At 36.5% G+C, this 280,218-nt stretch overlaps 2 protein-coding genes, 1 long non-coding RNA gene and 2 pseudogenes across 5 annotated transcripts; 1 reads left to right on the forward strand and 4 right to left on the reverse strand.

Annotated features, from left to right (window-relative positions):
• Window positions 1-49,925: 49,925 nt before the first annotated feature.
• On the forward strand, window positions 49,926-51,394 carry LOC149790627 (uncharacterized; annotated as a pseudogene).
• A 25,218-nt stretch (window positions 51,395-76,612) lies between these two features.
• On the reverse strand, window positions 76,613-235,183 carry LOC149790628 (uncharacterized). Of its 3 annotated transcripts, XM_089972744.1 has the most exons (7): window positions 235,071-235,183; window positions 234,505-234,731; window positions 233,998-234,048; window positions 85,680-85,904; window positions 85,018-85,197; window positions 82,114-82,270; window positions 76,613-79,037 (listed from the first exon to the last, which is right to left on the reverse strand). In XM_089972744.1, exons 2-7 carry the CDS (start codon window positions 234,699-234,701, stop codon window positions 78,924-78,926), a joined length of 924 nt encoding a protein of 307 aa, XP_089828870.1. In that variant the 5' UTR covers window positions 234,702-234,731; window positions 235,071-235,183; the 3' UTR covers window positions 76,613-78,923. The 3 variants fall into 3 exon arrangements, with proteins under 3 accessions (XP_089828870.1, XP_089828872.1, XP_089828871.1); XM_089972746.1 differs by lacking the exons at window positions 233,998-234,048; window positions 234,505-234,731; window positions 235,071-235,183 and adding exons at window positions 123,716-123,742; window positions 136,309-136,431; XM_089972745.1 differs by lacking the exons at window positions 233,998-234,048; window positions 234,505-234,731; window positions 235,071-235,183 and adding an exon at window positions 95,880-96,618.
• Window positions 235,184-252,505: 17,322 nt separating this feature from the next.
• LOC149790629 (uncharacterized) lies at window positions 252,506-254,210 on the reverse strand. The gene has a single exon (XM_089971430.1). The coding sequence runs from the start codon at window positions 253,565-253,567 to the stop codon at window positions 252,878-252,880; it is 690 nt and encodes a 229-aa protein (XP_089827556.1). The 5' UTR covers window positions 253,568-254,210; the 3' UTR covers window positions 252,506-252,877.
• A 6,336-nt stretch (window positions 254,211-260,546) lies between these two features.
• LOC149790630 (uncharacterized) lies at window positions 260,547-262,483 on the reverse strand. The gene is made up of 2 exons (XR_016423634.1): window positions 262,070-262,483; window positions 260,547-261,037 (listed from the first exon to the last, which is right to left on the reverse strand). It is a non-coding gene; the product is annotated as an uncharacterized LOC149790630 (long non-coding RNA).
• A 4,187-nt stretch (window positions 262,484-266,670) lies between these two features.
• Window positions 266,671-267,484, reverse strand: LOC149790631 (eukaryotic translation initiation factor 5A-1-like; annotated as a pseudogene).
• Between the last annotated feature and the right edge of the window lie 12,734 nt (window positions 267,485-280,218).

Consider the following 280,218-nt stretch of genomic DNA (forward strand, 5'->3'; position numbering starts at 1 on the left):
TTTGCCCGAGTTAAAACGTGTCACCAAAAAAGAAGACGACGTGTACGACATCGAAAGCATTCTCGAACGCAGAACCCGTAAAGTGGGCAAACGACGTGTCAAAGAAGTTAAAGTACGTTGGAAAGGATATCCACCCAGTTTTGATTCTTGGATCGACGCTTCGCAAGTCATCGACTATAAAAAGAAGTGACCATCATGCCCTTTCACACAGACGCAGCTATGTCGACCGCTTTTCACCCAGTACTTCTCCGAAAGATTTGCAAAAACAACCCTTGTGGGTGTGGTGTGGAGAACGTGTGCCTAAAACGCAAATCGTCTTTTTCTGCCAAATCTTCGTGGTGTATTGTGTCATCGGGGCAGCCATTGCCAATTTGAGTTTGCAACAAGGAGACAAACAGTTGTGGACCATTTTATTGAGCAGTTGCATCGGTTACCTGCTTCCTAATCCCTCCCTGAAATTCACCTCGAACGGGAACCATGGGAACCTTGTGTCCAGTGCCAGTGCCAGTCACCACTCCAACAACAACAACCCTATTTTGGGTGGAGACACGCCTCTGACGTCCAGTAACCCCTCGGACAGCCACAGAACTCTGGAATTATGAGTCACCAAAACCAATTTTACTTAACCTTACCCAGTGACAGTTCCATGGAGATGTTTCCCAAGAACACGTTGTGCTGTTACACGGCCAAATTACCTCAGGCCATCCAGTTAGATCACGAAGCCCATTGGGAAGTGGCTTTGGTAGAAATCATTCACCCCACCCAAGTCCTCAATGTTCTTCCCAATCAAAATTTTTTTACGGTGGAAGTTCATGACGAGCCAATGCAAAAGTACTTGAATACCCATGTCAAATATGATCACAAAAGCTATGATGACAAAACTCAAACGTGGTCCTACCACTTGTTTATTCCCCCAGGCTATTATTTTACTGGTCAACATTTGGTCAGCACCATTACCTCCAGATTTAATGTCGTGTTTCTGAAAGCTTTGGAAAGTGTAAAAAAGTGTCACCCTGGAGTACCACAAAACAGCTCGTCGCTTCTTGATGAAATTTTCTGACGGTACAATCATGTCTTTCTTATTTTGTCGTGAATTGTTTGACATGTTGGGCGGGGACATGGAGCTGAGGAAGCACGTAGAACAACAAAAAGACCAATCAGCAGTCATTTACGACAACGAGTCTTTTAGCAAGTTATTTCGTGCCCCGGTAGAACTGAACCAAGGACTGAATTTGATGTTTGTGTACTCCGATGTGGTGGAGTATAACGTGGTGGGACACACCTCTATGCCGTTACTGCGTGTCATTCCTTTCAAAATGGATTCTGCCACGGTCGCTGACGAAAAAGGTGGAAACACTTACCACGTCCACCGCGAATTTGTACATCCTCACTCTTTGCCTGTCAGCAAGTCGTATTTGGACACGGTCAACATTACTATATAAGGAGATCTGGGACAAAATATTCCATTCACCAAAGGAAAAGTCACCGTGAAACTCCATTTTCGAAAACGGTTCTCCCACGACTCGTAAGTCATGTATCCAGTGTACCGAGGGGTTGCTCGACAGCGAGGACACGGTTTAGGAGATATGTTAAAATCGGCTTTTCGTTCGGTGGCCCCGGTGTTGAAACCGATGGTGACACGCGGATTGCACGCCTTGAAAGATGCGGCATTAACACAAGGCAAAGAATTTCTCCAAAATGTCATCATCGACAAACAAAACCCCAAAGAAGCTTTCTTGAGGGCAGGCAAAAATGTATTGCTGCAAACGGGTAAAGACCTTTTAGGCCGACGAGAAACACCTATAAATGCCCTGCACGCTACCGAGTCAGGCATTCAGCAAGGACAAGGCAGAAAGAGACGACGAAGAAAACACCCTTTCACCAGACTTCACACGTCTAAAGCTAGAAAGACAAAGAAAAGAAGAACTGTTCGAGACTTAGACGTTTTCGATTATTGAGACACAGAAAAAATGATGCACCGAGAATCTTGCGCTTCCAAGTCGGAACTGGAACTGTTTGCCATGCCCCCCACCATGATGACGATGCAAGAATCCCAATGGGTGGAATTTCATCCCGTCTCCTCTTTGACGGATTCCGCTCCCATCGAGTTTGAAATCAAAGGACAACCCGAGGATTACATCGATCTGAATAGCAGTTACCTGTACTTGAAAGTGAAAGTGACCAAAACGGATAACACCAATCCAGGAGGCGATGCTAGAGTAGCTCCTGTCAACAATTTCATGCATTCCTTGTTCAGCGAAGTGGACTTGTACTTGAATAACAAACTGGTCAGCAGCAGCATGGATACTTACCCGTATCGTGCCTACCTGGAAAATCTCTTGACGTACGGAAAAGAAGCCAAGAATACTCATCTGGATGCTTGCGTAGTATGGAAACCTGACACGGCAGGTGTAGCCACGTTTAACGACACAGCCCTAACAGAAGATGACAATCCTCACAATGTGGGGTTTAACGACCGTCGTAAGAAAATTCTGCAAGGGCGAAGTTTAGAACTGATGGATCGTTTGTATTTGGACATGTGGTTGCAAGAAAAGTATTTGCTCAACGGGGTGGATATCCGCCTGAGACTGAATCGTAGCAGTGCCGCTTTCCATTTGATGGCCCATGCCAATGAATACAAAACCATCATTCAAGAAACCAGGCTCTACGTACGACATCAGTCAGACGTTGAGCAGAACGACCGTCAAGTATCCGATTTGACGCGTGGAAGTGAAAACGTTCACCATTCCTACTGGACTGCGATCCATGATCGAAGATCATCTGTTCCAAGGACAGTTACCAAACGTTTGATGATTGGTATCGTCAGGAATTCAGCTTTCAACGGACTTCACAACGAAAATCCTTTTGAGTTTCAGCATAACAATGTGTCCAAGATTGAAGTCAGTCGCGACGGCAAGGCCTTGTGTACCCCACCCTTTGAACCTAACTTTGGTGCCGCGAAGAATTACTTGAGATCGTACTTGTCCCTGTACGAAGCCACGGGACAGTTAGGAACCAACACCAGTCATGGCATTACGTACGAGGATTATGCAGGAGGCAATGCTTTGTGGGGTTTTGATTTCACTCCAGACCAAGGCAGCGACGAGGGACATTTCCACCCTATAAAATCCGGCCAGATTCGTGTGGAAATTCAGTTTGCAAACCGAGACCCTGCTGATCCAACGTTGAACGTCATGCAGAATTCGACAATACGATATAAATCAACAGTTTGAGAGAAGTCATTCTAGATATTAGAAGCCATGGAAGACTGTTATCCCTCTTTACCTAGTGGAGAAACTTTGAAGATGGAATGTAAGGAGACCGTGGAAGAAGAAGAATCCCAAGACAAAGACGAAGAAGTTATCACGATGAAGTCGAGATGGCCAGAACAAGAAGCCCATTTAGTCTCCTGTTTTGCTACAGTCCTGGCAGATATAATGAAATAACTGATCAAGAAAGAGTGCTATGGATGTCACAACGATCATCCCAGTCAAATTCAACACGACAAATGCCTGATGTTGAGTCAAGAAGAAAAGTTGGACGAATATCTGGACAAAGCTTGGGGTCACATTGAAATAGAATTCGTGTTGTTGAATGAGTGGTATAAAGGCTTGGATAAACATTCTTTTCCTCCATTAACGTCTCTGAAGTGCCGTCGCATCGAATCTCTCTTTGACCAGAGTAAGAAGTCGGAGCTAAACGCCTTTTACTTGTCAGACATTTTCAAGCAAAAAGTCAGGATCGAATTGATCACTTATTATCACCTGTGAAGAAGAAAAAACAAAAAAATGGATACCTGGGAACTTTATTACCTTTTGAACCACAGCTTGTACACGGCTCCTTGGAATCCTGTCGTCTGTGCTAAAGATGAACTCCCTCATCGTAAACCTCAAGACCATCTAGCTTATGTGATCAAGACGGACGACAGTCATCTCCCAGGAACCCACTGGGTAGCCGTCTACTTTCCTCAAGAAGGATGTGTGGAATATTTCGATTCGTATGGATTGCCTCCTTTGGAAGACGATATCATTGACTTTATGAGAAGAAGTGTTCACACCACCGATTCAATAATGTGAAATTACAAGGCACAGATTCCTTGGTGTGTGTACAGTACTATGTGTATTTTCTGCATCATCCCAGCCTGCGCTATTCCTTAGAACATTTAGTGACTCATTTTGATCCTCGTTCTTCTTCTAGAAACGATGTGAAAGTAGATCAATGGTTTTGTGACCATTATGCTTATCTTTTGTCTCAAGCTAGAAAACGTAGTGTCCATCAATGGCCTAATGACTTCCAACAGTGGAAATCACAATTTCATTCACAACGTTGTCAACCCTGTCCAAAATAATGTGCGAGTTGAAAAAAATGTTTGTGATTTGAAAAAATGTTTGTGATTAGAAAAAAATGTTTGATGTTATATTGTTGGATTATTGTTAAAAAGTTATAGTTGCTTGTTAGTGTTAAGTGATTTTGAATAAAAAATGTTGTGTTTTGAAGAAAAGAATGCCTTTGTGGTTTGTCTGACTATAGGAATCTTGATTCATGCTCTTTGACTTCTTACTATCCCTCTCATAGCACTCATTGAACGTTCCGGCTCGAAAACCGTGGAGGGATGTTTTCGTTCACGTCCGCGCTTTGACTTTAAAGCCGGGTGTAGCCTCCAGTCTAACCATCCATTGTCGAATCATCCTCCTACGAAGATGTGCTCCAAACTAGCTAAGCTAAACGAAGCCTACGTGAATTTGATAGGGTCAGACACAGTCTGATACCGAAGCCTGAAGAGATAGAGAATGTGAGAATGCTAAAAGTCACTGAAGACCTGATAGAAGAGCTGTTCAGAGAAGAAGTGAACAGGGAGAAAGAAGAATGGACAGAGAAGTACAGACTTCAGAAACAGCCGAGAGAGCAGCAACAGCAGCAACAACAGCAGCAGCAACCTGAACCTGACAGAGGCTTTGTCGATTGTCGCATCGACACCAAAGAGTTCTTCTTCTCTTTCCGAAGAAGCAGACCTATCGTTTGAAAGTCTATCGTCAGAGGACGTCGCATTCTTAGAAATAAAAGATTGCCATAGCAAACAAAAAAACAGCCCTTTTCGGGGCTACCCAATACTCTAGAAAACAAATAGTAATCCATTTGCCAATGTGTGTATGAAGAGTAGTGTGAATATAAACACTGACTCTTTTGTGGTGTGAGTGTATGTGTTTGTGTATATGATTCTGTGCTTGTAAGTGCTCACGTACGTTTGCGTGGATAGTAGATAATGATCATGTTTTTGTTGTTTTTTTTTTGCTGTTTGACGTACGTGGAGAGTAGATTTGGGGTTTGATTAGATTGCTTTGCGTATGTGAATAGTATATTGCAGTGATTAATGAGAATTTTTAAATTAGTAATGGGTAGTATAAAAAGTGAGTGTTTCTTTTAGGTCCGCGCGTTGTTTGGTCATGATCTAGGTAAGATCAATTTTGTTTTGGGGATGTTTTCCATCACGTCCGCGCTTTTAGTATAAATTGAAACTCGCTTGGCAGTCTAGCTACCCTGTTCGTTCGTTAACAAGACAATGAATACCAGAATAAGCAAACTTCTTGAACTCCAGATACACCTGGAATATGCCAGGCGCCTGCTAAATGAACTGGCAGCGAAGGCCATAGCAGAAGAGGGAAGAATAAAGAAGAAAGAGGAGGAGAGAAGACAGAGGGAAGAGGAGGAAAAGAAAATAGGAGAGAGGATGGCTTACAAGATACCAGAGACAGAGGATTGGGGTGCTGAAGCCAATCATCCTCCCTCTGCGCTCTCAAGAAAAAAAGTAAAAGGAGACTGGGGAAGAAGATGTGTGTGTGGTGCCAGGCCTGGAAGGTGCCATCATTAACCAGGTGTCACTGGAGTTCAAAAACAAACAGCCCTTTTCAGGGCTACCCCAATCTCTAGAAAAGAAATAGTAATCCATTTGCCAATGTGTGTATGTAGAGTAGTGTGAATATAAACACCGACTCTTATGTGGTGTGAGTGTATGTGTTTGTAAGAGCTGACGTACGTTTGTGTGGATAGTAGATTATTGGGCTTTGTAAGTGATCACGTATGTTTGTGTGGATAGTAAATTTGGGGTTTGATTTTCATGCTTTGCGTGTGTGGATAGTAGATTTTGGGTTTGTTTATTGTTGCTTCAGGTATGTGAATAGTAGATCATATGAAATGAGAAAAGTAGGGGGATGTTTTCCTTCACGTCCGCACTTTAACTATAAAACTAACAGTGTTTGCCATTGGAGCCCATTCCACGGAATAAGCAAACAAGAAGATGCCAGCAGCTTCAGCTTTGTATAACAACCTTATGGGAAGTTGGTATTGGATGGTGGATGGATTGAATGTAGCAGAAAGGCTTGAACATGAATGGAGGCATGCAGTGACAAAAGACTTCGTCTGAAGACAAGTAACCAGCCTCCACTTAGCCATCGATATTGTGAAAGAAATGATAGAGGATGAGGAGAAGAGAATCGAGGTTTCATTAACCCACCGTATGTGAAAGTGGGCAAGTTGAAAGAAGCCATAGTTTATGTGACGAGTGTAAGGTGTTTTTTAGAAGACAATGTAGAATGGACAGATTGGTCTTTTGTGAAGTGGGGCTTAGACGAGCTTAAGAAAGTGGAAGAAGTAATGAGGAAAGTGCTGACCGAAGAGGTCAAGAACATCAAAGAAAAGTGGTCTAAGGAAAGAAAAGAAGAAGAAAATACAAAGAGAAAAGAAAACTTCGACAAACTCAACCATAACTGGATAAGAATACAGGAGAAATTCAGAGCGCTAAGCCATCCTGACTGGATGCCATAGACGAAGGAGAAGAAGAAAGGAATTTTGGGAAAGATAAGGGGATGTTGGAAGAAGTGGAGGAGTTAGAAGAAGAAACCCAAAGGCCCTTTTCAGGGCCACTCCAATCTCTCGAAAAGAGATCTACTTTCAATTGCCTACCCTATTTTTTATTTTTTTATTGTTTTAAAAAAATAGAGACCCTCCCTGTTTCAATTTTGCATAGACCCTATACAGTCCCAGGGTTTTTTGTCCATGTTAAATTTACATAGACCCTATACAGTCCCAGGGTGTGTTCATGTTAAATTTACATAGACCCTATAACAGTCCCAAGATTTTTGGCCATGTTAATTCCCATAGACCCTATATCGTCCCAGAGGTTTTGTCCATGTTAAATTAACATAGACCTTACAGCGTCCCAGGGGTGTTTTTAATGGTAAGTCCCATAGACCCTATATCGTCCCACATAACTACTGACATAACTAATCAAAATTCCGTCTGACGAACACAATAGATCTTTACAATTATTATGTACAAAAGCATACTTCTAAACAGTAACTATTTACGATTTTGTTATTCAGTTTTGTTTCTTTTACTTCTAAAGCAGCATAAAAATAAGCCAGATAAAATTAATAAGGATGATTTATATACCTAATACATACTCATCTTTTGCAACGAATTTTCCTTTTGATGATTACGTTCTCGAGCAGCTTTGTGCCCCGCTACCGCACATATTGCTTTAGGATAAAGCACAGAGAGACCTTTAGTAACACGTAGTAATTCGCGACATATAAGCAAAAAAAAATTCTTTACATTTTCCTCACTATGTAATGTTTTCATATATTCAACTATAATATATGAGCGTATGCGTCATGGGGTAATTGGATTAATACTACATTTTTATTTTGTTATTATCTAGATAGGCAGATTTAAAAAGAAAATACTCCCATTTATAATAATTCGTTACAATAATAATTAATGTAACGAAAATTATCGTTATGTATGCTTTATCATAACAATGTGGTCTTCATGATTCTGAATATGTAGTCTTCTAGGACATTAATCATTACATATAGCGAGATTAAAGAAACAGATCATGTAGCATTACAGGGTAAACAGGCCAACCTACATGAAAGGTTTTCTAACATGTTTATACTCGCATATTATATATTTATCATTATTAATTTAACATTGGTTGCAGTACGTATAGCAAATTCCATGAAAGCGAATTAATTTTATTAATATTGAAACGTTTCCAACTGGTTCGTATATCCTCGGGATTTACTAAAGTCAGGCTTAATATCTACTGGTCTTACATGCACTTGTATGAATCAAGGGAGACAACTAAGATGTATTTACAATACTACCTTGTATAATAGCTATCTCACTTTGAATATGTTCGTCGGATGCTAATACGGGAAACAATTGTTCTAAAAGAGCTTTTAAAAGAAAAAAACACCATAGTATGGCGCTTGTACTTAAGTCTACCTTGTGCTAAAAATAGACCATAACATCATTGTGCCCGGATGCCACCATACTGTTTTCGGACAAAACGCAGAGAGACACTTAGTAACACGAAGTATTTCGCGACATATATTCAAACATAAAGTTCTTTTTATTTGCACTTCCCTCACTATGTAATGTTTTCATATATTCAACTATATTATAGGAGCGTGTTAATTAATTACGCAATAATTTAGTACGTTTTATTTGTTTGTCATCCGTTGTTATCGTTTTCCAATCTTCGTTTAGTAAAAATCTCCTATGTGCATATTATATATGTATATGTATGTGATTTTGCAATTTTAACATAGATTTAATAATTTTTCAGTCATATCGCTACGATGTCTGCAGTGTGGCAGTTTATATTAATGTATAGCACTGGAATATAATACACATACATGTAGCATCATGTCCCACCCAGGTAACATCATCCTGAGACTAACCTCTTCATGCTGACCGCAAGCGAGGCAGATGTTAGTAAAATTTTCATGAGCCTTTGGTATGACTCGGCCGGGGATGGACCCACGATCTCCCGCATCCGAGGCGGACGCCCTAACCACTACGCCACCTGAGCAGTTGCTATGTATGTATGTGTGTGTGTGTGTCTCCCAAATGAATGTGTTGAAACCAATAATATTTATCTATATCTACTTTCTTTTCTTTTTAGTGTTTGTGTGTAAAATATGTATTATTTGAAGAGTGTCTCTTGTCATTAGGGACAGCAATTTTTGTATTGCTGTTTCCTTTTAATTAAGAAAATTTATTAACCACGTAGTATAAATATAATAAACCAGTCCTGCTCTTTTCCAAACTATAACTTTGAATAAAAAAAAGTTAATAAAATCACGTATGTATATATGTATGTATGTATGTATGTGTCCCAAATGAATGTGCTGAAACCAATAATATTTATCTGTATCTACTTTGTATTTTTTTCAGTTAGTGTTTGTGTGTAAAATGTGTATTATTTGAAGGGTGGCTGTCTGTTGTCATTAGAGATAGCAGTTTTGGAGTTTCCTATTTCCATCAATACATACAGAAAATTATACCTCCAGGCAAAATGTAATTGTATCTATCTTTTAATTTAAAAAATTATCCACGTGGTATAAATATATTCAACCAGTCCGGTATTAGTTGTGCAGGAAGAACCTGGGTAAACCCCGGAAAGAACCACCGACCCACGAAACGCTACTGGCAAGCTTTCTCACATGGTATGCAGAGAATTCGCCCCATAGAGAACTCGCCCTGGGAGAACTCGCCCCAACGTATCTGGACACGTCGCCCCAGGCTGGTTGGAGAAGTCGCCGCAATTCTTCTGAAGAAGTCGCCGCAAAACCCAGATAACTTTTTTACAACAGAATTAAAACATCTTTTACGTGATTCATATTTTGATTTTTATTTATACGCGATCACAAAAGAGACATTAAATGGTTATCATAAAAAGCAATATCATAGTAATATTCTAAGACGAAATTAACTCTTTATATAATCTAATGAATGACGACAGCATAGTGATTAAAAGGATGATAAGTCAAACATTATTATTATTAGGAATCAAGATTATGTTAAAGAAGTTGAACGTAAATTAAATGATGAAAACTACAACAAACATATTGTCGAAGATCTATCAATAGAAATTAAATAAAAAATTTCAACATGAGATGGCTATAAAAAAAATCCGTATATGAGGAGTTTGATACTTTTCCTCTTAACATGCGTACACTTCAATTCTACATGTTCATTAAAAAGTTGAAGTATATTCCACAGCTATCTGTTAATTTCAATCCTAGTATTATTAGATGTAACATCACTATATACCAAGTTTCCGTATGCAATTGGTATTGAAGCGTGTAAATATTTTCTTGATAACAATCATAATAATAGCACACTATCTTGTGAAGATATTCGTTTAATAATAAAACTTATCGTGGAAAATATTTATTTTTAATTTAATAATACGAATTACAAATACAGACATTTATATCTGGAAGCAGTCAACCGAAGAACTGAAAAAAAATGTATTGATCGCCTAAATCATTGTCATCCGACAATTAAGTTTACTTATACTGTATCTAGTACGTATGTAAATGTGATATACAATATTATTAACACTATCTTTACAAATATTCATATCAAGGAAACTAATATCCACAAATATGTGGAATATTCTTCATGTCATCCCATGTCATGTAAAAACGGCATACCATATAGCCAGTCGAAAAGATACCGACGCAATATTTCAGATGATTGTTAATTACAAAATTGGTTGAATAAATTACAAACATATTTACAAAATAGAAATTACCCTACACATATAATTGATTCTGCGCTGAACAAGTCCTGTAACATTACTCACCATGAGGCTTTAAATACAGCAGAATGTAAAATAGAGATGTAATTCCTTTCACAATACAATCGAATCCTTAATTATCTAATCTACGTCGTATGATTAATACATTTTATAGTCTCCTAAATTTATCAAATAAAACCGCGTAAAAGCACTTTACAAAAATAAATCAATTATCGCTTAAAGAAGACCCCTAATTTGCAAGATTTTTTATTAGTACTAAACAGACAGAAAAGAAAGAAAGAAAACATTTTCGTCATCTAAATGTAACATACACCGGTGCTCTCGATGTGCAATCATAAGAGAAACTACTAATATGAATGATCATCGCTTTCATATATAAAATTATAATGGATCCGCAGTTTTCATCTAATATTTCTGCACAGTTTAACACCAATAATCACTCTCTAAGCGAATTGTCTTTCATGCCAATATAGATTGTGCATGGTCACATGAATCGACTCAAAAAAGAAACTTTTTGGATTCACAAGTTACATACTTTGTATCCTAATGGCCTTAATACCAATGCACTATATAAAATTATATAATTTTCTTTTTTAATATATAAATTGTATATCCTTTATAACAATATAATTGTATGTATGACTGTCTGTCTCTTTCATTTTATTATATTACTGTTACGTAATGACGTAATTGTTGTTTTTAAAAAAGAAAAACGTTATCCGTTTCTTTTAAAACATTTCATGCCTGAAGAAGCACAAATTAAATGCGAAATTATTTGCACAAACGTTTCCACCTCACACACGTCGTTCTCTATTTTCATTCATAAAGCATTAAATGTTTCCAACATCAATTTTTGTATGCACCTATCGGATGAATATGCGTTTTTCTTCCACACTTACGTAGAAGACTGTTTTCCACTCGTTGTATAATAAACCCTTCCTTCCCATTTTTCGCTATAACTCATTAACATCACAATATATGGCACTTAAAAAAAACTGATATGCATCAACACTAACCATTTATTTGGTTGGTTTCGTTTATAATAAAACGTGCAAGTAAATTTTGAGCGCCTTTTATAATTGCCAAAACCATTGTTTTACACAACAACAAAAAACAACGCCGTACGTAAAAAGTGTTACGTATGTATCATGACATTAGCGACCTACATTCTGAAGCGTCGTGAATGAATGTTCAGGGTATAATTATTCAAAATTTGCATTTAGATTTCTAAAAGATTACGCACGATTAATTTAGAGACTTTTTAATACAATCTTCAGTTTTATTTTTCATCTTTATCTGACAGAACTAGCTCGTAATTACATTGGCGACATTAACGTAGGTATTGATATACACCATTTAGGTTGCAATATTTTCCAATTCAAGTGTTATTTATTGTTTAGATTGAATTTTTCGGAATGATAGACGTATACTGATATAGCAAAAATGTATGCATAATATATATAATGAGTTAACGTGTCAGTGACATTGATTTGTGCCTCATTAGTAAATTTGGGTCTAGTACGCGTAAATAACGTAATCTTGTTTATTTCGCATGGTAGTGAACTAGTTGAATTCGGGTTTAAGTCAATGCCATAAAGTCATCTCAGGATGACTTAGGTTATTAGGTTGGAACCATTTTATATATAAAATTGCAGACATTACATCATGCTTAGATCCTCTCTTAACTTTTCAATGTCCATGATGCCTGCCACTTCAGACATAAGGACTTTCTGACACTAGGTTTAAAATCAGTATACGGTATTTTAAAAACAGACGGTTCTTGAGTAAGTGCCATTTTATCAGCGCGATCTGCTTATCTGCTTGTTCGTTACAATTAATACCAATATGGCTAGGTAACCAAAAATATAAAATATTGTGGGAGACACTCAGCTTGGTATTTTTAACGAATATGCTTTTCATTAATGGATTCTCCAGTGTTCTATTGTGTAGTGACTGAAGTACTGATAGTGAGTCAAAGAAGATGATGCTGTTTAAAATACGTTTGTTTTCTATATGTTGCAGAGCAAGGTCTATTGCTCTGATTTCGGCTGAAAAAATTGATGTTCCATTTGGTAAGCGAACTTGCGTTGTGTGACTTCCACAAACGAAGCCGCCTTTTCCTCATCCTTTGATCCGTCGGTATAAATTCTTGTGTAGCTTTTTAAATTCGGTAACACTTGGCACACAAATGTATGCAAGATGGAATTGAGAGGCAAGCCTGTTTATTTAAAGTGTACTTGAGAAGAAACAGCATACATTATAGACAAAAATAAAAAGAAATCTGGTGAATACCGCTGATCAACTAGTGCTTTGGAATATTATGAAGGTTGAACTTGGCTGCAGACAAAATGACATGTCGTGATCTTTGCTTAAAAGGTTTGCAACGGTGACATCATCAAAGTTGACCCATGGATCTGGTTAATCAACACTGGATTAATTATTTACACATGGAAAATGCTCGGGTTTTTCGGAATAATTCATACACATGTGATGAAATATTGATACTATCAGGTTGTAATGGAAACCAAAGATGTTTAGGACCAATATGTGTCAAGATTCTGTAGTGTTCAGATGATTTGGAATATATGACAGCACTGGGGCTCATTGATTCCGTCTGTGGGATGTACAATGTACCTAGTGAGAACATTTTATGATTTATACTTAATCCTAGCAATTTTCGCTCTGAATGTATGTACCATTACAACTTCTTGACTAAATTGCAAGTAAAGTCAGTTATTTTATAGTTGATCAATAATGGACTGTATGACTGGCTTGCAAGGCAGAATGGTACTTCAGTTTTGTTATTGTACTATGACAGACATAGAAATGCATATATTATTCCAGCATTGGATGCATGTAAATACTGTTCTTGTAATAGTGAAATCTTTATGACTGTACTTTATCTACTGATCTGTCAATTTCTTCGAACTTCATGGTATATTAAATTTTCAGTCAATGTAACAATTGTGTATTTCATTAAAAACTATTAATCACTTTACCAAAACTTGTCATGGAGATAATATTCTTGACTTTAAAATACGTACATTAAAAAAAAGAAAGATATATGACGATCTCCCCCAAAATTAATATACAACCATATTAGAATGCATCTATTTCTAATGCAATTTGAGTGTTCAGTGACAAAGATGATAATATGTTGCTTATTGGTATTATCTTATCTATTGTAGATACCGTGATAGTGAAAAAGTAGCAGATCACAAGCTAAAAATTGAAAGCGAAATACTTTGAATAATTCACATTATTATGTAAGTGCGGCATGAGAAGACTAACGAACATCATTGTGAACATTCCACAAATACATTGCTGTTTAAATTTTATTTTGTTAAAGTAGGGGATGGTGTCTAAAGAAAACGTGCATTGCGAATTTTGATGTGTGGTTATATTTAAATTAAAAGAGTATTTAGCATGGATGGTGGCTGTCACATTTAGTATTTTGCAAAGGAAAAATGCCTTACTTACGTATACCACAGTAAATAGACTAAAATTCATTTACATGTTTTATTGAATATTGCATTTCTTGTATAATGACGTGCTTAGTATGAAATGAGAACTTTTGTCAGGTAGCAGGGAGACAAACACGGGGGAAAAAGAGAAAGTTGTTTATATGTCTTAAACATCATTTACTTGCTTTGCCATGCATTGTTAAGTACTAATATTGCGAATTTTGAAGCTATGGAAGTTTAGATTTTGTTATAATTTTATCATTCTTTGAATAAAAGCCTTTTAAATTAAAATGTTCTTTCACAAAAAGTATATGTGAAGCAACATTTATGTGGTTATCTCTCCATATGAACATTTTGTGTCTCTATCTCATTTGCCCCAAACTAACCAAAAAATCTCTTTTTCAAACATCTACTTAATACTGCTTAAGAATGATTTATGTTTGTGCCAAAAAGTTGGCACATTCATAAAGATTGTTTAGCTGTTTATATGATGCTGTGTTATTTTAAATATAAATACACATACAATTTCTAGCAATTTTTTACAAGCATGAACTAACAAGGGACACAACTCCTACAGGGAAACAAATAATATAGCATATTAAAAAAAAGCTTAAAAATCTTTATTTATCAAATTACGTTTTGTCCCCCTGTGGGTCCGGAGTTGTAGAATTGGCCCGACGTGCCTCGCTACGTGTCGTAAAAGGCGACTAAGTAGAGGCAACCTGTTTGCCGTGGGTTGCGTCCCGTGTCGGGGGAGGAAAGAATCCTAGTAGTTGAGCAGAGGCTTTCCGATGCAATACACTATATTGGCCTCTACTTCTCTTTGACGGATGGTCGGGATGGGCCCGGTCTCAACAAATAGGCTGGTCAGGCCGAGCCCTAGGAAGTCTTTATTTACTCTCACCTTCTTTATCTTTCTCCTTGTATCTCTCTTGATACCACCGTTGCCCCTATACTCTATTCATTTATATTTCCCTTTCCCAAGTCTTAGAAGACTTCCTACAAGGCGGTGGCTTAAGGGGTCAATCGGGAGGTAATTTTACCGACCCTACAAACTGGCGACTTCACGGGTCAATCAAAGGTAATTTTATCAAATGAGTATGGCATCTGTGTATCCCTGGCACTTTAAAAGTGTCCCCTTGTTGGGCTTCTTGGTGGGCGGGGAGCACGGGTGCTTAATTTTATTCAAGCCATCATGAATAATTCAAAAAAAAAACCAAACTAAACGTACCAAAACTGGATCAGAGTCGGATGATGAACCATGTAGTGTGGAATCCTTTCCTCGCTTCATGGTCATCCAATCAAAAGACGAATCGAAACCACTTGCTGCTCTATCGCCATTTATAGTGGAAAAGACTATACTTGGATTAGTCGGCAAGCCAAAAAGTATCAAAAAACTAAAATCAGGCGGCCTACTTGTAGAGTGTGAGCGCAAAGCACATACTGAAAATATCCAAAAAATTAAAACCTTTCACGTTATTCCAGTAACCTGTTACGCATACTCTACACTTAATACATCAAAAGGCGTCATTCGTTGCCGTGACCTAGCTGGAATCAGCTACAAAGAAATCGTCGAGGGCATGACAAATGAAGGTGTCACTGCATTCCGCAGAATTCGTATCAAACGAAACAACAATATGAAGGACACCAACACCATTATACTCATCTTCAACAAGCCAACATTACCTAAAGTGGTCAAAGTTGGATTCCTACAAGTTAAGGTTGAGATGTACATACCAAATCCCTTCCGATGCTACAAATGTCAAAAATACGGCCACCATGAAGACCGATGCTCTAGAAGCCAAATATGCGGCCGATGTGGCGACCCCTCCCATCGGGAATCAGAGAGCAAAGCCACTCCGCATTGCTTCAGCTGCGGCAAGGAACACCATCCTAATTCAAAGGAATGCGACATATGGAAACAGGAGAAGGAAATCCATAGGGTTCAATACAAGTCCAACATCCCCTATCCAGAGACCAGGAAGCTTGTACAAACTAGAACATCACTCCCTGGCCCATCCTTCTCAACTGTAGCGAAGAGCAACCAAAAAGCAACGAAAGACGCCCAAACCCAAACAAACCCACCTGAATCCCCTTCCGACTCGAACATACCGCATTACAAACCCCAGAAAAACTCAAAATCGGCGCAAACAACATTCAACAACTCTCCACCACCAAGATCACCAAACATTAAAAAAGAAACCGCCAACAAATAGACAGCAAAATGGGTCTGATGATCCCATAAAGCTGCACAATAGGTTTGGAGACTTTGAGGATATGGATGCAGAAGAAACTGCTCCATGACCTCAAGGTGGCTCCAGACCTAACAACAAAAAATACACTCCCGTACTTCCTCCAGATAAATAACCAAATAGATTGCCTCCGCGAAAGGTCTAACCTAGGTCCACAATCTTCAATGTAAACTTGTAATGAAGAACACCATCATACAATGGAACTGTAGAGGACTTAAAGCCAACTACCATGATATACATCTGCGTTTAAAAGAACATGATCCTGCAGTACTATGTCTTCAGGAAACATTTTTGAAAGATACGGAGAACATCACACTTAACAACTATTCCCTGTTTAACAACTACTCTCAAAATGTTGACAGGACCTCAGGAGGAGTCTCTGTTATTGTGAACAACAGAACCCCTTATAGCGTCATCCCTTTAAACACAAATTTACAAGCCATTGCTGTAAGCGTCACTAAATCGAGTCATTACTTTTTGTAATATTTACATACCATCAAACACCAACCTAGTACCAAACGAATTAGACAATCTTGTTCAACATCTCCCCGCACCCTTTGTCTTACTCGGGGATTTTAATGCCCATAACACTTTATGGGGATCAAATCACATAGGTGACAGAGGTCACGAAATAGAAGACTTCATTGCCAGACACGATTTGTGTCTATATAACACCAAATCACCGACATATTTACACCCAGGAACGCGTACATGCACATGTATCGATCTGACAATTTGTTCCCCATCGCTGCTTTTGGACTATGAATGGAAGGTCGCTGATGACCTTCACAGCAGTGATCACTTTCCAGTCTCTCTTAACAACACCGACGTTACAATTGAGGAAGCAATTCCACATTGGAATTTAAAGAAGGCCGACTGAGCCAAATTTGAAACACTTTGTACAACTAGACTTAACAGGGATACTGTTTCAAACGACAATAACCCTTTTCAATATTTTACTTCTGTTTTAATCGACAATGCAGAAGAATCCATTCCCAAGTCCTCACCAAACAGTAAAAAAAAACCTCAAAACCGTGGTTCACAAAAGAATGTAAAGAGGCCATTAGACAACGCCGAGAAGCACTGGAAAATTTTAATAATCGTCCGACGCCCGAAAATTTAACTAACTACCGTATTGTTCGGGCCAAAGTCCGCCGCACGATTAAAGAAAGTAAAAGAGCATCATGGAAAAAATGTTTCAACTCTAAATTCTCCATCCTCTATAAAGAAAGTTTGAGACACGATCCGCAAAATGAATGGAAAGGGAAAATACAATTCGTTTCGACATCTCAAACTAAACAACAAGAATATCAATTCCATACAAGACATATTTAATATACTTGCTGAAATTCTTCATCTTCTAATTATTCAGAATCCTTCAGAAGATTAAAAACTCACAAAGAAAAGACACGGTTGAAATTCACATCGAACAACTCAGAAAGTTATAATCAACCGTTTACACTGTTTGAGCTGATGGATTCTCTGAACAAGGCCCACGATACATCCACTGGGCCTGACGAAATACATTACCAGATTTTGAAACACCTCCCACAACCTTCATTAACAGCCCTTCTTGAAATTTGCAATGATTTATGGATTACTGGTAATGTACCAAAAATATGGAAAGAGGCAACAGTAATACCAGTTCCCAAACCCGGAAAAAGATATCTCAGATCCTAACAACTATCTACCAACTGCACTCACCAGGTACTTGGAAACTAACAATTTAATATCTCCTTTCCAAAGTGGCTTTCGATATGGCCGGAGCACCAACAATCATCTGGTTAGTCTAGAAACATTCATTCGCGATGCATTTATCAAGAACACTTAGTAGCGGTTTTCTTTGATTTAGAAAAGGCCTATGACACTACATGAAAGTACGGGATACTAAATGACCTGCACGATCTAGGTCTAAAAGGCCGTCTGCCCTCTTTCATATCCAGCTTTCTCTCAGAGAATTTAAGGTACGAGTGGGCTGTACTCTCTCAGATCTGCATGAGCAAGAGATGGGTATGCCCCAGGGCAGTATTTTATCAGTGACACTTTTCAATATTAAAATTAATAGTATCACCAAGTGTTTGACTCCTGGTGTGGATTGCTCGCTAAATGTTGATGATTTTCTCGTATGTTATCGATCAAAGCACATGCATACAATTGAAAGACAACTACAGCAAAATATAAACAAGATACAAAATTGGGCAAGTACGAACGGCTTCAAATTCTCGAAATCAAAAACGGTATGCATGCATTTTTGTCAGTTACGAAGACACAACGATGAACCCAAACTCACGCTGGACGGAACACCTATTCCAGTTGTTGAGGAAACAAACTTTTTAGGCATAAACTTTGACAGAAAACTGACTTTAATGCCACACCTAAAGAACTTGAAAGCTAAATGCTTAAAAGCACTTAACCTACTTAAAGGAGTACCGCCCACTGACTGTGGTGCTGAATTTATATAGAACGTTTATTCGCTCCAAACTAGACTATGGTTGCGTTGTGTATGGTTCAGCCAGAAAATCATATCTTAAAATGCTTGATCCAATTCATCATCAGGGAATACGACTGGCTCTGGGAGCATTTAAAACATCCCCGTGTGAAAGCCTACTACCTGAAGCGAACGAACCACCGTTATCGCATCGTAGAGAAATGTTTTCCGCACAGTATGCTCTCAAATTAAAATCGAACCCTCTGAATATTGCTTTATCGGCTGTTTTGCAACCCAAATACAAAACCTTGTACGAAAATAAACCAAACGCCATACCTTCCTTTGGCATTATAATATCATCCAGCCTTGAGAGTACACAAATTGATGTTTGTAAAATTCAGAAAACGTCCATCTCCGAAGCACCACCCTGGTTACTTAAACAACCAAAAGTACTTTTTTCGCAACTGTTATCAAGAACTCCTCACCGAATTTAAAACCTACACAAGAATTTATACCGACGGATCAAAGGATGAGAAAAGGCTGATGCAGCCTTCGTTTGTGGAAATCACACAACGCAAGTTCGCTTACCAAATGGAACATCAATTTTTTCAGCCGAAATCAGAGCAATGGACCATGCTCTGCAACATATAGTAAGCAAACGTATTTTAAACAGCATCATCTTCTTTGACTCACTATCAGTACTTCAGTCACTACACAATAGAACACTGGAGAATCCATTTTTGAAAAACATACTCGTCAAAAATACCGAGATGAGTGTCTCCAACAATATAATATACCGTTGGTTATCTAGCCATATTGGTATTAAAGGTAACGAAAAAGCTGATCGAGCTCCAAACATGGCCCTTACTCAAGAACCATCTGATTTTAAAATACCATATACTGATTTTAAACCTAGTGTCAGAAAGTCCTTACGTCAAAAGTGGCAGGCATCATTCATTGAATAACAAACTTCATGCAATCAAGCCAACTCTAGGAGAATGGACTCCTTCCTACAGAACCATTCGTAGGGAGGAAGTAGTCATTGCAAGAATCCGAATTGGTCATACTTATATCACCCACTCCCACATAACTAAAAGGTGAAGACCCACCAGAGTGCGTTTCTTGCAATGAACCATTCACTGTCAAACACTTTATGATAGAGTGTTTTGACCTGCAACCTACGCGCGATCAGTATTATAATGTGCATGACATGAAGGAACTTTTTGATACTATAAACATGACTCTTATTATAGAGTTCCTGAAAGCAGTGAATATTTACTCTAAGCTCTAACTTTTATGACATCACCTTGTGCAGTTTTATGCAATATGTATACCTTCCCTTTTTAAAACTTTTTCATCATTTTTCATTAACATACAACATTTACACCCCCCGTTGATCGGGAAGCTGTATATGCACCGCTACCATCTTACCGTTTCAATTTCAACTAACTGGTTTTTATATCGCCGGTCGATATGAGACATTTTATAATTTTTAAAAGATTATACATATAGCATTTGATATGGCGCTAAATAGCCGAAAACAGTGCTGATGCGCCGTTAAAAATAAAATCAATCAATCAATCGATCAATCAATCAATCAACCAGATAGGAGTTATGCAAGATATACATGTATAATCATATTTATGCAGAAAATAGACTGGGATATGCAAGATGTCTTTTGGAGTTTACACAATAATTGACATTGTCACGTGACTTCTACATTTCTTATTTTCTTCCGCCCAGTGCAAGTGTCCTAAGTAGACTAAACGGTTACAATGTCTGCCTTGAATGCAGGAGGTCGCAGTTTTGAACCCCGGCCGAGTCATACCAAAGACTTATAAAAATGGTACTAGCAGCTGCCTCACTTGGTCCTCAGCATTAAGAGGTTGGTGTTAGGACTGGTCAGCCTGGTGTCAGGAAAATTTCTCTGGGTGGGACATGATGCTACATGTCTTCAACACGACACCCCAGTGCTAGACATCGTAGCAGTATGACTGAAAAATTGTTAAAGCTACGTTAAAAATCCAAATCACACACACAAATATAAGGCTATATTTATGTATCAGCTCACTTTGGCGACTGGCTCGTTTGATGCTATTTTGATTATAATTTCCATGTCTGTCGTCTGCCCTTAAACATGTTAATGTTACCATGATAAACTGTGTAAATTTAAAAAAATGTTCAGACCAGTAGACACATATTTTTCTTATAAATTTAGTATCACTAATACATCTGTAATCTTTTGGAGAAGTGCAAAAGACACCACTGTCTTGAAGATTTATTGGACTTCATTCTTTTTTAGTCTTAATTTGCAAATTTTATCTTGTGGCTCTAATAGTTTAAAAGAATATGACACAATTATTGGAACCTTGGAAAGGACATAGCCGTTATAACTTTCATGAAGTCCATTATGTCATGAATTGAGAAGTTTATGAATTTAAGGATGTTTCCAGCATTATTTTGGGTAAGCAATACAATCAGCTTTTAATTATTTGCATTTTACTGCTATGTAAAGTGATACATGTATTTTTTTAATTAGTAACCTAAACAATAAAAAACAAGGATCCATGTGACTAATATCAAACCTATATAGACCTCCATATGTTCCTTGTTTGTTAATACTATGCATTAGTGGTCTCATAAACGACTTGTCACATTTCTTTAAAATTCTCAATGAATGATTCTTGGACCTAGACCTTTCAGTTTTGCGCAGATGACATTTTCATTTCTCTTATTCTGTTTCTCTCTCATGGAGAGATTTTATAACATACAAAGAAATTTACAGTATCTACAAAAAACACAACATTAAAGTCTGCAACATTTATATGTGCAGTCGTCTATGTGTAGGTTATTGGCTGTAGACATTTACAAAATTGGCAACGATATAGGTATGCAAAAACTTTCCATATCACGTCTATGTACATTAGCAATGTGAAACAGTATCCTCAAGAAACAAACGTTTTTTGTCCTATATTTGCCACATGCGTTAGAAAATACTTGTCTTGTCAACTGAATCTTGTCACATTCCAGAAATCATGAAGAGGCATAAGGAATACCAGCATGAAACTAAATATTTTTAGTTGTGATGCTAACACGCCTAATGTTATCCATCTTACCGTTTTCAGGAACACTCAATGTTAACTCTTCATATATAACTCAACTTCTGTTTAGTGAGAGAGAGGAACTTGCAGGAATACACCACAGCCTACTGATCAAATTCTCTTTTCATCCACTTGTCCAGTGATTTCTGAAAAGTCACTTGTCCCCTCCGCATTTTCACTTGTCCCAAAATTTCAGTCTCTTGCCTGAACTGGATTAGAGGTATGCATTTTAATCAATATTAGACACGTTAGCCACAAAGAAATATACAACATATTTATTTCTTCGAAGGACTTAATGTTTTAGTTTATGTTACTGTCAAGGTAGATTTTGTATACACTATTTCTTGCTCCAGTATGGTAGCATCCATCTACAAGAATGGAAATGAAATTACTGGAATTCAGACCTTTCCTAAATTCTTCTCACAAGACTCAGTCAATGGACAGAACAAAGTCTTTTGACCTGCGTTGTTTTAATAGTTTAAAACCGTTCTTCTCCTGGAGTGCACACATCATTTCCACATCAAGATATTCTATTCCATCTTGGGCCATGGTGATGGCTGTGTTAAAACTTTGTTTTATTTCTTTTGGATTTCTTTCTCATTTAGTTTTAAAATACTCTTTCCTAGTGGAGTGTTAGCACTCTAACTTTCAGGATTTTCTACAAATGCTGGTTAGTGTCATGCAATACATTGCTGCACAGAATTTTCAAGGTCCAAAGCACTCATGAAGTGTGCTCGATTTAATACTGATATTTTCAGTTCCATTCACAAAAACACTGGCTGAATTTCCAATCTCTGCCAGTTTGGGATATTGTTTGTAATAAGTGGAGAACATCTTTTATCCCACTCAATCAATTCAAACCATAGATAAGTATTAACCCAATGTGTCAGAAATTTCTTTGGCTCATAGTTTTGTCATATTTGACATTTCTTGCTGCCACAGTATCTGGCTTATGTCTCTTTGGAAGAACAGTTACATCACTCATTGGCAACCTTACATTTTATCCTACAAATTTTTCTTTTGACAATCTTCCTTGCAAAAATGATTTAGTAAACTCATTTTATCCAAATAGAAACGATTACCTCATTGGACAATTTCTTCTACTAATGTGATCACAACAAAACATCTTGTCTTGTAAATGCAGACACAAACCGCTGCTTTGGTGTAATTATATGACTTCAAATAAAGTGTCGCATGCTAAAGTAAATCTCCTGTGTAATCAATTAAAAAATTAGCAACTCATTACTATCATTTAATCAGTTCATAAATGAAAAGGACAATTGTGTTGATAAATCGCCTTCATTAATTTCAGTTCATGGTGGATTGAAATCATATGGTGAGCTGATCATGAGTATCTGTTGAGTAAACACAATAACAAGGTCATTTAAAAAGATGCCGTTGAGTAAACACAATAACAAGGTCATTTAAAAAAGATGCTCTTTCATCGTGTCAGATTTGTTTGTTTTAGATCTTTTGATTAGATGATAATTTGGCCACTTAGCCCAATATGCAGTCAAGTAGTTGTTGTTGTTGTTGTAGGGTTTAACGGAATTTTTCAGCACAAGATAGGCTATGTATGGCGGCCAGTATAAATGGTGGAGGAAGAACCCGAGAAAACCCCGGGAAGAACCACCGACCCACGAGAAGCTACTGCCAAGCTTTCTCACATACCCACATTGGCCGAATCCTAGACTCGAACCCACGCAGACAGAGGTGAGATGGCAGTGTTCCGTAACGGAGAGCGCTTTAGACCACTCGGCCACTCGGGGCCCCCAGTCAAGTAGTAATATAAATCACACATGTGAGTTTAATTCAAGCATTTTGGCATGAGTGGCCAAATAAAGGGTTGATAAAGTGATTCAAGTATGAAAATTTGTGCTTTCCCAATTTGTTTTCAAATAGGGAATAAATCACTTGTCCTGGACTAGGGCCTTGAAACACTTTACTTGTCCAGCGTTGAAAATGTATCATAGTCCTTTACATCAGGCTGTAGTTTTTCGTCAGCTCTGCACTAGGAGTCAGATTTTAATGTTACCAATCTCTCTCATTTACTTGCACATATCACAAGAAATTTGAATAACTGAAATGACTGACCTTATTTTTTGTTTGTGTTTTAGATTGACTGCCAAACCCTGTGTGCAGTGCCAGATAGTCAGTTACAACTGTATTGTCAAAAACTTGGTGATGTATATGCCACGAAAAGATTTTGCCAGGAATTATTTAGCAAACAAAAGAAGTATACTAGAAAAACCACATTGGAGAAGATACGTCGAAAGCTAGGATCAGACTACAACAAACCTGATTCTCACATGCAGAAGATGAGTCATCAGATCAAAGAAGAGCCAACTTTTTTGGGCATTGCAAATGCTTCTAAAAGTTGGAGAAAGATTAAACTTGGCTAGTGCGATTTTAATACATGCTCAGAAAAGTAAGAACAGGTTAGAAATATAAATGGTGGTGGGACAAGGGAAACGAAAGTGAACAAATAAGTTGGAGAAAGATTAAACTTGGCTAGTGCGATTTTAATACATGCTCAGAAAAGTAAGAACAGGTTAGAAATATAAATGGTGGTGGGACAAGGGAAACGAAAGTGAACAAATAATGGAAAGCAGAAGACATTCTTGAATATGGACGGGGACTTTCTTCCCGGAGGTGTATCAAAAAAGGGTTGTGAATTGGAACTTGAATTTCATTTAAAAGATATCCAGCAGTCAGCAGTTGATGATTCGGCAACAGTGGAAGATCTGTACAAAATAACACGATAATACGTACATTCTATGGTTATATGAGAAAAAAGCAGTCTGTTGTTGCTGTAGATGCAAGTGATAAAGGTCCTCTGGATGAGAATTTGTCTGGGTTAACCACTTGTGTTGGGAAATCAGTCCTTGATTAGATTTATCATCTGCCTCAGCCTCTGTCAGTCCAGAAGGATATGTGCCAACAACATACACAGCATTGTGTGAAACCCCAACAGCACCGAATGCCTTTACACACTCATCAACCATGCAATCCAGTGATTAAGATCCGCAGTCAAGTTTGTTGACTGTTCAAGTAGATAATGAAATAATGTTTTCATTTTGTGCCGAAAGATACAAGATTATGTCATCAGAGGAGTCTCCTTCAGTCTCCTGCAATTCCTTACCCAATACTGCAACATCATGTCTAGTGCATTCCCTGAGAATAACCCACTGTCTCGAAGTACTTTTAGTTCTTCAATCCAAATATGACAGCCCTCTTTTTTTAAGTATTCCCCACCATGACTCAATTCTGGTGTTCAGAGTGCATTTGCCGTATATAAAAGTTCCATCATTGTCAGTATCCAGGCCATCATATCGTCGAAGGAACCTTTGCATAGCCGCAACTCTGACGTTTTCTGTACCCATGTCGCCACGCATAAACGTTGAACATCCTCCATATTCTTCAACTGCATCAAGAACATATTTTGCAATGACTTTTGGGTCACTGTTAGATCTTCCAGCCTTTAACCAGATTAATTTCCTGAAATATCCGTCAATGCAGCCATTTATGCACAATCCATAAGGTTGAAGTTTGTCATACGAGTCAATGTGCCAGCAGTAGTTTCGACCTTTAGAGAAGTAGTGTCGGCGTCGTAAGCATCGTCTTTGTCTTAACTCAACTTCTTGTGGATCCAGTATCTTAAACACTTTTGACACATCCATCTGTATCCATGCATCTGTCCAGATGTTGTTAACTGATATTCAATAAATGAAAGCACAATATCGAAATCACAATAACCTTTCCTCCTTGTCTATTTAATTTCACGCAATTTCCGTTTTAGATGACGCAGAGATCTTGATATTGTGCTTTATTGATAAAATCGTCGTTATTTCGTCATATGTGAAGCCCAAATAGAAGTACAGCTCAATTAATGTATATCTGAAACAAGAAAAACTTATTTTAAAATTAGTAACTTTTTAACCCCATTTCCTACTTATAAATGTGTAGCTTTCTGCAGTCGTTGAACCTTGGTTCTTACTCAGATACGATAACTCGTCTGGTCATGTGTTCTGCTTCCACCAAATGTCACATTCATGAAATTAACTTCCACGAAACCTATATGAATCCGAAACTTTACCGATGATAATGGAAAGTGATCGCAAAATATAGCTTTTCTTCCTGTAAGCCAGGCTCTGAAAGGAGGTGGGTGTATCACATTTATGGTGTATAGGTATTTTATCCTTGTAGACCGATGAGGTATACACTAACCTTGCCAAAGTCTTAGCTTTTACATTTCTAATGTTATTTTTGGTTGAAGTTCCAGTTTCTAATCCGATAATAAAAGTGCATCTTTCTCAAGTCATTGAACTCGGGTTCTTACAGAGATATGATATCACTATACTAACTGAGCCATTCAACTTTTTTGATGTATCCTATTGTAATCTCGAAGAAAATAATTCACATTTATTCATTTTTTTTCCCCTGGAAATTTGCTAAACAGTGAACAATTTGATTTGTATTGAATCGAAAGCGGGGTAATAAAACCTAAACAGAAACTACATGGCTTGTTTTAGTTCAGCCCATGGTTTCTACATAGGAAGATCAAACCAACAAGTGTTGTTCAACCGGTTTTGAAAAGGTTTATCGCAGTAGAAAATCCATTGATTTAAGTCAGATGTAGCTATTTCCATAAAATGCCACTTTACCTAAACCGAATTTTGGACAGGGTGCATCCAGGTTAGTGCCTAACATAAGTAAAATAATCTTGATGCACCTGAACTTCTAATTATTTGATTGGATTTCATAAAAAAAGTATTTGGAATAATGAAGGAAACATGTATGTAACTTAAATAGCGGAATAATACCTATAGAAACATTTCTGAAACAGTTTATCAGTCACTTTTCCAGGACCTTTAAATAACATCATATCAACTTTGCAGGACGTGAAGTCCCGTTTTTTCTAAAGATAAATCCTTACCCTATTACGGTTTCCTAGTGATGTAAGCATCTTGAAAAATTCGATTCAAACCCTGCAAACATATTTTGACCTTTTGATCTTTTTGCCATCTCTATTAATTCCTTGAGGTCAAATAAAAAACCAAGATCTAATTGTTTAAGACATATACACCTCATCTAATTTTGTGTGTCTGTGTTTTGGATTTTTAACATAGCTTCAACAATTTTGCAGTCATGTCTCTACGACGTCTGCAGTGTGACAGTTAATAGTGATGTCTAGCACTAGGGCGTCATGGCTGCAGACATGTAGCATGATATCCCAACCAGTCTCATTAAACTGACACCATGCCGATGAGTCTCAACACTAACCTCTTCACGCTGGGCGCCTAGCGAGGCAGCTGTTAATACCATTTTTATAAGTCTTTGGTCTGACTTGGCCAGGATTCGAACCCGCGACCTTCTGCATACGAAGCGGGCACTCTAGCCACTAGGCCACCGGATCGGTCTTCTAATTTGAAAACAAAGACATCGCTGTGTAGACTTTTCTATATTAACTAAGTAATCTTTAGATCTTTTAACCCGAACAAGGGTCCCAAATGATCGAACCTGAATCCTAAATCCACATATTATCAAGCCCTACGGAACCTAACTAGAAACTCTAAATTGGGACTTCAAGAGACTATAAAGAACGATGGACGTGCAGACGGAGCAGTTGAAAAAGACTCAGCTGCCGTGACAACACAAATATACCCAATTTTTCGTACAATTAGCTATTATGAATGCATTATCACAAACGTAATAATCATGGACAACTATATAATATAGAAGTATAATGTGGGGCTTTCATACTGGATCACTGACAGTGAGAAGCGTTGGCTTACATGATACAGCAAAGCATAATTTTTATCCATCACATCGACCTGTGCGCTTCGTCTCCTCACGATTAGTATATTTTAATTGTAATAAACGCCCTTATAACAGACATCTACAGTTACAACTTAACTCAGATACTTTAATATTTCGCCTCCAACCTACAGAAGTTTATCTATAGTAAACGCATCCAGTCAAAACGAGGCACCCAAATGACAAATTCATCAATTCAAATCCACATATAGTAAACCGAGATCTCGGATTAGTCAGTCGAGATCTCGGATTAGTAAACCGTGATTTCGGATTACAAAAAATGTGAAGTGTGTCCATTCATCGGCTCCGTACAATGGCGTTGGTGTCCTGCAGATTGTTATTACGTTTAATACGTATTCTAGGGACTGCAGTGACACCTTCATTTTTTTCATTCCTTCTATGACATCTGTGTCGCTGAGTCCAGCCAAGTCACGACAGCGAATCACGCCTTTCGACGTATTGAGTGTGGTGGGAGCAAATGAGGTCACTGGGATATCAAAGAAAGTCTTCATTTTCTTGATATTTTCTGTTTGACCTCGTAGATCACATTCAATGAGACAACCCGATTTCAACTTTTTAACACTTTGTGGTGTGCAAATCGATCCAGTGATCTCTTTTCGATGACAGATGGAGATTGGAAAGCCTCTGTTCAACTACCAGGATCCTTTCGTCCCCCGAAACGGTACGCAACCCACGGCAAACAGCTTGCCTCTACTTAGTCGCCTTTTGCGACACGTAGTGAGGCACGTCGGGCCAATTCTACAACCCCGGACCCGCAGGGGGTAATTCACTAGATAGAACCAAAGACAGTAGATGGTGTTACATATCATGTGGTGCATTTTGATGGCACAGTGAGCATTATATTCATTCCCTATGTTTTCATGGTCTGTATATATTCATGGTTCGTATGGATTCGTCAGGCCTCAAATTATATCAGCATACGAGTCAAGAATCAAGTTATGTATTTATTTTTATTGCGGAAAAACTACAATGTATTGGTAAAATATCGTACTTTATGATCAAGCCTTAGTTGTAAAAGTAAGCCAACGGGTTTGGTACATTTGTCAACTATTGTTCAGACATGCAGAAGACTCCTGTGATTGGTAAAATATCGTACTTTATGATCAAGCCTTAGTTGTAAAAGTAAGACAATTGGTTCGGTACATTTGTCAACTATTGTTCAGACATGCAGAAGACTCGTGTGATTGGTAAAATATCGTACTTTATGATCAAGCCTTAGTTGTAAAAGTAAGCCAACGGGTTTGGTACATTTGTCAACTATTGTTCAGACATGCAGAAGACTCCTGTGATTGGTAAAATATCGTACTTTATGATCAAGCCTTAGTTGTAAAAGTAAGACAATTGGTTCGGTACATTTGTCAACTATTGTTCAGACATGCAGAAGACTCGTGTGATTGGTAAAATATCGTACTTTATGATCAAGCCTTAGTTGTAAAAGTAAGCCAACGGGTTTGGTACATTTGTCAACTATTGTTCAGACATGCAGAAGACTCGTGTGATTGGTAAAATATCTTACTTTATGATCAAGCCTTAGTTGTAAAAGTAAGACAACTGGTTTGGTACATTTGTCAACTATTGTTCAGACATGCAGAAGACTCGTGTGATTGGTAAAATATCTTACTTTATGGTCAAGCCTTAGTTGTAAAAGTAAGCCAACGGGTTTGGTACATTTATCAACTATTGTTCAGACATGCAGAAGACTCGTGTGACTACCATGTCAACTGCAAAAGGCATGAAACAAGTTTTCCATGCTCTTATTACAGGGACTAGACGCGCCATCATGCAGTATTGCTGTTCAATGTCAGACTGATAGAATACTTTTTAAAAAAGAAGCAAACGAAACATATAACATTCTGTTAACTAAGCTCAGTATGATTAAGTAAGCGTTTGACTCGCTACACCAAGCAATTGTCAACTTACTATTATTTAGCATTGATACACTTTAACTGATACACATTCATGAGAAATTCTCATTTGTATGAAAACATCGATGATCAGTATATACACGTCTAAGATTTCACCTACAACACAGGTTCTCAAGTAAATGTCCAGCAGATAAAGAGAAGGGGGAAACTTTAATGTAATAGCCAGCATTCATACACGACACTCATGAAAGAAAATGAGTTTACTTTTTCAATATTACGTCTGCAAACGTCCATTTTTTAACATGTTGGTAAACACATTTAAGCCATGTACATGTGAGATCACATTTCAAGAAACAGATGTTATGCTAATTTTGCCAATTTCTCTTAAGAGCAATGAAGTGAAGAGTAGTTACCACATAAAGAAAGAGTGACTTTCTAGAGCCATTAAAAAAAAATGCATAACCACAATGTGGAGGTGGAGACTATTATTACAGACAGGCATGTTCAGACAGAAATAGATCAGAGAGAATTAGAGCCACAAACTATTTTGATGTCCGGCATGTAGCCAACGGCATGTAGATATTACAATTTTTACTACACTGCATGATACAATTTGGTAAACTTGTATACAAGCACGTGTTATAATATCACAATCTTATGTTTAAAGTTGAACAGTAAACATATAACTAGGAATACAGTCAGCCCCCCCCCCCATATTTATGCCTCTCCTCCCCGCCCCTTTACATACACGCACAGCAGGGAGAAACTGACTAAAGCAAAGCAACTCGGGCTTTACGTATTTTAATCAAAATAAAGCCAACGTTCTTTTTTGTGGCACATATACATCGCAACAAAAATTATCATTCATTCATTCATTCATTAAACTATGATTTATATGTATGTTAAAATGAATACTATTTAAGTCTTGTTTCCATTTCCATTCTCTTTGGTAAATTGTCAGTATGAATATAGGCATTGGGTGACATTTTTTTAGTTTCTTGAATTACTGGGGTAACAATCAATGTCGAAGAATGAATGACAGTGCTGGAGGAAGTGGTCAGGACGCCGAAGTCTTTTGATAGTTGTTGCCACCTCTATACATGTATCTATTGAGGCTGAAAATTTAATATACAGCAAATATTTAAACTTGAATAAAGTTATGTCATGCATTTCGGTCCTTTGTAACTTATTTTATGTTTTCATAGTCAAAGCTTTTATTTAGCATAAAGTTAGATTTTACTAAAACCAGTGTTAGGAACCTAAATGAGTCAAAAGTAAACATGAATAGACAACAATATGCTTTTAATGACGTAATATAAAATCTGTTCAAGAAATGAAATTATAGAGGATTAAGGATTTATTTCATGAGAATTTCCAAGATAATGGACAGAAGAATGTAGCAGGATCTGTTATCAAAATGAAATGTTTGGGCAAAACTTTCACACCAAGTAAAGTGGTATATTTGGTCAATAAAGGAGGGATTTCATGGATAAAGAATTTTAAGCACAATTTTCATGCGTGTAAAAAAGCAATCACTTCTCCAAAATTGACCCTGGTAGTGGCACTTTGCACGAATATTTTCCCTACGCGTGTTGACGTACTCGGACAGAATTTCCTTGCAGTTTCCATATTGCTGTCAGTAGCCACAATATGCTACTTCCATGGCGTATGATCCAAGCAAACTCTGAAATCTTGGATGATCAACTTTTAAATCAGCCTTGATCTACCCAAAATCCTATTGATCTCATTACAGCATCTACACTTGAATGTTACTTTACTGCTGCAATTTCTACAAGTACACCAATATAAATGGTAAATACATTCTGTCATTCATTATCGTGTTAGATACCAAACCTGTGGGTAAAATGTATGAGAAGGTATTGCCTGTTCGAGTATGAAATGAAATATCTGTATATATGATGCATGGTTAGACTGTTCTATTGTACAATAATGAACATTTAATCAGCAATGTATTGGACTCAAGATGTGTTTCCCCATAGATCTGTATACTTCTTTTGCCACTAGTATATAGAAATAGACCCACTGAATATATGATTGATTGTTTGTTTTTTAACGGCGAATCAGCACTTTTAGGCTATTTAGCGCCAAACAAAGTGTTACTTGTATAATCTTTTAAAACTTATAAAAGGTTCTATATCGACCAGCGATATAAAAGAACAAATGGTTGAAATTAAAAACGGTAAGATGGTAATGGTGCAAAATAAAGCTTCCCGATCAACGGGAAATGTAAAAAAGATGAATAGGTATTAAAATGGGACGGTATATATATTGCATAAAACTGCACAAGGTGATAGCATAAAAGTCAGAGTTTAGAGTAAATATTTACGGCTTTCAAGAACTCGATAATACGAGTGATGTTTATATTATCAAAAAGTTCTTTCATGTCATGCACAACGTAATAACGATCGCGCGTAGGTTGTAGGTCAAAGCACTCTATCATAAAGTGCTTGACAGTGAATGGTTCATTGCAAGAAACGCACTCTGGTGGGTCTTCACCTTTTAGTATGTAGGTGTGGGTGATATAAGTATGACCAATTCGGATTCTTGCAATGACTACCTCCTCCCTACGAATGGTTCTGTAGGAAGGAGTCCATTCTCCTAGAGTTGGTTTGATTGCATGAAGTTTGTTATTTACAGCATCATTCCATGATGCCTGAAACTTCTGACGTAAGATCTTTCTGATACAAGGTTTAAAATCAGTATATGGTATTTTAAAATCAGATGGTTCTTGAGAAAGGGCCATTTTAGCAGCGCGATCTGCTTTTTCGTTACCTTTAATACCAATGTGGCTAGGTAACCAACAGTATATTATATTGTGGGAGACACTCAACTCGGTATTTTTTACGAGTATGTTTTTCAATAATGGGTTTTCCAGTTTTCTATTGTGTAGTGACTGGAGTACTGATAGCGAGTCGGAGAAGATGATACAGTTTAAAATACAGTTCTTTTCTATATGTTGCAGAGCAAGGTCTATTGCTCTGATTTCGGCTGTAAAAATTGATGCTCCATTTGGTAAGCGAACTTGCGTTGTGTGATTTCCACAAACAAAGGCTGCAGCAGCCTTTTCCTCATCCTTTGATCCATCAGTGTAAATTCTGGTGTAGTTTTTAAATTCGGTGAGGAGTTCATGGTAAGAGTTGTGGAAGATAGAAGGGTTTGTTTCGGATTTTTTTCCATCGTGTAGCGTAAAACGTACTTTTGGTTGTTTAATTAGCCAGGGTGGTGTTTCCGAGATGGATGTTTTCTGAATTTTAGAAAGATCTATATTTGTAGCGTCAAGGCTGGATGATATTCTAATGCCAAAGGAAGGTATGGCGTTTGGTTTATTTTCGTATAAAGTTTTGTATTTGGGTTGAAAAACAGCCGAAAAAGCATGATTCAGAGGGTTTGATTTTAATTTCAGAGCATACTGTGCGGAAAGCATTTCTCTACGATTCGATAACGGTGGTTCATTCGCCTCAGCTAGAAGGCTTTCACACGGGGATGTTTTAAATGCTCCCAGAGCCAGTCTTATTCCCTGATGATGAATTGGATCAAGCATTTTAAGATACGATTTTCTGGCTGAACCATACACAACGCAACCATAGTCTAGTTTGGAGCGAATAAACGTTCTATATAAATTCAGGATGACTTTTCTATCAGCACCCCAGTCAGTGTGCGCTACTACTTTAAATAGGTCAAGTGCTTTTAAGCATTTGGCTTTCAAGTTTTTTAGGTGTGGAATAAAGGTCAGTTTTCTGTCAAAGATAATACCCAAAAATTTTGTTTCCTCAACAACTGGAATAGGAGTTCCGTCCAGCGTGAGTTTAGGTTCATCGTGGTGTCGTCGTAATTGACAGAAATGCATACATACCGTTTTTGATTTCGAGAATTTGAAACCGTTCGTACTAGCCCAATTTTGAATCTTGTTGATATTTTGCTGTAGTTGTCTTTCAATTGTATGCATGTGCTTTGACCGATAACATATGAGAAAATCATCAACATATAGTGAGCAATCCACACCAGGAGTCAAACACTTGGTGATGTTATTAATTTTGATATTGAAAAGTGTCACAGATAAAATACTGCCCTGGGGCACACCCATCTCTTGCTCGTGCAAATCTGAGAGAGTACAGCCCACTCGTACCTTGAATTCTCTGTCGGAGAGGAAGTTGGATATGAAAGAGGGCAGACGGCCTTTTAGACCTAGATCGTGCAGGTCTTTTAGTATCCCGTACTTCCATGTTGTGTCATAGGCCTTTTCTAAATCAAAGAAAACCGCTACTAAATGTTCTTTCTTGATAAATGCATCGCGAATGAATGTTTCTAGTCTAACCAGATGATCGTTGGTGCTCCGTCCATAACGAAAGCCACTTTGGAAAGGAGATATTAAATTGTTAGTTTCCAGGTACCATACAAGCCGAGAATTGATCATTCGTTCCATTGTTTTGCACATGCAGCTTGAAAGTGCAATAGGTCGATAGTTGGTAGGATCTTCGCTATCTTTACCGGGTTTGGGAACTGGTATTACTGTTGCTTCTTTCCATATTTTAGGTAGGTTACCAGTAATCCATAAATCATTGAAGAGTTTTAAAAGAGATGTTAAAGATGATTCTGGAAGATGTTTTAAAAACTGGTAATGTATTTTGTCAGGCCCAGCGGAAGTATCATGGGCCTTGTCTAAAGCCTCCATAAGTTCTGATAGTGAAAACAGCTGGTTGTAGCTTTCCGAGTTGTTGGATGTGAATTTTAAACGTGACTTTTCTTTTTGAGTTTTCAATTTTTGGAAGGCTTCGGAATAATTAGATGATGACGAATTTTTAGAGAATGTATCAGCAAGAACATTTGCTATGTCACGTTTTGAGCTAAGATTGTTATTGTTCACTTTTAGATGTCGGAAAGAATTGTGTTTTCTCTTTCCGTTTATTTTTCGGATCGTGTCCCAAACTTTCTTAATTGAGGAACGAGAGTTTAAAGAGGAAACATATTTCATCCATGATGCTCGTTTACTTTCTTTGATTGTGCGGCGAGCTTTGGCCCGGAGAATACGATATTTACTTAAATTCTCGGGCGTCGGATGATTGTTAAATTTTTTCAAGGCTTCTCGGCGTTGCCGTATGGCTTCCTTACATTCCTTAGTGAGCCAAGGTTTTAGGGTTCTTTTACAGTTTGCTGAGGACATGGGGATAGATTCTTCTGCAATGTCGGTTAAAATAGATGTAAAATGCTGAATGGGGTCGTTAACATTGAAAACTGTATCCTCATTCAGCCTGGTTTTACAGAGTGTTTCGAATTTGGCCCAGTCGGCCTTCTTTAAATTCCATTGTGGAATTACTTCATCAATTGTAGAGTTATGATTTACAAGGAAGATTGGGAAGTGATCGCTGCTGTGAAGGTCATCAGCGACCTTCCATTCATAGTCCAAAAGCAGCGAAGGAGAACAAATTGTCAAATCGATGCATGTGTATGTACCCGTGCCTGGGTGTAAATATGTAGGTGTTTTGGTATTATACAGACACATATTGTGTCTAGAAATAAAGTCTTCAACTTTGTGACCTCTGTCACTTACATGATTTGATCCCCATAAAATGTTATGGGCATTAAAATCCCCGAGTAAAACAAAGGGTGCGGGAAGCTGTTGAACAAGATTGTCGAGTTCGTTTGGTACTAGGTTAGTGTTTGGTGGTAAATAAATAGAGCAAAATGTAATCACTCGATGTAGAGTGACGCTTACAGCAATGGCTTGTAAATTGGTGTTTAAAGGAATGAAGCTATGAGGAGCTCTGTTGTTTACAATAACAGAAACTCCTCCTGATGCCCTATCAACATTTGGAGAGCAGGTGTTAAACAGGGAGTAGTTTTTAAATGTGATATTGTCTGTATCTTTCAAGAAGGTTTCTTGAAGGCATAGTACCGCAGGATCATGTTCGTTTAAAAGCAGGAGAATATCATTGTAATTTGCTTTAAGTCCTCGACAATTCCATTGTATGATAGTGTTTTTCATTATAAATTTAAATTAAAGATTGTGGAGCTAGGTTAGACCTTTCGCAGAGGGAATTTGTTTTGTTATTTCTCTGGAGGAAGTACGGGGTTGAATTTTTTGTTTGTAGGTCTGGAGTTCCCTTGGGCGCATGGAGCAGATTCTTCTGCATCCATGCTCTCGATGTCTCCAAACCTGTTATAAAGTTTGATGGGGTCATCTGACCCCTTTTGTTGCCTGTTTCCGTGAGATTTTTTACTCTTTGGTGATTTAGGTTGTTGGGTATTATTAAATGTAGTCTGAGTAGATGCCGTGTTTTTCTGTGCTTGGTAATGGGGGGTATTTGAATTTGGTGTTGAATCGGGTGCTTCTGTTTGTGTTTGAGCGTCCTTCGTTGTTTTAGGATTGCTCTTCACTACAGTGGAGAAGGATGGGCCAGGATGGGCTGTTTTTGCCTGTACAATTTTTCTGGCTTCTGGATAGGGAATATTATTTGTGTATTTTACCCTCTGAATTTCCTTCTCCTGTTTCCAGGTATCGCAATCCTTGGAATTTGCGTGGTGCTCTTTTCCGCAGTTGACACAATGCGGAGTTGCTCTACAATCAGATTCCTGATGAGCATTGTCTCCGCATCGGCCACATATTTGGCTCTTGGAGCAGCGGTCTTCGTGATGGCCGTATTTTTGACACTTATAACACCGAAGGGGGTTGGGAATGTAAATCTCTACCTTTACTTGCAAAAAGCCAACTTTTACCACTTTGGGTACAGTTGGCCTGTTGAAGGTGAGTACAATGGTGTTGGTGTCCTGCAGATTGTTATTACGTTTAATACGTATTCGTCGGACTGCAGTGACACCTTCATCTTTCATTCCTTCGATGATGTCAGCGTCGGTGACTCCAGCCAAGTCACGGCAGCGAATCACGCCTTTGGACGTATTCAGTGTGGTGTGAGCGAATGAGGTTACTGGGATATCAAAGAACGTTTTCATTTTCCTGATATTGTCTGATTGACCTCGTCGCTCAAACTCAATAAGAAGACAACCCGATTTCAACTTTTTAACACTTTTAGGTGTGCCAATCGATCCTGTGATAGTCTTTTCGATGACAAATGGAGATAGTGCGGCAAGCGGTTTCGTGGCATCTTTTGACTGTATGACCATGAAGCGTGGAAATGACTCCACACTACATGGTTCATCGTCAGACTCTGATAAGGGTTTCGATCTTTTATTTTGATTTTTTTTGGAATTATCCATGATGGCTAGATTAAAAATTCAGCACCCGTGCTCCCCACCCACCAAGGAGCCCAACAAGGGGACACTTTTCAAGTGTCAGGGATACACAGATGTCATACTCAGTTGATAAAATTACCTTTGAATGACCCTGAAGTCGCCAATTTCTAAGGTCGGTAAAATTACCCCCCGATTGACCCGTTAAGCCACCGCCTTCTAGGAAGCCTTCTAAGACCTGGAAAAGGGAAATATAAAGGAAAAGAATATAGGGGCAACGGTGGTATCAAGAGAGATACAAGGAGCGAGAGAAAGAAGGTGAGAAAGTTAATAAAGACCTCCTAGGGCTCGGCGTGACCAGCCGATTTGTCGGAACCGGGCCCATCCCGACCACCCGTCTAAGAGAAGTAGAGGCCAAAGTAGTGTATTGCAGGGAAAGCCACTGCTCAACTACCAGGATCCTTTCCTCCCCCGACACGGGACGCAACCCACGGCAAACAGGTTGCCTCTACTTAGTCGCCTTTTACGACACGTAGCGAGGCACGTCGGGCCAATTCTACAACCCCGGACCCGCAGGGGCACACTGAATATATAAAGTTGTCGATAACAGACTGGAGTTGTTTTTATCTGTATGGTGAATCAGATTTGGTTTTGTTGCTGTGCTTTCACTGGCTTTATGCCATTACTCACTCAACACTCTCACATGTCACGTGAACTTAAAAGATAAGCCAAAGAACAGCCTTTATTATGAGGGCCCTGTTCCGTACGTATCGTATTATCAATTGAAGTCACGAGACCTGATAATGGACAACCCTTTAGACCATGTAGAAATGTCTATTTCCAGTAGTTGTATCTTGTAATTGAACAAATAGAGTAAATAAAGACTGCCTAGGTCTCGGCGTGACCAGCCAATTTCTCGAGACCGGCCCATTCCGACCACCCGTCTAGAAGAAGTTGAAGCCAAAGTAGTGTACAGCATGGAAAGCACCTGCTCAACTACCAGGATTCTTTCATCCCCCGGACACAACCCACGGCAAACAGGTTACCTCTACTTAGTCGCCTTTTACGACACGTAGTGAGGCACGTCGGGCCACTTCTACAACCCCGGACCCGCAGATTGAACGTGAACTTGGGAGAGTACTAGCTCCCTCTAGAGTTATGTAAACTCTGCGGTAGTTTTCTTCCCCTTATTATACTCATGTGTTTATTATATTAGTGACACTGCCGGAGTCAGTACAGTACAGTGTGTTCTTCGTGGTGTTAATGGTGTTTATTGTCCCCATTTTTGTGTATGGACGGCATTATCTGGATCAAATTCATATCTGTTTTATTCCTTATTTAAAACTTACCATTTTTTTAAAACAGTCTTTGCCTTTAGATCCGAATGATAAAAATAATAAAGTGTCTATACTGGAATGTTTTTCTGTTTGTGAGTGCGTGGCATAAGTTATTTGTTTATTATGTGTCTTATAGTTTTGGTATAATTTGTACCATAGCACTTGTTATGTGATGTAATTTTGGGTTTTTCATTTGAAATGAGTATTTGTTTTATATTTTCATTTGGAATGCGTACTTATTATTTATTTTATGTGTTGGTTATATGAGTAGGTACCTTGGTACCTCATGTACAAAAAAGGGTTGAAATTCTACATCACGCAGACGTGATGGAAAACATTTTTTGCAATTAGATTTTCATTTTGAAGCATCTAAACACTTCTTTTCTGAAAAGGGATTGAAAACATGCAGGTTTTGCCGCAAGATTTTTATTTGATCGATTGAATAGTTGAGTTGTAGCAAGATCAAGAGAATAATGCAGTTACTTTTTGTTGGACATAGTTTGATTGCTTGTCTTGGCAGGATGTATTGGTTGATTGATTGTTTTTTTTTTTAACGGCGCATCAGCACTCTTAGGCTATTTAGCGCCAAACAAAGTGTTACTTGTATAATCTTTTAAAACTTATAAAAGGTTCTACATCGACCAGCGATATAAAAGAACAAATGGTTGAAATTAAAAACGGTAAGATGGTAACGGTGCAAAATAAAGCTTCCCGATCAACGGGAGATGTAAAAAAGATGAATAGGTATTAAAATGGGACGGAATGTATATTGCATAAAACTGCACAAGGTGATAGCATAAAAGTCAGAGTTTAGAGTAAATATTTACGGCTTTCAAGAACTCGATAATACGAGTGATGTTTATATTATCAAAAAGTTCTTTCATATCATGCACAACGTAATAACGATCGCGCGTAGGTTGTAGGTCAAAGCACTCTATCATAAAGTGCTTGACAGTGAATGGTTCATTGCAAGAAACGCACTCTGGTGGGTCTTCACCTTTTAGTATGTGGGTGTGGGTGATATAAGTATGACCAATTCGGATTCTTGCAATGACTACCTCCTCCCTACGAATGGTTCTGTAGGAAGGAGTCCATTCTCCTAGAGTTGGTTTGATTGCATGAAGTTTGTTATTTACAGCATCATTCCATGATGCCTGCCACTTCTGACGTAAGAACTTTCTGATACAAGGTTTAAAATCTGTATATGGTATTTTAAAATCAGATGGTTCTTGAGAAAGGGCCATTTTAGCAGCGCGATCTGCTTTTTCGTTACCTTTAATACCAATGTGGCTAGGTAACCAACAGTATATTATATTGTGGGAGACACTCAGCTCGGTATTTTTTACGAGTATGTTTTTCAATAATGGGTTCTCCAGTTTTCTATTGTGTAGTGACTGAAGTACTGATAGCGAGTCGGAGAAGATGATACAGTTTGAAATACGATTCTTTTCTATATGTTGCAGAGCAAGGTCTATTGCTCTGATTTCGGCTGTAAAAATTGATGCTCCACTTGGTAAGCGGACTTGCGTTGTGTGATTTCCACAAACAAAGGCTGCAGCAGCCTTTTCCTCATCCTTTGATCCATCAGTGTAAATTCTCGTGTAGTTTTTAAATTCGGTGAGGAGTTCATGGTAAGAGTTGTGGAAGATAGAAGGGTTTGTTTCGGATTTTTTTCCATCGTGTAGCGTAAAACGTACTTTTGGTTGTTTAATTAGCCAGGGTGGTGTTTCCGAGATGGATGTTTTCTGAATTTTTGAAAGATCTATATTTGTAGTGTCAAGGCTGGATGATATTCTAATGCCAAAGGAAGGTATGGCGTTTGGTTTATTTTCGTATAAAGTTTTGTATTTGGGTTGAAAAACAGCCGAAAAAGCAGGATTCAGAGGGTTTGATTTTAATTTGAGAGCATACTGTGCTGAAAGCATTTCTCTACGATGCGATAACGGTGGTTCATTCGCCTCAGCTAGAAGGCTTTCACACGGGGATGTTTTAAATGCTCCCAGAGCCAGTCTTATTCCCTGATGATGAATTGGATCAAGCATTTTAAGATACGATTTTCTGGCTGAACCATACACAACGCAACCATAGTCTAGTTTGGAGCGAATAAACGTTCTATATAAATTCAGGATGACTTTTCTATCAGCACCCCAGTCAGTGTGTGCTACTACTTTAAGTAGGTCAAGTGCTTTTAAGCATTTGGCTTTCAAGTGTTTTAGGTGTGGAATAAAGGTCAGTTTTCTGTCAAAGATAATACCCAAAAATTTTGTTTCCTCAACAACTGGAATAGGTGTTCCGTCCAGCGTGAGTTTAGGTTCATCGTGGTGTCGTCGTAATTGACAGAAATGCATACATACAGTTTTTGATTTCGAGAATTTGAAACCGTTCGTACTAGACCAATTTTGAATCTTGTTGATATTTTGCTGTAGTTGTCTTTCAATTGTATGCATATGCTTTGACCGATAACATATGAGAAAATCATCAACATATAGTGAGCAATCCACACCAGGAGTCAAACACTTGGTGATGTTATTAATTTTGATATTGAAAAGTGTCACAGATAAAATACTGCCCTGGGGCACACCCATCTCTTGCTCGTGCAAATCTGAGAGAGTACAGCCCACTCGTACCTTGAATTCTCTGTCGGAGAGGAAGTTGGATATGAAAGAGGGCAGACGGCCTTTTAGACCTAGATCGTGCAGGTCTTTTAGTATCCCGTACTTCCATGTTGTGTCATAGGCCTTTTCTAAATCAAAGAAAACCGCTACTAAATGTTCTTTCTTGATAAATGCATCGCGAATGAATGTTTCTAGTCTAACCAGATGATCGTTGGTGCTCCGTCCATAACGAAAGCCACTTTGGAAAGGAGATATTAAATTGTTAGTTTCCAGGTACCATACAAGCCGAGAATTGATCATTCGTTCCATTGTTTTGCATATGCAGCTTGTGAGTGCAATAGGTCGATAGTTGGTAGGATCTTCACTATCTTTACCGGGTTTGGGAACTGGTATTACTGTTGCTTCTTTCCATATGTTAGGTAGGTTACCAGTAATCCATAAATCATTGAAGAGTTTTAAAAGAGATGTTAAAGATGATTCTGGAAGATGTTTTAAAAACTGGTAATGTATTTTGTCAGGCCCAGCGGAAGTATCATGGGCCTTGTCTAAAGCCTCCATAAGTTCTGATAGTGAAAACAGCTGGTTGTAGCTTTCCGAGTTATTGGATGTGAATTTTAAACGTGACTTTTCTTTTTGAGTTTTCAATTTTTGGAAGGCTTCGGAATAATTAGATGATGACGAATTTTTAGAGAATGTATCAGCAAGAACATTTGCTATGTCACGTTTTGAGCTAAGATTGTTATTGTTCACTTTTAGATGTCGGAAAGAATTGTGTTTTCTCTTTCCGTTTATTTTTCGGATCGTGTCCCAAACTTTCTTAATTGAGGAACGAGAGTTTAAAGAGGAAACATATTTCATCCATGATGCTCGTTTACTTTCTTTGATTGTGCGGCGAGCTTTGGCCCGGAGAATACGATATTTACTTAAATTCTCGGGCGTCGGATGATTGTTAAATTTTTTCAAGGCTTCTCGGCGTTGCCGTATGGCTTCCTTACATTCCTTAGTGAGCCAAGGTTTTAGGGTTCTTTTACAGTTTGCTGAGGACTTGGGGATAGATTCTTCTGCAATGTCGGTTAAAATAGATGTAAAATGCTGAATGGGGTCGTTAACATTGAAAACTGTATCCTCATTCAGCCTGGTTTTACAGAGTGTTTCGAATTTGGCCCAGTCGGCCTTCTTTAAATTCCATTGTGGAATTACTTCATCAATTGTAGAGTTATGATTTACAAGGGAGATTGGGAAGTGATCGCTGCTGTGAAGGTCATCAGCGACCTTCCATTCATAGTCCAAAAGCAGCGAAGGAGAACAAATTGTCAAATCGATGCATGTGTATGTACCCGTGCCTGGGTGTAAATATGTAGGTGTTTTGGTATTATATAGACACAGATCGTGTCTAGAAATAAAGTCTTCAACTTTGTGACCTCTGTCACTTACATGATTCGATCCCCATAAAATGTTATGGGCATTAAAATCCCCGAGTAAAACAAAGGGTGCGGGAAGCTGTTGAACAAGATTATCGAGTTCGTTTGGTACTAGGTTAGTGTTTGGTGGTAAATAAATAGAGCAAAATGTAATCACTCGATGTAGAGTGACGCTTACAGCAATGGCTTGTAAATTGGTGTTTAAAGGAATGAAACTATGAGGAGCTCTGTTGTTCACAATAACAGAAACTCCTCCTGATGCCCTGTCAACATTTGGAGAGCAGGTGTTAAACAGGGAGTAGTTTTTAAATGTGATATTGTCTGTATCTTTCAAGAAGGTTTCTTGAAGGCATAGTACCGCAGGATCATGTTCGTTTAAAAGCAGGAGAATATCATTGTAATTTGCTTTAAGTCCTCGACAATTCCATTGTATGATAGTGTTTTTCATTATAAATTTAAATTAAAGATTGTGGAGCTAGGTTAGACCTTTCGCAGAGGGAATTTGTTTTGTTATTTCTCTGGAGGAAGTACGGGGTTGAATTTTTTGTTTGTAGGTCTGGAGTTCCCTTGGGCGCATGGAGCAGATTCTTCTGCATCCATGCTCTCGATGTCTCCAAACCTGTTATAAAGTTTGATGGGGTCATCTGACCCCTTTTGTTGCCTGTTTCCGTGAGATTTTTTATTCTTTGGTGATTTAGGTTGTTGGGTATTATTAAATGTAGTCTGAGTAGATGCCGTGTTTTTCTGTGCTTGGTAATGGGGGGTGTTTGAATTTGGTGTTGAATCGGGTGCTTCTGTTTGTGTTTGAGCGTCCTTCGTTGTTTTAGGATTGCTCTTCACTACAGTGGAGAAGGATGGGCCAGGATGGGCTGTTTTTGCCTGTACAATTTTTCTGGCTTCTGGATAGGGAATATTATTTGTGTATTTTACCCTCTGAATTTCCTTCTCCTGTTTCCAGGTATCGCAATCCTTGGAATTTGCGTGGTGCTCTTTTCCGCAGTTGACACAATGCGGAGTTGCTCTACAATCAGATTCCTGATGAGCATTGTCTCCGCATCGGCCACATATTTGGCTCTTGGAGCAGCGGTCTTCGTGATGGCCGTATTTTTGACACTTATAACACCGAAGGGGGTTGGGAATGTAAATCTCTACCTTTACTTGCAAAAAGCCAACTTTCACCACTTTGGGTACAGTTGGCCTGTTGAAGGTGAGTACAATGGTGTTGGTGTCCTGCAGATTGTTATTACGTTTAATACGTATTCGTCGGACTGCAGTGACACCTTCATCTTTCATTCCTTCGATGATGTCAGCGTCGGTGACTCCAGCCAAGTCACGGCAGCGAATCACGCCTTTGGACGTATTCAGTGTGGTGTGAGCGAATGAGGTTACTGGGATATCAAAGAACGTTTTCATTTTCCTGATATTGTCTGATTGACCTCGTCGCTCACACTCAATAAGAAGACAACCCGATTTCAACTTTTTAACACTTTTAGGTGTGCCAATCGATCCTGTGATAGTCTTTTCGATGACAAATGGAGATAGTGCGGCAAGCGGTTTCGTGGCATCTTTTGACTGTATGACCATGAAGCGTGGAAATGACTCCACACTACATGGTTCATCGTCAGACTCTGATAAGGGTTTCGATCTTTTATTTTGATTTTTTTTGGAATTATCCATGATGGCTAGATTAAAAATTCAGCACCCGTGCTCCCCACCCACCAAGGAGCCCAACAAGGGGACACTTTTCAAGTGTCAGGGATACACAGATGTCATACTCAGTTGATAAAATTACCTTTGAATGACCCTGAAGTCGCCAATTTCTAAGGTCGGTAAAATTACCCCCCGATTGACCCGTTAAGCCACCGCCTTCTAGGAAGCCTTCTAAGACTTGGAAAAGTGAAATATAAAGGAAAAGAATATAGGGGCAACGGTGGTATCAAGAGAGATACAAGGAGAGAGAGAAAGAAGGTGAGAAAGTTAATAAAGACCTCCTAGGGCTCGGCGTGACCAGCCGATTTGTCGGAACCGGGCCCATCCCGACCACCCGTCTAAGAGAAGTAGAGGCCAAAGTAGTGTGTTGCAGGGAACTGCTCAACTACCAGGATCCTTTCCTCCCCCGACACGGGACGCAACCCACGGCAAACAGGTTGCCTCTACTTAGTCGCCTTTTACGACACGTAGCGAGGCACGTCGGGCCAATTCTACAACCCCGGACCCGCAGGGGGAGCAGGATGTATTGGTTCCACAGATTATGTGTACCAGAGGATATAATCATACAGCTTGATGGATGTAAGAGAGTTATCGTGAATACTTTTTTGCAGAATGTTCCTGCTTTTGGAACTGTTCCAGATGTCGTCATTTTCAAATTTGGAGAAAATGACATTAGATTTGTAACTCCGTATCAGATTGTGAAGCGTATTATTATGCTTTGCGATTTATTTCTGTCACAGAATTAGGCAAAGAAATATATTGGTTTTGCCTTAGAACTCTTTGACTATTTCTCGTTGTACATGCGTACAACGCTATCTAGGGTGAATACGTGTTTTTCCAGGTAAGCGACTGTATTAACATGTACCTCGCCCGAAATTACTTGTGACGAAGAAACATTAATTTCATGATGTGCACGGGTATTTTACCCTGACTTTTGCTCACTCTCCTATGGATTTACGTAAGATCAATTTCTAAAACAGACACTGGTCGTTTTGGATCACGTCAAGGAGTGTACGCTCTCCGTTGTTCTCCAGCCATAGGGGTAAGTGTTAAATTTACATTTCACTTGATATGCGAAGCTTATTCGGTTTGTAATGTCTTATCGCGTAATAATGTATTTATTACAACGCAGATTTGAACTTTGAATTACAAGTCACTATTAGAGGTTAAAGTATTATCATATATCTAGAGATTATACAGAAACTATTATTATGACTAAATTGGTTTTATTGTAGCTGATTGTGACTGTTGATGTGATTATGTCTGTCGCTGTGATTGTGACTGTCACTGTGATTGTGACTGTGAATGTGAATATGACTAGAACTGTCTGAAGCTGTCTAAAGTTTTTTAGTGCTGTCTGGGGTTTCCAGAGTATTTAAGGCTGCGTACTGTCGATACGTAAGCATGTATGTACGTGTGTCTGTGCCACGGACGTAGACGTAGCAAATTAAAAAGGGCGTTGTATGCTGTCTGTACGTGTGTATACGTATACATGTGGCGGATCCATAAAGGGTGCCAGCGCCCAATAAGTGTGTGGGCCAACCCAAGGAATCGTGCGACTGTACAAGGGGTCTAGAAGCATACGTTTGGTTCAATTGTTGTTCCAATTGCATTTTTATGTTCATAAGATTATTTTGAATCTAAGTTGTGTTCATAAGATTATTTTGAATCTTCGTTTTGCTTTGAATCTTAATAGGAGTTCATACTCGAGATTATGTGAATCTCTTGTAGCGTAAAATACTGTTTGAAGCGTAGCATGAGGTTTCTTGGATCTGTACTTCATATTGATTTAATATTTATGGTTTATTTTCAATGTGTGAATGTTGTGTACAGTTATTTGAGTCAGTGTATTTTGAGAGCGTGAGATAATCATTGTATTTTTACATATATTTTTCTTTATTAATTCATTCATAAATTTCCATCTTTCTCACATTGTGTTTGTCTTATTTATTTAGTCCAAACACCCACTCGGTTTCTATTCTGCGAAAATTTCTACGTGCTGGAGTTTAGTGTGTTTGTGTCGGATCTATGTTACCCCGTTTGCGACCTCGTGGGCTGAGTGCGAGCCAGTATTCCCGGATGGCGTGTTGGGTCTACCGGGAGTTCGGAGTTTTTGAGACATCGATCGTGTGGCTTTCTGTCGTATTCAATGATTTCGGCGCCTATATTAGTATGAACTAACATGGCAAAACTCTTACCATACTAAAATTACCCAGCCTCACAGGAGTGTTCGATTACGCCGTTACTTATGTTTATTTTCATTGGTTGTTTAAAATTAACATCCAATATGAACTCTTGATACATTAAGCTCGTGGTGCAGCCACATTAAGTTTCAAAAACCAGCTGGATTGGAGGATTCCGATTGTTTGGAAAATTTCAGAAAGTTTATTTACATAGTACTAGCTTCTGCTCTGCTTTAATTTTAGCATAGCTTTGAAGCACAATCAATTAACAATACATACCTTCAATGAATTATTGAGTAATTAACGTAAAGCGGTTGAACTCAATTTCATTTCAATTGTAGGGTTGTGTGTGTGCAAACCGGAAGTTGTTATTTCAAAGATGGCGATCGCCGGAGTTACACATAAGGTGTATTAGTAATAAACTATTCACAACTAGTTTTTATCAAAAATCAGCTTGTCTCAGGCAGGATTAGTGAGTGAATCACATCTACTTGTGCAGCCATCATGCCTGTAATAAATGCTAGCTATAAATTTACAGAGTTCTGTATGAAAATTACCTTTACTTTAAACTTTCAAATTTATGCATTAGATTCAAAATTTGAACTTCGTACATTTTGTGAGATAATTGTCATAATTAGTTTGCAAATTATAATTATTCTGTGACACTTGTTTACAACAGTTTTTGTCAAGTAAGATTGCTAATCAAGTCCTTTTATTGCCCATTATTTAATTTTCAAACACATAGCAATATCAAACCTTGCTGTATCAAATAATTTTTGGTGGTTCTAAACAGTTCATCCTTATTGACCAGCATTTATGGACTAACCTAACTTGAAGTGAGGTGTGTGGCTTTTTGTTTTCTTCTATTGAATTGTTTTATTGCAGAAATATGAAGATTTAGAGACACAACCACCAGAAGATTTTCTTGATTCTCAGGTGCAGGAAACAGACTCCCCAGTAGTGTATATTGAGGTACACCATAGAACTTACTAAAAGTGAACTCAACCATGATCTCTGTATCTACCATATATATATATATATATATATATATATATATATATATATATATATATATATATATATATATATATAAACTCTTATGTTCTGGATAATAACTTGCAGGAAATGTTAGGTTAACATCAGAAAGATATGATTGTAAGATATGGATCATAACTCTTATACGTGTCAGTGTGACATTAAATGTATTATTACTATAGTAGTGCTAATTTCAATCCAATGTGTTTGTGTCAAGTCTTCGAGTAATTATACACTCGAACAGTGAAACTGTTCGAAAGGATGGTGATTTGCCGAGTCTTTTCATGTAATTCAGGTAGTGTTTAGCCATTTAATTGGAATATTATTTGGTAGTTGTTAAATACATTTCCAATGTTTCTAGCACTGTTGTCATTTTTTCTTGCAGATAAATGATACACTCATTTACACTTGATACACAGAGGGATAAATTTGACAAAATTGAATTTAAGCAAAGCAAGAATAAGAGTAAAGAGCTAAACAAGGTAACTATTCTTTAGGAATCTTTGTATACAGATTTTGTAATGGTTAAGATATCCACCTCACTTGCTAATTTATATATTGTTAGCCTTGATTACTTTAATCCCAAGTGCCGAACTAGCATCGACCCTGGATAGCTATTATGTTGTTTCCATGGAAAAAGCACTTCTCCTCAATTGCCTGGACACATGTTATTGACTTTTACTTTTGTCACTTAAATACATATAAGAATATATACCCAAGTTAATCATGTCTCATGACATCCCTTTGTTTTGAAGGAACTTTGAAATGTTGCATCTGTGACGAAAAACACATATTTTCAGTTACCAATTTAATGTCACCAACATTTTATCGAAAACATGAACAAAATCTGTATTATTCTTGCAGTGTGATGAATGTGATAGTGACGAGTTACAAGATGGATCACCACCAGCAGATGATGTTTTGATTAGCAAACCCAAAGGACAGAAGAGACACCATACTACCTCCAGCAAGGTAAATTATATTTTTTCTTGAAAAGTGTCATCAAAGAAATATTTTCATAAACCTCTCTGCATTGGCCCCCACCCCAGCCCCAGTCATATGTGACCACTTTGAAAATCACTGTCCGTGTTCTTACCATTATAGATAATCTGCATGGACACTGAATGGTAAATTTGTTTACAAGAAACATCAGTTTTACCCAAGACATTATGAGTGTGTGTGATTTGGAATTTGAATGTAGCTTTTAAAAATTTGTAAAGGCATATCGCTACGATGTCTGCAGTGTGGCAGTTTATAGTTATAAGTCTTTGGTATGACTTGGCCAGTGTTCAAACCCAGGACTCCTCACATACGAGGCGGACACTCTAACCACTAGGCCACTAGAGTGGTCCTCAGTATTAAGTTATACAATCAATTGCACTGTCAGACAACTCCCATTAGATACTACTGACTCGTATTAACATGACTTTACTAGAATTGTACTTGCCATTGATTTTTTTCAACCCTGGTTGCAACTGTTATGCTTAATTTTAAATGCGATCATAAAATGGTAGAGAAAGCATAACACAAATTCATTAATACTCGAGACACAACTTTGTAATTTTGATTTTGATTGCAGCATAGTATACAATCGCTGATACTGACATTAAGTTAAAATGACTTCTAATTATTATTAACATTAACAAGATATATGTTGTATATAGTTTTGTTATTCGTTTCCTGATAGGTGAAGTGCTGGAGGTAAGTTCAAAAGTTGCAAAAGTTTCAGAACCCATTTTACAACCTGTTGTTACTTACCGAACTATAGCAACTCAAATGTTAAGCACAAGAGACATCCTTTCTACAAAACTGTACACCAAATAAGTTAAAATGGCAAATGTCAGAGAACAGCAGAATTTATCCAAAACATCAACATGGAAAGTGGATCTTGTATTCAAGAGGTTCCTCATTTATTCACAAATGGATCTGTACAGGAGTTACACAGCCAGACCTTACTGAGTAAGACGTACACACTTACAGACATGGCTGAGTTTTTAGGTTGTGGACAATCGTATTTGAGAAAATATGTATATGTTTTTTTTAAAAGAGAAGTAAATTAAGATGAGAGAAAAAGTATCCGTTTTTGCAGGAAATATTCTCCGTCAAAGAGAAATGTGAGATACAGACAACGCATAACATCTATACCTATGTGGAATCTTTAACTAAGGAGAAAGTTCTTTCCCAAAACCTGGTAGATTTGAAAGCAGTCATTGACGAAAAGAATAAAGAAACTACAAAACTTGAAATAGAAAAATATCATTTCAAAACAGAAGGAAGGAAACTTAAACGACAATCAAGGAATACAAACAAATTGTTACAAAATAATAGATAAAAATACAGTTCTTTGAAGCTAAAACTTAAATTCTCTCATGCTAAGATTGATCCCCACAGAAATGAAAAACTGAAATTAAAAAACAAGCAGCTTCAGACGTCTGTAAAGACATTACGTAGAAAGTGCAACTCTCTTTCAAAATTAGTGTCAACATATGAAAAAGAAAATATTGAATTAAAAGCACAAATGCAGCTTGAAAAGGAGAAAGTGCATGGACAAAGCGACAATTTGGAAACAGATTACTTGCTGGAGCAAAACAATAGATTAAGACTAGATTTATCATACACAGACGCACTGCTGAAAGATAGTGACTGTGATGAAATTATTACCTTTGACAAAGAAAACAATACTTTTTCAGCTGACTTACAGTTATGTGTGATGAACCTGACTGAGGGTGTTGGTGTTCATCATGTGAATAATGTTTTAAAATATGTTGCTAGACTGTGTGGCAAAGGTTTCACAAGGATGCCCTCTGTTTCGACAAGAAACAATTGCAGATGAAAGGGCTAGTATTTCTTATATACATATGAGTGAAAACCTGAGTGAAGAGAATAATACCTGTCTGATGTCAGGCGAGACGAAAATACATGGAGAATGCAATGAAGTTTTTGCATTAAGAGATTCCCAGGAGAAAGAGTGGATACTAGGTCTTAGAAATATGCACAACAAAGCCTCAGAAACATGTTTACAAACTTTGAAAAATGTAATCAGTGACATCAGTGAGACCACAAAATACAACAGTGGGAAACAAATTTGGTGAAAATCAAAAACACTATGTCAGACAGAGCGGCCACTGAGAAGAAATTCCATGCACTTCTTGAGGATTACCGCCAAGAACTTCTCCCGTTGATGTATTATTCCAACTGGGACTCAAGAATGAATAATTTTAACTGTGGATTACATATTCTCGTAAATTTTGCTGAGGTAGCAGATCATGTAATTAGAGATTTTGAAACATTTGTGAAAGTTAGTTCCTTGGGTGCAGAATCACATTCTGAGACAGCGTGACATGCTAGGAGTAATGAAAGTGGAACTGTGCGGTTAATACGAACATCAGCCAAATGTCTGGCTAGAGAAGGTGACGAGAAAAGTGGGTGTTACATGGATTTTAAGACATTTTTGAACCAGAAGGATGAGAACGAAGACAACCTTCAACGGAAAAGATCATCACTTTTGGTCCCATTTAGGGGAAATCGCTTCAACATTCTTTTCAATGATGCTGAAGTTGTGTTTTACTAATCCAATTTAATTGAAGAAATTTTTGACAAAGTTTGTATTCCTGCAAATCTACTTCATAAAGCTGTTTCATACTGTGTACATGAACCTTTGTATCTGTCGATGTGTAAAGCGTTAGGACTCTGCTCAAAACTCATCACTGCTCCATTTTGGAGAGCTCTAGAAAGCAACTGTTCTCTTCAGGAAGTTAGTAGCCTCTATCAATGTTTATTCTCTTTTCTAGAAAGAGTTAAAAACAACTCCACTGATTTCATGTATGGAAATGATGTTCCTTTCCCAAAGCAGTTGCATAGAGATGAAATGTTAGATATATTGATGCAAGTCGATTCATTTGATCAGCAAGCATCTCTTGTTATTCAGCAGTTATGTTTATCATGGCTTTCACTCTTGCAGAAAGCAGCTAGTGATCATTTGCCGGGAGGAAAGTACAGTATAGTGCATGAAGCTATGCAGACTGAAACGAAGTCAGTGCCAAGGCACAACAAATTCCCAGAGAGAATTTTTGCTCTTTTGGATGCTCTCACTCAATTTCGTCCAGCTGCATCAACTTTATGTAATGAATCTCATATTATGTTTGCCCTCAATAAAACAGGAAATGGCTCAGCCATTTGTCAGAGACAGAAAGACTGTCTGAATACTGCCAGAAGTAAAGGGCGACAGTTGAGAGAGAAGTACAAGGCAAGAATAAAGGAAATAGGGCAGACTCGTAAAAAAAATCCTGAGACGGATGAGACAAGTTTTAGAGAACAAAGCACATAAAGAGTATTTACGTCGAGAAGAATTCACCAACAACATGCTGTATTATGGACTGTGGCAAGTCCAAGAGACTGTTGACCAGCACTTGGAATCAATTAAATCAGATTCGGAGATGAGGAACGCCTTGAAAACCCAACTCCAGTTCAGACGGGTTGTCCTTGGGCAGCAGCAACCAGACAAGAACGTTTTCCAATTTAGTGAAAAGGGAGAGCTTTATAGTATTAAAAAGCTAACTGAACATGTGAAAACTCTGATCAAAAGTGCTTTACATTTTGTGAACTCTTCACAGGACATTTTTATTGCTAAACGTGTTATCCACTACCAACTAGAGAGTGACATTCGTAAAGCATTCTATGGCAGTTATTTCCGCTGTGTCAGTTTATCCAGCATGGTTTAATGTCACATATAATTATTATATAATTACACTTGGCACACAAATTTATGCAAGATGGAATTCAGAGGCAAGCCTGTTTATTTAAACTGTACTCGAGAAGAAAAAGCATACGTTATAGACAAAAATAAAAAATCCGGTGAATACTGCTGATCAACTAGTGTAATGGAATACTATGTAGGTTGAACTTGGCTGCAGACAAACTGACATCTGATATTTGCTTATAATGTTTCCAACGGCGACATCATCAGTTCTTTTCAAATGAAATCAGTTGACCCATGGATCTGGTTAATCAACACTGGATTAATTTGTACACATGGAAAATGTACAGATTTATCGGAATAATTTATACACATGTGGTGATGAAATATTACTATTATCTGGTTGTAATGGAAACCACTGATGTTTAGCACCAATATATGTCAAGATTCAGTAGTGTTCAGATGATTTGGAATATACTACTTTTCACAAGCAATGGCAGCATTGGGGCTTTAAGGTGGAATGTTCAACTGTAACACGTTTATCACAGCCAATCTGTATCAGGATTACACGTTATCTTCACATAATGTTTGTCAGTGATTCTGTCAGAACATTTTATGATTGGTTGACTGATTTATAAAATGTTATATGTATAATCTTTTAAAAATTATAAAAAGTTTCATATCCATCAGCGATAAAAACAACAAATAGTTGAAATTAAAACGATAAGATGGTAACGGTGAAAAATAAAGCTTCTCAATCAACGGGGGATGTAAATGGTGTATGTTAATGAAGAATGATGAAAAGGTATTAAAAAAGGGACGGTGTATATATATATATATATATATATATATATATATATATATATATATATATATATATAGCATAAAACTGCACAAGGTGATAGCATACAACTTAGAACTTAGAGTAAATGTTTACTGCTTTCAGGAACTCTATAATACGAGTCATGTTTATAGTATCAAAAAGTTCCTTCATGTCATGCACATTGTAATAATGATCGCGCGTAGGTTGCAGGTCAAAACACTCTATCATAAAGTGCTTAACAGTGAATGGTTCATTGCAAGAAACGCACTCTGGTGGGTCTTCATCTTTTAGTATGTGGGAGTGGGTGATAAGTATGACCAATTCGGATTCTTGCAAGGACTATCTCCTCCCTACGCTTGGTTCTGTAGGAAGGAGTCCATTCTCCTAGAGTTGGCTTAATTGCATGAAGTTTGTTATTCACTGCATCATTCCATAATGCCTGCCACATTTGACATAAGGACTTTCTGACACTAGGTTTAAAATCAGCATACAGTATTTAAAAAACAGACGGTTCTTGAGTAAGGGCCATTTTAGCAGCGCGATCTGCTTGTTCGTTACCTTTAATACCAATATGGCTAGGTAACCAACAATATATTATATTGTGGGAGACACTCAGCTTGGTATTTTAAACGAGTATGCTTTTCATTAATGGATTCTCCAGTTTTCTATTGTGTAGTGACTGAAGTACTGATAGTGAGTCAGAGAAGATGATGCTTTTTAAAATACGTATGTTTTCTATATATTGCAGAGCAAGGTCTATTGCTCTAATTTCGGCTGAAAAAAAAATGATGCTCCATTTTGTAAGAGAACCTGCGTTGTGTGATTTCCACAAACGAAGGCTGCATCAGCCTTTTCCTCATCCTTTGATCCGTCGGTATAAATTCTTGTGTAGATTTTAAATTCGGTGAGGAGTTCTTGATAACAGTTGTAGAAGACGGAAGGGTTTGTCTTAGATTTTTTTCCACCATGTAGCGTAAAAAGTATTTTTAGTTGTTTAAGTAGCCAGGGTGGTGTTTCGGAGATGGACATTTTCAGAATTTTAGAAAGATCAATTTTGGTACTGTCAAGGCTGGATGATATTCTAATGCTAAAGGAAGGTATGGCGTTTGGTTTATTTTCGTATAAGGTTTTGTATTTGGGTTGAAAAAAAGTCTAAAAAGCAGGATTGAGAAGGTTTGATTTTAATTTGAGAGCATACTGTGCGGAAAGCATTTCTCTACGATGCGATAACGGTGGTTCGTTCGCTTCAGCTAGTAGGCTTTCACACGGAGATGTTTTAAATGCTCCCAGAGCCAGTCTTATTCCCTGATGATGAATTGGATCAAGCATTTACAAATATGACTTTCTGGCTGAACAATACACAACGTAACCATAATCCAGTTTGGAGCGATTAAAAACGTCCTATATAAATTCAGGATGACTTTTCTATCAGCACCGCAGTCAGTGTGCGCTACTACTTTAAGTAGGTTAAGTGCTTTTAAGCATTTAGCTTTCAAGTTCCTTAGGTGAGTAATACAAATCAGTTTTCTGTCAAAGAGTATACCTAAAAATTGTTTCCTCAGCAACTGGAATAGGTGTTCCGTCCAGCGTGAGTTTAGGTTCATCGTGGCGACGTCGTAACTGACAGAAATGCATGCATACCGTTTTCGATTTCGAGAATTTGAAGCCGTTCGTACTGACCCAATTTTGTATCTTGTTTATATTTTGCTGTAGTTGTCTTTCAATTGTATGCATGTGCTTTGATCGATAACATATGAGAAAATCATCAACATATAGCGAGCAATCCACACCAGGAGTCAAACACTTGGTGATGTTATTAATTTTGATATTGAAAAGTGTCACAGATAACATACTGCCCTGAGGCACACCCATCTCTTGCTCGTGGAGATATGAGAGAGTAGAGCCCATTCGTACATTGAATTCTCTGTCTGAGAGGAAGTTGGATGTCAATGAGGGCAGACGGCCTTTTAGACCTAGATTGTGCAGGTCATTCAGTATCCCGTACTTCCATGTCGTGTCATAGGCCTTTTCTAAATCAAAGAAAACCGCTACTAAGTGTTCTTTCTTGACAAATGCATCGCGAATTAATTTTTCTAGTCTAACCAGATGATCGTTGGTGCTACGACCATATCGAAAGCCACTTTGGAAATGAGATATTAAATTGTTACTTTGCAAGTACCAGGCAAGCCGAGAATTGATCATTCGTTCCATCGTTTTGCACACACAGCTTGTGAGTGCAATTGGTCGATAGCTGTTAGGATCTGCGCTATCTTTACCAGGTTTGGGAACTGGTATTAATGTTGCCTCTTTCCAAATTTTTGGTAAATTACCAGTAATCCATAAATTATTGAAAATTTCCAGAAGGGTTGTTAATGAAGGTTCTGGGAGGTGTTTCAAAACAGGTAATGTATTTCGTCAGGGCCTGTGGATGTATCGTGGGCCTTATTCAGAGATTCCATCAGCTCAAACAGTGTGAACGGTTGATTATAACTTTCTGAGTTATTCGATGTGAATTTAACCGTGTCTTTTCCTTGTGAGTTTTTAATCTTCTGAAGGCTTCTGAATAATTAGAGAATGATGAATGTTTGAGAAGCTATCAGCAAGTATATTAACTATGTCATGTTTTGAATTGATATTCTTGTTGTTTAGTTTGAGATGTCGAAAGGAATTGTATTTTCCCTTTCCATTTATTTTGTGGATCGTGTCCCAAACTTTTATAGAGTAACGAGAATTAAGAGTTGAAACATTTTTTCCATGATGCTCTTTTACTTTCTTTAATCGTGCGGCGGACTTTGGCCCGAACAATACGGTACTTAGTTAAATTTTCGGGCGTTGGACGATTATTAAAATGTTTCAGTGCTTCTCTGCGTTGTCAAATGGCCTCTTTACATTCGTTTTTGAACCACGGTTTTGTGGGTTTTTTACTATTTGGAGAGGAGTTGGGAATGGATTCTTCTGCAATGTCGATTAAAACATTAAAATATTGAAAAGGGTTACTGACGTTTAAAACAGTATCCCTGTTAAGTCCAGTTGTACAAAGTGTTTCAAATTTGACCCAGTCGGCCTTCTTTAAATTCCTTCGAGATATTGGAAAGTGATCACTGCTGTGAATGTCATCAGAGACCTTCTAGTCATAGTCCAAAAGCAGCGATGGGGAACAAATTGTCAAATCGATACATGTGTATGTACCCGTTCCTAGGTGTAAATATGTCGGTGATTTGGTATTATATAGGCACAAATCGTGTCTGGAAATGAAGTCTTCTCTTTTGTGACCTCTGTCACTTATGTGATTTGATCCCCATAAAATGTTATGGGCATTAAAATCCCCGAGTAAAACAAACGGTGCGGGGAGTTGTTGAGCAAGATTGTCTAATTTGTTTGGTACTAGGTTGGTGTTTGGTGGTATATAAATAGAACAAAAGGTAATCACTCGATTTAGAGTGACGCTTACAGCAATGGCTTGTAAATTTGTGTTTAAAGGGATGACGCTATGAGAGCTGTTGTTCACAATAACAGAGACTCCTCCTGAGGTCCTGTCAACATTTTGAGAGTAGTTGTTAAACAGGGAGTAGTTTTTAAGTGTAATGTTATCCGTATGTTTCAAAAATGTTTCCTGAAGACATAGTACTGCAGGATCACGTTCGTTTAAAAGTAGGAGAATATCACTGTAATTTGCTTTAAGTCCTCGACAGTTCCATTGTATGATGGTGTTCTTCATTATCCTTTTAAATTAAAGAGTGTGGACCTAGGTAAGACTTTTCGCGGAGGCAATTTGTGTGGTTATTTCTCTGGAGGAAGTACGGGGGTGAATGTTTTGTTTGTAGGTCTGGAGCTACCTTGAGTGCATGAAGCAGATTCTTCTGCATCCATGCTCTCATTATCTCCAAACCTGTTGTAGAGTTTGATGGGGTCATCTGACCCCTTTTGTTGCCTGTTTCCGTGAGATTTTTTACTTTTTGGCGATTTTGGTGGTTGGGTTTTATTAAATGTAGTCCGAGTAGATGCCGTGTTTTTCTGTGCTTGGTAATGGGGGGGGTGTTTGAGCCTGGTGTTGAATCGGGTGCTTCTGTTTGTGTTTGAGCGTCCTTTGTTGTTTTGAGATTTTTTTTCACTACAGTGGAGAAGGATGGGCCAGTATGGGCTGTTTTGGCCTGAACGAGTTTTCTGGCTTCTGGATAGGGTAAGTTAGATGTATATTTTACCCTCTGAATTTCCTTCTCCTGTTTCCAGGTATCGCAATCCTTGGAACTGGCGTGGTGCTCCTTTCCACAGTTGACACAATGCAGAGTTGCTCTACAATCAGCTTCCTGATGAGAATTGTCTCCGCATCGGCCACATATTTGGCTTTTTGAGCAACGGTCTTCGTGATGGCCGTATCTCTGACACTTATAGCACCGAAAGGCGATTGGAATGAAAATCTCCACCTTCACTTCCAAAAAGCCAACCATTACCACTTTGGGTACAGTTGGCCTGTTGAAGGTGAGTACAATGGAGTTGGTGTCCTGCAGATTGTTATTACGTTTAATACGTATTCTTCGCACTGCAGTGACACATTCATTTTTCATTCCTTAAATGATATCTGCATCGGTGACTCTAGCCAAGTCACGACAGCGAATCACGCCTTTGGACGTATTGAGTGTGGTGTGAGCGAATGAGTGTTTGTCAGTTGATGTATCGACTGTGCATCGACTAGTTGAGACTTTTTATGTGATAGTTCATTTATTCATGGAAAAATAACGAAACACTAAGAATTTGGCTTCAGGGGACTCCATTTATAACCTCATCGGCTTTGGAGAAGACTCGTGGATATATATACATGTTTGTAATATTGTGAATAAATATAATGCTAACATTTTGTTGGTTTGTTAGCACAATGATATACTGTCAATTGGTTTATAAGAGCTTCACTAGGTCAAAAGCTTTATTGAAATCAACGGTAAAAATTAGTTTATTATATCCAAGACATGCAGCAGTTTTCATTGTCCCTACTGTTCCCTATTACAACTCACAGAAAATGTTTCAAAGGGAAGATTATGACTAAATATATGAAAAAGTTTAGGAATGACAAATATTATATAAATGTAATTTTTTCCTACAAACTGAAGCGTTTATATTTGCTGTTGGTGTTGCTCCGCAATACAGTATTTTCTCCGCAGCACGATTACAATTAGGTTCATATATAAAAAAAAAAACTAACGTACGAGGTGCGTCATAATCGGTGACGTACTTTATGATGTTAAACACCAAGATTCATCTAGATGAAAGCTCGATAAAAACAGTATGAGAGAATTTATCATTGTCATTTCTTACCCATACTTTGGTAAAATAATTAATACTTCCCAAGTAAGGAAATTATCACTATGAAGGAAGTATATTTCTGAAAAGATTAAAGTAAGGGCTTAAGTGCGTCAAAACCGATTAGTCCACGATACTTTCACCAGAATCCTATCAACATATACAGTAGTGTGGATACAACACTGGCAGAGTTGAAAATATATTATCCTCGACACATATCCCGTCGATTCATTTCAGATCAAATCTAGCAGTCTTAATTTCAGTGAAAAGATCCTCAAACTTCTTTTTAAACTACGATCGGTTACACATTCTAGCCACTGTTTTCAACATCAATATTGACATAGTTAATAGCCTCCGAAAGCGCCATATATCATTAAGCTTAAACCGACTGGTGCATTTCGCATCCCGGATAAAGTATTTGATCCTAGAGAGGGAATTGCATAATGGTATATACAAAGTGTAATTAGAATTATGAAACTGTTTCACCTTCTTACGTATTTAGATGGATAGACATTTTTACATAAATGTTCATTTAAAGGTTGAACGGACGTGTAATCCATTTGGATAATAATAATAATAATAGTAGTAGTAGTAATAATAATAATAATAATAATAATAATAACAAGGATTCGAAGAAAAAACAAATGCCTATCCCAAGAATTTATTTCACTGGTTGGCATGTTGGAATGAACAAAATATATCTTTACGTAGATATAGCAAGTAGGCCTTCATAATTCTGATGTATTAGTGTTTTAATTGCTATCATTGTTCACGAGAAAAACTACAGCAGGTCCAAACAAATGCAATTGTATGCACAGGTGACACCGCATCCGGGTACACTTGGTCGTCGGTTAAAACACTAGCCCCAGGCAAGGTCTACCGAATGACTGAATTAAGTAAACAAAATGGCGGATATGGTACGATTTACTATTGAAATGTGCCGATTTAATTTATTTTAGTGATGTCATTGTGTTGTCCCTGCACTGATAGTACAGAACTATACAGAGAAACAAGCTTTAACTTTGAAAAAGAATGTCTTTTATCAGGATCAAGTTATTTTGGAACGTAAATATTATTGCCCTTAAAAGTTAAAGCTAAATTACAATTCCTCCGATCTTATTTCTTATTCTCTCTAGATTTATCATAATTACTGTAAGAAAAGAGAGGACAGAGTGCAATCATTTTTCCAAGTTTCAGACCATAACTACTATGTTAATGGTGAAGGGACACAAGTTCCCAACTGGTTTTATTCTATATGCTAAATCAAACTGGCTTACAGACCATGTATATTTTAATGGAATATTGTTCTGTATTCTCATTATGTAAACTCTGGTTGATTACCATTGCATGAATGCAGTTACCAAATTTTATAATATGTTAATCTGTGTTAATATATAAATGATACGCCTGATAAAGTACAAAAAGACCTTTGTGTTAATCTTTGTTAATATATAATGGATACGCCTGATAAAGAACAAAGACTTTGATGTCAACTGGTGTTAATATATAATGGATACGCCTGAAAAAGAACAAAGATATTTATGTTAATCTGTGTTAATATATAATGGATACGCCTGAAAAAGAACAAAGATATTTATGTTAATCTGTGTTAATATATAATGGATACGCCTGAAAAAGAACAAAGATATTTATGTTAATCTGTGTTAATATATAATGGATACGCCTGAAAAAGAACAAAGACATTTATGTTAATCTGTGTTAATATATAATGGATACGCCTGATAAAATACAAAGACTATGTAACTTCAACTTTATCATTATTAAACCCGTACTCAGATTTAGACTACAATGATTAACTGAAATCGACTCGGTTAAGGGATAGGATAAATTGTAATATAGTGAGACAGGTGACACTTTATGTCACTACTTGGATACAGAAATATAACTATTGAAACAGTAACTGTTTTGCTTTGTTCAGTGAATTACAGAAAACTCTGCAGTTAAAGACTTACCATTGGAAGAGAAAAATGACCTATATATTTTGCATGGGGTTGGGGGATGCTTTGTTCAGCTATACTTTCTGTTACATAGTTTAGAGCAGATGTCCTTTCAATAATGTTGTGTATTCAATGGGTTTAGATTTACAAGCAGATTACATTAAGTAAAGTTTAACGAAGTCATGACACAAAATATAGATTTCAATATACTATTTTGTGACAATTTGGACAAATATATATGTACTGTCTTCATCATGTCTGGGTTTTTTTTTTACTAAGCAGTTTGTAACATTTAATAGAACATTTAAGTTTATTGTTTATCATAAGACAGATATGTAAAGAGTATTGTACAATTATATTACACAATGAGAATGCAATACTTTGAGTGGCCACTGAAAGTAAAAGAAGTGAAGCTGAATAAACATAGCTGTTTGAGTAAAACAAAATTTCATTCCATAAGATTTTGGGAGAAAATCGCAGATGAACTAAATACACAATCTTTTAGTTTTAAAAAGAAGGTCGTTTAGTATTTTCACTATTTTAAGCACTTGTTATGCCAATGATATCTCCCTTGCTTTAGAAGCATGTCAACAACAGGTAAACACTAACCACCACGGAGTAGCGTATTACGATCATGACAGCAAATTTACCTTGAAGCTCATGATATTTTTCTAGAAAACCTCAATCTGTTCCACTGACACTTCCCGCAAATGTTGTATTTCATAAATAACAGCAAAACTGGTCTTCAAGTTTCACTTTAAGTTTGGAGGAAACAAAAATATCTTAGGACAGGTCCAATGTAAACAAAATTTCATATGCGTATAATTCTTTTTTACAAGTCGTCTCATATTTGTGCAAAACAAGTCTCAAATTATGAAGTTTGTACTGAAAATCTAATTAAAATCACTCAACTCAGATCAGCAATAGTGTTAGCGTCAGAAACCTAACTAATAAGCAATGAACAGAAGTCCAGTGAAGTTCGAATCATTTTAACATGAAAATTTGAAAGTATATTTGTTTAAAGAAACTTTGTTAAAGAAATGTTTGATAGATGATGATGATAATGATAGAAAAATTAACATGTGCTGACTGATGTTACGTGCTACTTCGACTTTGAGTTATTAAAATTATCAAATGGAAGGAACTACATGCAGGTGATAGAAAGAAGTAAGTTGTAACTATGTAATATTGTAATGCAAATGTCTGGTCAACTTAGTTAATGTAAAATCTGATTTAATGCCCTAATCATTAATACGATATAGGTGAAATGATTTTCTTCTCATGCATTTGAACTACTTGTATTCTGCATGAACAAGACAAGAATTATAAAAATCCATATCCTTTGCCTCACTCTGTATATTTATATATCCATGTATATTTATATTTGTTTTTATTTTTTTAAGTGAATCTGTCAAACCTGCAACAATGAATACAAAGAAAACTTTGGAACATTTATTAAAGAATTAAAACCAGTTCAGCAGTTGGACTCCATCGTATATGATGATACAATTACTGTTTAAATGACTGGTTCTGGTAAATCTCTAACGTATGAACTCATACCAGCGACATGTCTTGGGGTATTTGGAAAACGGAACAGTGCTTTTGTGGTGATTCCATTAAATTCTGTTTTATTTCACAAATATAACACCTTGGATCGTGTGCAACATCCACTGCAGCCAAGACAGCATTAAAGATCAACGATGACAGTAACGAAAAACGAAAATGGCCTCTGGAGAATATTCCTTTCTTTATACCCATCCCGAAATGGTTATTATCACCAACAAGGCAGCAAACGATATGCTACTGACCCCATTTGCCAGGAAGTGGCAAAAGTATACATTGTCGTCGATGAAGCCCATTTTATTTAGGACTAGGGTGAAGACTTTCGACCAGCGTTCGATAAGCTGTATGAGCTAAAAGCATTACTTCCAAGTATAAATATTTTGGCCCTGAGTCCGACCGATTCTAGGGAGGGATAGTTAAAAGGTTGCGCAGAAGCTTGGAATGAGAAAATCGAAGTTAGTTTTGGCCTCACCCACAAGAGACAGTTTATATTTGGTTTTCTGTAACCAGACCACCACCAGTAGCTTCCGTTTATTCAACATATAATATGTCGTAGAACGAAGTCGTATGGACCTTACTCAAGAAGAACAAGAATTTTCTCTAACAATTGTGTTCTATTCTGGCAGTCAGGACTGGGCTGATTTGTCATACAAACTTGCTAAAAGACTTGTATTATGCTGGAAATGGAATCGAGCATGCTCCGATTGTTTAGTGTCATGCTTCACTGGAGAAAGGAGATAATAGTCTCAGGGATTCAGTTGGTTCATTTTTAGACTGACAAATGAATGACACTTTCATTCAAGAATTTTCCGTTATCAATACTAAAAATTTAGAGACGTACTTTATTAAAATGTGTTCTCCGTTCTTTAATGGCATATTTCGTGACTGTTTGAGTTAATTCTTGAAACTAATACATCTTTCAATATTTAATTGCCACACACTCATACACATACAGAGAAAGAACCATGCGGAATTGAGATTGGAGGCGTAAATGAATACAAACATTGCAATATCCATGTTTTATATTCAGCACAATATGGTGACAATAAATAGTTATTTAAGAGGTGTCTGCTATCTCAATCTCAATATTTATATAATTATTTTACAGAAGTGATTTCACAAAACATAAAGTTCATTTTTGGGCTGCCCTAGTTAAAGGTAACCGGCCATACTCCAACATTTTCTATTAAACATGGTTTTTCGGAAAGAGAAAGAACGCCTTTTCCAATCTTCACTCTTTTGGTTACATCCATATGCAACACAGTACACCATATTTGCTGTACAAAGGCACGATCGTACGCTATTTCACATAGACAATTACGTGGGGAAATTAAGTACTTGAATGGCTAGGTTGAATAGAAGGGATAAATGTACGTCATATCCGGTTTTGGCACGCGGAAACTACCGATTGTTTAAGGAGATTGCCGAATACTTTTTTCATTTTATAAAGCGGAGTTTTAAGTCTAATTAAACATTTTTATGGTGTGCATGCATAACCAATGCGTTTTGTTTATAACTATAATAATATCACACGTTTGTACAATATAGGTGGCCGGTGACCTTTAAACATAATTGGGACCCAGGGAAGACTCTTTCAATGAGGAATTGTCACCTATAAATGCAGTTTATAACTTTTGATCATTTTCATATGAACTCTGTGATTAATCAGAGTATCTCGGCATATATATTTTTTAAAGATGCCATCCATGGGTATCACGTTTGTTTAAATTGGATAGCCCTTGTATAATATTACACTTTATTTATCAAATTACTTCCCTTTCGCGCATTTCAATAGAAAGAAGAGTCAAAATATATTAAACACCGAAAATGGTAATGTTTGTTGTGAAAAATGAACATAAGGTTGGAGAACTGGTGCAGATGATTTAGACATTATGTATATATTTTTATTTTTATGCATACAAGTATCAATCAGAGTATATCTACTGATTTATTTTAAGAGTACTAACATTATTAAATAATGTTGACTGTTAACTTCAAGAATATGTATTTTAATAATGCGAATACGAAAAATTAAAGTAAGTATGATACATGTGTTTGTCAAAATTTATTTATTTAAAATGAACGAAAACAATTTTTTATCCGTAGGTACTTTACAAAGCATAGGATTTAAAAACTACACTGACAAATGCAATACAATCCAGTACAGTATTCAATTCATGGACTATCCACACTATATTTAAAGAATGTTTGTTCACATGAATATATTTCGTGGCATGCTGAAGTATGAGACAGACGGTTTGCACATTCCACTGATATGTTACATAATATTAATAAGCACAGATTTATCTCAACTACTTAAAAATTGTTTTAATTTCAGATAAAGGAGATTGTCTCCAAGAATAATGCACGACTCTGAGAGCCCTGTGAAATTAATTTTGGCTACAGTGGCTTTGAGGATGGGAGCAAAATTAAAATATGTGAAGGGGGCCCCGAGTGGCCGAGTGGTCTAAAGCGCTCTCCGTTACGGATCACTGCCATCTCACCTCTGTTTGCGTGGGTTCGAGTCCAGGATTCGGCAAATGTGGATATGTGAGAAAGCATGCCAGTAGCTTCTCGTAGGTCGGTGGTTCTTCCCGGGGTTTTCCCAGGTTCTTCCTCCACCATTAATACTGGCCGCCATGCATAGCCTGTCGTGTGCTGCAAAATGGCGTTAAACCTCACAGCAACAACAACAACAATATGTGAAACGTGTAGTACACATTAGTCCCCCAAAACCACTGGAAGGTTAAATATTGTTATTTTCAACGTTTTAAAGAAGACAGTTATCACACTCCGGCTCAGCTTATAAGCTATTCCACTATTCAAAGAAATGGAAAAGAATAAGCTATTCTACTATTTAAAGTTAGAAAGAAATGGAGAAGAAAAAAACCTTTACTGACATATGTGCCACGTATTATGATAATCATGCAAGCAGTTCAAATTACTATATATTTACCTAAAATTCAATCCCAACTTATAAGCATCACATTCCCTAATAGTTCAAAGCATATGATTTGGAATAGAAGATAGTCGAACACTGTTAGTCCCAATATATAAACTTCGTTGTTCAGTTTTAACAGTTATATTAAACATTTTATTTTCTCTAATTACGTGTAGCATTAGAACAAACAATTTTATATACCTAGATGTGTTATTTAGACAGTTTTAAGAAAAAGTCGAAGGAATGCAGTTTTAAATTAGAGCAAGATGTACTGGATGACATTTTAAATTAATTTTGTCTTACGTTTAAAAGGCATACCAAAGAAAAATTGAAATATATGAACGATACGTATATTTATTGTTAACATATGCCTACATGTTTAATATTTTCTTTCTTTAGCATATGTACAACAAATAGTTCGGCGGGAAATATCAGCTAAAAGTCAAAAGCAGAGATGTTCTTCAATAACACAGATTTGGGGACGACCTGACACGTCATAGTCAATAAGGGATCTATGTAATGATGTTTCACTATGTTAGGGTTAGGGAATAATGCTTCTCAATTTTGGTGCCACTTTATCGAGACATAGGTTGGGTTCGCACCTCTTACAAATGTACCACTGCACTATGCAGTGATATGTGCAACGCTGAACCTTCAAAGCCATATGTCTATATATTATTGACTGACATGTTAGACACTCTACGCAATGCTCTGCTTGCATACATTGACAAGGACAAATGCTCACATCTCCAGAACATGCTGCCTGTTTCGTCTATACAAAAGAATATATATGTACCAGAAGTCTTCGTTGATCCTAAGTTTCTCATTGATAAGTTAGGAATTGATTTTGACATAGTTAGAACAGATGTGCAGATCACCAAACAGGTCAATAAATTCCATGAAATTCATTGAGGTCGTCAAACAATTGATCAGTGTTTATCTCATCCTACCCAAAGCTTGTGCATTTATATGTCAATGCTGACAATTAAAATATGTTGTAAAATACAAATGCTAAAAATAATTGATGAAAAAGGGTAGTCGAGTTGTATAAATTACAACATGAGAAATATGTCAAGAAATAAAGTCAGTTTTACCAAATATTAACTAAAGACATAAATTGCAGTTTGTGAATATTGTTAGATAGTGAGGGCCTGTATATTTATATCAATTCTCAAGATATAGAATGTAATAATGTTTCACTAGTGTACTATATCTTGTATCACATACTTAATCTGTTCTTAAAATTTCATAGTCATTTATCATCAATTTAAACTGAGTTGTAACTAGTTTTTTGTGAACCACATACACCGTCTGCATATATTGCTCATAAAAAATTAAATGATGTACAATGTGACAATAGATGTGGGCCTTCAATGTTTGCAAATCATAGTTTACAAGTCATAGTTTGTTCACATTGCTTAATTAATTGACTTGTTTTGTTGTAATCTTGTTGGTAAAAGGCATTTCTAAGCTTCCATAAATACCCTCTATGTAAATATATATGAACAATAATTGAGATATTTACAACTCATTTGTTACTTACAGAATGTGTGTGAATATGTTGCGTGTAGATCACGTCTGAGAATTATTATTGTCCTATTTCATGAAACAATTTAATTCGATTTGTTTCTAATCCATGTCCGTGATTGTTATTTGTTAACCTTGCATGCTATGATATTCAGCATTACCTAATCATCAGTCTTTTGGCACCAGAAAACCATTCACGGGTGCGCTGATCCACTCCATTATTTGCTGTGCACATCGTTGACCACTGTTTAATAGTAATCCAATACATCAACAACATCACCATTTTGTGTTCCATCTTAAGTAAAACTGGTATCACCTTGTTTTTACTTACAAGCCGGTCACTCTCTTCGTCAGTAACTATGTTAGGTACCTCGCCAATAATTATCTTAGATACCAAATGCTTCTGACTTTCAAATGCGTTGACATGTCTAACAAGAACTCTTGTTATGAATAATTCATAGTTCGTATTTAGACAAAACCAGTCTTCATCTTGGGGAATGAGTTCCTTACATGCTATGTTGATGAGACTTTGTTAAGTTGAAATAGCATGAAGATAATCAAAGGTAATTTCCTGAATGATGGCTGCCGAAGCAAACCAGTGCAACATAATTCTTTTACTGTCACCAAACTTTCCATGATGGCTCATGGCAACAGCAAACGCCAACATTTCAAAATATTTTGCCCTTTTTGATCTTGAAAATGCCCATTTATCTCATCAACGACAGTGGATGTTAACATATTAATCACAGCATGCCAAATAAAGTGTTGGACACTGCATAAAACGTTATTAAAGATATTAACCCACTTTCTGACGAACCTTCTTCTCAGCCATCAACATTGAGGAAAAAAACTCTCTGAATAATAGACAGGTTCCTCCACCTGGCCTTCATCGAGCAGCCAAACACAAATCCAAGGATGCAAACAAGGGATTCCATATGACTAACATGTTCAACATTACGCTTGGAAAGTGTGTAGGCAATGAGTGCTTGGAGTTGTTAGTGACTAATTCCTCCACTACTTTGTTCCATTAAAATGTTGCAAGTGACTCATAGTCCTTACCAAACAAGTAGCTTTTCCTTTTTACACACGTGTTTCTTGCCTCTTCATTGAGTTATTTAATAAACTTGATGCAAAATGCCTCCTTCACATTGCATTATACAGAGTCTGCAATTTCACTTACACATCGGGAATTGTAACGATTTGACAGCAGTTGTGTCGTCCCATGACAGTTCCAGTTTCTTCACGTACATATCTTGGCTTATATTTATTAACAACTTCTGGATGCTTCTTTGCCTTTGTGCACTTTCAAATGTACTGCGCCGCAATGATCTTCTACTATGTTGACTTGTCTGTAATCTAATGCATCCAAGTAGATTTGTTTAAGCATTTTTTCTTACCTCAGCTAAACCTGTATGACAAAGCAAGTTATATGCATCTCATGTATCTCTAAATTCTATAATAGACCATATTAAAGTCTTCCTATATGTGTTACAAAAAAAAACTAAAAGACACTCTTTGTGAAATGAACACAATTATTTGTCAAATTGTGCTTCATATTCATAATTTATGTTTTATAAATATGTCTTAAAAATAAGAAATTGCTTCATGTCACTCGTCTGCCTTTCTTTGTTTTATGTCAAATGAAATAGAGTTAATGTTTCAAACATCAATATGACAAAAACAGATTTCAAAACTTGAATGAATACCAATGAAAAACATTTTTTTAAAAACAAAATTTGCTATATGAAGTCTAATGACTAACGCCTGCACATATAAATAACCTAAACGTGTTTGTGTATGTCAATGACTTAGCCAGATGGCTGTGTAAAAATATCAAGAGGCCAGAAGGTAGAATATGAGCTGTAATCTTTTTGATACAGTATAATTACAAGTCACTGCAACGCAGAAAATTTACAACCAACCAGGAATGTAGCTCACTTGCAAAGCTGAACATTTAAAAGAAAACGTGTTCTTGAAAAACTAAATAACATTAATTTATGTTTAAGTTAGTAGAAATTTTACATACCAGAGATCAATCCTGAATGTAAAATTACTTTATTGTATTAAAGAACATATATGAGTGTTTACTTATTCAAGACCGGTTTGAAATTTATCCAAAACAAATTTCATTCTTTATAACATATTTAAACAGAGTACAAAATAAACTTTAAATAACGGACATAAGCAAAGTAAGATATATTTATTAATAAACGCATTATTCCTTACAATGATGCATTGAAAAAGAACTTGCACTGGAAGTATATTACCATAAAATGTTGATCTAGGAATAGGTAATGGAGGTTGCTATAAAAAAACTTGGTAACTCTATATTGCAATAAAAAGGACACGGCTTGGGGATACTAACCGACAGTCCAAGTGCAAAATGCTCCAGACATTAAAATGTTTAATATGACTGTATGTGGCATTCAGTGTTACTAGTATTCATGTTAACTTGTATAAAAGGATGAAAGTTTATGAACATTGAGTTCGGGTTGGCAAGATGTACCTAAAAATTAGATTAGCATCTCCTAAGAAAGTTGAATGCTGTCTTTACAGGTAATGGAGTTGGCTATTGTTTGGCTGCTTACACAATTGTAACGTATTGTCTTGCATCTGTGAAACATGTTCCGTGTCCTCATCAGATGGATTTTATATGAATATAAATACCACAATACCATAGCTAAGTGTATAAATGGTGTAGAGTGAAAAACACATTAGACAGGGAATAAAGAACCGATGGAAAAATGTTAGTTGGATCAACGCAAGAGTATATCTTGTATGCCCAGTACATGGATGGGTGGGGTAAATCTCGTCAAAATGAACCTAAGAAAATTGTCATGAAGCGTGTTGATTAACTGTATCATGTTCAGGAAGGGCGTGTGTCGATCTTTGTAGTTCCTAAGCTATAGCTATAATAGTCTCAATAGAAAACCATTTTATTTTCAATATTATTAACTTTAACTGTTATGCGGTACAGATAGAAAACATGTGACCATCAATTGCTTCACCTATTATATATATACAAATATTGTTTTCATGCACTGTCAAATACCATATGTGAAGTTGTGTTTGTGATAATGATGATATTATTATTCATCACAAATAGTTAAATTATCAGTTATAACATTGTTTATCAGGCCATACAATATGTGAAGTCTGTGTATAGCACCCATATATATATAACATCTTGCTAAAAATGTCCGACAGTAGAAGAAACGTTACCTTTTCTATTTGTTGCAAATTATATAGTTCTTCTGAGCATTTCTCCCAAAATCGTATGGAATGAAGGACTCACGGTACTAATTCAACTCCAATAGTAAACATATGGAAACACTATCATATTCAAAATTCAATAACTTAAAATGTTTGAGTGCTGATGATCAGATCTATAATTCTCCATGCACGTCTAAACTTGGTTCAAGCTTATGTGTGGAGAACACCACATGAGCCGCGGCATTTTGTTTATCTACATGTGCATGAAACACATGTTATTGATTCTGCACCAAATGAAACAGGTGCTACTTTCATTATTGAGTACTCCTAAGTCAAGCCTGTAAAAATACTAAAATTGCATCAGTAGAATTTTGTCTATATTTTGTTTACATTACATATAGGATAAGCTCTCAAAAGATATTTTTACTAAAATTTTAATTTTCATTATTAACCAATTATGAACCACCAAACCCGTAAATACTCTATTATTTGTTCACTCATTTCTAGACTGGTTCACAGTTCTTCCGTATAATTAGTACCGTGTGTCCTGAAGCTTCGTATTAGTTGCTAATTCAAGTAGCAATGTTTTATTCTGCTTCCATTTACCTTTAGCGGCCACCCCAAGTATTAACGTTTCCAACTACAATATAATTTTACAGTATCCTTGACATATTTTCTTATAAAAAAAAAAAACATGTAATAATAAACTTAGATGTTCTATTAAATGTTACAGATTTTTACAAACACAATAGACAAGAAGATGACATTTCTTCAATATTTCTCAACATTGTGACAAAATAACATATTGAAATATATATTTAATCGAAATTTACTTAATGTAATCTACTTGGAAATCTAAACCTGTTCTATGTACAACATTATTAAAATGCCAACTGCTCTAACATATGCAAAACAATTATAACTGAACTAAGCAAAAACAGACCAGCTATATATAGGGATCAGTTTTCTCTTCCAATGGTGGGTCTCTAACTTCAGAGTTGTCTGTATGGCCCATTTCATGCAGACTTCGGTGAACTTAGTAATTTGCTCGGAATTTTGATCACGTGGCATGTGGTCAGCTGACCGTAATAGGTGGTGGGCAAAATATGGCTAACGCTTCAGCATCAGCATCAACTTCTGTAACTACTTCAACATCGTTTATCGAGTTGAAAAATGCACATTCAACAGCGATGCTGCCGCAGATATTGACGAAATTTAATATTGGAACCATCCTGTCTTATTTTCTGGAAATCAGGGCGGATTTCAAACCCATACGAGAGAGTAGCTTTGAGCTGTTTACATCTGGACATGTACATGTGAGTAAGGAAACGGTGTCGAAGTAAACAAATGTAATCCTGGCAATCAAAGAGCAAGTTTCTGTGCATCCGAAACGTCACTATAATAAAATGAGTTTCATATGAGTTTATCAGATTTGTTTTTGAAAGTCTGTGGATAATTTACATATAAATTTCAATCATTTAATTAATTTTATTTCTGAAATATTTCTAAACAAAATGGACGCCATTTTGTTGTGTACATGTACCCACCAGCGTTGGATTCGCTGGAGTATAAAGTAACTCGGGAGGTTATTCGGATAATTACGGAGCAACTCGGTTAAATTCGGTATGAAATGGGCTATTTCATTGAACAAATCTAAACCGTTATTGTCACAATTTTTATGTTTCTCTATCCAAGTAGTGACTTAAAGTGTCACCTGTCTCACTATGTTACAATTTATGATATCCATTAACCGTGTCTGTTTCAGCGATTCATTCACGTGAAGAGAATGAATGAAGCCTAAGTTTGAATACGGGTTTAGTAATGATACATTTGAAGTTTTATAGTACTTTTACTTTATCAGGGTAATCCATTATAAAATAACACATATTAACATATATAAAATTTGGTAGTTGCCTTCATGCAATTATAAGCAACCAAAGTTTACATTATGAGAATACAGAAAAATATTGCATGGACATAATACTGGTATGTAGCCCGCTTTCATTTAGCATATCGAGTGTAACCAGTTGGGGAGCTTTTCTCCCTTTTTCCGGTGATGGTATCACGGTACGAATTGTTTTTCAATGTACCTCAATGCCAATGTTTCGTGAAATAAATTTACTTTCTATCCTACCTCAGCATGCGTATCACACATTGTCATAGAGAACAATGTTAGATTGTCAATATGACAAGGACAAAACCAGGCGCTAAATTGCATTTAAGAGAGATAACCCTACTGGAACTAGACGGGTCATAGCATACACATGTTCAGCCATGTGTACCACATTCTTCACAAAATCTTAAAAAATACAAAATATGATCTAGATAGAAATTAACACAAACTCACATGTTGCCAACAGGCTCAACTGTTTTTTAAGCCTAACAGAAAGTACAACTCTTACATAATGCACCAGTCACAGTTAGTGTTGTTCTTTAATTCTGAATACAATGTTCCCTACACCTTAAGCTCCGCTCACCTGGGTTTGTTTAATTGGTACCGTTATGCCTGATGGAGTAATTATGGTAAGAAACTTAGAAACCTGATGTCACTCTGTCCTCTCCTTTCTTACAGTAGTTATAATTAATCTAGACAGAAAACGAAATATCATATGAATACAGATAATTTAACCTTAAACTTTAAAGGCAATAACGATAAGTTGTCCCTCCAAAATACCTAACCTGATAAAAGATTGCAAATGTGCCCTTTTATACATGAAATTCGATATGCAGTCTCATTCCATATATTTGCAATTGCAACACAATTACAAAATCAGCAGTCAAAATATTGATATTAAGTCAAATTATTGACCTTTTGAAACTGTTTGTACTATTATAATGTACAACGTAACATTTATATTGGGCTTTATTTTGATGCAAACAAATTCAATTTATTCTCTCTCTCTCTCTCTCTCTCTCTCACACACACACACACACACACACACAAAGAGTTTATATGCAATTTAATAAGACCTCTATTGCGAACTTTATAATCTGAGGCACGTTCTGGACAGCTTTGAGACGACTGGTAAAAAACACGAATTATATGCATATGAGATTTCGTTTGTATTGGCCTGTCTTTATAACCAATTTTGCTGTTATTTATGAAATACAACTGTTGTAGAAAGTGTCAGTGGAACATGTTGAGCTTTTCGAAATGGAAATGTATCATAAGCCTGATGATACATTTGCTGTCATGATCGGATGTAAATATGCCAATCCGTGGCGGTCCGTGTTTATCTCTTGTTGACATATTGCTAGGGCAAGGGAGCTGCCACGTGGTTTAACAAGTAGTCTAAATACTGAAAATACCAAATTATATTCTTTTTAAAACTATAAAAGCTTGTGTTTTCTGTAGAGCTTTTTAGTATTCTGTGCAAGGATAATACAATGGCACCACTATAACGTAATAAACCGTACCATGTCCGCCATTTTGTTTTGCTGTTTTTTTCACTGAATTCCAATATTCGATTGTTCTTGCCTGTGGTTAATGTTTTACCAACTATCCAGGGTACCCGGATGGTGACACCACTCCAAGTACCCCCCTTCCTCAGTAACTAAAGCGCCATTTACTTGAAAATCTTCGTGTGCATCTCATTTGTAAGGCTGCAAAGCCTTAACAAGTTCATCGTCATGAAAACTGAGAACTGAAAACAAATGAGATGGGTTTTAGGGGGAGAAGATGAAATGAAAGTAACCTTTTTTAATTAAGGTAAGTTAACTAAACATAGGAACGTTATTATTTTCGTATACGGCCCTTGCCCCAAATAAAAAATTATACAGCGAAGAAAAATATATAATTGGGGTGAACACACATTCGTATGTTCTAAGTCTACAGCATGTGGAAAGACCTATAATCACATGCATATCATACATGGATATCATATCATACATGGATATCATACATGCATATCATACATGCATATCACAGACTATATATAATTACACAATTTGTAAACTATATTTTCCTTAGATTGAAAGCATAATATTATAACTCTGATGATCACTTCTTCCGATTTAATAAAAACTAAATTGCAAAACATTTCTTGAGAATTTGGAAGAAAATTAAATCTTAATTCTGAGTATTACATGCATTATAATTAAATCCATCTTCAATCTCCCCGCTGTCACATAAATTACATAATCTACGTGTCTTAGAGACAATTCATGTCTATCTGTAACTATACGAACAGGAAGTTCTCCTAATCAAAAAAAGAGCGTATATCCGTCTTATTCGTATATATATATATATATATATATATATATATATATATATATATATATATATATATATATATATATAATCGCATTCTCTGAGACCTTTATAATTGTTACAATTCTTTAAAATGGTCGTACCATGTATAGTTATCTTATTTCGTTATGTTCAACAACATATACATATTAGTATATTTTCATATTCTATATGACTTTTAAAATTCTTATAAATTTTGAAAGGGTTTGATCCATTTACTTCGTCTTGCGATTCTTGCAAGTTACAAACCATTAATCGTTGTCTAAATTGCTCAATAAATGAATCAACGACCCTAATATCATAAGATACCCACACAAAACCAAATCAATATTTAAAATGTGGCTGTCAATATATATATGTTGCCAAAATTATTCTCTGGCTAACGCCCAGTGCCTTTAATATCATGTATCATTTATTGGAATATGTATAGCTAGGTATGTACAACCATTTACACCAATATTGTATACATCTAATGTAATAGTCAATATACATATGTAAAGGTCCTCATTCGGCAAGATCCTGGATGTTTGAAGACTGTCGTTCAAGAGACAAATAACATTTACAGAACTGTTGATGGAATTTCTCTACAAATTTTCTATTTGTTTTTATCACCGACTCTCTGGTGGGTGTGGGTGTGGGTGAGAAGGGCAGCATAAAGGGTTAAATAATATATTAGTGGCACAAATATTCATGAATATGTTGATCAGTTAAGGCAGTTTGCTTTAATAAAACTACCAAATACCAGCAAGAGGAGGAGAATGTGACCTAATTTTAATGATCAAGATAGCATGGGCACGTTTTTCGGACACTTTCTCATGCCAAGTCTGTAAAGATCAGTCCGGTCTCAAGTTCTATAAATTACATACTTTTGTTGAACATATGTGGATGTCTAATTGAAGTTTAATCGTAATTCACTGCAATTAAAGTTCTTGTCAAAATCTATGGCCGCTGTGAATTTAATCCCATACGACTGAATGCAACAAACGTTGACATCACGTAGACTTGAAAATATGCATGATTGCATGGAAGCCATATCGTTATGTACACAAAGTTACATGTAGGAATCAAGTTCTAACCGATCTTCAGTCGACACTTTCTTTGCCAGCTGAAACTGCTGTAACAAAAGCAAGAACAAATGCATATCCCGACTCTGCATATATCATATTCGCTTCCCAACGTTCCGATATGAAAATCATATCTACACCTTGGCGTATCGAGCATGTACTTTAGTGCTTTCTCCTATCGACATCTGGAATCGGGCCACAATTAGTACTTCCAATTCAGTACCCACGAATGTGGTTCTAGTCTATTTTTAGAACATTTTTTCCTCTCTCATTTTGGTGGTGATAGAGGAGTTTTATCTATGCATGTTTGGTAGAGATTTAAAGGTAATTGTTTATTCTTGAGAATATGAGTTCAGGGTGTGGTTGTCCGTGTGTATTTCGGCGATAGTGCACAGTGAGTAATAAGGCCTTGGTGATGATCCGGAAGTGAAATCTGTGTTCTGTTTACATGCTGCTCTGTTGACAGTCCATAATCTCAAAAACGAGCAGGTCAACCTTTGACCAGAACTTCACCGTGAAGTCATCTTTGAAGGTATTTTAGATTAACATATGATTTGTATTGATGGACACATAGTGAAAAGGTCAGTACTGAGAAATAAATGTAGAGAACATATATTAAAATTAACTGGGTTCTATGGATATCTAATGGATGCCATGAGTTGCCTCCCTTAACATGTAATGCCAACTAACCAACAGAGTGTAATAGTGGTGTATTGTACATCGGCCGAAAAAGGTGGAGGCAATTGACCGAAAAAGGATAATTTGTAAGTTAAACATCTAAAGTATGACTACGTACCAGAGGGAAATCATTACAGGTGTATTTTAGTGACATGTATTTTTACAAACTCGGACCGGCAGTGGAACACTGCATATTGATCAGTCCGTTCAAGCTGTGTACTCCCATTGTCTCGATCATGTAAGAACCGTGTTAAAATTTGAACAACTTCATTTTGATTGGACACTAAAGCATCCAATGAAATTCACAGACCCGAAGCACAGAAATATATGCTCGATACGCCAAGGTATAAATAGGGTTATCATATCGGAACATTGGCTAGCGAAGATGGCACAAATATGAGATAACAATTTAGCATTTCACCCGTGTGTCAATTTGCCACTAGAGCAAATCAGGTGGCTTGAGACCTTCCGAAATTAATAAACTCTACGTCTAGCCGCAAAGCAATATGTGCATACCAAATTCCTACAGACTCGCGTAGCCGTCTGCTATCTGGTAACTTCACATTACGAGTGAAGATAAACGAGGTAAGAAGGATTAACCAGGCCTTCACTCTATCTCACCTAATAGTTTGGTCCCTGCCCTCTGTAACCCGGCCTACAGGGGTAACAGTAACACAACACACCTAACTCACCTGATAGTTAGGTCCCGGCCCTCAGTATCCAGGCCTACACTGCTGTCTCAGCTGATAGTTTGGTCCCAGCCTTCGGTAATCCAGCCTACACTCCTATTCACCTAATAGTTTGGTCCCAACCTTCGGTAATCCAGCCTACACTCCTATTCACCTAATAGTTTCGTCCCAGCCTTCGGTAATCCAGCCTACACTCCTATTCACCTAATAGTTTGGTCCCAGCCTGCGGTAATCCAGCCTACACTCCTATTCACCTAATAGTTTGGTCCCAGCCTGCGGTAATCCAGCCTACACTCCTATTCACCTAAGAATTGGTCCCGGCTCTTTTCAACCCGGTCTGCACTACTAATTCACTACATTGTTTAATCCGGCCCTCTGTAACCCGGCTTACACTGCTACCTTGCCTAATAGTGTAGTCCCGTCCCTCTGCAAACCGACCTACACTGCTACCTTACCTAAAAGTGTAGTCCCGTCCCTCTGCAAACCGGCCTACACTGCTACCTCACCTAATAGATTGGTCCCGGCCCGCTGTAACCAAGCCTACCCTGATACCTCGCCTAAACATTCTATAAAACGGACAAATTTGTTTCGTCCTGACAGCGTTCAGTTTACTGAAATTTCATTGTATATCTGTGTTGTACACTCTATATTTTAATATAAACTCGAATCGGACATTTCTACATCCATGTAAGGGGGGGGGGGCGTGCGTTTGTTTTCTTTGGGATTTGTTTGAAGGTTTTTGTTTGCTTGGGGCTTTTTGGGGTGGGGGTTGTTGTATTTTTTTTGGGGGGTGCATTTTTTTGTGGGGGTGATTTGTTTTATTTTTGTGTACAACAAACAAGGAGACAATTAAAAAAGAAAGACTTTATTGCATCCGTAGTCTAAGTACATTTGCATATCAATCTTCAATGCATTACATTAGATGACAATACTAGAAGACATGCTTTACTAAAATAACACTAACATAAAATCAATCTCTCTCTCTCTCTCTCTCTCTCTCTCTCTCTGTAACTGGCTGCTCGTTTTGAGAACAAGGAATAACAAGCTTGAAACGAATGACAATAAACTACTCAAATATAAATACAAACGTCAGGGTAACACAAGATTCCACACTTAATCCAAATAAAATATCTAAAAAATAAAGTAATAAAATGCCTTTTTTACAATTGCAGATGGTCCAGGGCGACCCCAAATATATTTCTTCTAGGGGTGATCTAAATACTAGAGCAACGCTCATCAATAAGTTTTAAATGTGGCACAGCACATGTGCTAGAGAATTTTCCACTTCTCTAGCAGTCCCAATGTAGTCCTAAGCTTTTATGTACACTGACAAGTTAGGCCGACACAAGAATGTCCTAAGATTCTTAGATGACCCTCCTCAGCTACCTCCTAGAGGTGTCCACAATTAGGCCGGCAATCGCTCAGCCTGCTCAAGGCCAGCTTAACTTGCAAGTGTTAAAAGAAAATCGGTCCAAGGCCCACCCTGGGCTGGCCGAAACTGACAACATGACACGTACGGGAGAGTGAACTGTTTTAGCGCTCACTAATTGTAGACAATATTTCAGAACTAATAATTGATCGTTACACTTTCCAAAGTTTTAAACTTAAACAGTACCAACTTATATACTTAAATATTTTGGTGAAATAAAATATAGAACAAGAATAAAATTGGTACCTTAGAAAAGTACCAATAGAGAACTCAAGCTACTAATAAGTAAGAACCTGTATATACCTACACCGCTTCCTTTGGCGGGTATAGTTTTCCTTTCGCTATGAAAGAAACACCTTAGCTTATTTGATGCAGTGCGCATGCAGTTATCATTCAAGGCCGAACGCTGAAAAAAAGTATTTTGAAACTAAACAATCTGACGCAGCTCTTATGTGAAATGACCTTGCCAGCTACAATGACAGAGCTATGCCCTAGAATTAATATCGATTGGATATATTACTTATTCAAATATGTTTTTCGTTTCATTTTCTTAACAATAAACTATCTCCGCTCTGCAGTAGGAAAAGACGCAAATAGAATATTGAAATAATGAAAAATTAAAACGGACTAAATCAAGACAAAAGAGAGATTATGTTCACACGAAAAAAAAGATGCATATTTTATAGTATATGTGTATTCAAACGCCACTATATTAGACAGTACAAAACGTGAAAAGGTTTGACATTATCCATTTACGCCTTTTGAATACATGAATGAAATTAAAACACTGCAGACGGGCGTCCAACTAGAACACAATATACTGTAGTCCGATACAGTTTAAAAGCACAATTTCTTTATTTCCAAATGCGAAGTTTAATTCAGGCAACAATGCTATACAGACAATATATTAAACATGTTTTACCCTAGAAAGAGTAATTTCAAATAGCATGTAAAAATAAATACTTCTTTCACATTCTACGTAGAGACGAGAAAATAGTTCGTCAGGTACCTAATTATTTTAAACGATAATAATAATAATAATAATAATAATGATAATAATTCTGGAGCAATATATATATATATATATATATATATATATATATATATATATATATATATATATATATATATATATATATATATATTAATGTCTAAGCCTTAGCAATGGAGGTATCTGTAACTATAATAGATTTACAAAAACAAACCAGCAGGGGAAATTAGAAAAACCCCTTCCTTAATTGTATAGTATTAGATTAAATCAGATCTTAAGACTACAGACAATTTTCACACTTAATCTCAGACCCAATCCCAGCTGATTCTTTGTTACCAGATCATCTGTTTCTACACCTGAATTAACCTATACCGATTCACCTGCAAATTGTATTTCACAGTCCATCATCCTCAAAAAGCTTTGTGCTTGACAGATAAAGCTGGGGTATAGTGACAGTTAATTGCTTTTGACTGAGCTTGTTTTTCCCCCACTCCATCTACAAGTGCACTGGCAGACATTGAAAGCAAACAGATTTCAACAATGTAGGCAACTGTAGCAACCAAACGCTACAAAACAGCCGCCTTTAATGACGTAACCAGTTTTAAATCAAGGTCTACTATTCGATACAATTCGTCCTCTTCTGCCAAATGTCTTGAAACATTTTTGTCGATGATCCGATTATGTGGTATTTAATTAAATAAAAACTTTGAATAAGCATCGTTGAATTAGGCATAGGCGTTTTATGTCCGGATCAGCGTCCGTGACCGGCCCCATTTCATTCTCATCCAGCTCATGGGAGCAATGCACCTGACATTAAATTCCCTCGAATAAGGTCCCTGCACGTGACTCCTTCCCTAGAAATGAAGAATAATGATTATTTAAATTAAGAAATAATTTGTTTTGACATTTATGTGAGCAATTTGTTCAATTCACATAAATTATTTTCGCTCTTCACCGAGACTTTTGTCAATATTCCAAAACTATTATACAGCAATAATTATTGAATTAAATTCCATTTCTTTTGCTGTAGATTAACACAAATAAAAATTCTCCAATATTCTCTTGGAAACAGAGCTGGTGTTGAAGTTGTAGAACACGGGAAGACCTTGAAGAAACCCAAAACGCTGGATGGGCAACTAAAAGCCCTTACACGTTTTAGCTGCAGTAATGACTAACATCGTTACATTACCTTTTTGTGTACGGGCGATAACTCTTACATACTTGTTTCCACTCCCAGTGGAACCTTCTTACTTTACAGACGCGAATTACAATAGATTAGATGCGCCTTTTTAAAAAATGAAACATGAAAAGCACAAATTTGCCAATAAATAAATAAATAAATCATTTCATCAAGTTTTATTTCGTTCGAAAGTGCACGTTTGCAATTTACCTACCTTTTGCTCGGCATGATAACAGTCCATTATGTATGAAAAGTGCTGTAAAAACCAACATTTTGTCACGGTGGCAGCGGTCAAAATATGAATTTGTAAATTATTACAGTGCCCCAAACATGCATCACCAAATTTTAAAGGAAGGCTTGTGGAACATTTAAAACGAAGTAAACGTGTAAACGAATGCGAAACAGACAAACAGGGGGCAATCCCTGACATGGACATGTACACAATACCAAGCTGGATTTGCTTGGGTTTGTTTATATAATGCATCAGCCTGACAACACGTGCTCTTTGCCAAACTGGAGAACATACGAACAAATATGCTCAAATAAAACACCATACATGTGTAAAGCATGTACATACATGTGTCAGCACAAAGCCAACTATATCGTGCCAATTAATGGTTGGGTTTTACAATTATAAAAATATGATATCGCAAAAACTAAGATAAACCCTTCCAAATAAACATAAACATGTATTCAACAAGATGTTACAATTTCTGAAAACATTCATAAAATAAATTATACACTTAAAAAGATGTCAAGACCTTCAGATACGCGGTAAAAAATATAAACTACATTCTTTTAGAAAGACCAAGATTTTTCGTATGGTGCATAACCATGAAACTTTCTTGCTCCAGATCTCTGAGACAATTTAAAAAGGAGTATTTTGCACGAAAGAGCTTTGCAATGGGAGATAATCCGCCTTTGTTTTTACCACAGCCTCCAAGTTTAGAGCGACAGTGAGAGGAACATATTTAACCTATTTGAATATTATACATCAAACGTGCCAACAACATGCAGAAGCGGTTTAAATAAATATCCACTGAATTTCCAGCGGTGCAGACGTAAATTGCCATATTTACTAATGAATCGTAAAAGAAATATTAGATGTCAAAAGATTCGTGCCAACAACACCACGAGACGGTAAAGAAATCTTTCCGGTGTAACTGTAATTTTCGAACGCCTTAATTGTTTGCTAATGATTGTAAAAGCCGTCTTCCTGGAAATGTGAGAAGAACACCTAGGAGTCTACATTCTGGAGTGTAAGTATTTCACGCAACGTTATATATAATAAAAAAATTACACAACGCATACTGAAGATTTAAAATGAAAGAGTTTTTGCTGAAGGAAACGTGTAATATTTTAAAATTCATTTAAGGGAAAATCCCGCCTTGTAAACCCTGTATTAATTCGAATTACATTTTATATTGTTTTACCAATTTTCAACGTTATAGTTTATCAGATGAAAAGGATAGGCTGAAATTTATTTATCATATGGCCGCCTCATGTTGATTCTACCCAGGTACATAACGCAGAACTGAAATGGGAAAATTCTTCATCATTTACTGTCAAGTCGAGGACAAAACCTCGAATGTAATTTGCCGTCATTGACAACTATATTTTCAAAACTACTTTTGTTCCCAATACACAATATGGCGGTGGAAGGAGACAAAGTCGTAACAGATTTTTCTGTAAGCCTTTTCTGTCGCAAGATAGTGGTACACTATGCCGGTGACATATCACCAAAACTATCAAATTTATGTGCATTCCTGCAACTACATTTTTCGGTTATTTTGCTACTGATAGAAATGTTCGAGCGATGTTCGGACTGGAACTAAAATAACTCCTTTTTTCTTCCGATATTATTGCATCAGCACATCTCGCTACTCGTAATATTTAGGATTTACGCCTTTTTTATCAGTCTGTATTTCTCAAATTGTTTCAATATTTTCTAATTTTTTTTGCAGGCATACGAACTAAGCTTTTGTATAATCGGCATATCAGTTGTTGTTTTGGTTTTTGTTAGATACAAGATCAATCGAAATCTTGCAAATACGGATAACCGATCCCAAATATCTGAAATATATATGTTAATGTATACATGAAAAATATACAACTCTATTGATGTATGTGTTGTATTTGTTTTATTAAACTAAAACTGTCGACAGATTAGTTTACGGATATAGCATGTCATTTCACTTTGTTAACTTGTCAGACATTCTTCACAGTACGTGACAGTTTGGCTCGTAGGTATTATTAATTCGAAGGATGTATTCTGTGGATAATAGTTGCTCGTTCTTTATATCATGCTCGCTATTTTATAAAACCAAAAATCCAATAATCTGCGACTTCAAATGTAGTGATCCCACATATATGCACTTGCAATGTTATTATATCACACACACACACACACACACACACACACACACACACACGATGATATAGTTGTTCTCCGTGGACTTGACAAAGATGACATGCAATAAGGTAATAACCAGATGTACCTGTTACATGTTACGAATATTGAATATTTCCCGGTCCTACAACAAGAAAATGGTAAAATCCTTGTGTTGGCAAACTGAAACATTAAAGACTAAATTCCCCCTAAACTGGTGAACTCTTATTACACGGATGCTACAAATAGAAAGGAACGCACTCAAATGAGCACATTTTATTTCTTAGACTGACTTTTTTGTAGACACAGTAGAATACTTTTTACAAAAGACTTGAAAATATATCAACTTTCGCACTCATACCTGTTTATCAAATGTATGATATCTGTTACTTCCCAACATCCAGTGAATACTCTTCACGGATTTGGTTGGTGATTCACCTCTACTAACTGGGGTGGGGGTAGGTTCGAAAGAGTGGTCGCCAGGCAAATCATCTCTTTCTGGAAGTCTAGCTATGGAACTAAATAGAAAAGAAAGAAGAAAAAAAAAATGATTTCTGGTATTGACAATGTTACGTATATTTGATTTAATTTATATTTGATTTAATTTGTGTTTGATTTGATTTAATTATTTGTGGCGTTTTGGAATCTTTTTTTTTTTTACATGTCAATGTAATGTAATTTTGTTTACAGTGAATTTGATATTTTCCAGAAAAATTCAGTTTGACCTGAATCTTTCCATAAATACATAATAATAGAAACACTTGTTTCTATTTTTTACTTATTTCCTGGCCTTGATTGAGAGTCAAGGAAACAACTTTTATACTCGGAGTAAAATGATAGGATCTTATCAAGGACATACAGGAGCTATGTGATTTTTATATGTAAATATGATCACGTGATCCTCTATTTCGCAATTATGCTTTTCCAAAATTGCGTAATACTTAGTATTAATATTGATGTTTAGAGAGAGAGAGATCTAAGAGTTTTGGGGCTTTAAACACTTTAAGTCGAGTTGTTTTCTTCTGTTGTGACCAGTATTGAATTTTTGAGTTTTTGAGTTATATGTTAATGTTTCTTCAGATTATTTGGACTCTAAAAGATTAATTCGTTTCTCTGGAAATATTGTATTCATACAAAATTTTTGAACAAGGACATTTCTTAAAATTTTTATTTGGATTTTCAAAACCGGAGGATTAATTATTGTGTTTCTACAAGGATCTGTAGACTTCAGCACAGTACAGGTTACAGTATACGTCATCGCCTTCCATTTTAGATTCTTCGTCGGGACTCGAAATTGGAATCATTAGAACATTTCAGTATTGGGACTTCAAAAATTGTAATCTCGGATTATTCTTGAATTATTTTTGGATCTGATTCTGGAAACCGTAAGTTCATATATTTTCATTTTTACCGAATATTTCCAGGGAAATAAATTATTTGTTATATTTTTCAAAGCTTGTTGTGTTCACTTTTCATTGTGTTTCTGTTTATTCGAGCCTAAACACGTAACATAAGAACAATACATAGGTGGGAAACAAAAGCCATATTGACATGGAATGAGGAACTTAAGAATACCATCTTCTTGAAATAATTCATGCAGTCATTAATAATACGAGCTATTTAATGATACACTGAAACAAACATTAAACACGTAATTATGTATTTCCAGTCATTCCATAGACCATTGTGACCTAGAGAGAATATATGGGGTTCTTGTGTGAAAAACAAGACTCCTTCGACGTCAGTGACACTCTACACTCGAAAAAGTGTTTCTATGAATCCAAGACAAGCCCATTTTCCTAGTTTTAATAACTGAGCGTCGAAACTAGCTATGACATTGTTGAGCAATACGATGTTCAAATTAACTACTATGGCTGCCACATTTGATGTAAGATCTAAATACCTTAAGAAGAATATTGGTGGAAACCCCATGTGGCTATTATGAGCCATTCAGAAGAAATAATAAGAACATTTTCAATATGTTTATTTTGGCCGACATATTTGATATCAGATCGGCGCTAGTTTCATTCATGTCATAACTAGTGTTCTGGTGAACAGTCGTTGTCAGATGGCTTTCTATTCAAGAAGAATATCAATAAAAAATATTTTCAATATGAATGCCATTGTGACCATACTAATGGTCATATTGGTACCATTTTTGGCACCATTTTCATTTGTATCAACTAGACCTTACCTGTGGTCTTTTAGTGAAAAGTCCATGTTGATATGACCATATATTCATGTTGAGTTGGGACACCAAGATTTTCAAGATGGCCTCTGTTGGAGCCATAATGAATGTCTGAGTGGCGCTATTTGTATCGAGGTTCATAACAAGTCTTCTGATGAAAATCCTATGCCGATATGATTTTCCGTTCAGGAGAAGTAGCGATGACACGATTTTCAAAACGACTACATTGTCAACTATACTGGATGTCTGAGCAGCACCACTTCCATTTAAGACCAACTAGACTTTGGGATAAACGTATGTGAAAAGTTTCGTGGCAATCCTCTACGTAGTTTTGGATCAGTGGCGATAACAAACTTGTGCTAACGGACGGACGTACGACGTCAGGGTGCGGAAAACAGGTGAACCTATAATCTCTTACCGTATATAACCACAGAGATACAAGGCAGACTGTCTATCGGGCATTTCACCCTAAGAAACTTATATGGCTTTTGATTGTGTTACCAAATGCTGCGAAATGGGAAGAAAAGATAGTGTTCCTTATTTTAGCGAGTATTGCCGAATTTAATAATATAATTTTCAACCATTTAAGGTTTTAAGACAAAATATGTTCTAAATAAGTAGTCATAAAAAGAACATTATCCACCCCAAAATGTCATTGTTACGACCTTTACTTTTAATTGGTGGCCAATGTAGGTTTTTCCAGTATTAACAGAGAGAGTATTCATTTTTCCACTTTACAATTTATTTTGCTATTCGTTTTATTCATTTAAACCAATGGTAGCACAAACCTGCTTCCGTCACAAACAGTCGGCTCCGATCCTTGGCATATAATTTGGGGGTCAAAAGCCAAGGAAACATTTACGGTCATCTAAGACTGCCCATTGTCATTGTTTGGTTGGTTCTTGGTTTCTATCCTCGTTTTCAGCAGTTAATGTGGCTATATCGTGCCGAGAAAATGGAGCTAATTGCCTTGACCAAGGATGCACCGAGGCAGCAGAACCGGGCTGACCATGGTGGATGTCAACTCCGCAACGCTATAAATGGAGCTGCCCCGGCTCCCATTGTCACATAAATTACCTTTTAAATGAATGGCGAGCTTCGTGGCTCTCCCTGTCGATATGCCATGGCATGGACCGAGTAGAGGGCGCTATTACGGCGTTCTTGAATCGAGGCACAGCCATATTGCGATGGCTGAAATGCCGCATCAATGCCTGTGGAGGAATCAAGACTTTCACCTTAGGCTGTAGTTCCGGAATTCTGGAAAGAATGTGTCATTTATCACTGTGTTTCGTGGAATAATTATAGTAACTTCTGTACTGGCTAAAAATAGAGTAAGGTTAAACAGATAGACTGAACATTTTCTTAATCAAAATTGGATTTGATTGATAAAATAAATCTCTCGATATCTGACTTCCTTTATCTGTTACTGTATTTCCAAACTTTAGGCTACGAGTGACAGTACTTTTACAAACAAGAGCATTTAAAGTAACTAGATGGAAGATGCCATTGTAAGTGTTGCCGTCTTAAATGTAATTTGGTCTGTATTGTCAATTGATGGCTCATTTATAATTCGATTCAAAAAACGACATAACATTATGAGTCCCTTTTGCAAAAAATCACAAATTTCAAATGTATTTAAGACTTTGGAAGAGAATATAAAAAAACGTGTGTTCCAGCCAAACTGTTGAATATTCTGTTTGAGAAGAATGAGGAAAGAGATAAGATAAGATCTGTCTTACCTGATAACTTTCTCGTAACCATACCGACTCCAGATTTTATCTTTGTGTTCCGACTGAGAAGCATCTACCACAGGCGACGCCCCTTCTCTCGGGGAAATGCGGGGAAGGCGATAGGGTGTCGGCCAGGCGATATCTTCGTTAACTGGGGAGATGGAGAATGACGCCTCCCGGCTACTTGACAAACCATGGTGAACATTTTCTGGAATACCGCGTGACTTACTCCATCTGAAGCATGGAAAGAGAATATAAAAAGTGCTGGTACATATACACAAAAAACAAACACGAAAATTATACATATGACTTGGCTGTTCTCATAAAAACAAACACGAAAATTATACATATGACTTGGCTGTTATCATAAAAAACAAACACGAAAATTATACATATGACTTGGCTGTTATCATAAAAAACAAACACGAAAATTCTACATATAACTTGGCTGTTATCATTAATTTCAAGAGAATTGGTCATTTTTTTTAGCGCGGTACATGATATTAATACACGTTCTATGTAAATATGTGTCTGATGAGACGCAAAGGTCCTGAAAGGCACGGTTCGTTACCACGACGAGCTGGTGGTAGGAAGCCAGGTGGAACGGTGTATTCTTCGATTCTCTGTGCCTTCAACACTGAAACTTTCTTCACCAAATCGACCTCAGTTATCTCCCTTTTATAGTAATGTATATCAAGCCATCCTAAAGCATTTCCCATTCGAAAACTAATTGGTCTTCATAAGACGTTGGTTCTTATTGTTCTTACTAATTGAAACGAGTTCTTAAAGATACAAAATAAAGGCACGAATACTGTCTAAAACCTATTATGCATTATGCAGAACATGTATGAACTCCTTGGCCTCTATTTTGCGGATATTTCTATAATCTGACTTTTCCTATCTGTGATTGCTTCCACTGGATAGTACATAATTGCCGCGGTAGCTAAGTGGTTTGCCTATCAGACACATAATCGAAAGTGTGCAGGTTCGAATCCTAGCTATGAGGTTAGATTGGTTCTGCTATCCAATTATCTTAACACTAAATAACGTAGATGTGTTACTGTCCCGTAGAACACCAAACCGACAATAAAAATATACAAGACGTAAAGATAGTCATGTATAGTGACGAAATGAAGATAATATCAGTTGTTTCTATATATTATTTTTAACACTTACCTTTTTGCCAAATAAATAAAATAAATTGGCTTGATATTGTCTCACTATGTATAATCGCTGTGTTAGAATTTCGTTATTTATTTTTTTTAGTCAAAGTCTACCAGCACTACGTAGTGTACAAATGTAGTTGCAAATACATTCGGACAGACAGACAAACAGACGGACATATCTATCGCTTTATTATAATGAAAATTTTAAAACATTTTGCCAGAATAGTGTATATTTCTTTACTCCTAACACGCTTAATCGTTTACTGCACGAAGTACAGTGTTAGGAGAGTCAATATTACATCTCGACGTTTCAAATACATAAGAAGGTTTTCTGTATGTATGGTACTTAATTTGGCGATAATTGCACACGACAGCTCTTGTCAGGTTTGTTGACAGTGTCACAAAAGGCAAGTGTTGACATCTAATCTCAAACTCAATAGAACCATACGACATCTATCCATAGAAACAGGTACATAACGTTATTACTTCGTTTAACATTGATTCAGTGGAACGTACTCTGATTACAGTCAACCCCGAGAGTGCTCAAGACACAAAAGGACCCAAATCATGGTCAAAATATAACCGACAAACCATGCAATTAACCGTAAGATATTAATGTGATCCGTTGACGCCAACATAATATTATATCATCGTAATAACCGTTACAAATTTTAACTGAACGGGATCAGAAAAAAAAATTCTTTTTAGAAAAGCCAAAACTCAGATTTCAGTCCCAGTCATTTTACATCCGGGCTCTGAATGTGGCTTTAAGTAATTTATTACGCAAGGAAACGAAACTTTATCTTGCGGCGGGGTCAAAACGTTAGTTAAATTGTCTTTGAAGTTTTATTTTCAAAAATAAGACACAAAACCTCAATAATTGTTGATATTAAAATAGCATAACTTGAAGTCATGCACTGATATGATTACAGCCATTTAAGTGTTTGATCACAATACCATTAAAATTACTTTAATGGAAAAACGTTCATGATAGTCAACCCAAACAATCACGATTTATTTGTCATGATCTTGATTGGAGATATGCTCCCGAGAAACCCACTTCGAGTACAGATTTGTTACCGTCACAGTACGTCTATGAAATCATACAAAAGGTTTGTAAACATTGCCTTTTTTCAAATGAATTGGGGAAACAATTGTATCAGAAGTCATACAAGATTACAATTTATAATGATTGTCATTCAACTGAAATAAATTGAGTCTCCACGGCAGGAACATACATGCAAAGTAACTACAGCCAGAACAATTTTCATTATTCCATTCAAAGAGCGACACACACACACACATATATATGACATATTCTGCAAAAGGTATCTCAAACCTTACAACATTCAACACCCACCACTTGCTAACAAAACCAAGTATATATATATATATATATATATATATATATATATATATATATATATATATATATATATATATATATATATATATATATATATATATATATATATGTGTGTGTGTGTGTGTGTGTGTGTATGTGTGTATGTATGTATGTATGTATGTAAATGTGTGTGTGTGTGTGTGTTTGTGTATGTGTGTATTTACATACTCTCAAGGTAGCAATGTAAGGTTTTGAATGAAGACTTAATGAGAGGGAATTTGAACTGAAATCTGACACTTGACATGTCAAGGAAGAAACGATAGTAAATTTCAAAGACAAAACAAATTACGACACGTTGAATTTTAATTCCTAAAAAAGACAATCTTTTCAGGAACTGCTCGCTTTGAAACAAAATACTCTCACTATGTTATTCAAAGAAAAGTGTTTTAGACATATTTTACTAGTTGCGAACTTAAGCCGGGTACCAGCCAAAAGGTACGTGATGGAGTTCTGTCCTTTTTCGCTTAAATAGCAATAGATTAATTTATTTATATAGCTAGCATATATATCTATTCAAAGTTTAGGACGAAGAAATTACTGAACGTTACGACAGAATCTATGATCCATTGAGAGATTTTACTGGGTCTCAAAAAATGGCAACTGGTCGACCATCTTAAAAATAATTTTACTGCTTCTACACGTAAACAGTTAGTCGTAGTAAGATGAAGGCATTCGTCATAATGTCCTTTTAGTCCTTAATGAAAACCCTATTAATATGACATCAAAATATGGCTGCCATTGTGTCCTTAAAAAAGTCTGGTTATCGAAAATTCTTCTGAAAGGTTTGCCAGGGAATTGTGCAAGCAACATTCGTTAACAAATGTACATAATTCCAAATAAAAATGGATCTAGTTTCAAACTGCGGTTTTGGGTCGCGGGTCATAATGATCTGGAAGTTCTCCGTGGGTTATCCTGTATAACTTTCTATGTTTTTATAAGATTACCTATCATAATCCTGGTCTACAGTTAGATCATATGTAATAATCCTGGTCTACATTTACATCGCCTATCATAATCCTGGTCCAACGTTAGATAATCTATCATAATCCTGATCTACATTTACATCACCTATCATAATCCTGGTCTACAGTTAGATCGTCTATCATAATCCTGGTCTACATTTAGATCATCTATCATAATCCAGGTCTACAGTTAGATCATATGTAATAATCCTGGTCTACAGTTAGATCATCTATCATAATCCTGGTCTACATTTCGATCATCTATCATAATCCCGGTCTACAGTTAGATCATCTATCATAATCCTGGTCTATATTTCGATCATCTATCATAATCCCGGTCTACAATTAGATCATCTATCATAATCCAGGACTACAGTTAGATCATCCATCATACTCCTGGTTTACAGTTAGACCATCTATCATAATCCAGTCTACAGTTAGATCATCTATCATAATCCAGGTCTACAGTTAGATCATATGTAATAATCCTGGTCTACAGTTAGATCATCTATCATAATCCTGGTCTACATTTCGATCATCTATCATAATCCCGGTCTACAGTTAGATCATCTATCATAATCCTGGTCTATATTTCGATCATCTATCATAATCCCGGTCTACAATTAGATCATCTATCATAATCCAGGACTACAGTTAGATCATCCATCATACTCCTGGTTTACAGTTAGACCATCTATCATAATCCAGTCTACAGTTAGATCATCTATCATAATCCAGGTCTACATTTACGACATCTATCATAATCCTGGTCTACAGTTAGACCATCTATCATAATCCAGTCTACAGTTAGATCAACTATCATAATCCAGGTCTACAGTTAGATCATCTATCATAATCGTGGTATACAGTTAGATCATATATCATAATCCAGGTCTACAGTTACATTCATCTGTCATAATCCTGGTCTACATTTCGATCATCTATCATAATCTCGGTCTACAGTTAGATCATCTATCATAATCCTGGTCTACAGTTAGATCATCTATCATAATCCTGGTCTATATTTCGATCATCTATCATAATTCCGGTCTACAATTAGATCATCTATCATAATCCAGGTCTACAGTTAGACCGTCCATCATAATCCAGTCTACAGTTAGATCATCTATCATAATCCAGGTCTACATTTACGTCATCCATCATACTCCTGGTCTACAGTTAGAGCATCTATCATAATCCTGGTCTACAGTTAGACCATCTATCATAATCCTGGTCTAAGGTTAGATCATATGTAATAATCCTGGTCTACATTTAGATCACCTATCATAATCCTGGCCTACATTTCGGTCATCTATCATAATCCTGGTCTACATTTAGATCGTCTATCATAATCCTTGTCTACATTTAGATCACCTATCATAATCCTGATCTACATATCGATCATCTATCATAATCCCGGTCTAACGTTAGATTATCTATCATACTTCTGGTCTACATTTATATCACCTATCATAATCCAGGTCTACAGTTAGATCACCTATCATAATCCAGGTTTACAGTTAGATTATCTATCATAATCTAGTTTACATTTCGATCATTTATCATAATCATAGGCTACATTTCGATCATCTGTCATAATCCTGGTCTATTTTTCTATCATCATACTCCTGGTATACAGTTAGATCATTTATCATAATCCAGATCTACATTTCGAACATCTGTCATAATCTGGTATACAGTTAGATCATCTATCATAATCCTGGTCTACAGTTACATCGTCTATCATATTCCTAGTCTACTTTTACATTATCTATCATAATCCTTGTCTACATTTAGATCACCTATCATAATCCCGGTCTACATTTAGATCACCTATTATAATCCTGGTCTACAGTTAGATCATCTATCATAATCCTGGTCTACATTTAATGCCACAGGTAATATATTGCATAATAACAACTGATATAAAAATGAAAACGTTGAACATATTGTAGATCATTTTTTGCAATCAATGGTAGTCGATCCACTTCACCCCATATGACCCCCCACCCCACCCCCCAAAAAAAATATTCGCCTGGATGAAACGGTTTATTGAAAATGAGCCCTCTTGCGGATAAAAGAGCCCATTCGATTGCATGCAAAACTGATTAAACAATAGAAAAGCTCGTTGCGTGATCTGTGAGATTTCAATAAGGCGGTTTCTGACATTTCTACAGGCGTTCAATCAAATCTAAACGCTGCTTAAACTGTTTAAATTGCAGACAATGTACGAACGACATGATTATTCCTCACAATCCCTCAATATAAATGTAACATAAAAATGCATAGATAGGACCTCAGGTAAAGTAAGGAATGAGGAAATAATTTCTCATAACAATTCAGACTGGGTCTGAAATTAAACTGATACTTTAGAAATAGACACTGGTCTTAAATATAATTTTTGCTGCTTCTACACGTAAATTGTTAGTCGTATTAAAATGAGGTCTTTAACTACCCCATTCATCACAACACTGTATGGTCTTTAGCTCTACACAGACTCTTCACTTGGTGAAAATATTAACGTTTCTGCTACACAATTAACGTGCCAGTAGCTTCTCGAGGGTCGGTGGTTCTTTCCGGGGATTTCCTGGGTTCTTCCTCCACCATTAATACTGGCCGCCATGTATAGCCTATCGTGTGCTGAAAAATGGCGTTAAACCCTACAACAACAACAACAACACAATTAACGTGAGTCTTTTTGTTTAATAGTTGATGGAGGCACCTGCCGTCAAGTCGAAGAACTCGTTTAACATTTGTAGGCTTCTGTTTTACCCTTTGTTATAATATTATAAAGAATATAGAAGGAAATGTATGCAGGTGAGCCAGGAAAACCTCATTCAAAACAATTCAATAAATGGAATTACTTCAAACAGACCTGTTTAGGACATGAAACAATTACGAATGGTTGCGCGGTCGGTTTTTAACGCCGCTAAGGAAACTGAGCGATTTGCCTTTCCTAGCGACACTACGAAACAGCAATTAAAATATGAAAATGAAAATAAATGATCAATCCATAGAAGGAGCACAATTAAAAAAAATCGTTTTAACAATGCGATGGAGAGACAAATAAGGCCATATAATGTCTTTCTAATTGCACTGGTTTTAAAATGATGTTTTTTAAACATTATATATATTATAATGATCAGTATATATAATGTATTAATTGCTTCAAGTACTGAGCAAAACCTAACCAATTGCACAAATCAATTTCGGGCATTTTTTCTTCCTTGTTTTTAAAAAACTTTCATCCAACTTTTTTACATTGGGGGAAAAACGCTAGGGCCAGCAACGAAACAGAATATTTTTTTTTTTGGGGGGGGGGGGCATAATCAACCAAACATCTTCTGTCAGGAACCTCATATGGGACAAGTATTGGAATAAATTCAGATACAAATGAATACCTTCGTGTAATTCGTACAAAGTATATGAATGTATAAACTTCAAAAGCATATTTTCAGGTATTGCTTAAAGAGTAACCCATTCAGGTATTTAGTGTGAATATCTTGTCAGTTAAAATACGGTTTATTAATTGGTGAACTTAAAACGCTGTCTCCAATAACATCCATTGTCACAGTGCAGAATCATTGAATACCTCAGTGAATATTTGGCGCACAAAAGAACCAATCAGATATCTTGTTTTAGCAGTAAATACTTTGTGACCGCCAATAGGCTGAATGCAAATAAAGATCTAATAGCAACATAACACGTGCGAGAAGTACCCGTCCTATTTAATGTTTTGGATGTATTATCCAGCCAATTATATGGATTTCCAATAAGCAATTTTAATTTTGCATCTGTTTTTTTCTGACACGATGCGTTCACTTTTATCATCCATCTGGCTGTATGTATGCTGTCTATACAATACAGTCCCACTACCGTTTTACTCTTTTAATTTGAAGTCCAATTATAAATTGTGAAAGAAAATACTACATGAAGAAACGTTAAAGTTGAGCATATATATATATATATATATATATATATATATATATATATATATATATATATATATATATATATATATATATATATATATATATATATATATATCTTCTGACTTATACATAACCTTTGGAATATAAGGAATACTTTTCTCTGGTACCATCAAACGTACTCTACAGGATCAGAAATAATTAATTACTGTGCGAAAACGGATTATGTTGGACAACAAGTTCAGATCGTTTGCAAGGATATACATAATCTAAGCATGCAAGTCAAGGAGTGTGTGTTCCGTATAAATAATAACTTTTCTCTCTTGACGATCACAGATATAACGCAGATGTACTTTTCAACAGATACGATCAGATATTTCATAATTATCTGCTAAACACGAATTAACTTCGCGTCCTTTGAACGCCTTATAGAACGTTCTGCTTCGATGTCCTTATTGGATGTCGTACATGATCGCTGACTGTGTGCATGTCTGTGTCCGGATCTGAGTGTATGTGACGGTTGAGGGGCAGGAGTAGGGTATTACGACCACACGCTCAGATTCATTCGCATTGTAACGCTTTCTTATTGATAAAAGTGAAAATCTGTAATAACGCTGCGTTTAAGCTTTCAATGCTTGTATGAATCGGTTCTCTATATACCAAATCTATTTAACTCCTGATCGTATAATGAAAATTAAGAGTTTATCCACTTTAGGAAAACCATTCTTCCTCTCGTCCTAACAGGGTAAAAATTGTCTGAGCTTACGTATTTGTCCTAGGGATAAGTAGATACATGTATATATTTGCATCTCGAAAGTAAACATGAGTTCATTTTCTAACTTATATATGCAACAATAATTCAACATCATTAACTTTTAACTAATTTACCTGCTTAATGTCAGTCTTTAACATGACACAGAAGATCGTGATTTCGTGGGTTTTACACCCTGTACATGGCGTCAACTTTGTGCGAAAAATGGATAAAATTCATGAAAACGTTTTGCTGCAGTTTCATATCTGGACGTCGATTTCTCAATGGTATTCGATTTTATATGACACTTTTCATGGGATTCGCATTTACATGACACCTTTCATGGAATTCACATTTACATGACACCTTTCATGGAATTCGCATTTACATGACACCTTTCATATTATTCGCATTTACGTTTCTTGGTATTCGCATTTACTTTACACTTTCCATGGAAATCGCATTTACATGACTCTTTTCATAGCATTCGCATTTCCGGTGACATATTCCATGGCATTCGAATTTACGGTGACACCTATCATGGTATTCGCGTATACACGTTTCTTAGAATTCGCATTTTCATGATACTTTTCAGGGAATTCCCATTTACAGTGACACCTTTCATGGTATTCGCATCTACAGTGATACATTTCAGTAACTGAAGCATCACTGGATATGGAAAACGATTTCCTTTCAACAAGCAATCACACATCATTAAACGTCAAGCCTCTGAGAATTTACAAGACAGAAAATGTCATAATTGTGCGATTTTTTGTCTGGTCAGACAGTGTTACACTTGCCATGGTTGTCAGTATTTTCAATACTGAAGCTTTACTAATACACTTTGGCAACGTAAGCAAATAGTTTTATCTTCGTGTAAAGATGTTTCAAAAGAGACAATTTTGCCAACTTACACTGTGAACACGGTTTCCAAGAGTCTCAGCCGATTTCTACCAATTTTCTTACAATGCATGCTATTGTAATACATGTATAAACATACAATTGTTATCATGACCTAGAAACGTTCCTCTTCTTTTCTTCAATCAGCAGGTGCCCCTTTTACGACACCTTACGGTTCCGGTATGCATTTTCACACACCACACCGTGTATTAATAATATATTTTACGTATCAGGATCTGTGAAATTGGGTATGATAGGCGATGATTTCTAATGCAGCTCCCACCTCTCTCTCTCTCTCTCTCTCCGAAATTAAACAATAAACATTTTTCACCTAATCCAATGATTCAAAACAGATCATAAATGTAGATTTTCGGCTTTTCATAGATATGGAGTTGAGTGTGTGCACTTCATTTACATTGTCAAGTTCTCAAAACGTATATATCATATTTTCTCGACAGGTTAAATTCTTGCATGAAGTGAGCTTGGGGTGGAGGAAACCGAGTATACCACAAAATACCAAACTTCAGAACTCAGACAGATCACTACGTACCCTAGTAAGTGCCAGACAGAGGACTGAATCCGCGACTGCAAAGCTGCAAAAAAAACGCTCTATCGATACGCAACCCAAGCATAAAAAGTCCAAAGATCAGATTTAATCGAGACATGTAAACAAGTTTTGAATATCGCAAACATGCAGCAAAGACCATCTTCCAACACTCTCCTCTATTATGCATACATCCCCGTGTCTACCCACCCACCCACCCAGCCTGTAGTACCACCATCCCAAACCCAACCCCGAGGGATTTGCTTAAACTTCCAAAACGTGTTTTGGCACATCAGCCTATTATTTCCAATCAAGCCCCGAAGGCTTTTACAAAAGCGGCGTGGAATGAGTTGCGTGACACAGCAGATGCGTAGAATTCCTCACGAAACTCTATGCATGTAGGATTGGACAGATTTAAAATTTTTATAGTCAAGGAATATTCCTAGCAAACAAAATGGAATAATGCGACCATTTCACGACTTTAATTCTTTAATTATAATTATCAGACACAACATAATTTACAAGTATACTTTTGTATGCGTGTGCACATACCTGAGAACGTGACTTCCTTTGAATGGATCCGTCAAAATAATAGGCTTGGTAGCGACAAACTGAACTGTCATATTGTCTGGGAACAAATGAATTCTTTTCGAAATCCAAAACACAGTCTTCTCTTATATTTCCAAATCATTCTTCAAATCCTTCCTTTCTTAGCTTGTCAGACAAGACGCGTGCTTTCGAATGCATTGCAAACCTATGTGCAATAGAATGGGCTACCTGTTGATTTCATATCCATGTATGTACAGTTTGTAGATAAACATTAGACATACATTAGTCACTACATTAAGGACAGGTAAATAGTGGCCGTGACTGTCGTAGTCACTGTACCAAGGCTACCAAGACAAAGGTTGAAAACCAAGCTTATAATTTCAAAACACCGTTTGCAAATATGAACTTATCAGTGTTAAACAGTTTCTAACTATCTCGCAGCGGTTACGGAGTTGCGAAGACTACAGCTGTGTGGTTAATTGTTTTCGACAATACAAATGAAGAAAAAAAGCAGAATATTGTAACAGTATCTTCGACCGGGTTAACACACGTATCCGTCTCGAATTTAAACCGGACGTCATCACCCGCATTATAAATTAATGAGCGGCAAGTGTCCGGAACGGAAATTATGACAATGATCCGACTGAAGATTTTGACGATGTGTTGCTAACGATCTTATTGATCCTCTCCGTTCTGTTGACGAGCAGCGAACAATCATTTCATTAAATTTCCATAACAGTCAAGCCTTTGTTTCGATACACTTGATCGATGAAACGTAACTATAAACAGAGTGTATTGCCATCCTACATTATGTCAGAATAAGTTACAATGAAGATTTTGTTCTCTGATTGTTAACCCCGTCTTTTGAATGTATTCGTACGTATAAAGGAAGTATAACAGACACCTGTGAAAAGATGTCCATGAGCATGTATTTTCTTCCATCGCATTGCTACTCTTATTTACTATGACATATAAATTACGCATCATGTATACTAATACGGCATGGTATGTAAAGACAATGGACTCTGTTTCGTTCTCGCTTCTCGCTATGAACGAGGCTATTACGGTTTAACCGCTAGATTTCAGATTTGAAAGAAATACATACTAAATGTCTTCCAGCCAGATTTCCCTTCCTTCCAAGCTCTCCTTGCACAATAAAGGATTTTTTATTTTACAAAAAAAAAATTGCTGTCAATATATGAAAAGAAACCTGTATTCATTGTCTTGAACTTTGCAAATAACGATTTTATTTATTTCCTTTCAAAACAAATTTGACATCTACTAATTTGCCCAGGTAGATGTTTGTTGCCAGGCTCTCACTGGCGTAGCTAGGATATTTGGGCCTCTATGCAAAGCATGCCGATTGGCTCGTGCCTAATCTATAGTGTAAAAGAATAATTAATTGATCCTTATGTTTTGCATACTCTTGCTATATGGTAGCTACGCCCCAGCAGACTATCCAGTACCTCTTTACGGAACATTTATGATGAATATATACAACTGTAGCTACGTCTATTGAAAAGTGTATTTAGCTTATTTATGATCGGAGATACATAAATGTAAATACATAAAGGACGCATTGTGTCTCCCAGTTTGTCTGGATACAAAGGCACAGGGACCTAGATTCCTAATGTATTACAAAGTCAATTCACTACATTATTCTGTGGTGTCGTCAAACAATAATCAACAAGTATCGTCATGTGATACTTAAAATCTTACACTGTACCGATTCCAAATACAATTTGTGAAATTCGTCGACTAGTTTCAACGTTTCGCTCGCAAAGGATGGCAAAGGATACAAACTATTTCACGTGTTTCGCTTATAATGAGCACTTCTGTTCGATCCTCTATGTGTGACAAGTTAACTGTTACATCGACGTGTACGTTTGTTCAAAATACATTGAAATGAAAGCTTTTAAAATCCGTTTTGCTCGATTCGCCTACATTATGAATTTTGCAATGGTGTTCGGAACGAATTTTTTTTATATGGCTCTTAATTTGCATGCACAAGTGTCCTGAATTCAATCACGGTCCTGATTTCTACTGTATTATTATTAGTGTTGTTATTATTATTAGCAATAGTAGTAGCAGTAGCAGCAGCAGTATTTATTTATTTATTTATTTATTTATTTATTTATTTATTTATTTATTTGTTTATTTAAAAACCTTTTGGTTTTTGTTAGTAATTTATCTCATAAACGTGTACCTGCCTTTTACGTGGATTATATTTTCATTTCGATGTAGTTTTCCTTGTTTTATTGCAGTAAATACTTTTCTCTCACTAAACAGTTTTGCCTCTGCAACTGTTCCTGATGCCTTCGTAAGTGTTCGTGATGCCTTCTTAAGTGTCATTTGTCCCCATCAGAAAATGGACTGTAGCTTAGAATTGTTATGCATAATTATTACTACCTGCCCTTTTGGAAATTACACGCACACACACAAACAAACACACACACATAGATAGATAGATAGATAGATAGATAGATAGATAGATAGATAGATAGATAGATAGATAGATAGATAGATAGATAGACAGGCAGGCAGGCAGGCAGGCAGATAGACAGACAGACAGACAGACAGACAGACAGATAGATAGATAGATAGTAGATAGATAGATAGATAGATAGATAGATAGATAGGTAGATATGAATAGGCATTTCATATTACATGGATAATATTGTATATATTATAATACCTATATATTGTATATATTATATTACATAAGTAGTATAGCAGAATACCCTGGGGACAATGGAAAATTCAGTCAAAAAGTTAGTGGAACCTTCAAGGGATAAGAACTATAGGGACAATGGTAATCACAGTCAAAAAGGTCTTGGGACTGTATAGGGACAATGGGACGTACCATTAATATAGGGACAATATTTATAGGGACAATGGAAACTCCAGTCAAAAAGTCAGTGGGACCTTCAAGGGACAAGAATTACAGGGAGAATGGTAATCCCAGTCAAAAAGGTCTTGGGACTGTATAGGGACAATGGGACGTATCATTAATATAGGGACAACAGGAATGGAGCAGATGAAGTGAGGTCACGGTACTGAAGATTGGTAACAATGTAGCAGGGGCCTGACCCATCGGACCAAAGAGCGGGAAAAAAACCTAGAACGCATGGCGGGACATAAACATATTTAACACATTACCACATACATCATACAGACATAGATGGATGGATATAGATCAATCTATCACACAAATAACTATACAACCGGCTAAAAAATTATGCAAGAAAGTAAATCTTTTCGAAGCATATGTGTGGCCCTGAAACGGGCCTTTGTTTTTCTTATTTTAATTTCTTTTATTCCTCCACCAGCTTCTTATTTTCTGTCCTACACATTTTCTCTTCTTCTTCTCATTTTTCTCACCCTCCTGTTTTTCCCACTCCTCTTCCTCTTTCTTCCTTTCATTTTCTTCTTCATTTTCTATTGTGTCATTCCACTCTTTCGTCCTCTGTATGTCATCTTCATCCTCCTTCTTCTCATTTTCTTCTTTAATCATCTGTCTCAGTTGCTGCTTAGCCTTTTTTAAATTGTTTAATTCTATTATTAAAATGTGCGGACTATAGGCCCCATTTTCAATTCTCACTAATAATACTTCCGCCATGCAAATCGTATCCACCACTTCCCGTAGTTTCAACATTTTATTCGTATGGTTGCTAGCCATCTTCTTCTTTAGTTATTCCGTAGAATGGTGCTAATGACGGACGCTTGACTTTATATTTATCATTCACGGACGTGAAGGAAAACATCCCTTACACTCACTTCACATATTATCTAATATCCACACATGGGAAGAGGAAAAAACAACTCCCAAATATACTATCCACACAAACGTACGCGAACCCATACAAACCCAGAAATATGCTATAAAAACCCACAATATCTACTATCCACACAAACGTACGCGAACTCATACAAACTCCAAAATATACTATCCACACACTAGAAGGAGAAAATACCACAATATTTACTACTCATGCAAACGTACGCGAACCCATACAAACCCAAAATATACTGTCAAAATCCCCAATATCTACTATCCACACACGGGGAGCAGAAATAAAAACACAATATCTACTATCCACACAAACGTACGAGAACGCTTACAAACCTAAACTATACTAGGCACACAAACGCAGGCGCACTCATACAAACACACACTCTACTATCCACACAAACGTACGCGAGCTCATACACACACACACACACACACACACACACACACACACACACACACACACAATCACATCAGTAAAGGTGTGAGTGTTTATAATTACACTACACAACACTCAAACTGGCAACTTGAATAGTCTCTTTTCTAGAGATTTGGTTAGCACTGAGAAGGGCTGTTTTATTTTTGGAACTTCAAATACACCTGGCTAATGCTGGCATCTCCCAGGCCTGACCCCACACATGCAACGTCTACTCCAGTCCTGCTCCCAATTTACATTTGTTCTTGGGAGCGCAAATGCGGGTTGAGTAGCCTCATCATACGAGTCTTCACTTTGTGGGATAGTGAAGACTCTCCTCTGTTTACTATTTTGCAGTCAGGGATGATGAAATCTCCTTATCTATGGCACTGGTACTGGTGCCTGTAGCTGACGTTGTTGTGGTTGTCGTGCTGGTTGTAGTGCTGAAGGCGTCCTCACCTCAGGATTGACCTCAAATAAAGTTCTCAGCATGAGATGATGGATGATTCTTTCTTCCTTCTCTTTCTTCTTTTTCCTCTCCTCCCGATCATCTTCTATTCTCGTACCTTCTTCTTTAACCTCCATAGCCAGTTCGTCAAGGAGGCGCTGGCATACTCAGGTGTCTCTGAAGTTCCAAGAGTTTTGTGATTCTGTTACTCATTCTTCGTAGTTCACAAATCAACGATGGGAAGCCGGACTTGTTGTTGTTGTTGAGTTGAATTATAGAGGTGTTCGTCTGCAATAGACATGTACCTCTGGTTTCTTTGCACACGGTGCAATTTTTGATTACTCCTGAGGGGAGGAATGGTGCCACACCCCTCAGGCATTTATGTACTCACAGAGTACTAATTGATTGGGCCGTTAGTTCGTAGACAGTAGTGGCGTGCCCAAACGATACTAAATGTGAGGCCTAAGTTTTGAGTAGGAATAGTGCAAACCCACACTCATGTATTCAGTTTGCTTTTAGTTGCCCCAGGTGTCAACCTAAGCAGTATGTAACGTCAGCAGCCATTGGCCAGCTATTACGTCACATTTAGGACACCTGGGCTTGTGGCAAGTGGAAATCGTTCCACATCTTGCCACTTTTGTACGAAATCCGAGCGTGGTAAAGGAGGACGAGGTGCTCAGCAAGCCAGCCATGGATGTTGTGTACTTCCCGAAACGCCAGCCCGTACTTATTTCAAATCAAGTCCAGTTGTACTAGTGGACAATAATAAAAACCAATAATGTGTAAGCCACCTCTGTAATTAATCAAATTTTGTAAGTTTATCAATTTGGAATGACTTTTGATCGAACAAGTTTGAATTTTGTGTACGTAGTGTACATACTTGTAAAAAATAGAATACCAATCAGTTAGTCAATGTGACTTATTGTATGAGTTTTCCCACGCATAGGTAAAAGTTTAGTCATGAGTTTAGACGGCGGTACCAATGTAATCAATTTGTTTGTTGAAAACGTTGACCAAAAAGGGACCCCAGTCAAAATGGGTCCCTATGTATTAATTATAGCAATCTATGGAGCCCTTAGAAGGGCTTTTTTTACTCCTGGAATGTGCCACGCCGCTCTTCCCATCGTACGATTTGTTCCGCTGTTCTCTTTTCATGTTTGATGATGTCCGGAAACAGGTAACCGTGGTGGGAGGCGATGTATGCAACGGCTTCAGTCAGTTGGCCGAGTGGGTATCCTGTATAGGCCCGTCTGTAGTGCTGAGGGAGTACTCTGGTTCCGAAGCCCCATTGTGATGGTCTAGGTTGAAAAGAATCCAGGGATCGATACGCTACATATTGTACTGCTCTGACAAACTGTCCAGCAATTTTCGTATTATGTAGCTGTAGATCAAGTCCCATTTCCGTATACTTTTCAACTAGGGGGTCGATATCGTCTTCCTTTGTTTCTGCTACCTCCGCTGCCCATTCTTCGATCGGTGAGCTTTGTTCATCTTCGGTCGATGTTGATACCTCGAGGTCGGCTGCAATGTCGTCTGCCGTTGTAGTGGTTTCTTCAGGTATTGTTGACTGGGGGGTCGGGGTGGTTGTGCCTAACAAATTGTTAAGCCTTTGCAACATATCCGACAAGGTTATGGTTGAGACTGCAGCTGGGTCAGAGTCCTGGGCCCTGTTAATATTGACCGTAGGTATAGGTTGTACATTCAAGACTGTCGGCTGCTGTCTTATGTTGGTTGTGGTACTCGTTGTGGTAGGACTGCTAACATTCTGGGTCTGCAATTGTTCCTCCCTCTGTTGTTGCTGCTGTTTCTTCCCTCCACGTCGAGACCTGGGCCTAATTCTTCGTTCTTCTATTTCTTTTTCTTCCCATATCAATAAGAGTGTTGTTCTCTTATGTTGAGCTCGTAAGCTCCAGCAGGAGGCTATCTTCAGACCAAGTCCATTGATTGCTCTCAACGCCTGTTGTGGGATTAAGATTTCCGTCGCTAGCTCCATTGTTAGGTGTTGCTCCTTCTGTGTTCGCTGCAGACTCATGATGAATGGGAAGCCGGACTGACGAGCGCTCCATTTATATTTGTCAAGCACGGACGTGAAGGAAAACATCCCCACATACCAAAACGTACAAAACCCATGTCATCACCTAAAACAAACAAGGAACGCGCGGACCGAAAAGAAACACTCGCTTACTTTTTACCTACAAACGCTAACTACAAACAGAAACACACAAACAATATTTTGACAAGCCAAGGAAACGAATTGCTTATAGACACTCTTCTATTTATTTTGGACATAAAACAAAGAAACGAAGTGCTTATATACACACTTCTATTTCTTTTAACTTACTAGCATGCAATTAGCAATTGAATTAGTTTCTAGAGTATTGGAATAGCCCTGAAAAGGGCCGATTTTGGGTGGACTGGGAGTTATGGCAATCTTTTATCGTCTAAGACTGCATCCCTGTCTGACGACATGCTTTCCCACAGGATAAGGTCTGCTTCTTCGGAAAGAGAAGGAGAACTATTTCGTGTCTAAACAACAGTCCACAAATCCTGTCTGGTTCCTCCTGTTTCTGTTATTGCTGATGTTCTCTCTCTCTCTCTCTCTCTCTCTCTGCTTCTGAAGTCTGTACTTTTCCATCCACTCTTCATGTTCTTTCTCGAGTTCCTCTCTGAAGACCTCTCCTATCAGGTCTTCAACCACTTTCAGGATTCTGACATTCTCTATCTCTTCAGGCTTGGGTATCAGGTTTTGCCTGGTACGGTGCAAATGAACGTAGGCTTCGTTTAGTTTAGTTAAATTAGAAGGCATCTTCATAGGTTAACGAGTCAATAATGGATGGTCAGCCTGGATACTGCTTCGCTAAATATGGTTCAAGCGTGGACGCGATAGAAAACATCACTACAATGTTTAGAGTCAACACGCTACGATTGTTTGATTTGAGGTTGAGGGATAAAAGTCAAAGAGCACGTATCATGATAAAACAATTGAAAACAAACGACAGACACAATTTTTTCAAGATACAACATTTTTTATTCAAATAACTAACAACCAACAAGTAACCATAAAAAATTTTTTCAAACAAACCTTTTTCAAATATCAATCTTTTTTTGACAAGGTTGACAACTATGTGAAGTGAAGATAGACTTCCACTGTTGGAAGTCATTGGGACATTGATGTACAATACGTTTCCTAGCAAAGGACAAAAGATAACCATAATGGTCACAAAAACATCGATCTACTTTGTCATTGTTTCTAGAAGAGTGACGGTCAAAATAAGTCGCTAAATGTTCTAAAGAATATCCAAGACTGTGTTGATGAAGAAAATATACACAATAGTGTCCACACACCATGGAGTCTGTGCCTTGTAATTCCACATTATTGAAAAGTGTCGTCTGGGCATTTCTTCTCATAAAGTCGATGTGTCGTCTTCCAAAGGTGGACATCCGTACGAATCAAAATACTCCATACAACCTTCTTTATGAAAGTAGACGGCTATCCAGTGGGTTCCTGGGAGATGACTGTCGTCCGTGTTGATGACATGAGCTTGATATTCTTGAGATTTGCGATGAGGCAGTTCATATTTAGCACACACGACAGAGTTCAAAGAAACAGTATACGAACTGTGGTGCAAAGGTTTCTTTTTCTTTCTTGTTTTTTCACAGCTGATGGTAGGTCATTAATTCAATCCTGAATTGTTGCTTGAAAATCTCTGACAAGTAACCGTTTCTTCGCTTCGTCTCCGCACACTGGGTAAAGAGAGCTTCAATGTGATGGATCTCACGAGCCATAAGTGGAGGACAGGAAGGATCACGCAAGCATTTATACCACTGATGCAACACGGCCTCTTCCGAGATGAGACTCCAAACATCGTCCAGCTACTCGTCCAATTTTTCTTCTTGACTCAGCATCATTTATCGTGCTGAATTTGACTGGGATCATCGTGTTGACGTCCATAGCAATCTTCCTTGATGAATTATGCAATTGTTTCTGCCATGTATTTGGCAAAACAGGAGACTAAATGTTGATCTTGTTCTGGCCATCTGGACTTCAACACTATATCATCTTCGTCTTTGTCTTTTTAGTTCAGTTTCCACGGTATCCTCACATTCCATTTCCAAAGATTCTCCACTATTCAAAGAGAGATAACAGACTTCCATAGTTTCTAGTAGTCTAGAATGACGTCTCCCAAACCTTTGATTTCTATGATATTGTCGAATTAGGCATAGAGGACGACGCTTACCGTGTTTTTACGGGTATTGGCTTTGCAAACTAAAGTTCAACAGGAATTTGACCGGATTTTATAGAGTGGGAATGTCCCTCGTCGCTGCCTTGGTCTGGAGTGAAATCAAAGGACCACAAACCGTAACCTTCTGCATAATCCTCGTACGTCATGCCGTGACTGATGTTGGTTCCTAACTGTACCGTGGCCTCGTCCAGGGACAAGTACGATCTCAAGTAATTCTTCTTCTCGTCACTAAAGTTCTTTTCGAAAGGTCTGGTATACAGTGTCTTGACACTTCTACTGACTTCAATCTTTGGCGTATTCTCATGCTGAAACGCAAAAGGATTTTCCTCGAAGGTTCCATTGAAGGCTGTATTTTGACGATACCAATGACCAAACGTTTGGGTAACTGTCCTTGGAACAGATGATCTATGATCATCGATTGATGTTCAGCGGAAATGGTGAAAGTTTTCACTTAAACGCGTCGTATCGGATACTTGGCGGTCGTTCTTCTCAAGGCGTGACTGATGTCGTTTCCCACTTTAGATAACACTTCCACACGTCGTACGTAGAGTCTAACTTCTTGAATGACTGTTTTGTAATAGACAGCATCACTTATGAAATGGAAATCGGCACTGCTACGATTCAGTCTCAGGCGGACATCCACTTCGTTTAGCAAATACTTCTCTTGCAATCACATGTCTAAATGCAAACGATCCATCAGTTCTATGTTACTGTAGGGTCCTTTGATTTAGTTTCGTCGGCCGTTGAATCCCACATTGTGGTTCGGATTTTTATCTGTAATCAAATTGGTATCGTTGAATTTACCCGTCGTGTCATATTTCCATACCACACAAGCATCCAGATGGGTGTTCCTGGCTTATTTTCCATACGTCAATAGATTTTCCAGGTACGCTCGGTAAGGGTAAATATTCAGGCTGTGCTACTGACCAGTTTGTTATTTAAGTACCGATCCGTTCCACTGAACAAGGAATGCATGAAATTGTTGACGGGGCTACTAAATCTTCGTCATTTATATCGATAAAGTCCGTCGTTTGGTCGATCTATTCAGATAGATGTAATCTTCGGGCAGTCCTTTGATTTCAAACTTGATGCGAGCTGATCTTGAGTCCTTGACAGAGGAAACGGGATGAAATTCGACCCATTCTGATTCCTGCATCGTCATAATGGTGGGTTTCATGGCAAACAGATCCAGTTCCGACTTGGAACAGGCGCTAGACTCTCGGTGCATCATTTTCTTTCTTTTTTCCTCTGTGATTATTTTAATAATTAAAAACGTCTAAGTCTCTAGCATTTCTTCTTTCCTTAGTCTGTTTAGCTTTATGAGTGTTTAGTCCTCTGGAAGGATGTCTTTGCCGTCTCTTTTTGCCTTTATTTCTCACCACGTTGTACTCCACCACATCGCCGTCTCTCTCTGCTGTGGCGTCAGAGAAGGGGAATGCCTGACTCGGCAGTGTCCAGGGCATTTATAGGAGTTTCTCGCCGACCCAAGATGTCTTTGCCCCTTTCAAACAATACATTTTTGCCTGCTTTCAAAAAAGAATCCTTGGGGTTTTGTTTGCTAATGATGACATTGTGGAGAAATTCTTTGCCGTCCGTCAACGCGACATCTTTCAAGGCGTGCAATCTTCGTGTCACCATCAGTGTCAAAACTTGGGCCATCGAACGAAAGGCAGATCTCAACATATCTTCTAAACCATGCCCTCGCTGTTAAGCGACTCTTCTGTACACTGGATACATGACTTACATCTTGTTAGAAAATCGTTTTCAAAACTGGAGTTTCACCGTGACTTTTCCTTTGGAAAATGGAATATTTTGTCCCAGATCTCATTTTATAGTAATGTTGACAGTATCGCAATACCACTTATTGACAAGTAAATAGTGAGGATGTACAAATTCGAGGTGAACATGATAGGTATTTCCACCTTCCTGGCCACTGACCGTGGTATAATCCACTGTGAAAGGAATGACACGCATTAACGGTACGGAGGTGTGTCCCAACACGTTTTACTCCACCACATCGGAGTACACAACGATCAAATTGAATCCTTCGCTCAGTTCTACAGCGGATTCAAAAGCCCTGTAAAAATCCATATTACTGTTGATCTTCGGTCTCAGATTATGTGCTACTATATGTGGATGTCCACCCAAAATTTCAAACAAACTACCATTAAACATGATGATCAAAGTTTCGGTATCCTGAAATTTTATCAGTAGACGACGTGCCACTTGATGGTTCTCAACCGTAACTCTTTTTTGGTACTGTTCAGGGTTTTGTCAAATGCTACATCGAACCTGGAAGCAATTGTGTCCACCAAATGTTCATCGCTAAAAGAATAGCCTGACGAAATTTTCAACATGTAGATATTGAATGATGGATTGCTTGCTGACTTTGTTTCACTTGAAAAACCCAATTTTATTTATCTCTTCCTGCAATTGGACGTTCAGGATTTCGACCTGGATAGTGTTTTGCTTTTCAGTGATGTTTTTGATTTGTGTACGGTAAATCATTTCCACCAAAGCCACTTCCCAATGGGCTTTGTGATCTAATTGGATGGTCGGAGGTAATTTGGCCGTATAAAGACACAAAGTGTTATTGGGAAACACCTCCATGGAACTGTAACTGGATAGCGTTAAGTATAATTGGTTGTTGTTGTTCTGTTAGAGTTCTGCTGTCCGAGGGGTTACTGGAAGTCAGAGGAATGTCTAAAGGAGGATTGTTGTTGTTGTTGGAGTGGTGACTGATGTTGGACGCAAGGCTCCCATTGTTCCCGTTTGAGGAGTATTTCAGAGAAGGATTGGGAAGAAGGTAACAGATGCAACTGCTCAGTAAAATGGTCCACAATTGTTTGTCTCCTCGTTGCAAACTCAATTTGGCAATGGCCGCACCGATGACACAATATATTTGGCAGAAAAAGACGATTTGTGTTTTAGTTACACGTAATCCATACCACACCCACAAGGGTGTTTTTGTAGATCTTGCAGAAAAGAACTGGGTGAAGGAGTGGTCACTGCAGTGGTAGCGGTAGCTGAGAATGTGTGGAAGGGAATGATGGTCACTTCTTTTTATAGTCGATGACTTGCGAAGCATCGATCCACGAATCAAAACTGGGAGGATATCCTTTCCAACACACTTTGACTTCTTTAACACGGCGTTTTAACACTGTTCGGATTCTTCGTTTCGATGTCATACACTTCGTCATCTTTTTAGGTTACGCGTTGTAACTCGGGCAAGTAAACCGTTCCTTTTAACACTTCCCCGTTCATGTCTTTCAATTTATAGACGGCAGGATGACTATCACGCACTTGTGCAGTGACATGAAACAATTCAGTGTTCATTTTGGGTAAGTAACCTTTGTCTAAAGTGCGTTTGGTTTTGACAATGCGAACCCAATCACTTGCCGACAACGCTCCACTTTTCATGGGGACTGTCACAGTCGTGGACGTACCAAACAGACGTTTAAAAACAGTCACTTTGTTGTCAGGAGTCACTTCTTGGGGGGTTGCATGATGGTAAGATTGGCTGTACGCTAGAACCAAGTGCGGTAAGACGTTGATGTACTTAAGTGTGTGTTGATGCGTAAAATATTTCCACATGCATTATTTCAAGGTGCGTTCGAAACGTTCCACGATGCTGGCTTTGGTTTCTGGATTCTTGGTGGTGAAAAAATAAATGTCACGTTTCTTTAATTCTTTTTCAAAAGCTTTTCTCAGAAGTTCGGTACCTTTGTCTGTCTGCCATCGAAGAGGGTGATGACCACTTTGTCTCAACAACAGTTGGAGGGCTCGCACTAATTAAGTCCTCTATTTGAAAGTCAAAGGCACCACACGGGCAAATTTGGAAAAGACACCGATGACACAAAACAATATTTGCATCGACGATTGTAGGTGGCCGAATGAGAGACATCGGCTAAATCGGCTTGCCATTGATGATCGATGTCGTCCACTCGGGTGCAACGTCTGGAAAATTTTCGTCGAATGGGTTGGTGTATAGTGTGCGTGACTTGTTCTTGTAAACATCGTTACTCTTGAGATAAACGGAGACTTTTAAGACGGGTTTTGGCAGCACGATACAACTTCTGAACTCCTCCGTATCCCGCAGGATGGGATGGGTCGTAGTAAATGCTGCCTAACATCTTTTCAATTTTTGTTAATGTCACCCATTCTTCACTGATGCTACTCTTGTTTTGTGTGGTATTTTCTTGGCTTGAAACGCTTTGCGTGTCCGGCGAGCGAAAGGTGTCGAGGAGGAGGAGATTTTCTGAACATGGGTAATCGGTTCTTGTTTCACTTCTGTCTTCACTTCATTCCTTTTCCCTTCTGTGGAAAAAGGGGTGGCCATCATCTTTTTAATCCATCCAATTATGTATGTAGGTGGTGTTGATAACTTGAGTACTTTCTCTGGCTGTGTCGTTAACTTGCGTACTTTTTTTGGTGGAGTTTGAAACTCTTCTTCTTCTTCTTCTTTTAACTCTTCTTCTTCTCCTTTTTCGTTTTGGTCACTAGCGGTAGTGGTGATGGACTTTTCATCAGGGTCTTAAAATCGTTCAGAGTTGTCTGAGCTGTTTCGTCTGCAGCTTTCTGGTGAAAGAGTTGCAGTCAATGCAACAGTTGACAGTACCATTGTAATTTCCACAGTCACCAATTGAGATTTTGTTCTGGCAAGTTCATGCCAAACTTCTTTGTAGATCTTCTCTAGCAATTCGTTTGGTAATCATTGAATATTATTTTTGAAATGGAGTTTTAATACTTGTCTCGATGTTGTCCAACGTTTGACTCTTAGCCAAGCTGGTTTCTTAAACGACATGGCATGTCACGTCAATGACTAGCGTCCCACTAAATGTAGATAGTGACAGTGCGGAGACCATCGAGCATGTTCTAGCTAGGCCGTACCTTTCTGCTCCAACTGGTGAGGTGACACACCACAACTGAATCACTTGACTTTATCCCCTTCGCCCAAGTAGAAAACTCCGGCTCTGGCTAATACTTCGGTGGTAGGTCCTCCTAGATATTTAGGTCATTTTCCTTGGAAGGTTTGGAATCGAAAATCAAAGTCGCAGTATTCGGGCAAACGCACAGGGAACGAATATTCATTTTTCGCAGGTTCAATTCGATCAGGTACGGTGAAATCCTCAGAAGTTTACTTAGGGTTGGATGACATCCGTATGGTGGTAGACGCAGTAAAATGATAAGGTGTTTTGTAACGAGTGGCATCTCTTTCGCATCCGTCATGTTTGACAAGCACAGCATCACTTTCCATAGTAGCTGTAGCAGTAGTAGTCATAGCAACGTTTCCCATGAGGATTTACTGCATTGCCGAGGTCACAGCGTACGACATCCCTCTCATCGAAAGGCACAGCATCGCACTCCACTTGAGAATCTCCGAACTTGAATGATGTCTGTTTAACAGCATTCATCTTTCTCGCTTGTGCTTGGTAATTACAAGCAACTATCTATCTTGGACGTTGTCCTTTTTTATATGTTGACCAATATCGACGTGTCGGTACGGTAAAGTGAAGTGGTTGGGAAGCTGCACTCGCTTCTAGTACACAATCTGATACACTTTTTCCAAAGGCCGACTGACAATTCGGTGTGTGGGTAAACGTACAATCTTGTGCAGCTCGTATGTAGTCACTTTAAAGTTTCCATCCTGTCCAGACTGCAAGGCTTCTTTCAGTACGCTAAAGTTCACCACTCGACTGTTGCGATAATTGAGAGTCAGTCCTTTCACTTTACACTCCGTGTGCACTTCTCCTTGTTTGTCCCGGTATTCGTAGTGAGGTCAATGACTAAAGACAGGATCTTGGATTGCCTTTCTTCTTCTGGTCGTCGTCTTCCTCTTGATGTTTGGAATAGTATTTTTGAATGTAGCATTCGTGTTCCACATTCACGATTTGGTGAAAAGTGTAACATCGTTTCTTTCCTCACCATACGTGTGCCTTGGCATTATTGGTACGTATGCCTTGCCCACAAGTATGGCACAATCTCAGGAGTTGACAAGCACTTTTCGTCTGTGAACTTTGCGTCTTCAGATGTTGTTGGTAACAGTCAGGGCTGACAAAAGTTCGCTGACAAGAAGGGCAATGAACTCATTCTTGTCCTTCGTCCAGACAGGGTTGAGAGGCCAAACATCCCTCGCATTTCGATGCACAATGCTTGTGTTGCTCTCGATTATTATATCATAGTCACATTTCTAACAGTAATAACCGTATCCCAGGAATGACGCGATACTGGCAATGGCATCGAAGTGTTCATCGTCATGATAAACGTGAATATATTTTCCGTCTTTGAACTTGTTTGCCTCGAAACAACAGAGGTCCGCGAACTTCCTGAGGGCGACGTTCAAGGTGTAGCGTGGAGCCAAGACGTATGGCAATTTTTGCATTTCAGGAATGCCACACGGTGTGTCTTTGGATAGCCCCGCTTGTTTTAACAGGAGTTCTGCTTCTCTTCGTTGTTTGGCTCGGTTCGATTTTCAAATGTTCGCCATGGCTCTTTACCATTCTGCTGTGTCATTCTCGTCGGCATACGTTCGTCCCACCACGATAGCACGGGCTAAACATATCTGGTCTTGATTGTTGTAATTTGAACGATGTTCGTTTTGGTGCTGCGAAGGTCATCCACCAATAGCACCTTTTTGCGTTGTCCGGCCCCTTTGGGAAGAGACACGTTGGTGATGAACAGTGTCGCTTTTCCATCGGTGATGTAAAACTTGTCGTTGGACTTTTGCACGTGTTGAATCGTGTCGATGACTTAGGAAGGTGTCAATTCTGCTGGGCTGTTAATCTTGATCCAAACGGGGGACTTCAATCTGTCGTGATGCATGGAAAGGCTCAAACAAGCGTCTGTCTTCTTTGGCATCACATTGTAGTTTCAGTGTGCTTAATAAAGAATCCCACAGCTCGGTGATGAACCCTCTGCTTTCTCCAACGGCACTTCAGACTTGAAATCTTTAAACTTCACCGTGTACGTGTAAGCCATAGTTCTAAATATTCTAGAGGAGCGCTTTTCCGTCTCTCGAATGTGATAATAATTTTGAGGGTTTACTGGTGGCTGTGGTGAACTTTGATTGAGTGTAAGCCATAGTTCTAAATATTCTAGAGGAGCGCTTTTCCGTCTCTCGAATGTGATAATAATTTTGAGGGTTTACTGGTGGCTGTGGTGAACTTTGATTGAGTGTTGATTCTCTGGGTCTGGATTCTGACTCACTCACGTCATCTTCAAAATCGCTGGCATGAATTTGAGCCAAGAATTCAGCTTCTGTGCGAGCGATAAATTACGTTTCTGTCTCTTACTTTCTTCTTCATTCTCCACGAAATGATTCGTTCGTTTCAACTTAACTGCAAAAGGTCAAATGACTATATTTTAAATGTCATGGGTCCCTATATCCATGTCAAAACCAAAGTCTTCCCTATATAAATGGTCTTTGTCTTCCGTTCCAGTATTCATTTCACACTCAAACAGACCCGAACGATGGAACAGCCCATACATATCGAACTTCTGATCAGAGCTTTGCGAGGTGTCATACGAGAGTTTTATTTAGACAAGCCGACGGACTACTCCCCCTCATTTCGAGACAAAAGTCAAGATACTTGCTATATCTTTAAGAAGAAAGTGCATTGGGCTACAGAGTGTCCAGACCGTCAAACACGCAAGACAGGTGACAGAAGAGACAAAAGTCAAGATAAATGTTATCATTGTCAAGAGAACGGACATTGGTCTTCAGAATGCCGTAAAAGAAAAAACAGGAGCAAGACGATGAGAGGGGCTCCGAACAGAAAGAAGAGGTACTCTCCCAAAAGGAAGAACCCAGACACGTCCAGAAAGAGAAGAAAAGAAGACGAGGAGAAAGTGACGAAGAAGAGGACGAAAAACCTGTGAAAGTAAAGAAATTCACAACAACAAAAAAACAGAGAGAGTGAACAAACACACATAAGATGTCTGTGAACTTTTTAAAGTGTTGTGTTGTGAATTGGATTGTAAACTTTGTACCAAAATAGACCAGACAGAACACGTGTCTCTTGGTTTTTAATTTTTAGAGATAGGACCTACACTCACGCATTCACACACGTACATCATTGAGCAAATATGGGATTTTGAGTTTTAATTTATTTTGTCAAAATAAATAATATCTCTTTTCGAGTGAAGTGGGTGGCCCTGAAAAGGACCGTTTGGGTATTTGTTTTTTTTTTAAAACAAACTCAGGAACGGGACGTAAACCTCTTTAACTGCCTTCTGCTTTCGCTACGGTCAAGGCCTACTTCTGTACTGGCTCCTGTCAATGATTTGGTAGAAATCACTAGAGGTGGTATAGCAGGTGTAGTAACAGGGTTGGACTGTTTGGCTCGGTAAGGTCGTTTTCTCTTGGGTAGTAATAAAGAAGTCTGATACATTTGTTTCTGACTCCTTAACTCTGCCAAAATATCTAAGAGTATCGTTACTGTTTGACTTTCACTGTCCTCCTTCTCTCTTAGACCTTGTTTCTTCTCTGCTGATTTTTCATGTCGTTCCGTTCTTGCTTCTTCTTCTTCTCGCTGTTGTTGTTGAAGGAGAAAAGCTTGTTCTGCTTCCTCTTGCTATTGTAAAGTTTCTCAAATTCTTCTTTCCGTCTCTGTTTAAAATCCTCGACGTGTGGTAAAGAAGGAGAAGGTGTCGAAGGTATTGGTACCGGAAAAAATTCTTGCGAATAAAAAGCAATCTACTAAATTTCAATTAACATCGGTCTCTTCTGGAAGTTAGACTGTTTTGACATTGGTAACCAGTGCTATACCATCGCTTTTCGTCCAAACGGCCGGTGCACCCCAATTCATCGACTTCTTATTTTCTGTCATGTTTGAAAACTCTGTCCATGGATTCACTCCGCACAGGCGCTAGCGCATCTATATAGGGAATGTGAATTCCAAGGCCGCTCTCTTCGGATCGGAAGAAAGACTCAGCAATGTGACTGAATTTTATAAAGCGTGTTAGGATTGGTGAAATAACTCAATCCGTTTTGGTCCTTTCTTCCACTATAAATAAACCAGTTCACTTCATTCCCTTCACCTGTTCTCGTCACAAGATGTGGACTAATGTAGAAGCATCTACTCTCGTATCGTCGATGCTATTCTGTACGGACTTACCCGTGTATGTTAAATCATCATGGACAATTATCCGAATCACCGATCTATGTGGAGAGACAAGGCTGTTTAAAGAGAGTCCTCATCAACGGTCGAGAAGTCAGACGAAGTTTGAGGAAGAAAAGAAGACTTATGCAATGCCCTCTATGTTAACGGAATGATGTTAACAAAACAACAAAGGCCCTTTTCAGGGCCACTCATATGCCTCGAAAAGAGTTACTCTCTTGACTAAACATTTTTAGTCGGTTGTATAGTTATTTGTGGGATAGATTGATGTTCATCCATCTATGTCTGTATGTTGTATGTTGTATGTGTTATGTATGTCAATGTCACGCCAAGCGTTCTAGGTTTTTTTCCCCCGATCTTTGGTCCGATTGAGGTCATCCCCTTTGATTGATTGATTGGATTTACGTCGCGCGCGCCCAGAAGGGTACGTGCCCTTTGCTTCATTGCTGCCAATCTTCAGAACCGTGAGGTAACCACACCTGTTCCATTTATATTGTCCCTATATCAATGGTAAGTCACATTGTCCCTGTACAGTCCCAAGACCTTTTTGACTGGGATTTACATCGTCCCTATAACTCTTGTCCCCAGAAGGTCACGCGACCTTTTTGACTGGATTTTCCTTTATCCCCTGGCTATCCCACTATACTACTTACATACATCAATTTGCGTGGATCATTTGCATAGACAATATTACATATATCATGTCATATAGTTCGTATTGTGTACAGATTGTTAGATTCCGAATGAGATATGAAAACACATGAAAAATGTACCAAAGATGCTTGATGAATCAGATAATAGCCATATCGAAAAGAAGAAGGCGATAAGGATAAGAAGAAAAACGGATGTGTTACAAGGAATTTACACGTGTGTAGTCAGTCACAAAGTCAATACTGTGTTTAGCAAAATTCCAAATTAAGTTATAGATTACGAATAATTTAAATGGCACTTTCAACATTCAATGATACCTCTCTCTCTCTCTCTCTCTCTCTCATACACACACATGTAAATCCACGTACATTTTTATTTATTTCATCTTTTCAACCAAACCCTTATACATATCACCACTTTCCCGCAAAGTGATGACTTTGGTTGTTAAATTTTATTCAATTAATGCACAAAAACACTTGAAAATAACTCTTGATTTCACGTTTACACTAATTCATAGCTAAATAGATGATGTATTTGCTATAAATAATCCATACTCAATCAAGATCAACATTAATTTTCTGTTCGAGAATCAAAAAGCCAACGAAGGTTATATTTAATCGAATAATAAAAAAGTGTTTGTTTTGTATCTTGTATCAAGAGGTCCTCCATCTAATAAGAGTAATCCATTAATCCTAATTTATATGTTTGCCATATCTTGAACTTGTTAAACATGAATACACTTGTTTGGATCAGAATTGCTTGAACAAAACATTCTAGCGATGAACAGTTGTCCTGAGAAATGAATGATCTGAGTCGAAAGGAAGATAGTTCTGATTCAGATTATAGCATGGTCATGAATTACATAGCAATATGCGATTTGCGCCTTCGTCCAGGACAATCGCAGCCATATCGCATTCGACTGACTATGGATCGTGTCGAATAGCATACGACCGGTGACGGTATTTGCTACGCTGCAGTTGACTGACCGCCAAACAATAGATAAAACACGGAACTCCAAGAACTGTACGTCATAAATCCATATGTGCCTGCTACCGACTAAATCGAAAGATACAATCGCAACCGGTACGATAAAGGAGTGCGTGTTTTTATCGCCCTTGGTTTGAGACGCGGGACAAGACCTTGTATAGTCGATTATGGATAAGAGTTGGCTAGAAAGCAAATAAAAATTCTTGTCATTATAACTTCGGTATTTCTCGTTTTATTTTCATGAAATGTTCACTAATATACCTAAATGTTTGTTCAAACACTTAAAAAGTTTCCAAACGATAAGCCTTCGTTTTAAATAAATAAATATGCAAATGAGATGGCGGAAAATCCTATGTTTTTTCCGAAGAGTCATATCGTATGTTATTTGATCTCAGAGAGCACAAAATGAGAATTATGCACTAAAAACAGATCTTTCTACATACAAGTATTTATTTGTTTATTAATTGAGCGCATGCGTTAGAAAATATTCTACCATGAGATGAAATGCACTGTGGGTAAAATCAATGGAAGGAACTCAACTGGAGGGTAACAGCACTTATTGAAATCGTTTTTATACATGTTCTCCTGACAAGGGCCGGAAAATCCAATAGGCTAAAAAGCCTATAGAATTGGACCCTCATTTAGGCCACCCAGCCCATAGGCTAACAAACCATCCAGTCCCATGCTGAAGTAAGGATATGCGACGGTAGTACAGCCATCGGAAAGTTTGGACTCATTAGATACTGTTGTGTAAAAATTGACAATATTTTGCAATATGTAATACATACTTAGACACTTTCCTCATGTTAGTCTTTGCCTACTCATAACCTTAATCCGACCCTACACGTGACTTACGCGACAGTAAAAGCGTTTTAAGAAGGTGGCTGCTGGAGTAAACAGGTATATTATGCTGGTTATTGCTCTTGTAGACTGTGTACTAATTTGAAAATTATAATTAAGTACCATATCTTGCATCAATTTATTTGTAAAAATTTTGTTTAGGGAACATCATCGTCTTTATTATTATCACCATTATTATTAATAGTAGTAATATTAGTATTGTTAGCAATGGTGGTATTGTCGTTATTTTGCTGTTGTTGTTGTTGTTACCATCAACTTGATATTACTAATATTTATTTCTGTTTTGTTTGGACTTTTGGCGTTTTTGTTTTTGGTGTTGTTGTTGTTGCTGCTGTTGTTAAATTAATAAATAATTTCCCTACATTCTTATATTGTTTTGTTTTCAAATTATCCAATTTTAAACAATGCACTTTCTCATCCCGTCATTAATGCAATCAAAGTTGTGGAGAGATAGTGTCGTCTTAGATCTCGTCCTTTAATCCCATCTAATTTACCGCACTAATTTACCATACTATACTAATTTACCGTACCCTTGGATGGTATTTGTTTAATAAAGATAAGCTCTTAATCTGTAACAAGTATTCCATATAAGGGAAAAGAAAATTGCAATGTTATAAGAGTTAGTTCCCTTTCAATTTTTTTTCTTCTCTATTTCACATTAGAATGCAAACTTGCATGCGTTCGTGGCCACTCAAAAATAGCTCGACTAAAATCATTACCTGTCTTAAACATTTCTCTAAATTTAATTTAATAGATTATTGGCATTCACATAACCTAACATTCCCATCCGCGTTTGACGTGTGTTAATATGTTATGTTGAAAATGTTACCTCCCCTGTTTGCTAAGACGGTCTATACGGCCTAACAGATTAAAATATACGGCGTTGTAATACGTATGCCAGGAATCAAAATCAAGACGTTGAATCAATAACAATTGAAACTCGCTTTTAAATTAATGTTATATCATCGCCTCCAAGAAAATACCTAACATCCTGGCAGTGTGTGTGTGTGTGTGTGTATATATATATATATATATATATATATATATATATATATATATATATATATATATATATATATATATATCGCAGTTTTAATTTTTAATTATAAATTTTTCTAAAGATTCTAGGTTTGTTTCCTTTGGGTCTCAGTGTGAAGTCTTACGTACATGAATAACACAAGTTTATAAAACCCACCATCTTTATTATGACATTTTCAGATTGGAAAGAAATCAAATCCTGTCTGAGAAGAAGAAAAAAATATTCCCAATAGGAATATGTATTTTTAAAATATAGTTCGGTTGAAACTCATAACTTAATCAAGGTAGCGGAAATGCCAATATGAAAAAGAAAACAATCGAAACCTGTCAAAGGCAAATAAAACAATGCTGAGGTGATATTTCCGACGACGTTGATTAGAAATCTATCAAATATGAAATCAGGCAAGAAGCCAGTTTCTGTGCCAACACTTCTAGACCAAGCAGAGAGAATTAAAATGAGGCACGGCATCACTTTATGGTAATACAATAAGCCAACCAAAATGTGTCGACACACGGTATACTGGCTTGCTGAAAGATCGATTGGCTGTGTCAGTATTATGTACTTTCTCAGCGTGATTTTAATTTCCTGATAACACTTCCAGCAATAAGAACGGATCAATGTCGGGAATGTGATGATAAAACTTTCTCCCTTAATATCCGTGTATCTGTCTTTTCCTTCGCCCGCTTCTAGGATTATATGTCTGTCTCTTCTGTTTATTTACATCGTCAGTGTGTTCTTTTTGTCTGTACTGCTGTCTAGTTAAATGACCTTGACCGTCGTCTGCCTATTTCACTTAAACGCTTAAAGCTATGTCAAGGTATCACAATCTTACCAGTCTGCTTGCATGCCCGTCACTCTCCGTTCGTCCACCTATTCCGTCCGTTTTTGTGTATGGCCGTCTGTAATAGGACAGGTACGGAGGACAGGTACGTAATTCGATATGTACTAGGAGAGGTACATAGTTAGATAGGTACTGGGGCAGATATATAGATATGTACCTGGACAGGTACATAGTAGTTAGGCTCTAGGACAGGTACATAGTAGTTAGGCTCTAGAACAGGTACGTAGTTAGATACTAGGACAGGAACGTATGTACTAGGACAGGTACGTACGTATATAGGGACCAGCACAGTTACGTAGTTAGATAGGTATAGTGACAGTTACGTAGTTAGATAGGTATTAGGATAGTTACGTAGTTAGATAAGTAGTAGACAGGTACATAGTTGGATGGGTACTGGGACAGGTAGGTAGGGTGGTGGGAGTATGTTGGGATTTGGAGGGGGCAAAATAAGTTGGCCAAGATAGGTATGAGTGACGTATCCAGTATCATACAAAGCCGGTTCATTATACATGAGAAAAATATTATATTGCTCGTAATGCATGTGGGAAAGAATAAACTTACATACAGTTATATTAATATTATAAATACAGGTTGGAGATTTCTAATTCGTTCCAAGCAAGGACTGGACGTGTACCGCGAGTAGATACGTGCTCATAGAGATGTGTTAACGGGAACAAACTCGCAAGGGAAACGAAAATTAACATTTAGCTTATGCAGGAACCCAATGTATGTATGTATGTATGTATGTATGTACATAGGTAGGTAGGTTTTATCTACCCATGCGTCATGCGTCAAATACGCATACTTTTCCGATTTGACGCACAAAAGTCGTCGACGGTACGTACATTGACACACCCCAATATTATGTTTTGCTGATTAACACAAAACAAAGGTTTGGTCTAGAAATCGTCGCTGGTAAGTAAACTGACACAATCCAATGTTATGTTTTGCTGATTAACACAAAACAAAGGTTTGGTCTAAAAATCGTCTCTGGTACGTAAACTGACGCACCCCAATGTTGTGTTTTGCTAATTAACACAAAAAAAGGTTTGCTACAACTACTTTATTGGCTAGATTACAACTCTCTCAAACAGGGAAAACGCGTATATCAGCTACTTACGCTGATGTTATCTTAATACATAGGGTTACAAGTGAGTGTTGTGCCTGGAGCTGACCTTGTGTGACATGTAGCTGTCACATCATTTGTAGCAACAGGATGTTAGAACCGTATAATCACCTTACCTAAGAAAGAGGCGGAATATAAGCACCTGATTTTAATGTGATTCTCACGAGAAATTATCTTATGCTCATCCTTGTCACTCAACGAAACAACAATTATTTTGTTCCGAGATACAGTCAGCATTCGACTGAAAATGGCGTCCTAGGCAAAAATATTAAATAGATCCGAAACAAACGACATTATCACTTGAACCGCGCTTTTACGACGACCGTCGATAATAGTATTGTTATCGAACCAGTGGAGCCTTCATCATCTAAAGATGAGGTACTGGTTACTCGTAAGATAAAACGTCATTTTGTGCAGCAGTAGCTGAAAACATACAGCTGGCTACGTTTTCAAAAAGAGTTAAGTCGAGATAAGAATGTGACATTGAAGACGCCTTTTATGTTTTGACGTATATGTACACAGGCTAAAAAAAACTCCGTGACCAAATGTGCACAAAAAAAAAACATTTAGAACAGTACACTGGCAAGGCATGCTGGGTTGCCAGAATACAAGCTGCTGATTGAAGGTCCACAACACCAGGCAGATTTTAATGCAGTTTTACAAGCAAGACATAGCAGTTAAAGTGCTACTTAAGTGTGTACATTGGTTGAGTGAAGAACACATCCCTTTTTTAAATACAAATCTCTTCCCAATTTAATACACGACTTAACGACTGAAGAAATTGATGTAATTGCCATTTTGGAGAATTCTGCCGTTCGGTATGACTTGGCAACTACCTGTTCAAAGTTACAGGAGAGCCTGTCAAATATTGTTGAGGATAGTCTATTACATGACCTGCACAATTTGTCATTTGTGACGGCAGCGGCAAATGAAAGCACTGACACATCCAACAATAAACGGCTTGTCATATATGCTCAGATTATTTCTGATGACATGAAACCATCAACAAAGTTTTTTAACAAATATAGAATGTTCAGATGCTTCTGGGAAGGGAATTGGCTTTAGTCAGATTATATAACTAATGTTTTTGTTGTGTATTTAAACAATATAACTGAAGATTGACCATCGGCTTGAATAGGACATAGATTTGGATTTTGACTCACTGTTTTTGCCTTCATGAGTCAAATGACTTACATAAAGCCATTTGTAGCTAAAACACTGTATGTATGTATGTATGTATGTATGTATATGTATCTACGTACGTAATGTATGCATGTATGTGTGCTTGTATGTATGTATGTATGTATGTCTGTATGTATGTATGTATGTATGTATCAGGTCGTATGCTGCGATAAACCTATTAATTCAGAGTCGCACATATGCACAATTTAATCACTCAGAAGCTGAAATAATGATTTAGGACGACCCTGCTTGTCCCCTAAAATAAATTTCCCCTTATTCCATACAATGTGCTTTCTGCCCCCTGCTATTATTTGGGGAAAACGCCAATTTATTACAAAATTGCCTCCTGCTGAGAGAATTGGACCGCTCTACCTGTCTGCTCCATTCAGCATTAAAGAGTAACTAGCAGATCGTATGCTGCGATAAACCTATTAACTACAGGTAACTATCGTAGGAAACCGGTAACTTTATCAAACACACAAACCTGATTAACGTATACGATTACACACAGTTTTATCTGGTGATATGTGTTTGATAACAAATTTATAAAAATAGTATAAGTGAAATTTAATACATTCGTCTTTTCTAAAGTTAAATAATTTTTTGTATTATTTTATTCTTTCATTCGACAAACGCTGCAACAACTAGTATTCAACAGTTAGCGAGTCATTATCACGTTGTCTGCCAAAAGAAAAAGAAGAGCATTCTCTCGACCTATCTTTCCGACAAAAATTGTGCCATTTGTTTTTGCACATTAGACGTATTATAGAATAAAGCAGCGGATTAAATTATATCGTCTTTTTTATCTTGAGAATAAAGACCTAGTAAAGTTTAACGAGATGAAAAGAAAAACAAAAAGAAAACAACAACATAATTGTTATTAACGAAAACTAGTTATAGCATCCAAACAACCAAAATAATGATGATTATAATACAACTATATTAATCGCCCGTCCTAGGACAGGAATAGTAATAAAATTGGAAGAGCGTAGTACTAATATTAGTACCCCTACTTCATGGACGGGGGTTGGGGGCGGTAATAACGATTTATTTGGGTGTAATTCACACCCGGCTCTTTCCAGCCTCTTCACGTATGCTTAAAGAAACTAAATATCCCTTTTATTTAATACCAGAGATGTTGTTTATTATTGTATAAATATTTGTAAAATATCGTTTACTTTCTTTATCAAATATTTTCTTTTGAATCTTTTGAATCATCAGCTATATTAGTTCAAGTGATTGCTTTCGTTTTCAAAGGTGTGTGTGTGCGTGCGTGCGTGCGTGTGTGCGTGCGTGTGTGTGTCTGTGTGTGAGAGAGATAAAGACACTGTCACCTTATTTGGAAACGTAAACAGATCGTAGTAATATGGTATACATTGAATAACGTATCGTAGAATATCCAAAATATGTCATATCAAGCCTTATTTTGAAAACAAATTACTACAGAAATCTCCTGTTATCTGGTATGGTGGACAAGGTACGATAGCGTAAACATTCCAATATAATTTAAATGATATAGGTTTAATAACTTTATCATGTGCCAAACTTTATGAAAAACTTTACTTGGGTAAGAGATTTGAACTAAAACCATCTTTCTGTCGTTAGTAATGGTTTTATTTTCTCCATTGTAATGTACAGGATCAGCTCATAACCTCAACCACATCGAGGCTACGAGATTGTGACTAGGGTGAGCTAGCGTAAAAGAAAGTTTGAAGAATAAAATTCAAAATAGTGTAAAAAGGCGTACATGCCACCGCGAGTTTCGAACTCAGGACCTCTTGTTTGGCAAGCGTTACACAGAAAGAAAGACGCATATGGATGTTTGTTTATATATTACAATGATTTACATTACAGTGACCTTGACTTTGAAATCTGGTACAGAAATCCTGCATTGTAATGGTACATATATAAGCTTCAGCTTTCATTACTATGATTAAAACTATGATAAAGCAATAAAATGAACCTGAAGACGGTCAGAAATTCAAATGTGACCTTCTTATGACCTTGGTTATTTGCATTCGGAATGGGATACGCTTTATAGTCTGTGTGTATATTTAACGTGTTCGGAACATACATCGGTCTGGATGTTAAAGTGCTCTCTGTAACGATGTTATTGTAACTTTCCTACTAACTTTCACCCCGCATATACGACAATCGTTCGGGAAATGATGCAGCTCTTTGCTCTCAATTAATCATTGAAATATCTCTAAAGGTAGCATAAAATTAGAGCACCTGCTCAGAATATTCGATATGAAGTTGCTATAACCTCAATGTGATTAAAATAAAATCGCTGTCCAACATGAAGATCTGACGACGATCGCTTACGAGTCGTGTTCTGGTGACCTTTGAATTAAGCCAACGTAAATGCAGTTTTCATAAATCTGAAAGTGAATCAAATCGTTCGGTATACATCGATGCTCTTCATTCACACTGATCAGTTCAAACGCGAAGATATAAGATTTCATCTGATTGATTGATACAAATTAGCGATTATGGTAGTAACATAAGTTACCAGATCATGCACGCCTAAAAGGACGCTGTCAGATTGCTGTAACATTGACGTTTGAGTTTGAGGTAGAGTCATAATCAGGGTACGCGACACACTGTCATGTCTGCGTAGAACGTCCAAATCTGTTTCTGACACGGGTGGAATCACTTCTATTGTGAACAAGAAACGGAAAAGACTCGACATTCCGAACTTGACAGAACACGATGTAAAACCTGGATAAAAAGATTTATCAAACGTTTTCAAGGAGGTCAGAAGTTTTACTTCAGAGGTGAAGCAAAGTATGGCAAAATGGCGGTTGTTCGGATGGATGGGCAGAATGTATTTATATGAACCTCCTCCCATATTGGGAGGGGCGTGGAATATAAAGAAATAAAATTAAACGGAAAACAATAAGCTTCTAAGCTATGGTTACTTTGATTAGCTAAAGTAAACAAAAATGATAACAAAGCATTTACTCTTTTTTTCGTATTTGAAGCAGTTAGTGTGTTGAGCGTAATGCAAGCTATTACCCAGTTCTTAAATGTACATGACATGAAATCTAATAGTTTTGTTAAGATGAAATCAAAGTCAAAGATTATATTAAAGCAACGTCTGAAATGTACACTACGGTTGGCTAAATTATCTTACCCCTTTGTTTCCAAATGTCGACGCTTTCTGAAGAAACAAAACTATAGAATTATGTTGACTATTCTGTATATATGATCAAAGACAAAATAGACTAATCTAGTTTCGATTTAAATAGAACTGATGCAGAGAACATGCACAAAAATAGCATTGTGATCTGAAAAATTTTGAACAAATATGGTCTTCAATATCTATATGCAAAAATGCGAAAAAATACTTTGTTGTAATACAGTCTTCTTTACAGTGTATGCGTGTGTGTGTGTGTGTGAGAGAGAGAGAGAGAGAGAGAGAGAGAGAGAGAGCAAACAACAACAGTACACACAAACACATTGACGGACGGATGGAAAGATGTATACGGAGAATGAATGACTCAAACAGAGAGACAAGTAGGGAATATAGAGCCAAAGAGAGGATACAAATCAAGGACATACATATAGATGGACAGACAGACCACATGCATGGATGGACACACGTTATAGCAGACATATAAATATACAGATATATGAAGACAAACTGAAAAAAAACAGTCCGGTATGTGAGTAGGAATAAAACATTCAGTTCGTATGTGTAGATGTCTGTAGCTCAAGTATGGACGAGACTGTGCCAGGTGGAGCGATTCTGCTCGAGATCTTCACAAGATTCTGGGTCAATGTTAAAGTGATTCAAAGCTAACTTGATGGAATATTTGAAGTGCTTTTTCTGTCCACCCTGAGATCGCTTTCACTGCTTTAGCAAATCTTTGGTAGTCACTCTTCTGACATTCTTGTGACGTTTATCAGCCGAGTGCGCATGCTTCGAATGCCCTTGTGAGAACCTCACTGTCTGAGACCGTGTCCTGCCATCGAATCCGCATCAGTTTCCTCAGGCAGCCTATGTGAAAATGATTCAGTTTCTTGGCATTGGATTGCACACAATCCCGGTTTCGCATGCATACAATGGTAGTGACGAAACAATGGCTTTATTGACACTCAGTTTTGTCTGCTGACTGATGCTTCAGCGCTTCAACACATTTACGCGTAGTCTGCCAAAAGTCCAAGCTTGCTTTAGCAGTTATATGGTTGGTTTCGTCATCGATGTTGAATGAAAGCGACAGTACGCTGCTGAAATACATAAACGTGTCCACTGCAAGGTGGGCTGCTTGAACATTGGCTATTATGGTAGGCTCTACTAACAGCTGTCCTGGTGCAGAAATGTGTATCACTTCTGTCTTGATGAAACTGAAGCCTAGGAGAAAAGGCCCATACTCTAGTTCATGCTGGACACGGATCTGACTTTCAAATGACAGTTATTTGTAAACAACAGATCACGAAAAGTCACTTCCGGTAATTTTTATATTTGCTCTTAGTCTCCAAAGATTGAAGCGCGTGCCATCACTCCGGTATTTGATGTCGCTCCAAGTGTCAAGATCACAAAAAACATTAGTAAGTACGGCAGAGAACATCATACTGAAGAGGGTTGGAGCCCACACACAGACTTGCTTGACTCCACTGGGGACTGAGAAATATTTTACATAGTTCACCGTCTTCCACGACACGAACGAGCATGCCATCATGACATTATCGAACCATTACGATGCATTTTTCCGGGCAACCAAAAACTGGCTTTTGTCAGATCAATGAATGTCATATACAGATTGGAGTTCTTTTCTTGACATTGCATAGGAGTGCACGAGCTGAAAATACCACGTATTTTTATCCTTGTCATTTCCTGTAGCCAAAATGACTCGTAAACAGGAGCCATTGATCGATGTGATGCACAAGGCGATTCAGCAGCATTCTCGAAACCTGTTGCCGGCTATTGAAAGCAAGGAGATTCCCCAACGGTTATCGCAGGATTGTCCGTTGCTTTTCCGTTGATTGGACACTGAGCAGAACAGAACAGAAAGTTTTTTTAAAGTAATTTAGGCCTCCGGACCATAATACATAGCATATTAAACTGAATTGGATCTAGCTAAAGTTATCAGTGAGGAACAGGATGAAGGAATAGGTCATGGTCACTTTAGCAAGTAGACAACGGATGCTCATGTGGTATAGTTCCTTAAGCTCAGAGGATCCGCAAGTGATATGTTGATTTCCACTCGGGGTAGCCGATCAGTTACCTACCTCATGGCCGATAGATAAGTGCTGATTTGGTCTTAGCTGAAGTGTTCTGTCCATCTATCTAGTATATTTTGTTTGTCAGTGAACATTGTTGTGTTGTCAGCAATCAGTACTGGAAATGCTCTTATGTCTTCACAGTATTACAGAAGTTATCATGTCATTCCTGTCTGCCTAGGACTGAATCTCAATGGCTTTAATTTCAGCAATAAGTACTGGAACTCTCTGAGTTTACATCGGACTTGCCTCTTGATGTTGTTGAAGGCTGCCCTCTTAGATAATAAAGTGCTGGCTTCTAAACAGGCCGTTTGTAGCCGATGTTTATCATACAGTAGTCTCTGTTTTGAAAGCATCGTTCTTGTGAAACCAATCTTGAAGTTTACTTATGTTGGGACCGTGGTGTTTTGATGCAGCTGAGTACACACAGTCTACTTAGCTAGAACTTCGACAAGTGCATGTTTCACGTTTCCTTTTTCAATTTGGAGACATTGAGGTTTGGTGCGCTTTTATGCCTTGTGGTAGTCTATTTGTTTGAATATGGATATTGACTTGGAGGCTATGAGTAGAAACTATTTTACAGAATCAGACAAGACCAAGCCAGACAAGATCAAGACAGACAAGACCAAGTCAGACAAGACCAAGCCAGACAAGATCTTTGGTCTGCTTGTCTGGATTCTACTGCTTTACCAGGAGGACTATTCGTCCAAACCTCAAGATGCTTTTTATAGCGGTTCGTACTCACAAGAATATAAAACCCACCATCTGCCTTAAATCTAGCCTGCCTGAAACAAACTGGGATGTTCTACATAAGTCGCGCGCTTATGTCGTTTCGTACGGTAAGTATCTCTGAGCTGTGGGTATAGTTTAAATGCATGATAGATATGTTTACCACATCAGAGCTGGCGAAACTTCAGATCTGTTAACTGAGGCTCTATGAAAACCAGATGCAGATTAAAACCTGTGATTCAGATCAATTATCTGTAGAAAATATGCGTTTTATTGGCAAAAGTTCATAGCTCGATGTGCAACATTGAATCCTGTATGTAACGAAACCGATAAGAATTAATTCCAGTACTTTTGTCAAGTTACGGATAGGTTATTCTTAACTATAGCAGATGAATAGATTAAGTAACTTGTACATTATTGTTTTATTTCATGAACAAAATAACTTTTGAAGTAAAAAATACAATTGTCTCGTATATACACGAACAATTGAAAGAGTGTTTTAAACACACCAACTTATTATCAGTGCATGCAATCAAAATGATTGAGAGATACATTTTGATAATTCGAATATCATATACACGTCTGATGTGCGCATAGGTCATGAAGTTTAACAGCTGCACAGTCATGAATAAAAACGATTTCCATATTGATATGTGATATCTTTTGAAACCGTATCGAACGTAGTGTACATATATTTCTGAATCTCGCAGTCACCTGAACAATTTTAAATCAAACCATCAGCTATTTCAAAATTGCTCCCCCTACCTACCAATGCATGTCAGTCATTGGTTGGCTATTTGAAACTCTAACAGACCGTGAACCAGTCTCAAGCTGTGTTTTTTTTTTTCTTTCTCCAACATTTTGTATACTCTGGTAAGTTGATGGTCTGACACATAGGTACTTTTCAGTACATAACTTTTACAATCTTAAACTATTATAGCTTCACTAATATCGTATCGTGTTAAAAATCACATCAAAAGTCAGAACAACACCCCTATAAAGTGGTAATAGTTTCAAATGAAAATTATATATTTAATAGAAATCAGTTACACTAATGAATAGGTGTAATTATTTCGACTCTAGTCATTTGTTAGTTATAAGTAAAACATAGTTATCGAATACTTTAGAGGAATCAAATTAAGCTTTTTAATTTTGTTTTTATCAATAGTTGTATTTATTTAATAAGTAATATTTAACCGAGTCACGTCAATAACTACAATGCAAACACACACACACACACACACAGATATATATATATATATGAGCATGTCCTAAAATTGGAATCTCCCTAGGATAATTTTTTATATGATTATTATGTTCATATTTCCCTTTCAGTGCAAAAGTAACTGCATGTATTATATTCCGGTTTACGAATTAAATGCGGAAATAACTTCAGCGTTTACGAATGATGATGTAGAAAATGTAACAACTTTCTCAGTAGCATGTATATGTGCATGCGAGTGAGAAAGAGACAGAGAGGGTGAAAAGATAGAGAAATAGGCAAAAGAGAGACGTGAGTGTGATTTGTGTGATTTGGATTTTGAACGTAGCTTTAACAATTTTTTAGTCATATCGCTACGATGTCTGCATTGTGGCAGTTTATAGTGATGTCTAGTACTGGGGCATCATGCCGCAGACATGTAGCACGATGTCCCACCCAGTGACGTTATCCTGACACCAGGCCGACCAGTCCAAACACTAACCTCTTAATGCTGAGCGCCAAGCGAGGCAGCTGTAAATACCATTTTTGTAAGTCTTTGGTATGACTCAGCCGGTTATCGAAACCACAACCTCCGCATCCGAGGCTGACGCTCTAACCACTAGGCCACCGGAGCGGTGGTACAAAAGAGAGACAGATGAACTATTGAATACAAAGGCAGACATAGGAACTAAGGTACGACAAAAACACATAGAAGGACTTAGTGTAGTACGACAAAAACACATAGAAGGACAGAGTGTCAGTCATACAGACTGACATTCGGAATCACAGAATGACATAACTGTGTACTGAATTTTCGACTGCAGTAAATCAAGCTACAAGATTGATTAAAAAGTACAACAACAACATATGAGCTTTCTCTCTCTCTCTCTCTCATACATACATACATATATATATATATATATATATATATATATATATATATATATATATATATATATATATATATATATACACACACACACACACACGCGAGAGAGACAGACAGGCAGAAAGAAAGAGTGAGACGGAGACAAAGTTATAAACAAGCAAGCATACAGAAAGACAGGCAGGCAGAAGCAGTCCAACAAAACAAACAGTCAGACATTGTGTTAGGAGACGTACTGATGAATTCTTGGCAAAGAATGAGTGGCGATTTTTTGAGAAAGAAAATACGATGTGGTCATATAAATCTCGTTAGGTAAAAAAGTTGTCATTGATTCACAGTATCAATTAGGATAACAATCTCCAGACCGTCAACCTAATAACTCTTCATATTGCAAACTGGTTTTTCTTTTCAATGACATGAAGGGTTAACTTGAAAATTTCTCACACAAAGACATGCTAGGGTATCTTGAAAATCTCTCGAATTATGACATGTCACTTCAGAAGCTCTCACTCAAAGTCGCACAGAAGATACTGAAATTGACACCCCACTCCCATCCACAAAAGGAAAACAGTTTCAATGGACAATCTCTCTCTCTCTCTCTCTCTCTCTCTCTCTCCACAATTGAAAATCGGATCTTTTTCGTTACGCGTTCCAAGGGATGAACTTTGTTAAGAGTACAATACGTCAAACCGTGCTAAATTCAATAAAACTTAATTGTTATGAACTACCATTGATTCAAATTGCATAACATTTAAATTTACATTCGATATGTACTCTTCTATGCGATAGTTACCCATTATATGCAATAGTTTGCCGTAATACCCCATGTTTTGTCTTGTCTTTTTTTCAATTTATGTTCAATAAATTCCATGAATATTTTATATTCTAAATTTTTTATATTTAGTATTTGGGAATTAATCTGACTACTCGATAATTTAATTGTCCTTTATCGCAAATTATATTATATTATATTATATTATATTATATTATATTATATTATATTATATTATATTACATCACATCACATTATATTATATTATATTATATTATATTATATTATATTATATTATATTATATTATATTATATGCACTTGCCAAGTATACTCACTCGATGATTACCTTCTGTTGGTGATAATTTGATATCATATTCAATGTCATTTATTCATGTCCAATAACATTGCACTGATATTCGAAGTTTTACGTTCATATCCGATGTTTGTCATTCCTGTACAGTAGTACTTTTTTTTATAAATCTGATACTTTGCAGCATGGGTAATTTGATAAGATCTGTCTAGCAAATAATGCTTTGTTATCACTAAACATTTTGCGGACACTGTCGCTGTCTATGGCGTTTGGTTTGCCGCTGTCTAGGGTGTTTGGTTTCATTTGGTTTGGTGTTTTAAACCACAGCAACACAAGTATGTTATTTATTGTCGGGATAATCGGAGCAAAACGTCATGCTCAAGGTCACACCATGGTAGCAAACCCTGGCTAAGCCTAGGCTATGGTTGGATTCAAATACGTACGCTTTCGGTTGCGAGTCCGGCACAGATACTCGGTGGCTTCTTCTGCCTGTACAACATGTTGAAGGGCGCTAGTGGCTATTCTACATACTCGAGCCTGCACGTGGTGCGGAATGAAGCTTCATCACATTCAACTTGTACACGTTTTCTAACTTGCCAGAGAAGGGAGGAATTAAATAATTAGAAAGACTGACAGCTCAAAGCTGATACTTATGTTATACCCATGTTAACATAACACAATCCCCCTTACTGCAGCGCATGTAGTTTCATTATATGACTTTTGAATCCTTTTTAATGATATACGTCAGAGCCTTTCATATCTCGCGATAATACATTAGAAACCATTCTGCAAACAATGTGGCACCATTAAATGCATTGCGGACAAGCATGGAATATGTAACCAACCCACCAGCTGAACATCCCAACGAAGGTGATAGTCATCCGTGCAAAATGTACGGGACAGGAACTGCTGGTGACGTACTGTAGTATCTGTCGATCATTTGAAACGCAAATACAATTACGTGGACCAACGTCAGTAGCGAATAAGGTGCTGATGTGTGAAAAATGTGTCAGGATCAGTTCTCTAAAGAATGCAAGCAGCCAAATCAACAGTGTAGACGCCAACGTCAACGGTGGAAACTTCAAGGTGTACACCTACATGAACAAAGGAAATACAACGAACATGGCTGCATTTTGAAACAGGTACTTGTTTCAATCGCTGCTTGTGTGGGTTCGACCACGTGTATCATCGATGTCTGACGCACATTTGTCATATATGTAAATGTCATTTACCGTAGTATTTTCAACTGATGCAGCATTTTTGACATTTGCCGTATCATCGATTGATGCAGTATTGTCAACATTTAGAATACCATTGATGGACAAGCAAGTATCATCGACTGGTCGACCACGCCGAATAATTGTTTTGATGATTGGTCTTTACTGAATATTTGGTTCATCGACCAATCCGCGGATACTTAGCAAAGCCACTGAGTAATTGATCGTTGAGACAGTCACAAAGTAATTGATGTTTATTGTCCCTATGCACATAGTCCATTGTATATTGTTGTATGGTCGAAATACAAATTGGCGACGTTCAAACAATAATCGTTGTGCTTCACAGTCATACATGTTTTCTTCTGATAAAACATAACATATCCACGACATTCCGAATTGGCTCTTACAACAATGTACATAGCTGTCACTATCTCTCAGGTACTAATCGCCAATATGAAAACAGAAGGCGAACAACGAGGGCTGAGACGAACCAACAACTTCCGCCTTTCTCGTCATTTCTCATACATTATAAAAAGTACGGGGATATAAGACTTCAGAATTGTTGATCATCAATCTTTCTGAAATCGAATTGTCTTAATCTTAGTGATGAACAAAAATGATGAACTTCTGGCCTATAAACAGAACTTCTGGCCTAGAAACAGAACTTCTGGCCTATAAACAGAACTTCTGGCCTAAAAACAGAACTTCTGGCCTAGAAACGGAACTTCTGGCCTAGAAACAGAGTTTTAAACAAAATACACAACAGGAACAAAGAAGAGGCATAGGTTAAAACGTCCAAGTATTCCTAGTATGTTACCATATGCTGACTGGCCAAAAGTAACTATCACAGGATCACTAAGTCTATCACAAACTGCATTGTCAAATCTCGCAAACTGAATGGTTCAAAACACGATTTTATCCAATCCAAACGCTAGAATTATCGACTTACGCTTGGGGGTGACATTGAGGATCCTATTGAAACCGGGCTCAGATTTTTAAGTGGTCCCCCGACCATTTGCGGTACAAGTGCCACGTTAACTTGGCAAAATGTGTATCTCTTATCGCCCGCAATAAAAAAAATTTTAATGGACCATACAGTTTTATTTATTACAATATATGCGCAACATACTAACTGATTACGTTAGCCACCACAACAAAAGCATAACTTCCATCAAAGGATAAAAAGGATTTAGAGCAGACGCATCATTTTGCTAGGGAGCTGCCACCCACACACCCGGCCTTTACTGGCATTTTAACCCAATCGATCCAGGAAACTCCAACAGCTAGCCCTGCTTGCTCATTTCTTCGTTTTGAATGTGTGCTTTAATTACTTGGCCCTTGGGATGGATGCAGACTCCTTCCAGCATCATACACGTGGCTTTTGAAACCGCCAGATTCTTTTAAATTTCCCACAACGCATTATTTACTTGACGGGTGCCGTAAAATGTCCAATAATGCACATTATCGAATATGAATTTTGCATTATTGCAAACAAATGGCAAAGATCGGATATGAATGCAATATACCGAATATGAATGCAATATACCGAATATGAATGTAATATACCTGATATGAATGCAATATGCCAGATATGAATGCAATATACCGAATACGAATATAAATTATTGGATACGAATGAATTAACTAGTATAGGATACAAAAAGATGAATATCCAATACGAATGAAAGATACTGCATTTAAATGGTGAATATTTAAAATAAACATAATATTTTGGAATGAAATGTGATGGACATGAAATATAAACTTCGAATATGAATGCAAAATATCAGATGTGAATGATAAACATCGCATACAAATATTAACATCGAATATAGATTAAAATGATCGCATGATAAAAATAATTATCACATACAAATAGGAAATATTTAATACGAATTGAAACGTTTTGCAAATTGAATGAAAAGTATTGCATATAAATTAATGTCTTAAATTTTACAACCTTTGATTGATTGAGAGAGAGAGAGAGAGAGAGGGGGAGAGAGAGAGAGAGAGAGATTATTAAATCAGTTGGCACTTAACTGCGCTAACTTATCTCACACAGTAACACAAATTTGTTATCCTTTATCGCGCAATGCGGTAATGTAATTTAATTCCAAACCACTGTACTAACAAGGCTTTTGTGATAATCTGATATACTACAAAGCAACGCCAGTAAAGTACATGGGATTAAAATCCACTTTATAGACTTCAACTATGATATATTAGTCGCTTATGGAGATATTAATAATAACAACAAAAATAAAGACTTGAACAGTTCATCCAAAGATGCATCAGTCACATAGACAGAAATATCATTGCTTTATATTCTTTGTAGGCTATAACAATGTTGCCATGGCTACAGAGAATACTTTTATTTTTATCTAAAGAGTAATGGTTCGGGCAAAGTCATAAACATGGATATGATTAATTTGATAACAACTTCTATTTAGCTTCATAACGATATATATATATATATATATATATATATATATATATATATATATATATATATATATATATATATATATAGAGAGAGAGAGAGAGAGAGAGAGAGAGAGAGAGAGAGAGACAGACAGACAGACAGACAGTCAGACAGACAGTGACAGACATATATATATATATATATATATATATATATATATATATATATATATATATATATATATATATATATATATATATATAGAGAGAGAGAGAGAGAGAGAGAGAGAGAGAGAGAGAGAGAGAGAGAGACCGAGACAGAGAGAGACAGACAGACAGACAGTGACAGACATATATATATATATATATATATATATATATATATATATATATATATATATATATATATATATATATATATATAGCGAGAGAGACACGGACAGACAGACACAGACAACACGAAGAGAGACAGAGAGATGCACAATACACTAGTAAGTGATAGTATACAAGCGACAAATGGGTTTTTAGGCACCTTAACATGGCAATTCTACCAACTCTATGTTCCAACAAACATATCAAAATTGATTCCACATATTTAAGAATTTCAAATGTAGCAATAGATTTTAGAAATAATGATATGCACGTCCATTGAAAACGTGGATATACTATTGAAAACTTGAATATACCATTGAAACCATGGATATAGTTTACAAGAAACCTGTTCTTTAAAATGAAAATCAATATTAGAAATAAATTGTATAACACTGTTATTTGAAAATTAATATTTATAATTGTGTAAAGAATTTTTGTTCCTTAAATACAACACAGCATATAGATTATGCCAGCCTGCAATTGTATTTCTCCACCAATAGTTCTATTCAAACTTTTTTTCAGCTATAATGACAAAATGTACATTTTAATCCATGCGGTATTTAATTATGGCAAATTGTATAAATTGTTTCATGGAAATTTGCACGTCGTGAATTAATTGATTAATATCAATTACATGTGATTGCATTGATCTCGCTTAATATCAACTTTTCTAAGAGCTTCCTGATGCAAGTCTATAGTTCAAGCTTGATAAGAAATGTGGTTTCTAGGGTGGGAACATGCTCGGCCAATCAGACGCAAGATCGTTATTTCATGCGGGTGGAAAGTTTTTTAAAACTGTATTTACTTGTTTAAACATATTTTTATTGCCAATAAGGTCACAAGTATGGATACATTGCAAACGGATTGGAAACAATTTTTTTTTGTTTTTTTTTTGGGGGGGGAGGTTTCAACTTGGAAGTTTCTCTTCATTATAAACATAAATAATTAATTAACGACCATATAATTAAGTGGGATGAATGAAAGCAGGATAATAATGGTAATATATAGTGTTTGGTTTAGTCCGGTAATACAATTTTAACTGTCGTCATAATGGAACACAAAGTAACAATACGTTTGTGACTCTTTTTGTGTGGTTGGGTCAAATTCATTATCCAATTTCTTTGAGATACTGATGTTATAAGCACATATTCTGAATTTTATCAAAATCAGATCAGAAATGTAGTCTTCAAAGTGGTAACAAGCTCGGACAATCAGATACAAAACACATCATTGTACGAATATATTTTGTTCATATTCCTTATTGGTATATTTTCATATTCCATAATGATATATTTACATTTTCCATATTGATATATTTCCATATTCCATATTGATATATTCCCATATTCCATATTGATATATTTCCATATTCCATATTGATATATTTCCATATTCCAAATTGATATATTTTCATTGTACATATTGATATATTTCCATTGTACATATTGATATATTTCCATTTTCCATATTGATATATTCCCATATTGATATATTTCCATTTTCCATATTGATATATTCCCATATTAATATATTTCCATTTTCCATATTGATTTATTTCCATATTGTTCAAGACAGATATAACATTAGTCTACATTCCATGCTTTATCAGTATGGGAGCAAAAACGTGGTCTTCAGAATGAAAACAAGCAAATCTAGACGGACGTTCGACTAACGAACTACACTTGACCATGTTATAACCTAGACGGACGTTCGACTAACGAACTACACTTGACCATGTTATAACCTAGACGGACGTTCGACTAACGAACTACACTTGACCATGTTATAACCTAGACGGACGTTCGACTAACGAACTACACTTGACCATGTTATAACCTCATCTAACACTGCTGCCAGATGAGCTCAAAATAATAGATAGGGTGAACTCAGCATTCCCCCTAAACCCGTGATTCTCGATATTCCACATCATATGCTGTTCGCCTGTTTTAAGGAGTCAGACAAGGCAGAAAGTTGATTCACTGGTATATAAAATGTCGAAAATTGTTTTTCTTTACAGAAAATAACAAATTAATCGCTTTTAATTCGTAAATCGAGAGTATTTTCACCATGATTAAGAAAACATACTTACAGACACACAAATGACACAAAACTTGAAGGTGTGTAATTTCCGTGCGTCATTTTCTTCCTATGCTGTCATGACGTCACGTGTTTTGATAATTCATATTTTGTACCGTCATAAAGTATTGTATGGCGTCTTGCAGTATGAAAAGGCATTTTCACTACACTGAAACAATCTGAATTTCATATTGTTTCATATTATATTATGTGTTAAAATAATTATAGACCCTTGTTTCGTAACATATGATAATTGATGATCCGGCAAACATTTCATGGTATTATACTGACCTGCGATAAAGGTTCACTAATGTATAAAATTGCACATACACTGGGTCAATTATACATTGGGGTTTACGTCCTTATCATTGTCTGATGTCCGAGAGGTATTCATAAATATTTGGTTTTCGCTATTGTCGTGTGTCAAACGCCCTTTTGTATTATCAATATAACATTGTCAGATTATTTTAGGAAATACGAGTATGGTGAGAAATAAAAAAAAAAAAAACTCTACTTACCGTCGTTTCTTCTTAGAATTATCTGAATTCATAGTTCTTCTAAGTCATTGTAAATTCGAAAGTTAAAACCTCAGTAATTAATCTCCGATACACACGTCGATCGGTACTTTCTGTACCAAAGAACATAGTTACACCCCGTAGTCACTCTATTCTAACATAATATATCCATTCGAATACAAAGGGGCGCGTTCTTTTGTCACGTGACCTACTTTTTCGTGCTTGGTAAACTTGAATTACCATGTGTACTTTAATATTCGACAAAACCAATATCTAAATAAATTAATTCTTATGTCCAAATGTATTGAAATTTATTGATTAAGTTTCTTATCCTAAATTCATCTTTCAATTAACGGACAAAGTCGTTTCACTTAAAAAATAATTGCCAACGAGCCACAGTATCTATGTATCTATATATCTATATATTTAATCTTGACTTATCTACAATTACCTGTTCACGTCCAATGGAACTCTAAGCAGATCCAATTACTCGCGTGGATAATATAGACCGTGTTGGAAAATATTGTATCGACTCAAAACAAAGCTTCGAAACATGAAGCTTATCTACAAGTAAAAGGCAAAGTAATTGAAGAATATGTTAACATGTCCTCAAGGAGTATGCTAAACTACATTATCCACAAGTAACTTGGTCAAATAGCAATATTTACATAGAGACTAAATAGACACGGCAGTAATTTACCTATAGGAGCTGGATCAATAGATTTAAAGAAAAAATAAAACACACTCTAACGTAATAATCCGACACAATTGTTATATATCCTATAGTGCCAATATCCAAATCCGATTCAATACAGTTTATGAAGTTTAATACCAGATCAAATATCGTGTCAATAAAATTTTCGTATTTAATATAGTCTGACCTCCAGTGGGGCAAGGCCTAACTGTAAATTACAACACCGTATGTATGCCATAATGTATACAATGTGCCCTTTTATGAATGGTGATACGTTGGATGGGGCGTGCAGGTAGTATGATAGGTTCTGTAACTCGTGGACCTGAGTTTGATACATTTCTGTCTCTTCAAATATATATATATATATATATATATATATATATATATATATATATATATATATATATATATATATATATATATATATATATATATATATATATATATATATATATATATATAGAGAGAGAGAGAGAGAGAGAGAGAGAGAGAGAGAGAGAGAGAGAGAGATAAAGGAGTATGTCTGAGTCAAATTTTCATCCCCTACTGAGACCCGAACCCTGGTCAGCAAATTAAGTCCAGAGGGCCTTGCATGCAACAATCGCCATACCCTCTCGACATTAAGCGCACATTCCCATAACAGTTGGAAGGTAGTTAAGAATATAGCCATTCGTGTGTAGCAGACACACTTGCCTGGCGGTACGCTGATAATAATTGCTAAATATTAAATACACGATCAACTCGGATTCATCTGACAGGAGCCAAGACATACAGTAATTGTTAGCGTACGTTACAAGTACAAATCGCCTGAAAGCTCAGGGAGGTAGAATACGCCCAATGTGCCCTCATGTGCGTCTTGAGAGGTGATTAATGGAGACCATATTTTTGCCATCGGATGCGATCAGCGAGGATATTCCAATATTAAAGATCTTGGACTTATTAAAAGTGTATTGTTTATGCGATGAAACTGAACATATATTTAAAGGACGTAACACATTTGGCCTCTATGTTTGTTTTGCATGCCATTTTTAAGTAAAACGTCACCGTACGTGGCCCAGTATAATCAGGCTTGTACTGATGTGTTATTAGTGTGCGATTTAGTGTGATTTTGATTGTTTTACGTAGCTTTAACAATTTTTCAGTCATATCGCTACGATGTCTACAGTGTCGCAGTTTAAAGTGATGTCTAGCACTGGGGCATCATGCCGCAGACATGTAGCGTGATGTCCCACCCAGTCACATTATCCTGACACCAGACCGACCAGTCGTAACACTAACCTTTTAATGCTGAGCGCATACCGAGGCAGATGTTAGTGCCATTGTTGTTAGTCTTTGGTATGACTTAACCGGGGTTCGAACCTAAGACCTCCCGGGACGGTCGCTCTAACTACTAGGCCACCAGAGCGGTCGATGTGCTATTAAACCCTATACATACATATATAAAAAATATGATCATGAGGATGGTTGGCAATAAGAAGTGAAATTAAATCAATATTAACAAACAGGATTGAGATTTGTCCCCCAATAACAAGGGTCACTTCAATGGCTCAAATGAGCAGCGTTTTAAAGATTAAACATGGGTCACTGTACATGTATGCTTACAAATATACATGAATATGCACACATACACACCCCCCCACACCACACCCATATATATATATATATATATATATATATATATATATATATATATATATATATATATATATATATATATATATATATATATATATATATATATATATATATATATATATATATATATAGGCACTGACAAATGGTCATTTTCGCCATATCTAAACAGATATGGAGAAAATGACAATTTGAAGGTGACTATATATATATATATATATATATATATATATATATATATATATATATATATATATATATATATATATATGTGTGTGTGTGTGTGTGTGTGTGTGTGTGTGTGTGTTATGTATGCGTGCCTATTCATGTATATTTGTAAACGTACTTATTTTCAAAGTTGAAATTAAGTCGTCGCTTTGAACCACGCTACTAATTGCTAATTGTACACTACATTTACATGCAAAATGTTCTTACGAGTCGGCTTTCTTTTCTATGCACCGATAAGTTTTCATTGAAGATCTCTACCATCGACTAACATTACAAACATGTCAAGGTAAACTTTTTGAAAGACATGGCCTATGGTTCACTACAAGAATATTTTTAACTTGAGGTCATAATGGAGAATGTAAGTAATGTGTGTGTATGTATTTGTGTGTGTGTGTGTGTGTGCGCGCGCGCGCGCGCGTGTGTGTGTGTGAGAGAGAGAGAGAGAGAGTATTTAACACGAAAATCTAAACAGCTAGAACGCTAGTTAGCCTGGCCGAGTGACATACACAGACGGACTAAATTAACAGAAAGATAACAAAAAATAATAAACAATATGGAACACGGCGGAAATAAATCAGACATTCAGACATAATGATATAGAATGATGTTATAATAAGTTTAAATTTACAAAAAACAAAATATATTGTTTACTATTTTGAGACTCCAAGGCAACCCCATTGTAAAAAGAAAATTAAGAACTACATACATAAGTTATTGGACTATCAAAACTTCGAATACATAAATAACTGAATCATGCAATGTGGGTCATAATAACCCATCCTGGCAGGATAATATTCCTGAACCCAGATCAAAGCTAGGTACAAGGATGTGTCCAACCCAGCATGAAACAACTTATAAAACTTGACTATATCAGCCAGAAGAACAGAAAGAAGTTGACACTTGACACATATTCCATATTTAACTATATCGACCAGACGAACAGAAAGAAGTTGACACTGGACACCGATTCCATATATAACTATATCGGACAGACGAACAGAAAGAAGTTGACACTTGACACCAATTCCATATTTAACTATATCGGACAGACGAAAACAAAGAAGTTGACACTTGACACCTATTCCATATTTAACTATATCGGACAGAAGAACAGAAATAAGCTGACACTTTACACCAATTCCATATTTAACTATATCGGCCAGACGAACAGAAAGAAGTTGACACTTGACACATATTCCATATTTAACTATATCGGGCAGACGACCAGAAAGAAGTTGACACTTAACACCTATTCCATATTTAACTATATCGGGCAGACGAACAGAAAGAAGTTGACACTTGACACCTATTCCATATTTAACTATATCGGACAGACGAACAGAAAGAAGTTGACACTTGACACCAATTCCATATTTAACTATATCGGACAGACGAACAGAAATAAGTTGACACTTAACACCAATTCCATATTTAACTATATCGGACAGACGAACAGAAAGAAGTTGACACTTGACACCAATTCCATATTTTGGGTAGAGGCATAAATGGTATAGAACATGCCGCTGCAAGCTGAATAAAGCTTCGACTCAACTATACCTAGAAAGCATGGCCGACTCTGCTGTCAGTGGAGGATAGATACAGTTTATTGTGAAATGCAATGAAAGGTGCCCGACTGTTTTATTAAATTCAAATTAAGTCTTCTTTCCCTTCGTCTTTTCTTATCACTTGTAAATAAACTTAAAATTTATTTTTGGTGCCAATGTAGTCGAGATATCACACACACACGCATAAGCACCCCCACCCCTCCACCCACACACAAGTGAAACAGTTCTTGTGCACCTTTGGTCCTTATTTCCTGGGTGGAGGGGGATGAGCACATTACTGTTGCTTAGGACGCTGGTGCATGAGAGCTGGGCTGTATATGTCATTTCTTGCGGTATTGGTTCAATTACTTCTCGAAATGAATTATAACATTCTAACCGTGTTTGCTTATTTTTGTGTCAGCTATGTTATTTTGGGGCAATTTGTAAGCAAATCATATTTTAATAAGACGTGGAATATTAACGGGTTCTGTAATTTAGGGATTTGCAACGTTTCCAGTGTGGAAAAGGATCCGAAGATATAAGCGAAATTTGTATTTCTTTTTAAAAAATAGAAATGTCGATGTAAAGACTTCAGTATAGATCAAACTTCTGCTTCAAAAATGAAGGCTTTACCCGTTAAAAGGCCCGGGATGTTGCAATACGAGGCCAGATTTTATTGAATTTACTCTCAAAACGAGTGCATTGGTTCAGGTCTTTTTCATTTAGTAGATAATATTATTTTTAATGTTTAAATAATGAAGGTGGTGATTTAGCTATATAGAATTTTGCAGTTATTGGAAGGATTGATTTTTGTTGATTGTGTATTCAGACCTATGCTAAGAGTATTTGGTTTCTTAAAATGATGATTTGTATGCCTCAGCGTAGATGCTTCTGAAAGAAAAAAAATTTCCATGATAAAGTCCAAGACCCTGACTGTATACCATATCGGATGAAGTAATTCCAATGATAAAAACTTCCAACTGTAACCAATTTGTATTTGTGACGACTTGCATGAAATCAATTCCTTTTTGACATATGCCAATGAGTTATCTAATATGCAGAAGGAAAATTAGTTTACGGTCAAATACCCTAGAAACCGATGTCCTCTACAGCAGTCAAGATAGAGTTATGGGTCATCATTAATTTTGTGTAAGCAACAATGGTGCAGAGAATATTCAAATCAAATTGCATCAGAATGTGTTGAGTGGTTCTTGATATGTGGTCTTGTCATTGTTCAATACATACAACATCTTATTTAAAGATATAGCGTAGCCAGACAAGGCACGCAACTCTTTAAAAACATTGCGCTGTCGAAACAAAACTGATAAATGAAGTATCTATGTCTACGAAACATTCTTCATACCAAAGGGCTTCGGAATATACCAGATGGTTGTTGTTTTGTGCTCGTTAGTAGTTACACGCAACATCCCACTTGAAGATATAGAGTTAAATGTTAAGCACCAAAACCTAATGATAAATGGACTTGAGTCAAAACCAGTAAAAAGCAGATCAAGGTCTATGAGACAATGACACCGCTGGATTGCATAAGAATATAGTAAATGGTTTCCGAGCTAAATTGGTTATGTTGCTATGGAGGAGATCTAAAAGTAATGGATATGGGACAATAACTGTCAAAACTAATTATGAGAAGAGCAACATTTAAAATGAACATCTAATTGCAATAGATAATGCACATACGAAGTAGAATCCATTTATGTGTAATAAGCAATTCACCTACCAAGTAAAATCCATTTATGTGTGATAGGCAATTTACCTACCAAGTAAAATCCATTTATGTGTGATAGGCAATTTACCTACAAAGTAGAATCCATTTATGTGTAATAAGCAATTCACCAACCAAGTAAAATCCATTTGTGTGTGATAGACAATTTACCTACCAAGTAGAATCCATTTATGTGTGATAGGCAATTCACCTACCAAGTAGGATTCATTTATGTGTGGTAATCAATTCGCCTAACAAATTGCATTCATTATGCGTAATAGACAATTCACCTACCCAATAGCACTAATCTATGTGTAATAGACAAGTAACCTACCAAATAGAATTCATGTATGTGTAAGTGCTGAAGACTAGACATGCGAGTATACTCGGTACGAAATAAACAACACTGTGACCAATGTTGGATGCGGAAAATGTGCTCCTCATAGAAATGTTTCTATTCTCCAAGTTTCATAAACTACAAACAGTTTTTACCATTTCACACTAAGCAGGTTTATGCTGTGTTATAAAAGCATAGCCCTATGCAAACATCCTCCCAGAACTTACATCCTTTCGGGTCAGACCTATTTTACAATCATATGATACAAATTATTTGAAAGATGAAGGCAATGACTGATAATCATGGCCTCTTACTCAACACCAACGTCATCCACTATCTTAATATCGGTGGATATAGCAAGTTATGTATGAATGTATGTATGTATGTATGTATGAGTGTATATGTAAATACGTATGTATGTATGTATGTATATATGCGTGGATGTATGTCTGTCTGCCAGTATGTATGTATGAGTGTATATGTAAATACGTACGTACATACGTATGTATGTATGTATGTATGTATGAGTGTATATGTATGTATGTATGTATGTATGTATGTATGTATGTATGTATGTATGTATGTATGTATGTGTGTGTGTGTATGTATGTATGTATGCGTGGATGTATGTCTGTCTGCCAGTATGTATGTATGTATGTATATGTGTGTGTATGTATGTATGTATGTATGTATGTATGTATGTATGTATGTATGTATGTATGTATGTACGTATGTATGTATGTAAGATAAGATCTTCAGTGTGGAAGCCAAATTTGGGGTCATATTAGCACACATTTTCATTCAAGTCTAAGTAAATATTATAATTAATATTCTGGTGAAAACCCCATTTTGATACAACTTTCTATTTGGGATTAGAAACAAGATTTTCAAAACGATTATCATGGATATCACATCGGCACTATTCGTACCAACAAAAGGAATCTTCTGTTGCTTGTGTGAGTGTGTGTATGTGTGATTTGGATTTTTAACGTAACTTTGACAATTCTTTCAGTCATATCGCTACGATGTCTGCAGTGTGGCAGTTTATAGTGATTTCTAGCACTGCATGTCTGCGGCATGATGTCCCACCATGTCCCAATTATCCTGACACCAGGCCGACCGGTCCTAACACTAACCTCTTAATACTGAGCGCCTAGCGAGGCGGCTGTTCTTACCATTTTTATAAGTCTTTGGTATGACTCGGCCGGGGTTCGAATCCGCGACCTCTCGCATCCGAAGCGGACGCACTAATCATTAGGGACCAGAGCGGTCTGAATCTAACGTTGATATGACTTTCATCTTTGCGGAGTTGGGGTAGGATTTTTCTAAATGCTACTATGACGGCCATATTGAATATCATGACGAAGCAAAGTTTGTTTACGACCAACTAGGCACCGCAATAAATCTTCAGTGAAAACCAGATGCCGATATGATTTTCTGTTCAGAAGCAAGATTTTAAATATGGCTGCCATGGCAGCCATTTATGACGACGGATCGACAACACTTTAATTTAGTACCAACTATACATCACATAAAGTCTTTTAGCGAAAACTCCATGTTGATATGCCCATCCATTTAGAAGAAGTAGCGACGCCATTTTTAAGATGGCCGCTATGGCATCCATATTGAACGTCTGAGCGGAACCAAATTCATTAAAAAAACTAGACATCACACGAAGTCTAACTAGAGTTTATATGAAATGTTTTTAGTGAAAACATCATGTTGATATGACCACCCATCCAGACGCAGTAGCGATAACAAGACTGGCAAGACGGCTGATGTGGCGGCCATACTGGATGCCTTTTGCAACGGAATTTTCATTTAGGGCCAATTAGACCTTGAAAATAATATGTGTATAATGTTTAATGGCAATATTCCAAGCCGTTTTGTATCAACGATAACAAACATGTGCTAATAGACATACGGACGAGAGACAACAGGCGACACGACAAGTTCTCCTAGTTCATGACCATTTGAGCTAAAAAGAGAATTTGCATCCTTTCCTCTATCTCCACCTCTTACAAGTACATTGATACTGTCTGAGGTATCAGAAGTATCATAACATACAATGTCCTTCTGAGAAGAAAAAAAAACAAAGAATATTCTATAGAAACCGGTTCATAGGGAGCAAACTTTGTGGCACTGACATTCGTATATTAATGACCTTATGTACTAAAATCTTCAACACTAATACAAAATCAATCTTTGGAGCACAGCTTTCCTTTCAACACCAGTGTAAAATCAATCAATCCGCGGAGCATCAATTGCCATGAAAATACTCAACACCAATGTAAAATCAATCTAAGGAGCATACATGTCCATGAGTTGTTTTTCCCTGTGGATGACCTACTGCATTATTCGGTTTAGTGATAGTGTTCAAGCCAACACTCCATGCAAAATCCTCGCTAGCCATGGGTTGGCTGGTGAAGATGTTAGTTAAAAGTGGTGCATATTTCCAGCCAATTCTATAAAGCTGGTACCATGAACGGCACATTATATGCCAGCATAGCGTGTAATAGATTTATATCTAGGAACTTAACATACTAAACTTACACTGCAGTTACCAATATATTCTTGTTAGTCTTAAAATTACTGTAACCTCTGACCTGAGAATGTATGAATGTATAGGCTTCATTATTACCCGTTATGCAAGCTTCACCCCACCCCACCCCAAGTTTGGTTCATAACTTACTCTTGAGCAAACCTTTCGACCCCGACATCAGTTGGCCTCTTCCATTTTACCTTTATTGATTGTAATTGGGTCTGAACACGCTGTTGGCTATATCGTGCCCAGGAAATGGAAGCCAAGTGGTTTTCCCTAGTAAACACCGAACAGCCGACACTGACTGGCCTGGATGGGTGCGGAATCCGCGATTCCTGGACTAGTAGTCCGACGTTCAGCCAACCGTGTCAACGTGTCTCTTCCACGCCTATGTGCAAGCCCTCCACAATCTTTGGTCAAGGTACATGGACCAAAATAACCATTTTTCGTCTTTCAGCCAGTGACCTTGACCTTTTGACTTAAAAAATCAATTGGCTTCTAAATCACATATCGTGCAAGTACATTACCTATCTTTGATTATGGTAGACGGTCAACATGTAAAACAGTCTATCAGAAACCATTCTTCTTTCAGTCAGTGACCTTCACTTGACTGTTTCACACCAACATCAATAGGTTTCTTTCTTACCTCTAAGTGCACGTCATCTACAGTCTGGTCCAATTCCGTGATGTAGAACTAATGCTACAGTATGGAGACAATTTTCAGTCTGTGACTGTTAACCTATTGACCCCAAAATATATAGGTTTCTTTCTTACCTCTCGTGAAAGCCAGCTATAACATTTAATTCACGTATGTAATGTAGAACTAACGTTATTGTGTGCAAACCACTTTTCTTCTTTTAGCGGCATAGGCCTCAACTTTTGATCTTATTATCGCGAAATTGATAGGGTTTTTCCAAATGAAAGCCTTCCACAAAAGTTGGTGACTGTAGATGGTGGATAACTAGACTGCTGTACAAAAACGAACCTGGTGTAAGACAAGATGACTGACATACGTCATCATTGCAGGGTCTGCATTATGACATGTACATAAAAAACACAACACACCTAAATAGCCTTCACTTAATATTTTATTTGCTCACTTTAATGCATATCAGTATTTAGATTCACTAGTTTACATAAACAATGAAACAATCAATCATACATCTTTTCTACTTTCTCTCATGCCCACTAATTTACATTACCTCGTATTACCTGTATATAAACACATTATATATATATATATATATATATATATATATATATATAGATATATATATAGATATATATATATATATATATATATATATATATATATATATATATATATATATATATATATATATATATATATATAATGACCTTACAATGCCGTTGCTTTCACAAAGTACATATACTTTACTACTGACAAATTAGATTCATTAGGAGGTACGTACATTTAAATAAAAAAACTAGTTGTTGATGTGGTGTACCATGCTGATATGCGTTGCACATGCACAGCACTCATCCAAGTGTTGAAACCCGTATAAATGTGTTTCCCCAAGGAACGAGAACTGCACATAACTGACTCTCTGACGACCTTTTGACAGGTTTTTGCAGCACGTTTGTAATTTAGGACCAGCCAGTCTCAGAATAAGGGCATGGCCGGTATCTCACAAATTGAATTAAGAATGATTTTCACATTCAGGCATTTTGTCGCAAGGTCTGTTTTTTTTTTTTTCTTTCGAAAAGAAAGACATTGGACACGGGCATTTGTTGCACATAATGTAGGTCACAATTCCTTTCTCTTTTACTTGTTACAAATGAAGCACTCCTACAGGTCCGTCCATAGACAACTGAGCATTATATTGAGTACACACTGTAGATGCTTTTATTGAAACTTCACATCACTTTGTAGTCTTTGAGAAGGAAATGCAAAGACTGCACCACCTAAGGAAAATACATACAGTTGATACCCATCTGACAGGTACCACATGCATTGGCAAGGCAACAACTCTTCTAGACAACCAGACAATACAATATTTCTATGCAACATTTTTCTCCACCGTCATTGTTGGCGGCCATCTGTACCTACAATGTCAGTATTGATTTACAACAGATTTGATGCAAGATTAAAATTTTGAACAACAGTCCTTTATATGCTAGTAAAATGTACGAGTATTTGAATGTCAAATAGTCAAGTGCCGTATCTACTCGTTTATAAGACGAGTCAAACAGCAAACTGCCAAGACTCAGATCTGCCGTCGCATAATGCGCTAACAGATCTGGGTCTGGGCAGTTTTTAGTAGTAATCAGTATAACAAACAGCACAACACCCTGATCTGCAGGCGCAATATGCTAAGGCAGATTAGGATCTTCGTGACTGCAGTTTGACTAGTCTTATAAGCGAGAACATACGGTAACTACTAAGTAATGCATACATAACTGTTTATGACAGTATAATCCATCAAAACGTGATAATATAAAATCAAAATGATATAATGAATTGTAAATCCAATTCGAGAAACTCCTATATCTGACAGTGTAGTGCAAAAAGTATTACCCAGTATTTTCAAATATCGCAGGATGACGCTGTCCACTCTGTACATGATACCATAAAACTAATAGTAAAGTAAATTCAAATTAGGAATCAAACAATAGTTTGGTGGAGGGGCGGGTGGGTTACGACACCACAACACAAGCAGACTGATTATTCTGTGTCAAAGCAAGTGGAGTAAGTGCCATGCCAAAGGACAGATCGCACAGATCCTTTGGTAGGATTCTAACATAGACCCTTTTGGTTCTGCATGCTAACCACTGCAATACTGCAGCTCTGCCATGAAAAAGAGGAAACTATGAACATTATTTTACGGGATCTCTCACTGTGTGCCACAATGCTTAAACGTACAGAGAAAACTATTTTCATTGACGGTATCACTCTTTATACAGAGTTTTTCTTTGTTAAATCTAAATCAATAAGAAGCAAAGCAACTTCATTATCAAAGAATTATATGTTTCTTTTTTTTTATAAAAAAGGACTAAAATAATCACAATTATTCCTCAATATTCATGACTGGTTTTAGATTTTTAAGCTATATTCAATCTAAAGCCTGACTGGTTGTAGAGCTTAAGAAACTGATGTCCAGTCTAAAGCCTGACTGGTTGTATAGGTTTTTAAATTATGTCCAATGTATACCTCAAAGAAAATGAATCTACAGTAACAAATACAACAAAACAGAGCACGTGTTGGTTATTAAAAAACAGTTTAAAAAATCTAATGAATTACTAAGATCATGATCCTTGATGTGCAGCTGTTACAAAACAGATAGGTGATGTGTCTGTCTACAGATTTGATAGTCACAATAATATAATACACTTTCTCTCCAAGCTGGATCATAACATCTTTTGTATATTAAAAAAAAAAAAAAATAATTACATTAAAACATGGCGTGGTCATTGTGGTTGACCTCTTTCTTGTATGAATAGCTCGAGCAGTAGTGTAAAAAGGGAGGTAACTGTGATTTTCTTTGTCCGATTTTTCATTTCCATAAGGATAACCATGAAGGTAAATAATTAATCAATTTGTGACATGTGTACAATCTGTTAAACCCTTTCTATTCAAAGCTCTATCATATTTCACATCAGTACTAGAAATCGGACACAAGTTCAATGGTGTCAGGCGTAAACTTTTGCTACTTAACAAGGAGACAGACAGACAGTTTGCTGGCTGCTGTTGTTGTTATGGGTTAAATGCCATTTTTCTACAGCACATGGCAGGCTATAGATGACGGCCAGTATATTGCTACAATACATATGCATAAAAAGACAAGTACCAAACTTCATTTGTGTTTGCATAATTTTGTTCACAATTTTTTATCCCAAACTTTTTTTTGAAGAAAAAAATGCAAGTTGCCTATTGATAAGTTGAACATGTCCACCTCAAGTGGTTTTGGCATATTGGTGCAAACAATGATTTTTTAAAAACAGTTCAATTGTTCCAAAATGTGAAGAAAAAAATAAATTTACAGTAATAATGTGAAAACCAAATTAGGTTATCTACATACATGGATATGTATATTCATTTCTCTCCTACTTCTCTTTGTGGATAGGACCAAACCAAGATGCATATACACGTCTGACATGGGTGTTGTTGAGTCAATTGAAAAACCCAGCCTACTAACTAACATCATATTAAATAATATCATCATCATCATCATCATCATCATCATCATCATCATCATCACAATTCAGCAGTGCCATGTTATCTTTCATATCATAAATCTGTGCCATTTTCCAACTTTTTAATTTTTTTAATTTGGATTTCTATTCAGGAAGGAAAAAATAAATCACCTTCTGCACTCAAAAGAAAGTTAGTGGTTTTCAGCTTAGATAATGTTGATCTGTATAATTCAAGTAGAAGACACTGTACCATATCTACTAACTTTCATGTCAACAGCAAACAAAATAATAGATTCTGACCTGCCATATCATAATGCACCTGCAGATCGGGATTTATGTTTCTTGTTCTACGTATTACTCCTAACTGCACAGACCCAGCTCTGCCAGCCCATTATGCAAGTGCAGTTCTGGGTCTTTGCAGATTGCAGCTGGACTCTTCCTATAAGCGAGTACATATGGTATTTATTCAAGTTAACCCAATCTTTTCACTAAGGACATCTTTGTCTAATACCATCCTAATCTGAGAATACCAAATCCTCATTTGGTATGTCACCCTCGACCTGTATATACCTGTATATAAGTCAGATCCTAAATCAAACTGCACAGATCCAGAGTTGCCATCACATAATGTGCCTGCAGATCTGGGTCTGTGCAATTTGCTAGTAGCAAACTGTAAAACAAACTATACAGAAACTGATCTGCCTGCATATTATGTCAAAGAAGATCAGGGTGTATGCTGTTTGCGGCTGGACTCAACTTATCCACGAGTATATACTGCAGATTGCACCCTGATTGAATCACATGAGAAATACTGTATTATGGCTTGCACAGATTGTAGTTGTAGAGATCAACAGTGAGGTAATGTACCCAAGGTAATGTAATGAGGTAATGTACTCAAGGCAATGTAATGAGGTAATGTACTATCAAGCAGTTGTTAGAACAGTTGCTCTTATTTGCTTCTTCTTCTTGGTTTTAGCCAAATACATGTATATTTGGTGGAAGAATAACTCAGGAAGAACCACCAACCCATGGGAGGCTATTGGAAAGCATTCTCACATACAAAACATTAGTTTAGGCAAGACCCATCTTCACTAGCCAAGGTTAGTATAGATAGGATTATCGGAATATTGGCTAGAGAAGATGGGCAAGAGCTGACTTTTGCAGATAGGGGTGAGATGAGAGACATATGTAATGGTGACCACCTTAGACCACTCAGCCACCCAGGGCCTCATCCTGATTTTTGTTTTATCATCATCATCATCATCATTGCAGTAAGTAGTACAAGGGAACCATTAAATGCAGAGTAAAATTACAAAAACATGTCAAATCAATAAGAATTTCAGTGTTGTCCCTGACTTGCTTTAGGAAGATGTGCCCTGCCCTCCCTGGGGTACATTACCCTCCTTGAGGGATGCTCTGTCTTTTAAATCTACTGATGGAATACATAAAACATGCCTCCTCACAGAGTGGGCACCCTCAGAGAATGCTTTATTGTACTAAAAATGCCCCAGGAGACGGTCAGTGCCCTGCCAAACCATGGATTCAAAAAGTAACATCCACACTGAATGATCTTGTGAGTTCCAAGAAAGTTTAAATTTTACACTTTTATTATTATTAAAGTGAAACCTTTTAAACACAGTACGGACATCTCATAATTCAAGATCTGTGCACAGACTGAAGTGTGTATTCCCTAAAGTGTCCTCCATACACAGGTTTCACTGTTTTATCCTTATTATCATTATTATTCTAATTATTATTATTATTCACCACAGTAAAAATCAAATGCAATCCACACAGCTCAAGTCATATCAATACGGAGGTAAGTATTCTGCCTTTTATCAATAATGGGACAGCCGTTATCAGGGTTGATTTTCACCTGTGGCATTTCATGAAACTGTCACAGAGAGTAACAGTAATAAAACAGTAATATCGGCTCTGTTATCGAGTTTATGAGTTCTGTATAGCAAATGCCTATTTACAACAAGCAAACAAGTCATTCAAGTAGGCAGATAATGGTTGCTGAAGGAGATGCATTCACTCTGTGTATGACCAATGAAGTCCATTTCAAACAATATTCAGGAGCTCACCCTAATACCTGTTTTAAATTTTCAATGAGAAGGATAAGATTATATTTTTGGCAATCATTTGAGATACTGAAAAGCTACCCTTTTAATAGAGGGAATCAGACCCAAGTACATACGCAAGCAGATGTAAGCTTTCCGGAACATCTGCTAACTGCCTGCTGGTGTTGTGATATTAGGATTGTATAACGCATTGCTTGTTTGCCTATCTAGCTTAGCTGGTACATTACTGGACTCATAATCCAAGTGTAACAGGTTCAATACCTGCCCAGGCCAGTGCAGGTTGGCTGCCCTAATTTGTCCATGGGAAAGGCAGTTAGCTCCCATTCACTCAACCTGATAACACGCCAGTAATGTGTTAACAGTGTCCTAAAAACCATGAAAAACAAACAGAACAATTGTCTGCAGTTAATTACCATTCACTGCAGAAATGGTAAAAGTCAACTAGTCTTCAATCAGATTAAGAGTATACCATACTGGTCAATCCAATTTTTTTTTTTTTTCTGCAAAACTCCAAGGTCTATTTTCTAACAGAAAATTTAGTGAGGAATTTCCCGCTCCATTTAATTACTGAAGGAGATTTTTCACTATAGAAGAATTATGTATGTAAGTAGCAGCATTTTATGGCACTTCATCACAATATATGGTGCCAACTAAGTCAGGAGGAATTTATAGAAGATAATAAGGGAGGGAGGGTTTGAAAATATAAAATATGAATTCCATGCATTCAATTCAATCTCCTAAACAACTGGGGTTCTTTTGCTGTTTCTTTGGTGTGTGTGTTTTTTTTTTTTCCAAGAGTGAATCTGGAAATCAGACAACGCAGAATAGACACTAAAATTGTAGGAGCCAAGTCTAATTTATCCAGCCCAACAACTGTAGTGTGATGACAGACCTAGTTTAATCATGTCTAAAGTGTTATCCTTACTTTTCAGAGAATTACATAGTGCAATTCTATTTTTTTTAAAATATAATGATGCAACTTGCAAGAAAACAAAAGCTTTTACTGCATAGGGTATCACATGCATGTTCAAAGGAAATGTTTTACATACTTCTGCGTTGACCTTGTAAGAAGAACTAAGCAATACATAATGGACTTCAACGAGGCCTAGTCCTATTACTCTTTGCTAAGACGTTTTGCCTTTGAATAGAATATGCTTAATGGCAACAGAAATACGATCTACTTTGCACATTCAATACAAAAGAACAAAATGTCTACATTATATATTCTTGTGAAGTCAAATCCAATTAACAACATATCCAGATCTGCCACTGCATAATGTATTCGCAGATCTGGGTCCATGTAGTTTGTTAGTAGTTATCAGTAGAACAAACAATACAGATCTGACCTGCCAGTGTATTATGCAGCCATAGATCTCAGTCATTGTTGTTTGCGTCGGATCCAATTTGTATGCAAGTATATAAGGTACTCACCTATTTAACCATTATATTTGTTTGTTCATCACGGTGTCAACATGAGGGCACCTTTGAAGCAAACAAAAATCTTAAACTGAGAGAAAAGAATGGCACAATTTGCTGCCTCACAATAATGTAAAGTTTAAAAAAAACGTACATCAGATTAAAGAAAATAAGAGTGGAATCTGTAGGAAGCCTTGTATAGGGGAGATAACATGGAAAAAAGGTGGCGTGGTTTCCAACATATTGTTCATTACACACACATAAACAAACCAGAGAACAGTTCAGCACTGTAGAGCTCACTCTGAACTCATCAATTATTTCCAATTGAATGTTTGATTCAGAAAGACTTTCACATCTGCAATTGCTCAGAAGTAGAAGTAGTTGTATAGAGACTATTAGACCTGTGCCTATTGATTTGTCCACAAATACCAAAGCTATCCTAAGATTTGCCAAAATATGTCTGTCCATATTAAGTTTGAGCAGGTCAGATACAGCTATACACGAGGAAGTAAATAAGCTGGACAAAACCTCAAAATTGTCAGAATGTTTTCATGTGTTCTTTTAATGTGCATAGAATGCCTATATTACAGGGTAAGGCTCCATCTTCGTGCTTTTCTCTAATACCATTGGTCTATCATAAAATGTCAACATCACTGCCCTGGGAAGAAAGATGCTACATCAAGATACAAAAATATGTCTTCAGCCATAATCAGTCATCAGATTCGATGGTTGGCACTGTTACTAGCTGACTATTTGTACTAATACTAACACCTGCTAACTACACAGAAGGTTTACATGCTTTTTGAACCTTTGGATGAACATTTTTCTTCGAAGAAAAAAATCAGTTCATATAATTAAAACATGTATGACTATATCTATGGATTTTTATGAATTATGCCTGCCCCGTTTTGATGAAAGCTCTCTATACATACACTATCTGTGCATAGCTGATTCCAGTGTCTAATCACTATTCTGTTTGATATTAAGTAAAGACCACAAATTGATATATGCTTTGCATCTTTATGATTTCTGTATTTTCTTTCCTTCATATTGTGTCTTTATATGAAACCATCAGTTACACCAACAATGAAATCTGGTGACAAGGCACTAATAAATACATCATAAATGCATCATGACCGATTTCGGTGTCTGTAGGCGCACATAAAAATAAACATATATGACCTCCACTAATTTGAGAACTAAGTGTCAATCCTTTATGATTATTCAGGTTTAACAATATGTGATGAAAGCAAAAATACCCAAAAAATTATTTCATCACACATGTTGCTGTTGTTGTTGGTTTTAATGCCATTTTTCAGCACAAGATAGGCTATACATGGTGGCCAGTATAAATGGTGGTGGAAGAACCTGGGAAAATCCCAGGAAGAACCCGGGTAAACCCCAGCAAGAACCACCAACCCATGAGAAGCTACTGGCAAGCTACCTGGCATACCCACATAGGCTGAAAAAAGAGACTTGAGCCCACGCAGACAGAAGTAAGGTGGCAGTGAGCAGTGATCCATAACACATTAGAACACTTGGCCACTCTGGGTCCCTTATCACAAGTGTAAGTAACCCTCTAGTCCACTGATCCTAAAACTGACAATCCTTTGCATTACACAATGACTTTTTTGTGAATATTAGTCTCAGAACTTCATTCTCACACAAATGAATTCGCGATTGATGGGCACTAAGCTACATCTGCATCACAAAAATGAAACCACATTTTTGATTCCCACAAATGTATGCAAAAATTACATGCAAAATGACACTTGTATCTTTCTGATGCAGTTTGAATAACCTCAACTCTTTAAAAGATACTACAAATTTGTAGGTATCCTCCTGAAAATGTTAAGTGCCTAGTGGATGTACAACATCTTGCTAGATGTGTGAAGAACATATAATTTAAAAAAAAAAAAAACAGGTTGGAAATAATACTCAATGTTTCAACCATTCATGAAATGCTCTTTAAATTTATTGAATTTTTTTTGCAAAGTTGATGATGTTATTTATCATGTAACAACCAATGGTTTCACGTAAGTTCAAAATGGCTACTACAGATATCAAACATATCTGTCTAGCATGCAACAAAAAAGGAAAAGGAGGTTTCAATTTATCATGTTCTTTTAGCAATTTCTAAACTTTATCAAGTCCTTAAGCAATTAAATTACTGTAAAACAGACTGTAAATGAGAAACATGCATGTCCACAGCCGTGATGAAAGGCCTCCTTTCTCTCTTATAAAACATGCATGTCCACAGCCGTGATGAAAGGCCTCCTTTCTCTCTTATAAAACATGATAAAAAAGAGACATTACTTAATCTCAGAAACTTGCTACCACATATATATAAATTAATCGAAGGAAATTTCTTAATTGTTCCTTCATACTCTACAACAGCTGAATAACTACCACCATACTACTGTCCTAAATGTACTCATTCTATTGGACAAGTTTTACCGATTAGTGACAAATGAATATTTAAAGACGGCATCATTTATTGAAATGGACAGATTTATAATTAACCAAGCTGATGATTAATATATGTCTTGCTAGATAAGTATCTAATATCAGATCACAAAAGTTATAATTTGGTTAAAGGTCCAACCAAGATCTTACCTTTGTGCCAATTAATGTAGTCAGTATGACAGATTGTACAGTACTGTAGACAGCGTAATAGCTCCTACAGTACTGTCTATACTTACATGTCAAATCCAACAACAAATAACATAGACCCTGACCTGCCAACACATAATGTAGCAGCAAATCAGGGTCTCCACTGTTTGTTTTACAGATTGCTCCTAACAAGCTGCATAGACCCAGATCTGCTGACTCTTTATGTAGCAGCAAATCAGGGTCTCCATTGTTTGTTCTACAGATTACTCCTAACAAGCTGCATAGACCCATATCTGCTGACTCTTTATGTAGCAGCAAATCAGGGTCTCCATTGTTTGTTCTACAGATTACTCCTAACAAGCTGCATAGACCCAGATCTGCTGACTCTTTATGTAGCAGCAAATCAGGGTCTCCATTGTTTGTTCTACAGATTACTCCTAACAAGCTGCATAGACCCATATCTGCTGACTCTTTATGTAGCAGCAAATCAGGGTCTCCATTGTTTGTTCTACAGATTACTCCTAACAAGCTGCATAGACCCAGATCTGCTGACTCTTTATGTAACAGCAGATCTGGGTCTATGCAGCTGGACCAAACTTACAACCATGTATATACGGAACTTGTGTCAACATGAGGGCACCTTTTAAGCATGTACACAGGACTCCAACTCCTATCTGTGGCAATAGATCTCCTGGTGATTTGTGTCTGGATACTTTCAAAGAGACACACATTTATTTACCAGGGTCAAGGCCAGATTCAGATCCAATGGCTTCTCCCTCCTGTCTAAATATAGCAAAGTGATGGGAAAATAGACACATAGGAAAATGTAGTTGAATTTAAAATTTGGCAATTGCAAAATAAGATTGTCAATGACTGGGGATAATTGCCTCTTTTTGCAGAATTGCATCAAAATACATGTAGCTCATCATAAATTCCATAAATATCAAAATCCTTATATATTTACTTATAGACTGGAAAAAGCTTGTGATTTCATTTACCTCCCAGAGTTTCAGATTTGTTTGGTTGGCAGTAAAATTGTAACTTGGCACACATTCAAGGGCAAATGAAGTTAATAACTTAGCACAGCATGTTTTAAGGCCATTTTTACTGTATTTCACCCATAAACAAAAAGTAAAAACAATGCTTGCAAGACCCACTATTTTGGGCAGAATATAAATGGGCTCAATTGGGAAAACCAATTATTGCACTGGGGAAGTCATCTTTGCTTCCCTGGCATGCTGAAATGAAATTTCATGGACATGGGAAGGTATTTAACCTCAATGACCCCATAACATGACCCCTGTTCACAGGAACAACCAGTATCAATTAAAAAGAAAAAAAGTCACCTAATGTCACTTCTCCTCTTTGTGCTCTAAATATCAGAACAATTTTAAAATACTGTATTGACAGAGAGGTCTATGTTTCAAAAGACAACCTGAGGTATCAGAATATCTCTGACTGTGTAACTAACTGCTTGAACCAGTCTGAGTAAATTTCTCCATTAACATTCAACATCAGCTCTCAATTGTTAAATAACAGAATAAGCACCTAAGTCTATCTTGGCTGACTTCAGTTTACTGCCAAAAAATTATCTGTAAAAAACATACAAATAACCTCTCAAAATTTACTCCAGACTACACCCATGATGACTATATCCCTCTTCTGAATTTGAATACCTACCATCTCGTACTAAACAAAAGGCTATAAACTCTGGCCTTGTATTCTCAAAAATTTGCAGGCATAAAACTAAAATAAGGTTCAATTCCAAAACATTCTTGTACCCTGATACCCCTAAAATTATACTGTTTAATTTTATCATTCCCAACCCCTATTTTTCAAACTATGCAATGAATGGAATCCATTTACTATCTTATTCACAAGTCGAGGAATTCAATAATTTTTTTCTTCAAAAACTGAACTGATATGTTATATTAATAATGAACTGTATATGCACCAGAATCTTAACATGTACGAGGGCAGCCAATGCTACGAAAATCCAAAATATCAGAGGGCATGTTTCAAACACAGTAGTATAACAAATTATATTTTGTTCTACTTTAGCTACGTCTTGGTTCAATTTTGCCCAGACACTTTTAAGAACACATGGCCAGGACAGTCACAAAATGTTCCTTCCACAATCAGAAAACATACTCCAACATTTAATTAAAAAAATAAACACACTCATGATGATTGTAATCCAGTAGCGAATCGTTTTGTCCACTGTCTCGCCACACGATCATGTTCACCACGATTCTGTAAGTACAATGTGGCTATACTTCCAACAAGTGGATCCTGTGGATTACAGTCTGTGAGTAGAGAACAGATGGAGAGGAGAACTTTTGAGATTGTCAGCGCAGGTGACCAGTTGTCTTTGAGAATATCCAGGCATATGTTCCCTTGGCTGTTAATATTGCAATGGTAGATCCGAGTTCGGAACGTGACCTGCAAGGTACAGCAAAATTTTTGTTGAAACTGCTTGTGTAAAGATTTTCTTTTCCTCCTGCCTCTCAAAGCTGTGAAAAGAAACCTGACTTAGAGAGAGATGTCTTTCTTTGTCCATTTCATATACTTCACAGCATAGAACCTGTTCATCAAGTCGAATAAATAATTTAAGACTATTAACATAAATCAACAAATCAGACAGAATCTGTTTTTTTCAATATTACAACAGCTACACTGTAACTGTTGTATAATTATGCAAACTGGCCCTTTATTCACAAAACCCCTCAACCTGTGTGCTCATATCACTTCAAAATTACATGTACCTATATTTTAGTCAATTTTCATAAAATAAAATAAAAACAGACATCTGAACTGAAATATATTAACAATTTGAATCACATGTATTTCAATTAGTTTATTTATTGTAAACTAGAACAAGAGTCCCTTGAAGACACTGATGCTCTACTGGACAAAAAGAATTTCCAAGAAGTCAAGATAAGACTTTCAAATGCCAAGTGCTGAAACCATCTCTAATATTGTTCAGTAATAACAAGACTGTCAAATTATTGGCTGTCTGATTGCCACCAATTTCATTTAGCACAAAGAAACCCATCAGTACAAGTCTTTTAGTGAAAACCCCATGTTATAATGATCAAACATCAATTCACGGGAAGAAGTAAAAACAAGATTTTCATAACAGCCATAATGGATTTATGACTGGCACTATTTTGATTTTGAATCAACTAGGTATCATAAAAATTGTGTTTGTGAAAACCACATGCTGATATAGCCAAACATTTGGGAGGAGCTGAGATAATATTTTTAAGACAGCCACAATGGCGTCCACGTTGAGGGTTAGATACTGGACCAAGCGGACACCATAAAAACTCTCCTGATGAAAACCTCACGTCTAAAATGAGATTTTCAAGATAACTATGTACCAGACATCAGATGAGCACCATTTTATTTTATTATCAGCAGAACAATATATAGTCTTTAAGTGAAAACCCCATGATGTGAGTAGTCATTCTGAAGAAGTGATAACATGAGCCTCAAGCTAGCCACTGTGGTGGCCATTAATGTAGCCCAGATGAGCACCATTTTCATTTAAGATCAAGTACAGACAATAGGTATTTTGGTGAAAACCTCATGTTACTATGACTTTCCATTCAGGAGGAGTAGCAATAAAATGATTTTCAAGATGGTTGCCATGGTGGCCATTATTGTATGTCTGATTGGGGAAAATTTCATTTAGGACCAAGCAGACATCATAAAAGTCTTTTAGTGAAAAACTCCTGTCGATATGACCATCTATTCAGGAGAAGATTTTCAAGATGGCCAGTGTGGTGGCCATATCTGATGTCACATCAGCACCATGTTCATTTAAAATCAACTGGACATCATAAGTCTTTTGCAAAAATCAAACATCAATGCCCCTTTCATGAATGGATGCAATAAAAAGATATTCAAGATGTGCAAGGAGACATTACTGGAATTCATATTGGCACCACTTTAATCTAGAACCAACTAGACATCATAAAAATCTTTCAGTGAAAGCCTGATGCTGACAGGACCATCCATGTAGTAGTAGTGTAAACAAAATTTTCAAGATGGCCACTGTGGCAGTCAAACGAGACCCCAGATCAGTAACATTTTCAATCAGGACTAACTAGATGTCTTATAGTGAAAAATCCGTGTTAATAAGACCCTCCATTCAGCTGGGGCAGTGATATAAAGATTTTCAAAATGGTGCCATGGTGACCATATTGAATTTCAGATGCCATGTTCATATAATCATCCATTCTGGAGGAACAGAAATAACAAAATTTTCAAGATGGTTGCCATGGTAACCATAACAGACAATAGATCAGCAACATTTTCAACCAACTAGACAACACAGCAAGTCCTTTAGCTAACACCAAAACACGATGATATGAACATCCATTCAAAAGAAGTAGCAATAACAAGATTTTCACAATAGCCATATGTTGTCAGACAGATGAAGGACAACAATCCATCCCAAATATTATTCTGGTCTATGACAAGCAGAACTAAATTGGTTTTTGAACAAGCACTCTATCACTGCAAGCTATTGACCAAAATCCTCCAAACTCATTTCTCACACGTAACTGCCTGCAACATGATTTCCTCAATTTGTTAATAAATATGCATAAACCAGCTGAACCAACCATTCTGAGCCCAGTAAATTTTTCTAAACAAAGTTAACCCATCATTATCTTTCATGCTAATTGAACATGCAAACCACAGCTTCTCTTACAGTCAATATAGATTGATAAAAAGAGACTTCTGATGATCTCCACAGTTTTTTCATTGTTTCGTTGATGACATTTTTGTTCATGCATATGCATGAGAACGAACAAATTTTATTCCAGTTTGGAAAATAGTGGATTTCTGCCTGTAACTTGCGATGGCGCAGGCACAATTTGATGAATTTTGTGAACATGTGGCCAGACATGCAGAAAAATACCAGCGCTTTCAATTTTCTGCATTTTTTGTGGCTGGAAACATTTTACAGTGATTCATAGTTGTGAAATAATAACAAAAATAAGTATGCAACAAATAATTTTTGACCAGTTAGAGGACAATAGGACCTCTTTTCAACCATAAATATAAGCACCTATAAAAATGTTATTTTTGTCTAACTCCATGAAAACTTGTAACCAAAATGCATGAATTCACATTAATTCTAAAATCATTTGTGCAACTCAAGATCTGAAAACCTGAAATTTAAGCCCTTATATAATAATCTGATATTTAAAGTCTGATATATCTACCCCTACATGACATGAAGTCATATTTCTACCCCTATAGGAAAATCTGACTTTTCTACCACAAAACAAACATCTGATTTTTGTACCACTACATAGAAATCTTGTATTTATATTCTGGGTAAGTCTACCCCTGTAGGAAAATTTTATATTTCTACCACTATATATTTTTACCTATATGATTGGGATAAAAAAAATTGACATTTAACTTGCAATGAAGCCTTTGCCTGTTTTAGTGACAACAGCTAGAAATCAGAACGGTAATTTATCCATTCTTCCAAGAGTATATCACAATATATTCATCACCTAACTCTTATCTGTATTAGCACCATAATGTTATATCCTAACAATCATATACCTGGGTGTTACACTTACCAAAATTGCAAGCTCATTTACTACAGCCCTCCCCTGCTATAACATGGTAGGAGGGGTCCATAATCACTGAATGTACCCAAGACCATCATAGTGAGACCAGCAGTATATATCAAACAGCATTATTGTGAGACCAGCAGTATATACCAAACAGCATTATAGTGAGACCCAGCAGTATATACCAAACAGCATTATAGTGAGACCAGCAGTATCAAACAGCATTATAGCAAGACCAGCAGTATATACCAAACAGCATTATAGTGAGACCAGCCGAATATACCAAACAGCAGTAAAGCAGTATCAGCAGTATATACCAAACAGCAGCATAGTGAGAGTGCATTTGAACCAAACCTCTGTATAATGGCAATGATTAAATTTTATAAAATAATTACAGACATTATGTTCATGACTTCCCTTTCAAGCCATGGTCAAACCACTTCAAATAATATCATCTAATTTGGCCATGTGGTCCATGGCAGCACTGTGCTATACCCATAATCATGTTATAAAGAGTGACAATGTAATGTAAAGCATTTAATGTTACGTGATACACACAGCCCTAAACTTCTTTCCTACACAACAGATTTATTAAAACTCATTGAATAATATACCACTCACTGAAAGCAGATAATGACATAATAGTCAATTCGTTTTTTAAATTTTATATCAAACTAACATATTTATATCTTGTACTTATTAAATACGTTTAGCAAAAATTACCATGTTTAATGCACATACCTGTTTTAAGTGGTCACTTTATCGACTTCCAAGTAGTCAGGATCCTGTTATTTTTTTTTTTACATTTGTAGCTATTGTTTATCTTGATTAGATCCAAATGCAAACAATATATACGCTGATCTGTCATGGCATAATGGACCAGTAGATCTCGGTCTATAGAGTTCGCTGTCTGATCTGCCTTATAAGCGAGTATAGACAGTATTGTCAACTTTGTTTGAGGGATTTAGCAACTGTTACAGCCTTCATATTTTGTGACCAAGCCATGATGGTGATGATGTGCTATTACACATTATAGATACATAAAAATTCTGCACTACAGGAAATTACCCTGAAAAGCAACATGAGGCCAAAGTGGACTTGCGATCACTCACTATCTGACATCTGCATAATAGCCAAATCCAAGAGTAGTTGACTGAGAAATCTTGAACAGAAGTATCTTTACGGTCCATAAAAATCGATTTCAATGTTGTTCGAGTGTTGACTGCATATATTATGAAAACTATTGTTTCAAGGTTTCTCAACATTTTGTATCTTCATCCATATCTGAGTCTTCATGTGCATCATTTGAGCAATACTGAAAAGTCTTTATATCAGGATGCCCAGTAGGGCAAGACCAGTTTAGCATTTTGTTAATATATTTTTAATGGCATTTAAAAGCTTTTGTATTTTTGGCAATGTGGTTATTTTTAATGGCCAATCAGCATCATTTGTAACAAAAAATTTCAAAGTATAATGCTTGCTGCCAAATCTAATACACCTCTTTTGAAAGATGAATATGTCATTATTATTTAAACACATTTTTACTTTTGTAATGGTGGCAAAAATCTGATGATGGCTGGGTATCATTTGTAACTTTGAAACCCCTCCTGTCTTGAGAACTTTCTGGCAATGTGATCCAATTCTTAAGTGCAGATTGTGTGAAGAATCACTTAAAAGTTCATTTATTTTTAGTAGCCATATTTGATTGCAAGAGTACCAACTGTATATATGAAAGATTGATTTTTTAAACAAATTATATCAAATTTTGTTAAGTGAGCTTTTTAAGAACAAGTTCTTTAGAAGTTTCAGTATTGACAGCCATATCTCATGGCAGATAGGCATCATTTGTGTATAATTTGAAACCCTTTGTCCAAGGAGGCATTGCCAAATTTGCTCAAAATCTGGTGTGTGGTTTTCATAGAGCTTATTTAAGGTTGTTCTGTTTTTTTTAAACAGCAGCAACAATCGATAGCGGACTGCAATCATCTTTAAAATCTTAAAGTCTTTAACCCCAGGATGCTTTCAATCAAAAGTGCACAAATCATTTTTAGCAGTTTTGCTGAGACAAAACAAACAAAAAATTCTGCTTTTAGTAATGTCCAAAATATCATTTCTACAAAACTGTAAGCCTTTCATTCCAGAATGCTTTCTGTCATTTTCGTCTGAGCAGATCTGGAGAAGTCATTAAAAAAAAAAATATTTTTGGCAATGGCAGCCATATTTGATAGTGGATTGGAAATGTATGCACAGACTTTATAGCTGTGTCAAATTTGGCTGACATTAGTCCAGTGTTTTTTTGAGAAGTTTATCAAAGCAAATGCTGATGGAAAATGCATGATACATGCTGAACAACTCTGCTGGATTCATGGCTACACAATAACATTACAGAGTCTTTTGGCCGGTAGAACTGTGCATTGTCATGATATGATAAACATGACATACATCATGAAACCAACAACATGATACATACTGGTTACAAGACCAAAACATGGAGCAGTGATCTTTGTGGCAATGCAACAGATGTCAGAGTCTGCATGCATAGCAAACAGCTATGTGACTGAAATTTCCAGACTATAGGCTGATAAACAATCTTCAGAGGGTACTTCAAAGCAAAATATTGTCACACTACATTTAATGTTATCTGCATGTGCTTCCTATTTATCATTGCTCTGATTAGGAATTTTAAAGAAAATATTTGTTTCAAACAGAGAAGATACAAGTTTAGCTTTTATTACAATTTCTATTTCTTACATTTTTATTTCTTATATGCATTTATCGATGCAAAGACCAAAACATGGTATCACTGAATTATTACAGCTCCGATTACCAGGTAATAAAACCTTACACGGAATTTTCAAATGCATTCAAGACAAAATATGGCAGTTTGAGATGCATTCAGATTTGATCTCGTTTCTAGGATTTCCAAGAATTCTGTAATGTTTTTACACAAGTTTTGACCTTCTAAAATTTCTTTTGTCACAGCCACGCCCTCCCCCAATCAAGAAATTACATATAGTGTGAAACAGAAAATTACACACAAATGTTAATCAAAGTTTTGCACAGTAATGATTCAATATTAGAATACATCCTATCATGCTTCATAGTTTTAAATATAAAATATATTTGCATATTAACTATCTTCCAAAATAATTATGAAAATTACAAGTTATTATTGAATGGCTTGCAATATTTAAGTACACAGATATTTTACAATTTTATAAATGAGCCAAAGAGAACAGTTCTTCAACTTACCTTTGGTGGTTTGAAGGGATAGTCAGGGCTGAAATGAATGTCAAGGAAGAAAACTCCACCTTCATACACTGTACCGGGTGGTCCTAGAATTGTGGATACCCATTCATACAAATTATCTCCCTTTGGTCCAGCACTGAAAATAAAGGGATATATCACCTAAATTCACTTGGGAATATAGAACCTCTGTGTGGGATAAGTTATTACTACTGATAACACTGCAAGACCTCTATGTAACTATTATCATGCATGCCTCTGATGATTACAGTATGATATCCAACCTGTCTTGACATGCATACAGGAGTAATTTTGTACAACCTGTCCTACACCATTGAAGATAAAGATTTTAAACTTTGGAATGTCATTTGCAGTTGACTGTGAATAAAAAAAACAATCATTTTCGGGGTTTTTTTTAATACCTATTTTTTTATACCTATTATGCATCTACTGAAGATGTGGAAGGGGGATGGGGATTTTGGGACATAGTGACCATCATATGCCTTAACAAGTACACATCCCTTGTTTTGGTCAAAATTTGCAAACATATATTCCCTACTAAGCGCATTGTTTTTCTGTCTCTGGCTTTATCAAGGAAGGAATGAAACTGCTAAAGATCTCTTTGGAACACCTTGATTTCTCTTGCCACTATACCTCATTACCACTTGACTTTATGGGTTAAGTCACTCCTAATCTATCATTTGCTTTATTCAGTATAACTGTACCTGAAGAGATGATGCACCTCTAATGTGGAGAGTGTCAAACATGGGAGCTAACTCTTCATGCATGTATGTGCATGTAATGGAAATATTATTTATAATAATGTCAGTGTGCACTTATTACAATCAGCTTAATCCTCATATAATTTCTTAAGCACAGAGCATATAAATATAGGGGGTAATGAGAAACAAATATTTTTGATTCTACTGGATTTGAAGATTCACAAGCAAAACAACAAATACATTCATTTGGTTTGTGTGTTTAAGATGTCTAAACTGATTTAGATGATGGAGTTCACTGTTTTTAATGTGACGTTGATGGAGAGTGGGGTGGCAATGGCACAAGAGAGGTGGTGTGGCAATGGCACAAGAGGTTTATATAAAAAAAAACAGCTAATGCCAAATTAGACAAGTCAAGAAAATTTATAAATCTGATAGCTTCATTAACATTTATGAATATTTAAGAAAATTTTATATTTATTTCAGCTTTAATAATATATTTTTTTTACATTTACTGTGATTCTGCCAATCGTAATCAACACCTCCATATCAATAAATATATTTTTAAAAGTAGGTTATCTCCCCTTGTCATGATGATGCTGCCACAGTGATGTAAATTTGATGATAAAAGTCACAATGTTTAAAAAAATTGTTATTTATTAGTTGGAGAATAAATTATTTGTACGGATATCCTTTTTTGTTTTATTTTTCAGCTTCAAATCTGACAATGAGCAAATGTAGATTCAAAAAGATGCAGGCTAATGCAATAGAATGATTTCACAAATTGTCATTTAAACAGAAATGTACAAAATTTATATTCTGTCAGAAATGATAGGTAAGTTTTTTGAAACTGATGACATATACACAACAATTTCCTGTTTTAAAAGCCCAAATTCATTTAATTAAGCAGGTATTCACACTTATGTAATTTAAAAGCAAAATGACTAATTCATCTCTAAGTCACTTATATATGAACTATACATGCGATAAGTGATTGGTTCACACTTAATTTATAAATGAAATTTCTGATTTGCATATGAAATTTCTTATTTGCAAAAACATTCCTAATCCTAAACCTATATACAACTAAGCTACAAATAACAGCCACCTGTATGCCTTTTAGTTACATAATAGGATTTTTCTATAAGGGCTTGAGAAAATTTATATGGATGAAAATTTTGCTTAAAATGCAGGAGAAAACATTTCCAGAATTCTTTATTTTCACTGACGTAATGCAGGGCACATGAAAAGAACACTAATAATATGGCACTGTGATCAGTTGAGCTCCCCATCCCTTATTTTTGATCAGATTTCAATGCATATACAAAAGTATAGGAAAAATATAGTAGAAACCAGTCAGATACAGGTAAAGGGAAAACATAGGAGCCAGTCAGATTTCAATGCATGTACAGGTATAGGGAAAACATACTAGGAACTAGTTAAGATTCTCATGTAGTAATTAATTCATTCATGGAGACAATAAACTAAATTAAGATGACACTGGGATCAAAACATCATTACTGCAGCAGTATATTCTGAAACAATTTATAAGCTGTGAGGAACATGATAAATGACACCTAATGCAAAATGTTTAAAACATTTGTCATTTCCTTTTCAAACTGAATTTTTAAAAGGTTATTTGATCATTGTGGACAAAATTTACATTTCCTCCAGTGCACTTTGAGAACAAATTTAACTATACTAAAAATTCAAAACAGCTTCTCCACAAAAAAAAAGAAAACCAATAAACAGAGGTAGCCTTATGTATATAAAATATACCCCTTTAAAAAAATGGAAAGTTTGAAAGCATTATTTTAAAATTTTAAAAAATCTGCGACTATAAACCTCCAGAGTAACATTACTGCTAGGAAAATATGGACGGTTTTTTAACTGAACATTTTGTAAAGAAATTACACATTCCATCTGAAAAAGGGGCCCCGAGTGGCCGAATGGTCTAAAGCACTCTCCGTCACGGATCACTGCCATCTCACCTCTGTCTGCGTGTGTTCGAGTCTAGGGCTCGGCCAGTGTGGATATGTGAGAAAGCTTGCCGGTAGCTTCTCGTGGGTCGGTGGTTCTTTCCAGGGTTTTCCCGGGTTCTTCCTCCACCATTAATACTGGCCGCCATGTATAGCCTATCTTGTGCTGAAAAATGGTGTTAAACCCTATAACAACAACAACAACAACAACAACAACCATCTGAAAAAAAGAGTGAATTTTATAAATGCAGAGGTGATTGAATGAAGCCATGAATAAAGAAAGAAGTGGAACCAAATGATGTTTTAACATTTTCACGTACATGTATTCGTATTATTTTTCTGTCCAATTTTTGAAAAACCAGTCTGAATTTAGTAAATGCATTATCAAAGAATAGACCAGTCTAAATTTGGAGTTTCAGCTGTATTATCCCCAGACAACTAAAGTCAGGACAGGGAGTTGGTTGCCTGTCACATATTATGTTCAAGTTTGTTTTGATGCAGAATTTTATCCAAAACAAGTAATTGTGTTAATTAGCCTAAATTTACAAAACTCAGCCCTGCCCCCTCCAAAATGTGCAAGCATGCAAAAATTATACTGTCGGTTTGCCACAAGTAAAACAAAACAATGACTGTTACTAATATTAACAATACATAATCTGAGAATATAAGAGCCGACTTGTATAAATCTTCCATAATCATGTGCTTACAAAGTGACTTTTTTGGCAACTTAGCAGTGAGAAACTTTCAGTGATCATCTAGTTAGTAAATGCATTTGGTGAGGTTGTCTGGTACTTTCTCCACTGTTCCATGCATTTTCAATGTATGCAATGCAGCATTATTGTTATAAAACATCATCACTACCATTGTTATAACACATCATCACTACCATTGTTATAACACATCACCACTACCATTATTATAACACATCATCACTACCACTGTTATAACACATCATCACTATCATTGTTATAACACATCATCACTACCAATGTTATGACACATCATCACTACCAATGTTATAACATCATTACTACACTGTTCAGATAAAGATGCACAACTGCAATCTGTACAGTTTGTCAATAAAACTGTTTTCATCACATGCATTTGTTGAAACATATGATAAGGGAGTCATTTCTCATGTTCTGTTCTCAAGGAGAAATTGTCCTCCCCCTTTAAAAGTTGAAAATGCCCCCTTAAGAACATATTACAGGTGGAATTACACACTGTGTGGAAATCCTGGAGAAATCACAGCTATAGGCTCCCTTTTTTAAGACTGGGGGCTCTTTGATGCATTCCACTGGCAGTGATATAGTGCATACATCTGAAAATTGCCTGGCAGGTGCCCCTTACCACTGCATTTAAGATAGAACTGCAATGCAAGTGAAAACTAGTGGTTAATTCTGCCAAGTTGATGTAAACAATGCACCTATTGAATATTACCAAATGCTTTGTATTTAAAGCTTCAGAATTTATGACATGTTTGATGTGATTTTGTGGGTTTAATGTTACTTTTGCAGCACATGATAGGATTTACAAGGCTGCATGTACATCTGATAGAAGACAAATGCCAGTAAACCCAGGTAAGAACCACTGACCCACTGGAAGCTACAGACAAGCTTTTTCATATATTTTGCCAGACTCAAGACTGAAACCACTGAAGTGAGAAGCAAGTGATCAGTAAAGGGAGCACCTGGGACCACTCAGCCACCTGGGTCCCCAATTTAAGACTGGACAGGCTCTAAGGAGTGCAACAGATGGTGAATAGTTAATACTGATCTTGTATGCTGTTGTTCACCAAATCCAACTGTGATTTTTGCACACTGTTCTGTAATTGTTTTTGCTTGCTATGAAAACCTACTTTTTCCCTTGACACTAAAGCATGATAACTAGTAAAAAGAACTGTTACATAAACAAGTCTATCAGTTGGAGTCACTGAACTGTTAGTAAATATCAGTAAAATGAATTATCTATATACACCCTATGCATGTTAAGTAGCATAAAATAAATGATCCCTTTACACCCTGTGCTTGCCAAGTACCATAAAATAAATGATCCCTTTACACACTGGGCTTGCCAAGTACCATAAAATAAATGATCCCTATGCACACTGTATTTGCCAGTAAACTAAATTACCCCACTACATACAGCATACTGTCACAAATATAGCCCTACATTATAAATAACATGGTTCCTGTTATAAGACAAGTAAAATTAGCTTATAAGTAGCATGTACTTCTAAGGTGGTCTGGCTTTAAGGAAGTATACTCAATGGAACCCTGGACAGTGTTACAAGGAGTACTCAAACACATTGCCAAGTGAGAACTGCATAGTACCAGTAAGGTTAATTAATTAGCCTGATACATACCATATTTTGCCAAGTACCAGTAAGGTTAATTAATTAGCCTGATACACACCATAATTTGCCAAGTACCAGTAAGGTTAATTAATTAGCCTGATACACAGCCTATTTTGCCAAGTACCAGTAAAGTTATTTAATTAGCCTGATACATACCATATTTTGCCAAGTACCAGTAAGGTTAATTAATTAGCCTGATACCATATTTGGCCAAGTACCAGGTAGATTATTTAATTAGCCTGATACACACCATATTTGGCCAAGTACCAGTCAGGTTATTTAATTAGCCTGATACACAGCATATTTTTGCAAAGTACCAGTAAGGTTATTTAATTAGCCTGATACTAGCATATTTTTGCCAAGTACCAGTAAGGTTAATTAATTAGCCTGATACACAGCATATTTGGCCAAGTACCAGTAAGGTTATTAATTAGCCTGATACACACCATATTTGGCCAAGTTCCGGTAAGGTTAATTAATTAGCCTGATACACAGCATAGTTTTGCCAAGTACCAGTAAGGTTAATTAATTAGCCTGATACACAGCATAGCTTTGCCAAGTACCAGTAAAGTTAATTAATTAGAATGATACACACCCCTAGCCTGATACACAGCATAGTTTTGCCAAGTACCAGTAAGGTTAATTAATTAGCCTGATACACAGCATATTTTTGCCAAGTACCAGTAAGGTTAATTAATTATCCTGATACACAACATATTTTTGCCAAGGACCAGTAAGGTTAATTAATTAGCCTGATACACAGCATATTTTTGCCAAGGACCAGTAAGGTTATTTAATTAGCCTGATACATACCATATTTGGCCAAGTACCAGTAAGGTTATTTAATTAGCCTGATACATACCATATTTGGCCAAGTACCAGTAAGGTTAATTACTTAGCCTGATACACAGCATAGTTTTGCCAAGTACCAGTAAGGTTAATTAATTAGCCTGATACACAGCATATTTTTGCCAAGTAACAGTAAGGTAAATTCTTTAGCCTGATACACATCAGAATATGCCAACAGAATTATTGCCCTTTGCCTACTGTATACTTCATACAAGTCAAATCGAACTGCAAACTGCATAAATCCAGATCTGCCACTACATAACATGTATCCTGATCAATGCAGTTTGTTAGGATTCATAAATGGATCAAACAATACTGACCCTGATCTGCCAGCACATAATATATCAGGGTCTATGTTGTCTGAAGTGGTACCTGACTTATAGGTATACTGCATTTATTTTTATATCATGTATCTGGAACCAAGAATGTTTACCCAGATCTACCATCTATAGATGTTGCTTAGAGCTTAGTAACAATGAAAATCTTACAGTATTTTCCTCAACTACCACCATGGGACCTGCCTTGTACATTCTGTGAAATGTTTGTTAGGAGTGCACTTACCATTGGATAAAGATTTCCTAACAAAAAATGGCAACAATTTAAAAAAAACAACTTGTAATCTCCAATTGGGGAAAGGGTTCTTTATTTTCTTAAAATATGTTCATTATTCATTGGCTTTAAATTAGCAACCAGCTAAATCCATGGAAATTGGTATCCCATGAAAATTGGTATCTCATGAAAAACCAGATACCTAAAAAAAACTAGCAAATGGAAAGTTTATTTGCTGTATGCCAATACAATTATCAGCAGAATGTACTGTACAGACCGTGTCAATGTACTGTACAGACCGTGTCAATGTACTTTACAGACCGTGTCAATGAACTGTATAGACTGTCAATGTACTGTGTGTGTTTGATTTGGATTTTTAACATAGCTTTAAAATAAATTCAGTCATATCGGTACGATGTCTGCAGTGTGGCAGTTTAAAGTGATGTCTAGCTCTAGAACATTAAGCCGCAAACATGTAGCATGATGTCCTACCCATTCACATTATCCTAACACCAGGAAGACCAGTCTTATCTCTGAACTCTTAACGTTGAGCGCCAAGCGAGGTTGCTGTTAGTACCATTTTAAAAAGTCTTTGGTATGACTTTGCCGAGATTTTTGAATCCACAACCTCTTGCATCCCAGGCAGATGCTCTAACCACTTGCCTACCTGAGCAATCTTCAATGTACTGTATAAACTATATCAATGTTATTGTTTGCATGAAATCAGTGAAAGAACCAACACTACAGACCATGATCTGCTTGGTCTAAGTAGTCCTCTACCTTGATATCACATGGTCTAAGTAGTCCTCTACTTTGATATCACATGGTGTAAGTAGTCCTCTACCTTGATATCTCATGGCCTAAAAACCTTGATATCTGATGGTCTAAGTAATCCTCTACCTTGATATCACATGGTCTAAACACCTTGATATCTCATGGTCTATGTAGTCCTCTACCTTGATATCTCATGGGCTAAAAACCTTGATATCTCATGGTCTAAGTAGTACTCTACCTTGATATCACATGGTCTAAGTAGTCCTCTACCTTGATATCTCATGGTCCAAGTAGTCCTCTACCCTGATATCTCATGGTCTAAAAAACTTGATATCTCATGGTCTAAGTAGTCCTCTACCTTGATATCACATGGTCTAAGTAGTCCTCTACCTTGATATCTCATGGTCTAAGTAGTCCTCTACACTGATATCTCATGGTCTAAAAACCTTGATATCTCATGGTCTAAGTAGTCCTCTACCTTGATATCTCATGGTCTAAGTAGTCCTCTACCTTGTTATCTCATGCACAATGGGGTCCAAAAACAAAGACCACTGCATAGGTGGTGTTCTACCGTTTCATATTTTGCATAGGGTTAGGATTTTAAAGAAAAAGAATTTCCCCAGCTTTCCTCACTGGTTATACTGGCTATGTAAACAAGACCTTGTATATCTTAGGTGCAATTCAAAAACCTTTAATTCCCTTTATTTTGCTGTATGATTGATGGGTGTAATATGGGTTATGGAGTATACTGCTTGGCTTTACTCCAGATGTGCACCTTTCAAAAAAGTGCTAGCACTTGTTCATTTTCACTTCCTGAACTTCAGAGATAAATTGTATAAAAAAAAGAGCCCATAACTTTTTTACATTTTATATATTTGGTAATTCATTCATTGCACTTTCAGAAGCTGGTATTGTCTAGTCTGGCAAAATTCATTTTCCCTATTTTAATAGCTGCTATGGATAGTGTACTTTAGACTAATTCAGGCTGATTTTTTAGCACAAGGGAGCATTCATTTTAGTTAGCAATGTGTTTAAATCATGTACAATTTCCAAAAGTACAATATCCAAAGAAATATCATCCACACTACATTAAAGCAGCATAGAGGTATGCCACCATTCTCTCCATTGTGCATGTTTTAAATGCAAACAACTTCACCTTACGTATGTTAATCTCTCAAAAGTACATAATAACTGGTAAGCACCCCCATAAGTGATTGCATGAGTTACCAAGGGACCAATGAAAATTAAAGAGAGATTTTCATTGACAGTGATAATAGAAGGGTGATTTTAAAACTTATTTTAAATAATCATTTGGGGATAGCTATCAATAAATACATTGGAGATCAAAACATTCTGCACTTAGTAATGTTTCCATGCAAATGCCCATGGGCACTCATGTGATGGTAAACTGGCACTTTTCACATCTGTACACAAAAGAGCATACTGTATTTATGATAATTACACCGAAATTGAATTGAAAGATAAAAGTGAAAAAAATTGATTTGATAGATAAGACTTATTTAAATGCTGTTTATTTCTTATAATGTTTCCACCAGTAACAAGGGATTACTAACATTTAAACTGATCAATATTTCAGCTTATTATTTTATTTATAGTGTACTGAGATTTTATGTTTTAAACAAATTTCAGCAATAAATGTGACCTCCTTAGTGTATTTAATTGTTTGTGTGACAACAGTAATACAACCAGTGGCATAATCTCTGATGAACTAGACCTAAGACTATAATAGTTTTCTGGGTATCATCATAAAACCAACAGTAGATACCCTGATCAGCCAGATCCAAGTCTATACAATTACTTGTTTAAGGTTAGACTGATCAACCAGATACAAGTCTACAAAACTGTTTTCTTAAGGTTAGACTGATCAAACAGATATAAGTTTATGAAATGGTTTGCTCAAGGTTAGACTGATCAACCAGATACAAGTATATGAAACTGTTTGCCCAAGGTTAGACTGATCAGCCAGATACAAATCTATGAAACTGTTTACAGTCAGACTGGTCAGCCAGATACAAGTCTATGAAACTGTTTGCTTAAGGTTAGACTGATCAACCAGATACAAGTCTATGAAACTGTTTGCTCAATGTTAGACTGATCAACCAGATACAAGTCTATGAAACTGTATGCTCAAGGTTAGACTGATCAACCAGATACAAGTCTATGAAACTGTTTCCTTAAGGTTAGACTGATCAACCAGATTCAAATAATTAAAACAAAACAACAACTGTATAAACCATGATATACTAGCACATTATGCTACTGCATACATACAGGGCTCAGCTTGGTAGATTTTTCCAATGGCCAGTAGGGCAAGCTCAGATGGAAATCAACTGACCATGAAGAAAATCAAATGACCCTCTCAACAACAAAGAACAAAAAAGCTTGAGAAAATTTAACAGATGGTGCAGTTCTGTATTAACTGACCCTCCTCAAAACATACAGGCCAATGTCTAAACTGATACTGTATATGTACTTAGGTTTGTGGTTTCCCCCTTTAATGCACACACATAGGGGTAAATACGCCACATCTAAGTTGGCTGCTATAATACATTATCAACTGCTGTACAGTGGTTGAGTTTGTCTGGAGATTGAGAAAATAAATACAGGTACTGCACAACATAATTGTGTATGGTTTATCCAATACATGTACTGACTTGGCGAATTATGTTAAAACATCTCATGGTGAAACAAGATTGCATCTAATTAATTGATAAACATCAAGACAATCCACAAGGTCAACAATTCTACACAAATCAAGCACCTGCTAAACTTGCAACTGGTAATCAGTCTCACACAATTATATATCCTTGAACACACTAAGAAAAGTGTTACCAGCTGTTCAACTTTCTAAACACAGGAAAATATTAAATATCCTGACCTGTAAGCTAACAGAGATTTTGCATGGCTAATTGGTTCTCTGACTAACTGATGACTTGATGCAAAATAAATCTGCCATATTTAGTACTACTCCTTATGATTGCAATGGCTGGAGAATTGACATGCATTTAACATTTTACAATAGGGGCCATGAACTGACCTCCATTACCCTCAACTTTATGAACTTGCCCTAGTGTGCACCTCCAAATTAACAATCTTCCTTAAGTACACAGAAGATGGATGAGACATTGCAACAATGCAACCAAAAATGCCAGAGTTGTACAACTTCACACATACATTACAATTTGTAATGTTAAGGGATTTTTAAATTGGATACTGGCTGTTAATGAGAAGACTGATATAAAGAACATCTGTTCATGAAAAACATTTACTTCAATATTTAACAAATGATATTTCTGCTTTTCTCAGAATAGGCCATTTAATTTTGAGGTGTGAGCTAGCACTTTTATTTTGCAAAACTATTTCCAGCTCTAGAAAATAGCTTGAAAAGAAAGAAAACAAAACTCTTGCTCTAATCTGCATCATCCATCATATTAATTTTAACCAATATAAATAAATCTACAAATTTCTGGCTGGAAAGAAAATCACAGTCCCTCATACCACTCCCCTCCACCTACAAATTATATGGTCAGTGACTTAGATTTGTGATAAAGTAAAACCAGTCTTCAAAGACAACCACTAGTCCTAAAAATTGGTGGTCTTACAAGACAGGTGGTCTCTCATGATAGGTTTAATTGTATATCCCTACCCTGATGTACTTGAATACAACAAGAAGTATGTTGGCTCATCAGTATTGCACAAGGAACAACAAATACAAGGGCATGACAGTAGAGTTCTCCAATTTATTCAACAAAAACAAAGAATAATGAAAATTGACCTTGCACATAAACACCAACATAGCTGCCAACCTTTCTGGCTCACAATTAGTGAAAATAGGGATAAAAAGTCGTGAATTTGGTCATGAATTAGTGAAAAATACCATGACAATAACTCCATCCACTCTGACCGTCAATACTACACTATATCAAGATCGCAATATACAACTAAAACATTACATATATGCAGAAATATTTATTTATCAAGACATGATACTGTGGCAGACTTGAACTTCCTCAACTGCTTGATCGTAAATTTGTTTGCTAAACAATTCAGACACTTTGCCTGCTGGTTGATCTTGGCATCTAAAATTGCTGACAAATTTTCGGCAGCTAGGGAGGCCCTAAAGTCTGTCTTATTTTTCCTCACTAGAGAAAATACTCTTTCACTGTCACTGTTGCTGTGAGAAATGCATAGGAGCTGCAGCACTTTTGGTTCTTCCACAGGAAACTTGAGTCTGGGAACATTTGATGGAACAAATGTTTAGCATGGTCTCCAGCTGATAAAGGCAGATTGTGTTCGACACGAAAACTCACAAATAATGCTTCAGCATTGGTAGCTTGCAGGTCTTCCGCCGATGGCTTAAAATATTCCAGAGCTGAAATCTGTGAATTCTTAATTTTCCCAACTTCTACGTTTTTTTGTTTGCAACCAATGTGTCCTCACATCGTCTCACGATGGCACACTGAGTGCAAAAAGCATGATGAATATCAATGTTTAATGGCAGAATGCACAGCCAATTTTTGATATATTCCAAATTAAACTTCACTTTTTGAGCAATATATTTATTTTTCCTTGGTAATGAAGACATTTTCAAGATCTTACATGCGATGCTGAACAGTAACTCAACTCAGTGTTTGTGACACTTGTGCGGAGCAAAATTCCGGTTATGCCCCGGTTTCTCTCAAAAGCAATTGTAAAACTACTCTTATACATATAGATTAAAATAGGCTAAAATGCTTTCTACCGGGCCAACTGTACTAATCGGCTGTAGATCTACTAATATCGTGACCAGCAGTACTGGACCGTTTCGGCAACTGCGAATATCATGACTAGCGCTTAACGGGAAATTGCTTATTCTATTAAAGATTTTAAATAATCGAGAATTGGAGAATTTGTAAACTTTTGGCTTGCGGCGTGAATCCGTGAATCGATGAAAAAGTCATGAAATTCACACCAAATTTGTGAGGGTTGGCAGCTATGCACCAACTATGATTTCCAAATCCCCAAAATGGGAATATCTACTTTTCAGCACATCTTGTTAACTTGATAATATTCTTCAAAGGCATTGCTGTCTGACAAAAATCTGTCACATCTGTTCATCAATGTTAGCACCTTTGATTCCCAAACTTTGTTTTCTCATTTGACTCGAGTCTATCCCCTACAATCCAGGCCAGAGGGGAGACGGTCCATTGCACTACTTGTTTCCTCTAAGTGGTTCTGATTTTGGCGTTTGTATGATCATATGTCCCTATACATGTGACCTGTTCCTTCTGTTATCATTTCTTCTTTGAATCCTATAAGTAAAAATAAAAACACCACAAGTTAACCTTCCTTATAAAAAAAGCTTACAGTTCTACATTTGACATGCAAACTTGGAAATATACTTTGCTAATTATTTAAGCTTTAAATTCAGACATTTACATATTATGTTCACAAATTTATGCAAATAAATCTCTAAATAAGCAACAGGATACATAAATAACTGAACTGGCTTCAATCCATGCTAGTTCATCTATTGATGGATAACATCTGGACACAAAAAATGCCCAGATAAATGTGTGCATCAAAGAAAATTATAAATATCCCCTGAATATTTAGTCTGATATATAAGATCTTTTTTGCCAAAACTGTGTATCAATGTTCAGACAAAGCACCGTACTGGTTGTAAGTGGTCTAGGTTGGTGAAATAGGTTGCATCATATCCTGGCTTGCCAGCCCCACCCCACCCACCTTGCTGGGATGGCCAAGTGGTTAAGGTGCTCACCTTTAAAGGTTACTCACTCTTCTCACCTCTCTCCATCCACACAAGTTCATGTCTAGGGTCTTCCCATGTTCTTCCATCATCAGATACACTGCCTACCATGTATATCATCATCTGCTGAGGAAGTGTGCTAAACTTCACAAAACAGTGCTTGCCAGTAAAGAACACTGGCAAGATAAGGTTTCAGTGTTCATTTTACAAATAAAGAATTCTGGTTCCCTTTCCAGCATTTATTTTTTGTTTTTGCTAGTAAAACAATGGCACAGCCTGTACTGTTACCAACTAAAAACCCCAAATAAGTACATTTATTATCACTGGCGATAAGTCCCATTAGGTGCATGTCTACAAGTGTAACGCAATTTTAATATTGATCTTGTTTTGCCAAAATAATACATCTTTCTGTATTATCTTTCCTCTGAAAATCTGAAAGATAATCCACATTTTCCTTCAAAAACACTTTAACTGATATCAGTGCTAAAGCTATAAATATGACTATGACAGCTCAAATATGGAATGGAAACAAATCAGTTAGACTGGTTCTGGAATATAATCATGGAATAACATTATTTGCGCTCGGACTACAGGTACAATTACTAAACTAAATTATTAATTTAAATTATAAGTTCTCAGTAAGATATAGTTTCCTTGCACACTGGCATGTTTTAGAAAGAAAACAAATACACCAGGTTATTGGGTCGTTCATTTTCCCACTCATTGCACCCACAATAGACCTTAATGACTGGATTTAATAATTTGCTACCAAGTTAAGTTATCAAGGGGAAACATTCCACTCTTTTCAACCTGCACCACAAGAACATGTCAACTTTGTTTTGGATTTGCTGACCACTATACCATAAATACATAACTGAACCCAGCTTAGTTTACTGGAAATAGAAAACAAAAATAACCAGCATACATATGTAACACTTTATATCACAAAAATTAATCAACTTTACTGAGAAATGAAACTGAATTCCATGACTGAACTAGTTGTTTCCTTACTGAATGATCTTCAGCAGTAAACACAGTCAGCTTGATGTCATGCCGATGACCATTCATTTTACAGTTATCAAAGTATTTAATTCATTAATCCCTCCAACTGTCTCAATATGAAGGGTTAGATTTTATTTCCCAATATCATTATCTTGAACAAGCTTGCAGATGTCTTGTTTTGGGAACTGCTTGATTACTATTTATGTAAAGCATCAGCTGTTTTTATTGTTGCCCATGATTAATGCTTTCATTTCATTCCACGTTAATATTTTGGTTCATGGCCAGATGGTTAACTACTCAAGCACCAATTTTTGAGTATAGGTAAAACATTCCTTACTTTAAATACTGATATATATATACAAAAAATCCACTTTAAAAAAATTGATGTCCAAAATTTGTTTTATTTGAAATTGTCACAAATTTTCATAATATGGTGTTCAGAAAATAGTAAAATCCATTCATTTAGGTTCATTGTGGGTACAATGAGTGGGAAAATGAATGACTCGATAACCTAGGATTTTTTTTTTCGTTCTAAGCCATACCAGTGTGCAAGGAAACTGTACCTCATTGAGAAACTCGATGAAAAAGAGGCCAATAATAATAATAATAATAACAATAATACATATATACATACCTCCTTGGGAACAAGGTCCTTTCTCTGGAATGGTTACTGATTTTTACTCCATTTCAGTGTCCCTGCATCCTGTTTTATTGATTTGGCTAACTGCAACCATTTGTGGTCAAAACTTAGTCAACTCAAGAATATGTGAATAAACAGGCTACAAGAACAGCCAGACTCAAAATAATGTTTAAAATTTTTCTCAGATTCAGTCAACCCACTGTTCTTACATAATCATCATTTAAACTAGGCACAATCTCCCACCCTCCTCCCAAGCAAACATACGGAATGCTTGTAAAGTCAGACTCATCTGGTCTTTTCAAACACAAAAATTTATGGTTGCTATTAAACAATTTTATCCAAGCAACTCTTTGTCCCACAAACAATTCTCCTTCTTGGAGCTTACCAAATCTACTTGCCCTAATTTAATGCTTATTCCTTCTATATAAAAAAAATTCACTTCATTTGTGTTATGTCAAAGTTTGTCAAAGATTTGGGGTTGTGATAGGGACAAGCAGCAATTCTCAATTAATGCATCCTTGGAAGCATTTTGCTGCAAATACAAGCTGTCAGTGAATGCCACCTAGGCTGTTTTTTGGCAGAGTGATTTCTTCTGAACAAAGATTTCATGCTCTGGTTCCCGTTTACGTGCAAAAACAGCCTTGGTCAAACCAAAGAAAAAGACATTTTCTGAAATTTGTTTTAAATTGAAACCTTTTATTTTATTTCCATAAGGAAAAAGGAGATGTTTTATTACCTTTATTTTATTTAATGGTAAAATTTCTCTTTTGCCACATGAAATGTGCTGTTGTCTGGGCTGAGACAACAGTGGGATTATAATGTGTGTGATTTGGATTTTTAATGTAGCATAAACAATTATTTCAGTCATATCGCTACGATGTCTTCAGTGTGGCAGTTTATAGCAATGTCTAGCAATTGAGCATCATGATGCAGACATGTAGCATCTTGTCCAGTCCTAACACTAACCTCTTAATGCTGAGCACCAAGCGAGGCAGCTGCTAATACCATTTTTATAAGTCAGCCAGGATTCAAACCTGAGACCTCCCACAGCCAAGGCAGCTGCTCTAACCACTTAGGCCACCAGAGTGGTAGGTGGGATTAGAACTTAGGTCACAGTAACCTTAGTTTAGTTTGCTGCCATGCAAATACAATAAACATTTCTGCATTTCACATTTGCAAGTGCCAATTCAGTGTCGACAATTAAGGCAAATATATGAACATATACAATGTAGTAACACAATGTAGTAACAGCAAATTTAAAAAGCAGAGTGCACCAACAAATTTTTGGTTCATTTCATTCATAAAGGAGTGAGAAAAGTGGATAGAAAGGATTAAATTTGACAACTACGTGAAAATATAAGTGTTTCATAAAAATCAGTATCTAATCTGTAAAGAACAATAGAACATTAAAAATGTTCTGTTTACATACACAGGCCCTAACTAAAAGTTAATTATTATCCCCCAGTTTCAGTTAAATAAAATAAAATTGATGACAAGTGACTTTCCCAAAAGTGTGACACCTTGACTCAAGGCCTGAAAAATAAGGTGGTCCAAGATTTGAGACTTGTCTGTTTTGGCTGCAATCCTGTCATATATTACCAGTATTAGCTTATTAACCCTTTAAAAATTTCTTAGACCTTCCTATAAATTGAATTAAATGTGTTGTTTAACCCGTTAAACACCTTAAAAGAGTCATTGAATGTACTAATGCCAATAAATAGACGGGTATTGTACCACATTACCTAAAATTGGAAAATTTACCAAGCAATATGCAATGCAACAGTCTACATTTGATCTTTGTCAATTGCTTCCACTTCCAGTAATTAAGTTATAACAAAGCATCAACTATATGGGTTTACCAAATTTCGCTTGTCAGACTTAACTATAGGACCAATATTTATGTGAACCTGGGCAGTCCTACTGGTCCAAGACAAACTGGTCAGAAATGAACTTTTCAAGTTCTGCCCTTACAAAGTAACCCATGCAACACTTCCAGGACCTGTTATATGGGGAAAATGCATACCATTCACAGACCAAGTCTTTAATATTCATACAAGAAATAAGGCCATAAATCTCAATTTCCAGATGTTACCTCAAGACTTTCATCCTTAATAATTGGCGTGAAAATTGCTGCAAGCCATCTTATTAAAATTCAGTAGAAATCAACATACAAGCTGAGCCAGACTGGTACACAGTTTGCATCAGTGGAAAATCAATAGTATTCAAAGCCTGAAGCATACTTAAGTATTTTTTTTAAAGCTGATTAACTTGGGTCAAAATAAATATGTTGAAATGAATTTTTTCTTGAATAAAACAGAACACACTATAAATCTGAAAATGGAATCACATTTGTACATGAATTCCTGTTGTGTTTAGGTAACTTACCACATCACCCACCACCCAAATGAAAACCAGTTGTAAACTTTTGTTAAAACAAGTGAATAGGAAATTCAAGGAAATGATGTTCCCTGCTTTTTTCAATGGCCTCATCAGTATCACAGGCACTGGCCTCATCAAATTAATATCAAGCCACTGACCTTGTATATATATCAAGTACTGACCTTATATATATATATATATATATATATATATATATATATATATATATATATCAAGTACTGACCTTATATATATATATATATATATATATATATATATATATATATATATATATATAAAGTACTGACATTATCAATATAAGGTCACTTACGTTGTCAACAGCATGTACTGACCTAAAGAAAATCAAGACACTTCTGTCATCAATGAAGTCACAAGTCCTATCAATATCAAGTCATTTGCCTCATTGAGTCAATGACCTTGTCAGTATAAAGCATCAATAAAAGGTCACCTGCCTCATCAATATTAAGTCACCTGCCTCATCAATATTAAGTCACTAACCTCATTAATATCAAGTACTGACCTCATCAATAGCAAGTACTAACCTAATGAATATCAAGTCACTTGCCTCATCAATATTAAGTCACTGATCTTGTCAATATCAAGCACTTACCTCATCAATAGGAGGTACTGATCTCATCAATATGAAGTCACTTGTCTCATCATTATTAAGTCAATGCTCAATCACTCACCTCATCATTAGGTCACTGACCTCATCAATATGAAGTCAATGACATTGTCAATATCAAGTACTGACCTCATCAATAGGAGGTACTGACCTCATCAACAGCAAGTACTGACCTAATGAAAATCAAGACATTGCCCATATCAATTAAGTCATTTGCCCCATCAATATCAAGTCACTGATCTTGTCAATATCAAGCACTTACCTCATCAATAGGAGGTACTGATCTCATCAATATGAAGTCACTTGTCTCATCATTATTAAGTCAATGCTCAATCACTCACCTCATCATTAGGTCACTGACCTCATCAATATGAAGTCACTGACATTGTCAATATCAAGTACTTACCTCATCAATAGGAGGTACTGATCTCATCAATATGAAGTCACTTGTCTCATCATTATTAAGTCAATGCTCAATCACTCACCTCATCATTAGGTCACTGACCTCATCAATATGAAATCACTGACATTGTCAATATCAAGTTCTGACCTCATCAATAGGAGGTACTGACCTCATCAACAGCAAGTACTGACCTAATGAAAATCAAGACATTGCCCATATCAATTAAGTCATTTGCCCCATCAATATCAAGTCACTTGCCTCATTAAGTCAATGACTTGTCAATATCAAGTAAAACCTCATCAACAGCAAGTACTGACCTAATGAAAATCAAGACATTGCCCATATCAATTAAGTCATTTGCCCCATCAATATCAAGTCACTTGCCTCACGTCAACGACATTGTCATTATCAAGTAGAACCTCATCAATAGCAAGTACTGACCTAATCAATAACAAGTCACTTGCCTCATCAATACCAAGTCAATGACATCATCAGTATCAAGACACAAACCTCATCAACATCTAATAACTGACCTATCAAAATCTAACTTGATTTAAATTAATGGAATTAATCAGTGTGTCTAAAATTGGTGGAGAAAATCGTTATCACCAGTAATCTAGAAAAATATCAGCATAATATGGTAACTGTCATCTGCAGTGTATAAAGTTATCTCCCCTTGTACACCAACACAGTGTTGATAATATTTTACATTATAAAGCTGCAACAAACCAAAAGGTGGTGAGTTTGATGTATTTACTAATTTTGCTTCAAATTCAAACAATGAAGTAAAAATTCAAATTTATGTCCAAGATCAACATTCAGTTAACATTTACATTTATTGACAGAGCAAAGCTGTGTACAGAACTGAAACCTCCTCAAATGCTGTGAAAAAGTAATACCTTTCTCATTATGATATTTACTAAGTCATTCTTTTCTTGTAAATTTGTATTGATCCTGCATTTATCATGATTAGGTAAGTTTGGTAATCATGATTGTTATTTTCTTATTCTCACATTATTTCTTCTTCTCTATGCAAATCGCCCATGGATAGAACTGAGCAAATACAGTAGCTTATCAAAAACAGACATTTAAACTTTCTGCAAGCTTTGGGTTTTATTCATTTTACCATCTCATGGGTATAATTTGAGAATCTTATTGCCATGCTGTATTGTAATGAACTGAAACCCACTAAAACATACAGCCATCATTGATTTAAATTCTGTGGACCAAGTGAGTGAAATGTCCTCTTTCTTTGCTTTCCATTTACACATTAGCATGACAATAAATAAAACTGTACTCTAGCCTGTAAATAATTAGCAGAGAAGAGATTTCATCTCTTTAATGTTTTTTGTTTTCTTTACATACATCTACAAAAAATAATTTTGTCTCACTAGCTGTGGATACATGTCTCACTAGCTTTGGATACATGTCTCACTAGCTGTGGATACGTATCTCACTAGCTGTGAATACATGTCTCATTAGCTGTGGATACGTACCTCACCAGCTGTGAATACATGCCTCACTAGCTGTGAATACATGTCTCACTAGATGTGCATGTTGGAACAGAAGTTCTAAGTGATCTAACAGGTACAATATCATGTGTGAAACACGCTAAAATCTCCTATGGGCACACAGGACCAGTAACCTGAAAATGCTACTTGTCCTGTCCATAACCAACTGGTCCGACAGAAGGTAAATGCAGATAAACATGAACATCAGCACTTAGCAAGGTTATCCATGTAAAGAAAACTCGATAAATGTTGTTCTAGGGTTTAACACCATTTTTCAGCACAAGATAGGCTATACATGGCGGCCAGTATAACTAGTGGAGGAAGAACCCTGGAAAACCCAGGGAAGAACCACCGACCCACAAGAAGCTACTGTCAGGCTTTCCCACATACCCACACTAGCCAAGCCTTGGACTCGAACCCATGCAGACAGAGGTGAGATGGCAGTGATCTGGAATGGTGAGCGCTTTAGAACACTCGGCCACTCGGGGCCCCAAAACTCGATAAAAAAACATAAAATAAGATATCTGTATCACATATAAAAAATTGTAATTGTATTCATTTTGGCATATCATCAATGATTAGTGACCAGAACAATGTTAAAACTGTCCTGCAGATGCACATAAAGGCTAGGCAACAGAATCTTATCTTGCCACTGTTGACCAGTCTGAGATACAGTCACAACAGGATTGAGGATCATCATCCACTGACTTGTCACATGACTGAGGATCATCATCCACCAACTTGTCACAGGATTGAGGATCATCATCCACTGACTTGACACAGGACTGAGGATCATCATCCACTGACTTGTCACAGTATTGAGGGTCATCATCCACTGACTTGTCCCAGGATTGAGGACCATCATCCACTGACTTGACACAGGATTGAGGATCATCATCCACTGACTTGACACAGGATTGAGGATCATCATCCACTGACTTGTCACAGGATTGAGGATCATCATCCACTGACTTGTCACAGGACTGAGGATCATCATCCATTGACTTGTCACAGGACTGAGGATCATCATCCACTGACTTGTCACAGGACTGAGGATCATCATCCACTGACTTGTCACAGGACTGAGGATCATCATCCACTGATTTGTCACAGGATTGAGGATCATCATCCATTGATTTGTCACAGGATTGAGAATCGTCATCAACTGACTTGTTATCAATGAAAGCGCAAGACCATAGAAACAACCTCAAGAACTGAGACAACAATATCCAAACTACAGCTGCCCATGAAAATGGTGTGTGGAAAATTGATCTTCAGCAGTAGACATATGGAACTGATTTAAATTCATCCAGATCATTGATTTGCATTTAATAGCATTATCAGGGTCCATATTCTGTCTTCGTTTGCTTCAAAAGAAGCCCGTCTCACACATGGCACTACTGTTGTTGTTTTTTGCAGACACAGTTACACCTATCAAACTTCAAAGCATACAAGTACTTCTAAATGATGACCTTGGGAAACAGAAGTGGCATGTGTCAAGAGACACTGCATAAATGCCTAAGAGTTTTAACTGGAGTTGCAAGTGTCTTTTCTACACAGGCTATATGCAAGTTATTTCTCTTTTCTTTGCACCATCAACTAGTCCTACAATGTAAGTCATAGCATATGTTGATTTTGTTTTAGTGCTATGTCTTAACTATCCAAATAACGGCCTAGTATAGTGTGTTCTGATGTCGTTGACATTGGAATGAGTAATCAAAGTTTCAGGAACATCGCACACACTTGGCAGCCTATACGGACACTCTTCCACTAATTTGTGTAATTAATATACTTACTGTGCTGTCTTTATTCTGGCTGAATGAAAATATGATGCTCGCAAATGGAAGCATTTTTATGTTCTGTTGAAATACATTTGAATTTGTTGCAATGCGATGGTAGTTGAGGTATGCCAAAGTAAGTTCAAGTAGGTTCATGTTGGGGATCTGTTTCTTGAATGAAACAAATCATTGCTTACAGTTCCAATATGCATAATATATTTTTATTCATTTCATTAAATAATATTTCAACCTGATTTCGGCACTTCCAGCTTCATCGCTTTCCAGCCAACTAAAATGTAGGCCAACAAAACTTGAAAACAGTTCCATTTCTTTCATGAGAATTTGAATTTATTAGAGAAAAGACAGAGTAAGTAAAGTCAGACTAAAACATTATGACTTTATTTTGTAGAAAAGTGTTGTTATTTTAGTTGTCAGTTGTGTGAAATATTCCTGAAAATTTTACTATCGTAATGCAATATTTTTCTGGGTTTTTTTCTTCACGTTAATTGCCCACTCTATAGTGCAATAAAACATAAAAACTTTTGCACCTAGCCGACCATGTACAATAAATGAAACCCATGGCAGTTACCTGACATCATACTTTAGTTTGCATGAGATCATTTTATGTCATGCATTTGGATGCATATAAGAAATAATGGTTTCTTTAAGGAATAATAACGCAACTGTCAATATGACTTACAAAATCTTAACATCGTTGATGATGATCATCACAGATGCCACCAGCAAGTGATACCTTTGTCTCACAATTTCTATGGTAGCTCAGCTGGAAGAGCATTATATTTCTAATCCAATGGTTGCAGATTCAATGGTCTAGCTGCCATGATATAACCTTCAAAAAGGTGCATAGCTTGCATTTCCTCAGCATGTTATAGCCAAATATTGTGCTAAAATTACCATTAGGACCAACAAAATATATACACTTTACTGGAAAGTCAAATAAAATCTACATAGCAGGAACTACATGGGGGTAAATAACAGACCCCTCTTATGTTGAGCCTATCTGCCATTTAGCTAGGAAAGTAGAAAAAACAACCTTAACAGCAAGTTTAATCAAGGGTGTGGACAAACAGCCATTTGGACATTTAAAGTGAACATTACGTCTAGCATCTAATTAGGCCACCTTGACCAAAATGAAGTCATACAACAGACAATAATAATAAAGACAGACAAGTTTCTAGCACTGTACAAAGTTTTCAAACAAGCATCAGTTACTGATGCTGGATGCATATTTCAAGTTCTTTCACTCAATGCAAGATGAAACCTCTTTCTACACTGTATATATACAGTGTTTTTTTTGTGGGTTTTTTTCTTCAAGTAATTAAAAACCTAACCAAACTGGCAGAAAACATGCTAAGTTTCCCAATTATACAGTCGTGAAAATTACCAATATAAATATTTTGCATACATGTTTAATTGGATTGAACATTGCTGAAACCCATCTTGTTGAAATGCAAACGAAATCAAGCACCTGTAGATGTAACGTCTATAGCACTCAAGTTTGGGAATCTGTAATTGCCACATACTGGCACATGCAAGTTCCATGGCTTAAACTCCATTAGTAAGTGACTTTGATATGACATGCTGGTAGGTGTAAACTATCAAATTGACATAATTCTCTTTGCTTCAGTCAATGTTAATATATAGTAAACTTAATTACCACAAGTTTTACACTTTTCTGTCAAATAAGAACTATTGCTGAGAATTTAATCGCATTTTAGTTGTTGGGTAACAAAACGTCCATTCATCAACATGAAAAAATTGACTCCTTTTTAATCTCTCTGAAATCGCATCTTTAGTCCCAAGTCATAAAATTTTAAGGGAAGAAGTATTTCCCGAGCCCTGCATAAGAATTAAATAATTTTCCTTTCGGGTATGACTGCAATTTTTGAAGATTTCATTACAGTCATCATGTATTAACATTTAAATGTGCCTGAAACATCAGCAAGCAGGTTTCTGGTAGTAAGTTTATATTGATTAAACATGCCATTATAAAACACTGGGCAGTGATCATGGCAGGAACAATATATTTATTGCTTTGGACTAAATTTAAAATCAATTTTTCGTGTGCATAATTTCAACACATTAAGATATTTCTTTCAAACATTTTAGTCAATGCCTGTGTGTACAGTCTGCTGTCAGATGTTAGTGTTTGTTGAAAAGAGGCTGTGAAAAGCATTTCAGACTTTAATTGCTCATAAATATTACTTATTATAAAAGTTTTGACATAAAATATGTTTATTAATTATTAATTTCCAATGTCGTTTCCAAAAGCATGTTCCTGACACATCAAAAGGGGACATTACTCGTCTACATAAAAAAACTGAAATAGCTATTTTTTTATCATTGCAAGTATATAAATGTATGGATGTTTGGTACTAACTTGTGTATTCTGATTTCTAAACTGTAAAAATTGTCTTGCTGATTGGAAAACTAATGTTAAAATATATTTTTTTTAATCACACCACTGTTACATGTCATGCATTTGACTGGTCATGATGATCAATGACTTGCGCTGTAGATTAAATAGTAAGATGTGCACAGTGGAGTAATTCTATATCGTGTCTGAATAAAGAAAACTTAAATACTTCAATATTCAACAAATTTATGAATTTATAGACAACCCATCGGTTTCCATCTGCTTTCACCATTACGTGAGTAAAATTTTGGGTTCTATTTTTACCAAAAACCCAAATAGTTGCACACGACATTCAGTTTGCACATGGTATATTTACTATCAAGTTTTCTAAAAACATTCATGGAATCGATCAGAGGTTGCTCATAGCTGATCAGGATGCTTGCTAGAGATATCCATAAGGATGTTACATGAACTAGTAAGTTACATGATATGTGACAAAATAAAAGAATTATTTAAACGGGTAGCACAAGGACTTGACATAAATTGTTCATCTTTAATTACAAATACATTATAACCATTCAAATGAAAGAATTCAGCGAGGAAACTCGAGTATTTTCTCTGCATTCTCCAGATGGTCATTTATGACTGACATCCACATCAGCCTAACGTGTGATTTATGGACCGAAGGTGTTCATTGACATTATGTTGTTGAGCATAAACAGCTGAAATGTTAATAAAATTACTGAAATTTATCCTACTGACATGCCTGAAAGTAGTCTTAACAATGTCGTTTGGTCTTTTTCTAGTACAATCAAACTTTTTTTCTTATCAACCTGTGTGCAAATCACGTGACATTGACAGAACAGCAGTCATAACACTTGATTGTGGTTTAGTGATTCTTGTGTATTCTTATTGGATATCCCTCATATGCACTTAATTAAACTGAAATAAATACCACATTTCTAATCAATGATTTTGTATAATTTGATTACTTCTAATAACTTCCTTAAAGCAAACACTCTTACCATGTATATTTGCTTACAAGCTGAGTTCAGCTGCCAAAGACTCAGAGGTCATGGTAAGAGTGTTTGCTTTAAGGAAGTTGCATTGTATATGAAAGTACTCTTCCATTAAAACAAAAGTCACATTTTAACAAGGTCTATTCTGGAAAAAGAAATTTTCATGGGAAAATCCACCACACCCCTCATCTCAATTTTGAAAGAACAGAGGGGTCAGTTTCTAACTTTAGAAGTGATTAAATAAATAAAGAGCAGGTTTTGAAAACATAAGATCATGATTTTCATATGAGAGGTACATTCTTCAGCATATTTTCATAAATTAAAATGTATTCTAGGATCTGACATCCTTGAAAAAGATGAATACTAATATGAATACACTTAATACTTAGGGGACAGTTAGACAGTCAATTCTGAAATTTACAGAAGAAAAATAAATCAATCAGAATTTACTATTAATCAATTTGCTCACTGAATAAATGGTGCTAATTTAAGCTAGTCTTAAAACAAAATACTGCTGGCCCATTGAGTGTTGCTATGGTGATTTGAGGCTTAAATGCCAGGAATGGATGTGGTGAAGTGAGGAATACACCCCAATGAAATATTCAGAAACAAATCAAAGATTAATGCTGCATTTTGGTGCAGTATAAATGGACAAGGTGGTATGACGCTTGTTGACTTATTAAGAGTGGGTCTGGAAGGCTAGATTAAGAAAGACGCAATTCAGTCTAATTATATGCTTTCAATTAAAACTACAAAATTCAAATCAGCGTATTATGAATATCGTATTACTATATAAAATAAAAAATAGATTAAAAAAATAAATAAAGCATTGGTCATGAAAACATGGGCATTTAATTGGGGACAGGTGCTAAGGGAGCAAACAGCCAGCAAAATGTAGAATATCATGCAGTAATACCGTATCTGCAAATGTACAATTTCCATCCAGATGCAACAGTGAAATCTTATTAAATCTGCGACCTATATATCACTAATTTGATCCAATATTAGGTAATGTTATGTGGACCTTTCACTGCACAACCAAATTACAGCTTTAATAACATCAATCAAAAGCATATTGAGTTTGGATTTTTTGTAAACTTAGCTTTAACAATTTTTAAGTCATATCGCTATGATGTCTGCAGTGTGACAGTTTATAGTGATGTCTAGGACTGGGGCATCATTCTGCAGACATACAGCATGATGTGCCACCCAGTCACATTATCCTGACACCAGACCGACGAGTTCTAACACTAACCTCTTAATACTGAGCACCTAGCAAGGCAGCTGTTAGTACAATTTTTATACATCTTTAGTACAAATCTGCCGTGGTAGGAGCCCACAACCTGCCTCAGAGAACATAGGTACTGTTGATAATTCTCCTAACATAATTCAACGCTTTCTGTGATAGGTATTAAAATGTAAATGGTTGTTATTGTTCTAGGGTTTAACGCCATTTTTCAGAACCCTGTAAAACCCAAGGAAGAACCACCCACCCACGAGAACCTACTGGCAGGCTTTCCCACATACCCACACTAGCCGAGCCTTGGACTCGAACCCACGCAGACAGAAGTGAGATGGCAGTGATCCAGAATGGTGAGCACTTTAGACCACTTGGCCACTCGGGGCCCCAAAACGTAAGTGGACAGGGAATTCTAAAGGTCAGCAAACCAAACTTTGACCAGTGCTTGACAGACCTCCTTAACTTCTGACATCCAAATTTGTTGCAATGCATAGTCAAATTGATTTTCAAAAAATGTATCAACTGATCTAAGTTTACAACGCTTGCTTTACAAAAGATTTCAAGTAAACAGTACAATACCTGGACTCAGATTCTCAAAACATTTTTAGCCAATAGCATATGCTGTTTAAAAGTTCAATGTCCCAAAAGCTTTTACAGTCAATAACTTAATCAGAGCTCAAGCCATGGAGTATTTAAATTTTTCATAATTTCCGTCAAATTTGCATGACACACGGTATTTATCATACGTAATTTTCTGAGTTCTGACCCTGAAGTTGAGTTCTTGGTCAAAATGTTTTAGGAACACATGGCCAAATCTGCCTGCAAAATATACAACAGCAGATCTGGGTGCACGATACCTCAACCAGAATGTAAGAGTACTTGTGTCAGTATGGTACATTAGTATTTCTTAGTACTAGTCCACCAGTATCAATGGTCTCCATACAGAGGTTACATTCACTGATAGACACAGGATACTGCAAGATTACGACAGAATCTAAGGATGAAGAGGGATGTCGGCTAACATGCGCTAGATAATCAGAGTCAATGTATTTACACCAAGGCCAATGTATAATTAAGTCCTATATAATAGGCTGCCACAAGACTATGTTGCAGGAAATCTGGTTCTGTCAATGCAGCACACTGTTTAAGTTTCAGTGGGCACAAGGTCATGCCTTGGTATTCAATATTTATAATATTATTTATAGCCTGTTTCAAAGTTTTCAATAATTGGCTTCTTTTGAATTTAGGCATAGGAGTGTGGATGGGTCTGGTGTTTTACAACACAGAAACACAAGTAGGCTATTTAGTTCTATGACAATTGGAATAAAGTGCCTTACCCATGACCAAAGCAAGGTCGCCAGACCAGGCTGGTTGGACAGTACAATTAAAACCACACCCTTTTTGGTCAAAATTTCAGCATCCTAACCAAAGAGCCACCACAAATGCTGCCTCTGTAAGTAATCTCATGGTGCAGTTTGGTACATTGGGCATAATCTACAGCTCTACATCCCCAAGCCAACAAAGCAATAAGTGGAGTGAATGGGAGTAAGCAAGACCTTATCTTATTTGGTCACATGATCATTAATTTTGGATGCACAAAGTAATAGCTTAAAATAATGTTGAGCATCAAGAAAATCAGTGTCATCTGTAATAACCATTAAATCTGTGTGCTTATGCAAATACTGATAAGGCCAAAACAAAACGTGTTTCCAGTCCCACCACAATCTCCATTTCTGCCCATGGTAAATAAAAATCACATTTAATCTAAATTTAAAAATTACCTGCCAAACCTAATTTTAAAATTAGTGCAATACGAAACATGTAGGGGGAGGGGGGGGGGGCTAAAAGCTTTTTTTTAAATGTAAAAAATGTCAAGTCATAGGTCAAAAATTTTCATCAACAGTAAAATTTCTTAACATTATAAAAGCATTAACTTGTTGTGCTTTTTCCTCCTGTATGATGGCACCTGAACTATACATGAATCGGTCTACAGGTAAACCAGTACAGACCGATATCTGATAATTAGTGATGAGAATCAGTCAGAATTTCATAATCGATAATTGGCTCCACTTTACCTACTGATAATTGATTACAACTGATTACCTTGCCAGTAACTTCTCGTGGGTCAGTGGTTCTTTCCGGGGTTTTCCCAGGTTCTTCCTCCACCATTAATACTGGCCGCCATGTATAGCCTATCGCGTGCTGAAAAATGGTGTTAAGCCCCACAAGAACAACAACAATTGATTACGAAGAGCAAATTTTAATTTTTGTTTGTTATACAGTGATATCCTTGTTCAAGAGTTTAAAATGTTAATAAATGTACAGGAGTAATGTCTTTTAATGAATGTATACTTTACCCCAGTGGTTCCCAAAGTGGGTGGTACCAACCCTTTGGAGGCAGTGGGATTACCGAGATGGGTGCTAATGCTGAATCATGCTTTTTAAGGGGTAAGGTAGTGTTGTGTTACTTTTGCTCGACCACTTTCTTAAATGAATGCAAATTTTTATGGATGATCAGTCTTATGTAACTGAAATACTGCTGCAATCCCTAAAACCATTTCATTCATATCTGATATGTCTAAAATTTGAAGTACAGAATGGCACTGTTTTCTTATTAGTCGTTATTTACAAATACTACAAAGGATTTTACATTTATACTGAAACAAATCATCAAAATTTTGTTTAAATTTATGAACTCAATAATTTAACAGTTTAATCCTGTATTCATGACTATAAGTTGCTAATTATGAAAGTTTGCATCTATGGAATATGGTACAGTTTAAGATTTGTAAGCTGTAAGGGGAAAAAATAATTCAGATCAACTCTAGTGGACTGGAAGTCCTATCTAGCTTACCATTCACACAGGAGTTTTATTAACCTTTGTGTTTTGCATGCACGTAAAAAATAGTCTCCCTTTACACACAATCAATTATGAACTTAATCAGTTATCATACTGGTTCACTCAACCAATTGATGATCGATTATAATTGATAACTGGTACGATAATACTGATAATGAAAATAAATTTTACAGTTAAAGACTATAGTCAGCTGTACATGGGATAAAACTGGACACTTCTCTTTCGTCTAATCTAAGATAGAGTGCTCCCTTGAATATGATCTTCACCTAAGTTATCAGAATGCATTATATATGACATTACCTTCCAACCAAGCCTTGCCATCAAGGGAGATACTAATTTATATTTAAAAACACAACCCACAAAACCTAATTTTTGAGTTATTATCCACCAAGCTTTCAAAAGAAGCATACAGAGATAAACCATATGTATGTACATATAAACAAACCATATATATGTACATATGTTGTTATTAATGTAGGGTTTAACTCCATTTTTCAGCACACGATAGGCTTTACCTGGTGGCCAGTATTAATGGTGGAGGAAGAACCGGTAAAAACCCTGGAAAGAACCACCGATGCATGAGAAGCTACTGGCAAGCTTTCTCACATACCCACATTGGCTGAATCTGAGGCGTGAACCCACGCAGACAGGTGAGATGGCAGTGATCCGTAACGGAGAGTGCTTTAGACCACTCGGCCACTTGGGGCCCCTATGTACACATGAACAAACCAGATATATGTACATATAAACAAACCATATATATGTACATATAAACAAACCATATGTATGTACATATAAACAAACCATATGTATGTACATATACATGCATCAGTAGAGTATATTCATCACAGATTACAGAAATTTCACATCTCCATGGCAACAAATGATTTTTCATTCATGGACTGGATATAGTAGTCATGGCTTACAGTGAATGGATTCCGTTTTACTGCCCAAAACTGTAAAGTCTCTGCAATATAATTATGTAATAGTGGATGTCCACTTCAGCGCATGCAACTTGTCTGTTTACTTAAATTGACAGTGTGAATGCTCTTTTTTTAAAGTTCTACACAATGACATTTAAAAATCAAAGACTGGACTACTAAAACGAGCTGACATACGTGTACTGGGAGTGAATTGCAAGATATATTTTATCAGCCAAGAATCACATGAGAATATTTAGTTGCTTCAGAAGGTTTGAGGACACCAATTTTACTAAGAGAGAGAGAGAGAGAGAGAGAGAGAGAGAGAGAGAGAGAGAAAAAGAGTGAGAGATTTTGAGTTGTAAAAAAAAAAAAACAGAAAAGAAACCATACACAAGTATCATTAGGCCCATACAAGAAGAAAGATGATGTTGAAGCAATGTTAATGTGATTTAACATGAATGCATTAACAATTTACTCATTTAATAAAATAGAAAGTTTTGGCCATTATTTTTGTTTTTTAAGTCCCTTGTCAATTTTAAACTGCTGGCTTAACATATTCCCATGCAATGAAATATACAGCGCCATCCAAAATTCAACCTCTAGTACAGCTACTGTGTAGTTATTCCACACCATACATGATCATGCAAACACATTTTCTCAAGAACTTTACAGTGTTTTTACCTTTACCGTAGACCTACTAGAAGACTCACCCATGCACATACTGCTTCGTCTGCCAATTGCTCAAGCAAATATCCTGGTTAGGTTATCAGATGAGTTTAATATTAGAAAATGAAAGATGATGTTATATGTTAAAAGCCATTTTTCAGCACATGATAGAATTATACTTGGATGCCAATATACCTGGTGCTGGAGGAACCAGGGATAACCCAGGGGAGAACCACTGACACATGGGAAGCTACTGGTAAGCCTTCTCACATACCCAAGCCAGAGACTCCACACACATACATAGTCGAGATGTCAGTGATCTGTAAAGGTGAGCAACTTGGACCTCTCAGCCACCCGAGGACTCATGAACAGGTGAAATTGATGAAAAACCATGATCACTTAAGTATTTTCAGTAAGAGATAAACCTGAATGTATTGTTTTTAGTTGACACAGATACAACTTCATTTGGTACAGTATGTTTGTTTGGTCTAGATGGCAAATATTGGAGAAAAAAATGTTCCTGTGTCATGCGAATATTGTTGTATTACCAGCTTAGTTACTAACCAGTTACATTTTGACGCAATTATACTGTTTAAAAATACAGGATCAATACAATTAAACCTTCTGTCACCAAGAAACATATACAAAGTGCATTTAGACTCTGTTTAGTAAGTAAGTCAACAACGTAAAATTAATGATATTGTGTCCATAACTGGCCAAATGGCATCGAATCTTTGGGAACCAAAACTAAATTCAAAGTCACATGAACAAACTGTGGACTCCGAAGTAGGTTTAAAAGAAATAATAATCAATGGTTAAATGCCTGAAGATGTACACATATACAACACACTGCTGATCGGGGCATCCATCATATAATAATCATCTTTTGAAATCAATCAAAATGTCTGCCGTTGGTTGTGAAATGATTATATGCGACGGGCAGAATTGTATTTACTTTACAGCCTTTAATTTGTCCATGTATGTTTAGTTTTAGCTACATAATTTAGCACAGTTTCTTCTTATCCTTGTTCAAGTTGTAGTGTAATATGCACAGCTGAATACATCATATCAATAATGCCTTGTTTATCGCCCAAAAATTCTAAGCCATGTGTATGCCAAGGCTATAAAATCCATCTCTGATTTCACTAATTGCTATCAATGTGCAGCTTCACAATTTTAATTGTTTGAAACAGGTATCTCTAGTTGAGTTCATTTTATCTACTCCAAACTAGGGATGGAAGAGCTGATGATGGCTTCAACAGTTGTAAATCCGATTTATTTCCCGTTTACTATGAACTTTTTGTAATTAATGCAAGAGTCGTTAACAATACTGTCAGTGTTAACTTTGATTATTGCAGCAATACTGGCTCATTGAACTTTCAATCTATTACATTTAGGATGCTTTTAGTTTATGCTACTTACAACCATGCTGGACTACAGAACAAAGCTAGAAATAATAAAAAAAATCAGAAATACACAATAATATCAGGTTAGTAACCCAATTAAGTACATCACTTTTTTAAACACAAAGAGCATTGCTGAGCAACAATATAATTACTTATTCAAAATAAAGAGCGGTATCAAATATTTTTATTTCTAAATTTTGTCATGAAGCATAAAATATAGATAATTGCAGCACATTTAAACAAGAGTCCCAAGAGTGGAGAAAACTTTCAGGAATTTAAGTTATGACCATCCCTGATATTCTTTTGTGGTGAGAAGATTTTCAAATAGGCTGCCATGTTACATCTACTGGATGTCAGCTTGACACCTTTTTCATTTAGGACAAAGCAAACATCATTAGAAAGAAGTCTTTAGTGATATTGAACATCCATTATGGTAGAGTAGTGACAAGACTTTCAAGACAGTCATCATAGCAGCCATGTAAGATGTACAACTGGAAACAAGCTGAGTAGACTTGGTGGCAGCTATATTGGATGTATGACTTAAATCATTTAGGACCAACTAGGCATCATAAGAAGTCTGTTCATGAAAAACCCATTTTGATATACCATTCAATTGGAGAGGAGCAGACATAATATTTTCTCTATATGACTTTCCATTCAAGACATGTAGCAATAGCAAGATTTTCAAGATGGTTGCTGCAGTGTAAATTGAGATTTTAGCACAAGTTCATTGCACACTGACTGGACATCGTAAAAAGTCTCCTGGTGAAAACCCCACATCAATGACTTTCCATTCGAGCAGAGTTGATAACAGATTTTCAAGTTACTGTGATGGGTATATTGAACATCACATCTGAAATATTTCAACTAATTGGACATCATAAGAAGTCTAGTAATGAAAACCTCAAGTTGATAAGACCATTGATTAAGGAGTAGCAATAACAGGATTTTAAAAATGGCTGCCATAGAAACCATATTGGATGTTAGATTGGAACCCTGTTTAGTTAGGACGAACTAGTGATGATGACAAGTCTTTCAGAGAAAGCCCAGTGTTGATATGACCAGCCATTCAAGAGCAGTAACTATAACAAGATTTTCAACATCACTGCTGTGGTGGCCATATTAGATGTCAGATCAGTTAAATTTTAATTTAGGACAAACCAGACATGCACTATTAAAGACTTTTGCTGAAAACCACATATGATATAATGACCCATTCAGTAGGAATAGTTATATAAGATTTTCAAAACGGCCTGCCATACTGGACATCAGATCAGCTCCATTTTCATTTATAATCAATTACACATCATAAAAAAGTCTTTTAGTGAAAAAACCATGTTATAGATGCAGTAGTGGTAACAAGATTTTCAAAATGGCTGCTACTTTAAAATAAGGTAGTAAAGTGTAGCAATCTAAGACAGGAAGGCAACCAAACAAGAGCCGTAACTCATCCAAAAGATATGGAACACTGAAGAAAACACCCCACCTCAAACAGAAGTGGCATACCAAATTGGGCTGAAATCCTTCAATTACCAGCAAAGTAACTTTGCAAAATTCAATCAAACGTACTAATGGATGGGTGTGTGTGTGTGTGATTAGGATTTTTAACATAACTTTCAACAATTTTTTCAGTCATATCGCTACGATGTCTGCAGTGTGGCAGTTTATTGTGATGTCTAGCACTGGGGCATCATGCCGCAGACATACAGTATGATGTCCCACCCAGTCACATTATCTTGACACCAGGCCGACCAGTCCTAACACTAACCTCTTAATGTTGAGCGCCTAGCAAGGCAGCTGTTAGTACCATTTTTGTAAGTCTTTGGTATGACTCGGCCAGGGTTCGAACCCACAACCTCCTGCTTCCGAGGCGGACGCTCTAACTACTAGGCCACCGGAGCGGTCACTAATGATTTGGAATATGTGATTAATTGAATCTCACTGTGGGTCCCTAATTGGATATCCTTAAGAATTGATTAGGATACGCTTAAGGACTTGAATACCACACATTAATGATACAAAATGAAAAGTCTCAGCTTGGAAAATAAGCAAACAAAAACTTGTAAAAGATAATCCTTGTGCTTATTTCACTTGACACATAATCAAATAAACAGTAACATAAAGTCTTTTCCAATTAATTATTACAAGTTTATTTCATGTACTTTTCAGTGCATCATTAGGCATAATTAGGCAAGTTTTATGACTATACTTGACGTTATACTTTCAAATTTCACTTTTTTAATGATAATAAATGCTTTAAATACACTAACAGGCAATAAAGAAATGACATGGCAAACATAAATATTTGTGAACAAGATTTCTCAAATTATATCTTTACAGCTCAAGTGGTACATGAGCCAAAACTTTCAAATATATATCAAAGCAGAAATGTTGGTTACTGTGACCTCATTATGAGTTAAGTGATTAACATAATCTGAAAAGGATGCACATTTATTGTGTTAAAAACAAAGGGGGTACTATACCTATGTGAAACCTTTTTGACCAACATCCAAAAATTATCTCACAAGATGCAATAACAAAACTGTTGAAGATGATCCAGTAAACTTTCTTTGGATGAATTAAAAATTATGGAAAAGATGTCCGCACATGCAGGCCATATGTGGTAAAACAGAGAGTAGAAGGCGTTGACAATCAAAAAACACCTGATGATTGAGTGTGATGGTCACCCAGCTGCACCCACCACCACCACCCGTGCCGTTCTATACCCCCGACTCTGCCTCAACAAGATTCCTCCGTCAACCTCTCTTCACATATGTGCTGTTGTGTATTCCTACTTCCACCAAAAATGAAATCTGACATTTTATTATCAGCATCCAGTCCTCTTGTAGAAAAAATCTTTGTCCCACACATGCCACTCTCTCTAAAAGGACATCTCATTTGTAAGAAATTCATTAGCTGTAAGACAATGATTTAGCTTGCCAGAGCACATCATGTGTTGGCTACATATCTGAAATAACAAGACACCCCAAGATTGATACCACTCACGAACTTTCTATACATAGCACAAATTGTGTGTGTAATCAGCACCTCAATATCTTTAATACTGTAATTCAGATCAATGGGTCGGTAGTATTGGTCATATCAGATTTAATCCATATTTAGATAATTTGGTATAATAAAACAATTAATTAACAGGGAAAATAAGACCACTGATTCAAGTATGACTGTACTTCTGAAAAATATGACAGGTATGCCACAAAGAGTACACTGACATATGAATCAAAATCACAAATAATTAAACCTACCATTCACAACATCAAAGAGAACTATCTGTATCATTGTCTGCATCAAACTTTTATTATGACATTATCAGTTAATTAATGTTTGCAATAACAAATGCAAAAGCAAACTTCCTTGACCTTACACCAATTGAGTAAGTTCATGTTTGCCAAATGCTCATTTTTTTCAAGGAAGTCATATACTTTTTCACTAGTCTAAGGTTACGCTTTACAAACGCGGACAATTCCAAACTGACAATGCAAGTAGCTGTACAGTCAGTGGGACTGAATGTGAGTTCCAACCGCAGCATCTCAATGCAAACCCTTGTGTGTGTGTGTGTGGGTGTGTGGGTGTGATTTGGAAATTTAATATAGCTTTAACAATTTTCAGTCATACTGATATGATATCTGCAGTGTGGGTTTTTAGAGTGATGTCTAGCACTGGGGCATCATGACACAGACACGTAGCTCTATCCCCAAACTGCCACCTTGGTTATTAACCCAACTAGTCCTATTCTCCAATATACCCAATTTTTCCCATTACAAAAAGTCATCCAACAATCCCAATAACTGTCCTTTCTTTCAGATGAATCTCACAGCCTTTTATCACAGTCATATGTCTCAATTTATAAATGATTTGAAAGATGGAGACCAGGCTGTAGCTGCTGCGTTTTACATGACTTTATCAGTACTGGAATTGCAGCTCAACTGAAATTTTTTAACTGCACAAAAGCCTCACAAAAAATAACAATTTCATAATTTTTTCTGACTCCATTTCCAATTTCCAAACAGAAAGCCTTACAAAGCCTTTAATCCGACAGCCAAGTAATGTCCCAATTCTTATGAGACTGTGAGTTAGTTGCTCAAGAAATCTGGTACAAGTATTCTATACTGTTGGCTTCCTGGTCAAACTGATGTGAAGGGTAACGACAATGCAGTTCAAGCAGCCAAAGCTGCCCACCAGTAATCCATCTCTGAATAGAAATTCCATATACTGACTTCAGATATGAAGTTTTACTTGGCAATGTGGAAATCTAAGCATCTGACCAAGTGTGGCATTCCTTGTATAGAATGAATCCTAAATTACATGGTATCCAGAACTTTCCTTATCAGCCAGGATCCATCGATTTACCTGGCTAATTTTACTCTACACATGGCTACCCCATTGGGGAAAGTACCCTAAAGCCCTCACCTACTTTGCCAAATCACCCTGAACTTTATAAAGCTAATGGAGAGCCCTGGTATTGAACCACACTGTATTTACCTCTTGCCCATCATTTCTTCTGGAATATAAACATGGACCAGGGTGCATACCATGCCAGTGATCTATTATTGATCACAATAACATATTCTTGTAAAGTGTATTGATGTTTTTTTAGGATGATGTACAACCACAGAAAATCTCTAAATTTCTGAAGGAATGCAGATTATATAACAAACTGTGACCTATTTCTGAAGACATGCAATTTTTGCAAGACAAGGTGAACTATTTTTTGATGGAATGCAATATATATAATAAACTGTGACCCTATTTTTTTATTTTTTATTTTATCTGTTGTATTACATGTACATGTATATACTTTTGCAATAATCCATTATGTCTTCATCTTTTGTCTTTTATCTTACTGGACTTTTATATCTGCATTTATTTGGAAGGGTTTATCTCACGTTTATAGGTTGTTCTATTTATCTTTCACTGATCTTAGACTACACTACTGAAAAACCTGTCTTGAAAGACCACTGTTATGAATGAGTAAAGGTCTTGAAAGACCACTGTTATGAGAGCCAACCTGTCTTGAAACTAGGTTCTCAATGCACAAATTTATTGATTACATAGTGTTATGATCTATTGTGATAGACCACCTGTCTGGGTTTTTGGCAAAAGGGGGTATCTTTTAAGAGAAGTTTTACTGTACTTGTTGACAGAATATATGCACAGCTAGCAACTGTTTAACAAATGTTTTTAACTATACAAATGTTTTAGTTTTCATTTTGCTGCAATGATGTTCTGGTATGGCTCAGCCATGCTTCAAGCCCACGACCTCCCCTATACAAACACAATAATGTTCTGAAATGTTTTTTACTGCCAGAACAGACTTTTGGTAACTTTCAATTTCATTTCTCTTGAGGAAAAAAGGAGAAATAATTAGTGTATATCAGGCAAATGCATTTGTTAACACTACCATATATACCCACTTATGAGTCCAACTGCAAATTGCACAGACCCAGATCTGACATTGCATAATGCACTGGCAGATCTGGGTCAGCTTAGTTTGAAGGAAGTAATCAGTAGAACAAACACAGGCCCTGATCTGCAGGTGAATTATCTTAATGCAGATCAAGATATTTGTTGTCTGAAGTTTGACTTGAGTTATAAGTGAGTATAGATGGTACATTATTTCTTCAGCATTCTTGCCTTAGATATGCCAACTGCACTTGTTTTACCCTTGGTGTTATGAGGTTGGTAAAACAATTTTGACATTCATAACCTTCTTAAGTGACAAATAAACCATTGTAATGCAAAGCTAAACACATGGCAAATCTGTGTCTCCAGATTTTGGAATACAGTTTACATAAAAGGGTTCTGTAGCCCTGATGCAATAATAAAATTGCTTCCATATCAGCCATGTGAAGACCCACTTAAAACTTCTCAAAGCAGTTGAGAAACTTTAAACGAATTTAGCACAATTGTATTCATAGAACATGCTCGGTATGTGCCCACTCAAGATGGTTTCTCAAGAAACAACATTGCCTCCATAGAAACCAAATATGAAATTTATCTATCTTGAATACAAACCACACACACAAACACACACGCATAGCTTGCACAATTTACAACCACTGGTTTCTGTGGAGGAAGGAACAGGGGTTTTCATTCTCCCAGTTTTATTTTCCTTTTACCTCTGGCAATTTTTTGTCTGATTTTCTTTCTCTGTAATTTGTTCTTCTTTTATGGAAAGGAAATGTTTTTCTTTAATATAATAGCTTTTATATTAATCTGAACATGGTTGTTTTTCAAGCTATCAAAGAGCTAGCAATTTTTTTTTTAAATCCATGCCACACCCCACTTTGATCCATCCATAAAATTTAACGGTCAGTCACTTTTCAAGGTGGTTAGAGCGTCCACCTCGGATGAAGGAGGTCATGGGTTCGAACCCTGGCCAAGTCATAACAAAGACTTTTAAAAGTGGTACTAACAGCTGCCTCGCTGGGTGCTCAGCATTAAGAGGTAAGTGTAAGGACAGGTCGGCATTGTGTCAGGATAATGTGAATGAGTGGAAAACCATGGTACATGTCTGCGGCATGATGCCCCAGTGCTAGACATTACTACAAACTGCCTCACAGATATCATAGCAATATAACAGAAAATCTTTAAAAGCTATGTTAAAAATTCAAAATCACACACACTTTTCAAGCTACGCTTTCTGAGGCCACCAATAACAAAAATACATGTTCTACTCACCGGACACAATTTTTACCTACCCTCTGTTTTTTTTTAAAAAAAGGAGTTAATCAAAAAGATTATATTAATATTGCATCATTCTGTTGATTTCCAGTCAAAGAAAAAAATACCAACTCTACCTACCCATTTTTTTGCTAAGTTCTAGAAAAGACGCATGTATTATTCTTTTGGCCTAATTACTTACCTACGGAGATGTTTCCAGGATTTTCATGCATAAAAGGACTTACATATTCGTCCCCTGGCAATTTTTACAAGCGGGATGTGGTGGGGTTCAATTTTTAAAGGATCAGTTTTATATGTTAACAGGATCATTGCAAAAAATTAGGTGATAAACAACATTAAATGAATAAAGACAAAACTTAGTTGTCTATTACCTGCACAGTGGCAGCGAAACTGTGCTATGGCACTTGCACTATCGTGTATGCATTAAAAGTGCATATAAATGCAGTGACATTATCCTTGAATACTTAAAATTGCATGTATATCATTGTACAAGCCACCAAGTGCAATTGGTCAGTACTTATAATAGCTAAATATAATACAAGAAAGCATTTCATTGCTCTAACGCAAAGGTTTTTTTTCGCCAACAGCTTCATCATGGTTGTCACTCATGACGTCAAACACTTGCATGATCAAAATAAGACTTGTTTATAACAATAAACATTCCACGCTTTGTCATGTTCATGACAAATTGACAGTCTTAGATTCTGCATTCCCCATTTGCTAATTTTTATAAAGGATACTCAATATATTTATAAGGGATTCACAAAGTCATGTGTCCTGGAAAAAACACATAATGATACCTTCATAGCCAATTTTCGTTTTTTTAAGATACTTTTAATATGTGATGTAGGTATAAAGAAGGAAAAAAGCTTTATTTAGAATTACTTGCACTGCATTATCAACTGTCTTGATTTTCTAAAATAATTGAATAAAAGAACTGTATTAAAAAATACTGATAATGATTGATTGGTTTTCATAATGCATTAAAACATTAAGACTATTTAGTCCTGAATAATGTTAAGTGCTTTGCCCAATGAATCACCGGTACAGCTAACATGGCCTATGTTCAGGACATGACTCGCATTTGCACCCCACTAATTCTGACAAATTTAGGGGTCTTGCATAAATTCTGTTGTGAACCAAGACTAAAAACTAAACAAACATGGGTTTTATTTTCCCCCCCGATGATCTTGAAACTTAGTATCACCCAGAATGTTCGTTTAGTGCGTTAGACGAACGGCTGGTAACAAAAATGGCATTAACTCATGTCTACTTGATCAAACAAAATACGGAGTATCATGAACAATTCTCTGAGAACTGACTTTTTCACACTTTAAATGAAACAGACATGTTGCTAATTGAAATAAATTTTGAAAAGCTGATTGGTACATAAAGGATTTGATGCCTTTGATATCACAACCAGAGACCTATACCAGGTTAATGTTACTCATTAACTTGCCATATTAAACAGTTTTAGCAGCAGTACACATGGAATCTACTTGATTGATGTAATGTCTTGATAACCAAGGCTAATTAGCATTTGATAATATTAAGCCTACTGAAGGAGCAATTAGACAAACATGTATAGTACTACAACCTTGTAATGATCCCATTATGACAGCAATGTCCATAAGTACTACTACTGTACTAAAAAGGCATCATCATCATTGCAGCCCAGGAATGTATGTCAGCAAATGACTTTATTCATCATACTGTTCCAAAAGGTGATTAACTACCCACACTATGCCAAGGATTCAGTGTTCTGTGAATCTGTTATCAATACTAGTGTAACCATCAATAAGCCAGTCTATTGTATGAATACAGTGTTGCACTGAAAAGTGGGCTGGGACATCTTGAGGTCATTTGTTCTTTATAGCTATGTAAGCTGTAATAAATAATGCTTATCACTCCACATTCTCTCTCTCTCTCTCTCTCTCTCTCTCTCTCTATATATATATATATATATATATATATATATATATACATTTATATACACATACACACACACATATATATATATTTATGGAGAGAGAGAGAGAGTGATAGAAAGACAAACACTGCAGTATTTCATCAGATATGACTCAAAATAAGCTCAAATGAATTACCCAGTGCATTGGACACAGAGCCATAATATCAGCCCATGGAGATTTCTTTACGTTTTCCCAATTGTTTAAGCATATTATAGCCACAAATCACATAATAAAAGGTTTTGACAGGGTATCTCCTGGACCTTTATGATTGCCTCAAGGTCAAGGCCAGAGTGGCCAAGTGGTCAAAAGTGTTCACTCTTACAGATCACTGCCTTCTCATCTCTGTCTGCATGGGTTAGAGTTTCAGGCTCAGTCTATGTTGATAAATGATAAAGCTTGGTAGTTGCTTCCTGTGGGTTGGGCGTATTTTCCAGTGTTTTCCCCATGTTCTTCCTTCACCATTTATACTGGCCACCATGTATAGCCTATCTTGTGCTGAAAAATGGCATTAAAACCCCAAAACAAACAACCAACCAAACAATGCATTAAGGTCTGTACTATAGTTCTCAGTATGTGCTTTATAACTACACTGTGTGGGGCCCGCGTGGTCTAAAGCATTCAATTTTGCTAATCACTGCCATCTCACCTCTGTCTGCATGGGTTCAAATCCTGGACTTGGCAAATGTGGGTATGTGAGAAAGCTTGGCAGTTGCATCCCATGGGTCAGTGGTTTTTCTACTGTTAACTGTCCAAAACATATAGCCTATCATGTGCAGAAAAATGGCTTTAACCCAAAAACAACTACAATGCATTGCTGTTTACTCAAACCTTAATAAAGATTTTAAAAAAAGATCATAGCAAAAACATGGACAAGTTCCTAACAACATCAACCACCTTTCATTATCATCCTTCACAATCAATGGAAAATGTTACCATCTGTCTTGTCTGTAAATGCCCATTCATGAACGATTATGTAGCAGTATCAAGACCACTTGCTGCCAATTAATAATACTTATAACAGAACAGTGAAAAATACAGTTGTTGAGTGAGATTCTAAAACATGGTTTCCTGTATGAACTAATCATTTCTGTCAGTTTATAGTCTGAGAGGAAACTATTTCACTATGAATTTTAGACTCTCTTGTACATATAGACACCTATAAATCAAGCAAAAACAGACGGAAAGAGCTTATCTCTGGATCCCAAACTATGTATGAAAACACGATTCATCATCATCACACCACTACTGTACTTTCTTGGATAGCATGTTAAAATACGGAATACAACAAAACTATTGGGGGTACACATTAAAAGGAAACAAATGAATATATCTGCACTGGAGTATTGCAAAATAAATAGGAATTTCAAACCTTGTTTGCTTTAAGTACTTCAAAAATCCAACATGGTCATTTTCTGACCCCAAATGCACTGATAAAGGACATTTTCTGACCCTAAATTTGCTGATAAAGGACATTTTCTGACCCTAAATTTGCTGATAAAGGACATCTTCTGACCCTAAATTTGCTGATAAAGGGCATTCTCTTACCCCAAATTCACTGAGAAAAAGGATTTTCTGAGCCCAAATTCACCAAAAAGAACAATGTCTGACCTCAAATTCACTGATAAAGGGCCTTTTCTGACCCAAAATTCACTTATAAAGGACAATTTCTAATCCCAAATTCACTTATAAAGAGCATTTGCTGACTCCAAATTCACTGATAAAGGACATTTTCTGACCCCAAATTCAGTATTGAAGGACAATCTCTGACCCCATTGTCACAGACAATGCGCGTTTGCCACCATTTTCTTCTCAAGACAATTTATATTAACAAACCTTAGCCATATCTGCATTTATGTTAATTTGATTGACAGTAATTTCCCCACTGAATACATTTTCTGTATTTGATGACATGTCATAATTTTTCCTGATCAGTACCATTAGCCAAGGAATGATGGCCCTACTCGTTCATTAGACAGTCACTCATAGGTCATGAACAATGCTAGCTAGATGTACAGAGAGCAACCGAAAGTATGAACCAGGAATCTCACAATTGAAATGATTATGCTGTTTATTAAACTGCATGTGCCAAATGTTTCATGTAACTAAAAAGCATTTCCAGTTTCGTGTAACTAAAAAGCGTTTCCAGTTGCAATGTTATGATTCTTAAAGTGCCAGTGTGATGCTGTCACTCTCAATTATTTGCGATTGCAATTTGTAATCATAGTCATCTTTGTTTTCCAAGTTTCCTGTTAAAATACAAGTTCCTTTATCTACTGAGCTCTGTGATAATTTACAGGTACATGAACACTACCTGCATAATGAATATGAACAAGCTATTCAATCCGTTCAATGGATCAATCCATCAGAGTCCATGATGGTGCTCACATAACCTGCTTGGGGTCACTTATGTTTTACTGGTTAATTACCATATTTTCCTGCCTGCAAGTCGATGCTTTTTAACATGCTTTTTTACCTGGAATTCTGGGCACCATCTTGCACTCCAAATCAAATTATATATAGATTGTGTCATTTAAATTGCTTTAAAAATCAGTAATATGCTGATTATACCAAGTACATGTAATCAGCTAAATAAAAAATAGGTCGCATAGCTGTACCAATTCATGTTCAATTACGATGTCAATAGATTGTTATAACTAATATGACTGATTTTATATTAAAATTTGTATTATTATTATGGATACATTTGCATGTGTTTCCATTTCCAATTTATCCAATATGAAATAAAAGAAAACAATCAAAGAGCTCACAATTTGTGTGCTTAAATATAGCGCATTTATAGTAAACACTACAGTATACTAAACTTATCTAAATCGTATTTGTTTATTGGGAAAATACAGAAGCACCAGAAAAAGGGAGGACGTGGATAATAACCCCTTATATTTAGATCAATGAAGTAGCAGCCATAAAGCTCTAACCAATTTCCTGTCCTGGGTGTCAAAAACTAAACATGTTTTTATTCAAAAGAAACATTCTGCTTTATTTACCATTATTTTTTACCATATCCGATTCTTCAGACCATAATTTGGCCATGGGTCCATTATTACTTCATTACCAGTATTTTATTTGCTTGATTATTATTGATGCATCTTTTTCACTGACATAACTGATCCAACAAAGGGATGTAATCCATAATAGTAACTGTGACGTTCACTGAATATTTATAAAATACTGTAGATTAAGCACATATTTATCATATGCAGTATTTATAATATTATCATTCGTTCGATAAATAGTGCCCATAATATAGGTCAAAATTCAGATAGACTACTCATGAATGATCAATGATCTACATAGCTGCCAACCTTCCAGGCTCACAATTAGTGAAAATAGGGATAAAAAGTCGTGAATTTGGACATGAATTAGTGAAAAATACCATGACAGTAACTCCATCCACTCTGACTGTCAATACTACACTATATCATGTTCACAATATAAAACTAAAATGCTACATATATGCAGAAATATTTATTTATCAAGACATGATACTGTGCAAGACTTGAACTTCCTCAACTGCTTGATCGTAAATTTGTTTTCTAACAGTTCAGACTTCTTGCCTGCTGGTTGATCTTGGTTACTAAAATTGCTGACAAACTTTCTGCAGCTAAGGAGGCCCTAAAGTCTGTCTTATTTTTTATCACTATAGAAAATACTCTTTCATTGTCACTGTTGCAATGAGAACTGCACAGGAGCTGCAGCACTTTTGGTTCTTCCACAGGAAAATTTGGAAGCAATTTTCGAGTCTGGGAACATTTGTCAGAACAAATGTTTACCATGGTCTCCAGCTGATAAAGATAGATTGTGTTCGACAAGAAAACTCACAAATAATGCTTCAGCGTTGGTCGCTTGCAGGTCTTCTGCCGATGGCTTAAAATATTCCAGAGCTGAAATCTGCGAATTCTTAATTTTCCAACTTCTACGTGTGACCGACGTGCTTCCTCACATTGCCTCTGCGATGGCACACTGAGTGCAAAAACATGATGAATATCAATGTTTAATGGCAGAATGCACAGCCAATTTTTGATATATTCCAATTTAAACTTCACATTTTTGAGTAATACATTTCTTTTTCCTTGGTGGTGAAGACATTTTCAAGATCTTACATGTGATGCTGAACGGTAAATCAAATCAGTGTTGGTGACGCATGCGCTAAGCGAAATCGGGTTAGGCCACAGTTTCTCTCAAAAGCATTTGTAAAACTTCTCTTATACATATAAATTAAAAAAGGCTAAAATGCTTGCTACCAGGCCAACTGTACTAATCGGCTGTAGATCTACTAATATTGCGACCAGCAGTACCGGACCTTTTCAGCAACTGCAAATATCATGACTAGCGCTTAATGGGAAATCGGTTATTTTATTAAAGATTTAAAATAATTGAGGATTGGAGAAGTTGTGAATTTTGGCTTGCTGTGAAAATTCGTGAATCGCTGAAAAAGTCGTGAAATTCACACCAAATTCGTGAGGGTTGGCGGCTATGGATCTATTTTTGGTTTTGCGTTTCATCTTAAAGGAAACTGTAATATCAACACGTTATATACTTGTATTCATTCTTAAGCTATAGTTTTGAAATCAATCACTAGTTTTACGATCTTGAGATGATGGAGAACTACAAGAAATGAAGCACTCTTCTCATTTTTGCAATAATATTTCAAACATTATTAAAGAAAATTTAAAAAGTATTTTATTTGGTCTTTCCATGTGACTTTTCTGTTTTCTGTCTGTTGTTAATTTTCTCTATATTTCTCACTTCCTTATGGTAGCCTCATTTCCCTATCAGTGGCCTCACTAATTTGATCCTCTCTCTGAATCTTTTCTCAAACAAGTGCTGGCTGGAATAACCTAGCCAAAGCACTAGGTGTCAATTAATATTGGAAGTAGTAGTGCCCTTATGCATGATGATCACAATCCTCAAGTAACTGAACAATAGATACCAATCGCCTTGAAACCTCTCTCCCCCCCCACCAACAATGAAATAGGTGAAGAAGAATGTCAGCGTTGGTGACAGCAATTTCCCAATTAATCTGGAACAGCATAGTGATACCATTAATATTCAAGAAACCGGAAGTTACTAAAGAATAAGAAGAACACCCCATAGCTGAGTGTTTAGAGCATCTGCCTCAGATTCATGAGTTCGAACCCTAGCCGTGTCATACCAAAGACTTGCAAAAATGGTACTAGTAACTGCCTCGCTTGGCACTCAGCATTAAGAGGTTAGTGTTAGGACTGGTCAGCCTGGCGTCAGGATAATGTGACTGGGTGGGACATCATGCTACATGTCTGCGCCATGATGCCCCAGTGCTAGACATCGCTATACACTGTCACACTTTAGACATCATAGCAATATGACTGATTTTTTTTTAAAGCTACATTAAAAATCCAAAACACACAGATAAACACACGCACTAACAAAAACATGAAGCCAAAGGGTTGATGTGGCTTATTTCCACACTGCCTTGTATATGGATGAAGGACGAAAAATCGTAACATTAGCAATTCGACTTGTACTCCGCATCAACTTCTAGGTTGGAAAACACAGTAATGATTCAACTAAAGATTTTGAGGGATACCTCAAATAAATTACAACAGTATCAAAGCCAGCAAATACAGTCAAAACAAACAGTGAAGAAGCTCTGACTTCAATTACAATGCCCTTATTAATGGTGTTCTTGTTGTGGGTTTAATGCAAAAAATTTTGCACAAGAAAACCCAGGGAAGAACCAACATCCCACAGGATGCTACTGACAAGATAACATACCCACATTGGCAAAGCCCAAGGCTCAGTCCCACATGGACAGCAGTGAGATGGCAGTGACTGATAAAGGCGAGTGCTTTAGGGCCCCCACCCACAACCCCCATTGTGTTTCCAGTTGGCCAACCATCCCTGTTTTTCACTGCTGACCCAAGCACCTTTTTCCACCAGAGTTACAAAAAGTAAAAGATAATATTAAAACACCCAATCTCAAAACCGATCTGTGCATCTGATTGAGCCAGATTTGCCTTAGTATAGTATCTGTGCTAATCATTATGTAACATTAAAAAAGAAACTACAAACCACCACCCACCCCATATTAATATGCTAATACCTAAAGATTACTGGCCGACACTAATACTGCAAGGGTGAGCAGCATCATGTGATTTACTGGAAGCATGTCAGACATTTGGATATAAGCCTGACATATTTGTTCAGTGACCGATCGCTCATCCCGCAAAACTGAAGTCACACCAGTTCCGATGTCTAATTCAACCGTTATTAGTCAGTTCCCTCTGCACTTCATATTGCATCTTAGTACTCGCTGCAGAAAGTGCATCCTTTCCTAGGTTATGCTTCTGATCATCTCTCTTATCATTCTGGCAGCTGCACATCTTGAAAGACAGTTCCAGTCTGGTTTTCAAATTTACCTTTAGGTGGTACTAAACAGCCACTATTGTGCCAAAGTGCCATAAAACGCTACCGCATATATAGAATCATACATACATGCCAACTATTGCCACATCAAGAACTGAATATTTTATCAACAACACTATAAGTATTAAAACACATTATTCTGTATAATTCTGGATTATTAATTGAGTCAGCCCATGCAATTTTCCCAATTAGACAATAATTGTCTGAAACCCTATATACTTATATATCTATTTAAATCAGTGTTGGGGTCAGTGCTCTGGGCTAGTTGCATGCACACATGTGAAAATAATCGCCCCAATTTGATCATGCATGGAACAACAACTGTTCTTTTCCGCTTTGGGATTTACGGTCCTTTTCCGCTTTGGGATTTACTGTCCTTTTCCGCTTTGGGATTTACTGTCTTATTTGACCTGGATATTGGCAATACTCATTCAACAGACAAACAGACAGGCAATGTGTCTCACATTTTGTTTCATACTGGTACATCTGAGAAAAGACAACTTGTCAATCAGTACCATATTGACCAGTGGGAATTTTCACTGCTCCAACGACTCGGGTTTTTTGATCTGTCAGTGAAACACATCTGTAAGGTGATTAGCGTTATTTTTTAGGCAAGCAGACCAAAAGGCACTAAACAGCCACTATTGCGTTAAGGTGCCATATCACATTGCTGACTGTCACTATGTATAAAACAGTTTCAAATCTTCCTAACTTCAACCCTGTTCAACTATTTTAAACAAACTGCTCAGTACACACAAGTATCCACTAAACCATAATAAAAATTTACACGCAATACTATTGTCATGCATGGGTATGCCTGCTCCTGGGAGCCATGGTAACTCAGCTGGTAGTATTGGATTTGTAATCCAGCGGTTGCGGGTTTGATACTTGGGTCAGCTGCCTCTGTGTTTCCTTCAAAAGTGCACTTTGCTCCCATTTCCTCCTCATGATATGGCCAAATAATGTACTCCAAGTTCAGTTTAAACTGACAGTATTATCTCTGCTCTGTTGACAGGTCAGTGACACCTGCTGTGTTTCTGATTGCTATCCTGACACAGGTAGGTTAACATATTTCAGGCTGTGCAAAACAATGCACCCATGAATAAGTTTAATGATGTTCAGTCAGAACAACATGAATTTGGTGCTGTTTAGTTACCCTGTGCAATAAAACACAGATGAGATGATGAAAGTAAATAAACTTGATTAGAAAGAGAACAGTATCAGGACCCTTGGGATGAGATGCTTTAGTACATTTGCACCAACACCACGGCTTCCCAAACAACAAATTCAAAAAACTAGCTTGTTTCACTTAAGCTTTTTAAAAAGCACTTTTATGCATTTCTATCAATACAGACATAAGTTATCAATTTCATCTTCATTTTATAAAACAATGGCACCTCAAGTCAGCAGCTCAGAGTTGTCAGCAATACTTCCTGGTCATGGCACCTCAAATCAGCAGCATAGTTGTCAGCTATACTTTCTGGTCAAAGTCCTTTAGTCACCAGCATAGAATTGTCAGCTGTAATTCCTGGTCATGGCACCTCAAGTCAGCAGCATAGAAGTGTCAGCAATACTTCCTGGTCAACGTCCTTTAGTCACCAGCATAGAATTGTCAGCTATAATTCCTGGTCATGGCACCTCAAGTCAGCAGCATAGAGTGGTCAGCAATACTTCCTGGTCATGGCACCTCAAGTCAGCAGCATAGAGTTGTCAGCAATAATTCCTGGTCATGGTACCTCAAGTCAGCAGCATAGAGTTGTCAGCTATAATTCATGGTCAAAGTCCTTTCGAGGTCCTCGGATTTGCCGATTGCCTTCCTGGCTCTGGACAATAGTGCTATATAGAATCCTGAATATATATATATATATTATGTCCTACAAGGCTGAAGTCAGCATTACCTTGATATTAAGAGAGAATTTCATTATCATGTAGTCAGTTCAATAATTGGTACATGTGTGATGCAGTTGGAATCAATAGTTTTTAAAAGAAGGTATTCTAGTGCTTTCTGCAATATTTAGTACATGATGAAATTAAGTCAGTGTTTCTCATGGCAATGGATTAAGTGTACATGAATCTGCTCTTACTTTTATGAGACATTTCCTTGGAGGAAATTAAATGTTTAGATTTGGCAGGTGTTCTCCCTCTCCCACTGAGACCAGAGTAGCAGAGGTAAAGATTAATTACTTTTTTTAATTCATATATTGAGTTATATAAGAATAAATATACTGTATACAGTCAATGTTCCCATTAATGACTAGTAAATCAATATGACACAATTTCCACGGGTTTTTTTTCCTATCACCCCCCCCCCTTGGGATATATATGTCTCATGTTACAAAATTTATTTTTTACTTGTATTACATTATAGCAATATTTTACAACACCCCCATGGGATATATAGTCTCCATGTTATATAATTTGATTTTTACTTGCATTATGTTACAGTAATATTTAAAAGATCATTTCCTATTTCAAACAACACACCAAGTTTGAAATAGTAAAAGAATATAACGTTGATTATATAGTTTTGTGGCACATTTCAGCTAAAAGCTCTTTAAGTTTAAATATGATATATTAACAGGATCAAAATAATAAAATCAGCATATTCAAATTAAAAACTTACTCATTTTTTAAGAGTGGCAATATTGTTGTACTTACTAAAATCTTAAATTGCCATATATATAATTTTCTAATATGAACTTCTACAATCAGACATGATTTTGTTCTTCCATAAAAAAAGCTGAAATTTTTTTAAGGGGTGTGGGGTGGGGTCCTCCCCCAATGGGGTCTTGAGGGGCAGTGCCCCCGATCAAAAATGCATTTTACACTCATAAATAACTGCTCCTAGTGCAACTTATCATAAAATAAACCAAAATAATCATTTGAAAAACTAATAAACTTATCAAAAATATTCAACTTTAGTTCAATAATTTCACAATATTTATAATCACATGACTTCGTTCTCCAATAATATTGATGTTAAAAGTTATTTCATGTGCATGTCAGTGTTCACATAATTAAGTCACAATAATTTGTCAATTTGTGCAGCAAATATATTATACTTCTCTTTTCATAACAAATCTGTAAAATAAACACCCAAGTACATCAACAACATAAAATAATCCCATACATTCACTTGTATTTTTCTCCAATTGACACAACCTGTTAATATGCCAATTAAGCACTTTTTTGCAGCTTTGGCAAAGATTTCTTTAGCCTTCCTTTTTGTCACCACCGACTTTTTTGGCTCAATGTGCAATCTTTTCTTTTCCTTCTCAATGAAAGCATTTTTCCTTTCAAGCTGGTGCTTGGTGACATGCAGTGTGCATGTTCTGAGAGAGGGCTACACCTGTTCCCTCATGCAAGAAATCTTTTTTTTTATCGTAATTAACTGCACTTTTTCAAGATGCCTTCTGAGCTTCAATTTTTCTATATGCAGCTTCTTTTGTAGGTGCTGTTCCAAACTCTTCCAACCGCGATTACCGTAATTCAGATCTTTATTGTAGAGGTCACAAAATGCCAGTCCATTAGTGTTCAGTTTTCTTATAAACTGACCAACTAAATTTCCATCAACTTTTTGCCCCAGCCATTCTCATTTCCATGTTTTTTTTAAACCTTTATCTAAACTTTTCGTGTCATGTCTCTCTCAACAACTCAGGACGCCATGTTTTCCAACCACGTTTCTTCTTTACATTTCCATCAGTTTCCATCACACGAAGATTCATTGGATGAATTCAAACCTTTAACCAATCAGAATACACTTACGAGAGTCGTGTGCTAACTAATATAAGGAATGAATAATTTACAAAGGTTGTTGCACAATGGGAGCAGACATATCGTTTTTTAAAAACTGGATTGGAGATGATATAAAAGACAGACTATATCAAGAAAAATCTGATTCAAGTCAGGAGAAAAGCAGAACTCTGCTTTAACCCTTTAGCTATGACTGTTGCATCTAAGCATCTCCTGTAAAGAGCTTGTGAACCCCACTGACTAGAGTATAGGAAAGCTCGGGGATTTAAAGCTCATGTGAGCTCGAGCTCTAGCTCAATAATTTTTTCGAGCTTTCGAGCTTGAGTATTACGAAAAATAATTTTCTTTATTATTTATTTAAACATCATTCTTGTTAATATAATAGTGTTTCAAAAAGACAAGAGCATGCAGAGATTTATCTGATAACTCTGATCGCAATTTTGTTCAGAAATTAGTAGCAAATGAAAATGCTCTTTCTGAATCAATTGAAGTCGGTTTGATTGTACTGATGGCATCTGATAATCGCCTCAAATTTTCAGTCAGTTCACCATTACTTTTTGACAAGGAAAATTCTTGGCGTAATTTCTTAAATCGATCGGTTTGAAGAGATCCCTGAGTGCTAGAAGCTTCCAATCGAAATCTAAGTTCATCTTCAAGTGAAAGCTCGTTATGGTTAATTGTTATTTTCTCATCATGTGTTTCTTCATTTGCAGTATTTGCCGATGGAAATAGCCGCTTCATCAAATTTTTCACTAATTCAGTAGAAGTTTTGGATGGAACATTATCCAAATGGTGCAGAGAAATCATAAGATCCATAAGTTGTTGATTAACTCTACCGTCGATGTAATGATCAATATTTTCTAAAAGAGTACGACTGATCTCTGTTCCTTGTGCAGACAATTTTTCCCTCATGAACCTAATAGCAACATAAGCAGTTCTCAGAGAAGCTCTTTGTCACTCATAGCATTAAGAGTAACCTCAACTGGTTTCACCGCCAAAACTATGGATTTCAATAATTCTATGTTCAAATTAGTTAAGAGATGCTCGGATCCGATTTCACTCTGCACTTCATTGGTGACATCGTATAATTTAATAAAGATTTCTAGCATTTTTAGCATGGAATTCCATCTAGTTCTGCAGTCGAGGGACAGTTGTTGTTCTTTGTTAAATTTTTCTGAGCTTTAATTTTTTAACGCATCCGATCGTATGGCTGAGCCTTTGAAAAATGTAACGATTTCTCTCACAGTGTTTATATTTTTCTTCCATGATTTGCTTTGTATCTCAACTTCTTCAGCACTCAATTCATCGTCGCTTTCATCGACTCATCAGTCTGTCCAGTTTCTTCGCGTGAAAAAACTGAAATTCCTTGACCTGGGCAATTTTCTCTGTAAAAAGTTTTTGTAACACCCAAATGCAATCCGTGATCAAGGCAGGCCTGATACAGAGCGGGCGATTTTTCTCCGAACTTGATCATGGCACTTGCTCCATCACCGGTAGAGGCAACAATATCCTGTTTGAATGAGACACCAAAAAAATTAGGATGTTCCTCAAAGAGCTTGTTCATTCTTTCAGCATTACAACTTCCGTAAATTCTGACAAGACCAAGATTGATACATTTTGACGAGACCGTAGGAAGGCTGATGTTGAGAAATCGACGATTTCCGATACTCGTCGAATGATATGGAAAATCTCTTTGATTCTGAGAGTTCTTTCTTAATATCCTGTATGACTTGTTGCTTCACTTTTTCTTCAAAATCGCGAATAAGGGCCATCACCGATCTTCCTTCAGCAGGTAGCTTCATTCCTCTTAATGACAGCGATTGACGAATAAATTCTGAATGAGTGATTTTCCGAATTGAGAATCCATCGACTGCAGCGAGTTCCAGTGAAGTTTCAACAACAAAGTTATCCATTGTTCTAATTTTCTTCGGCTCTATTTCAGACTCATCCTTGTTGACGTCAATATGATGAATGCTAAGCAGATGTCGACGCATTGTTAAAGTGTTTCCTTGTGGACATGAAATTGTCTGCTTACATTCATTGCAAGCTGCGAAATTATCCTTTTCGCGCTTGTGAAAATAAGTCCAAACAGCTGATTTCTTGTTTTTTGACATCGCTACTGCTTCAGAAATAAAATATAAGTAAAAATTAACAAACAAAGAGCAGATACAATATGAAAAATTGCTGATAACACGTTTATGTTGTTTGAACTGTTCAAAAATCAGTTTAAGAGAAATCCCTCGGGTGTCAGTTGTGTGCCTACTGCCCCTCTGGCACCACTCATCGTCAGGCCAAACGCTCGAGAAGTTCACGGGTTCTCTTGCTTGCAGAAGTTGAAAAACCCCTTCTCCCCGCCAGCCGCAATCGTAATATTCGGAATTATTATCTTAGAAGCCCTCAGCGATGACCGTTGCAAGGCAACAACCGCCCACTGGTCGACACATGGGGAAGCGTAGGCCATGTGAATCTGTAAAGCCACTCATTCCCACAGTCAATTATTTATCACACGGGTTTATCCGGTCCGATAATATCAAAAAGCGGATAATTTTTCTAGGCGTAAGCTCAAAGCTCATCAAGCTTCGACCTTGAGCTTCGAGTCACTGAAAATGCTCCAAAATTATCGAGCCTTGAGCTCGAGCCTAGGCTCATCCAAAACTCTACCACTGATGCATTTATGCAGTGACGATAAGCCTAGTTTACTACCACAGTGTCGCTTATGTGCGTAAAGTTCAGCAGTATTCAAAACCCCAGTGTCGCATGTATGCAGATGTGATCGCTATGTTGACTAAATGTTGACTGGTTGAAAATACAGAAGTTCACATATTTTTGATTATCATAACCTATGAGAGGACTGTTTACTCAACATTTTGATACAAGTCTGAAAGCCGAGAGGTTAAATTTAGACACACTGTGAGAGGTTTTCTGCACTTTACGAAACACATGTAGCTGATACAAACAAAGATGGATTCCGATTCAGATATGAGTGAATTTGAAAGGTTCAGTGCAAGCGATATTGAAGAATTTAATTGAGCATTTGTAGAAAATGGATCGGTTATTGATATTAGTCCGGTTTCAACACCAGATGTAAGTGTTTTTGAATCGGATGACGAGGAATACATAGTCCCACTTGCACAATGGAGTGATGAACGTTATTTGCTCTGTGAGTTGGCAACTGACAGTATATACCACGATAAACTCATTAAAAAAAAACCCACTAAACTCATAAGTGCATGTTCTACTTGGACAAATGTTCTATTTACTAATTTACAATATATAGCTGTAGTTGATACTGAGGTCTTTATATGTTTTCTTATGCCAGTACTGGTAATTACTTGTTTGATACTTTTCCCCATATGAACATTTGTGTTTCTTTTACATCAGTCACTGGTGGCTTGAACAATTAAAGGCTAACATCTACATTTGCAGAACCAGAAAAAAAAATGCAGGTCTCTGACATTACTACCAATTTAATTTCTATTTCTATCAATGACAAGTGTGAATTTGTTACATGTGGCACCTGTTGCCACAATAATAAATGTGTGTTAATTTATCATGGGGTGGGGTACATGTACAGGGCACCTGTCAAATCATATCTCTGGCAGTCTACAATACAAATGTAATCTTTAATGTCATTATTTTTTTATGAATACATCATTGACATCAGCTCAAAGTGATTAAAGTTTAACTTGACATGAATAAAACAGGAATGAGAAGCACTCAGCATCTTCATATGGCAAATTATCAAAATTTTTGGATGCTGATAAAAATTAAAACATTTATTGGTGATACCTACTGCCACGTAACATATACCGCATATACTCACACGTAAGTTTGACGAGACAAACTTAGTAAGTCAAGAAATTATAGATGGACACCTAGCCCTTGATTTCTTAACAGCATTCGCATTTACAATGTCTTTTAATACTCTAGGTGGTACTTTAATGTGGAGAAATTCTAATCATTTTCCAATATCTAGCAGCTGAGATATGACACTGGGACTGTCGAAGATTTGTGATTTTTTTCACTGATCAAATAAATTCCCACAATGTAGGATATCAACCCACTTTTCTCCTAAGTAACATCAAATTCTAGAGAGCAATTCATGGGCCCACATAAAAGGGAAGATAGCTTACTGTCTAAAAGAATTAAAAGGTTTAGTGTTATGACCATGATTAAATTTCAACCAATCACCTGTAGTCTCCACATTCTATGCTTTATGGATGGATTATAATGGTGTGCATTGTGCGAGTGTGAAAGTTGACAGAAATCGGATGGAACACCTAAAAAAATATTTTGTATGTAAGCAATCAACATTTTTCTTGTGAAAAGGTTATGTACTTTTAACTGAAAATCTGGTGGCAGCCCATTGGCATAACAGTGTATACATTTTTCACAGGTTTCATAAGGATGTCTGATTGTTTGTTAAAACAGAAAAATTCTCCACACTGTATGATGTCTAGATCATTCAAAGTGTGAATGTAAAGGAATGTAAATGTAATGCCCAATATTTAATCATGAGCAAGGTGTGAAACTTCAATTTCTTGATTTCAGGGTCAATAAAATAACATTTTAAACCCACCATATTCACACCGAACAGATATTTTCACATTGTAGACATCACAGCAACATGACTAAAGTTGTTAAATCTACGTTAAAAATCCAAAAACACATAAACATGATCTGTACACATTTTATTATGAAGTGTACGCTGGATAACGGCATAGAAAAAAAACTTAGCTTCCTTTACTACATGTTCTAGACCTGGGGTCTCACCCACGCAGCCTGCCAAGTCATATCATGTGGCCCACAAAATGATTGGCACCACAATGAGAGATGGTAACTGTGTTGCGGCCTTTGGGACATCGAAAATGCCCTCATACGGCCCTCAGGGTGGTTCTAGAACCCTTTTCTAGACTGACAAGAAATAGAAAAAAAAGGAATTTATATTTGACAGAGGCTAGATGTTAGTCCATGTTAAACTCTGGTACTTGTTAATGGCTGAAAACAGAAATTTATTATCAATACGCAAATCTTCATCTACTTGGCCCATTAACAAGTAGGAACATTGTACTCCACAGAGCCAATTTTACACTTTCTCAACAAATGGTTTTCTTCTACCATGGGACAATTAAGGAGCATTGTTTTACTCCATAGAGCCAATTTTATACTTTCTCAACAAATGGTTTTCCTTTACCCAGAGACAATTATGTAGCAATGTTTTACTCATCGGAGCCAATTTTAGCAATTTTGGAGAAGTGGTTTTCCTTAACCCTAATATGGATAATATACTTCATTGTAAGGTGTCCACACTGTAAGATGGTACACTATATCATGTATAGCATTATAACAAGTGAGTGCTGTATATGAATCTTTTGAAAGAAAGATTTCACACAAGACACATGCAAATTGCAATATTTAATTATTCAACTTGTCTTTATACAATGAATACTCACCTAAGACCACTCTACAGTGTCACATCAGGAAATTTATCTGCCATTAATCATCAACACTTTTAAAACGTCTTCAAATGTCTGACATATTTTTCCTGTGTACATGTAAATCAATTACTTCATTTTTTCCCCTAGAAAGTGCTCATATCTGCATTACTGGTGGTGTTATCATGATGGTTACTTAAAACAAAGTTCTGCACTTATTGACCTGTTTACAACAATGTATCTACACCAACTATTTTCTGAACTATTCAAGCAATTAACATTTCCCTAACTTTTATTACAAAAATCTGTTATTACAACAAGGTTTTCTTGTAAGTTTACCACTGAGTATTCATAACTGGCACACATTTACTTGTACAAACTTATGATGGTTTATGTAGTCATTCATGCACACAAGCCAATACTGCTACAGACCAAATTATATCCACTATCCTTGTGAAGATATGATAGTGACCGCTTAGGGGTCATAAACTGGTGACATATTATTATCATAATCACTATCTTTATCAGCCAATAAGACAAAGTCTTATATCTATGCATTTGGGAGACTGAACAGTATGGCTGAAGAGCATCAATGTGTGCTGAATGATCTGATTTCTGAAAGCTGCATTTCCATTGACTAATTCAAACGTCATCAGAAGATGACCCATACTTGGCTGCTGTCAGATCTTCATGTAGGAAAATGGAGATCTGATTTTAATCAGATTGAAGCTATACCGCACGGGACATGGCCTAACCTAGGGCCAAACATTGCAATCTTAAAGTTTTATTTTATTTTTTATTGTAATGTTTCCTTTTACAATGATAAGATATAATCAGCTACTGAACACGCCAACAGTAAAAACAAACTGCAAAGGAAGCAGATTCCAAACCACACGAGTTATAATCACATTGTAAATTTCTAGAAGGTAAAAGGGTGTCGACAATGATTTCCTTCTTCACTGACAGAATTGTGTGCTTATGGCCAATGAAGTTGTCTTGCATCTGCAGTAACTACAGGGTGATGGATTTGGTTGTTAGTCATCCCTACTCAGGCACTCAAGACTTACTCTAATGAGTTTCCTTGCATGGGAAATTTCACTGTTTCTTCTGTTCTGAAGATATGACCTTGTCAATTTAAGTCAAGACATGACGGTCTTTTTAAAGTATTCATACAGTGTAAAACAATGTGGTGACCAAAATGAGTTCTGTACCTGATCAAATGTAACAGCCCGACAGAAACTAAAAGGATCTATTAAAATCACTGACAACTAAATTATGAGTTGTTTGGGAGTATTTTTCTTCAATCATGTCAAGGATGAGAATGGTACATGAACAGAAGACAAGTATATGTCTGTCTGTAATCTGCATACTGGAAATATAACCAAGATCTCAACATATAAAACATTACCACCCTACCACTGACAGACCTTTGAAAGATGGAAAGTCCATCTAGTTGATATGAGTATTGACGATGTATCATATCGTTGGCATGTACTGTAAATCGTATTAATTCATGGCACAGGTGTATCATTTCATCCTTAATGTCATGAGCACAGAAGCTTGAACACATGGGAAGCTACTGGCAAGCTTTCCCACATAAGCCAGTTCAGCTGATCTACACACTCCCATATACTGAGGTGAGATGGTTTGTGATCCATAAAGGTGAGCACCTGTGCCATGAATTAATACGATTTACAGTACATGCCAACGATATGATACATTGTCAATACTCGTATCAACTAGATGGACTATTTGGCCACTGAGGACATCAGACAGAAGTATGGATAAGTCTGATATACAACCAGGCCGGCCCAGACTGGCTGACTTGGTCTGTTCTTTGGAAAGGCCCTCAGATCTCATTGCCTCTTCATAATATACGAAACAATGTTTTGTGTGATTTGGATTTTTAACGTAGCTTTAACAATTTTTCAGTCATATCTCTATGATGTCTGCAGTGTGGCAGTTAATAGTGATGTCTACCACTGGGGCATCATGCCACAAACATGTAGCATGATGTCCTACCCAGTCACATCATCCTGACACCACGCCGACCAGTTCTAACACTAACCCCTTAATGCTGAGTGCCAAGCAAGGCACCTGTTAGCACCATTTTTATAAGTCTTTGGTATGACTCAGCCCGAGTTCAAACCCATGACCTCCTGCATCCGAGATGGACACTCTAACCACTAGGCCACTGGAGCAGTCAAACAACATTTTAAAGTGCTGTTAGAAACCAGCAATCCAACAACAAATGATTTAACTACAATGCCTCAAGTATACGGTTCGTTCATAGGATGACTAGAGCTCATCATCCTAGAAGATGTGACATCTTTATTCATTTACAGATAAGTCATTTATAAGAATTTCAAAAAGGACATAAATTCAAGAATGAACTGACATCTATTATTTAGACACTTTTGTCACTTTTTCTGCTTTTTAGAAAGTTTCTAGTAACTAAAATATGATTCTCTGAAATCAGCATTAAAAGTTGTGTTAATGGGATATTTACTAGTAAACGTTTAACTGATGCTATCTGAGTATGGCACATTTCCATAAAACAAGATGAAATTGGAGACACCCATCAGACTTTATTTTCTAGCTGTAACTGTGTAGTATCCTTACAGCTTGTCCCTTTCCACATGCTCTTCCTCCAATCTACTGGCCATATTCTGCCATAACTGTCTATTATATATATACATCCATTTTCCAGTCTTGGAAGATAACAGCAAGCCATGCAGAACCATGACCAATGTTATGGTCTCCTAGCTAATAACATGGACATGTTCCAGAATTTTCAGCCTTTTTCCATGGAGAATTAACTCGTACATTTTCCATGAACAGACAAACAGACGAGTGTCTCTTCTGCTTTTTTTTCCCTTCACTTAGAACTAAACGATATGGAGGCCATTTTGATCTGCGATAGATGGCCAAACCAAAATTAAGCACATGCATACAAAAGCACATGAATACCCTGTGTACCTTGCCATGTATCATACTGCCAACTGTGAACTTGGTTAAAACATCTGTTCTGTTCAGGGAGTGACAGTGACTGACATTAGATAGTGGGAATAATTAGGTGGTATTATCAAATGCCTTCTGACATTCAGTCTCATGCATGTTACAGATAGAGTACAGTAACCACTTCATGCTGAATAATATAAGCACTATAACAGCTAGGAACAAATTCTTAACTGTGTGGCAATTCAACAGGTGGTTCCTGTGGTGCTTGGTTGAGTGGAACCATAATTTGTTCAGTCAACATACTCCTCACCAATTTAGGTATACAGTTTTAAGTGGGAGTAAAATGTAATTTTCAAGCAAAAGAAGCCGAGTCATCTTTAAAAATCGAACCCTTGATGCAGTTTCTCATAAAGCAAGAATGTTTTACTATCATAAGAAATCAATGTTCCACTCAATGGAAAGATGTGTATGCATCTAAAGATTCAAAGCGGATTTTTACATTTACCCTTGTAAATAAAATGCCTCCTCATCACAAACCACAAAACAAAAATCGTCTACAGTCCTTCATCAGTGACTGCTGCCTACATCATTTCCTCTATACAAAGGCCTGCTTTAAGCAAACATCGTGAGCCCAAGTAAAATGTTTTTGAAAGTCATGCTACCTGTATAAGCCACACAAAGTTTATCTTCCAAATACATCACAAAGACATCGCCAAAACGTTCACTGATACATTTTAGTCCGTTTCATTGTGTTGCTGATGATTTATTTTTCTGTACGATATTTTAGGTCAGAAAACTTGTCCCCTTAGTGGGACAATGGACCCCAACAGACATTCAACATATCCACAACTCAACTGGTGAAGTTTCAGACTCATAATCAAAGGGCTGCAAATTGATGTTCAACAAAAACAACCTTCCTAATATTCGGGGTTCAACAGTGTTTCTCAAAAATGAAAAAGATGTTGTGTCCGAAGAGAATATCGCAGGTGTTCCCAAAAAAATTGCCAGTAAAAGGCAATTTACACAGTTGTACTATTTCAGTCTGGGATTTGGCTGCCAAGAAAAGTAAGAACACTGGAATCTGAAAGACTTTTGTTGAAAAATGTCTCATCCATCAATAACATTTGGTTTTCTGATATAGACTGCTGCACGAACACTGAAATTAGCTGAAAAGTTAAGGTCAAAACACACAATTACTGCAAATATCTGTTTTATCACCTACAAATGCATTCTGACGGGTGAAGAAAAATATGCTATAAATAATAACCTTTTCAGGGATTATGTCACATCCTTGCCCCCAATTCAGAGCCTGACACTGAAACAGGGGCCTCTATCTAATATAGCTCACTCGTGTAAGAATGTTTCTAAACTGTTGTTAAAGCCATTGTAAATGAAATCAAACTATTCACATTTTAATATTACTACAGGAAAACCGGTCTTGTTAGAAAACTGCTATGAGAGACAACCTTTCTTGAAAGACAATGTTCACCATGCATGATTTACTGATTATGTAGTGCTATAACCAGCCGTGAAACCACCTGTCTTACGGGACTATTGTTAGCAGAAGAGGTGGTCTATCAAAACAGGTTCTACTATATATATATATATATATATATATATATATATATATATATATATATATATATATATACACACACACACACACACATGCTTGTAAATTGAGTCCAACTGCAAACTCCATAGATCCTGTCCTGTAATCACATAATGCAGAGGCAAATCAGGATCTATGTTGTTTTTTCTGAGAATTACTCCAAACAAACTGCAACAACCCAGGTCTGCTGATGATGGGCAGTTTGCTGTTATTTATAAGCAAGTACTTATGGTATATTGCACTTTCTTCCAGAAATCCCCAATATACAGCAATACACAAACGAGGCCTGCAGTATTACACAATACAAAAATTCACACAATTTCCAACACTAGAAATTGCTAACACAAATCAGACAAAAAGCAGGATCTATCATCCTAAATATTTTCAACACATTCAACAGTGGCAATATGAGGTTATAATGCCCCTTAACACTAAAAACAGTACACATAATTGATTTTTTTAAATTCGAAATCATTAGAAAACTAACTGTATACAATAACAACACTTCTACTTTAATTTTAGCATATACAGTTTTCTACAAGATCTTCCGAAAGGATTAATCCCCCCTCCACCATCTTAATTATGGTTTTTCCACCTCCAACATGCAAAGGAGAGGAGGAGGCAGTTTCTGCATAAGAACACTACGAGAACAAACCAAAATATGGTATCTTTCAAGCAATGTGTGTGATAAATAATTTCTCATTAACAAAGAAAAATGTTCAGTTGTTTATCTTCATTATTAGCAATAACAGCAGCAATTGTCCATTACAAAAATGATAATACATCACAAGCACTAAATATGCACATGATAGCAGAACACTGTCATTGAAAAACTGAAAATTGCATGCTTGCCATTGTACAACCTTGCCAAACACTTTTAATGATGAGATAATCAATGAAGGCATCTCATCACTCAAGTGCAAAATGTCACTTGCATGTAGTATGCACTCAATTATGGTGATTGGTGGTGTACAAGTCAGCTGGTAACATGACAATACCAAGCTTTGTTAATACAGTAGAAAATTGTTTTGAAAGATCACCCCTTCTGCCCAAAAATTGTGGTCTCTCAAGACATGTGGTCTCTCATAACAGGTCAAAACACTATATAATCAATAAATCTGTGCATTGAGAACAAGATATTTTAAGAAAGGTGGTCTCACACAATGGTGGTCTTTCAAGACGGATCCTGCTGTACTAACAACGGTACTTACAGAATTTGTTAGACTTATGGAAGATCAACTTCCCATGCATTTGTTAATGTCTGATAATGATAGGAAGATTTCATTATAGGGGCGGAGGTGGTCCACAATTATGCAAGCCTGAGAAAATACTGTAATATGACTGAAATCATGTAAATTGACAACTGCTTTACCCCAAATTTGGATAATGGCAGCTCTTCAATTTATAGAAAGCAAACTCGACTTGCAGGTGGAGTATTGATTAATTTACTACTACACAACAGATGCCAGGCGAGAACTAATCAGAACTAATCTGATGTGAACATTTTTATAAAATGATTCTCATGGCTAGCCAATTTCATACAAGTCATTTCTCAAATTTAAACACATCCTGATTATGAACGTTTACATCTTTTGTGTTCCATTTTAGGCATAGACAAAAAATGTGTTTAATGTTTCTTGCAAAAAAATAGGATTGATCAATCATAACAAATTCTGATAACAAATCCGATTTACACCTTAATTTCATTTGTCCTATATAACTCACTGTAAAGAACAGACCACACAGTCCTATCTGAATCGGGCTTCATAGTCCATCCTCAGCTGGCTCTTAAAAATGGGGGGGGGGGGTCTTAATGAGCTTGATGCCTAACACAGTTATATATAACTGGGAATGAAATGCAATCACAATTGGTCCATACATTCATACAAGAGGCCCAAGAGAACACTATCACTCACCTAGTACAATTAGCCATTGACCATTCTATAAGCAAAGTCATCAAAGCTCATTCAAAGTTAAGATTATTGATGAAGCTTTCATTTATGATCTAGTCACATGACTTTGAAAATAACTGAAATTATAATTCAGATTTGTTTTGCATTCTATTTCAAGCTTTTTTCCATGATATACAAGAAAATGTGGGTTTCTGGCAGTCAGCCATCCAGTTTCTCATTGCCAACCCTAGCACTTTTCTCTCCCATGGTAAAAAAAAATCAATACAAAAATCATATCAAATATATATAATGTTTATTAAAAAAATCATCTGCCTACCCTAGTTTTAAAACCTGTGCAACAGGAAACACCCTTTTCTCCTTGGCCACACATTAAAGTTTTCAATAGTTTTCCATATCCAGTACTTCAATTTGATGTGAACTAACTGGAGGTACCTCAACTGGCTGATTAAAAACATAAATTATCCATTTGTCCAGGACAAACTGTTTCAGAAAATTCCATTTCTCCCAAAATTTTAATAACTTGCCTAGAATCAATAAGATGCATGCAATTCAATGCACTGAAAGAACAAAAGAAATGGCATCCAATATATTTATTTCTTCAATGTGCTTAATTTGTTCTGTTTTTGATTGTCAAGACATCTTGTACACACAATTCTGATGGCATCGTTACCTTGGATGGAAAAAATGGAAAGGAACTTACTGGAATTCAAACTTTCCCTATCTACTTCTCTCAAGACTTGATCATATGACAGAAAACCAAGTTCAACACTTTTCTTCTCCTGGAATGCACCATTATTTCCATATTGGAAAATGGTTTTCAGTGCTGGTAGAAATGTGTAGTCTGTGATAAAGTGAGCTCTCATTTGTTTTGGGGTTTTCTCAATTCATTCCAATTTACTTTAAAAATGACCTATCTTCATAGATCAAATATCATGATGGAAAATCTTGTACCCAGATATACAATTGAAAATACAGAAATGACAAAATTTTATTTAAGCAGTAATCTTCTATATTTCTCACTTAAGTAATTTGTTTTTAAATCTGTACTTGAATATTTGTTTATTTACTAATTTCATTACTGCTCAATTACATGAAATTCAAGCTTCCACTCATAAAGTAAACAATAATATACAAATTATGATTTGTCACATTGCAAAAAACATTCACATTTCTATTCCTTGTCAATCATGTGCTCTTTAAAAGATAACATGTAGCATTGTAACTTGATTAAAAAACATGCCACAGAATAGGAATTTTAGCACTGTCAAGAAAGTCTTGAAGTATCAATCAACATTATTGACCGAAATTTAATTAAATTACATTAGCCTCGTGTCAGTACAATTCTCAATGCGAACAAATCACTTGAACAAGTATTTTTTAATGAAGTCCCTGCAAAAGAATCAGTGATAATGAGTTACCGCCCTTCTTTACAGAAGTCCATCCTGAGCATTAAAAAAGTGTTTCTCCAGAGAGTTTGAAAATAAACAGGAAAATAATCACCTACATTTATTTCACTATTAGTCAACCCCACCACCACCAAAAAAGTTAACCAAGGCTCCAAAGATATTGCCACATTCCATATGTGCTAAGAGTCAGGTAATTTTCCTGCCAAAATCTACCAGAGAAACTACTACTTTATCTTACCCCATCTTGTACCCCAATTAGGGGTGCACTCCCACCTCCTCACTAATTTAAAATCTTTACCAACAACCTCCAATTTGATAGCATAAACTGGATACAGATGACTGAGTTTTTAAAATTTTCAATGCAGCCTGGCAGGAGGGGTGAGGGGTTCAATAGAGAAAAAGGATGGATATAACAGCTGTCTGAACATTGATGAATATTCTGTTTATGTCCAGAATCATTCAACAAATATTCTACACTGAATATGTTGCTTTTTGTTTCAGCTCTACTCTGTAAAACTCAAAACCTCTGATTCTTAATATGCAATACCCTGGATTACTTGCCCCAGTGCTAGACATCACTATAAACTGTTAAAGATACATTAAAATTCCAAATCACACACACACACTTGCCTTACATTACTTAGAGAGAGTAATTTATTTTTTTAAGTTGATTTCACAGCATTAAAAATTGAGAACTATTATTAACTATAATAAATTGCTGCTGTTGTTGTTGTAGGGTTTAACGCCAATTTTTAGCACATGATAGGCTATACATGGCGGCCAGTATTAATGGTGGAGGAAGATCCGGGGAAAACCCCGGAAAGAACCACCAACCCACGAGAAGCGACTGGCAAGCTTTCTCACATACCCACATAGGCTGAATCCGAGACTCAAAACCATGCATTGATGTGCATGTTTTGCTCATAATAAAGAAAACTCAATTGATATATTAATGATATAAGCCTCTTTACTACATAAATCAGAAATAGTCATTCAAACACTGACAGGGTCAGCCAATCAAATATAAGATCACCACAACAATATCCAATGATCTTGTGCAAGTTGTACCCATCAAATATTCAAATGGTTCAAGTCCAACTGCAAAGTTTGCTCAAAATCAATGAGAAACATGGTCTCAAGAGTGGTATTAAACTTGGCCTATCAGATAGCATGATCATGTCATTCATATTTGCTGATCTTTCCAATTATTGGACTCATGAAATTTTCATAATAGAAACATACACTGCAAGTTTAAACAAAACCGTATTAGAAATTTGACTTCCAGAATGGTAACAAGCTCGACCAATCTGATGCAAGATCTCATTAACCTATGTTGATTTCAGTGATTATCCAACGGATACAAGATCCTCATGATACAACAATATGGTTCGAATTTGATAAACTTGATTAAAAAGCTCAGTCAATCAGATGCCTGCCAGTGCTACATTAATATGCTCAGATTTTGTTCATTATCAAACATGTCTGAGACCTTGATGATAAACGTGAAAAGTCTGATCAAAATTGAATCAGAAATATGACCTACCGACTGGTCAAAGAAAAAAAATATGGTTGCAGTAACACTACCTACCCAATTTAATGACCCAGACACTGTAATATTTCATCATGTACACTTTAGAGAAAAATGTATACTGACCATACTCATATATTTCATATCCAAAACTAACAACATTAGCTTGAAAACCCTGACATGAACTAACACAAGTAGGATAAAAATGTAATGGCAACAAAAAGTTTGTTGCTGACCTTATTACACATTTATTTTCACACCATTACTGGAATCACATTTCCTATTTAAGCCCAAATAGCTCAGCCACTATGATGCAAAATCCGTTCATTAATAACCTTTCACTGCATAATAATGCCATTTGACCAAAACCTATTTACTGCATAATGATGCCTTTTTACAAAACCCATTTTCTGCATGATTACACTTTTTGACAAAATCCCCTTTACTGCATATGACAACTTTGGTGGTGGGGGGAAGCTGTTACTGTGTAAAGATGCCTTTTGACAAAAGCCCTTTACTACATAATGACACTGTTGGACAAAAAACCCTTTACTGCATGATGATGCCTTCTGACAAAATCCTATTTACTGCATAATGATGCCTTCTGACAAAATCCTATTTACTGCATAATGATGCCTTCTGACAAAATCCTATTTACTGCATGATGATGCCTTCTGACAAAATCCTATTTACTGCATGATGATACCTTCTGACAAAATCCCCTTTACTGCATAATGATGCATTCTGACAAAATCCCCTTTACTGCATATGACAACTTTGGGGAAGAAAAAAAGCTGTTACTGTGTAAATTACGCCTTTTGACAAAAACTCTTTATTACATAATGACACCGTTGGACAAAAACCCCTTTACTGCATGATAATGCCTTCTGACAAAATCCCCTTTACTGCTTGATGGTATCTCCTGACAAAGTCCCCTTTACTGCTTGATGATGCCTTCTGACAAAATCCCCTTTACTGCTTGATGATATCTCCTGACAAAGTCCCCATTACTGCATGATGATGCCTTCTGACAAAATCCCCTTTACTGCATATGACACCTTTTATGATAAACCTGATTAAGATCCCCAGTACTAACAAACTTAAGTCTATGTATACATAACCATCACTAACATGGCTGATAGAATTAATCTAGAAAATAAATATAAAGTAAATCATTACTTTATCTGCAGGATTCAAACAACCTCACAGTTAAATCTACGCTTGATGGATGGAGGTAACAGTGTTTCTGTTGTATGCAAACATGTTCTGAATCTTAATGCTGTGATGTGAATCAATTTTGAAATTTTTAAAAGTAAAGTTCAGAGATTTTTTAGAATATTCATAGGAACATGTAATTCTTTAAGCTAGTTCAGTTTACTGTTATCAAAGTGTATTCAAAACGGGAATATGAGCAAAACTACAAACTTTGAAAATAAATTACGTGCTAAAAATTAGTTCACTTCTCAGGTTTGTATCCATTATGTCAGCAAAAGGGTGTCATATGAATCACCAATTTCTCAAAAATATGGATTTAGATATTTAAAAAAACATTCTCTAATTAATTAGCATGAAAAATATACAAATGAAGTCCTTGAAAACTTGTCTATATTTAGAAACATGGAAAAACAATTAGTGACATGGCACGAAAAAATTCTGATCAACACTAATCCAGTGCTTTTTCCTGCAGTAACATTTCAGACTTAGCCTTCAAAAAATGTGTTTCAATACTTTTAAATCTTTATTTAATGTCATGTGTCAATTTCAAATCATTATAGTTCATATTTTGTTTAAATGTCACCAGAAAGTTGCTACACAGTAGCGAACCTCTCAATGAGTTAACTGAGCACTTCATATTTCGAAGACAATTAAAATCGTGAAATGTACTAAATGTTGTGCATCATTACCAGTTTTATGCTTGACTGATTCCACCCCCACCCCAAGCCTCTAAACATACGCCTTGTTTTCAAAGATCTGCTAAATCCATTGTCTTAATTAGCAGCCGTTTAATTACTGCTCCCTAGAACACACTTCATATTGCATATGCACTAATACTGGAAGGATAGGATGGTGGGTTTTACGATTCTGAAAATTCCACAAACTTATTCGGCATGGAAAATTCATAGAAGGATGAAAATAAGGATATCATACTTTTTTTTTATTGATAAGAGATAGAGAAAAGGGATATTTCACATTGGTCTCTGAAAAACTTATTTAACAACAACAACGATCATCCAATATAGGAATACATATACTGCGAGGTATATATGACATATCATTGTATGGTTTAATGATTTGGTTAACAGACAAGTGCCTGGGTTTAGATTTACAGAATACTCTAATATAATATAACAAAATATAGAATACAGAATATAATACATGCAAGTAATTTTAAACAATCCAATTAGGAAAGCTTGAGAATTGAAAAGGACTCTAAACTTAGCTTGTGCAATCAAGAGATATCATTTCCACAGCAGGCATCACATAATTTGATTAGTAAATCTAAACATTAGTGAAAGAAAAAAAGTTTGAAGTAATGATTTATTATCTACATCTATGTGAGTCTAAACATGAGCAAATCTTTTTACATACATGCTCAAATTCAAACTCACCATGATGTTGATAATAAAACCTATATTCACAGTTGGAATAAAACATTACCTATAGAATGCTAAGAAGGAAACACTGATGGGCAAATGATTGGCAACAGACAAAGGGCCATACCATATTCCTTTGCTTTTATAGGTATGTAAACTAAAAATCAGGAATGCAGGAAGCCAGAAACAAAGCTTTCTTTTACCCCCAAACATTTCCCCTTCAAAATCAAATAGTCATGCCACTTTATGTATCCATTACGCAAGACAACAGATCCTCACTGAAATATGCCAATACCAATGAATTCTGTCCTTGCTTTTTTTTTTTCACGGGAGTGTCGTGTCCACTCACAGGTCAACTTTATCTTCCGCAGCATCCAGTATTCACCTTTAAGTGGTGACATGTATCTAAACATCTTTGACAACCCAACTTCTGTTACTGATTTGAGAACATGTACTTTTATCTATTTAATTATTTGCCAAACAGTAAGTATGTATTGGCCACATGTAATAAGCATACATAAAATAAATGGTAACTACCACAGAGTGGCTAACCAGTGGCTAACTAACTGTTTGATACGAGTACCTTTTATTTTAAAACACACCTGCCAAAAAAAAATTGCACAAGTTATATTATTAACAAGTATTACAATCAGCAACGTGCAAATGTAACGGTACAACAGGCTGATTGTATCGAATAAAAACAATTCAACAATTCTCAGCATATTTGGAATTCACTAGCGATCAGTGGTGAGGTAAAAATTACTAGGCTGGTGAATCCAAATATACGCAGAAATGTTACAAATAAAATAAAACTGACAAGTTACAATATCGATATTTATTCTCATTTGTCAAAATTTGCTTTAGATCGTAGCTATTCACATTATAACATATGCATGAAATGTGTGAGGCTAATCTTGACATTCATTCCTAGATGGAAATGACGGACTATGAACATACCAGATGTGAAATAAAGGATCAGTAGATGAAAAAAAACTGCCGACAGCTGTGGTACATAAAAATATGAAATAAAAGTACCCATAAAAAAGTAAGATCAGTCTGCTGAAAACAAAACTTCCAGAACATAAACTATTACTAAAACTGGAAACAACCGCTTTCTCGCTTTTTGGGACTTGCCTACAGGCAAATAGATTTCAAACTTCAACTTGTCCAAGCCAAATTTATCTTGCCACGAGCATTGGGCAAGTGGATCTGTAAAAGCCCTGATGCAAAAATTATGTACGGTTTTAGCTGGTTTTGCATGCTTTTGGTGACTAGATAGCCAGTGCCTGTGGGGAAAAAGTCAGGGTTATCTGACTCATGTGACCTCCGTCAATCAATTAAATGGTTTTTAATATATGCAAGCTTAAACCATTGGAAATGATCTTGAAAACAAAAGAAAAGAAGCTGATAATTTAACCCCCTCCCCTAAATGTTTTAGTACAATACAAAATCAAAGGGCACCTTTTCTGTTAGTGCTGGTTATTTTAGCTGCAGGCAATCTTTTAAATCAATATATTGGGTATTAAATCTCCTGCCTCACAGTTTGAACAAAAGTGGTAAGAACAATTCAATAAGAGAATTTTCAAAATTAAAAAGGCCTGGTATTTTTAAAACATGAGTACGATTTAGAGTTTGTTACACCCAGATGAAAACCATTTCAATCAAAATGATTGTCAATGATCAACAATAGAGGATTTGATAAATTGCTAATTCTTCTAATACAGCTTACCTGCAATTTGGTGGGGGGTCCAGTGTTATTTCAGCCAATTCCTTTTGAATTCTGTAAAAGGAAATGGAAATTTAAAAAGTCAGGAAATAACTTTAACAAACAAGTAGAGTATAGTCTCACGGAGTACCTCATTTCTCCACGTACAGTGTATCCAAAATGGCGATCAGGTGACCTAGCCCATTCATAAAATACAAATCAAATTTTCTTCAAAACCACTGAATATTTCTCAACCAAACTTCACAGGGACAAAGTCTAGCATATAAGGATTGCACATCTAATGGTTATTTTTTTATACTTTCATAAATTTCGCGATGCCACAATTGCAAAGCTTATATGCAAATGAGCTGGCTCGCCTATTCAACAATACAATCAAACGAACTCCACTGACTGTGTGTATGGCTGAATACACGTAACATTCCATCGCTACTTGGCCATAACCCTGACAAAATATCCTCATACAACCAATTTTGTTGCAAAGAAAACTGAATAAATTAACTATTAATTCACCTTTTAAGACTTGTGCCCATCATTTTTGAGTTTTTCAAAGCCGCTTTTGGGGGAGTACCGCTAGGAGCCGCAGAAGTTGAAGGAACTGGGGGGATAGAGGTAGACGATGATGAGCTTTCGTCCCCACTCGTATTTCCATTCTGGGTAGGGGTAGTTCGAGCTCTTTTCTTCCCACGTGCTGTTCCACTAGTGGACATCGTCTTATTTTGTCAAATTTCTGCTACAAACTGGAATAAAAGAAAAACGTCTTTAACATAGTGTACGTCTTAGTATTAGAGATCGTTATCTTAAATATCGTGTACGAGTCTTTAATAATTTATGGTGCAGAAATAAAGCTTAGTGTATACTGATTAAACATATACTTCAGTGACGTTTCATATGATACTGAATATATACTTTTTTAATCAAATGATGTATGTGGTACGCTGATACATGTACCGAAGTTTATGACCGATAAACCGATGTCATGAACCTAACAAAGACATTCCAACAATTCGAACTAAATTCTCAAAACCCTCCAAACAGATTGTACTGACACTTAGCTAAATAATATTTGGGATATTTACCTATCAGGCGTTGTAAAAATCCGCTAAATTTGCTCCAAAATTTAGTAAAATTTTCCAATGAAAGAAGATGGGCACAGTAAAAGGACTAGAAACGTGCTATAGCCAAGTGTTGGCTGTTCCGTTCGTCTCCCACGACAAATCGTTACGAATTGCGATAAAAATGCCAGCTATCTTTGGAAGCACTTACTAAATAGCAAGGTATATTTTGAACTTCATCATATTCTATCTAAAGGATTGATCTTTGGCAAACATTCGTGATTTATGTCTAATGGATGTTGCGACAAAATTAAAGCTAATACAACAGGGAGTAAAATCGAATTGCTATAATCTCTAGAGATCATTAGCTTGATATTCATATAGTGAGGGAGGTAAAGTTTTCAAGGCTAAATTAAATATCGTCAAATTTGTAAGAGCATCAATGATAAAAGGGCATACACTACGATCTGTATATCATATAAATCTTAAAAGCATACATAATTACCAAGGAAAATTAATCCACGATAATCAATGCAGGAAATGCTCATGGCATTACACCACGTTGTATTCTTTCTTCCCCCCCAAAAGTAAATGAGCATGACCCATGCTTGTCCATGTTTATTAATTTCCACTCAAAAGGAACGACCCGGGCTTTTCTTTACGGGTCAAAAACAACTCTAAAATTTTTTATTTTTGCACCACTTGTTTTATTTGTCCGTCCTCATTTGGTTATTAAAACTAGAGAAAGTTGAAAGACAGAAAAGGCGACGTCACGAGACGGACGTTTACCGATACCGCAAAATTACTCATAATAGCTTGTACCGTTTCCTCAAAACCTTAAAAGCACTGAAGCGTTGCCAATTAACCTGTAGTGATTATTAGTTTTTACATATGTACTCTATCAATGCGTTGTTCAAAGCAAGAGCTAATTACATCGTTTAAAACAAAATTACATGCTCAATTATCAAATGATCGACGTTAAAAATTTTAGGAAATTTTCAGCCATAAAAGCGTTATTTTCTAAATCAAAGGGATATGAAAAAAAAAAGAGTTACGTCCAAAAATATCTCGGGGGGGGGGGGGGCGCATAAACAAGTAGGCAATGGGCATGGGGTTTGTGTGATGGAACCACTGGCGATGGCGGCTTCTGCATGTTAAGCGTTTCCAGTGCATAATTCTAACTATAGAACTGTAAAGAAAACGTACTCTTGGAGAACGTTTCTATTGTTACGCGCTTATTTTTAAACGAGGAGGGATGTAAGTAACAATCAATCTATTTATTTGACTTGCCGGATTGGTGTGTTGATAATAGTGGGGTTATTTAACAGGAACAAAACTGTTTAGCTTTTACAGTATCACTTTGATCTTAAAATACACACTTAATGTCTTTTAGTTAGAAATCAAATTTAAGTGGGAGGTGGATTTTTAACGTAGCTTTAACACTTTTTCAGTCATATCGCTACCATGTCTGCAGTATGACAGTTTACAGGGATGTCTAGCACTGTGGCATCATGCCGCAGACATGTAGTATCATATCCCAACAGGGCACATTGTCCTGATACCTGGCCAAACACTCTTCACACGAACCTTTTAATGATGAAAGCCTAGCGAGGCAACTGCTATTATCATTTTTTATAAGTCTTTGGTATGACTCGGCCGGGGTTAGAACCCGCAACCTCTCGCATGCGAGGAGGACACTCTATCCACTCGGACACCGGAGCGGTCAAATCACATTTGATTAATCAAACAACCAAATCAATTACAAGTCTACAGGGCAATGACTCGTAGTGGTGGGGTGTAGGGGTCAGGAATTACTTATATAATCACGGTTTTGGACCTGGAAAATTCACTTAAATAAAAGTACACACAATCCAAACTTGTACTCAGTATTAATAATTATATAAATTTTTACGAAAGCCCTTAATCCCAAAGCGAGACATAGAAAAATACATATGCACTGCGAATATATTCCTAGTATTATTGCGAATATTTAATAATGCTATTGCGAATATTCTAATGTGTATCGCGAATAAACGCAATGGTACTGCATTTATTCGCAAATGTACTGCTGCTAATGGCAACAATTTATTCCGTTTATTCACAAAGCAGTGCTAATACTCGCAAAATCGTCGTTATGCATTTGCGAAAAAACGCAGTACTTTTCTATACATTCGCAATACCTTTTGCAAATATATATAGACTTAATAAAACGCGAATCTTTCATATAAAAAAATTATTCCAAATTAACGTATTATCAACAGCATCCACGAATATTCACTGCACATGTTATCTCTCTCATCTTAACACTAATGGGCTTACATACGGTTTTGACCAACGATATAAATTTGTCTCAGGTACTAAAACTAAGTCTTCCGAAAACAGCTTAACAATGGATTTTTCAACGCGTTTTTTTTTAAATATTTTTATATCTAAATATCCATTCAGTAATTCGTGTGTGTAATAATATGCCACAACTGTAAGATCAGTATCAACAAGGATTTAAAACAATTACATCAATATCATTTCTGTAAAACCTGACAGATTGTTATGTCCCAGTAGCAATATGGATGTTGGATACAGTGTTCGTCCCTTGACTTACAGTGTTCTTTGACCGTTTGCATGTTCGACCTCCATTAGTTAAGTTTTGCGTCTAAGTCAGTGGTTCGGGCAATGGTGGTCGATGTCGTGGAACTTTGCGAGTATATGCGTATTGGTGAGTACTCAACCTTGCTGAAACTGGATCACTGCGATGTTCTAATGTTTCACGCCTCGGTAACTATGGTTGAGTTAAGTGTTTACATCAGTTGTTAGGGCATTCAGGCGTTACCCAGTCATGCAACTTTATGTATGGACACAGTTTGTTGAGTGCAACTTACATTAAATTCAAGAAAATTCAGTGACTTTGCACACGCGCGAAGACGCACACACACACACACACACACACATACGCACACCATACTTCTAGAACTGCCTTCTGCTTTTTTCCTGTCATATATAAGCGTAGCAAATTGATAAATGTAAAGCCTAAACGTGATTCGGAAAGCAGTTGTGTTGAATTATAGTTTAAAAAAATAACAACAGCAATATATTGAAAGCAGAACTTGTAAGAAGAAATAATAAAGTATACTAATTATTAATTCCACCTAGCGTTGACATTGAATAAGTATATATTCATGTGTTTATTGTATGTATGTATGTATGTAGGTATGTATACTTGAACTGACAATTTGTAAACTGCGTGTACGTTTCTTTACCAATATCGCTTGATATTCAGAATGTGTGTGTGGGGGATATTTAAAGTAGCTTTAACAATTTTTGAGTCATATCACTACGATGTCTGCAGTGTGACAGTTTATAGTGATGTCTAGCACTGGGGCATCATTCCGCAGACATGAAGCATGATGTTCCACCCAGTCACATTATCCTGACACCAGGCCGACCAGTCTTAACACTTACCTCTTAACGCTGAGCGCCAAGAGAGGCAGCTGTTAGTACCATTTTTGTACGTCTTTGTTATGACTCGACCGGGGATAGAACCCACGAACGCCCGCATCTGAGGCTGACGCTCTAACCACTAGGCCATCGGAGCGGTTTCTTGATATTCAGAATACATGCTACACATTTTCCGATGTCTGTTCCTGTTTACGTGTATATGTGAGTCTGGAATGTCAGAGTCCCTGTCTGATTAAAATGAGATCTCCAATGTCCTACTTGTCTTCACGTAGGACAGCGGAGATCTGATTTTAATCAGATTGAGGGAGTCCTTGCTAGACTCATTGTATTAAAGAAAATATTTTCTTTGTTGGACACTTATTGACTTAGCTGTTTTCCAATGCAGATGTGTTGTTTGTGTTCATTTCTCTTTCGTATCGTATATAGAAATTCAACGGATTGTATGCAAGCGTCATCTTAGATGCTTGGATCATATATTACGTAAGGAATTTAATCCTTGCCAGTGTCGCCTCAGGATCGCAACTTAAATACTTGATTAGGGCATCACTCAGTACAAAATCATTCAAATGCATTCAGGCATTCCATTCAGTAATATAGGCAGATCATAGAGGGTGATATTTTTGGTCAGCTGAAGAAGCCGCATTGGCTAGGTGGACAGCGTGCATGAATCACGACCAGACGAATGCGGGTTCGAATCATATCCTTAACAGGCCGAATCAGCCACTGTGGTGTGTATCTGGGCAAGACACTTTAATTGCTTCGGTACGACATAATCTTCAATTAAAAAAACTGTCTTTGGTTCGCATGCGTTAGCAGAAAGCGTGACGAAGGGTATCACATTTCACCGAGTGACATTAGCAAAGGTGTCAATGATGCTGAGAATTTGCATTAATTATTCTTAAAATAATACAAATGCATCAATACGCCATATAAAGGTCATACCCATGGAGCACACCTGCGCTTAGCCATCGTTGCCAGATATTCGCATAGATGTAATTGTGTATATTACAATTTCTGTCAAGTCGAGACAGCGTCGGACCATTCTTTGACGACGTCTAGGAAGTACTAGCTGAGCAAACCTTATTCAGCGTCTGTAATTCAGACATTGGAAATATAATAGTTTGGCCAACGTCGCTCTGTGGTTGTAATGCCGACGTTTGCATTGCTTAAATATTGGGTAAAGTATTCCAAGTTTAACATTTTCTACCCATAAAAGGTAAAGATATGCATATATGTGAGTTATTTCATAGATGTTAAATGTATTTTCGTTCTTTCCTTTGCCCACGAATATCACCGAAAGAATCACGCGATGCCCGTTGAAACTAGATATTAGAATGTGTACGTAAAGATGAGTACTTGTAGATCGAAAAGTTGTTCGGCCATTTCAGACAGGTAGTCAAATAGTCTCAAGGCAGTTCTAGGAATACACATCAGTTTGATGCCTGTGGTGATTCGCCTCTGACGGAGTGCACCATATATGTTAAGATAGCAAAGGCCGAGAATACTCCGGTTGTGACTGTAATGGTGCAAGCTTTTGTAGATAACCTTGCAGTACATTATGTCATGGTCAGCATGACACGTAATCATTAAGACTGACTTGTGTGCGAGACTCTCAATAATTTGGCAGCTTGTGATGGCTAACTTCTGTTGGAAGCATAAGTGAATTTTAATTAAAGTCCGTCGGATAACGGTCAGGCAGATATGTTAACGTAAGGTTATGGATCGGGAAATGACAAAGCTAAGACAAACCAGGGCCAAATTTTGAGAAATCTTGGGCCATTTCAAACAGGTGTCATCAACTGATATTTTTCCAGAATAGTAAATAATAAAGGCGGACTAAAGAGAACTATTCTGATTTCAATGAGAGTGTTACATTTTTGTCTGTAAGAGAACATTAAAACCTATAGGCTAAGTTTAACACGCGCGTGTGTGTGTGTGTGTGTGTGTGTGTTCCCAGACGAAAGTTAATGTTTTAAGTATCATATAAAGAAGTGTTAGACAGTCCAAGTTTATATGCCAAAGCAAGAAGTTCTTCACACTATCTGAGTACAATGTGTTCTTCTGCCAGGCTCGGAAAGCACAAGTTATGGTCTCAATCACATACAATATGCATTGTTGTAAGTTGGCATTTATTTGTCGAATTTATTTGTTTAAATTCATGATTCAGCTTTCCTCAAGTTCAGAAAATATGTATGCATTATCTGTCTTAAATCACTTGTATCATGTGTGCTGATAATTTAGTTTTCTATGTCTGGAAATGTATGGCAATTAATTGCTAACTAGCAAGGAACATAGCTAGGACACGGAAGTTCATTAATTCGTTTGTGTAATTAAGTTGTGAATTATTTGTAACCAAGAATCTAGGGTGTTAGCATTAGGAACGTGTGTCGACTGACATACTCAACTAGCAAATTTACATCCCGTAGCGGGGTGTAATGGTTTATCTAAGAGGTCTTATTATGTTATGGTTCAACTTAGGAATGTGATAGCCGCTAGCAAAGACATAAATTCGCGTTGATGTATCAGATCAGATTGCGAACTGACCATAGCTTAGTTCTGTTGAAACAAAACAATATCTGAAGTAAAATAAAGAGTGGGAATAATGTTTGATCCCAGAAGAAAATAAAACTGACACATATTTAGATTTGGTATTATATTTAATTTCAAGGACAAAAATAGCCCCATACCTGTATTACACATTGGAAAAGATCGCAATCAATAACAAGAAGGCCGATGACCCGACAATGCTAGAGGAAAAGAGACACAAGGAAAAGACATACGGCAACGCAGACCTATCGCTAACGGTAAATTGGAATAGACCGGAAGCAACCAGGTGATGCTTACTTGCCGACAATTTGAGTTCGACCAGTCACTCGACGATATGATGAATTTTATTTTCTATCGGTGTAACAGAATGGCTAATTGAATTTCGCATGAATTTTGTAACCCTGTTTCTGAGAGAAAGTGAATCATTAAAACGACATGTTAAATTTTAGTTTGTGTATGTAATTGGTTAAATTGTTGTATTTTAAATGCGGGTGCTCATGTTGTTTTAATCTATATCTCTTCACAAATCTCCATTATTCCTTTCATTAATGTTATATTTTATTTTATTGTTTACTCGATCCAAGCAATAACACCGAAGGCGATCATCTCCTAGATAACGATAACCAAAGCACCATAAGGAGTGGGAGATCCACATCCCCAACCTCTGCCAGTGACCTTTGGTCTTTCAGCCGCCATATTGTCCAATGTGAACTAAAGTAGTTCGGAGTATATGGCAACGAATTACATGCGATGCTTCTTTCTCGGCTTGATGGAGAAGGCCGATGAAAATTCCGATTGATACTTGCGTGAAAAGCACAGGACTGAGTGGACGTTTGAACGGTTCAGTCTGTGAACCCCTTTTATCGGTTGAAATTTTATTCTGGTTTTTGGAATAATTTTCATATTGTATTATGTAAGTAGGTTTGTTTTCATAAATTAATATTTTTTAAAATATAATTTAAAATACTATTTGAAACATAAATTACAATAATTATAGTGCAAAGACGGTACGGTTTCCTATAAGCATGGCCGGGATAGTTTAAGTTTCTCCGATTATATAGTAGTTTTAAAATTAGAGCTAACAAGATGTGTTTTCATTTTTTAATTGTTGCTTCGTGTCAGGATTAAATCAGTAGGGATATATAATGTGAATACGACTACTTTGTTACCACATGTTAAAAGAATTATCTATAACACATAGCTTGCTTTCAACTAGGGACCATTTTGAGGTGCATCGTATGCACGGTGAACGGACTGTAAACAGGCCTGTTGAGAAAGATCTTTCTCGCAGGCGGTATGCCATTAACAATGTAGCGTTAAGACCAACGCATAGGTCAGAAAGTATAGCGAAACCAGAACTGCGCGTTTGTACTTCCCTCATTTTGCGAACTCGTCCATTGCTTTATATATCAATCGAGAGACAATGAGAAATATATACTAAGGTAGCTAACTACGAGAAAGATGACAGTGAAAAAAAAAACAGATCTTTAGAACTTGATCTTACACTATAACAGATAATCCCACCTTGACAGTAAAAGAGATACCACCAACTCCATAATATTTATTCACGTTTTCAAATTTAGACTTTAATAGTCGACCCGGAAATTTAGAGGACAAAAAGAGCACGTAATCGAGGATGGGAAAATAAAGGAACAAAGCTTTAAAAATCGAAAATAAATTTAAAATGAAAATCATAAATGAAGGTAAATCAATAAATGAACACCAGTCATCCCTTATCATTAAATAAACGTTATGATCAGGTATGGGTATGTGAGAAAGCTTGATATTATGGGAGGCTGCACATAGGGGCTGGGACGTCATTGGGGAGGAGGACCCCCCCCCCCGATTTTGCATGTGCAGTAAAATTGCTGTAGCCTATATATTAAAATTAACAAGCCCGTCAAGTTCCCCCCAATCAAGTTTTGCCCCCACCCCATCAAGTTTGCCCCCCCCCCCTTGAAAAAAGTTGAAATGACGTCCCTGCAACGGAAGATGGGTGGGCAATTGACCATCCCACTCCACCCCGGTTTCACCCGCTAAACATGTTTTGGCCTACATCCATAAAACGTAATAGCTGACCAGTACATATGTGCCCCTTCCCTAAAAGTATTCTGCGGGCGCCCCTACTTGCTAGTGTGTTGTGATGTGATGTGATTTTGATTTTTAAGGTAGCTTTAACAATTTTTGAGTCATATCGATACGATGTCTGCAATGTGGCAGTTTATAGTGATGTCTAGCACTGGGGCATCATGCCGCAGACATGTAGCATGATGTCCCACCCAGTCACATTATTCTGACACCAGGCCGACCAGCCCTAACACTAACCTCTTAATTCTGAACGCCAAGCGAGGCAGCTGTTAGTACCATTTTTGTAAGTCTCTGGTATGACTCGGTCGGGGATCGAACCCACGACCTTCCGCATCCGAGGCGGACGCTCTAACCACTAGCGGTCCTACTTGCTAGCAGCTTCCCGTTGGTCAGTGGTACTTACCGTGGTTTTCTGGTTTTCCTGCACCATTATTCTGGCCGCCACATATAGCCTATCTTGCGTTGAGAAATGGCGTTAAACCCAAAACAATGACAAAAACAATATATTGCAGAATACAACAAAGGAGCCACAATAGAAGAATTTTTTTTAAGTGGTCTTATTTCGCTAAGCGGTGTTATAAACCTTCTGCGATAATTCTATTGCTTTGAATGATACGAAAACGTAAGTGAAACGACGCAACCCTAACGTGTTTATACGCTTATCGAGCAGAGTGTTGCTATAAACGGGTGTGATACAAAATTATCAAAAGCTTAAATGATAAGCGAAATCTTTAGAAAACAAAATAACGAGCACTACACGCAAATTTTACACGACTTAAGATTTGTTTCGTTATGATACGTGGTAATGCGATGGTTCGGTGGTTCTGAACACTGTAAACGCAGCGACCGAACATATTCATAAGATATATCTCGTATAGCGTGCACAGCGCTTCTTCCAATTTTAAGGGGGTCGGGTCCAAAGTAGCGATTAGTTAATTTCAATGAATTGTCAAGTAAGTTACGTCTGAAACGATATTTGAGAATACTAAGATATCATTGATTATTTGGGTTTGAAATAGATTTAAAGTATTGTCATCGACTATTCAAAGCTGTTAGCCCCACCCACCCACCTACACACTTGCTGTTTTATAAAATATTTGCATCCAACGAATCATCAGTACGTCTACTATGCTCTACCTGCCTGTCTCTTCTTTTTATCGACTTTACTGTGTGTCTGCCAGCTTAGGGGCCGTCTATTTAGTACGTACGCATGGAGGGGGAGGGAGGTAACCCAAATGCATATGCTTGCGGGGAGGGGGGGGGGGGGGCTATTGATAATGTACGTACGCATAGGAAACGGGGGTGGGGTGAAACCTCGATAATTATTTGTCTAATATGTAACCTGTTCGACTGGGTTCAGTCGGCGTTTGCATTTTAGCGGACACGACACAAACTTTTTAAAATTACGCAGCTTATTTCTTTGATGCAGCCAGACATTCAACGTCGGTGGACTGTTTCATTAATCATGCTAATATTATTAATCCTTTATCGTTTTCACGTGGATTAAATAAAGGCCATTCTATATAGCATTCGGGAGGAGGTGTGCGTCAAACGTACGTACGCAGGGTGTGTGTGGAAAAAAGTACACATGTGTACGAGGAGGGTGGTGGGGTCAAGCTTTGCCAGATTTTTGCTAACTTACTAAATGGATGGCCCCTTACTATGTGCTCTCATTAGTATACTATTACGTCATTCAATTTCAACTCTCCATGCAAACGTCTCCCCCCCCCCCCCGTGTGACTGTGGAAGTTTGTTTTAGTGTGAAGTCAATCGCAGGTATTCATCGACATAGCGTCCATTACAGGATACGATGTACCATGTGGGTGACACTCGTATGAGTGAGAAGGGGGATGACTCATGCGATACATACATTACAAATTGTCATTTATATCTTCACCCTTACTGCACCTCTTTGAAGTTGGTACTTTCGAAAGAAAGCAGTGACGAAGTACTGCAGAGGGTCTCTGGAATGTGGAATAAAGAGGCTGCTTAAAGGGCTGAATACAGTTTGCGACCACAGTATGTGTGCTTCTGTTAGTTTCACATTATTTCTAATATCATACAGTACATTCAGGTAGGATGTCCCTGTCTTCGAGGATGGGGCTTTCTATAAATAAAAATGTTCTTACATCATTTCTATTTTATAACCAGTGTCAGATAAATGAATCTATCGTTATACCTACCATCCTCCTCCTCTTCCTCGTCCTTTATTATTATTATTATTATTAATTATTATTATTATTATTGATGATGATGTTGTTGTCTTCATCTGGTTAAGTACAACAGTATCACATTCAAGAGGTATGACTAGTTCACAAGATTTAAAACACGAAATATTCGTAATGGTCTTAATCGCGGATAAACAAAACAATGCAATAGAGAGAGAGAGAGAGAGAGAGAGAGAGAGAGAGAGAGAGAGCGGTGTTTGTTCGAGGGTTGTTACGTTGGTACGTACCGTGTTATCTTTTTTTCACTGTACTGGTACTTCGGTAGATTCAGTCAGTAAGGAATTTTTGAAAATTCTCAAGTAATCTTACTACGAATTTAATGATAACATGTTAACAGCATGCTTTAATTTTTCATGCTCAAATTATTCAAAATTTTTTTAAAACAGTACAATTTGTCACAAATTCAATTTGAATATCACAAACATAATTACATATATGATCCTTTAACCCCAACCTAGTGGTCAAGTGGAATGCTGTGAAAGATATTCCCACTAAATCCAACGTTTTGAAACCTTTCGGATTAAAAAACATTTTTTTCTTTTCTTTTGTGGGTTTTTCTTTCAGCGTATGTAAATATGTTAATTACATGTATTCCTTTGTAAAACTGCGAATCACCCTCAGATCTTCAGGAAATTACGTGTTTTCTGCTTGAATGTTACGTAATTTTTCAAGTCCACAAAATATTTTCTCGTTTGTTGAGTGTGTTTTGTTTACTGACCCGTCTCTGATAAATATCTTGCACGCATGTTGGCATCACACTCAATGTTTCGCTGCCTAAATGACCTTGCCTGTAAATTGTAGCCTTCAGCGTAAACATTTCTGTTTTTATCAACGAGAACTCTAATGACAACAGTACAGTATCTACATAGGGTGTCAGCTTTAGTCTAAGCTTGATCATCCCACTGTAGTTACAGTTTATTGATTACAAGTTCTGCAACAATTAACAAAAATATTGTATATTCAATGATAAGGTACTAACCGTTTACGTTTAGATTATTTTGAAGGGTTCGGGTTCAATTTTTATTTGAACAGCGATCATTTATTTTGTTTTATCTCAAGATAATTCTTTCAGATAACATAAGAGACAATGTATGGTGTTATTTTGCAATAAATCAGAGCAAAATAGTTTTGTTTGCTATTAATAGACGGAAATAAAGGTGTCAGGGTACCTGTTCCAAAGCATTAATTGCTGAGTTCCTAATGTCATTACGGTGTAACGTTATATATATATATATATATATATATATATATATATATATATATATATATATATGAGTTGAATGTTGTTACCTGTATTTTTATTTTATATCATTTATACAAAATTTCAATATCTGCTCCTTTTATCTTGGAGAACTTAACTATATGTTTGTGCCTATAATGTATTTTATATTCTCTTTTTATTCTGTGTATCTTTTCTTTATTAACATTCAATCTAGAATCAATATCATATAGCTACTATTGCGCTGTCTGGCCATAAAACCCGATACTTACGTATTAACGTTTAGAAAATATATCTGCCATTACGTATGTTGCAGGTCTCTCTCTCTCTCTCTCTCTCTCTCAGGGTCCATGGGTGGCCGAATGGTCTGAAGCGATCAACGCTACGGATCACGGCCGTATTACCTCTTTGTGGGTTCAAGTCGTATGCTCGTCCAAGTTGGATGCGTGAGAAAATTTGCCAGTAACTTCTGGTGGGTAGCTGTTTGTTGTTTGTTGTTGTTTTCTCGGGGTTTTCCGGATTCTTCCTCCTCCAGCTAACTGGTTGCCATAACAACTTCTCTCTCTCTCTCTCTCTCTCCATGGAGACGCGGTGACTCGGTGATCAATATGTTTAAAATCAGATCTCCACTGTAAAAACACAACAATACTGTACTAGTCAATATGGTTATTACGACAGGAGAGCAGCGTATGATGTGGACTGTCGAGAATCACGTGTTTAGGGTAATGCCGAGTTCACCCTTCTGTTATTTTGAGCTCACCTGGCAGCAATCGGATTAAAGTCAGATCTCCACTGTCCTACGTGACGATTTGACAGCGACAATTTAGGGGGTCATGTTCTAGTAACCTATGTTATTACCATAATCGCTAATTTTATCAAACAATCAGACGAAGTCTTATATTTTCGCGTTTGGAGACTGAGCAGTGTGGATAAAAAGCATTGCCATTGGCTAATTTAAAGGTCATTAGAACATGACCCTTAAGCGGTCGTCGTCTAATCTTCCCGTAGTACAGAGATCTTATGTTAATCAGATTGACTCAGCGATTAACGTACCATACTCACAACCGAACGGGTACGAGTTCGATTCCTCAGACCAGTCTAGTTTAGCTGGTGTGTCCTTAGGCAAGGCGCTTTACTCCAATTACCTCGGCACTAAACAACTAATTTATGGGGTTGTTCTCTCTCTCTCTCTCTCTCTCTCTCTCTCTCTCTCTCTCTCTCTCTCCAGGACAAACATTGTTATATACGAAAAGAGGAGGTAAAAAAGAAAAAGTACAAGATCAAACAGTCTCTGAGTGTTCTCTTAAGACAGTATCTGTGTCAATCGTGCAAATTGTCATCAGCTGAACTTGTATGACATGTTTCCATTCGACAGTCCATTTAAATGTACTCGCCAACAAACGGTCAAAGTTTTAGGACCAACTTAAGGATTAAATATGGTAACAAAAATTATTAAATTTGTGACCTGAACCCTAATTACACTCATAACTATTTTGATAAACCATGTAGCAATCGTAAGAGAGTAGTGTTTGTTGAAACCATGTGGCAATCGTAAGAGAGTAGTGTTTACTGCAAACTATGAAACCGAAATTAAGCGACCATCGAAAATTTTAGGAGTGGTGATTGTTATCAAGCAAGACTGCTAGCTTGGTTAAGCCACAGAGTTCACGTGTATATAGAAGAATAAATAAAAATAAGAAAAAAGAAGAAGAAGAGAAGAATATTAAAAAAAAACGCTATACCACAAAACCAAATGTGAAAGCTCACAATCACTAAAATCTAAAAGATGTTAAAAGATGTTATGATCTGAAGGTATTCAGCACAGACCAGCAACTAGAACATCCTGTGAATATTTCGTAAAGTCGATCAAATTTTTTTATATAACGCTATTGAGAACTATATTTGGAACTACTTTTGTTTCAATGGCACAAAGGCTGAGAAAGAAGACAAAGTTTCAAACGAAATATTGTCGGACTTTTTTGCCGTAACAAGTATGTTGAAATCCACAGAAGGCGAATCACAAAATGGAACAAATTGACGTGTATTCCCAGAACTACTTTTGAGATTATTTATCGTCTTCACGCTGATAGAAGAGCCATGTTCCTATTGCACACCATGATGTTGTACGAACATCAACACTGTTCACCGTAATCAATCCGCCCAGGCAAGGTGTTAATACAAATTAAAAAAGTAAGCATTTCTTATGAAAACGGTCATCATTTCGACAGGAGACACAGTTAAAAGCTCTCTGTAAAGGAGGGAGTTATTTTTTTTTTTTAAGTCCCTAACCTAAATTATTTTTTAAATATGTACACTACCTGTTATTGATGTAGTAGTACAATTTATACGTATATATAGTGTTTACCGCATTGGCACATTATAAATGGATTCATTTTCCTATTTCTTTACACAAACACACACATGTATGTATGTATGTATGTATGTATGTATGTATGTATGTATGTATGTATGTATGTATGTGAAACCACTTAACAATATGGAGGATATCTGCTTGTTTTGAGTAGATGTAAGGAAATAGTTTACGAATCAAATAGACAAACAACAGCAAGAAAACAAAACAACACAACTAAAAAACTTTAGATTTTCTTTTTATTAATTATTTTAGGCAATATCCTTGGATTTGCATGTTTGTTTTTTCTTCTTCATTTTGTGCCAATACGAGTAAGGGGTGGAGTACATCATCGTTAAAAATAAATTCCAAATTTTTACTGTAATTCTAGGGAAATGTTCTTTTTTAAATACAAATTTGGCTCGTACATAAAATGCTTCAAATTGTATATAATGCGATATGTTTTCGTTACCATTTCTTATACAGACTGATATAGTGAAAATTGATGAACTCCTTAATTCATAAACATCACAATTAATCCGGAGCTTAGCATCTTTAAAAAAAATATTTGGATAAGTTTACCTATAATGACTTTATTCCTTTATTGTGCTTATTATGCGTTCAGGTGTGAAATGTTAGCTTTGCCATATATATATTTTTGTTCGGTAACATATGCTGCACCCAAATTTCGATTGTTGCCTAATTTTGGAATTTTGGTTTGCATTCAACACTCATTTATCCCCAGTTTCTCTGTTGCTTTCAAACATTATTATGATTGTGATGGCAGTCAAAATCATTACTTAAAGACAGTGTTCTTGTTATATTTAATCAAGAGATTCCCATTAAAACTGATACTGTCTGTCGTAAAGTGTGATAGTTGTTTGATACTGTATTTATAATAACAGGTAACGTAATTCAATGAATGATAATTTGTACGATTCATGTGAAAAACGTGTTTGGACTTTGGAGTTTGTTTTTAGGCCGCTTCCTCATAAATTACATAGTCTTGACAGACTTTTAAGATCTGTTCATGCTGGCGGAGAGAGAGAGAGAGAGAGAGAGAGAGAGAGATTATTGTACTTGAAACCTATCTGGAAGGACAGCATCATCATAGAGAGGTCAAAGATCAAGCTTATGCATATCTATATTTCTGTATGCATGTGAGACATGTATCCTGATATCAGAACTAGAGAGAAGAATCCATGCTTTAGAGATGGGACGTTATCGAGAAACCCAGATAATCTCATACTTAGACCACGTGTCGAATGAGGAGATGGGCATCAGAATCCAGGGTGCAATTTGCAATTGGACCATATGAAACGCAAGCTAAGACGGTATGGTCATGTCTCACGTTCATCTGGCCTGTCAAAGACAATGCTACTAGGCACGGTGAGAGGGAGCAGAAAATAAGGCAGACAGAAGATGAGATGAGAAGATGACTTCAAAGAGTGGACAAGCAATGATTTTGCAAAGTCCCAAAAAGCAGTGAGAACAGGGCAAATAGAGAGGGATTGTCGCAAAGTCATCTGTGGCGCCCATACGACCAACCAGGTTGCGGAAGAAATTATGAAAAAAGAGTTTGAACATTTTTTGAAAGACGAAGACTACATTTTTAATGGTTGACAAATTCTTTTTCTTTTCTTTTTCTTCTTCTTCATGCAAATGAAAGTTCTTCTTGTAGAACAAATGGAAGGACAAAATACACACCACTACCATCATCACCACCACCGCCATCACCATGATGTCCTAAGAAATGAGAAGTTTTACATGTGTAAGATATATTATATCTAATCTGCCCTTAAGAACAAAGGCGCATAATTTACGTTTTTTTAAAAAATAAAATAATAAAAATACTTTTACAGAGTTTTTGTATCTGTACCTTTTATTTGTATCTTGTAGTATTACATGTTTACTATTATAATGGGATGGTTTGTCTTCTTATGCATTTATTTATTTATGTCTACATTTCTAGATTGGTTGCTTGTGAACTTTACGGCACACCAACACTGTGAGGCTATATAGCTATATAAAAATCTTATTTGATGGATGAAAAAAAATATTATATCAAATACGTATATTATCAACGAGCGATAAAAGTACGAAAACACAACGATGATATGGTGAACATATACGAAGGTTCCCGATCAACGAGGGATGAAAGTGTTATATATAAACAGTAATTAAATAATAAAATATTAATTAGGGTGATTAGCAGTACAATGTTGGTTAAAAATACTCAAAGGAAATAGGGTTTTACACAGGCTATATTTAGAATATCCTTCATGTGCTGAACGTTGTGATAAAGAATAAACTTAAATTAAGGACGTTTTCAGCAGGTTTCGCTGTGTAATCAATAGTCAACAGTGTGTGTGTGTGTGTGTGTGTGTGTGTGTGTGTGTGCATTTTCGATTTGTATCGTAGCTTTAATTATTTTAGTCATATCAGTATGATGTCTGCAGTGTGACAGTTTATAGTGATGTCTAGCACTGGGGCATCACGCTGCAGACATGTATCATAATGTCCAACACAGTTACATTATCCTGATGCGAGGCCGACCAGTCCTAACACTAACCTCTTAATGACAGTACCATCTTTATAAGTAGTTGGTATAACTCGGCCGGGGTTCGAACCCGCGACCTCCCACATCCGAGGCGGATGCTCTGGCCACGTAGGCCACCGGAGCTGTTTCATGCATTGTAAAAGTACTTCCGGTTGACAAAGAAGGTGTTACAGAAACAGAAAACTTGTGGAATTTCAAAACGGTTAAATTGTATATTGTCTAATGCCAAAGGTAGGTATGACATTTCATTTATTTTAGTATAATATTCTGTGTTTGGGTTGGAAAACAGACGCAAAAAACAGGGTTTGAAGGCTGGATCCTAATTTTAGGGCATATTGTACAAATAATAAATTATCTTTTAATGGGCATCGTATAGCCTGTATTGTGCTGACATAACGTGAAATCGAACACATCCATGTGTTATTTTTGTCATCTGAAACCGATATCACTCGATTTTTGAATAACATTCTCTGAAATCGAGGAAGAAAAGTTAAAATGTTTAGTAAGTCTAGCATGGATAACGAAATAGGAAAGACAGTTTAAAAATAAAATAATATTTCGGATTATTGAATATATTTTCTCGATCGACCAGAGCGTCTCGCGTGACTCTGAGTAATCTATGCCAAGTTGTAGATCTCTCAGTGTCACGTGAGCTTGGTTGAGAGAAAATCGATAATGCAGATATGAAAATTATATTCTTCCTTTGTGACATATATCGCAATGATGACGGGTCATGACGCGATGAGTAATTTCTGCGTTTGATGTATTGCCGATATATTACACCGTATTATCCTACAATTCCTTTACTTCACAAATTATCTTAGGCCTTGGGTTCCCGCCTTAGTGACGCTTTCCTGTACCACAAACATGAGGCGGTTAACACTCTTCAGGTGTTCAGAAAATTTGCGGAAAATGCGGTGCACCTTCAGATTTGCGATATAAATGCAGCTACATTAGGATTTCTTGTGAAAACTTGACACAACGTAGTAATAAATTGTAATACAAAATTCAATATTTGGAAGCAAACTGACATGTTTTATTACGCTGACATATACACCTTTCATGCATATTTAATCACGAATGAATCAATTATTAGATTATGTGTCAGTACAAACTATATTAGGAAGATCAGTTTTGGAAACATTTTTCGAAATGTTAAAATCGCATCCCTCCCTCTTTTTTTTTTTTTTTTTTTTTGACAACTGCTTCCCCCAAAATGTACTATTTTAACTGAAGGGTGGGGGAGACAAACCACCTTCCGGTTGAATAAACATGTTATTGTTGACATTCTGTGCCACATCCCATTAACATCTTCTCAGTTGGGATATTCTTGTATCCCACAATTATTTCTTTGTCCATGGTTGACAATACAGTCATTAACAGCTCTCAATCCTTTTCACAAACTTCTCTTATCTGCTCTCCTTCCAGTCCATTTCCAAGTGCCAGGTCCGTTTGAATTTTTCCTTCCAGTCCATTTCCAAGTGCCAGGTCCGTGTGAATTTTTTCTTCCAGTCCATTTCCAAGTGCCAGGTCCGTGTGAATTTTTCCTTCCAGTCCATTTCCAAGTGTCAGGTCCGTGTGAATTTTTCCTTCCAGTCCATTTCCAAGTGCCAGGTCCGTGTGAATTTTTCCTTCCAGTCCATTTCCAAGTGCCAGGTCCGTGTGAATTTTTCCTTCCAGTCCATTTCCAAGTGCCAGGTCCGTGTGAATTTTTCCTTCCAGTCCATTTCCAAGTGTCAGGTCCGTGCCAATTTCTTCAGCGCTTTTCTTTACGTTACAGTGACCATCGTCGGAGACTTTAACCAACTGACATTCCTTTATGTTCACGTTTGGCACTTCTATCAGGCGACCGGCCTGAAAAATGTCTTCCAACTTTTCACCAGTAAAAATTTCTATACCTACTAAATGAACTTTGGGGGTGCCATATTTTGCTGGGCTGTGGAATTTGCGTATTGCCGCGATTTTACATGGACGGCCTTTAAGCACAACGTAGCCATTTTCACGTAGGTCTGAACAGTTTGTTAGGAATGTCTCTGATACATTTGGATCATAGGCATGCGATTCATCGCCTTCCATGTTTATGACTTCTGTACGTAATGTTCTTTGTATATTTCTTTCAAGTAAAGTTAAAACTCTGTAATTATACTGAGTGACGCAGTAAGGACACCGCAACTGTTATTCAGCCAATCCCAGGTACCGTAAGGACACCTCATCTTTTATTCCACCAATCCACGGTCGGGACACTTCCACTATCACCCAACACGTTAGAGGTCGCTGCTTGAATTTGGTTTTGAAGAGATGTTTTACTTGTGCTTTGCTAGGTCCTCTGGTGATGAAAATCTATTTTTGCCTCATGTTTCTTGGTACTGACATGAAAGTAAAATATTTTACATGGCTTGTTCAAGTACAACTGTTATAATATGTTAGACTATACAGTCAAGATGAACGGCAGTAAACCTAATATTTACATCCATCAGAAATAAGATCCATCGCTGATGCCAGTATAATCGATCAACAGTGTTGACTTATCTTATTCACAGCAAGTCTCGAAAAACAGCGAATAGATAAATAGACAGACGGCATATGTACGTTCTCTTCTTATTTTACTCTTTTATGTAATCCAATACCCGTTTCAGGCGAATTTATCTGCCAAAATATGCCAGATGCAAAAAAGAATAGTATACGCTGAATGCACGAAAGGTGTAATAATGTCAAGTCAGTGATATATCCCGTCATCACGTGATTCGTTTTCTAGAACATTAGCCATGGAATATGAATATTCTCATTCGGTTGGCTTCGTATGTGATGGTTACAAAAGAAAGAGATGATGTCGAGGTCACCAATATGCATGTACACCCATATTTTCTTCATTTTATCTCTTCATGACGTATGTCATTTATGATATTGATTTAATTTATCTACATCTGTGTTAAACTAAGTCGTCTACCGTAGATAGATAATACAGCATCATTACATACCATTAAATTCGTCTTTTTTTTCTTCTTGCTGTCTTAGAGGTCAATGAGATATTGTGTTCAGTTTAGTTAACCGTTTTTATTTTCTATTTTTAATTTTTAAATACATGAAGTATTGACGCCTAAATGTAAATGTAGCTTTCAGTCTGGTAATAATCGTCCATCATCGTTTATTAAAAGTCCAAAGATGACCATCGGTCTATATTTTGGATTGACGTCGTTTATCGCCAAATACTAGCATAATGACGAATAATCCGAGATGTTGACACGTCTGTACTACACACGAGTCATGTATTTTAAAATGTCGATTTCTCTTGCACAAAGTGTATAAAGGACGAGCTGTGGCGAAGTTTTGTTTTGGAATTTGAAGCTTTTTGTAAATATTTTGAAAACCCTGTTCCTCCGTTCTTACACTTGCCAATTCCTTTGCCCAAATCGTTGCTATTGTTATTGCTGTTGCTGCTTCTCCGGGCCAGAACGAGGCAACCGCCGTTGGCCCCGCGCTTTCAGAAAATCAACTCCGCAATGCATTGTTGTTGCTTTGGGCCCCGCTCATCGCTTGCTACCTTGGGCCCCGCATGCTGCCTTTTGGCCCCACACATCATAGGGTCGGGCCTGTGCTTCTCTTGCTGATATTGTAACAAATAGCAGTCATCTGATTGTACAGAGTTGATAGAAAATATTTATGTCGAAAAGTAGCTTCATTAGTTACACCGTGATTGGATACGGTTTACGGTAAGTGACTGGCATAAGGCAAAACCAGCATCCAAAGAAATTACGATGACAGCAGATTAATTTTAAAAAAATGGACTAGTATCCACTGCGATTGACTGCATGTCTTGCATTTTCTACTCTCCCCCCCCCACACACACACGTTGTCACTGAAGTTGTTGAGGATACTGATCTTGATGTGCTTGCTTCTTTGTTCGTTTGGTAGTTTCCATCAAATCATTTTGATATTGTTATAAGGATAAATGCAAGATTAATATCTATATATTGTAGTTAAAATACCATTACAGAAGAAAATTAGAGTTGAGCAACGAAACAGTATCAATCATAAGAATGGTATAAAATACGTTGATAAACCAATATACAAATGTACTCCCCACAAAAATGGTATAAAATGCGCTGACGAGCCAATATACAAGCCTACTCCCCAAAAGAATGGTAATAAATGTTTTGATAAACAAATATACAACTGTATTACCTACAATAATGGAACAAAATGCGCTGATGAACTAATATACAAGTGTAATCACACAAAAAAAAAATAGTATAAAATGAGATGATGAAACTAAATACAACTGTGCTCCACACCAAAATGGTATAAAATACGCTGATAGTGTTATGGCATTGGTCTTAAAATAAGTAACAGAAAAGAGCAAAATCAACCATGTTTGTAAAATTAAATAATTTATTTCCCTAGAATGCAAGTAATAATTAAAAACAAGAACTTCTGGTATTGTGAATTAAATCCCAAAAAGTCCTGAAAGTTATATAAAAAAATCCCAAAGTATAGAGTATTCCGAATGAATTCCTGTTGTGTTACGAATGAATTCCAATTTTGAAAGTGCTGATGCACCAATAACCTGGAATATAGTTGATGTGCAAACAGTCTCGATGTATCACAATGATATACTCCAAAAATGTCTGTAAATGATTTTACAATAATTCAGAAATTGTAATTTAGACCGAAAGCATTACTGAGCTCTTTGTAATTCAAGTAAATAATTTCAATAAATAAATCATTTCGAATTAAATCTGAACTTAATTTAAAGATACGAATGATTAATTCTAATATAAACAAACCCTAATATACAAATCTAAGCACACTGCGGAGACTAGGATGAGGATTACTTTAATGGAAACTTCCATTAAACTGTAAGCAAAAATCGGTTCTCTAATCTTCTAGGGACATAATCAATGCATATCTAGAACTTAAAACCAGGTAAACATGTTTGCCATAGATGATATGGGTCACGTAGGCCCAAATTCCTTCCCTCAGTTATGGACAAAGGTCAATCACACAATACAAATTAACTGTACGCTAAATACATCTGTAGTCCCCACGAAAATGGTCTAAAATGCGCTGATGACCAGCCAGACAACTGTACTCAGCACTAATATTGAAACTGACATCCAAGGTATGTGTGCTCTCTGCTCTGCTTTTGACTGTCTCTCGACAATCAGATGTCATTATAACAATGAGGCGTAAATCGGGAAACTAGCAACAAAATCTGTGCAAGGTCAGATTATTAAATGTAGTCATAAACAAATAAAGAAAGTTTATTTAGTTCCCTATAAGATTGTCGAGAATAAGTCTGAAAGAGAGCAAGCTTTTCCTCTGACATCCATTAATCATTTATTGATCTGTTCAATGCCGATTTGCATCCCTCGTTGTATCCAGTGTACAGCATCTGGTTGCTTGCTTTACTAGGAGAGTTCCTTGTGTATTTAATGACTGAGTTTGATGGGGTTTTTTTGTCTTTTTTTTGGGTGGAGGTGGTGGTGTTTTTTTTTTTTTTTTTAATCTGTCCTATCGAGTTACTATGACTAAACTGAATGTTCAACGCGATCATGTAGGCGCATTTACTCAAATTAAACAAAATATCTATTGCTGTTCTAAATTTAGTATTACCATAGTCTAACCTTATCCCCGTATGTTAAATGCTCTGCACCTTAAGAGTCATCCAAACATTTCCAGACGAAAATTATTGACCGCTATGGACTTTAACGACTGTGGACAGGTACAAAATTGGTCAGCAAGATAGGACATTGGGTCTATCATGTTGTTATTGTTGTTGTAGGGTTTAACGCCATTGTTCAGCACAAGATAGGCTATACATGGATCTATAATGACAAAAAACAGGGTAGTACAGTATTTCAGAAACGCGCGCACTTTCATTGTGACGCCACAGGGCGAGAAATTCAGCCCAACTTGGTGGCATAAATTTGTTATCCTCCAAACTTTTCATGTCCTTTAAGACTGATCTTTGCAGCATGCATTTCTCGGATCATATAAATAATGACATCCTACAGAAATAAAAAGTTATGTGGAACCAAATTCTAAACAATGACACCCATTACTGCAACAGTTGGTTCTGAACGCCTTTAAGACCCGTATGATATCTACTATCGTTTGCTTAGCGTGATTGACTGACCGATTTTGGTTAGCTTGATTTAACTGACAGATACACATAGCCTGTGGGCTGGTGTAGCCCAGTGCGGTAAAGCTTAGTGTCACCCCCATGGACCTCCTTCCGTAACAGACCATACAGAATCCTCAGTAATGTCATTTTGGTGTCACCCCTCTGATGGTATCACCCGGTGAGGTCTGCACCCCACTAGTCACGCCACTGCACATAACAACTGACTCGACTGGCTGACTGAATTAAAGACTGATTTCACTCAGTCTGATAAAAACCAGATCTCCACTGTTCCCACTATCCTTCACTGTCCTGTGTGAAGCAAGAGAGGACATTGGGTCTATCATGTTGTCAGATTAGATTTCACTGACTGATAAGCAATGATTTGCTTACCACCCCTGAAAGCTAGTTTACCGACAAGGACCAACTGGTTTACTGAGTGATAAAACGTGTCCTTTCCTACTGCTACCAGTGTATACTTTCTTTTTAAAACACGCTCTATGCCTATTTCTTCCTATTTATTTTATTTTATCCATTCTTCTTGGCCATCATTTTTTTTTCTTCTCGGTCTTGCATACAAATTACGATATGTTTGGCTGAATCCTTGAAGTTATCGATTTTCTGATGTGCGGGTTGTCGCTAACACAGAAGCAAGATAACGCATACTTCTGACGAGATTCTTCGCATTAATGCGGCTTTATATTTCTCCAATTTTGTAATGATATTTTAAATTACCGTTTGACAATTTAAATCATATTCAAGTAATGAGCATGCTACGTATTGGGTTATAATAGTCTAGACTGAGCTGAAAACGCGTTCAACAACATTACATTCCTGCACGCGCGATGGCCATCCGTTTGTCCAAGTATCTTCATGCGAAGAGGGAGATTCCATTTTATTGGATACCTTATATGAACAAGATGTCCATGTAGACGCGAGAGTGCTCACGAGGCTGACATTGGTGCCTGTAAGTCCTATACAGTGGCAATTGTCCAGGTAATCTTGGCTTAGAAAACATGGATAGAGAAAGTTCCCTATGAAATAGGTCAACAATTCAAGTTATTTTCTAAGGACACACGCACACACGAGCACATACATACATACATGCATACATACATACATACATACATACATACATACATACATACATGCATGTTTAAGCGCGCTAATCAGAAAGAAGGAAATCTCCGCACAGGCAGGTACTGGCGATAATGGAGCGTAGCTTCTATTCACTCCCTACCCTATCGCGAGCAACTTACGCCGTAATCTCCATTTAAACAAGTGGTATTTTCCCCCGGTGTGTAACTTCCGTACATGGGAGGGGGAGGTAACGCCTGCTCCAGCTACAGTGAGGGTAACACTTAAACGCAACAGTTCGTAATATATGCGATATAATTTTCTAAGAACAATGCATTTCGGCTTTTCAACGTTTAAGGAATTCAAATAAAAGCGTAAACAGAAGCCTCCCTTCGCGTTAAAGCTGTGGCAAATAAAAGACGCTGATTAGTTAGTAATTTATTTCGGCTACTTTTCGTGAATTGAGCGGCTGTGTTTATTCAGATACTTTAACCAATCGTAGTTGACCGACTGAGACACAAAGACACTCGGGTTTAGTGCTGTGGGAACGGTGTTTCCTTACTTTTTTTTGGCGCGTTCCCTTACATATTGCCTTCGCGATTGCCTCCTCCCCCCCCCCCCCCGCATCTGAGGGGGCAGGGTCCAGTTTTTATGTACAAATTTAATGCCGCAATCAGCGACCTAGTATAAAAAATCATAAAAAATCAAATACACAAATGAGGTCAAAAGGTCCATATTTTTAGATACCTATATGAAAACAAAGCATACGAATAGTATTCACTTGACCAGAGAAGTCAATGGCAGTTCACAGCAGAAGAGGTTTATGCACCCCAACCCCTATTTTATACCTGCATTTTTCACATCCAAATGCCATTTTTGACAGCATGTGGTGCTCACAGTGCAAACGCAAGCCCTTTCCCTGGATGAAAATTTTGAAAAACATTGTCTACTAAATAGTTTGATGCAATTCAGAATAGTTGTCATCCAAGCCGTTTTTGAGATACTCTAGTTGCCTTGAACCCACGTGTCTACTGCTATGGAAGGCTAGCTCTTCTTCCTAGCCAACTATTGGTATTTCACTATCAACATACTGCAGAGCAACTATGGAAGGTGTACATGCCTGACATCAATTTCAAGAACAATACAAGCCCAAAACACCTAGTTCACAAATATATCCATATCTATAAATACTAAACAATAATAGCTGAAAAAGTCACACCATAGCCTTAAGTTAAGAAATTTGCCAGGGGCCAATTTACGAAACTGGACCCTGCCACCTTAAGGATTTGGCTAAAAATGGTTTATGTCAAAAGTTGTGTACATATCACATATTTAGACATGATCTAGTACAATGGTATAAAGGAAAACTTTTTGTGCACAAAACTAAAAATGGTATTATGCTTTTGAAAAAGTTACCTCTTTGCGGCAAAAAGCACTGCATTATTTACATTATGAATTATGACTGACTGCATTTCTTGAAAGATTTCAAATTGTTTGCAACCTACAATGCTTTTGGTCTTTCTTTACCACTATAGCATCAGTACAAAATCAAAATTCCTTTACAATGTTTCATGAATGTCAAGAAGAGATCTGGAAGTTATAAATTTTAGGAGGGAATGACAGAAATGCTATGTTAGTTGTCAGTGACAGAAGTGAAAAGATTCTATAAACTCTTCTAGCAAACTTAAAGAAATCACACATTTAAGTAAATCATGTGCTTTAGAAGTACTCTTAGACTGATATAAAAGAAGTGGTTCTTAACTTTTCTTTATCATTCTGGAGATGCTAATAGTAGCATCAGTGTTGTGTCAGTGTGTGTTGTTGGCGGGAGGGGGGTAATCGCAACACAAGTCTAGCTAGTCTGGAGAAGTCAAAGTTTAATCAATTAACATTAGACAATGCTGGAATATTGATATACTGATGTGTGGGACCCTAAAACTTACAAAGTGACATATCAAATAAATTCATTGATACATAGCCAATGAAATTGACCATACATATACAAATTACTCAATACAATTTAACAGAGAAATTTCTTCTCAGACACCAATTTACTTACAACTGACTTTAATGTTTTCTGGAGTTTACAAAATCATAGTAAATAATAAGATAAGGTATAGAACAAATATTTAAAGTGGAAAATCCAGTTCAAGGTAAAAAGCCTATCAGCGGCTTGGCTTTTGATAAGCACGTACCATAAAACAACTCCTTCAGAAGCTAAATCTGTCCGTCAAAGTCACTCTCTTGTGCACTTAGATCAGAATGAGTATCTGGATGAGATTGAAGCTATTGTTTCTTTCAGCATGACTAACCGATTAATCCTAATCTCCTACCATGCAAACTGAGACCTGCAAAAAGAAAAGAAACCAGTGATATTGATGTACTTTTAACATTCAGTGAAAACATAAGACTTTCAGAGGAGAAACTGTATGTGTATTGTCAAATGCATGAAGCTGCCACTTAATTTTAAGCTTTTCCCCCTTTGTTAACTGAACCTAGAAATTTCAAGATATATACATAACACTGAAACATTTTCTATTATCACCCAAGTGTGAGATATGAATCTCTTATGTCAACTTCAGAGTGGGGTCATGAAGGTAGAAACTATGTCGGTGTGCTAAAACTTTCATTCTTTTCACCAAAATATAGCAAGTAATATGCCATATGCATCATTATTTCTAAGACCGTTCAACTGGTGACATTCAATATTCACAACAGTATGTTTATGTATGATTCCTTTGAATTCTATCTGCTCCTGTGGAGTTAAATTACTTTAAAGAATACATGTTGACATGCTATGCAATTGTTTAGGTGTGTCTGTACTGAAATGTGAATATTATTCATAAAAATAGCGGTGCAAAACCTTGACAGCTACAGAAAATGCAAGACAATACATTATGGTTACCATTTTGTTCCCATATTTAGTAAGTTAAGTCCAAAATATGCTACTTTGTCATGATGTAAACAGTTCTCACATGGAGGTACAAAACACAGTTACCTCCCTCTCCAAAGAGCATTACATAAACACTAAGTGATATATGGAAAAAGGAAGGAGATATAATAAAGTTAATGCATACAAATTATTTAAATAAACACAAAGAAACAAAAAAAATATAATAGATGTGGCTGACTGCACCATCAAAAAATTATCAATTTTCCTTAAGGGGGCAGGGTCCAGTTTTTATGTACAAATTTAATGCCGCAATCAGCGACCTAGTATAAAAAATCATAAAAAATCAAATACACAAATGAGGTCAAAAGGTCCATATTTTTAGATACCTATATGAAAACAAAGCATACGAATAGTATTCACTTGACCAGAGAAGTCAATGGCAGTTCACAGCAGAAGAGGTTTATGCACCCCAACCCCTATTTTATACCTGCATTTTTCACATCCAAATGCCATTTTTGACAGCATGTGGTGCTCACAGTGCAAACGCAAGCCCTTTCCCTGGATGAAAATTTTGAAAAACATTGTCTACTAAATAGTTTGATGCAATTCAGAATAGTTGTCATCCAAGCCGTTTTTGAGATACTCTAGTTGCCTTGAACCCACGTGTCTACTGCTATGGAAGGCTAGCTCTTCTTCCTAGCCAACTATTGGTATTTCACTATCAACATACTGCAGAGCAACTATGGAAGGTGTACATGCCTGACATCAATTTCAAGAACAATACAAGCCCAAAACACCTAGTTCACAAATATATCCATATCTATAAATACTAAACAATAATAGCTGAAAAAGTCACACCATAGCCTTAAGTTAAGAAATTTGCCAGGGGCCAATTTACGAAACTGGACCCTGCCACCTGAGTAACATGCGTCCCTTCACTTCGGTCTCACTGGATAGTTTCGTATTTTGACCCCCCCCCCCTTACTTTTTAAGGTAGAAGGCATAAACCAAATTATCATAAGCCTAGCATTTATAAATTCACACATAAGCTAAATCTGTAACGTGGTTTAGATTTACTTTGAGTTAGGCTTGGAAATGGGTTGGCGTGTTGGTGACTGCCTGTCACAGTTAGATGAGGTGGCAGGGTACAGTTTCGTAAATTGGTCCCTGGCAAATTTCTTAACTTAAGGCTATGGTGTGACTTTTTCAGCTATTATTGTTTACTATTTATAGATATGGATATATTTGTGAACTAGGTGTTTCAGTTGTGTTATTCTTGAAATTGATGTCAGGCACGTACACCTTCCATAGTTGCTTTGCAGTATGTTGATAGTGAAATACCAATAGTCGGCTAGGAAGAATAGCTAGCCTCCCATAGCAGTAGACACGTGGGTTCAAGACAAGTAGAATATCTCAAAAACGGCTTGGATGACAACTATTCTGAATTGCATCAAGCTATTTAGTAGACAATGTTTTTCAAAATATTCATCCAGGAAAAGGACTTGCGTTTGCACTGTGTGCACCACATGCTGTCAAAAATGTCCTTTGGATGTGAAAATCGCATGTATAAAATAGGGGTTGGGGTACATAAACTTCGTCTGCTATGAACTGCCATTGACTTCTCTGGTCAAGTGAATACTATTCTTATGCTTTGTTTTAATACAGGTATCTAAAAATATGGACCATTTTGACCTCACTTGTGTATTTGATTTTTTATTATTTTTTTTATACTAGGTCGCTGATTGCGGCATTAAATTTGAACATCAAAACTGGCCCCAGCCCCCTAAGCATTGGAGATCAAATGCGTAACTTGGGCTGCAAAGGAGCAGCCGAATTGGCTTACGTATTTACGTGTGTCTGCTACAGAGGTAAATGTCTAAAAATCTAGATGGTTGAGGGGTGATGAAAAGTATGCTAATTTGTTATAGTACGAGTGAACTTTATTCATGCATAAGGCACATATTGATTCTTTTAGCTGCCTTGTCACATGAAATTATTCAAAATAGCAATTTCCTGTCAAAAATGAATGTAAACTTTAGGAGTTGGTGGCAATGGTTCAGTATAAAAACCACCAGTTGCATCAGGAATTAAACTGATTGCTGCAGCCAAATCTCACATGTATGTTTCCTACAAAAATCATTAGTTTGTTTTTATTTGTATCTTCAGTGTAAAATTATTCTAATTTTTCTGCAATAGGTCATTGTTGGATGAAAATTCACCCGATAAAATGTCAAGTGAGACTTTCCTTATATAGTACTCACGGTACTAATTCAGTTCCTATGTAAACACCATGATATTAAAAATTCAATAACTTACATTTTTGAGTGTTCAAAATATCACATTGTCTTGGATATCGTTTATCGTCCATTCTAACCAACCTAATATAATATATAATACATGTACAATAATAATTGAAATATAGAGGTAGTCTTCCACATTCTCCTTGTTGTTGAAGGGAGTATGTATGTCTCAGAAGGATTATAAATCTAGTACAAAACATATCATGTATCTTTTCAACTGTATGCGAGTATTCATACCCCGTAACTTATCTATAGAGAGAGGACGGCATAATGGCACCCCACCCCACCCCGGTCAACGTATATGCATGTTATTTGATATTAAAAATAAACAGAAGATGAATATCACTTTGTTTTACAATGCCCATTTTATGCAGATCTTGGAAATAGATTCATACAATTAATTCTTAGCAAAATGTGAAGAAATCCTCTAGTCCTCTTAGCAAAATGTGAAGAAATCCTCTAGTCTCTGATGAACCATGTCATAATATCTCAACTTTCACAATTCGTCTTTTCAGCATTCCATAGACGAGATCCAATGTGTACGTAACGGTATTACTAATTTATTTTTCCTCTACTTATATGTGTAGTTGTAAATTCTATTTATGTTTTATCGTCTACATATTTATATTTTTTCTTTCCTTTTTCACCTTACTGTGTTAAGTCTATTTGTAATATTGTTGTGTAACTGTAGTATTATGAGCCTACATTACCAATAAACTATTGTCATACATACATACATACACACACGTATGCATGCATGTATGCAGGCAGACAGACAGACAGACAGACCAACAAATGAAGGAGGCAAAGACTATTAAACGACTCAAGTGCGTAATGTACACGACGTTTTTATTTGTCTTTTTTGAATGAACGAAAAGAATATTTGTATCGGTGTATACGATCGCCACACCTTTAGTAGAAGTGGATTGTGTAAGTAAACAAATACAATTGAGTATACCACAGTGTTTAATATACATGCCGTCGCCACACATAGGGATCTGACCTTGTACAGGTATTGTTGTTATGGGGTTTAACGCCATTTTTCAGCACAGGATAGGCTATACATGCGGTTAATATAACTGGGGAGAAAGAAACCGGGGAAAACCGCCGGCACACGACAAGTTTCTGGCAAGCTTTCTCACGTACACACACTGACCGAGCACGAGACTCGAACCCTCACAGACAGAGGTAAGATGGCAGTGATCTGTAACGGTGAGCGTTTTATCCCACTCAGCCGATCGAGACCTCTTGTACATGTATGCTCAGTGACTATGGGCACACTTAAGGTAGCTCATGTTACAGACACTTGCTGACGTGCTTGATGCGAGTAAGTAAATACGACAATGTATTTATGAGCAAGGTTAAACTACTCTCAGTACAATTGTTCCTTTCTTACATCTCATAATAGGATGTCAATACCCAAATTATTAAATTTGTGAATGATTTCATTAAAAAATAATGTTAGAGTAATTCGTTATACATATATTACGTGTAGTACGTTCTATATATCGTATCATCAGTACCTTTTATCAGTGCCATGCACGTGATTTGAAATGCAGAAACCTCAACCACCACTTGGATGTATGAGGTACCATATATTCTCGCGTGTAAGTCAGATCGAACTACGAACGACACAGACCCATATCTGCCGCCGCATATTGTGATGACGCATCTAAGTCGTTGTCCTTTACCGGGACTATTCAGCAAAATAACACAGACCCTGATCTACTGGCGCATTATGCGACAGCATATCAGGGTCTATGTTGTTTACTGCCGTATTCAATGTTTATGTAAGCATATAAGCACTGGCCATGCATGCTTAGGGAAGTTGAGAGGTTTAAACCGATGTATCAGGGCAACCCTGCATCTTTTAGCTTTAAACTTTCTGGTTCATATCTAAACAATAATTTAGTTGAAATTGCTTCAAAATCCTTTGCCTTTTCTTCGAAAAGAAAAGAAAATCTGGATGTACTCTAGTGCCATTAAGAACAAGAATAAAAACTGTTTTAGTTTACACGGCACAGTATGGTGGCAAAAGGAGACAGGATGACCAAAACAACACAGTAGGCCTTTTTCAAAACATGTTTTTGTGGTGCACTTCACCAAAAATGATTCACACTAATTCATCAACTTTATGATAATATCTAGAATTACTTCTGAGTTAAGTTTTTTAAACATTAGACTGAAAATGGAAAAGGACGAATGATGATCCTATTTCATTTGCACACCACCCATATACATTACACTAGTAAGCAAAAAATAAAAGGCAAGAAATTTGATTGGATAAAGACGTAAACATTTTACGAAGATCGAACCATCACAAATTTCTCCAAAAAAAATAAATCAACGTTTATTGAAAAATAATATACGCGAGCTGCTTTAAAATACTATTTATTGCTTGCATCCATTTAGTATTATTACCATACGAAGATTAATGCCATTAAATTCTGTATAAAATTTACTTGTTTTATAATCTTGCTTTATAATACATCACAGTATACTGGAAAATATGATACAATACCTGTCAGTATGATACAATATCTTACAGTATGATAATAATCCCTGACAGTATGAGATCATACATGTAGTATATATAATACTTTACAGTATGATATAATACCTGACATTATCACATTATACATGACAGTATGATACAATACCTGACAGTATGATATAATCCCGGACAGTATGATATTATACATGAGGCATAATACCTTACAGTACCATATAATGCCTGACAGTATGGCACAATACCTGACATTATAATAGTGATACCCTATGAAATATATAACAAAATTTGTAAATCCAGTCAATTTGAAAAATGAGAAAAATCGAGATACCAAAACCAAATTGGCAATCCAGAGTTTCCACATATGTTTAACAGGACAACATCGGATAAATCAGCGCCCAGAATTCTCAGCCTGGATTCCTTTTATGGCCGTTATCCTCTTTGACTCTCCTCTGTCATCTGCTTCCTTGAGACCATTTTGTGGCTTACTATCATTTCTTCACCCATCGCTTTCAAAACGGTCACACAAACTTCTCTATCTTTCCCGAAAAGATTTTTTTATCTCGTTCCCTTGTTCTCCGTCTGGTAGCTTGAGGTCTGACCGCAGTAATCCCGCGTCATCCATTATGGAACAGTAGTGATCATGTGAGATGTTCACCAGCGAATATTCATTGCGGCTGACGTTGGGTACATCAATGTTGTGAGTAGACGGGCAAATATCTTCGTATCTTCTCCCAGTAAAGATGTCAAAAGCTATCAGATGAATTTTGGCATGACCATGTTTTCCCGTCTTGGCTGTCATCATGTCCGCAATTTTACATGGACGACCCTTAATGACCACGTGAGCATTTTTACGTAGGGCCGAGCACTGCATGGGAAACGTCTTAGAGGCCCCGGAATCGCCATTTTGAAAATCGTCTTCTTCCATGTTTTTAGGTTGTGTGGTTTAATTTTCTTTCTTTCTTCCTTCTTTCTTTCTTTCACTTTGTCGAAGTATTGAATACGGCTTTCTTTTCCCGGTCTTTTGTTTTCTGTTCTTGTTAGAGCCTATTGGTCGATTTAGGACTCATTTTTATGGTGTAGTAACGCGTTTATTCCTTCCTGTCAATATAAACCACTTGATGATTATTTCACCATTCTGGTTCAATTGTTATTGACCATGTATTACAGGTATGTTGTGAAATCAGTCACTAGTGATAAGACTATATATATATATATATATATATATATATATATATATATATATATATATATATATATATATATATATATATATATAATGTCTAATTAGTTTTTCAAATTAAGCTAATGTTCAATGCAAAATGTTGAAAATCACGTTTAAAGAAGGTCACGCTTCGACGTACGTAATGGTTTCCTCGTCTAACAATATAAATGATAATCTAAAGCGTAAATGGCATTTAGCCAGCACTAGAGTGTATGTTGATGTTTTCAAATTAATTTTTGTGTTTATAACAGACCATCAGCTGCTGTCGCCAATGAGTTGAACTAGTTTTAACATACAATTATGTATTCTCCAATTAGTGGTTAAAGTGTCCGCCTCGGATGCGGTAGGTCGTGGGTTCGACCCCCGGCCGAGTCATATACAAAGACTTACAAAAATGTTACTAACAGCTGCCTCGCTTTGCGCTCAGCATCCAGAGTTTAGTGTTAGGACTGGTCGGCCTGGTGTCAGGATAATGTGACTGGGTGGGACATCATGCTACATCGTAGCGATATGACTGAATTTTTTTTTTTAAAAGCTACGTTACATATCCAAATCATACATACCAATTAGTAAAGTGGGTCTGATACGCGTTTAAGCGAAATAAATAAAGCAAATCGGTTATTTAGCTAGTACAGAGCTAGTGTTTTATGTATTTTAACATGACCACTGACGTTACATACAAATCATATATTTGTTGTGAAATGGGATTGCACAGATCATCTCAATGTATTGCCCAGTGAAAGTTCACGGTATAACACCATATATGATTATAATACCCCTCCCTCTCTTCCTCCCCCCCCCCCCATAAATCAAAATACTGAAAGGATAACCCTTCCATGTATTTACTTGATGGTAAAGTTGAAACCAGGGTTGACATGGATACAGGTTCGATATTATCGTCAGCGATGGTGCAAAGATCTAAGAAATTACTATTTATCATGACGGACGTATAGTGCAAACAAAATGATTTTCTTTGACAATAATAAGTCGGGGGGAGGGGGCAGACATTGCCCCCAGTCGACAAGCGAGAAAGGGGGGTGGGTGGGTCCGTCGGATCTTTTGTGTTTTTATTCAGCTGCAGTTTTCATAGCATTTCACCTTCGTATGGTTTATCTGCAGCGAAGTTGTTTTTGTTGCTGTTGTAGGGTTTAACGTCATTTTTCATCACAAGATAGGCTATAAATGGCGGCCAGTATAAATGGTGGAGGAAGAACTCGGGAAAACCCCGGAAAGAACCAACGACCCACGAGAAGCTACTGGCAAGCTTTCTCACATACCCACATTGGCCGAGACTGGAATCCACGCAGACAGAGGTTAGATGGCAGTAATCCGTAACGGTGAGCGCTTCGAGCGAAGTAGGAGGAGTGCCAATAAAGCAATACTGACCGCTGGCACCTGGATTGGTTGGTTGGTGAGAGTTTCCAAATTAAGCGCTATGGTCAAGTTTCCAACACTAGGGACACAACCCAGCGTCTGGTCAGGATAAATGTTTAACTATATTTAATGACCTTCATATGTATGTAGTTTTAGTCTGTGGATCTCAACAGTTCCAAGTTATTGCCCAGGAGCTAGTCCCCTTCCCAATGTCTGTATCTGAAATATGTCTGAATTTTAACTTCATGTCCTTCAACCAATGGAAGTATGAATCTCTACTGATTTCAAGTTCTGACCCAGGGCAGGGCAGTTTGTATTGGATATGTCTCATTATGTCTCGTGTCCTCCAAGCATGTATATAGTTATAGGACGGGGATCTCAACAGGTTCCCAGTTGTGACACAATTGCATGATCCCATAGGGTCCACCCCATGGTCATAACCACAGACTGTAACCCAAAGTCTGTGACATGTGTTATATCCCAAGCTTTAACGATGCTACAGGCCATCTTTGAGATCTCCTCCTACAAAAATTAATATAGTTAAATGTAATAACCCCCGCCCCAGGTAGCACACCCCAAGGGTCATACTGAAATCTTAAAACCGTTGTGCACATCTAAAGACCCCCCCCCGCCCAATTTTCAAGCCTGTAACTATTATGTTGAGATAAACTGCACGGCTAATGATTTCAGACGGATAGTCATGCAGGAATACATTTAAAAAAGTGCACATGGATAAAAGTTCTTGGTAATGTTTGGAGGCCATGTTTTAAGCATTATGGTTGTCAGTTATAAGCATGAAACATTTCAAAAACTTTCAAATTTTTCTTAGAGAAATATTTTTGATTGGTTAATAAAGAACATCGATAAAAGTGCATGTTTGTGACACGAGAGCAGAGATTTTAAATTTGCATATATTTCAACTTCGAGATATAACTAATAACTACATATATGAACCATACTGGTAATTATCTTATTTGAATTTTTAATACTGACGTTACATCTATCACAACTATGAAAAAAAAAACAGCAGCTCTATCTAAAATATATTTTTCGTCTACCCGATTGATACATTTTTATCAACTCAACTTTTTTAAACAAATATAAATTGTTATTTTCCATTCAACTGAAGAAGATAAAAATAGCATGTAATAACCATTATTATTATTATTATTATTATTATTATCAGTATTATTAATATTATCAGTATTATTTATGTCATTATTATTATTATTTATTTTTTAAATATTTTTTTATTAAGCGTGTGTGTGCGTCTGTGTGTGTGTGTGCGTGTGTGTGTGCGTGTCTGTGAATCTGTCTCAAAAGAGATTCCAATGACTGGTACCTCGGAGTTCCTCTGAGTAATTGGCATTTAAAGTCGACCAAAGTTGGAAAGGAAACATATTTCTTCCCTTCATTCAGATGGCCATTTTAAAAGGTATCGACATTGTGATCTATATTTAGATAATGCCCAACAAATTTTGTCATGCAAAGCCCCATTTTCCTCTTTCCTGAAAACAAATTCAAATGCATTTTTAACAGAAACTAAACTCCTTTACTGGATACACGGTAGGCAACGTACAGATCATATAAATATAAATAGAATCCTTCAACACAACTGTTGCACTCCTATTAATATAAGCCACGTTTACATTGAGTCTAAACAGACAAAAGGGTTTTTGATCTTAATATATGAAAGTTACTGCCAGACCTCTACTTGCTTGAATAGTTCTGTTAAATGTGGGTTTATAAAGGGTCTTTGTCTGAGCTGGTACCTGAAAGAAAAACAAACGAGAAAACAAAAAAACAAAAAAAGAAAGAAAGAAAAAAACACACACAAACGAAAGCAAAACATAACTTAACATCTTTTTGATTTACAGAAAATAAATATTTGTCCAAAGCCTGTCTTACGTTTTTTAATATTTTTATTTCTAATTAAACTACTTGGAGTAAACCGTCATTTCGTTTCGGTTTAAAGTATTGCCATTCTAAATTGTTTAATATAAAATACTTGAAATAATACAGCGCAGTGAAATATTTATGACTGAATGTGTCTTCTCTCTCTCAAACACACTCATACACACACCAATTTGTTGGTGCAAAAAGACTTGTGATAAAAAAGTTTATGACATTCAAATACTTGGATGTTGTATGTATCACAGGAGAGAGAGAGAGAGAGAGAGAGAGAGAGAGAGAGAGAGAGAGAGTTAGTTTACTTGCATTCTGATTTAAATAATATTGATGATATTAAAAAACGGTTTCTGGTTAGGTAGATAACACGCATTCATGCATTCTAGTTTAAATGTCTTAATGGAGAAATTTAAAAATTGTACCACCACCTCGCCCTCCTCCCGCCGCTTCTCAAGTCCATTTCCAATAACGATAACTCTTATCTCTCATATAGAATGCATATCCTTTCTTCCGTCATTCGTGTGTGGAAAAGCAATCCAAAGTTGTTGCAAAGGTTACTGAATCCTGAGGTCTTATCAATTAAATCGAAGAAAATATGCGACAACACGAAATAACTTTATCTATATTAAAAAAATAATTATTTATATGGCTATATCGTATTTTGTGTGTGCAAATGTTCGTTCCGTTTATTTATAAAACATCATACTCCAAACATCCAAAGGAAACCATGCTGAGAAAATTTATCTGTACTACCCCAATGTTGATTGTTAAATCTGTTTTCAGATGCCCTTCCTTTTCTCCTATCAACTTACTTAAAGCCAGTATTCATTGGTTGATTTAACCATAGGCTCGTTGGAACTATTTTGTTTGACTGTTAACGTACATACGTATCCACCAATCTGGTCGACGTAGAGATAATACTACTACTACTGCTACTACTACTACTACTAGTACTACTACTAATAATAATAATAAGAAGAAGAAGAACAACAACAAGGTGAACTTAGTACAGCTCCTAATCTTTAGAAGCTCTAAGCAATAGTAGACATTAAATACAAATGTAAACAGCAACAGGTTAACAGAGGAAACAAAATGAAATTACAAAATAAACACATGCTGACAATAATTAGGGAAGTAAACATTATTCACTCTTTAAGTCTGATCTTGTAGTCGAAATAGGCGAGTTGTATCTGTAGGAGCTGGGCCTTGGAATGCAAAAAAGTTTTAAAAAAAAAAGGTTTAACGGTGAGAACATGAGATTATAAGTGTCGGAAAAAAGAGTAAGTTTCTATGTGTTGTATAGAGATTGGTGATGTTAGATAGATATATATTGGAGGGAAGCCAGTGAATCAAATGTAACATAGTGAACAGATTTTGTGTTTCATTCTGGATCAAATTGGTAGCCAGCGTAGTTACATAGCAGGGGGAGGTGTGCTCAGTACATTGTACTCTAAGGATAATCCGAGCAGCAGTGTTTTAGTGTCTGTAGTAGATACTGCGTCGAACCAGATAGAAGTGAATTACAATAGACCAGTCTTGAAAGTACTAAGGAACACACAAATTGGGGAGCATGTTTTGTTTTTTCTTTTTCGTTGTAATCGAGGAAACACACACACACACACACACACACACACACACACACACACACGATCGACATGTTGAGCTTGTTTCTAGTATTAATACCATTCTGTAAGGGAAAAAGCCCACAAACATCTGCATTGAATTGACGGAAATAAGACAAAAATAGGCTAAGTGTATTGAAATGGTAAATACGAGTTATCGAAATTAGGGTAAATAGGACCCGCATATTACCGATAGGCGCACATATTACAGGGAATTGTTACAGGTGCACATGTTCCAATACGGTGACTTTCTTGTCACTTTTTTTTTTGTTGTCAATAACTTTTGATATTTAACGTCAAGAAGCAAGTTTAAAATTCTGTGCAGTACAAATACCGATCGAAAAATAATAATAAAAAGGTTGAAAGTGATATGGAAGAATTTGTGTAAGTATATAGGCGTGCAACTTAGTGTCGGATTAGAGTTTCAGGTTCTATTTACTGTTCTGCATATATGAACGTTAATTATGTGAAGTATAGCTAACCACTTCGAGGTTTTTTTGTACGTGATTGTGCGTCTTCTATGTCAATTCAGGAATAACTATCCATACGCCAGTACGTGAATAGAAACTAAGTGAAATGACGAACCAACAAGAGGTAATTAAATTATTTTAATATATTGACAGTTCATATAAGTCAGTATTATCCTTCAACTAACATTTCTAAAGATTATAAAATTCTCTCTCTCCCCCTTCCTTTGGACGGGTTGACTAACATTACCATCATTCAAAGGACCAGAGACATAGTCGTATGACACAATCGAAAATCCCCAACGTTTGTATTTTCATGGATTTTCACCCGTGTCTAGCTACGATAATCCAGAAAGGGGGGGGGGGACGATTTGGTCATTTTTATATTTAATAATTAATAATCGATTTTTAGAACATTATAATAAGTTTAAGAAACAACAAAATGGATTAAAACAACAGTTTGTGTGCCTCGTAACCGACAAATTTAACCTATAGGACTAGTGTTACTGGCTATTGCAACTATGTATCATTGATATTATGAACACTGTAGATAGATCCCAAGAAAAGCGTAAGCATACCATTACGACGAACCAGATTACTGTAGGTTATTTGGTACAAGTTCAGTTTTAATCTTTTCGTCCAGCGCAATATGTTTTTCTCTCTCACTCCATATTTGTGCTTATTTTGTCATTTACGTACGATTTGGGAATGGGAAAAAAAGGAAGGATTCCGATGAAATTGTGTACCATTTTAATATCATTTAGAAAACAGGGACTATTAATACTTTTTATCGGTATTTCATGTCATTTATGATTAATGAATGAGTCGAAATTCATCATTGATCTATAGGCCTGCGGTCGAAAATATGTTTATATATTCGTATTATTGCGCCATGGGCGGATCACTATTTGATATATCAAAATTACTGATATATCAATTTTCTTTATATATATATATATATATATATATATATATATATATATATATATATATATATATATATATATATATATATATATAGTTTATTTAAACATGTAATTATACCAGTAGTAGCCGGGTGGGGTTGTGAAGGTACGTGCCGTATGTATCCCCACACACCCTTAATCCGGCCCTGGTATATCAAGACACGTTGAACTCACCTTTCAGTACATTTCGGGTGGGAGTATAAATATTAATCATTATAAATTATTTATTAAAAATAGTAATCGCACGCAGGCACACACAGACACACAGACATACACACACTGAGCAAACACCACCGTTTAAAGGTATTAGAATCCGCCTTATCTCATCCTGGAAATCAAGTCAAATGACGCCTGGGAACAAACGATATCACGCTATTACATGTAGTACGAATCTCCGCGACCCTGGATCCAGCCAACTTTCTGATACATGGATTGATTCATAAACTTTCTGTTGGCATCAATTCCACCAAGCTTATACGTGTCCCTCCCACCTAGCACACACCCTAACCCCTTCCCAAAACAAAACAATATTTACGCTTTAGTTAAACCATCAACAATTAATTCAATACATGTTCCACGCATATGGCTCGCAGAGGAAGAACGTCGTGCCGGTGTATATTGTAGATCATGATCATTTTTTTAAATATCTTATTTTGGCATGTTTAATGTTTGAACTTCAGTAAATATACCTATATAGAAAATAGGTTCTTATGTATAATTTTTTGGCTCTGTTGAAGACCTTTCGGTCAAAGAAGAAGTTGCCTAGTAATTAGGTGTAGGTAATACAGCCAGTTGGTCTATAATTAATAATAATAATAATAATAACAATAATAATGAAGAGGAAGAGAAGAAACTCCATTTGAAACGTTAACTGTATTACAAATTTTAGCTACCTCTAAAACTGATGATCTTTTATCATCATTAACAAATCCGTCTAAATAGACTCTTATTGAATTAAATTCACTCGTTTACAAGTTTGTATGGCATGGGTCAAAGGACACAATCAAAAGAAATATTTCTGCGAAGGACTGTCTTAGGGCAGAAGGTGAAATAGGATTTATATATTTAAGTTTGTTAATGCATTGAAAATGACATGAAAGTTATTAACTGATGAATCTAAGGGGTAATTATCGATTTTTTTTTTACACTTTTCTGTGTCAAGTAGTGATAATTACTTTTTCATTTGCAACAGATTATCTTAATTCAATGAATAAGGCTCTTAACCCTTTATGGCTGGAAGTCTCTGAGGCATATTTAGAGCTAAGTAGTTTATTTACAATAGAGCTAACAAGTTTTAGAAACATGGTTTAATCGTCGTGTATTACAATAGACGTAAAAGTTGGTATTACAAAACATGTTTTCAGGAAGGCATAATAAATGAGGATGGTTCTTGGATACGTTTTGATTGTTTTAAAAATAAATTTTATATCAGCATTTATTACGTAGACTTTCATGGCATACTTGCAGGTATAGAGTCATAAAAATAATTTTAGTATCAATTATAACTCAGATTTTCCACAGCCGTTATTAAATGTTGCTGTGCATACCGTTAAAAGACATAAAAGAGGATTTAGCAGTATATATAAAAAAGGGATCGGAAACAATGAAGTACCAACTTCGAGAAGAGAAGAGAATTTTGAATTTGGCAATTTAAAAGATTGCGAACGGCAGTTACTTTTTTTTAGCATATAAAAGTTCAAAATGATCTAAATCTGTGATGGTTGCAGATGAAAATATTACACAGAAGTTTGTCTACGTATACATTTCTCAGAATTATTCCAAACGATATATATATATATATATATACATATATATATATATATATATATATATATATATATATATATATATATATATATATATATATATATATATATATATATATATGACAATCCTAAATGATATGAGAGATTGTCTCTATGTATGTATGTAAGTATGTATGTATGTATGTATGTATGTATGTGTTTGTGTGTGTGCGTGCGTGTGTGTGTGTGAATAAGTATGCCGATGTTTGCATACTCGTATAGGTTATGTAGAAACACTAAATTTTCTATTAATATTTATGTTATCTTTAAAAATGTATTTTAACAATATTTCTTTTTTTACTATTCTTTTTTTCTTAACACATTAAGTTTAAAGTGAGAAATAAATAATTGTCTAAAAATATAAAAAGAAAAAGAACAGTAGCAAGAAAAGCAACAAGAGCAACAACAACACAAATGATTATAATGATTATGAAGTATATTATACATGGAAAAGAATGACAAGAACGTTTAAAAATGGAGCCATGACATTGACCTTTTCTTCTTGAATTTTAAATACTGATTAAAGTTAATCACCGAATCGAATTTAACAGTCTAAAATCATTTACTATTTTATAGTGAAAGAAAGGCAAAGAACAGAGGACTTAATCGATGTTAAGGTTATTTGAAAGAAAGAAGAAATTAGAGCTAGGGTGCAACAAGCAGGTCCCAATTGCCCTAAATGTCGGAAATTATCTTCAGCAAGCTGAGACTTTTTCAATGTTTTTCTACTTGCTTTATTGACAAAAATATATTTGTCACTGTGCACTTTTTACTTGGCTTTCCACCAGACTTACCGCTCCGGTGGCCTCGTGGTTAGAGCGTCCGCCTCGGATGCGGGAGGTCGTGGGTTCGATCCCCGGCCGAGTCATACCAATGACTTACAAAAATGGTACTAATAGCTACCTCGTTTGGCGCTCAGCATTAAGAGGTTAGTGTTAGGACTGGTCGACCTGGTGTCAGGATAATGTGACTGGATGGGACATCATGCTACATGTCTGCGGCATGATGCCCCCAGTGCTAGATGTCACTATAAACTGCCACATTGCAGACATCGTAGCGATATGACTGAAAAATTGTTAAAGCTACGTTAAAAATCCAAATCACATCACATCCACCAGACTCACTATTCATAAGCAAATCTATGAAGCCGCTAAGAAGAATGTCACAAATATAGTCCATTCAGCGAAATCCGCCCACTACACTACTAAGATCATGGAAAGTTCCAGCTGCAAAGAGCTCTTCGAGATTAATAACAAGCTAATGTCAAGGAACAAATGTACACCACTTCCAACTACCTTATCTCCAGTCGACCTTCCAGACATGTTTGCAAATTTCTTCCGTGACAAAGTACAAACCATTAGAGATAAGCTTGACACCACAATTTCAATTGACTCATTGTCACCATACTGATGGGATACAGAATTTGAGCGACAACCATTAGAAGCATTTCAACCCATCTCTATGGATTTTGTACGTACAATCCTGATGAAGAGTGCACCAAAGTCATGTGAACTTGATCCAATTCCAACATCACTGCTGCTTGAGTGCTTAGATCCAGTATTGTCTTCACTAACTGATGTATTAATACCTCTCTCTCATCCGGAGAATTCCCATCATTTTTCAAAACTGCCATTGTAAAGCCTCTGCTGAAGAAACCAACACTAGACCACAACGATCTAAAGAACTACCGCCCAGTTTCTTATCATATAAAAAATCGTACAAAAGGTTGTTCTATCCCAGCTTGTATCTCATCTGAATTCAAACAGTCTTTTTAGCAATGTACAGTCTGCATATCGCCCTTGCCAAAGTACTGAAACTACTCTTCTAAAAGTAGTTAATGACATTCTCTCTGCGTTGGATAGCGGAAAGATTACAGTTCTTACCCTCCTTGATTTGTCTGCAGCATTTGACACAATATACCATGATATATTACTTCACCATCTCCAGCATGTAGTTGGCATTCATGACACAGCCTTACTGGACACAAATTGTATCTGAATATGGAATACACTCCAGCCCAGTTGATTTATGTTGTGGTGTTCCACAGGGGTCTGTTCTTGGACCTGTCCTCTTCATTATGTACACTCAGTCGCTCTCAAGTGTCATAAATCATCATCCTGTGTCTCACCAATTGTACGCTGACGACACCCAAATATACAAATCTAGCCCCCCAACTGAAGTTGATGCTACCATCCAAGGTGTAGAGAGGTGCATTTCTGATGCGAAATCATGGATGACATGTAACAAGCTGCAGATGACTGATGATAAAACTGAGGCCATTCTGATGACAACACAAAGACTTTCTCATTCACATCCTTTACCTCAAACAATAAATATCAGCAAGACCAACTTTAAATTCACACAATCAGTATGAAACCTAGGTGTTACTCTGGACAGTACTCTCACATTGCACCAACATGTCATGAACATACGCAAATATCTTTCAGCTGATGCCACTAAAACACTTGTGTGTTCATTAGTACTTTCAAGACTGGACTATTGTAACTCAATTATGTCTGGTTCATCTCAATATCTATTCCAGAAACTTCAAAAAGTTCAAAACACAGCTGCTCGGATCATACTTAGAGTGCCACAATCAGTGCACACCTCCCCGCTGCTCTGTACCTTACACTGGCTATCCATTCGATCCAGAATCAAACACAAAATTTGTTCTCTGTGCTACGTTTCACTAACGGACTCCAGTCCAACATACCTATCGGACCTCACCCAAGTGTACACACCAGCAAGACACTTAACGCTTCTCTTCTGACAATCGTATACTCACTATTCCCACTATGAAAACAAAGTCGTATGGACAGCGTTCTTTTGCATACCAGGGCCAAGCAACGTGGAATGAATTTGCCCACTGAACTTAGACATAAAGACACAGTGATCCCATTCAAGAGGTCAATTAAAACCCACTTATTTCGACTGCAAGAACAAACGTAAAGACCTAATTATGTTTCCTACCTTAAATATTTTCAGCATGTTTTTTATGTTTTCTAATTTCATGGTGTTTGTTTTTGTTGTTGTAGGGTTTTACGCCATTTTTCAGCACAAGATAGGGCTATACATGGCGGCCAGAATAATTGGTGGAGGTAGAACCCTGGCAAACCCCGGGAAGAACCACCTACCCACCAGAAGCTACTGGCAGGCTTTCTCACGTACCCACGTTAGCCAAGCCTGAGACTCGAACTCTCGCAGGTTTGTTTTTGTAATCATATCATTATATATGTTTTTATGTTATAGGTGTTGTCTAATGTTGTAAAGCGCTTAGAGCTTCTAAAGATTAGGCGCTATAAATGTAACTATTATCCCATCTTCTGAATTAATCAGATATATATATATATATATATATATATATATATATATATATATATATATATATATATATATATATATATATATATATATATATATAGAGAGAGAGAGAGAGAGAGAGAGAGAGAGAGAGAGAGAAATAGCATCTACCTTCACATAATGCTCATACTGACAAGGATCCGTACTGTTTGATTTACTTTATAATCCTTACAAACTTCACAGGCACATCTCTGGCGGCAGATCTGGGTCTATTTTATTTATTCAACTGAGTAATCCTTACAAACAGAAAAAGCATGGCTCTGCCGGCAGATCAGGGTCTATATTATTTATTCAACTGATTAATCCTTACAAACACCAAAAGCATGGCTCTGCCGGCAGATCTGGGTAGAAGAGGTTTGTTCGACGTAGCAACTGAACCAGCCGAGTTTCCAACTGGTTGGAAGTGTCATAATACATGCTAATGTCAAGCTAAGGGAGGCAACTCCCTCTAAATACATTCATTCGTATGAAAAGTTTTATTATCTGCGTAAACAACAAATTGTATGCATTTTTTATTTTATAAGGGTGTTTTCAGTTCTGATGAATTAGTGTTTTTGTGCTTCGATCGTTACCAACTTACCATCACCTAGAAAGTATACATGAAGTACATTTATAGATAAAATGTGTCATATTAAAAAATATCTGATAGGTGACAAACACCATTGTCCAATGTGGGTATGTGAGAAAGCTTGCCAGTAGCTTCTCGTGGGTCGGTGGTTCTTCCCGGGGTTTTCCAGGGTTCTTCCTCCACCATTAATACTGGCCGCCATACATAGCCTATCATGTGCTGAAAAATGGCGTTAAACCCCACAACAACAACAACAACAACAAACACCATTGTTAACCTTATTTTTCACAACCATTCAAATAAGAAAATTCTATTTTACAAATCTTCAAAAACTTAAAAATGCAATTAGCAGTAAAAATGTCTTCATCTCTTTAACAATAATTTTTTATTTGATTCTTAAAAATCGACATATAAAGAGATCAGCAAGCAAATTAATTCTCTTTCGTATATACTGCTTAGAAAAAATCTTTGAAAATATATCTTTCATGCCCCTATGAAGCGAATGAAAACAACATCTGTCAGACCGTCTAAGC

This window comes from Sinohyriopsis cumingii, chromosome 10, assembly GCF_028554795.1.
Source record: "Sinohyriopsis cumingii isolate HCF-2022 chromosome 10, ASM2855479v2, whole genome shotgun sequence".
Classification (NCBI taxonomy): domain Eukaryota; kingdom Metazoa; phylum Mollusca; class Bivalvia; order Unionida; family Unionidae; genus Sinohyriopsis; species Sinohyriopsis cumingii.

What these genes read in the sequence shown, in the direction of transcription:
- LOC149790628 (XM_089972744.1), bottom strand. Translation starts at nt 234,701, where the DNA reads ATGTCCACTAGTGGAACAGCACGTGGGAAGAAAAGAGCTCGAACTACC. An exon ending in GACCCCCCACCAAATTGCAG is followed by an intron (nt 85,905 to 233,997) that starts GTAAGCTGTATT and finishes TCCATGCTTCAG; the next exon opens with ATGGAGTAAGTCACGCGGTA. An exon ending in GGTTACGAGAAAGTTATCAG is followed by an intron (nt 85,198 to 85,679) that starts GTAAGACAGATC and finishes CATTCTTTCCAG; the next exon opens with AATTCCGGAACTACAGCCTA.
- LOC149790629 (XM_089971430.1), bottom strand. Translation starts at nt 253,567, where the DNA reads ATGGAAGGCGATGAATCGCATGCCTATGATCCAAATGTATCAGAGACA.